The sequence below is a fragment of the Salmo trutta genome, chromosome 27, assembly GCF_901001165.1.
Source record: "Salmo trutta chromosome 27, fSalTru1.1, whole genome shotgun sequence".
Lineage (NCBI taxonomy): Eukaryota > Metazoa > Chordata > Actinopteri > Salmoniformes > Salmonidae > Salmo > Salmo trutta.
Window position 1 is genome coordinate 27,436,970 of NC_042983.1, and position 288,358 is coordinate 27,725,327.

At 43.2% G+C, this 288,358-nt stretch overlaps 7 protein-coding genes and 2 long non-coding RNA genes across 28 annotated transcripts in view; 4 read left to right on the forward strand and 5 right to left on the reverse strand.

Moving 5' to 3' along the window:
* LOC115164789 (cAMP-specific 3',5'-cyclic phosphodiesterase 4D) overlaps positions 1-32,694 on the forward strand; it is a 167,881-nt gene extending 135,187 nt beyond the window's left edge. For 3 of the 6 annotated variants that reach the window (XM_029717598.1, XM_029717599.1, XM_029717601.1), the window contains exons 2-14: positions 1,452-1,643; positions 3,238-3,274; positions 3,463-3,539; positions 4,137-4,186; positions 19,358-19,470; positions 28,190-28,283; positions 28,397-28,575; positions 28,791-28,889; positions 29,002-29,166; positions 29,351-29,450; positions 29,861-30,015; positions 30,234-30,539; positions 30,648-32,694. In XM_029717598.1, coding sequence (XP_029573458.1) covers positions 1,452-1,643; positions 3,238-3,274; positions 3,463-3,539; positions 4,137-4,186; positions 19,358-19,470; positions 28,190-28,283; positions 28,397-28,575; positions 28,791-28,889; positions 29,002-29,166; positions 29,351-29,450; positions 29,861-30,015; positions 30,234-30,539; positions 30,648-31,127 — 2,047 coding nt within the window. In that variant the 3' untranslated portion in view covers positions 31,128-32,694. Of the gene's footprint in view, positions 1-1,451; positions 1,644-3,237; positions 3,275-3,462; positions 3,540-4,136; positions 4,187-17,942; positions 18,665-19,291; positions 19,471-25,270; positions 25,657-28,189; positions 28,284-28,396; positions 28,576-28,790; positions 28,890-29,001; positions 29,167-29,350; positions 29,451-29,860; positions 30,016-30,233; positions 30,540-30,647 lie in introns of those variants that run through there. The other 3 variants (XM_029717604.1, XM_029717602.1, XM_029717603.1) reach the window with 3 other exon arrangements.
* An 11,090-nt stretch (positions 32,695-43,784) lies between these two features.
* Positions 43,785-61,374, reverse strand: LOC115164790 (leucine zipper putative tumor suppressor 1). Of its 2 annotated transcripts, XM_029717605.1 has the most exons (5): positions 60,625-61,374; positions 48,940-49,412; positions 45,248-46,057; positions 44,827-45,021; positions 43,785-44,614 (listed from the first exon to the last, which is right to left on the reverse strand). In XM_029717605.1, the coding sequence occupies exons 2-5, from the start codon at positions 49,288-49,290 to the stop codon at positions 44,048-44,050; spliced, it is 1,923 nt and encodes a 640-aa protein (XP_029573465.1). In that variant the 5' UTR covers positions 49,291-49,412; positions 60,625-61,374; the 3' UTR covers positions 43,785-44,047. The 2 variants fall into 2 exon arrangements, with proteins under 2 accessions (XP_029573465.1, XP_029573466.1); XM_029717606.1 differs by lacking the exon at positions 48,940-49,412 and having other exon boundaries at positions 60,625-61,359.
* A 2,441-nt stretch (positions 61,375-63,815) lies between these two features.
* Positions 63,816-66,612, forward strand: LOC115164798 (uncharacterized). Its single transcript, XR_003869987.1, has 2 exons — positions 63,816-63,957; positions 66,501-66,612. It is a non-coding gene; the product is annotated as an uncharacterized LOC115164798 (long non-coding RNA).
* A 25,760-nt stretch (positions 66,613-92,372) lies between these two features.
* On the reverse strand, positions 92,373-157,411 carry LOC115164792 (GDNF family receptor alpha-2). Its single transcript, XM_029717608.1, has 9 exons — positions 156,629-157,411; positions 154,387-154,695; positions 138,864-138,950; positions 129,667-130,030; positions 103,494-103,606; positions 101,778-101,918; positions 99,251-99,417; positions 96,094-96,144; positions 92,373-93,224 (listed from the first exon to the last, which is right to left on the reverse strand). The coding sequence occupies exons 1-9, from the start codon at positions 156,666-156,668 to the stop codon at positions 93,084-93,086; spliced, it is 1,413 nt and encodes a 470-aa protein (XP_029573468.1). The 5' UTR covers positions 156,669-157,411; the 3' UTR covers positions 92,373-93,083.
* A 1,877-nt stretch (positions 157,412-159,288) lies between these two features.
* On the reverse strand, positions 159,289-179,117 carry bco2l (beta-carotene 15, 15-dioxygenase 2, like). The gene is made up of 13 exons (XM_029717607.1): positions 179,010-179,117; positions 176,128-176,279; positions 175,538-175,712; positions 174,165-174,376; positions 172,926-173,041; positions 172,412-172,514; positions 169,181-169,318; positions 166,969-167,129; positions 166,492-166,662; positions 162,228-162,365; positions 161,188-161,370; positions 160,916-161,026; positions 159,289-160,804 (listed from the first exon to the last, which is right to left on the reverse strand). Exons 2-13 carry the CDS (start codon positions 176,168-176,170, stop codon positions 160,688-160,690), a joined length of 1,668 nt encoding a protein of 555 aa, XP_029573467.1. The 5' UTR covers positions 176,171-176,279; positions 179,010-179,117; the 3' UTR covers positions 159,289-160,687.
* Positions 179,118-186,003: 6,886 nt separating this feature from the next.
* Positions 186,004-186,676, forward strand: LOC115164797 (uncharacterized). The gene is made up of 2 exons (XR_003869986.1): positions 186,004-186,191; positions 186,606-186,676. It is a non-coding gene; the product is annotated as an uncharacterized LOC115164797 (long non-coding RNA).
* Positions 186,677-203,545: 16,869 nt separating this feature from the next.
* LOC115164795 (protein FAM219A-like) lies at positions 203,546-216,063 on the forward strand. 2 transcript variants are annotated; one of them, XM_029717610.1, is made up of 6 exons: positions 203,546-203,878; positions 205,223-205,325; positions 207,504-207,606; positions 207,839-207,919; positions 212,340-212,415; positions 214,399-216,063. In XM_029717610.1, exons 1-6 carry the CDS (start codon positions 203,810-203,812, stop codon positions 214,555-214,557), a joined length of 591 nt encoding a protein of 196 aa, XP_029573470.1. In that variant the 5' UTR covers positions 203,546-203,809; the 3' UTR covers positions 214,558-216,063. The 2 variants fall into 2 exon arrangements, with proteins under 2 accessions (XP_029573470.1, XP_029573471.1); XM_029717611.1 differs by having other exon boundaries at positions 203,550-203,878; positions 212,340-212,394.
* Positions 216,064-216,307: 244 nt separating this feature from the next.
* On the reverse strand, positions 216,308-223,306 carry klf9 (Kruppel like factor 9). The gene is made up of 2 exons (XM_029717609.1): positions 221,376-223,306; positions 216,308-217,476 (listed from the first exon to the last, which is right to left on the reverse strand). Exons 1-2 carry the CDS (start codon positions 221,815-221,817, stop codon positions 217,199-217,201), a joined length of 720 nt encoding a protein of 239 aa, XP_029573469.1. The 5' UTR covers positions 221,818-223,306; the 3' UTR covers positions 216,308-217,198.
* Positions 223,307-236,910: 13,604 nt separating this feature from the next.
* LOC115164787 (transient receptor potential cation channel subfamily M member 3) overlaps positions 236,911-288,358 on the reverse strand; it is a 157,886-nt gene continuing 106,438 nt past the window's right edge. For 2 of the 13 annotated variants that reach the window (XM_029717590.1, XM_029717588.1), the window contains exons 9-27: positions 274,504-274,576; positions 271,488-271,588; positions 271,061-271,195; positions 270,638-270,688; positions 265,060-265,095; positions 264,753-264,893; positions 259,449-259,478; positions 257,506-257,798; positions 256,449-256,677; positions 251,391-251,555; positions 249,447-249,587; positions 247,918-248,046; positions 247,223-247,474; positions 246,504-246,678; positions 245,863-245,955; positions 243,452-243,602; positions 239,137-239,330; positions 238,916-239,048; positions 236,911-238,752 (exon numbers count right to left, since the gene is read on the reverse strand). In XM_029717590.1, the coding sequence (XP_029573450.1) occupies positions 237,201-238,752; positions 238,916-239,048; positions 239,137-239,330; positions 243,452-243,602; positions 245,863-245,955; positions 246,504-246,678; positions 247,223-247,474; positions 247,918-248,046; positions 249,447-249,587; positions 251,391-251,555; positions 256,449-256,677; positions 257,506-257,798; positions 259,449-259,478; positions 264,753-264,893; positions 265,060-265,095; positions 270,638-270,688; positions 271,061-271,195; positions 271,488-271,588; positions 274,504-274,576 (4,074 nt within the window). In that variant the 3' untranslated portion in view covers positions 236,911-237,200. Of the gene's footprint in view, positions 238,753-238,915; positions 239,049-239,136; positions 239,331-243,451; positions 243,603-245,862; positions 245,956-246,503; positions 246,679-247,222; positions 247,475-247,917; positions 248,047-249,446; positions 249,588-251,354; positions 251,556-256,448; positions 256,678-257,505; positions 257,799-259,448; positions 259,479-264,752; positions 264,894-265,059; positions 265,096-270,637; positions 270,689-271,060; positions 271,196-271,487; positions 271,589-274,503; positions 274,577-288,358 lie in introns of all 13 variants that reach the window. The other 11 variants (XM_029717586.1, XM_029717584.1, XM_029717589.1 and 8 more) reach the window with 7 other exon arrangements.

Sequence of the window (288,358 nt, forward strand, 5' to 3'; positions counted from 1 at the left end):
ATTAAAATCTATATTTGACATGTGTAAACACAGAGGGCCAGAGATAATTACAGAAACCTGTGATAATCTGAAGTACCCAAAAAGGCCACTAGAACATGTCACCTGATAACATTTTATTTATTCCTTGAAAGTTACCAAAATGCAGGTAGTTTACTGGTAAACTTCAAAAGTTTTCAGTGATATACCCTCTCTGTGCAACCCTACCCAGGGGGAACAGAGTGTAGGCAGCAGGCCCTGATACACAGAAGCTTGGTGGCACCTTAATTGGGGGGGGGGGGGCTCGTGGTAATGGCTGGAGAGGAATGAGTGGAATGCTATCTAATACATCAAGCACATGGTTACCATGTATTTGACCCCAGTCCATTTACACAGCTCCAGACATTATGAGCTGTCCTCCCCTCAGCAGCCTCCACTCTACTATACTTTGTAATTGTGAATGCCTGTGTGTCTGAATGACCCTGGTATTATGAAAGGAGCAGGAAGATGGGAGAAAAGACTTAAATGATACACCACAGTGGAATCGCCATCAGCGCTATATTTGAATATGTAACTTGATTACAGTCCTTTTTTGTTAGTTGCATTTTAATAAGCTTGCTGAATCTCATGTCATGTTAAATCTTTGTGGAATCACATGGTTCTATTAGGGAATCTTACAGTTAAACACAGATTGAATCAGTGGCCATTTTTGATGTAATGTATTTCAATCAATAGGAATATTCGATCAAAGGCCAGAATCTGCCATTGGATTTCATTCTAAAGTTCCAGGGAGATGCTCTTCATCCAGGTGATAGAGGGAATATGCTGTGCAGGGCAGACAGAGTGCATAATGTGCTGGACCCATCCATAGCCACCACAACATGTCATCAATATACACAGTGATGAGCACAGAATCAGCTGACCCAGTCCACTCTGCTCACACTGTTCCCTTCACCACACACACAAGCACGCCGCATGCACGGAAGCACACACGTTATCACCACAGCTTTTCTCATCACATAGCTGACAGTGGTGATTACGATGATGAGGATGTGTCTGGTACTACATGGGGGGAATCACTTCAACTGGAGGATTACAGTAGAGCCAGGCCTTGTTACCCAGGTAACAGGTCACGTAACCCTGGGTGACAGGTGTAATCCCTGGGGTGAGGATCATCTGGGGAGACACTAAGGAGCAGTGACATCACAGGGGGATTGCGTCATTGTCCCAGGTGGTGGCGGTGACCCAATGAGTCATTGTCTTTATCAGAGCTGTGTTACTCACCAATACAGCTGCAGTACTGGCCTGAGATACAGTTGCCACATAAAGGCTTTTGGATACTTGAGAGAATGTTTAGAATCCTAAACAACCTGCCCAGTGTTCTTTAAAGTACAAATTAACAAAAAGCCAAACAGCCACACTGGTAAATGATTATGTCTAATGTTTCTTCTCTCTCTCTGGTTGTTGTGTGACAGTTTCGATGTGGACAACGGCACATCGTCGGGGCGCAGCCCACTGGACCCCATGGCCAGCCCGGGGTCTGGGCTCATACTGCAGGGCAACTTTGTCCACAGTCAGCGGAGAGAGTCCTTCCTCTACCGCTCCGACTCGGACTATGACCTGTCACCCAAGTCCATGTCCAGAAACTCCTCCATCGCCAGTGACATGTGAGTGTTCCTTTCTCCAGCTGCCTCTCTGTTCACACTCAGTCTCACACTCTCTCTCGTTCTATTTCAGTCGATCATAGCTCACCTATTGCCGCCCCCCATCCACACACACATTATCTTTCTACACATGCATTACTATTTCTCACACTGAAGAAATAGAGTGTTTTCACAGGGGTTATTTAACTGTTACCCTGGAGGTCCAGCTGTTACCCTGGGGGCCAACTGTTACCCTGGGGGCCAACTGTTACTCTGGGGGCCAACTGTTACCCTGGGGACCAAATGTTACTCTGGAGGCCAAATGTTACTCAGAGGGCCAACTGTTACTCTGGGGCTTATCATTGATGTACAGTAAAATTAGAAACCGATGTCTTTGCTATGTAACACTGACATGAATCCCAAACACAGTATATTGGACTAAATGACTTGGTTTTCTAGGGAAATAAACATAGGGAACATAGATGTCTCTAAGGAAATAATTTACTGACAGAATCTTATTGAAATTTCTTTGGTGCCTCTATGTAAACAGTTCTGTCTGCAGATAAAAAATAAATAAATCCTGCTGGGTACTAGCTAACACAATCCAGTGTTAGGGGCTGGGGGGAGGGAAGACAGGAGGAGAGGGAAGCTGGAATGCAACCTCTAGCCTAATCTCTCTCTCCCTCCCTCCCCACTCGTTCTCTCTCTCTCACGCTCTCTCTCAATTCAATTTAAGGGGCTTTATTGGCATGTGAAACATCTCTCTATATCTCTCCCTCTATCTCTTTCGCTTGTCCTCTTTTTCAAGCTCTGTAAAAGTATTTTCCCCTTTACTGAAAAGGGACGATATAGAAGAATGTTATGGAGAAATAGAGGATTGAGATTGCCTCTGTAATAGTTTACTAGTTTACTTCTATGACCATAACTACTACTGCTGCTAATGAAATGCCAGTGATACAATAGTATCACAACCTTGGAGCAGGTGATTTTTCTTCATGTCTATTTCTTCCTCCCATTCCCGCCCTCCCTCTTTCTCTAAGTTCAGAGGGCAGTGTTTGTGGCACATTCCACCCTAGTCTCCTAGGATGACAGGGCATGATGCCACCCCCCTTACTTTGTGCCCTCAGACTTGTGGCAGCACAGGAAGTGAGTGGGGATTGGGGGATAAAGTGAGGAGGGGTTGGGGGGATTGCACACTGTTTTACACCCACAGGAATCACCAGGGAGACAGTAATTTAGAAGGAGAGGAGGAAAGAGTTTTCTTGCGGTCATTGTGACCAGTGTCAGAGTTTAGGAGCTGCCGTGCGAGTCATAGGCAGGTTTTTTAGAGAACCGGGTGGTCCACTCTATTGGCACGTTCCTGGCTTGTGGTAAAAAGTGAAAGTGCATAGAGTCAATGAAGAAGCAGATATGTTTATAGATATATCCATAATATAGCCTAGTAGACTTGCCATATATCCATGTTACACGTACTGCCATAACATGGCTGGAGTCATTTCCTCTTTGTCACAGAGCGGGTGGAAATTTGAAGGTCATGTTTAGATCTGTGTATAAAAGTGTGTCCAGGTGTGTCAAAAAATAAAATGTAACCTCTCTTTATCTTGGTCTCTTTTTGCAGTCATGGCGACGATATGATTGTAACACCATTTGCACAGGTGAGCAATGGCACACATGCTAAACAAGTTGTATTGTGTTGTTTTGCTGCCTAATTCCTTGGGGAAACCACAGTAGAGTATGTTATCATGATATTGTGCAATAGACACAGGCCCATTGTTCGATCCCTGTTCAAACGTGTGAGATTATTTTGAGGGCTTTAATGTTAATCTGTCCTGATCTCCTTCAGGTTCTGGCCAGTCTAAGAACTGTACGGAATCATTTTGCTGCATTAAGCAATTGTTCACAAGACAGAGCGTCTAACAAGTAAGTCCTCAGAAGCATACACTGTGTACACAATGAATCTGTATTTACTGCTGTGTAGTAGTCTAGAGCAAGGCAATCAAATAACCAATTTATTGCCAAATATTAGTGTTGTTTTTCTTTTTTGGGACTATATATGTAATTATATGATGATATCTCCAAATGAAGTCTCCTGCTATGGTGTTTTGTTAAAAATGGCTTCAGTATTCCCCATGCCATCTCTCTTTGGTCTGCGCGTTATTCCGCCAGGCACTTGCTGCTGCTGCATTTTACACAATGTGGTGGAGAAGACGTGAATGTCACTCCTTTGCTGTAGTTCTCCCCCTACTGTTCTTGACTGGGACTACAACAGCACTCAGTAAAGGTGCACCCCCTGCCATATTGCTCTTGTTCAACGTGAGATCTGTGATGAATGAGGACTGATTCAGCTGAACAGGGAACAGTGCAGTATATTGACCTCTGTTAGTGAGACAAAGAGGAGGAGAAAGAGAGGGGGAAGATAGATAGGAGGAGTTCGATAGGGGAGAGATAGGAGGTAGTGCAGTAGTGTTGTTTTGGGAGGAGATGTATCAATGTGTGTTTTGTTTCTCCCCACATCAGGAGATCACCCATGTGTAATCCACCACCCATCACCAAGACCACCTTCACAGGTACGCTGATAGTCTGTAAGTGTGGTGTGTATGTGTATATGTGTGTGTATGTATGTATGTATGTATGTATGTGTATGTGTGTGTGTGTGTGTGTGTGTGTGTGTGTGTGTGTGTGTGTGTGTGTGTGTGTGTGTGTGTGTGTGTGCGTGCATGCGTGCGTGCGTGCGTACGTGCGTGCGTGCGTGTGTGTGTGTGTGCGTGCGTGCGTGCGCGTGTGTGTGTACTGTATGAATATATTGATACAATTGAAAGGAGGGAGAGAAAATGCTCTACCGTTCTACAGCAATATTGTCCATTCTATCAGCTGTGGAAAAGGCAAGAGGCCTTGATGATGGTGTCATGGCATTCTGATATGACAGATGGGGGGATGGGAACTGTCAGACCAGAGACGGAGGATGATGACACAGACATCCTTTAGGGGGAGCCAAACAATAGGACACTGGATAAAAGCCGTCCATGTTTAGAAGAGATACGCCTCTATGTACAGTATAGCACAACGGGAAGCAAAAACCATATAGGCTGCAGGACAGTGGTTAGCAACCCTGGTACAGTACGACCAGCAGGACTGTTGGACTTGTGGTCTGTCTGTCTGTCTGTCTGTCTGTCTGTCTGTCTGTCTGTCTGTCTGTCTGTCTGTCTCTCGGTCTCTCGGTCTGTCAGTCTGTCACTCAGCCTTGTGTGTAAAGGCTTCTGTGCCCATGTGCTGTCAGGCGCCATGCTCCATCCCCTGACTGATAGCTCATAGCCGGTCCCTACATTCCACACAGCCCTATGGGATCCTGCTAGCATCATGTCGCTACATTCCTCACAGCCCTATGGGATCCTGCTAGCATCAGGTTGCTGCTGTACGTCTGTGGGTGTGCTTAGCCGGACAGTGTGACCCCTCACCTTTCACTACCCACTGTAGCAGTGACCTGGGTATACAGTGATAGGAGGTCAGACATCTAAATCAGTGTGTCTAACAAACACACCATGAAAGGGACCGGGAATTCACAAACAATGTACTTTATTTAAAATATATATATATATATATATTTCACCTTTATTTAACCAGGTAGGCTAGTTGAGAACAAGTTCTCATTTGCAACTGCGACCTGGCCAAGAAAAAGCATAGCAATTCGACACATACAACAACACAGAGTTACACATGGAATAAACAAAACATACAGTCAATAATACAGTAGAAAAAAAGAAAACAAAAAGTCTATATACAGTGAGTGCAAATGAGGTAAGATAAGGGAGATAAGGAAATGAATAGGCCATGGTGGCGAAGTAATTACAATATAGCAATTAAACACTGGAATGGCAGATGTGCAGAAGATGAATGTGCAAGTAGAGGTAATGGGGTGCAAAGGAGCAAGATAAATAAAATAAATACAGTAAGGGGATGAGGTAGATAGATGGGCTGTTTAAAGATGGGCTATGTACAGGTGCAGTGATCTGTGAGATGCTCTGACAGCTGGTGCTTAAAGCTAGTGAGGGAGATATGAGTCTCCAGCTTCAGTGATTTTTGCAGTTCGTTCCAGTCACTGGCAACTGGAAGGAAAGGCGACCAAAGGAGGAATTGGCTTTGGGGGTGACCAGTGAGATATACCTGCTGGAGCGCATGCTACGGGTGGGTGCTGCTATGGTGACCAGTGAGCTGAGATAAGGCGGGGCTTTACCTACCAGAGACTTGTAGATAACCTGTAGCCAGTGGGTTTGGCGACGAGGAAGAAGTGAGGGCCAACCAACGAGAGCGTACAGGTCGCAGTGGTGGGTAGTGTATGGGGCTTTGGTGACAAAACGGATGGCACTGTAGTAGACTGCATCCAATTTGTTGAGTAGAGTGTTGGAGACTATTTTATTGATGACATTGCCGAAGTCGAGGATCGGTAGGATGGTCAGTTTTACGAGGGTATGTTTGGCAGCATGAGTGAAGGATGCTTTGTTGCGATATAGGAAGCCGATTCTTGATTTAATTTTGGATTGGAGATGCTTAATGTGAGTCTGGAAGGAGAGTTTACAGTCTCTCCAGACACCTAGGTATTTGTAGTTGTCCATGTATTCTAAGTCAGAGCCGTCCAGAGTAGTGATGCTGGACGGGTGGGCAGGTGCGAGCAGTGATCGATTGAATAGCATGCATTTAGTTTTACTTGCATTTAAGAGCAGTTGGAGGCCACGGAAGGAGAGTTCTATGGCATTGAAGCTCGTCTGAAGGTTAGTTAACACAGTGCCCAAAGAGGGGCCAGAAGTATACCGAATGGTGTCATCTGCGTAGAGGTGGATCAGAGAATCACCAGCAGCAAGAGCGACATCGTTGATGTATACAGAGAAGAGAGTCGGCCCGAGAATTGAACCCTGTGGCACCCCCATAGAGACTGCCAGAGGTCCGGACAACAGGCCCTCCGATTTGACACACTGAACTCCATCAGAGAAGTAGTTGGTAAACCAGGCGGGGCAATCATTTGAGAAACCAAGGCTGTCGAGTCTGCCAATAAGAATGTGGTGATTGACAGAGTCGAAAGCCTTGGCCAGGTCGATGAATACGGCTGCACAGTAATGTCTCTTATCGATGGCTGTTATGATGTCGTTTAGGACCTTGAGCGTGGCTGAGGTGCACCCATGACCAGCTCTGAAACCAGATTGCATAGCGGAGAAGGTACGGTGGGATTCGAAATGGTCGGTAATCTGTTTGTTAACTTGGCTTTCGAAGACCTTAGAAAGACAGGGTAGAATAGATAAAGGTCTGTAGCAGTTTGGGTCTACAGTGTCACCCCCTTTGAAGAGGGGGATGACCGTGGGAGCTTTCCAATCTTTGGGAATCTCAGACAATACGAAAGAGAGGTTGAACAGGCTAGTAATAGGGTTTGCAACAATTTCGGCAGATCATTTTAGAAAGAGAGGGTCCAGATTGTCTAGCCCGGCTGATTTGTATGGGTCCAGATTTTGCAGCTCTTTCAGAACATCAGCTATCTGGATTTCGTTGAAGGAGAAATGGTGGGGGCTTTGGCAGGTTGCTGTGGAGGGTGCCGGGCAGTTGACCGGGGTAGGGGTAGCCAGGTGGAAAGCATGGCCAACCTTAGAGATATGCTTGTTGAAATTCTCAATTATAGTGGATTTATTGGTGGTAACAGTGTTTCCTAGCCTCAGAGCAGTGGGCAGCTGGGAGGAGGTGCTCTTATTCTCCATGGACTTTACTGTGTCCCAGAACCTTTTTGAGTTAGTACTACAGGATGCAAATTTCTGTTTGAAAAAGCTAGCCTTAGCTTTCCTAACTGCCTGTGTATATTTGTTCCTAACTTCCTTGAAAAGTTGTATATCACGGGGGCTATTCGATGCTAATGCAGAACGCCACAGGACGCCCAGAGCCAACCAACAGAACAGTGAAATGACAATATCAAGTTAGCTTTCATATTGTACTGTATGAAATCTGTAAGATACAGATTGTGGGTAGCCTTTGTCAAAGATGAGAGGAGAGTCGTCCACTTTTTCTTCAGCATAGGGCTTCTCTCTCAGGTATTTTTGTTAGGGAGAGGCGACAGGGATAGAAGCCCAGTGGACCAGAAGAGACCTGTTCTTGAAGTGCACCTCTCCTTGTCCTCTAGCACTATGTACTGTAGTAGGACCTATACTCTGTTAGTAGGTCCCATACTCTGTTAGTTGGTCCTGTAATAGGATCTATACTCTGTTAGTAGGTCCCATACTCTGTTAGTAGTTCCTGTAATAGGATCTATACTCTGTTAGTAGGTCCCATACTCTGTTAGTAGTTCCTGTAGTAGGAACCATACTCTGGTAGTAGGACCCATGCTCTGATGGTAGGTCCCATACTCAGGTAGTAGAACCCATACTCTGACAGTAGGCCCGGTAGTAGGTCCCATACTCAGGTAGTAGGTCCCATACTCTGTTAGTAGTTCCTGTAGTAGGAACCATACTCTGGTAGTAGGACCCATGCTCTGATGGTAGGTCCCATACTCTGTCAGTAGGTCCCATACTCTGTTAGTAGTTCCTGTAGTAGGTCCCATACTCAGGTAGTAGGTCCCATACTCTGATAGTAGGTCCCATACTCTGTTAGTAGGTCCCATACTCTGTTAGTAGGTCCTGTGGTAGGTCCCATTCTCTTACAGTAGGTTCCATGCTCTGTTATTGGGTCCCATACTCTGATAGTAGGTCCCATTCTCTGTTAGTAGGTCCCATACTCTGTTAGTAGGTCCCATACTCTGTTAGTAGGTCCCATACTCTGCCAGTAGGTTCCATACTCTGCCAATAGATCCCATACTCTGTTAGCAGATCCCATACTCTGTCAGTAGATCCCATACTCTGTCAATAGGTCCCATACTCTGATAGTAGGTCCCATGCTCTGTTAGTAGGTCCCATACTTTACCAGTAGGTCCCATACTCTGACAGTAGTTCCTGTAGTAGGTCCCATACTCTGTTAGTAGGTCCCATACTTTACCAGTAGGTCCCATACTCTGATAGTAGGTCCAGTAGTAGGTCCCATACTCTGCCAGTAGGTCCCATACTCTGCCAGTAGTTCCTGTAGTAGGCCCATACTCTGTTAGTAGGTCCCATACTCTGAAAGTAGGTTCCATATTCTGTTAGTAGGTCCTGTAGTAGGTCCCATACTCTGCCAGTAGTTCCTGTAGTAGGCCCATACTCTGATAGTAGGTTCCATGCTCTGTTAGTAGGTCCCATATTCTGATAGTAGGTCCTGTAGTAGGTTCCATGCTCTGTTAGTAGGTCCTGTAGTAGGTCCCATACTCTGGTAGTAGGTCCCATACTCTGGTAGTAGGTCCCATACTCTGTCAGTACGTCCCATACTCAGTCATACAGGTCCCATACTCTGTTTGTAGGTCCTATAGTAGGTCCCATACTCTGATAGTAGGTCCCATATTCTGATAGTAGGTCCTGTAGTAGGTCCAATACTCTACCAGTTGGTCCCATACTCTGTTAGTAGGTCCCATACTTTGCCAGTTGGTCCCATACTCTGCCAATAGATCCCATACTCTGTTAGTAGGTTCCATACTCTGCCAGTAGGTTCCATACTCTGCCAGTAGGTCCCATACTCTGCCAATGGATCCCGTTCTCTGTTAGTAAGTCCCATACTCTGATAGTAGGTCCTGTAGTAGGTCCCATACTCTTCCAGTAGGTCCCATACTCTGTTAGTAGGTCCCATACTCTGTTATTAGGTCCCATACTTTGCCAATAGATCCCATTCTCTGTTAGAAGGTTCTATACTCTGATAGTAGGTCCCATACTATGATAGTAGGTCCTGTAGTAGGTCCCATACTCTGATAGTAGGTCCCATACTCTGTTAGTAGGTCCCATACTCTGTCATATAGGTCCCATACTCTGTCATTATGTCCTGTATTAGGCCCCGTACTCTGTTAGTAGGTCCCATACTCTGTCTCATAGTCTGCTCTTCTCACACTCAGGGTATTGTAGATCTCCTATGCATGCCCTTTTCCTTTCTATCCTCCTCTCTCACAAACACATATCCAAGCTAGAATCCAAGCTAGCCCTGTTAAAACAATATGCATGTGTGAAATACCAAACCCAAATACAGTATGCTCAAGTGAAAGGTGACATGACATTCAAAACATCATTTTCTCACACAACACTCTCCTATCTACCGTGGAACATGCGTAGAACACAGTGTATGATGAATTGATGACATTGCACTATATTTAGAACTGATCAGAGTGCATCCATTATGGGCTATAAAAGAAAGCTTGAGTCATCAGCTTGTTGTTTGAGTGTATTGACTACTTGTAATTCATGCAGAGGTCTGTGCTGGCCAGGCAGTGCCATCCTGTTGAGACAGACAATAAGGAGGGGATTTATAACAGTCTAAATGGGACATAGAGCGGCCAGTGGGGCATTAGACGAGCCCTGCCATGAGTCCCACATGACATTATGCTGGTCTCTTCCACATTTGTCCCCATCCCTTCCATCTCTATCACTTAGTTTATCAGACATCTCTCCATCGATTGGTTGGTTGGTGTTTGAAGATGGCTAATTTTAGAGCGGACTAAGAATAGACTGATGAGCAGAATAGACCAATGAGGAGTGATGTAGGTGTATGAACTCTGAGCTCTGAGAGACGATAGTGCTGGTCTAGTAGTAAGCAACCTGCTGTGATCCAGACTAGGTGTTGAGGGAGTAAAAACAGTTGTCACTTTATTCATTCTGATCTGATGTGCTTCACTTAATAGGGACAGACTGCATCCTGGATAATTGCATTGTTGTTATCATAGTAGTTATAGAAGAACAACATGGTATAAGGGACAAAGTATTGCCATGTAATAATAATATAATTTTCTTGCATATCCCAACTCTCCCTGAGACATCCTCGGTGAGTGGGGTCACGGCCTTGGTCTGCCATTATCAATGGCGACCCTGGGAGGTTTAAGTGCCTTGCTCAAGGGCACATAAACAGATGTTTCACCTTGTCGACTCTGGGATTCAAACTGACAACCTTTCAGTTACTAGGCCCACCGCTAACCACTAGGCTACCTGCCACCAGGTGTATCTCTCGAAGAGTTTCCTTCTAGTTTTATATCTTACAGATTGGACATCAAATATAATGGAATCAAACCAAAACACAATGATGATGATGGTTATGGTAATTATGATTTCCAAAGCAATGACAACATACATTAGTTAAGAACAGCAACATGTCCCTGCTGGCGGTATGTACAGCATTACCCTTTTCCCACTTCCAGTCCAGCTCCAGTGTTCCTATCTGCTCCGGTCCAGGGTTTGGCAGCAGCCTGCCATCTGTGCGGCAGAGTAGTCTCTCGTGCACTGGTGTCTGATGTCGCACTAGGCATGAGAAGAATGTCATTGACGTCAGTGCAGTCCCTGTCAGAGAGAATGGCACCCCACCCACTGATACCAAACCAGAGAGGGAGAGAGATAACGAGAGAGGGAGAGAGATAACGAGAGGGGGAGAGATAACGAGAGAGGGAGAGGGAGAATGATATACAGAGGGAGAGGGAGGGAAAAGGAAAAAGATGAAGAGGAGGAGGAGAGGCAGATAAATGTAAAAGAGAGGGTGAGGCAGGGGGCAAAGAGGAAAAAGTAATGTAATGCCGATGTTTGTGAGGGTTGTGAGTTATGTTGGGAATATTACTGTACATGTGGCACACACATACGCACACACACTCCATTGCCCTCCAGACTGCCCTTTCCCACCTAGACAAAATGAATACCTACGTAAAAATGCTGTTCATTGACTACAGCTCAGCGTGCAACACCATAGTTCCCTCGAAGCTCATCACTAAGCTAAGAACCCTGTGACTAAACACCTCGCTTTGCAACTGGATCCTGGACTTCCTGATGGGCCGACCCCAGGTGGTGAGGGTAAGCAACAACACATCCGCCACGCTGACCCTCATCACAGGGCCCCTCAGGCCCTGTTCACCCACAAAGTTTGCCGACGACACGACGGTGGTAGGCCTGGTGGTGGCAGGTCTGATCACCGACGGCAATGAGACAGCCTGCAGGGGGAGGTCAGAGACTTAGCAGTGTGTTGCCAGGACAACAATCTCTCCCTCAGTGTCAGTAAGACCAAGGAGCTGATCGTGGACTACAGGAAACAGAGGGCCGAGCACGCCCCAATTGACATCGACGGGGCTTTAGTGGAGCAGGTCGAGAGCTTCAAGTTCCTCGATATCCACATCACTGAGGATCTATTATGGTCCAAACACACCACCACAGTCGTAAAGACGGCACGACAACGCCTCTTCCCCTGCGGAGGCTGAAAAGATTTGGCATGGACCCTCATCCTCAAAAAGTTCTACAGCTGCACCATTGAGAACATCTTGACTGGCTGCATCACCGTTTGGTGTTTCAACTGCTCTTCATCCGACTGCAAGGCACTACAGAGGGTAGGTGTGTACGACCCAGTACATCACTGGGGCCGAGCTCCCTGCCATCCAGGACCTCTATACCAGGCGGTGTCAGAGGAAGGCCCAAAATACTGTCAAAGACTCCAGCCACCCAAGCTACAGGCTGTTCTCTCTGCTACCGTATGGCAATAGCTACCAACAGGACCCTGAACAGCTTCTATCCCCAAGCCTTAAGACTTCTAAACAAGACTGCAAAATAGCTAATCAAATGGCTACCCGGACTACCTGCGTACAGGTACATAGCTACCTCAATTTCCTCGTACCCCTGCACATCGAATCATATAGCCATGTTATTTCCTACTCCCTGTATATAGCCATGTTATTTTCTACTCCCTGTATATAGCCATGTTATTTTCTACTCCCTGTATATAGTCATGTTATTTCCTACTCCCTATATATAGCCATGTTATTTTCTACTCTCTGTATATAGCCATGTTATTTTCTACTCCCTGTATATAGCCATGTTGATTACTACTGTCAGTGTCCATGTATAGGAGATGAGAAATAGAGTCAATCGCAGGACACCGAACTAAGTAAAACATATGTCTTTACCCTAAGAAAATGTCATATACAAAATCCACGCAGGGTTAAAACACTAACGAAATGCATACAACGAACACGACCAACAGTAAAACAATAACGCACAAAAATTCATGAATATCAGAGGGTTTAAATAGGGAAGTAATCATAATGAAATGGGAACCAGGTGTGAACAATCAAGACATAACAAATGGACAAAGAAACATGGATCGGTGGCAGCTAGAAAGCCGGTGACGATGACCGCCGAACGCCGCCCGAACAAGGAGAGGCATCAACTTCGGCGGAAGTCGTGACAACTACTCCCTGTATATAGCCATGTTTATTACTACTCCCTGTATATAGCCATGTTGATTACTACTCCCTGTATATAGCCATGTTGATTACTACTCCCTGTATATAGCCATGTTATTTTCTACTCCCTGTATATAGCCATGTTGATTACTACTCCCTGTATATAGCCATGTTGATTACTACTCCCTGTATATAGCCATGTTGATTACTACTCCCTGTATATAGCCATGTTATTTTCTACTCCCTGTATATAGCCATGTTATTTTCTACTCTCTGTATATAGCCATGTTGATTACTACTCCCTGTATATAGCCATGTTGATTACTAATCCCTGTATATAGCCATGTTGATTACTACTCCCTGTATATAGCCATGTTGATTACTACTCCCTGTAAATAGCCATGTTGATTACTACTCCCTGTATATAGCCATGTTATTTTCTACTCCCTGTATATAGCCATGTTATTTTCTACTCCCTGTATATAGCCATGATATTTTCTACTCCCTGTATATAGCCATGTTATTTTCTACTCCCTGTATATAGCCATGTTGATTACTACTCCCTGTATATAGCCATGTTGATTACTACTCCCTGTATATAGTCATGTTGATTACTACTCCCTGTATATAGTCATGTTATTTTCTACTCCCTGTATATAGCCATGTTGATTACTACTCCCTGTATATAGCCATGTTGATTACTACTCCCTGTATATAGCCATGTTGATTACTACTCCCTGTATATAGCCATGTTGATTACTACTCCCTGTATATAGCCATGTTATTCTTACTTGTTATTTGTATTTGTTATTCACTGTGTATTTATTCCTCATGTCATTATTTCATTTTTTTAAATGTTATTTTACCTTATCTTTATCTTATCTTTAACTCTGCATTGTTGGACCCTTTGTTGGACCCGTAAGTAAGCATTGTTGGACCCTTTGTTGGACCCGTAAGTAAGCATTGTTGGACCCTTTGTTGGACCCGTAAGTAAGCATTTCACACCTGTTGCCTACGAAGCATGTGACAAATAAAATGTGATTTGATTTGAATGTTCTTTACTTTGCGCCAGCTGTATTAATCTACATTAGTACATAATCAGACACACTCCAGTGCCTACAGTATGTGTGTTTCTTAATCCACAGTTGATTGCTCTCTCTGTATACTTTAGTTACACACATGGTGTAATGCAACATATCTAGGGTTGCAAAGCTACTGGTAATTTACCAAAGTTACCGGAATATTCAGTAATTTTGGGAATTAACAGAAAATTTATGGCAATCTATCGTAACGTTGGTAATTTATACTTGAATAACTTTTTTTAAATGTATTCATTCATATGTAGTATTCATTCTTTATATCTGTGTCCATTTTGTCTATGAGTTTCTAATGGATAGACCATATGGTTCAAGAGAAAATAGCCAAATTAATGAAAAAAGCATGTAATCAACAATGGCATTGTTTTCAATTTCCTCTGCAACTCGTCCAACTATTTACTTTTTTCACAACTGCCACCAGTTTGACGTCAAAACATTGACAGCAAATACATATTGACATAGTTGTCACGTTGTCACGCTCGTCATAAAGATGGGACCAAGGCGCAGCGGGAATATGTCTGCTCATCTTCTTTATTTAATGAGAAGAAAACGAAACAAAACACTTAATACAAAAAAACAACGACGAGAAACAGTCCTGTAAGGAACACAACTACACAAGGAACAACTACCCACAAAAACCCATGAAAAAACACCCCTACTAAATAGGACCTTCAATTAGAGGCAACGAGAAACAGTTGCCTCCAATTGAAGGTCAAACCAATAAACTAAGCATAGAAATAGATAAACTAGACACAGACATAGAAATAGACTAACATAGAACATTGCCCAACAAACCCCGAAACACATTAAACAAACCCCTGCCACGTCCTGACCAAACTACAATAACAAATAACCTCTTTACTGGTCAGGACGTGACAGTACCCCCCCCCCCCCCCCCAAAGATGCACCTCAAACAAAAAAAACACAAAAATACAAAACTAAACCCCAAAACAAAAATAATCCCAAACTAAAGGGAGGGAAGGGAGGGTGGCCACCCTCACCGACGGTTCTTGTGCTACACCCCCCCTTCCCAAATCCTCCTACTATGGAGGTGGCTCAGGCTCTGGCCTTAGTCCCCAACCTAACCTGTCCATCCCCGCTGAAGGCTCAGGGCTAAGGCGCGTCGCTGGAGACCTCGGGCTGATGCGTGTCGCTGGAGACCTCGGGCTGATGCGCGTCGCTGGAGACCTCGGGCTGATGCGCGTCACTGGAGACCAAGGGCTGATGCGCGTCGCTGGAGACCTCGGACTGGAGGGCGACTCTGGGAGCTCCGGACTGAAGGGCGACTCAGGGAGCTCCAGACTGAAGGGCCGTCTCTGCAGGCTCCAGACTGTGGGCCGTCTCTGCAGGCTCCGGACTGTGGGCCGTCTCTGCAGGCTCCGGACTGTGGGCCGTCTCTGCTGGCTCCGGACTGTGGGCCGTCTCTGCAGGCCGTCTCTGCAGGCTCCAGACTGTGGGCCGTCTCTGTCGGTTCCGGACTGTGGGCCATCTTTGCAGGCTCCGGACTGTAGGACGTCGCCGGAAGCACTGGACGGGGAACTGTCGCCGCAAGCTCTAGACGGGGAACTTTCGCCGGAAGCTCTGGACGGGGAACTGTCGCCGGAAGCTCTGGACGGGGAACTGTTGCCGGAAGCTCTGGACGGGGAACTGTTGCCGGAAGCTCTGGACGGGGAACTGTCTCCGGAAGCTCTGGACTGGACAGGCGCACTACAGGCCTAGTGCATGGGGCTGGCTTTGGAGGCACCAGACTGGTAACACGCACCTCAAGGCCAGTGCGAGGAGCAGGAGCAGGACGAACTGGACTGGGCTGACGCACTGGAGGCCTAGTGCGTGGGGCTGGTACTGGAGGTACCAGACTGGAGACACGCACCTCAAGGCTAGTGCGAGGAGCAGGAACAGGACGTACTGGACTGGGCTGACGCACTGGAGGACTGGTGCGTGGTGCTGGCTTTGGAGGCTGCCAGACTAGAGACACGCACCTCAGAGCTAGTGCGAGGAGCAGGAACTGGATACACCGGGCCATGAACAAGCACTGGAGATCTGCACAACCCATCCTGGCTGGGTGGTAACAGTAGCCCTGCACGGGCGGAGTGCTGGCACAGGGCGAACTGGGCTGTGCAGAGGCCTGATGGCTGCCGTGCGTAGAGCAGGCGCAGGGTAGCCTGGGCCTAGGAGACGCACTGGTGGCCAGATGTACTGCACAGGCATGCTCCTACCTGGCTGGATGCCCACTCTAGCATGGCACTTGCGAGGGGCTGGAATCGCTCGCACTGGACTGTGCGTGCGCATGGGCGAGATCGTGCGCACTTCCGCATAGACCGGCGCTCTTCTGATCCGCTGCTCCCCATAATAAGCACGGGGAGTTGGCTCAGGTCTATTGCCTGACCTAGCCACACTCCCCGTGTGCCCCCCCAAAAAATGAATTGGGGTTGCCTCTCGTGCTTCCGTCGTTGGGCACTCTCTTCATACTGTCGCCGTTCCTCCCTCGCTGTCTCCACCTGTTTCCATGCCAGGGTCTTGTCCCCTGCCATTACCTCCTCCCATGTCCAGGACGTCCTCCACTCCTTTCTCTCCCTGGCCCAGGATCCTTGCTCCTCCTGGGCCCGCTGCTTGGTCCGTTGGTGGTGGGTAGTTCTGTCACGCTCGTTGTAAAGATGGGACCAAGGCGCAGCGGGAATATGTCTGCTCATCTTCTTTATTTAATGAGAAGAAAACATTAAACAAACACCCCCTGCCACGTCCTGACCAAACTACAATAACAAATAACCTCTTTACTGGTCAGGACGTGACACACGTCCTGATCAGTAAAAGGGGTTATTTGTTATTGTAGTTTGGTCCAGAGCTTCCGGCAACAGTTCCCCGGTGACAGTGCCCCATCCAGAGCTTCCGGCGGCAGTGCCCCTTCCAGAGCTTCCGGCGACAGTGCCCCGTCCAGAACTTCCGGCGACAGTGCCCCGTCCAGTGCTTCCGGCGAATTTCTATGTTGGGGTTTTGGAACGACCTCCAATTAGAGGCAGCTGGTTGTCGTTGTTTCTAATTGGAGGCCATATTTAAGTGGGTTAGTTTTCTCTTGTGTTTGTGGGTGGTTGTTTCCGTGTATAGTCTGAGCACCTTACAGGACTGTTTTTCGTTGTTTGTTTTGTGTAAGTGTATTTTTGGTTTTTCCTTCTAATAAAAAGATGTTCACTATACCTGCTGCATTTTGTTCCGCTCCCTACAAAAACGTTTATGACAATAGTAAAAAAACAAGCGTGTAAAATTTTTTTTAGGGATATTTCATGACGAAACCGTTATTAAACGCCAATGTTATTCACTAAATTGATGGTTTATATTTAGGAAAATGTTTTACAGCTTTGTCATTAAGTTTTTTTTGTCATCTTAGTTAATTATTTCATATATTTGACATATGATAAGGCCAGAGAGGGGGCCAGAGATAATTACAGACACGTGATAATCTGCAATACCCAAAAGGGCCGCTAGGTGAATTTTGATAAATTACATCAAATCTGGTAGTTTACTAGGACACTTAGACAGTCTCCAGTAATATATCCTTCCTTGGCAACCCTAACCATATCCAATTGCCTTAAGTCATCCCCAATCCTAATTTAGACAATATTAATTGGCTTTTGAGGTGACACATTTTATTCATGTATGACTTGCATAAATTTGCAGTGGGAATAGGGAATATGGACTACAATAGGAATAAAAAAGATTTGATTCTGTTATTTCAGGTTTGAAAGGGGTTAGAATAGACTTCTGACACCTCAACCATGACATTGTTTGAAACTGTCTTCACCCGTATTTTTTAGAGACTGTTCCTTTTGAAAAAGCTCAGGCACATACTGCATGGTACATCTCTTTTTCTTCATCCCTCTTTCTCTGTCTCTCTCCTTATCTGTACATCACCCCTCCCTCACCCCCTCTCCCTCTCTGTAGAATGGATACACACATTGAGCTCCAGGTCCACTGCCCCATGCTCCAGGCCAGGCTTTCAGTGCGGCCCTCCCCTATCCACAGTGCAGTCCTCTCAGGCTTTAGGTACAAGCTCTGAGGAAGAGCATCGATCTGCCGTCTGGATACCAGGGAGGCTACACACACAGCATCGATAGGACGGAGCCCAGACACACAACACACACTCATTGGATTATAAGCACTTTTGTCTCTGGATAGCGTTGACGTGTAGCTTTCATGCTCCAGGGAGGCTGAGAAGGCAGAGTGATGTGTTATGGTTAGCTCTCCATCTGACGCGTGTGTGTGTGTGGTGTGTGCGGTAAGCGCGCACCCCCCAGCAAGCCGGCCAGGCAGCCAACCAACATGCTACAGTGTGCTCCCCATTGTTCCTGCCTGGAGATGAAAACCTGCTGGGTGTGAGATTGTGGTTTGGACAGCGTCTGGACCTACTGCCCCTCCTCCTCCATCCCTCCCTCATCCCTCCATCCCTCCTCTGGGCAGACATGGGCCTGCTAATTAAACTGCTCTTCATCCTGCTCCATGACTGGAATTATATATCTTCTATGGACTGTATACTGAACCTCAGACACACACATCATTGAGAGACTGGGAGTCTGTGTTGTTTTGCATTTGTGTGTATGTATGCGTGTGTATGTCTCTGTTTTATTGTTTTATGTATCAGATCTGAACCTAAAGGCCACCCTCCATATTCCCTGACTCTGCTGTGATTTTAACTGAGGCACACTCAACAGCCTTCCTGCTCTGTAATGCTGGATGCTCATGTAAAGGACGTCACGCTGCTTGCTTAGCGAGTACCACCTTCCTCCTGATTCAGGCCATATCTGGTGTGAACTCAGGACCTGTGCCTTGCTTGCGCACGTGACCGCCCTCCTGAAGCGTCTTACCAGTCAGCGCCACATGAAAAGCTAGCTATTCGCTGGTGCAAGTGGGGACACTTCAGGCTGAGGAGTATGTTTTACACATCCCCATGTGCTACACGCTGCTCTGGTTGACCATGTTCGTTGCCCGTCTCTCATGGTTCCAGGACTATATGCCCCTGTCATTCCTCCAAAGGTTTGGACAGTAGGACTTTTGGGCGGGGGGGGGGGCTTTGAACAACCTGGTTCAGGGTGTTGGTCTGGGATAGGATTCAGGACTCTAGGCCCCTCTGGTCTCTCCCTATCAGGGTGTCTGTCTTGGGGTGGAAATCAGACTTGTGACTTGGCCCCTCTCATTCTCCTACTGGCCCCTCTGCACCAGTATGAAGAGTCACCCATGCGTCCACTCGGGGCATCTCAGCATCGCTGTGTGTGGGGAGGCAGACCCCGGGCCAGCAGTCTGCGCTAGGCCCCTGAAGCGCCCCTGTACTGACCCCCTGCCCCCCTGTCTCGTCCCCCCAGAGGAGGCCTACCAGAAACTGGCCACCGAGACGTTGGAGGAGCTGGACTGGTGCCTGGACCAGCTGGAGACCCTGCAGACCAGACACTCAGTTGGGGAGATGGCCTCCAACAAGGTAACGACAAAAACCTTTCACTTATGTGTCATATTAAGTTTTATTTTATTTAGTTTTTGTTTAAAACAGGTGAGTACATGGATGACCAATTGTCATTTGCAATTGAGATTGTTGGCTTCCCACATGGCTGGAACAACAACAACAAAAACTATTTTCTCTCTCTGGCCTCTTCGTGCCTCTTCTACAACAGTTGTATTTGTACTAATATTCGTATTAATGCATACATCTCTTTTGTATCAGTATCTGTAGCTGTATCTAGCATTGTCATGCATGGAGGGAGGTGTGCAGGGAGCATGCTCAGCTCAGCTCTCTCCAGCAAGGCCTTGATGTGCTGCATGCTGATCAGCTCTGGGCTCTGCTGAGAGACTGCCTGCCTGTCTGCCGATGTCACACCCTGTGATGTCACAATAGGGGGATGGGCCTGGCATGAGATACAGGCAGACAGACAAATGGATGGGACACAGTCAGACACAGATCATGTAGCTGTAACACTACCAGATGGCAGTACAGCCACAGACAGACAGACAGACAGACAGACAGACAGACAGACAGACAGACAGACAGACAGACAGACAGACAGACAGACAGACAGACAGACAGACAGACAGACAGACAGACAGACAGACAGAAGCATAGGCTCTACTCTGTAGCATTGTCACTCTATAGCATAGTCGCACACACAGCTATCCCTGGTTTCCATAGCAACACACACAGGCCTGGTTGGCTTGCCGTCTCACTCCAGCACACAGTAATGGTGCTCCAATACACACACACAACCATCAACCTACAACATGGCATTTCATGACTATAACATCAAATTTAAGTATTTCATTCCGTAAATACAGAACGGTAGCATTCATATATATTTGTGTTATTTTGTTCTATTCGAATATTGTGCTATACACTGCACAGGAAGGCTAATAATAATGGCTGGAATGGAGTGAATATAATGGTATCAAACACATGGAAACCAGGTGTTTGATGTGTTTCGATACCATTCCATGAATTCTGTTCCAGTCATTACTATGAGCCCATCTTCCCCAATTAAGGTGCCCCCACCCTCCGGTGATACACTGAGTGTACAAAACATTAAGAACAATCTTTCCATGGCATAGACTGACCAGGTGAATTCAGGTGAAAGCTATGATCCCTTATTGATGTCACCTGTTAAATCCACTGCAATCAGTGCATATGAAGGGGAGGAGACAGGTTAAAGAAGGATTTTTAAGCCTTGAGACAATTGAGACATGGATTGTGTGTGTGCCATTCAGAGGGTGAATGGGCAAGACAAAAGATTTAAGTGCCTTTGAACAGGGTATGGTAGTAGGTGCCAGGTGCACTGGTTTAAATGTGTCAAGAACATCAACGCTGCTGAGTTTTTCACGCTCAACAGTTTCCTGTGGTGTGTATCAAGAATGGTCCACCACCCAATGGACATCCAGCCAACTTGACACTGTGGGAAGCATTGGAGTCAACAAGCATCCATGTGAAATGCTTTTGACACCTTGTAGAGTCCAGGTCCTGACGAATTGAAGCTGTTCTGAGGACAAAAAGGGATGCTGCTCAGTATTAGGAAGATGTTCCTAATGTTTTGTACACTCAGTGTGGCTATAGAGGGTTAGCAGGTTGCATCGTGTGCATTATAAAGGACTTAAGTAGAACTTAGAGTATAGGCTGGGGGTTCATAAGAGCTAGCTGGTGGAATTGCATGTACTGTATGTAATGGTGACATCACAGTTATTATTACACAGGAGTGATGTCATTCCATAGAGAATGTTTGTTTTGGACTGATGCCCAACTGAGCATTCTACTCGATGCATCGTCAATGAGCACCGATGACGATTTAATCAAAAGTGTATTACAACGGCTTGGAAATACAGTGCCGTTCAATAGGAGAAAAATAATTAGTAGGAGAACCTTGTATCATTTTGATTTTGGCAGATTGACATTAGACGCAGTATAAACTTCGCTAGTTAGCTAAGATTGAGCGGAGGACACCGGATTTTAGATAGCTAACGTTAGCATTTCTAGCTATTTTTGACTAACTTTCCTAGCTAAAGACAACATTGCCAGCTGTCTAAAGTAAATTTGACGACATGATAATGCAGGCAAAGTTGTGTCCTACTAAATATTTGACCAGTTTAGCAATGTCAGCGTATTTCCGGGACCATAGTATAATTTAGAACAACAGTTGTTAGCCTCCGTCCAGAATGAATGGGCTTTTCACAACTTTATGGCACCACTATTGCACAGCCGGTAGAGGGCGGCTTGAGAAGGTTCACCACGTGGTGGATGTGCAACCTATTAATGAAATTACTAGAGGGGCTATGTCATAAACGCTCAAAGTTCTAAAATGGGATCAAAATGGTAGACATATTGGTCAGGGGGAAATCCAAACTATTCTAATTGGAATGAATGGCAGTAGAAGCATAATCCAGATTTTACTTATGCAGGAAAATAAAAGTAAGGCATGTAATATATAAGAAATTGTTTAACAGAATTATTGTCAACCTAAAATCTTGTCATATAATTAGAAATACAGTTCATACAGGTTTTATACAAATTTTCTGTATAAATAGCCTCTAAAATATATGTAAACTGACCATAAATGTTAAAATTGCTCTATCCTTGGAAAGCTGTGAGTGCTATTATATGATACAATATCAGCACTTGTTGCATTTATAACTTGTCTAAGTCCTATCATCTACTGATCTGAGCCAGTGTATGGCTGTGGATCAACTGCATTGTTTGAATGGAATGTTGGCATATTGGCAGATAATTAGAAAAATGTATAGAAATATTCCTTTAAAACTGGCTAGCTAGCTAACGAACATAAAGCACCATTCAAAAGTTTGGGGTCACTTAGAAATGTCCTTGTTTTAAAATAACATTAAATTTATCAAAAATACAGTGTAGACATTGTTAATGTTGTAAATGACTTTTGTTGCTGGAAATTTTATGATTGATTTTGATTTTTTATGGAATATCTACATAGGCGTACAGAGGCCCATTATCAGCAACCATCACTCCTGTGTTCCAATGGCACGTTGTGTTAGCTAATCCAAGTTTATAATTTTATTTATAATTTTATTGGAACACAGGAGTGATGGTTGCTGATAATGGGCTTATGTACGCCTATGTAGATATTCAATAAGAAATCTGCCGTTTCCAGCTACAATAGTCATTTACAACATTAACAATGTCTACACTGTATTTTTGATCAATTTGATGTTATTTTAATGGACAAAGAATGTGTTTTTCTTTAAAAAACAAGGACATTTCTAAGTGACCCCAAACTTTTGAATGGTAGTGTACATTGTTGATCATTTCTTCAAATTCATTATTTTACACAATATTTTATCACAGCACTGGCAAACCATGGTTGACCAACTCCCTGACCAAAATGGCTGACATTTGTCCCATTAAAATAATGTTAAAGGCCATTCTAGTATTCTAATTCCTAATTCTATGTTTCATTCACTGGCAGTGTTGGGGAGTAGTGAACTACATGTAGTTGAACTAGTTGTTACAAGGTTAAAACAGATACAACTCAAAGCTTAACAGTTTAGGCATTCATTCTAATTTGTTACAAGGTTAAAACAGATACAACTCAAAGCTTAACAGTTTAGGCATTCATTCAGAGTTGTTACAAGGTTAAAACAGATACAACTCAAAGCTTAACAGTTTAGGCATTCATTCTGAGTTGTTACAAGGTTAAAACAGATACAACTCAAAGCTTAACAGTTTAGGCATTCATTCAGAGTTGTTACAAGGTTAAAACAGATACAACTCAAAGCTTAACAGTTTAGGCATTCATTCAGAGTTGTTACAAGGTTAAAACAGATACAACTCAAAGCTTAACAGTTTAGGCATTCATTCAGAGTTGTTACAAGGTTAAAACAGATACAACTCAAAGCTTAACAGTTTAGGCATTCATTCAGAGTTGTTACAAGGTTAAAACAGATACAACTCAAAGCTTAACAATCTACCCTGAAATTGTAGAAAGACATATTGGTTATTAATAGCAAAGGGCATGTTGTATTAATAATGGACATATGTCATTATGTGGAATCATGTGTAAACTGTGTGTGAGTTTGTTGTACATGTTGTTAGCTTTTACATACACACAAAAATCTTCCACCAAAATAAAGTGAGAAAGCAAACAATACCTCTAGATATGAGATCCATTTGATTGGGTCTATATTCCATAGGGAATTCCTATTTTGGGTCCCGCTTCAAATTACATACAAGTCTCAGCTAAACATGGTGTGATTTCTACCCAAAGGTGTATGTTCACACCTCTTCGCTGAGCTATCAATAGCATACCGGCTAGCTAGCTGACCGTGTGTGTGTGTGTGTGTGTGTGTGTGTGTGTGTGTGTGTGTGTGTGTGTGTGTGTGTGTGTGTGTGTGTGTGTGTGTGTGTGTGTGTGTGTGTGTGTGTGTGTGTGTGTGTGTGTGTGTGTGTGTGTGTGCGCGCATTTGTACGTGCGTGGGTGTTTTGTGGGCCTGTGACGGCCTGTTCCTAGTCTCTCGGACCCAGGCAGAGGCGCTATATCTCTCTCAACGGGTGACCAGCAGTCTCATCTGTTCCAGCAGCTGTAAACTACCCACAATCCATTCTGGGCACCTTTGGGGACGCAAGGTGTAAAGTAATCTGAGACACGACAGTACCCTCACACTATTGTGGCTCTGTCTGTCTACCATCTACTGAGGGTATTTTGGTTGTCCCAAGGCTTTACTTCATTGTTTTAGGTAGGAAACTAATAGTGTATAAGTCTAAGTATGCCCACCAGTCTAGTTTGCCATTCTAAATACTTTGAGGTGGCATGTTAATTTAAGCAAAACTCTAGCCTGCTCTCTTTTCCTCTGTTAAGGATTTGAATGTGTTCTGACTACCGTCCATCCATACTCCATCCAAACTGCTTCAGAAGTACACATACAGTGGTGCTGTACCCATCCCCAGTTCAGAGAAAGCACAGCCAGGTTATTGCTCGCCATACAACTCTGGAGCATGTGCTGTGTCCCAAATGGGACCATATTCCCTATACAGTGCACTTCTTTTGACCAAAGGACAAAGCCATGGTCTCATAGTCAAACAAATGGAATCCAGCTTCATGTATGACCCTTAGTGAAGTGACATACAGTATTCTCAATGCTGTACTAACTGTCCCAGACAGTCCAGTGATGCTCATGACTTGTGAAAGTTTAATGGGATTTAAACGTGTGGTTTTCTCCCAGGATATTTGCCTGAATTATTTTCAGTGTGAATATTGCATGACCAAGATGAGACAATCTCCGCTTCCAGCAAGTGTCTCACAGATTACTTCAGCTAGATGACAACACACAGCACAAGCAAACAGTATGTCCCCATCCCGCTGTACTGCACAATTTTTTTTTAAATATGGGGGAAAAACTCCTCAGAGGACTAACTTCCAACCTCGACCTCAGCCAATCACACAGAGGGATGAGCTCACTCTGCTCCTGTCCAGCCAATTAGCTATGGTGATGAGCTCACTGTTTTCCCTATCCTCTCCCTGATAGGCTGTGTGTGTGGATGAGGGCAGCAGCCGTGTGCTTCAGTGTGTGTGATAGACAGGCAGAAGCAGCCTTATTTACAAACCATTGACAGACCTTCTCTCTCCACAAGCACCGGCAGCATCCAAGCATCCTCCTCTCACTCCATCTATTATTCACACACCCCAGCAGTGTGTGTGTGTGTGTGTGTGTGTGTGTGTGTGTGTGTGTGTGTGTGTGTGTGTGTGTGTGTGTGTGTGTGTGTGTGTGTGTGTGTGTGTGTGTGTGTGTGTGTGTGTGTGTGTGTGTGTGTGTGTGAAGATGCTCTCATCAGAGCCCCAGGCACCCACACTCTGTCCCCAGCTTCCCCAGAGTGCAGTGCTCCAGTCAGGATCCTGGACTATAGCTTTCCCAATGGGGAGGAACGGAACAGATATGACAGACTGTGTTCAGCGGATGGACCTGCTGTACACCTCAAAACTCCTCTTATTCATGGACTCTGTGCTCTCGCTGTATTGAGCTGCTTTTGCTGGTGGTCTCTCTAGCCTGTTTTTCTGTGCTGTAGCTGGCTCTAGTCTGCCTGTTCTCTTTATATTTGGACCACATATTTTGTTTTTTCAAAATGCCTGAGGCCAACTACCTGCTCTCTGTGTCCTGGGGATATATAAAGGTAAGATGTGAGGTGGATTTTATTATTCTAATACTATTAATATATTGTTTTCTGAAAAAGCAACCATCATTCCTCTGATGAGGTGAGAATGATGTCATTACCAGACAAAGGAAAAGTAGGCTTGTTCCTGACATCCACTTGAACTTTGTTTATTTGAACTGTAAATAGAGAGACAAAGGTGTTGTGTGACATAATCCATCTGTACTTCTGGCATTATAAATAAATGGTAGTATGGCTGGGTGTGTTGTCTGCAGCTCCCCCCAGTTGGTGTGATAAGGGTGTTGCTCTCACTCCCGGCTACAGATGCCTCTATGGAAGAGTATGTTCACATGATAGCTTATAGCATACAGGGACCAGTTTTGGTATGAAGTGCAGGAAAAGGGATATGCTGTGTGTTAAAGGGTGGCATCGAGTGCATTGGTGAATATCAAAGGGCTGTATCAACGGCAGTCACTTTCTAGAACAAAGATTATTTTGCTTTGGGTACCAAAATAATTGCAGCGACTCTATTGTAAGGAAGGGAAGATTCAAGCTTCACCAACATGTCCAGCGATACAGAGATGTTCAGCACTTTGTTCCACACTCATATATACACAGTGTATGTCTGTTTGATCATTGGATAAGGTCACTTGAAAGTGTTGAGTTCAAATCCCTTAGTTTGGCCAGGCTAACGTGGGGTCAACAATTGCCAGGTTTAGAATGAAGTGTAAATGTTGTCAGCACTACAGTTGAGGACAGTAGACGCTAGGGCTGGAAAATTGCCAGGGACCTCACGATACGATATTCTCATGATTCTCATTTTGTGTTACTATTCAATACTGCGATTTTACTATGATTTTGACGTTCTAAACAAATTGCTGACAATACCTGCTGCAGACAGACAATAGAGAGCATGAGAAAACAAGTTCTGATCAGTCAGGGAAAAAATGGTGCTAAAAACATGTTGGCTCACTATTTCAAAATAATATGGAGAACCAGCTATAGGATGAAAAATACTGGAGTTTTGGTGCAGGTACAGCCGACTAGCGCTAGCTAACGCTACCTACAGTAGCCAAAAAAATAGATTTTATTAATCGATACTTGGAGACAAATATCGATAAAATATTGTCCCAAAATAATATTGTAGTATCATATTGTAATAGTAGACGCTCTTAGAAATATCACTATAGGTTCTTGGGCTTTATCTACTTGCGATGTCTTTGGGATATTGTAGCTAAATCTAATTTACAAATTATAGCCAAATCTGTGTGAAACTAGATACATATAACTAGATACAGCCTTCATATAGCCTTTTGTGTGTTTAACCAAATAAATGTGTGGGTTGGGACCGCTGATGTAGCTGTGGTGAGAGAGCGCTGCGGGAAGGTGCGATAAAATGTATCATTTTACGGAACTGCTTCGCAGCGCTCGCTGAAGCCTTCAGCCTGGTTTCGCAATCACTGTTGTTTAAGAGTTCAGCTACCCATTCCTCTGAATGCCCTCCAAATCGAAGGCCAAAGCTAAATTTGGGTCTGCCATTCCAGAGGGTGAGACTGAGGGAGAGTGGGAGCAAAGGATAGGGAGAATGAAAGTGGGTGACGGAGAATTGGGTTACTGATTACATCAGAACTGTTGCTAGCAGAGGGGTGCAGCGGGTATCTCACCTGATCTGTACTCCCTCCAACCTCTCAACTGTGTGTGTGTGTGTGTGTGTGTGTGTGTGTGTGTGTGTGTGTGTGTGTGTGTGTGTGTGTGTGTGTGTGTGTGTGTGTGTGTGTGTGTGTGTGTGTGTGTGTGTGGAGCATGCTGTAATAGTACTGATTAAAGTGTGGTGTATCACAGTGTCTGCTGCTTCCCTTCTAAAAGACTCTCCTACCTTTAGAAATTACTTTAGCCAGGGGCCTCCCGAGTGGCGCAGTGGTCTAAGGCACTGCATCGCAGGGCTAGAGGCGTTACTACAGACCCGGGTTCATTCCCAGACTGTGCCACAACCGGGCCGTGGCCGGGAGTCCCATAGGACGGCACACAATTGGCCCAGTGTCTTCTGGGTTAGGAAAGGGTTTGGCCGGTGGGGCTTTACTTGGCTCATCACACTCTAGTGACTCCTTGTGGCGGACCGGGTGCCTGCAGGCTCAATTCCTCCGACACATTGGTGCTTCTGGGTTAAGGTGGCGGGTCATTTTTCAAAGGACTTATGACTCCACCTTCGGCTCTCCTGAGCCTGTTGGGGAGTTGCAGTGATGAGACAAGATCGGGGTGTAAAATAATAATAAGACAAATATATAACATATGACTTTGACCCTCAATGGCAGATATGGCCATACAGAATCCTCCAATTTGTGCTCCAGGATTCCACCAACTTAACTTAAATCATACAAAATCATGATTGACACATCCAGTGCAGAATGTAACTCCATATTTTTTTTCCTGGTATACTACACACTGTAACCCCTTCTCTCTGTGTCCGTATGTCTGTGTGTGTCTGTCTGTCTGTCTGTCTGTCTGTCTGTCTGTGTGTGTGTGTGTGTGTGTGTGTGTGTGTGTTGTGTTCCAGTTCAAGAGAATGTTGAACAGGGAGCTCAGCCACCTGTCTGAGATGAGTCGCTCAGGGAACCAGGTGTCAGAGTTCATCTCCAGCACCTTCCTGGGTGAGTGACCACAGTGACCACTGGGCTCCTCCCTGCTCATTCTGGACACTGTAGAGAGGCCAGAGCTGTTGGACGTCTCACTCACTGTCTCTTATTCTATGTGTTTGACACAGACAAGCAGCACGAGGTGGAGATGCCAACTCCCCAGACGCAGAAGGAGAAGGAAGACAAGAAGAATAGGCCCATGTCTGAGATCAGTGGGGTGAAGAAACTGCAGCACAGCTCCAGCCTCACCAACTCTAACATACCCCGCTTCGGAGTCAAGAGCGAGACAGAGGACGAACTGGCTAAGGTGGGCAGCAGTGGGAGAGAGGGTTAGGAAAGGGAGGACGAGGAGACATGAAGAGAGAGGGTGAGGGAGAAAGAGGGATAGAGGGTGATATAGGGGAGAGAGTTGTAGGGAAAGATCTAGAGAGGAGGGATAGAGAAAGAGGAGAAGACCAAGAGAGTGAGGCTAGGCTCTAAAACGACTATATCAGTGTAAGAATGGTTGTTTTCCCTTTGCAGGAGCTGGAGGATGTAAATAAATGGGGCCTTAACGTTTTCAAAGTCACTCAGTTCTCTGGGAACAGGCCCCTGACCGTCATGATGCACACAATATTCCAGGTATAGATAAGTTCAATTTGATCTGCTTTATTTTTGTTGATTGTACTAACATGACTTCTATCCACAGTCTACTACAATACAACATGATGTTTTTGTTTTGTTTTTCTTATAGGAGAGAGACTTGTTAAAAACGTTTAAAATTCCACTCGACACCTTTATAACCTACCTGATGACCTTAGAAGACCATTACCATGGCGACGTGGCCTACCACAACAACATCCATGCTGCTGATGTCACCCAGTCCACTCACGTGCTGCTATCCACCCCCGCTCTAGAGGTTGGACCCCTCAATCAATCAGTCAATCCATCAATAACACTGCATTTGTATTTGTATAAAACCTAGACCCACAAAAATATACTTCAGCTTTAATTTGTCGGGATTATAACTGACAGATTTCTGATTGCTGTTATTTGGTTGAATGGCTGGTGTGACCCTGTACTGTCCTCTCTGCTGTTCCCAGGCTGTGTTCACAGACCTGGAGATCCTAGCTGCCATATTTGCCAGTGCTATTCATGACGTGGATCACCCTGGAGTCTCCAACCAGTTCCTCATCAACACCAGTGAGTCTAAATACAGACCTGATTTAACAGTAACGTCACTGACTTACACGAGGCATGATGGATGCCCTCTGTCTCTCCCTAGCATTTGGGATTAACACTCAACATCAAGCACACAGGTTACCTAACAACCCCACTGAGATATTCAACCCACACACACACACACACACACACACACACACCTCCTCCTCCTCCGTTGTGCCATGTGGTGTCTCACTGAAGTCCAGAGGGGGATGCCCTGCAGCGAAGGCAATAGGAGTCGTCAGTCAGGAAACAGTAGAATTAGTCTCTGTCAGCCAGAACACCAGATCTGTTTAAGTGAATATTTATGTTAAAGTTATAAGGACCTCAACAACACCTCTTCATTGAACATGTCAAACATCTGAGTCAGTGTATGTGTGTTTGTCCCCCAGACTCGGAGCTGGCCCTCATGTACAATGACTCGTCAGTCCTGGAGAACCACCACCTGGCTGTGGGCTTCAAGCTGCTTCAGGAAGAGAACTGTGACATCTTCCAGAACCTGACCAAAAAACAACGACAATCACTGCGCAAGATGGTCATCGACATCGTTAGTGACTGGATAGTAATCAGTAACCAATAGGAACATCTCTGAAATAGTGTTCACATCAGCTTAAAAAATGTCCATGGTTATACTTGAGTGCTACTGTTTACCTCTTCTATATTATCAGATGTTACCAAACTCTCCATTAATATAGAAGATGTGTTCTATTGGTTTGTCCCTGGCAGTATTGTGACAGCCTGTGTTGTGTCTCTGGTGGTTCCCAGGTCCTAGCGACTGACATGTCCAAGCACATGAACCTCCTGGCTGACCTGAAGACCATGGTGGAGACCAAGAAGGTGACCAGCTCTGGAGTTCTACTCCTGGACAACTACTCTGACAGGATCCAAGTTTTGCAGAACATGGTGCACTGTGCAGACCTGAGTAACCCCACCAAACCCCTGCAGCTGTACCGCCAGTGGACCGACCGCATCATGGAAGAGTTCTTCACCCAGGGGGACAGGGAGAGGGAGAGAGGCATGGAGATCAGCCCTATGTGTGACAAACACAACGCCTCTGTCCAGAAGAGCCAGGTACCCACTCATACAACCCCCCCCCCCAACACGCACACACCAAACACACACACACAAATCCTTTCTATTGTTTTTCACTAACCATAACCCTCTCTGACATCTCTCCAGGTGGGCTTTATTGACTACATCGTCCACCCTCTATGGGAGACATGGGCAGACCTGGTGCACCCAGACGCTCAGGACATCCTGGACACTCTGGAGGACAACAGGGAGTGGTACCAGAGCACCATCCCCCAGAGCCCCTCACCTACCCTGGACGAGCCTGAGGACGGCAGCCGTCCCCCTGGAGGGGACAAGTTCCAGTTTGAACTCACACTGGAGGAGGACGGAGAATCGGACACGGAGAAGGACAGTGGCAGCCAACCCGAGGAAGAGGATGAAGAAGAGGAGAACAGTTGTAGTGACTCAAAAACACTCTGTACGCAGGACTCAGAGTCGACAGAGATACTACTGGACGAACAGGTTGGGGAGGAGGAGGAAGAGGAAGTGGAGGGAGAGTCCTCTTCGTCACAACCTTGTGTAGTGGAGGAGGAAGAGGAGGGGGAGGAAGGGGAAGAGAAGGGAGAGGAGAAACCAGCCGATACATAGCAGTGTATGGACTGCAACTAAACTTTTCTTCTTAGTAACCAGAGATTATTATTTCTAGAGTATTTTGGGGGTTTTGTGGACAATGTCTGTTATTTTTTTTATATATTTATGTTTAGGGTTCCAAAGCGCATGCTGTTCACCCCTTGGCCACTCCTCCCTCCTCATCCTTGGTCAGCTTCTCAGACACACCCAATGGTACTTCTACAACTTTTTTGCACTCAGGAAAACTCTTTTCCATTCCCGTTTGTACCGGAGTAGTCTGTGTGTTATTTCCCTTCAAAACCCAGTCCTAGTGTGTTGAAGTTACATTAAGGATTATGATTAGAGTTTAGAGTGTGTTTAATGCTGTTCATATACAGTATATCTCTACTCCTTTCAGCCTTGGCTGACCAATGGCGGTGTTTCTGTGTGTTATTAAGTGCCCATTCTTCAGAAGTGACTATAGTGTCTGTTTTTCTTAGTTGTTTGTATTTATCAGCAAAGCAACACGCTACATTGTTGTGTGGTCTGGATGAATGAAATCCCAACAGGACACGTCACGATGGAGAGAGGCACTGCAGCACATCGAGAGAAATGCATTGTGGGAATTTATCAAGACACTTTTCTGAAGTTTAAGTCTTCCTTGAAAACCTGACTAAAAAAGGCTAAGATCTTACAGCTCTAATGCTAGGTTTAACCTCGATAGAGTTTTTGTATCGTACCATACATAACATGGAGATCTATTGTAGGTTCTACTTTTGTTAACCAAGATAAAAAAAGTGACTTTTGAAAACATTTGGAAGGCACTTGAAAACTGTTGATGAGAAATGCCTCATCTGCCACTGCTTTTCTGTGTGTAAAAGGGTAACTTACCAGTTATTGTTTTGGGGGAGTATTGGGGAGTATTCTCAGAATTCCAAATCAAGCCCTTGCCCCTACCCTCTACGCAGTAGATCTGAGAAGATTGGATAGATATTAGCGGATCCAATCCTCTCAGATCTGCAGGACTGCCTAAAGGGTAGGTGCTAGAGCTTGATTTGGAATTGCACGTTTATCAAAAAGCATTTACACTATTACTCCCATACCACTGTCCCCATGTTCGGTTGTCATAATCGTGCAACAATCATTTCAAGGATTGTTTTCACTGAAGAAAAACATGACACATGTTGACACATACTTGACTTTACGTTGAATGAAATCATTTTGTCTGACTGACCAGAAAGAATCCTTGAAGGTCTACTTATTGTTGCCTGCAGTAAATATGAGCGCATGTCATCGGACAATGCAATGCTTGTTAGAAGCATTGGACTGCTGCATTGGAGTGCTGCAAGTGTACAGAGGTGATGTCACCACGTACTGTGGAATTCTATGGGGGGGTTTGATACCTATAGCAATGTTATAATAGAATTTTGGTAATTTGGCGGGTTGCGACACTTTTTGTGCTACACACATGGTAACCTTATTTCCTATTACCTGTCAATCATGTCTCCATTTCCTAATTGTGGTGTAGGGAGGTGGTCAATTCGATTTCATATTCGGGAAGCAATTTATTGAATAATAGTTCATTAATAATAAATAATAATAAACATAGAGATGAATCTTTGAAATCCCTCAGATAAAGTAATAGCTTTGTGAGATGTCTGAAATATGTACAGTGACAGTCATTATTACAACAGCATTTGTGAGTGCTTACTTAAAATGGAATTGACCACAGCCCTTACTGCAGGTCAGTAATATTTTCCAATGCACTACATGGTTGATGTTTTCACACATTAGCAGTCACAGACAGTCATTCTGATTCCCATGTAAAGTAGCCTTTTGACTGACTAAAATATCACTCATAATATGTTGGTGGGATAGAAATGTTCAACAACAACAAAAATAACTACCAGGAAGTTTTAAATGACAGGCTGAGGTGGGGAGCTAATATTCATGAGCTTGCCTTGATTGACAGCTCTTTGAAAGGCCTATGTCATGAAACTTGGATGCAGTGAGCAGTGTTGCAGTAAAATCCTCTCAAGCAAATTTGGTGATACACAAAGCAACTCAAACAACATTGAAATTGCATCAGTGATGTACGTATTTTAATCTCCCATTCGGCATGTCTCTTGTGATGCAGTTCACAGCAGCACTGACAGATGTGTTGACATGACAACTGCGTCAGGGTTTTGAACGACCCTTCCCCCCCTTTTGTTCCATGCTGTCTGAAGACCTAGCTAGCCACTAGCTAACACCAGACACAGATGAAAGGGGAGACATATAAGTATCTTTGCCATAGATGAATAGTATAAACTTTTCATTATATTTGCTGACACCCTATAGTCTAAATTTGGCAACAGTAGGTAGAGTAGCTATATAAACCAAACCCCTTCGCAAACACGCCTTCTAAAATGTTGGTAACAAGGCGGTACTTATTTAAATTAGGTAAGATAATATCATGTTACCGTTGGTGTATTAAAATTAGAGTTAGGGTGATGTCAACCTATCCCTTTAATAATCCCGCCTCCTGAATCCAAGTGTTTGACATGGCGGAGGGGACCCAAACTTTTTCAATGTAGAAGCAACAGTAATTTTTCATACTTCTGGTCAATGTACTTTGATTTGGTTATCCAAATATCATCCAATTTGATTTAAAACATAATTTTGACGGTTCATGACCCTCTGTCATTGTCATCACACTAAGCTTGGATTTGTTTGTTTTGTGCAGTGGTCTCATAAGAAGACAAGTTGGCTACAGATAATGCCTTGATGTTTTCATATCTCACTACTTCACTTTTTTTTAATTAAAACTCGCCAAAACTCACGTGCACATTAGGCTTGAACAAGACTCTATACACTTCAGCCAAGAGACTTTCTTTTACACGTTTCTATTGTTGTTGGTATTACAATTGATGCTATTATTTATTGAAATATTTTTGTATTAGTTGTGTCTTTCTTGCCATATTAAGGCGGTACAGTAAAGTTTTCGCTGTAGCATAGACCGCAGTACAGGCTTTCCAGTTACTATACCCAAATAGGCTTTTTTTCTCTAAATATGTACATACAGTATAAAAAATTCAAGAATTGTTAGAGTGCTTATTTGAAAAGAAATGTGTAATTTCAAATGTTTTATTTCATTCTTATGTTCTTGTGCCAAGTTGTTTTTCCCCATCCTCACCCGATGACCTTACCATAATACCGCTTTTCTGGTTGTATCTCTGTTTACAAACATATATTTATTGTGTTGTATATACTATAATTATTATTATTCTCATCATGATGCTGTTTGTTGTAAATGATTTACTCTTATCATCCCTTATGGTGATGGTGTGGCTGTATTACGGACCTCTTGTTGAGAGAATGTTTATTACACATGCTTATTCAGTGTAAAATCATCCATTGATATTGGTTATCTGAGAAGCTTGCTCAGAGCGAAGGAGGACAGGGGAAAGCCAAATAGTTTTTTTGAGGAAGCTGTTCCTTGGCCCATGGGCTGTGCCTTAAATTCAACATGCCATGTTTTAGTCTCTCTTTTCTTTTTCTTCTCCTCGTTTGCTGCATTAGATAGTCTTGTGGTTTGAGCTGACCTGACCCAGACAATGGCCTCGAGTTGTGAAAGGAATTCATGAAATAATGTTGCCTTTTTCCTTCACAGCCAAATCAGAAATATTATGTGAACATGGAAAAAAAGGCAGCACGTGCTATACATTCTGTTGTCAAGGTTGAAAACGGAGGTCATGGCTGTGGAGTTCCAGGTCGACTCGGGCCTAAAATCCACTAGATGAGTTGTGGCTTGGCCAAGCTGGATCTATGGGGACGGTGGATCCTATAGGGTTGTGAAGCACCACGACGAAGAGACACATCCACGTGTTCAGTCACTGCTGCATTTATTTAGGCTGAAACACTCACGATGTGCTACTCAGCCATGCTTGGCAAGCACGTTCACTCATACCACATGCAATATCCAAAACCACTGTCATCTTTCTGCTTGAAGAGGAGAAGGCTAGTAATTATGGAGTGAGGTGGGGTGGGGGTAAGGGGGGGTGTCATCCTAAAAACACGTCCTTCGATGGGGACTCTTATTTTGACACGCATACTGTAGATTCTAAACAGCCCTGGACCAATGGAATCGGTGGGTTCTTTTCTCATTTTGTGTTCTTATGGTATGAAAGAAATACACAAACTGTAACACACAAACTGTAACTTCAAAAAGGTCTTCAGGACAATTATTTTTGGGTTATGTCTTTAGAATGCCAACTTGTCTGGAAGTTTCACAAGACAATATAAAGTTATTTTAATGGATTCCTTGTTAATTGCAGTCTATTGGATAGCACTGTAGATCATAAACTTTCAGTAAAAAAAAGAAAACTGAAGAAAAAATGTTTTTATATGCAACAGATGAAATAAAAGCATGGGTTGATTCTGCCTACCCGTTGGTCTCTTCTGTGTCATTATATAGACACCTGTACCGTTTATTTAGTAAAGATAAGCCTGTCTGTGATGATGATGATGATGATGATTCTAACACTCTTTAAGTGAAGTTGGCTTGGAGCAGGGATGATGACTGGTTAGTCATTGTGACAGATTCAGAAATACACTGAACAAAAATATAAAGGCAACATGTAAAGTGTTGGTCCCATGTTTCATGAGCTGAAATAAAAGATCCCAGAAATGTTCCTTATGCGCAAAAAGCTTATTTCTCTCAAATTTTGTGCACAAATTTGTTTACATCCCTGTTCGTGAGTATTTTTCCTTTGCCAAGATAATCCATCCACCTGACAAGTGTGGCATATCAAGAAGCTGATTCAACAGCATTATCATTACACAGGTGCACCTTGTGCTGGGGATAATAAAATACCACTCTAAAATGTGCAGTTTTGTCACACAACACAATGCCACAGATGTCTCAAGTTTTGAGGGACCGTGCAATTGGCATGGTGACTGCAGGGATGTCCACCAGAGATGTTGCCAGAGAATTGAATGTTAATTTCTCTACCATAAGCTGCCTCCAACGTCGTTTTAGATAATTTGGTAGTACGTCCAAACAGCCTTACAACTGCAGACCACGTGAATGGCGTAGTGTGGGTGAGCGGTTTGCCCCATGGTGGCAGTGTGGTTATGGTATGGGCAGGCATAAGCTACAGACAATGAACACAATTTCATTTTATTGATTGCAATTTGAATGCACAAAGATTCTGAGGCCCATTGTCGTGCCATTCACCCGCCGCCATCACCTCATGTTTCAGCATGATAATGCACAGCCCCATGTCACAAGGATCTGTACACAATTCCTTGAAGCTGAAAATGTCCCAGTATCTTCCATGGCCTGCATTATCACCAGACATGTCACCCATTGAGCATGTTTGGGATGCTCTGGATTGACGTGAACGACAGCGTGTTCCAGTTCCTGCCAAAATCCAGCAACTTCGCAAAGCATTTGAAGAGGAGTGGGACAACATTCCACAGGCCACAAACAACAGACTGATCAACTCTATGCAAAGGACATGCCGCGCTACATGAGGCAATGGTGGTCACACCAGATACCGACAGTTAAAAAAAAAAAAAGACAGATTCCATTCATATGAGCAGTGATATTTTCTGTTTGCTCAGGGTATATGTCACAGGCTGCAAGTGGCAACTTAATTGGGGAGGACGGGCTCATAGCAATCATTGGAAGAGAATAAATGGAATTGTATCAAACATGATGTGTTTGATACCATTCCATTCACTCCATTCCAGCCGTTCTCCCCTCAGCAGCTTCCTGTGGTATATATAGGGTAAGCAGTGATCTGGAGAGAGCCACTCTATAATCAAAATACATGTCCATATGAACTTTTCAGACAAGCGGACCTTTGTTGGCTTGGTAGTGCCATCTTCTGTTTGCTCAGGGTATAGATTGTAGTCGGCAGTGCAGCTGTAGAATGAATGCTTATTAAATGTTTATTATGCTTTTTGAAATGTTTTATCTACCTACCCAGGGACTACAACTATCTAGCTGGCTAAATCTGGCATATTTACAGAAATGTTGATCAATGTGCATTGAAAATAAAGGAGAGCCACACACTCTAAGAGCTCAGATGCAAAAATGAAACGTTGGTCATTACATTTTTGCATCTGAGCTCTTAGAGTGTGTGGCTCTCCTTTATTTTCATGTTTTCCACTCCGCTAGCCAGCACCTCGCCTAATTAGGTGTGCGTTTCTTTTTCCTCTAGATCAATGTGCATTGTCCATGTCAAGTAATATGTAAAATTGATCCCCAAAATCCATCCATCAAAAATTACCTTTTCAGACAAGAGGATCGGGAATATTGTAGGCTACATAAAAGTATTTTGTTCATACAGCCTCTAACATAATATCAAATCAAAAATGTTATAATAAATGTAATACCACCTATGTCATCTACAGACTGGGATGTCCACTGTGCACATGTCCACATCTCCAGGATCGTTTGGCTGAACATAAATACCCCATACATGTAGGTGATAAGAACTACCGCATGGCGAACCACAAGTCCCTACACCAAAGCAATCCTACCTCAGCCTCAATTAGAAAAGGTGACCAGCTTAAACAACTGAACCATAGGGAAAGCTTATTTAAAAAAACATTTTTTTAACTAGGTAGGCCAGTTGAGAACAAGTTCTCATTTACAACTGCGACCTGGCCAAGATAATGCAAATCAGTGCGACAAAAACAACAACACAGAGTTACAAATGGAATAAACAAACGTACAGTCAATAACACAATAGAAAAAAAATATATATATACAGTGTGTGCAAATGTAGTAAGATTAGGGAGGTAAGGCAATAAATGGTCAATAGTGGCAAAATAATTACAATTTAGCATTAACACTGGAGTGATAGATGTGCAGATGATGATGTGCAAGTATAGATACTGGGGTGCAAAAGAGAAAAAAATAACAATATGGGGATGAGGTAGTTGGGTGGACTATTTACAGATGGGCTGTGTACAGGTGCAGTTATTGGTAAGCTGCTCTGACAGCTTTTGCTTATAGTTAGTGAGGGAGATATGAGTCTCCAGCTTCAGTGACTTTTTCAATTAGTTCCAGTCATTGGCAGCAGAGAACTGGAAGGAAAGGCGGCCAAATGAGGTGTTAGCTTTGGGGATGACCAGTGAAATATACCTGCTGGAGTGCGTGCTATGGGTAGGTGTTGCTATGGTGACCAGTGAGCTGAGATAAGGTGGGGCTTTACCTAGCAAAGACTTATAGATGACCTGGAGCCAGTATGTTTGGCGACGGATATGTAGTGAGGGCCAGCCAACGAGAGCATACAGGTCGCAGTGGTGGGTAGTATATGGGGCTTTAGTGACAAAACGGATGGCACTGTGATAGACTACATCCAGTTTGCTGAGTAGAGTGTTGGAGGCTATTTTGTAAATTACATCGCCGAAGTCGAGGATCGGTAGGATGGTCAGTTTTACGAGGGTATGTTTGGCAGCATGAGTGAAGGGGCTTTGTTGTGAAATAGGAAGCCGATTCTAGATTTAATCTTGGACTGGAGATGCTTAATGTGAGTCTGGAAGGAGAGTTTTTTCAGTCTCTCCAGAGACCTAGGTATATGTAGTTGTCCACATATTCTAAGTCAGAACCGTCCAGAGTAGTGACGCTAGTCAGGCGGGCGGGTGCGGGCAGCGATCGATTGAAGAGCATGCACTTAGTTTTACTAGCATTTAAGAGCAGTTGGAGGCCATGGAAGGAGTGTTGTATGTCATTGAAGCTCGTTTGGAGGTTTGTTAACACAGTGTCCAAAGAAGGGACAGATGTATACAGAATGGTGTCGTCTGTGTAGAGGTGGATCAGAGAATCACCAGCAGCAAGAGCGACATCATTGATATATACAGAAAAAAGAGTCGGCCCGAGATTTGAACCTTGTGGCACCCCCCCAGAAACTGCCAGAGGTCCGGACAACAGGCCCTCCGTTTTGACACACTGAACTCTGTCTGAGAAGTAGTTGGTGACCCAAACGAGGCAGTCATTTGAGAAACCAATGCTATTGAGTCTGCCAATAAGAATGCGGTGATTGACAGAGTCGAAAGCCTTGGCCAGGTTGATGAAGATGACTGCACAGTGCTGTCTTTATTGATGGCGGTTATGATATCGTTTAGGAACTTGAGCGTGGCTGAGGTGCATCCATGACCAGCTCGGAAACCAGATTGCATAGTGGAGAAGGTACGGTGGGATTCGAAATGGTCGGTAATCTGTTTGTTAACTTGGCTTTCGAAGACTTTAGAAAGGCAGGGCAGGATGGATATAGATCTGTAACAGTTTGGGTCTAGAATGTCTCCCCCTTTGAAGAGGGGGATGACCGCGGCAGCTTTCCAATCTTTAGGGATCTCAGACGATACGAAAGAGAGGTTGAAAAGGCTAGTAATTGGGGTTGCAACAATTGCGGCGGATATTTTTTGAAAGAGAGGGTCCAGATTGTCTAGCCCAGCTGATTAGTAGGGGTCCAGATTTTGCAGCTCTTTCAGAACATCAGCTATCTGGATTTGGGTGAAGGAGAAGCGGGGGGAGGGGGGGGCTTGGGCAAGTTGCTGTGGGGGGTGCAGAGCTGTTGGCCAGGGTAGGGGTAGCCAGGTGGAAAGCATGGCCAGCCGTAGAAAAATGCTTATTGAATTTTTAGATTATCGTAGATTTATTGGTGGTGACAGTGATTTCTAGCCTTTGGAATTAGTGCTACAGGATGCAAATTTCTGTTTGAAAAGCTAGCCTTTCCTAACTGACTGTGCATATTGGTTCCTGACTTCCCTGAAAAGTTGCATATCGCGGGGGTTATTTGATGCTAATGCAGTATGCCACTGGATGTTTTTGTGCTGATCAAGTCAGGAGTGAACCAGGGGCTATATCTGTTCTTAGTTCTACATTTTTTGAATGGGGCATGCTTATTTAAGATGGTGAGGAAAGCACTTTTAAAGAACATCCAGGCATCCTCTACTGACGGGATGAGGTCAATATCCTTCCAGGATACCCGGGCCAGGTCGATTAGAAAGGCCTGCTCGCTGAAGTGTTTTAGGGAGCGTTTGACAATGATGAGGGGTGGTCATTTGACCGCGTACCCATTATGGACACAGGCAATGAGGCAGTGATCGCTGAGATCCTGGTTGAAGACAGCAGAGGTGTATTTGGAGGGCAAGTTGGTCAGGATGATATCTTACGGATTTAGGGTTGTACCTGGTAGGTTCCTTGATAATTTGTGTGAGATTGAGGGCATCTAGCTTAGATTGTAGGACAGCCGAGGTGTTAAGCATATCCCAGTTCAAGTCACCTAACAGTACGAACACTGAAGATAGATGGGGAGCAATCAATTCACATATGGTGTCCAGGGCACAGCTGGGGGCTGAGGGGGGTCTATAACAAGCGTCAACAGTGAGAGACTTATTTCTGGAAAGGTGGATTTTTAAAAGTAGAACCTCGAACTCTTTGGGCACAGACCTGGATAGCAAGACAGAACAATGCAGGCTATCTCTGCAGTAGATTGCAACTCCGCCCCCTCTGGCAGTTCTATCTTGATGGAAAATGTTGTAGTTGGGGATGGAAATTTCAGAATTTTTGGTGGCCTTCCTAATCCAGGATTCAGACAAGGCTAGCACTTCAGGGTTGGCATAGCGTACTAAAGCAGTGAATAAAACAAACTTAATAAAACCAACTTAGGGAGGAGGCTTCTGATGTTAACATGCATGAAACCAAGGCTTTTACGGTTACAGAAGTAAAAAAAATGAGAGTGCCTGGGGAATAGGTGTAGTACTGGGGACTACAGGGCCTGGGTTAACCTCTACATCACCAGAGGAACAGAGGAGGAGTAGGATAAGGGTACGGCTAAAGGCTATAAGAACTGGTCATCTAGTGCGTTGGAAACAGAGAATAAAAGGAACAGATTTCTGGGCGTGGTAGAATAGATTCAGGGTATAATTTACAGACAAGGGTATGGTAGGATGTGAGTACAGTGGAGGTAAACCTAGGCATTGAGTGACGATGAGATAGGTTGCATCGCTGGAGGCACACGTTAAGCCAGGTGAGGTCACCGTGTGCATGGGGGGTGGGACAATAGAGCTATCTAAGGCATGTTGAGCGGGACTGGGGGCTCTACACTGAAATAAAACAATGAGCCCCAACCCAAAACAGCAGTAGACAAGGCATATTGACATTAGAGAGAGGCCTAAAGCAATCACAGGTGTTGGTCGAGAGAGCTAAGACAACAACGGGTAAATGGTGATGAATGGGCAGAGAGGGTCAGTTAGGTACACACAGTACCTGAGTTCAAAGCTGGGGCTGACAGATAAACAAAATGAGGTACAGTGTTAATGAAAAAGTCCAGCAGGCATCAGCTGTGTAGCCGAATGATCATAGGTGAGTCAGGGAGACGTTTGGTAGTCGCTACTATGCTAGGCAAGTGGGAGACACGGCGTTCAGAAAGCTAGCGGGCCGGGGCTGATGTAAGTCACTCTGGATAAGAGTGTTTGCTAAATTAATAATTGTAAACATGTAAATGTACAAGATTTGGTGAATCCAGATTGTTATGATATTCAGTCCATTTTCCACTTCCACACCCCGCCCCTAGATGTCATCAGCAACCAGGTCACATGCTGAGTTCTGCCAGCAAGTTAAGATGATAAATGAGATGATTGATCACACACAACATTGCCTTTAAATTTCAATCACACTGTAACACTAAACTTCCGCGATACCAATTAAATAGAGCCCACAAACGTCAATGAACAAACGGATTGGTCTGGACGACTAGAGTCAAGACTGAGCTAGCCGTGGACCTGGTCAATTTCACTTGGTTATTATACATCTGCAAAACAGCTAGTTGTTCTATGGCCAGTGCCTTTCTTTAGTATGTTGCACATGTGCCTCTGCCTGCTAATTTATTCAAACCTCTTTGTGCTTGAATGTTGGCCAGCCATCAGAATGGGTAAGCTGGGTAAGGCACCATTATCATACTATCTCCTGTGCTTAACAGCTGTCCAATTACTGACACAGGCTGGACTGCCTCTATAGGTCTGAGAAAACCTATGTTCCCTTTTCTAACCTTTATGGTGTCATGTTGGAAAAATGGATTGAAAAACATCCATGTGATGGCAGAAGATGCCAGAAGGGCAATGCAAACACAAAAGGCTGGGATTAAACAATACGAGGAAGAGAACATGTTAAATATATCAAGTAGCCAAATCATTTTACAGTGATGGAGATGTTATGAAAAACCACACTGTTGATTTTGTAGTGTACGTATACATCATTTATTGTCCGATTTTAAAAACATGTCTCTGTGTATGTATCATAAATATACCAATAGATACAGTACACGTTAGACATTCTCAGATGGTATTTGTTTTCAAGTGATCAGCTCCAAAGCGAAGTTTTACATCTTTGAGATATCATTACCAGTGAGACATTCTCAGTGTAGTGTGGGATGCACTTTCACAATCATGTTCTATCCCCTCTTAAAATGGAAGTGCATCAATATACACTCTTTATGATCTCAGTTTAAGTAGTTCCTTTCAACACTAATCACTACAACTTTTGTATCCTTTATATCAATAAATAATATGAATGATAATTCACAAAATATACAGTACATCCAGTGCTTTGACACGTAAAGGAAGACGCGGCTACAGTTTATGCTTAACATAAAGAGCAGGTGACTGCCAACAAAAACAAAGACTTTGTGAAGCGAGAGGCTGCACGCCTCTGCATTTGTTGCCATGCAGCTACTGTATTATGTTGCAGGAGAGATATGTGAACTCCCATACACTTGTGCAGATGCCAGTATCTGTGTTGGTGCTGACGAGGGCAGCCTCTTGCCTCATTCTCTCTTCAATATCTCTGGCCACAGTGGTGATTGTGATCAGAAAGGTTAAATAAAAACACATCACATCATATTGCTGTGTCTCAGTGGTTGTTGTGGAGACTTACAACATCTTCTGTAGGACTTGACACATGCAGAAAGAATGCCCCAATTCACCACAATGCTGGGAAACTTCTCAAGAGGAATAACCATTTCATAGGCTTTCTAAGCTACTGTCAATTGAACATTATGAGGTGGTTTCATTATGGGGTGGTTTCCTGGACACAGATTAAGCCTAGTCCTGGACTAAAAAGCAGGCTCAATGGAGAATGTTCATTTAAAAATATTTTTAAATCTGTTTCTGGGAAACCACACTTATAGATAACATAAGTCTTCCCTGTGGCTCAGTTGGTAGAGCATGGTGTTTGCAACGCCAGCTTGGTGTGTGCAAAGCCAGGGTTGTGGGTTCGATTCCCACGGGGGACAAAAAAAACGCATTGGATGAAATGGATGTATTCACTACTGTAAGTCGCTCTGGATAAGAGCATCTGCTAAATGACTAAAATGTAAAAAAATAACAAAAACTTAAAGGGCCGTCTGGAGTTGCTACATCAATATTTGGACTAAATTCATGATATAGCCATTGAATCGTAAATAATATAACTCATAAATGCTTAAAGAGCTTAGTTCAACTCTCTTACCTCATCAGAACCTAAAATGTTTGTATACAAAGCCAATGTAAACAAACACTGTATAGCTTCAAAACACAGTTAAATCTATAATTTTGAGCTCTTGGATGATCAGTCATTGCATCCATAGCTCTGTCTATGAATTTGAGTGTAGTTTTAGTTCTCAAGCCCCATCCCATCAGCTGTTTTGTTATTTGTTATTGTTTGAACTCCGGGTGTGCCCTTTAAAGCCTGCTTTACACAGTCACAGAGAATGAAGGATTTTTATCAAAAAATATCCAAACCTGTCCGCAATTCTATCATATCCTGCAGCAGTATGTTAGCCAACTTGATTATCACTAAAATGCAGCACTAAAAGGCAGCAATAGCTCATCAGATATAACAAATGATGTGTTTCATATGACTGTTAAATAACCCTGTTAGAACATTTGAGCATCGTTATTACTATTCTCTGTGGGTTTCTCCCTCACATTTCTGTGGCGATAACATCCTCATAGTGTAACCCTGAGCTGTGGATGTCCACGTCAAACTCCGGTCGACTCTCCAGCTCCACTGTGAGCTCCTGCAGGATCCTCTTCAGGTCTTGGTTCTTCTTGTGCATCTGCAGATAGTTGAGCTGAAGCTGCTTCTGGTACTTAATGACTCTGTCCTTCTCCCTGTTCCACGTCTGTCTCTCATGCTCAAAGCTGTTCGACAGCCTCTCCTGAGTCTCTCTCTCTTCCCTGAGCTCCACTTTCAGTTTCTTCACCTCTCTCTGGAGGGAGTCAGTGCTCATGCTCCCTCCAGTGCCCCCACTCTGGTCTGACCTCTCCTGGGCCTGGTCTGACCTCTCCTGGGCCTGGTCTGACCTCTCCTGGGCCTGGTCTGACCTCTCCTGGGCCTGGGCCTCCAGTTTGGCCTTTTGCTGCTGCCTCTGTTTTTTTGCCAGGGCCAGGTCCTTTTTCATTTCATTGATGTCTGTCTCCAGTATGTCCACCTTTGCTCTTAGTAAATCAGCCTCGTTCTTCTTGCGCTGGAGCTCATTTTGGCATACCTGGGGTGGAATATATGAATTGTGTCATTATCAAATGCACTTTGCTATTGAACATGGAGGTCAAGTAGATGATGGCCTAGGTTTAACATTGTCACTCACTCTTAAATGCAATTTACATTGGCTAGTGTAGCGGCTGAAAATTAGTAAAGAAATCTACTCTGTTTGCATATCATACTTCCTCTGATTTTCTTTTAAGAAAAGAGAAGTAGTACCTCGACATCCACACTGCGAGAGCGCATCTTTTCCTCTTGCAATTTGTTCTGCTTTTCCAGTGCCTCCATTTTGGACCGGGTCTCCTTCAGCGAGGCCTTGAGGCTGATGATGTCATTCAGCCTGTGAGTGACACAAGCCTGGGAGTCCCTGAGTTGCTGCTTCAGCAGCGAGATCTCCCCAGCCTTTTGGCAGACCTAATAATACATGGAAATAGTAAAAACTGTGTTGAACCAGTGGTTGCTTTTGTCCAAGACATTTTTGAAATGTCATAGACCCTGGCGTTCAGTAGCTATAACTCGTTTTTCCTAGTGACCTGACCAGAAAATACATTGAGCCCTAGTCACAGTCTACAATTAGCCCTGAGTCTTTCATGGTAAGACCATATGGTCAAAACTCCTGGCTCAACTGCTGGCCACTTACCTCCCACTGGGTCTCCTCTAAGGTGGGGTCTAGTTGGTTCTTCTCCATCTCAAACGACATCAGTTTGACCTCTATCAGGTCCTTCTCCTGGGTCATCTGGACCAGCTCGTCCTGGAGCCTCTGGTTGTCCTGCTGCAGCTGGCTGACCTTCAGCTGCAAGGCCTGGTGGTTCTTCACGGCCCTCTGGGAGACCTGCCTGAGCTTGGTGGAGCACCTCTGCTTCAGGCCCTCCATCTCCTCAACACAATACCTCTGCTTCTCCTCAAACAGCTGGCACGTGTCCACCTCTTTCTCCTCAAAGCTCACCTGTAGCTCCTGCAGCTCTGTCTCACTCTCCAGCAGCCTCTGCTCCAGCAGCTCAATTAGGGACTCATCTGTGGAGATGGGTGAGCGATTACAGCCCCCCATCTCCTCCAAGAGAGGGCTAGGCTGCTGAGGTGAGGGGAGGGAGACGGTGTCCCTGTTAGCCTTCGCTGCCCCTCCATTGCTTAGAGCTGTGACCCTGGCACTGGCACTTATGCCATTCCCGTTGGACCATGTAGAGAGGGGGGGCTGCTGGGGATGGGTCATGCCATGGGCTGAGCCTCCTGCACACTGAGTCAATGGGCCTGTGGAAGCACTGTGGCTCCCACTGGTGCTGTGAGTAGGCAGGCTGGACATTGAATCCTGCCCAGAGTCTGAGAGGGAGTCTCTGGTCCTCTCTGGGGGACTAAGGAGATGGGTGAGGTTGTTGTGAATCTCTGCGGAAGAGGTGCTCTTGGGGATGACTGGCTTGAAGGCTGTGGGCCGGATCAAAGCCTTGTCCATATTCTAGAGGTAGAGGAAGGAGATGGAACAAATGAAGTCGATCAGATAACATGTTGGTTTGGAGAACCAATGGAGATGATCATGTAAGCAAATAATACTGCCAATGACTAATCCATCATTTAGTGCTGGGGGGAACAGATTATATCCACCCAGAAATGTGAGATTTGTACATGTAAACATGCAATGTATGAATATACAGAATACATGAAACTGTCATGAAAGATATGTAACAAGATATTTCTGTCTGTGCTGTCTAGAAACACCACTAGTTATACCCAACCTCCTCCTCCACCTTGTTGTACTGTCTGAGAAAATATGAAAAGCCCTACTTTGTGATAATACCTTAGAGTCGATTGGTGCGTCAATTTAAGTAACATAATTTTAAAAATCCCCATAACATAGAGATATCTGTTTTTTGGCATTGGATGCATCTCAATCCACTGCATCCGCCTATGTTGCACTTCTGCATCTGTGGTGAAAGGTGACAGAGCTAGAGCAGTGTTTGTCAGACCAAGAGACATCCCGAAAATCGGTCTTCTCACAAAAATGTCTGTAGCGTAGGAACGGTTTGACCTACACAACTATTATGACCACTCCATGGAAAGAGGAGACTCTCACAAACATGATTGTCACAGGACTCATCTGAAGGTAACCGGTACCGGTTTTAAAAATGAATGGAGGTATGAAGGTAGTTTTGTGTCTACCCAAAAAAAGGGTTAAATATGTGTAAAAAATACAAACAATATTATCTGATCTTTCTTCTATCTCCTAGATATAGGACAGACACATTTCAAAACCTGGTTTCTTGTGATTTATTTTTGGACTGTTTATGTGTTTATGACAATTTATGAATGTGTTATACAATGTGTTTCTCTGGGCTATAATAGTAAAGGACAAATTCAATATTTAATAAAAAAAAATGTATACCTAAAGGGGTCCTAAAATCAAAAGTAGCTTAAATATGTCAGCTTAGAACCCTTAGATTTACAGGTGTTAATAATGTGTGGCACTGTTAACACTGTTAACACCATAGTACTCTCCAAACTCATCATTAAGCTCGTGACCCTGGGTCTCGACCCCGCCCTGTGCAACTGGGTCCTGGACTTTCTGACGGGCCGCCCCCAGGGGGTGAAGGTAGGAAACAACATCTCCACCCCGATGATCCTCAACACTGGGGCCCCACAAGGGTGCGTTCTCAGCCCTCTCCTGTACTCCCTGTTCACCGATGACTGTGTGGCCATGAATGCTTCCAACTCAATCATCAAGTTTGCAGACGACACTACAGCAGTAGGCTTGATTACCAACAACGACGAGACGGCCTACAGGGAGGAGGTGAGGGCCCTCGGAGTGTGGGGTCAGGAAAATAACCTCTCACTCAACATCAAAAAACAAAAGGAGATGATCGTGGACTTCAGGAAACAGCAGCGGGAGCACCCCCCCATCCACATCGACGGGACAGTAGTGCAGAAGGTGGAAAGTTTTAAGTTCCTCGGCGTACACTTCACGGACAAACTGAAATGGTCCACCCACACAGACAGTGTGGCACCACTTCAACCTCAGGAGGCTGAAGAAATTTGGTTTGTCACCTAAAACCCTCACAAACCTTTACAGATGCACAATCAAGAGCATCCTGTTGGGCTATATCACCGCCTGGTATGGCAACTGCACCGCCCTCAACCGCAACGCTCTCCAGAGGGTAGTGTGGACTGCACAATGCTTCACCGGGGGCAAACTACCTGCCCTCCAGGACACCTACAGCACCCGATGTCACAGGAAGGCCAAAAAGATCATCAAGCTCAACAACCACCCGAGCCACTGCCTGTTCACCCCGCTATCATCCAGAAGGCGAGGTCAGTACAGATGCATCAAAGCTGGGAACGAGAGACTGAAAAACAGCTTCTATCTCAAGGACATCAGACTGTTAAACAGCCATCACTAACATAGAGAGGCTGCTACCAACATACAGACTCAAATCTCTGGCAACTTTAATAAATGGACCTAATAAAGGTATAACTAGTCAGTTTATATAACGCCACTTTAGTAATGTTAACAAATCCTGCATTACTCATCTCATATGTATATACTGTATTCTATACCATCTACTGCATCTTGCCTATGCCGCACGGCCATCGCTCATCCATATATTTATATTTATATGTACATATTCTTATTCATCCCTTTACAGTTGTGTGTATAAGGTAGTTGTTGTGAATTTGTTAGATTACTTGTTAGATATTACTGCATTGTCGGAACTAGAAGCACAAGCATTTTGTAACACTCGCATTAACATTTGGTAACCATGTGTATGTGACCAATAAAATGTGATTTGATGTGATTTATTCAGAGAGCAGTGTTTGCATAAGAACATCACTGATGACATCTTACAAAATATCAAGGCATTGCAATATTTACTGTGATTTTCTTTAATAAAATATAGCCTGCCCATTCATTCTTGAAGAATATAACTTATAATGCCTTCATGAGCGCACAATCATAAGGTTATATAAGGTTATTTTACTCAATTGCTTGTTTTTGCTGTCATTTTAACAAATACGGTATAGTTTCAAAATGTTTACAATTATTATTTCAATCTCTTGGACTGTCAGTCCTTTCACCTAGCTATGTCTATGGCTTTGAGTGTGGTTACGTGCTGCTGCAGTTAGGCTGAAAAAACGAACTCAGAATTGTGGCTTTAGTTATCAACCTTGGAGATGGTTCAAAAAAGACTGGACAACACAAGGCTTGGTGCTTCAACAGAGGAAATGTGGTTGTTTGCTACAGTACCTACTGTGCTTGTCTGATCTTGTGTTTGAAGTTGTCTTACTGGTTATTAATTACACAACACAGGCATATTCAAAATTATGTTGAGCAAGTCAGAGTCTCACCTTCTCCAGTTTCCCAGACATAGGCAGCAGTTTAGGTGTCACTCTACTGTCTGGTTCCATGTCAGTAGAATGTCCCTCTCCTACACGGTCTTCTGTTGGGACGCCTCTGTGGTGAGTCATCCGCGACTTCTGGCTCACCTTTAAGTAAAATAAGTCCTCACTCCTGCCTGCCTGAGAGATGCCTTTAGTGGTGTGGTTGGAAGACCCCTGAGCAAAGCTGTGCTTCAGTAGGCCATCCAGGCTCCGCCCTGTCTTCCGGGGATGGCCTGCCTTCTTTAGTTTGTACTCCGTGGCCTGACAATGCTTGCTGTGGAGACTGGGACCTGAGATGAAGCTGCTGACACTTCCCATGGTCTCTGGGCATAGGTGAGGGCAGAATAGATGTCCTGGCAGCTTTAACGTATGCTGTTGAAGAGGTACTGGGAGTGGGTGTTATACTCTTGACCCAAGGGCAGTATTGTCAATGTTTCCATCTGCAGGGAAGACATTTCGATTTCAGATGTTTTGTTATTATTGTATTTTGTGAATGTAACTTTGTTCTATAAAGGCATTTATTTTCTGCAACAACCATACTGTAGACCGGCGGTAGGCCACGCTGTTCCTGGAGTGCCACTGAGCTAATTAATCAGTTCAATGATTGCCTAAATTTAACACAACTGGTGTTCCAGGTCGGTTAAATCAAAAACATAAAGTACCTGTGGTCCTCCAGGACCAGGGTGGCCTACCCCCGCTGTAGACGTACCCTCTCTTCCTCACCCCTGCCCTGCCCTGGGAGATACAAGGTCCCAGATGTTGCCAACCATGATCTATAATCCTCTAGGGAACAGACCTATAGTGTATTTTCAGTTCACACTAGTTACTAATAAGCAGAGGTCTCCAAAGTGAATGATATTGTCTTTGGGCTCCCCAACCACCTGGTGGCCTTTCTTTAAGCATCATGTCCACAGGAACAAAAGCATGGTTTCAAAGGGCCAACTATAATAGTCCCATTAAGTAGTACGTAGCTGACGGCTAATCTGTTGAAAATCATTATTTCCACAGTGTGGCTGGCCTGAAAGACATGCATAGCTGTCACTGTTGATGCTCTTCATGATTAGAGCATTGTGCAAGTGCAGTTGTTTTGATTGAATAAGGAGCGTTAGTTTTGCACTGTTTGTCTCTCAGGAGGAGATGAAAAGATTGACAAAACATGCACCTCCTTTGCTCATCTTATGTTTTCATAGAAAATGAAATAATAGCTATGTGGACAAGGACTAGAATCACAATGGACAAAAGAGAATACAGCCACTTGGCCACTATCCAATACAGCATGTAAGAAAAAAACGGATCTTTAGCTTCATTCAGGATGAGGATACATTCTACATGATTATACTGTTTGGCATGGTTCCCTTACAATGCACAAATAATAGCTAATAATTATTTAGATTTATACCTGTTCAAGTACAGAACAAATGCCAGATGCCACATGTAAACAATCTTTGACATTGTTTTTCTCCCCTCCCCCTGTTGTCTGTCTGGTTGATGTATCTCAACTAATTCTCTCACAATCCCTGTCAAATTCTACAATTCACCACCAGAATTGATCACAAGACTAGAAAATATTCACATTGACTTACTGCCACGGAAAAGCATCCATCTAGCAGACTAACGCTCTGCAATCGGTCCAGTCCTGGAAATACCACGTAGCTGTGTTTGTGTGTCTGAGTGTGTGTGTCTGAATGAACCAATCATGCAGTGAACACATCACCACGCCAAGAGGGTACCATTCTGAGGGGGTGGGTCTTCCTTTACTGACATGTAAATTCAGGAAGGCAGGAGATGGGACCTTGGAAGCCCCCCAGGGGATGGGGTGTACAACATGTGCTCCTTTTACACCGGCACACGCAGCTCAAGTGATTAACTCCTTTCCTCACAATGGATTCTTTACACTCCCAAACTCCCTGTGCCCCTTTTCTCCGTCAACTGACTGTGTAATTACCTCCCCTCCCTCTCTGTTCCTACCCTCCCTTCTCTGTTCCTCCCCTCCCTTCTCTGTTCCGCCCCTCCCTTCTCTGTTCCTTCCCTCCCTCTCTGTTCCTCCCCTCCCTTCTCTGTTCCTCCCCTTCCTTCTCTGTTCCTCCCCTCCCTTCTCTGTTCCTCCCCTCCCTCTCTGTTCCCCCCCTCCCTCTCTGTTCCTCCCCTCCCTTCTCTGTTCCTCCCCTCCCCTCTCTGTTCCTCCCCTCCCTCCCCTCTGTTCCTCCCCTCCCTCTCTGTTCCTCCCCTCCCCTCCCTTCTCTGTTCCTCCCCTCCCCTCTCTGTTCCTCCCCTCCCTTCTCTGTTCCTCCCCTCCCCTCTCTGTTCCTCCCCTCCCCTCTCTGTTCCCTCCCTCCCTTCTCTGTTCCTCCCCTCCCTTCTCTGTTCCTCCCCTCCCTCTCTGTTCCTCCCCTCTCCTCTCTGTTCCTCCCCTCCCCTCTCTGTTCCTCCCCTCCCTTCTCTGTTCCCTCCCTTCTCTGTTCCTCCCCTCCCCTCTCTGTTCCTCCCCTCCCCTCTCTGTTCCTCCCCTCCCCTCTCTGTTCCTCCCCTCCCCTCTCTGTTCCTCCCCTCCCCTCTCTGTTCCTCCCCTCCCTTCTCTGTTCCGCCCCTCCCTTCTCTGTTCCTCCCCTCCCTCTCTGTTCCTCCCCTCTCCTCTCTGTTCCTCCCCTCCCCTCTCTGTTCCACCCCTCCCTTCTCTGTTCCGCCCCTCCCCTCTCTGTTCCTCCCCTCCCTTCTCTGTTCCGCCCCTCCCTTCTCTGTTCCTCCCCTCCCTTCTCTGTTCCCTCCCTCCCTTCTCTGTTCCTCCCCTCCCCTCTCTGTTCCTCCCCTCCCCTCTCTGTTCTTCCCCTCCCTTCTCTGTTCCTCCCCTCCCTTCTCTGTTCCTCCCCTCCCTTCTCTGTTCCTCCCACACTGCCCTGCACCCACTCTGAACAAACACCTCTCTGTTCTTCCCACACTGCCCTGCACCCACTCTGAACAAACACCTCTCTGGCTGAAGAGAAAGAACCCCTCTCTTTCTTTTTCTTCTGAAGTGTGCCAGTCTTTGTGTGGACTCTTGTCTGGTAATTGATGTACTCCTATTAAACAGAAAACACCATATTTGAGTGTAAAATACATAGCTACACTTTAGAATAAAGGGCAAATGGTGCAGTAGTAGTCAGTGGTGAAAAAGTACCCAATTGTCATACTTGAGTAAAAGTAAAGATACCTTAATAGAAAACGACTCAAGTAAAAGTGAAAGTCACCCAGGAAAATACTACTTGAGTAAAAGTCTAAAAGTATTTGGTTTTAAATATACTTAAGTATCAAACGTAAATGTAATTGTTAAAATATACTTCAGTTTTAAAAGTATAAATAATTTCTAATTCCTTATATTCAGCAAACCAGACGGCACGGTTTTCGTGTTTTTTAAATTTAAGAATAGCCAGGGGCTATTTCCAACACTCAGACATCATTTACAAATGAAGCATTTGTGTTTAGTGACTACCAGATCAGAGGCAGTGGGGATGACCAGGGATGTTCTCTTGATAAGTGCGTGAATTGGAGTATTTTCCTGTCCTGCTAAGTACTTTTGGATGTCAGGGAAAATGTATAAAAAGTACATTATTTTCAATACTTTACACCACTGGTGCTGCTGCTGAGGGCTTTAAGCAGCTTTGAGTTGCATTCAGTGCTGCTATATCAGTTTAAGCTCGGCCACATTCTCAGCCTCTGTAGAAGTAAGCCCTTGTTTTAGACAAGCAGCCTAAATTGTTTCCACCTTTTAACAGAAAAACCTTAATTGATCAACTTTTCCATGATAGGATGTTGATCAGAGGAATATTTTGCATAATGTTCACAGATGGACCATTATTGATTTAAGGATATGCAGTCCAAGTGCTCTGCATTAGCAGTAGGGCAATATTTCCTTAAATCTGTGGTTTATTGCACTCATTTTGTCTGTCTCCACTAAACCTATCAGAGGGTCTTCTTGTATTTAGGAAAATGTTGTAATTTCATCAAGATTAGGCCTACATCATCGAAATGTATATATATTATAAACATCCCTTTGACCCTCAGGACTTCTAGGATCACCATGATTAAGGTTTTCAGTCACTGGAGAAGGATTGGGGTGGGTGGGGGTTTTGTGGCGACACTGAGAGTGGGGTGTGAAGGGAGTGATCTCTTTGAGTGAGTGTGTGTAGTGGGAAGAAGGGTTGCTGCTGGTTCCCCCAAGCCCCAGCTGACCTGCCTGACACAAAGCCCTGCCACACAGAGGACCAGCTGGCACTCAGACAGCCACAGTGACACACGTAGCCAATCCATTACCTCATAGAGACTAGAGCAGGGTCATAAAGTACAGGATTTATACCTCAAATCAAATCTAATTTTATTTGTCACATGGGCTGAATACAACAGGTTTAGACCTTACCGTGAAATGCTTACTTACAAGCCCTTAAAAAACAATGAAGTTAAAAAAAAAATAAAGTAAAAAATAAAAAGCAACAAAATAAAATAACAATAACGAGGGTATATACAGGGGTACAGGTTAGTCGAGGTAATTTGTACATGTAGGTAAAGTGACTATATAGATAATAAACAGCGAGTAGCATCAGTGTAAAAACAAAAGTGTGTGTGTGTGTGTGTGGGGGGGGGGGGGTTCCTGAGGGGGAAAAGGAATTGTCGTGCCCTCTTCACAACTGTCTTGATATTTAGACCATGATAGTTATCCAATACAGCCCCGTCAATGTGAATGGGGGTGTGTTTGGCCTTCCTTTTCCTGTGGTCCACAATCAGCTCCTTCATCTTGCTCATGTTGAGGGAGAGGTTGTTGTCCTGGCACCACACTGACCTCCTCCCTGTAGGTTGTGTCATCATTGTTGCTGATCAGGTCTATCAACGTTGTGTCATCAGCAAATTAATGATGGTGTTGAAGTGTGTGCTTGGCCTAGGAATAGTGGGTTAACTGCCTTGTTCAGGGGCAGAATGACAGATTTGTACCTTGTCAGCTAGTGGATTTGAACTTGGAACCTTTAGGTTACTAACCACTAGGCTACCCTGCCACCCCATAATGAACAGCATTCTCACATAGGTGTTCCTTTTGTCCAGGTGGGAAAGGACAGTGTGGAGTGCGATTGAGATTCCGTCATCTTGAGATCTTTTGGGGCAGTATGCAAATTGGAGTGGGTCTAGGGTTTCCAGGACTTCATGGCTACCGACGTGAATGCTATGAGGAGGTCTCACAATGAACGTGCTGCTGGGCTCTACTGTACCTCAATAGCCACAGGGCCAGATGGCACTTCTTAGAAGTACCGTCTCGATATGGTCAATATGTAAAGAGTTACGTGTGTTTTCTATTGGGGTTGCAATGTGCACATGCATATGTTAAGGCCTATTTGGTTAAAGAGATGTGAGATATCTAAATACAACTAGGTAAAAATGTCTATTTCATGACAACTTCAAAAAGTTTTGGAATTACGTCATACAGTTGAAGTCAGAAGTTTACATACACCTTAGCCAAATACATTTAAACTCAGTTTTTCACAATTCCTGACATTTAATCTGAGTAAAAGTTCCCTGTCTTAGGTCAGTTAGGATTGCCACTTTATTTTAAGAATGTGACATGTCAGAATAATAGTAGAGAGAATGATTTATTTCAGCTTTTATTTCTTTCATCATATTCCCAGTGGGTCAGAAGTTTACATACACTCAATTAGTATTTGGTAGCATTGCCTTTACATTGTTTAACTTGGGTTAAATGTTTTGGGTAGCCTTCCACAAGCTTCCCACAATAAGTTGGGTGAATTTTGGCCCATTCCTCCTGACAGAGCTGGTGTAACTGAGTCAGGTTTGTAGGCCTCCTTGCTCGCAAACACTTTTTCAGTTCTGCCCACACATTTTCCATAGGGTTGAGGTCAGGGCTTTGTGATGGCCACTCCAATACCTTGACTTTGTTGTCCTTAAGCCATTTTACCACAACTTTGGAAGTATGCTTGGGGTCATTGTCCATTTGGAAGACCCATTTGCGACCAGTCTTTAACTTCCTGACTGATATCTTGAGATGTTGCTTCAATATATCCACATAATTGTCCTGCCTCATGATGCCATCTATTTTGTGAAGTGCACTAGTCCCTCCTGCAGCAAAGCACCCCCACAACATAATGCTGCCACCCCCGTGCTTCACGGTTGGGATGGTGTTCTTCGGCTTGCAAGCGTCCCCCTTTTTCCTCCAAACATAATGATGGTCATTATGGCAAAACAGTTCTATTTTTGTTTCATCAGACCAGAGGACATTTCTCCAAAAAGTATGATCTTTGTCCCCATGTGCAGTTGCAAACCGTAGTCTGGCTTTTTTTTATGGCAGTTTTGGAGCAGTGGCTTCTTCCTTGCTGGTTATGTCGACATAGGACTCGTTTTACTGTGGATATAGATACTTTTATATCTGTTTCCTCCAGCATCTTCACAAGGTCCTTTGCTGTTGTTCTGGGATTGATTTGCACCTTTCACACCAAAGTACGTTCATCTCCAGGAGACTAGAACGCATCTCCTTCCTGAGTGGTATGATGGCTGTGTGGTCCCATGGTGTTTATACTTGCGTACTATTGTTTGTACAGATGAAAGTGGTCCCTTCAGGCGTTTGGAAATTGCTCCCAAGTATGAGCCAGACTTGTAGAGGTCTTTTTTTCTGAGGTCTTGGCTGATTTCTTTTGATTTTCCCATGATGTCAAGCAAAGAGGCACCAGGTTTAAAGGTAGACCTTGAAATAAATCCACAGGTTCACCTCCAATTGACTCAAATGATGTCAATTAGCCTATCAGAAGCTTCTAAAGCCATGACATCATTTTCTGGAAATTTCCAAGCTGTTTAAAGGCGTAGTCAACTTAGTGTATGTAAACTTCTGACCCACTGGAATTGTGATGCAGTGAATTATAAGTTAAATAATCTGTCTGTAAACAATTATTGGAAAAATGACTTGTGTCATGCACAAAGTAGATGTCCTAACCGACTTGCCAAAGCTATAGTTTGTTAACAAGACATTTGTGGAGTGGTTGAAAAACGAGCTTTAATGACTTCAACCTAAGTGTATGTAAACTTCTGACTTCAACTGTATTTTGGTTATTAATAACTAATATAATGTATTAAAAACATCAGTCTGACTTGCTGTCCCCTCGTGGCACGTAGACTGTGAATAGGGAGAGGAGACAAGATGATCAACATTTTTAGCCTTAGGTCCTCCCAGTCATGACACAGCCATTATTCCAGGCTCACATAAAGGGTGAGTGTGTGTGTGTGTGAGCCATTGAAAGGGTAGTACATGGCAGCAAAAGCATTTCCAGTGTGTGATGAGGTGAATAATTGAAGATGAAGGACCCGTCTCGCTCTGTGTGTAGCCTGTCAAGGATCCCCCTGACATCGCTTGACATCGTCAGGGGTGGCAGGTAGCCTAGTGGTTAGAGCATTTAGCCAGTAACCAAAAGGTTGCTTGATTGAATCCCCAGGGTGAAAATCTGTTGTTCTGCCCCTGAACAAGGCAGTTAACCCACTGTTCCCCGGTAGACTGTCATTGTAAATAAGAATTTGTTCTTAACTGACTTGCCTTGTTAGATATAAAAAAATTATCTGTTATTCATTGTGTAGAAAGTATGAGTAATCTTCTTTAAAATTAGACTGTACTGAGGATGATGTGGGAGGCAGAGACAAGCATCTATCTTTCACTGTCCCTTGTTTTCCCCTGCTATCAGTCCACCCAGGCTCTGCATGCACTAGTGTGATGTCTCCTCCTTAGAGCATACAATGGGATCTAATTGGACGATCCACTTAGTACATTACTGAGGAGGCTGTGAGTAAATGACCCCTTAGCGCTGAAGAGTGAATCGCACATACTTACTGCCACTGAGGGAAGAGTGAGTGTCTGTGTGTGTGTGACATCAATCAAAATGTCAACTTTATGTTTGAATATGAGGTTGCATGATTTAGCTGCCGGTGGGTATTTTGTAGGCTACCCTAAGTGTCTTTCAATAAATCATTTTGAGTAGTTGAGGAAAGGGCTTTGTGTGGATGGGGGTTAAGGTTAAATGAGTGTTGTGATGAAGTGAGCACGCACTATACTCATTAATACAGCACTATTGCTTTTCATTGAGACAAGAACAGCCAGGCCCATTTGAATGGAGACCTATCTCTGAAATTAGAATGCTTGCCTGAAGCGATTCGACACTCTGAAATTAGACATTAGGCTGACAAACAATCAACTTCTAGAGAGGAGGATGTCCATTCTATCCATTGTATTTCTGGGCTGCCTGCTATTTACATTGTGAAAAGCATTTGCATAAGCCTAGCAGCTGGGCTCCAAGCAAGGATAAACGTGTCTTTAATTGAGTCCAAATGGTACCCTTTACCCTTTAATGACCATGCCGCAAAATGACAAGTGCTAAAGGCTTAATGTTTTTTTATATACATTTCCTTATTGAGCCACGTTATCCACATTCTACATCGATGATTGCTCTCTGATGGCTGAACACTTAATGTTACTGGAAGTGCCTGGAATCTATCCAAAAATCGTTTTAGAGAGTTGTGTGTGTTGTCCGTTAGATGCTACAGACCAGTAGCCTCTCCGTAATCATGAAATATTTACTTCTTAGGCTTTTATCTGTGAGTTGGTCTAAAAATGAAATGACAGTGAAAATGTATGGCAGCAAATATTATTATTTTTAGAATTTGCATCATGCCCATGGTCCATGGCCAATTTGATCTTAAATCTCGTTTTTGATTCGTTTTTTCCGACTAACCTGCATCTAAAACTGAAACTGCAGTGACCCGTTCCACTTGCAACAGAAAACAAAAAAGGGAGTAGGATTTTAAAGTAAGTAAAAGTATCTCTAGGACTATCCTCTTTCAATAATGTAGAACCACAGACTGAAAGCTTGTGGACCCAAAAAAAGCTGAGGCCCTTTTTAAGACAAGAAGTGACAGGACTGTCTACTGAGATGTATTAGAGGAGGAGTACATTTAGCTCCAAACTTTGAAGAGCATTGGCCATGCTAGGTAGAAAGTTCTATATTGTTGGCGATGGTTTTACACTGGCTTAAACTCAAAGTCTTGAATCAAGGGGCTGAATACCCTGTGACAGAGCTGTTAGGTCTGAAGTAGAGCCAGGCCTCTTATTTGGACCAGCCATTAGTTACACAGAAGCCGTGGTTACACCTTGCGTTTACAGGTGGTTGTCCTCATCTGATTAAGATGATCCGATCATTATCTGATTGGGATTTGTTGCATCTACACATGACTTAAAATGTGTCTCTTATCTGTCCACTGCGTCCGCATTGTGACCAGATTCCCTGGTCCCTCCCTGTATGCAAATTATTCCAACCTGTCTTAGACCTCTTGGTATGACACAAGCTGTATAAATCAACAGAAAATAGCACACTTGTATAGTCAATAGTTTTATACTCTCATCATTACAGCCTACTTTTGTTATCAAACTATTTAAGACTGGGTGTAGACAGTCCCGATAATCTTGACCTGTCCACAGCCATACAAATAAATATTCAGAGAACCTCTTCCATCCCTAAAAAAAGTTACCACACAAATGAGCTGAGTATCTGGATGTGTTAACAAAATACAATTATTAGACAGTATAAATAAAAATTATGCTTAGGCCCTAATGCACACAGTAAAAACAAAAACAGGTTAATTAATTTACAGAGTAGACTACAAAGTGCATGGCGCAATGCATTATCCCAACAGGTCTGGACAGGGTTGTTCTTTATGCATGAATGTTTACATACATTATCTTTATATAATTGTAATATTGTATTGTAAATAAGCTTTAGTATACTGTAGGCCTAAACAATTCCAAAGCATAAAAAGTGATATGCTGGGAGAACAATCATGGTTTAGTTTCCTCCAAATCATTCATCAATGATAATTCGCTATGATAATTCGTTAATTCGGAACCTCAAAATGATAAACACTGGTGTAGCATGAAGCCCACGAGCTTTGGGGGCCAACTCTCCCCCCCAGAGGTTGGACTCCTCAGACAGCATATTAAGACGTCATAAGTTATGATTTTTTCTGGACACTTCTATAACATGCCATTCACATCCAAAATACATATTTGCTTAAAAAAGTGAAGTTGTCCTTTAAAAGGTCCAATCCAGCCATTTGTATACCAATATCAAATACTTTCTGTGTAACAATTAAGTACCTTACTGTGATTTTTTAAAATTAAAATGGCTTCTTTCAACAAAAATAGTTTCTTAGCAAATAGCAATTTCTCAAGCAATCATTTTTTTAGGACTGTGGGGAGGGGAAAAGTTGTTTTTGGCAGAGTGGTTTGATATTCTTATTGGCCAAAACTCCATCCCACCAAAACATGCTGACATTTCAGGAGGACTTTTCAAACAGCTCTTACACTAAAATGGAATTATCACTATTCACAATTTCACAGTATGGAATTGTATTTAAAATACAGGTAAATCATAGTTTTACCGCACTGGGCCTTTAACTAGTGTTTAAGGTTAACATTGGCTGTTGTTTGTGCAGCTGACATTTGAGGACTTAATGTACTTTATGTTCAGATTTTTAAAGGAAATAAATGTATGCATATTTGGGTGTGGGGAATCAATGTTGTGTTCTCATTCACTGTGCTAAAACTATAGCAATAGCATCCCTACATTAGCATCGCTGAATCAAGCCTTATATACACATGCTGTATTTGGGTATCTGGGCCAGTTATTTTGAGAGCTTCATTAGCAGGTTTTAATGGTTAGTCTGAAGAGACTGCAGATGGAATATAAGAAAAGCCAGTTATGTGCTGCATTCCAAATCCTGTCATCTCCAGTTTCTCTACACCCACATGTCTTCCTGTATCCATTTTTATTCCCAGCATAAAGCTGCACGACAATGCATGGCTGAACGTGTCTGTGCAGGTGCCCTGTTTGTCCAATATCTAATCTTGTCACCAGACCCTGTATTTAAACCTGGCAGCAGGTTTCAACACATACTGTTCCCAGATGTCACAATGGTTTGACGTTATGGCAGCGTACACTAATCTCCTTGTTTGATGTACACTGGGGTGGTAGGTTGTCTGTTAAGAGAATAACGATCTATTTCTGTGTCATGAATTGTGTCTAATGAATACGTGATTTGATTTATTGTTATTATATTGTCTTGCGTTTTCCAGATAGAAATCCAGTTTATAAATTTAGTACAGCAACACAGATGCCCCCTGCTGTAAACTGTGTCATTTTCTGATTATTCTATTCACTATCAAAAGCTGTAGTATGTAACATTTTATTGCTACATATTATATTGATAGTTGTAGTTTCAACAACAGAACTTGATAGTGTTTAGAGGCAGTAGAAAGCTGACACCTCAGTCAGGATCAAGGTGCATGTACTCCAGAGAGTTGTTCTTTAGAAAACAAGCTAAACACCTGCACAAAAGGATCAACTTTTCCACTCTTTAATTGTTAAAATACATGTTCTTCTTCAACCATAGACTGCTAAACATCTCCTCTGCTTACAGCAAAGAATTGCCGAATCAGAACACAACCAAATGCTCGACTTCTTTCCAATGCCTTTCCATTATTTCCTAGCATGTTTGCCCTGGGCTAGTCAATATGATCTACTTGTAGCCCATCACATCCAGTTTAGCAGCCATAACATGTTGAGCCTGAGCCCTGAGGGGACCTACCTCCATTACTGAGTGCTGTGCTGCTTTCCTGGGTCTGACTCTTCCCTGTAGAGGATGGCTAGAGCTGGTGAAGTGGGACACACAGGCGCAATGTTTCCTTTGGTGTTTAGGTTTCTTTGTCCTCTCAGCCCGTATTCGTCTCTCCGTACTGTGTTCACTTCATCCCATCGACCAGGAAGTGAACACTGTCATCCTCCTACAGAAACACACTATTTTGCTTTCTCCCTCTTTTTCCTTCTCCTTTACCTTGTTTTCTCCCACTCTCTCGCTACCACTCACTCCCCCTCTTTCTTGCTCCCTCCTCCTTTCTTTTCCACTCACTCTCCTTTCATCCTATCTCTGGAGCGGTATTTCTCCCACTCTGCTTTCTTTACCTACCTCTCTCTCTCTCTCTCTCTCTCTCTCTCTCTCTCTCTCTCTCTCTCTCTCTCTCTCTCTCTCTCTCTCTCTCTCTGTCTCTCCTCTCTAATTGGCACTTAGAATGACTCAGCCTAGAGGTTCTGTTATTCTATACAAACATATCATCAGCCCACTGTTCTTATTGGATGAGCCACTGTTCTTATTGGATGAGCCCACTGTTCTTATTGGATGAGCCCACTGTTCTTATTGGATGAGCCACTGTTCTTATTGGATGAGCCCACTGTTCTTATTGGATGAGCCCACTGTTCTTATTGGATGAGCCCACTGTTCTTGTTGGATGGGCCCACTGTTCTTGTTGGATGAGCCCACTGTTCTTATTGGTTGAGCCCACTGTTCTTATTGGATGAGCCCACTGTTCTTATTGGATGAGCCCACTGTTCTTGGTGGATGCCTCCACACTCTTCTAAAGCTATTCCTAAGCACAGTGTGCATGTAATTCTACCCACAGTGCCTTCAAAATGTCCAATCTCTGTTGTATTACTTTATGTTTATAATACAGAGGAGCAGGCAAATCTATCATGAGTTAATAAAAACTTAGTATGTAACAGCCTACACAATGTCTCTACTCATTATACAGTTTGTGAGTATTAGGTAGATTTGTGTGATGAAAACGGGGTTGGTTATATATGAAAGATAAATTCTGACAATGCTCTGGAGCTGATGCTATGACTCATCCTCTGTGTGTCCTGGTCTTAGCACTCAGCGTTCAACTCCTGAGGATTAAACCTGCTTCGCTGTGTCTCCCTGGTGTTAACGCTCAGTGTTCAGCTCCTGAGGATTAAACCTGCTTCGCTGTGTCTCCCTGGTCTTAACCCTCAGTGTTCAGCTCCTGAGGATTAAACCTGCTTCACTGTGTCTCCCTGGTCTTAACGCTCAGTGTTCAGCTCCTGAGGATTAAACCTGCTTCGCTGTGTCTCCCTGGTTTTAGCACTCAGTGTTCAGCTCCTGAGGATTAAACCTGCTTCGCTGGTTTCTCCAGCCCTCTTCAATAATTCACACGGAGAAATTGTGAGAGAGCTGGCAGACGCTCTAACACTTAAAAGGCTTTGAAAACAGACTGCGAAATTAACTGTTTAAAACAAGTAAAAAGGTACAAAACTGATGGCTAAACTGTGGCTCACCTTACACACACAAGGATCTCTCAAATAAGACACACCTGCTGTTCCTTCAATAATTAGGTCAACTAACCAAACGGATACAGAACCAATTAGGGAAGGGGTGCAATTGACATTGCAGATATCGTATTGCATGGAATAAAGAATGGTTAAAATGAAAGGGAATCTGAATATAACATGTTTAATCCAATAAACAAGCAATAAACACATTCCTTAAAAAAATGTCCTTCACAGATAAACTCAGTTTATTAGGTACACCCATCTAGAACCAGGTCGGCCTCCCTACAGTCTGAATTCTTCGGGGCATTCTACGAGGTGTCTGGAATAATCCACAGGGATGTTGGTCCATGCTGACGTGATGGCATCATGCAGTTACTGCAGATTGGACAGCGGTACATTCATGCTGCGAACAGCCTGTTCCATCTCATCCCAAAGATGCTCTATTGGGTTGAGGTCTGGGGTCTGTGCAGACTGTGCAGACTGTGCTTGCCACTCAAGTAAACTGAACTCGCGGTCATATTCCAGGCAAGGTTTTTCCACTCCTCAATTGTCCAGTGTTGGTGATCGTGTTGAGGTCTGGGGACTGTGCAGACTGTGCCTGTTACGGCCAAGATCCTTTTAACGTGTAAATTCGGATAGTCATACTTGCTTCGCCTTCATGTTGTTGCTAGTAATCAGGCTAGGTAGTGCTAGGTATCAACAGCAAATCCAGTAGGGCAGGAAACTGTAGTGAGCTTCGATTGGTCAATAGCAACACTTTGTCGCAAGAGTATTTGCATAAAGTAAACTTTTCCCCAACTTTGGTCCCGCCCTGTTCAGCTCCCTCGCCCATTCTCGCATCGCCCAACAGTCCACCGCCCACGTTGCTTCCTTCATTGAAAATGAATGGGCTTCCGTTGTTTCATTGTCCCCAATGTGCTATGTGGATCTCTTATGTGAGCTTACACGATTCTTGACATTCTCCTTCCACCTCTCTCATCAATGAGCTGTTTTCACCCACAGGACTGCCGCTGACCGGACATTTTTTTGTTTGTCGCAGCATTCTCGGTAAACCCTAGACACTGTTGCACGTGAAAAGCCCAGGAGGCCGTTTCTGAGATACTGGATCTGGCGCACCGATGATCATACCACTCTCAAAGTTGCTTAGGTCACTGGTTTTGCCCATTCTTACATTCAACCGAACAGTAACTGAATGCTTCAATGCCTGTTTGCCTGCTTTATATAGCAAGCCACTCCCATGTGACTCACTGTCTGTAAGAGCGATCCAATAAACCACCTACTACTGTACCTAATAAACTGTCTGGTGAGTGTATATTCTTGTTCATAACAGTTTTGTAAAAGGTGAATTAATGATCTGCCGGATGCAGGTTAGAACTCCCACTGTGGTGTTGGTTGACGGAAGACACATTCCAAACCTCTTATAATAACTCGAACAAGATGTGCTGCAATAAAAGGGACTACTTTGTAACAGTTGATGTTCCAGTATAGTTTGCAAGCGCTTTCTCAGTTAAAAAAAGAACACAACAAAACATTTTGTTTGTCTGAGCACGTTTGAAAATGACTGTTCCAGACTCCGATACTTCTAGTGTGCCAATTTGTATTCAATGAATTGTGCCTTTTCTTCTTTCTCATAATTATCTGTAATTAAAATCCAGGAAAAAAGCCAATAACACTATCCCATGCTCAGTGGTGTAAAGTAAATCTCTCTCCTGTCTGCGCCAGATGCAGGGCAGCTCTCCGTTCTCTCTGCCGAGACCAACGTGAGGTGATCATTTCATTATGTGGTTCGCTGTGGAGGGTGAGTGATAATGATTGGGGGAATAGCTTCTTGTTTACTCAAAGTCATTGTAGTTAGTAATGTCATCTTACGCACTGTGCCACCTGGCTCTGGGGTCTCTAGAGGCTTTACAGGTGTGTGTGTGTGTGTGTGTGTGTGTGTGTGTGTGTGTGTGTGTGTGTGTGTGTGTGTGTGTGTGTGTGTGTGTGTGTGTGTGTGTGTGTGCGCGCGATTTCTCTTTCAGACAAAGTCAGGGTTTTATATTCCCACACCTGTTTTATTATTCTGCTCTCTGTGGGTGTGAACGTCTGTTCAGGAGTTGACTCTGCCGAGTCCCTAACAACCAGATGTTCCTGTTTTCAGGGCAAATGGAAAGAGAGCCTTTGACATGACTTCTGCTGTTGGACCTAAACAAGGCGACACCCCATCTTACCTCCTCTCCACATTTACTGGATTGGTTGAACAGTGCAGAATACATTTTTTTGTTTGTTCTCGTCACAACCAGTATGTAGGGGATCTAGTTTCAGGTGTGTCTATTACACCTGCTATGTTACGTTCGTTTAGGAGTAGCTGTTTGTGCACTTTAGCTCAAAGACGTCCTTTGAGGGGCTCTGGGTGTTAAAGTAATGGAAGAGTTACTCCTGACATGTTCTAGCTTGCTCCTGTAGTAATATGTATGCTGAGGAGGTGCTTAGTAATATATGCCATTTAGCAGATGCTTTTATTCAAAGAAACTTACATGCATACATTTTACACATGGGTTGCCCCAGGAGTCAAACCAACAATCGTGGCATTGAAAGCACCATGCTCTATCAACTGAGCCATACAGGACCACAAGAGCTGGGAGCTACAAATTCAAATTGATCGCACTGTTTAAGAAATCTTCTGACAAAGCAGTGATGTTAAGAAATAATGAACAGATGTTAGTTTTTCCTCAATATGCTGAATTGTTAAATGTGATACTTTTTTTATTAGCATGATTTTGATCATTGTCCTGCGACAGCACGTTGCTGATGAGTGTTATGTTGTCCTGTCCGTATTGAAAGGTGGCATACTAGGCAGCATAGAATGGGTAAAAGTCACTGACATACCAGCAAATCAGTTGTAGCCTTGTGTCTATTGTGGCCTTATGGTTCAATAGTATTTTCCCCGGATGTTTATGACCACATTAAACACACGCGTGTGCACGCAAACACAAACACACACACACACACACACACCAATAATCTTTGTGATGTGCAGAGAAAGCCCCAGCATAATGTGCTTTATCCTGCTGGCAGAGGAGCCCTCTGGTGGGGTTTTGTGGGGGTTGTAGTCCAGGCCTGGCCAGTCACAGCTGACCAGTCAACCAGAGAAGCCGGGCCTCAGATCTTACATCTGGATGCCTCCAATCCAAAATCTATGGTCACATACAGGGCTGTTATCTGTTTGCACATATGCCTTTTGGCAGCCTGGAGGCAAGCAGCTGCAGAAGCTGCCATCTACAAACCCAAGACAAAGGAGTAACAGATAGTGATATCACATCAGTTCCCTCCATCAGTATAGAATGATGTGTTTGCTCATAACAATTCCCCTAAACAAATAGAGATTATAAACTGGGTCGTTCGAGCCCTGAATGCTGATTGGCTGACAGCCGTGGTATATCAAACCGTATACCTCGGGTACGACAAAACATTTATTTTAACTCTTCTAGTTATGTTGGTAACTAGTTTATAATAGCAATAAGGCACCTCAGGGGTTTGTGATATATGGCCAATACACCACGGCTAAGGGCTGTGTCCAGGCACTCCACATTGCGCGAAAAAAACGCCCTTAGCCGTGGTATATTGGCCACATACCACACCCCCTCGGGCCTTATTTTTGTTAAATGTAACCTTTGTTTAACTAGGCAAGTCAGTTAAGAACAAATTCTTATTTAAAATGATGGCCAAACCCAGCCAAACCTGGACAATGATGGGCCAATTGTGTGCCGCCCTATGGGACTCCCAATCATGGCCAGATGTGCTACACCCCAGATTCAAACCAGGGACTGTAGTGATGCCTCTTGCACTGAGATGCAGTGCCTTAGACCACTGCGCCACTCAGAAGCTCTTAAATCTTAATTGAACAAGTGTTTCCATAACATAAACACGTTATGGGATAACTTCATATTGATATATTCTTGATTTCATGTGCAATTACATTATTGTAATGAATGCAGGAATATTCTGTGCTTCACAGGAAATGGCTTCCGTGTTGGGCGGTAGACAGCTATGATGACAATGACAACTCGGTTTAATTACAGTAAACTGCTCCCTGTCGTTCACTCTATCTTTACCAAAGTAATTTACATGGAGACTAAAGGGGTTTGTGTGTAGTACCCAAAGGCTCTATATCATGTAAATGGTCTCTTTGGAAAGAATCCTCTCCTAAGGTGCTAGGCTAGAATATCCAGACAGACGTCTGATGTAGATGCTATGGTGTGCGGCTGCACTAACAAGCTAAAGGGCCTCCAATAGCCAGTCGACCTGGGTCTTAATGAACTATTCTCTTTCTGCAACTGAATCCTCCTCTGTGTGCAACAGCTTGTACACCTGGTGCAGCAGGAAGGGTTAGAAGAGATCATATTGACAGAAGTTGTCTTTGGAGAAAGAGAACACTGAAAGAACAGGAGGGGAGAAGAGAAAGAGAACACTGGAAGAACAGGAGGGGAGAAGAGAAAGAGAGCACTGGAAGAACAGGAGGGGAGAAGAGAAAGAGAACACTGGAAGAACAGGAGGGGAGAAGAGAAAGAGAACACTGGAAGAACAGGAGGGGAGAAGAGAAAGAGAACACTGGAAGAACAGGAGGGGAGAAGAGAAAGAGAGCACTGGAAGAACAGGAGGGGAGAAGAGAAAGAGAACACTGGAAGAACAGGAGGGGAGAAGAATAAGAGAACACTGGAAGAACAGGAGGGGAGAAGAATAAGAGAACACTGGAAGAACAGGAGGGGAGAAGAGAAAGAGAGCACTGAAAGAACAGGAGGGGAGAAGAATAAGAGAACACTGGAAGAACAGGAGGGGAGAAGAATAAGAGAGCACTGGAAGAACAGGAGGGGAGAAGAGAAAGAGAACACTGGAAGAACAGGAGGGGAGAAGAGAAAGAGAGCACTGAAAGAACAGGAGGGGAGAAGAATAAGAGAACACTGGAAGAACAGGAGGGGAGAAGAATAAGAGAGCACTGGAAGAACAGGAGGGGAGAAGAGAAAGAGAGCACTGGAAGAACAGGAGGGGAGAAGAGAAAGAGAGCACTGAAAGAACAGGAGGGGAGAAGAGAAAGAGAACACTGGAAGAACAGGAGGGGAGAAGAGAAAGAGAGCACTGGAAGAACAGGAGGGGAGAAGAGAAAGAGAGCACTGGAAGAACAGGAGGGGAGAAGAGAAAGAGAACACTGGAAGAACAGGAGGGGAGAAGAATAAGAGAACACTGGAAGAACAGGAGGGGAGAAGAGAAAGAGAACACTGGAAGAACAGGAGGGGAGAAGAGAAAGAGAGCACTGGAAGAACAGGAGGGGAGAAGAGAAAGAGAACACTGGAAGAACAGGAGGGGAGAAGAGAAAGAGAACACTGGAAGAACAGGAGGGGAGAAGAGAAAGAGAGCACTGGAAGAACAGGAGGGGAGAAGAGAAAGAGAGCACTGGAAGAACAGGAGGGGAGAAGAATAAGAGAGCAATGGAAGAAAAATAACGAAGAAAGAACTGCAAGGTTAGCAGTGTGTGTAGAAGTAGGACTTTATTGACTCTCTGAGCCCAGGTTTTATTGATTCACATGGCTTTGTCTCCCTGGGCCCAGAGGATACAGCTGTAGGATGAAACAGCTACAGGAAGGGACAAAAGTCAAGTTCATAGACTACAGGGACCTTGTGTTTCCCCCCTACTACACCATGACCCTGGAGAGAACAGAGACAAGCCAGGATCACCCCCCTACTACACCATGACCCTGGAGAGAACAGAGACATGCCACGATCACCCCCCTACTACACCATGACCCTGGAGAAGAATGCAGGGACATGCCAGGATCACCCCCCTACTACACCATGACCCTGGAGAGAACAGAGACATGCCACGATCACCCCCCTACTACACCATGACCCTGGAGAAGAATGCAGGGACATGCCAGGATCTCCCCCCTACTACACCATGACCCTGGAGAGAACAGAGAAATGCCAGGACCACTCCCCTACTAAACCATGACCCTGGAGAAGAATGCAGGGACATGCCAGGATCACCCCCCTACTACACCATGACCCTGGAGAAGAAGGCAGGGAAGTGCCAGGATCCCCCCCCCCTACTGCACTATGACCCTAGAGAAGAAGGCAGGGACATGCCAGGATCCCCCCCCCCTACTGCACTATGACCCTAGAGAAGAAGGCAGGGACATGCCAGGATCTCCCCCCTTCTACACCATGACCCTAGAGAAGAAGGCAGGGACATGCCAGGATCACCTCTTACTACACCATGACCCTAGAGAAGAAGGCAGGGACATGCCAGGATCACCCCCCTACTACACCATGACCCTAGAGAATAGGGCTGGGACATGCCAGGATCTCCCCCCTTCTACACCATGACCCTAGAGAAGAAGGCAGGGACATGCCAGGACCCCCCCCCCCCCCCCCCCCCCCCCCCACTGCACCATGACCCTGGAGAAGAAGGCAGGGACATGCCAGGATCACTTCTTACTGCACCATGACCCTAGAGAAGAAGGCAGGGACATGCCAGGATCACCCCCCTACTACACCATGACCCTAGAGAAGAAGGCAGGGTGATGCCAGGATCCCCCCCCCTACTACATCATGACCCTAGAGAAGAAGGCTGGGACATGCCAGGATCACCCCCCTTCTACACCATGACCCTAGAGAATAGGGCTGGGACATGCCAGGATCACCCCCCTTCTACACCATGACCCTAGAGAAGAATGCAGGGACATGCCAGGATCCCCCCCCCTACTACACCATGACCCTAGAGAAGAAGGCAGGGACATGCCAGGATCCCCCCCCTACTACACCATGACCCTTGAGAAGAAGGCAGGGACATGCCAGGATCCCCCCCCCCTACTACATCATGACCCTAGAGAAGAAGGCTGGGACATGCCAGGATCACCCCCCTTCTACACCATGACCCTAGAGAATAGGGCAGGGACATGCCAGGATCACCCCCCTTCTACACCATGACCCTAGAGAAGAATGCAGGGACATGCCAGGATCCCCCCCCTACTACACCATGACCCTAGAGAAGATGGCAGGGACATGCCAGGATCACCTCTTACTACACCATGACCCTAGAGAAGAAGGCAGGGACATGCCAGGATCACCTCTTACTACACCATGACCCTAGAGAATAGGGCTGGGACATGCCAGGATCACCCCCCTTCTACACCATGACCCTAGAGAATAGGGCTGGGACATGCCAGGATCTCCCCCCTTCTACACCATGACCCTAGAGAAGAAGGCAGGGACATGCCAGGATCCCCCCCCCCCTACTACACCATGACCCTAGAGAAGAAGGCAGGGACATGCCAGGATCCCCCCCCCCCCCACTACACCATGACCCTGGAGAATAAGGCTGGGACATGCCAGGATCTCCCCCCTTCTACACCATGACCCTAGAGAAGAAGGCAGGGACATGCCAGGATCCCCCCCCCCCCTACTACACCATGACCCTAGAGAAGAAGGCAGGGACATGCCAGGATCACCCCCCTTCTACACCATGACCCTGGAGAATAAGGCTGGGACATGCCAGGATCACCCCCCTTCTACACCATGACCCTAGAGAAGAAGGCAGGGACATGCCAGGATCACCCCCCTTCTACACCATGACCCTAGAGAATAGGGCTGGGACATGCCAGGATTTGTTTTCATGTTACACAATTTGATCTGAAAAAGGGCCAAGATGTCACAGACAGCTACACTCTATGGTGACAAATTGACACTTACTTCCAGACAAGGACAACAGAAAAAAAATAGAGAGTCTGGTGCCTGGATTTAGTCACGTTGTGCTAGATGCCAAGAGTAAGTGCATATACTAACGCATCAAAGCAGTGGGACTGCCGCCTCTCTTTGTGTAAAGAGGCAATTTGCTCTCCCCTAAAACTCCTTCCTCTAGCAGCGTATACTGTATGGCTCTGGGTATTTGTCTGACACTGGCCCCCACTGGTGATGACAGGTTCCGTTTCTTTGTTTTGAACCCTGCTGGTCTATACCAACATGGGTGCTCTGAGAAAAACAACTCTTGAGAGCTATACTTTTGCTCCTCTGACTTTCACAACTAAAGCCATTTCTCATGTCTCACTGTTTAAATATCAAATTACAGTTAATTATGTGAAGGAGACTTAAGCAGCTGTTAATGGCTATTAGATATAGATATAGAGTGAAAATGAGCTAAAAACCCAAGGCCTGTATGTTAATTTAGCGTGAACGGAATACAACCATGGCAAAGCTAGGCAGCATTACAACTGGCTTCAGGATGTAGCTGCCAACTGGATGAGGAGCCACTTTAGTCCACAGGGGGGCACTGTTGTCCTTTGCTCCTCAAGCAGAAATCTTTTGCTACATTTTCATAATTTTTTCCCCAGATAATATTGGACACAAAATGACAATATGTTTATTCCTATTCCTTGGTTGAATTTAGCACCATACTATGGGGAATCATTTATTGTCTCTGTGTGTGTTTTAGCGCATAATGGTCTGTTAATTTCATAGCTCAGTGGTAAGGCATTCATTATCTGAGAATGGGCATCTACAATGGTTAATTCTCCAGGGAAGGATTTCAAACAGAGGAGAAAATACTGCTATGGGCAGGGACAAAATACACCAAAACACAAAACAGCAGTTAGACACTGCTACTACATGTTCTGTCATCTTTCCAAAACAGCAGTTAGACACTGCTATTACATGTTCTGTCATCTTTCCAAAACAGCAGTTAGACACTGCTACTACATGCTCTGTCATCTTTCCAAAACAGCAGTTAGACACTGCTATTACATGTTCTGTCATCTTTCCAAAACAGCAGTGGTGATTTTGGTTCCCCCCCAAAAAACTGTTCAAATTCAACTTGATCGTTTTTTTGGGGTTTGCCACACTGGTTTAAAATGAGATGTCTGAACAGAGCAATTACATAGAAAATCCTTTGTGAGGCTCATATTTGGCTGAATGCAATGAGAATGTCTGACTGCAGTCAGAGTGCGATGGCTGGTAGTCACAATTAATTATTGTTGGTAATTACTACTTTGGTTTCAAAGCAGCTTATGGCAAAGTAGTCTGTAGTGAAGATAAAGTCATCTGCAACATCAAAGGAAGAAAATATGAGAATTTCAGTGCAGGAAATGTGACGTTTTGACTAAGAAACAGAGAGATCAGTGACTTCAGAAAGTATCCAGACCCCTTCCCTTTTTTTCACATTTTGTAACGTTACAGCCTTATTCTAAAATGTATTAATTAAAAAACTGATTTTGAACAACAACAAAAAAGTAATACCTAATTTACGTAAGTATTCAGACCCTTTGCTCTGAGACTTGAAATTGAGCTCAGGTGCATCCTGTTTCCATTGATCATCCTTGAGATGTTTCTACAACTTGATTTGAGTCCACCTGTGGTAAATTCAATTGATTGGACATGATATATAAGGTTCCTGTCACGACTTCTGCCGAAGTCGGTCCCTCTCCTTGTTCGGGCGGTGTTCGGCGGTCGATGTCACTGACCTTCTAGCCATCACTGATCCATTTTTCATTTTCCATTGGTTTTGTCTTGTCTTCCTTCACACCTGGTTCCAATCCCATCAATTACATGTTGTGTATTTAACCCTTTGTTTCCCCTCATGTCTTTGTCGGAGATTGTTTATTGTAAGTGTTTGTGTACGTCTGTACTGGTGTGCGTCGGGTTATGTTACTCATTGATTTTTATTATTATGTTTTCCGGTGTTTTTTGTTGTTGTAATAAACTGCGCCGTTGGAAACATAGTTATTTCTCTCCTGCGTCTGACTTCTCTGCCACCAGTTTAACACCCCTTACAGTTCCACAGCGTATGTCAGAGCAAAAACCAAGCCATGGGGTCGAAGGAATTGTCCGTAGAGCTCCGAGACTGGATTGTGTCAAGGCACAGATCTGGGGAAGGGTACCAAATAATTTATGCAGCATTGAAGGTCCCCAAGAACACTGTGGCCTCCATCAATCTTAAATGGAAGAAGTTTGGAACCACCAAGACTCTTCCTAGACCAGGCCGCTCGGCCAAACTGAGCAATCGAGGGAGAAGGGCCTTTGTCATGGAGGTGACCAAGAACCCGATGGTCAGACTGAGAGAACTCCAGAGTTCCTCTGTGGAGATGGGAGAACCTTCCAGAAGGACAACCATCTTTGCAATCAGGCCTTTATGGTAGAGTGGCCAGACGGAAGCCACTCCAACGTAAAAGGCACATGACAGCCCGCTTGGAGTTTGCCAAAAGGCATCTAAAGGACTCTCAGACCATGAGAAACAACATTATCTGGTCTGATAAAACCAAGATTGAACTCATGTCTGGAGGAAACCTGGCATCATATCATGCTGTGGGGATGTTTTTCAGTGACAGGGACTAGGAGACTAGTCAGGATCGAGGGAAAGATGAATGGAGAAAAGTACCGAAAGATCCTTGATGAAAACTTGCTCCAGAGAGCTCAGGACCTCAGACTAGGGTGAAGGTTCACCTTCCAACAGGACAACGACCCTAAGCACACAGCCAAGACAACGCAGGAATGGCTTCGGGACAAGTCTCTGAATGTCCTTGAGTGGCCCAGCCAGAACCCGGACTTGAACCCGATCAAACATCTCTGGAGAGAACTGAAAATAACTGTGCAGCAACGCTCCCATCCAACCGGACAGCGCTTGAGAGGATCTGCGGAGAAGAATGGGAGAAACTCCACAAATACAGGTGTGCCAAGCTTGTAGCTTCATACCCAAGAAGACTCGAGGCTGTAATTGGTACTTCAACAAAGTACTGAGTAAAGTGTCTGAATGCTTATGTAAATGTGATATTTCATTATTATATTTTTTAAAACAAATTTGCAAAAATGTCTAAAAACCTGTTTTTGCTTTGTCATTATGGGGGATTGTGTGTAGATGAATGAGGGGAAAAAACAACAATTGAATACATTTTAGAATAAGTCTGTGACGTAACAAAATGTGGAAAAGTCAAGGGGTTTGAATACTTTCCGAATGCACTGTATGGTTATTAAGATTGTCTTCCGCTACCAAGCTATGACTCATTGTACCATAGAGAGACTCACTGTAACTTAAATGTGTCAACCTCTCTCTGTGAGGCTCAGAAGGCTAATAAACCCGCTGCCTTTCCATCAAAACCGTCCCTCTACTCCAGCATGACCCAGGTCTAAGGCAGCGGCCTGACTGCATGGTGCTGCAGAGAGCAAGACCATTGGAATATGAACTGGTGGCAATGTGGCACTGCTGTAACCATATAATTGCCTATACTGTCTGGAAATGTAGATGATTAAAAGATAAGTAGATCTCCCTGGTGCCTGGTCCAAGCTAAGTTTATGAACTTACGTCAGCAATTGGCCTTCCCTTTGCCTGAATTCATCAGACCTGAGTGGAGAGGAATGCAGCAGTACCACATGTCACAGTCTCTCAAAGCTGCTCCTCAGGAAGTGCTGATTATGCTAAACCCACCTCCAGCTGTAACTATTCACCATATCAACATCTTTAATACAATTTAATAGTTTAGATCAGTAGAAAAGGGAGGTGAAGGCTTCATGCCATGGTCATGGATTAAGTATTTATGTGATTCAAAATATGGACATTCAGCTCAACAGAGAGAGATATCAACAGAGGAGAGAGATGTCAACAGAGGAGAGAAGTCTATCAAAGGAGAACATATATTTTCAAACAGGAAAACTGTCAGGAAAAAGTTGGAGGAGGCAATTCAATAAAAACAAATGCCTTCTATGAGCCTTGTGTTTGGCCATTATTGCCTCTGACAGTTACCATCATCCTCTATTAACGGCAAACATCAAAAGGCATCATTTTTCTCAGTGATGCACACTTCACCTTGTCAATCCATTTTCTTCCTCCTACAGGAACAATATATAAAAATATATATATTATAGAATTTTAAAACCAAATCCACCTGCAGTGGAGACGCTAAACTATCCAACCCCCCCCCCCCCACAGTCCCCTCCGAGAACCTCCTCCTCCATCCCCCCCCCCACAGTCCCCTCCGAGAACCTCCTCCTCCACCCCCCCCCCCACAGTCCCCTCCGAGAACCTCCTCCTCCATCCCCCCCCCACAGTCCCCTCCGAGAACCTCATCCTCCACCCCCCCCCCACAGTCCCCTCCGAGAACCTCCTCCTCCACCCCCCCCCACAGTCCCCTCAGAGAACCTCCTCCTCCACCCCCCTCTCCAAACCCCCCCTCTCCAACCCCCCCCACAATCCCCTTCGAGAACCTCCTCCTCCACCCCCCCCCCTCCCCCACAGTCTCCTCCGAGAACCTCCTCCTCCACCACCCCCCTCCAACACCCCCCCACAGTCCCCTCCGAGAACCTCCTCCTCCATCCCCCCTCTCCAAACCCCCCTCCCATCTCCACCCCCTCCGAGCCACCATCCCCGTCCAACCTAACCAAACAACTACCAACCCGAGGTGCGAACGACCAATAGAAAATGTAAAACTGAGAAAAAGAGACAAGAACAAATAAAAACAACAACAAACAAAACAACAATGTAAAACAAAAGGTTTCAAGGATAATAAAAACAGCATTTTGGGTTACCAATGCGAAACCACTCAGATGAAAATGTCATGACATTTGCAATTTGATTTCCAGACTGCATAGCATGTGAACAGCACTTTTCAGAAAATGGGACATAAAATGGTTCAACTTTATCTCGATACAATCAGCAAACCCCTGGCCGAGTTTGAGAAGGGGGCGGTTGGTTTGACTTTGACGTGACATTTTGTTTGTCGGGCATGTCCACATCTGTGCTGGAGACCTCTTCTGGGGTTGAAGTTGTTGATAGTGGAGCTGTGTTTGAATACAAACCTGGAGTTCACCTTTGGAAGGGCCTGCCCCCCACTCGGCCGCTCCGCTATAGCTCCATACGCCGGAGTGCATACATGGGCTGAGGGGAGAGCGAGTGCCCAGGGCAAGACCTAAAAATCACACAGATTCTCTTCCTACATATGCAGCTAGTGCCGTCCGATACTCTCCTCGTGAGGCTGGGCTTTTACTGCACATAAACTTATTTTTTTGTGTGTGCATTCCAGTATCGGCATAAAGTAATTGTTAATAAAAATCAGGACAGTATGGTTTAACTCACTTTGAGTTATTAAAACAGTATATCACCTGCTGATATCATTAAATATCATTTTATTATGATAATACATTATCGATATGTCTGTCACCTCTCAGAACGGCATGGCTCACCCACTCTTCTGAGTCAGTCGGTCAATGTCAGTCGGTCAATGTCAGTCAATGTCAGTCAAAATTCAATGTCAGTCAGTTAATGACAGTTAGTCAATGTCAGTCAGTCCGTTAGTCAATGCCAGTCTGTAAATCAGTCAGTCAGTCAATGTCAGTCTGTCAATCAGTCAGTCAATGACAGTCAGTCAGTCAATGTCAGTCAATCTGTCAGTCAGTCAGTCAGTCAGTCAGTCAGTAGTCAATGTCATTCAGTCAGTCAATGTCAGTCAATGTCAGTCAATGTCAGTCAGTCAATCAGTCAGTCAATGACAGTCAGTCAGTCAATGTCAGTCAATCTGTCAGTCAGTCAGTAGTCAATGTCAGTCAGTCAGGCAATGTCAGTCAATCTGTCTGTCAGTCAGTCAGTCAGTCAATGTCAGCCAATATCAGTCAGTCAGTCAATATCAGTCAGTCAGTGAGTCAGTCAATGGCAGTAAGTCAGTCAGTAGTGAATGTCAGTCAATCAGTCAATGTCATTCTGTCAATCAGTCAGTCAGTCAATGACAGTCAGTCAGTCAGTGGTCAATGTCAGTCAATCTGTCAGTCAGTCAGTCAATGTCAGTCAATGTCAATCAGTCAGTCAATGGTCGTCAGCGTCAGTCAATGGCAGTCAGTCAATGTCAGTCAGTCAGTCAGTCAATGTCAGTCAGTCAGTCAGTCAGTCAATCTGTCAGTCAGTCAGTCAGTCAGTCAATGTCAGTCTGTCGATATGTCAGTCAGTCAGTCAGTCAGTCAGTCAATGTCAGTCAATCAGTCAGTAGTCAATGTCAGTCAGTCAGTCAGTTAGTCAGTCAATGTCAGTCAATGTCAATCAGTCAGTCAATGGTCATCAGCGTCAGTCAATGGCAGTCAGTCAGTCATTCAGTCAATGTCAGTCAATGTCAGTCAGTCAATGTCAGTCAGTCTGTCAGCCAGTCAGTCAGTCAGTCAGTCAATCAGTCAGTCAGTCAATGTCAGTCTGTCAATATGTCAGTCAGTCAGTCAATGTCAGTCAATGTCAGTCAGTCAGTCAGTCAGTCAATGTCTGTCAGTCAGTCAGTCAATGTCAGTCAGTCAGTCAGTCAGTCTGTCAATCTGTCAGTCTGTCGATATGTCAGTCAGTCAGTCAATGTCAGTCAATGTCAGTCAGTCAGTCAGTCAGTCAATGTCTGTCAGCGTCAATCAATGTCAGTCAGTCAGTCAGTAGTCAATGTCAGTCAGTTAGTCAGTCAGTCAGTCAGTCAATGTCTGTCAGCGTCAGTCAATGTCAGTCAGTCAGTCAATGTCAGTCTGTCAACCTGTCAATCAGTCAATCAATGTCAGTCAATCTGTCAGTCAGTCAGTCAGTCAGTCAATGTCAGTCAGTCAGTCAGTCAGTAGTCAAGTCAGTCATTCAGTCAATGTCAATCAGTTAGTCATTCAGTAGTCAAGTCAGTCAGTCAGTCAATGATCCTCAATGTCAGTAATTCAGTCAATGTCAGTCAATGTCAGTCAGTCAATGTCAGTCAATGTCAGTCAGTCAATGTCAGTCAGTCAGTCAGTCAGTCAGTCAATGTCAGTCAGTCAATCTGTCAGTCAGTCAATGTCAATCTGTCAGTCAGTCAGTCAGTCAATGTCAGTCAGTCAGTCATTCAGTCAATGTCAATCAGTTAGTCATTCAGTAGTCAATGTCAATCAGTCAGTCAATGTCAGTCAGTCAATGTCAGTCAGTCAGTCAGTCAGTCAGTCAATGTCAGTCAGTCAGTCAGTCAGTCAATGTCAGTCAGTCAATCAATGTCAGTCAGTCGGTCAGTCAGTCAATGTCAGTCAGTCAGTCAGTCAGTCAGTCATTCAGTCAATGTCAATCAGTTAGTCATTCAGTAGTCAATGTCAATCAGTCAGTCAATGTCAGTCAGTCAGTCAGTGTTCCTCAATGTCAGTCATTCAGTCAATGTCAGTCAGTCAGTCAGTCAGTGTTCCTCAATGTCAGTCATTCAGTCAATGTCAGTCAGTCAGTCAGTCAGTGTTCCTCAATGTCAGTCATTCAGTCAATGTCAGTCAGTCAGTCAGTCAGTGTTCCTCAATGTCAGTCAGTCAGTCAATGTCAGTCAATCTGTCACTCAGTCAATGTCAGTCAGTCAGTCAGTCAGTCAGTCAGTCAGTCAGTCAGTCAGTCAGTCAATGTCAGTCAATCTGTCACTCAGTCAATGTCAGTCAGTCAGTCAGTCAGTCAGTCAGTCAGTCAATGTCAGTCAATCAGTCAGTAGTCAATGTCAGTCAGTCAGTCAGTTAGTGGTCACGTCAATTCTGGATGACATACGTTTTTCCAGTGTTTTGGTTTTGCAGAGCACTTTAATATTTTCTCATAATTCATTAATATTATTTGCAGCCATGGTTATGATCTGACTGTTAACAGCAGGACATAAATAATGACCCCCGACAGTGCAGGTTTGCTGGAGCAGCAAAATACTTAATTTTACAGTAATTGATGAAGCACCAGTGTACAGTATTTCATATCCTGGGTAATTTTCTAATTGGTCGAGAGGTCGGCTATTAAAGCTACGGCCTGAAGCATGTTCAGAAGGAAACTCTTACTCATTAGTGCATTGGTCTTAGTTTGATTTAAAAACATACGTAGTTGTGTGAATCCAAAAGCTACTTACTGTTTTTCATGGAAAGGTTTTTGATTGCTTTTTAAAAGACTTGATGAACTACTTGCTTGCATGAGGCTTTGAATTAGTGATGCAGTTTATTGAGGTTGGCCTTCAAAGACTTCTCAGTCATTACCCCAATGCTGCAGTCCTCCTGGAATATGTAGTGGCATGTAAATATGATTAGATATTTCTGAAGCGTCTCTGATGCAGGAGGTTTTGTACGGTATGTATATATCCACAGAGATAATGTAGAGACCACTCTGTTACTTTATTACCCCCCCCCCCAGTAAATCCCATAGGCCTGTTCATCCAAAACAAATGCTTGCAGCGTTGCTAAAGGATATGGATTTAAGAAACATCTAAGCCCATATTCATCCTTTTTTATTCTGACCTTTTTTTCAGATTCCAAAGCATAACCGTACTGTAGCATGGATGGTTACATTTGTGATAAGCAAGATTGCCAAGATATTATCACAGACAAATAGGTGATAGTAATTTCAGTGGTTCCTCCTTTAAAAGTTGCGTCATACTGCAGCACGGGCTATAAAGAGTCCTGCTAACCGGGCTACAAGTGTTTGAAAACCTGTTTTCAAAATGCCACCAGCTGTCCATCACTACTGTAAATAAAAATACAGCATCTTGTTTACATCTTGTTTACATTCTTTATTGTAACCACAATGTCACAAATAATTTGTATCTACCTTTCCAATTACTTTTTTGGATTAATTTGATTAATATTATGGTGTTTCTATTCCAAGGAAAACAAAAAAAACCTCTGGGTTTCCGTTAGGATGGTTCGGAAAATATGGCTCTGTACAACGTGACGGTCGGGAGTACAGTACTGGGCTATTTAGCTAAAGAATCCAGTGCTCTGCGGGAGACCGAGGTTCAATTCCCCGACGGGGAGGAAGGAATAGGCTGTCCTTGTAAATAAGAATTTGTTCTTAACTGACTTGCCTAGTTAAATAAAGGTTACACTAAGAGCATAACATTTCTACACCCTAATTTTCTAATTCTAATCTAACCAATACCCAAACGAAGATTCAGTGAAAATGAAAATCTCATTGATTTATCAAGATCAGCCCCCATGCTTGTCTCAGAGCAGCGCGAAACGGTGCTAAAATAGTTGTAGGCTATTGCTTCTAACTTCAATATGCTCTTTAAATAATTAAGACCTACACCACTTTTAACAGCACATTACTCAACACTAGTGAGACTCATGTTGCCTACGGTAGGCCTACAGTATATTGAAAAATATGACGTGACTCTCCGCCAATAAATACATATAGAGGAATGGAGGATATTTCTGTAATTCAGTGATATTTATTCCCATAGTAAATCGTTATGGATCCATAACTAAATAAACATCGGCATTCTGAAAGAGTATTTTTATCATTATTTTATTAATGAAAGCATAAAGATGCCATTGTTAGATACATTGTTTTAGTTTGAACGTGCAGACTGACACTAAGAACAGAGCAGCGAGAACATTTCCCTAGTCAGTGCCATTATTAGTGCAATGCCCCTTAAAGAAGATTTTGTTTTCAAATAACGTAAAATGAGCAAAAAAAGACCATTCTTGAACATGAGGTGAGACATTGTTACTAATTTGTAAATAAAGGAAGTTTGTTATTTAGAATGATTTATTTCTGTTTTTAGAGGGAGAAAAACCTACAGTCACCTCATGGGTCTCCAAGTCGAGGCCGACACGGGTATTAAACCAGCATCTGTAGCAACACAGCGATGCAGTGTCTCAGACCGTTGCACAACTCAGGCACTGTACAATGTTGCTGGTCAGGTGTGTCCTACAGTACTACAGTAAGAGCAAAATGAAATAATAAAAACCTTAGTATAACAACAGTTGTAGTACATGTAAGTAATACTAAAGTTGTGCACAATTATCAGTTTCTATTTAGGTTTATGTCACTCATTCATTGTCAGTTAGAGACACAGTGGGAGCCAAAAGCATAATCAGTGCTCTAACTCCCACTTGTGCTGGTCTGGAGCAATGAAGTGGTGACGCAGGGTACCGTACTAAACCACAAATGACCTCATAAGTCCTGCAGCTTAAGCTCACAATTTTTAAAGGAGGAACCACTGTATGATGGTAACATTATCATTAATAAATAAACAAACATAAAAAAATATATATATACTGTATGTATTTGAGTTTTTTGTTTGTCTGTTTTGCTATGAAGAGGGCTTGGGTCCTCTAATACAGTTTGGAATGTTCATGCGAAACAAAATACAAAATAAATCCTGGTTACCTATAACCCAAATCCCACTGTCGATATCACCACTGGCAGTTGGCATAATTAATGTTTAACTGTGTTTACACCATGAGCAGTCCAAGTGCTGGGCAAGGAGCTTAACAATGACTGTCAACACATTTTGTCACCATCTGAACGATTAGAGTGGATCTTTGCCTGGTCTCTCAAAGTAAGATGGGAGCATTATAGCATGTGGTCCTCCATTGATCAATAAATAGCAAATGTGTCATTCTTGCAAACACATGGCAAGCATTTGCATTCAAGATAACTAGACCTGTCATGTGGATTTTCTCCACTGTCTCCTTTGTGCGCCCTCTTTCTCACTCCATTAGAGATGAAAGCTATTCTCATGGCTATGGCACATAGAATTCCAATCTGTATTGGGTTCAGAACTCCAACGTATTTCATATTTTAGTCTTACTTATTAAGATAAACTTTGAGTGAGCTGGTTTAGATTCTCTTCCCTTTAAATACAAAATAAACTCTGTCCTCTTGATGTATTCTATCTCTATGCTTCATTGTTTATCCTTTTGGGTTTTTTCCTGCTGTATGTGGAGGTTCAAGGGCGGACTGGCCATCTGGCATTTCGGGCAAATCCTTTTTTAGCCCAGTGGGACTGTCTCACTTGTTTTTTTGTGTGCAAAATGATCATTATTTGGCTAATAATGTTGAAAAGAATAGCGTAGAACAGATGGTGCCAACGGAGAAGAAAGCTCATACTATTATCAAATATGTGACCCGATTCAGGAAACTAGGCATATGTCGCAAGTCACGACTTCACAGAGAGTCGTTTGAACGTAAAAAACATTTTTTTTTATCAAAATGCGTTTTTGGGTAGAAATGCCTTTTCAGGAACATGTGAACTTTCATGTGCCTTAATATCAAACTTGTATGCCATCTGTAAATAGGAATAAAATTGTTAAATTGCGAGCCTAATTGGTTTAGTCACAGAAAAAGTGAGCAACCTTCCTGCTAGCCATGATTGGCTGAGATAATGAGGGAGATGAGTAGTCAATGAGTTTGGATTAGTCTGCAGTGTAGCATCTGGTGTCTACAAAATGAGCTGCTCATAATGCGTAGATAATCTTTTCTACTGCAGTTTTTTCGATAGATATAATGTTAGCCATGGAGAACTACAAATATGTTGCTACTGCTCTCAATAACATTGCTGCCCTGAATTTATCAGGCGTTATCGATAAATGTCAGTGGGAAAAAGTTGTGATGGACTACTTTCTGGAGGACGATCGTGCCATGCTGGCTTGCTAACGTTACACTATGGATAATAATAAAGAGTGACTTGACACAATGGGCCAAACAAGCTGTGCAAACTAAATGGAAACGACACAAGACGTCTTATTTAATAAAAGGGGTTGCAGTCTGCCATGAAGCTTTCATCCATGTATACGGGTAAGAATCTAACATTGAAACTATTTGGTTAACTTTAGCTAGCTATGACAATCGGTTTGTATTGCTAGTTAATTCTAAATTGCTTTTGAAGGACTGGCACACATCAACACCATCATCCCAAACAACCTGGATCCCCAACAATTCGCATAATGCCCCAACCGATCAACAGATGACGCAATCTTAATTGCACTTCACACTGCCCTCCTCCTCCTGGATAGGAGGGAAATAACTATGTGAGAATGCTGTTCATAGACCTCAGCTCAGCATTTAACACCATAGTCCCCTCCAAGCTCATCACCATGCTGGGGACCCGGGGACTGAACACCTCCCTCTGCAACTGGATCCTGGACTTCCAGACGAGCCGGCCCCAGGTGGTGAGGGTAGGGAACAACACCTACGCCATGCAGATCCTCAACCAACGGCGATGAGACAGCCTACAGGGGAAAGTCAGAGACGGAGCAGTGTGGTGCCGGGACAACAACAGTGGACTACAGGAGAAAGAGGTTAGACCACATCCCCATCCAAATTGACGGAGCTCTAGTGGAGCGGGTCGAGAGCTTCAAGTTGCATGGTATCCACATCACTAAGTACTTAACATGGTCCACACACCCCCACACAGTCATGAAGAGGGCACGGCAGCTCCTCTTCCCCCTCAGGAGGTTGAAAATATTTAGCATGGACCCTCGTATCCTCAAAACGTTCTACAGCTGCACTATCGAGAGCATCTTGACTTGCTGCATCATCGCTTATTATGGCAAATGCACCTCCGTCGACCGCAAAGCACTACAGTGGGTTATGCGTACAGCCCAGTACATCACTGGGGCAGAGCTCCGTGCCAACCAGGACCTCTATATCAGGCGGTGTCAGAGGAAGGCCCGAAAACTTGCCAAAGATTCCAGCCACCCAAGCCATAGACTGTTGACTCTGCTATCATACAACAAACGGTACCGGAACACTAATTAGCCATACAGACTGCTACAGTGAATAGTTAATGAATTGGTTACCCCTTAACCGGACTATCTGCACTGATCCTATCTTGCACTGACTCTATGCACACAAGACTATATATACAATACACACTATATACTCACTCGCTCACTCGCCCGCCCGCCCGCCCGCTCGCTCGCTCGCTCACTCACTCACTCACTCACTCACTCACTCACTCACTCACACACTCACTCACACACTCACTCACACACTCACTCACACACTCACTCACTCAACACACACACACACACACACACACACACACACACACACACACACACACACACACACACACACACACACACACACACACACACACACTACACTGACACTCTCACACAAAACCCCAAAACATTCACATACATTACCAGTCAAAATTTTGGACACACCTACTCATTCAGTGTTTTTACATTTTTTGTACTATTTTCTACATTGTAAAATAATAGTGAAGTAATCAAAACTATGAAATAACACAAATGGAACAATGTAGTAACCAAAGAAGTGTTAAACAAATCAAAATAAATGTTATATTTGAGATTATTCAAAGTAGCCACCCTTTGCCTTGATGACAGCTTTGCACACTCTTGACATTCCCTCAACCAGCTTCATGAGGTAGTCACCTGGAATGCATTTCAATTAACAGGTGTGCCTTCTTAAAAGTTAATTTGTAGAATTTCTTTCCTTCTTAATGCGTTTGAGCCAATCAGTTGTGTTGTGACAAGGTACTGTAGGGGTGGTATACAAAAGATAGCCCTATTTGGTAAAAGACCAAGTCCATATTATGGCAAGAACAGCTCATATAAGCAAAGAGAAACGACAGTCCATCATTACTTTTAGATATGAAGGTCAGTCAATTCAGAAAATGTCAAGAACTTTGAAAGTTTCTTCAAGTGCAGTCGCAAAACCCATCAAGCGCTATGATGAAACTGGCTCTCATGAGGACCGCCACAGGAGATGAAGAGTTACCTCTGCTGCAGAGTGTAAGTTCATTAGAGTTACCAGCTTCAGAAATTGCAGCACAAATAAATGTTTCACAGAGTTCAAGTAACAGACACATCTCAACATCAACTGTTCAGAGGAGACTGAGTGAATCAGGCCTTCATGGTCGAATTTCTGCAAAGAAACCACTACTAAAGGACACCAATATGAAGAAGAGACTGGCTTGGTCCAAGAAACACGAGCAATGGACATTAGACCGGTGGAAGTCTGATGAGTCCAAATTTGAGATTTTTGGTTCCAACTGCTCTGTCTTTGTGAGACGCAGAATAGGCGAACGGATTGTCTGAAGCATGGAGGAGGAGGTGTGACGGTGTGGGCGTGCTTTGCTGGTGACACTGTCAGTGATTCATTTAGAATTCAAGGCACACATAACCAGCACGGCTACCACAGCATTCTGCAGCCATACGCCATCCCATCTGGTTTGCACTTAGTGGGACTATAATTTGTTTTTCAACAGGACAATGACCCAACACACCTCCAGGCTATGTAAGGGCTATTTGACCAAAGAGAGTGATGGAGTGTTGCATCAGATGACCTGGCCTCCACAATCCCCTGACCTCAACCAAATTGAGATGGTTTGGGATGAGTTGGACCCCAGAGTGAAGTAAAAGCAGCCAACAAGTGCTCAGCATAGGTGGGAACTCCTTCAAGACTGTTGGAAAAGCATTCCAAGTGAAACTGGTTGAGAGAATGCCAAGAGTGTTACAAAGCTGTCATCAAGGCAAAGGTTGGCTACTTTGAAGAATCTCAAATATAAAATATATTTTTATTTGTTTAACCATTTTTTGGTTACTACATGATTCCATATGTGTTATTTCATAGTTTTGATGTCTTCACTATGATTCTACAATGTAGAAAATAGTACTAATAAAGAAAATCCCTTGAATGGAGCTAGTCCTGTCCTAACTAACACCTACACATCCATATGCCCAGTTCTTGCCTCTGTCACCTTGGCTTGATCTTTGGGAAGTTAACAGCCAGGTTGTTCTTCAATACTTTGTAGCAATTGCGTTTGTAAAGAGCACCGTACAAATACAATTTGGTTTGATTTGATTCAATTGGGATGTTCTCTGGAAAAAAAGTATCAAATATTAGGAAACACTGTGTGTACAAATGAGATATCATGAGATTCCCTAGCAGCCAACACTTTAGTGGAAGCCCTCCACTGGTTACAGAGACAAAGCCACAACAGCAGTGTGTAATAAAACCACAACAGCTGTGAGAGACCAAGATCCCATCACCAAAAGAGTAGAATTTTGTTTCAGATGTTCATCTTTGGAGATGATGGCTCCATCAATAACCATCCCCGATGTGAAAGACAGGGAGTGGCGATGACGCAGTCAAACTCAGACGGCATGGCAGAATCTATATAATTGCTTTAGAGCTTCTCTTTCCAATAGAAATGTCCAGACTTTCTTCAACGGAGCAGGGAATTACATCTCAAGTAGGGTGGTTCAATAGCTCTGTCCACTCCCTTGACAACACAGTTGCTTACTTAAAGGGATAGTTCAAGCAAAATCTATATTTGGGTACAATTATCCTTACTTTGAGTTGTGTCTAAAGGCCAATGGTAACAGAATCCACAATAATCCATGATTTACTTCTGGCTACAGCCTGGAGTTAGCATGTTAGCACTGTCAGATTTCATGAAAGAAAACAGCCAAACCAATGTTAGTAAAGCTGCACTTCCTGAAAAACACTTCAAACTAAATTGTTGGTGGAGTTATTGGGGAATATTTTTTACGTGCAAATGGCTGAAATCATCTCTGGAATATGGTTACTCAGAACTGGAACTATTACTTCACATAGCCACACCACAGGGCAGCTGTATGCATCTTACAGTGATATGGTCATCCCCCTGGGGCAGGCACTTAGACGTGGTTTGCTTTCCAGGTGTGATCATAACTGACTGGTAAAAATAGGAAGTATCAGAGCGTTAGAACATTTGAATTCTATTTAAAAAATGACAACATTCTCGCGGGGAAGAAAACATGGACAGGTATCGACACTACCAAAATAAGTTTGAAGTGTTTAAGGACGTTTCGGCTTGCAGTGCAGCTTTGATAACATTGGTTCAGCTGTTTCCATTCATGAAATCTGACGATGCAGGCTGTAGCCAGGAGTAAATAATCAATTATTGTGGATTCTGTCATCGTGGGCCTTCAGACACAACTCAAGGTAAGGGTAATTTGACAAAAACATAGATTTTGCATGAACTATCCTTTAGGAAAAGGCTCAGAGGGTTTTTGATTTTCTATTACTTTTTCTCTTACCCAACTATGCTCAATTTACAAATTTAACCCTTTCCAAAAAAGCCAGACTGTTCTTGACTTATGAGGCAGGCAGTTAAAAATTAAATTAAAAAAAGATCAAGGGTAAAATTACAAAAATGAATGTGCATGCAGCCTCAGTGCTCAATATGTGTGGAATATAGAGTATCAACAGTACCTTTGGGAAAACGTGCTTCATTTCCTCCTTTCCAATAACCTGCCTTGCATTTCCGCTGTGGCTCTGCAAGAGCCATATACTGTATATAGAGAATTGGGCCAATGTATTTTTTCTGCATTATGATGCATTTACATGACACTTCAACATTCTATGGCAGTCATGTTAGCTCCTTATTAGCATTACATGGGGAATATTTCTAAGTTGGCCTAACTCTCTCTATAGTCTATACAGTGCTTTCGGAAAGTATTCAGACCCCTTGACTTTTTCACATTTTGTTAGGTTACAGCGCTTATTCTAAAATGTATTTGATATTTTTTTTCCCCCCCTCATCAATCTACACACAATACCCATTAATGACAAAGCAAAACCAGGTTTTAAGAAATGTTTGCTAATTTATAAACTAAACTAAAATATAAATTTGACATAAGTATTCAGACCCTTAACTCAGTACTTTGTTGAAGCACCTCTGGCAGCGATTACAGCCTCGATTCTTATCTAGGTTCCTAAGTTCCTGCCTTTCAAAGGAGTTTTTCCTAGCCACCATGCTTCTACATCCTTGCTTGCTGTTTGGGGTTTTAGGCTGGGTTTCTGTATAACACTTTGTGACATCGGCTGATGTAAAAAGGGCGTTATAAATACATTTGATTGATTGATTGATTGATGACGCTACAAGCTTGGCACACCTGTATTTGGGGAGTTTTTCCCATTCTTCTCTGCAGATCCTCTCAAGCTATCAAGCCGCCAAACATACCCTCGTAAAACTGACTATCCTATAGATCCTTGACTTTGGCGATCTCATTTACAAAATAGCCCCCAACACTCTACTCAGCAAACTGGATGTAGTCTATCACAGTGCCATCCATTTTATCACCAAAGCCCCATATACTACCCACCACTGCGACCTGTATGCTCTCGTTGGCTGGCCCTCACTACATATCCGTCACCAAACCCACTGGCTCCAGGTCATCTATAAGACTTTGCTAGGTAAAGCCCCGCCTTATCTCAGCTCACTGGTCACCATAGCAACACCCACCTGTAGCACGCAATCCAGCAGGTATATTCCACTGGTCATCCCCAAAGCCAACACTTACTTTGGCCACCTTTCCTTCCAGTACTCTGCTGCCCATGTCTGGAACGAATTGCAAAAATCTCTGAAGCTGGAGTCTTATATCTCCCTCTCTAACTTTAAGCATCAGCTGTCTGAGCAGCTTACCGATCACTGTACCTGTAAATAGCACACCCGACTACCTCATCCTCATAGTATTACTTACCGTCTTGCTCTTTTGCACCCCAGTATCTCTACTTGCACATCATCATCTGCACATCTATCACTTCAGTATTAATGCTAAATTGTAATTATTTTCGCCTCTAGGGCCTAGTTATTGCCTACCTCCCTACTCTTGTACATTTGCACACCCCGTACATAGATTTTTCTATTTTTCTTTTCTTTTGTGTTAATGACTGTACGTTTGTTTTTGTGTAACTCTGTGTTGTTGTTTTTGTCGCACTGCTTTGCTTTATCTTGGCCAGGTCGCAGTTGTAAATGAGAAATTGTTCTCAACTGGCCAACTTGGTTAAATAAAGGTGAAATAAAAAGAAAAAGAAAAGAAAAAAATATCAGGTTGGATGGGGAGCATTGCTGCACAGCTATTTTCAGGTCTCTCCAGAGATGTTCGATTGGGTTCGAGTCCAGGCTCTGGCTGAACCACTTAAGCACATTCAGAGACGTCCCAGAAGCCACTCCTGCGTTGTTTTGGCTGTGTGCTTAGGTTGTTGTCCTGTAGGAAGGTGAACCTTCGCCCCAGTCTGAGGTCCTTTCCCTCAATCCTGACTAGTCTCCTTTTCCCTGCCACTGAAAAACATCCCCCCAGCATGATAATGCTACCATCATGCTTCACCGTAGGGATGGTGCCAGGTTTCCTCCAGATGATGATGCTTGGCATTCAGGCCAAAGAGTTTAATCTTGGTTTCATCAGACCAGAGAATTTTGTTTCTCATGGTGTGAGAGTCTTTAGGTGCCTTTTAGCAAACTCCAAGCAGGCTGTCATGTGCCTTTTACTGAGGAGTGGCTTCTGTCTGGCCACTCTACCGTAAAGGTCTGATTGGTGGAGTGCTGCAGAGATGGTTGTCCTTCTGGAAGGTTCTCCCATGTCCATAGAGGAACTCTAAAGCTTTGTTCACCTACCTGACAAAGGCCCTTCTCCCCTGATTGCTCAGTTGGCCAGGCGGCCAGCTCTAGGAAGTGGTTCAAAACTTCTTTTAATTTAAGAATCATGGAGGCCACTGTGTTCTTGGGGACTTTCAATACTGCAGACATTTTTTGGTACCCTTCCCTAGATCTGTCCCTCGACAAAATCCTGTCTCTGAGCTCTACGGACAATTCCTTCAACCTTATGGCTTGGTTTTTGCTCTGACGTGTACTGTCAACTGTGGGACCTTACAGTTGAAGTCGGAAGTTTACATACACCTTAGCCAAATACATTTAAACTCAGTTTTCACAACTCCTGACATTTAATCCTAGTAAAAAAGTCCATGTCTTAGGTCAGTTAGAATCACCACTTTATTTTAAGAATGTGAAATGTCAGAATAATAGTAGAGAGAATTATTTATTTCAGCTTTTATTTCTTTCATCACATTCCCAGTGGGTCAGAAGTTTACATAGACTCTATTAGTATTTGGTAGCATTGCCTTGAAATTGTTTAACTTGGGTCAAACGTTTTGGGTAGCCTTCCACAAGCTTCCCACAATAAGTTGGGTGAATTGTGGCCCATTCCTCCTGACAGAGCTGGTGTAACTGAGTCAGGTTTGTAGGCCTCCTTGCTCGCACACGCTTTTTCAGTTCTGCCCACACATTTTCTAGAGGATTGAGGTCAGGGCTTTGTGATGGCCACTCCAATACCTTGACTTTGTTGTCCTTAAGCCATTTTGCCACAACTTTGGAAGTCAGCTTGGGGTCATTATCCATTTGGAAGACCCATTTGCGACCAAGCTTTAACTTCCTGACTGATGTCTTGAGATGTTGCTTCAATACATCCACATAATTGTCCTTCCTCATGATGCCATCTATTTTGCACCAGTCCCTCCTGCAGCAAAGCACCCCGACAACATGATGCTGCCACCCCCGTGTTTCACAGTTGGGATGGTGTTCTTCGGCTTGCAAGCCTCCCCTTTTTCCTCCAAACATAGCAATGGTCATTATGGCCAAACAGTTCTATTTTTGTTTCATCAGACAAGAGGACATTTCTCCAAAAAGTACGATCTTTGTCCCCATGTGCAGTTGCAAACCGTAGTCTTGCTTTTTTATGGCGGTTTTGGAGCAGTGGCTTCTTCCTTGCTGAGCGGCCTTTCAGGTTATGTCGATATAGGACTCGTTTTACTGTGGATATAGATACTATGTACCTGTTTCCTCCAGCATCTTCACAAGGTCCTTTGCTGTTGTTCTGGGATTCATTTGCACTTTTCGCACCGAAGTACGTTCATCGCTAGGAGACAGAACGCGTCTCCTTCCTGAGTGGTATGATGGCTGCGTGGCCCCATGGTGTTTATACTTGCGTACTAGTGTTTGTACAGATGAACGTGGTACCTTCAGGCATTTGGAAATTGCTCCCAAGGATGAACCAGACTTGTGGAGGTCTACTATTTTTTTCTGAGGTCTTGGCTGATTTCTTTTGATTTTCCAATGATGTCAAGCAAAGAGCATTGAGTTTGAAGGTAGGCCTTGAAATACATCCACAGGTACACCTCCAATTGACTCAAATTATGTAAATTAGCCTATCAGAAGCTTCTAAAGCCATGACATAATTTTCTGGAATTTTCCAAGCTGTTTAAAGGCACAGTCAACTTAGTGTATGTAACCTTCTGACCCACTGGAATTGTGATACAGTGAGTTATAAGTGAAATAATCTGTCTGTAAACAATTGTTGGGAAAATTACTTGTGTCATGTACAAAGTAGATGTCCTAACCGACTTGTCAAAACTATAGTTTGTTTAACAAGAAATTTGTGGAGTGGTTGAAAACAAGTTTTAATGACTCCAACCTAAGTGTATGTAAACTTATGACTTCAACTGTATGTCAACTCCTACAAAAATGTCCATTAATTATAACACACGCAATAATTCTCATTTCTTTTTTCGGCAGGATTATTTTCCTCCTGTAGCAAACTAGCTCAAATTAAGATCCTACATCTTTATAATGTTCAGTGTTTCACAGTGACCCACTCACGGTGTGAAACAAATCACACCATCCATGCCAAAGAGAAAACTGTCACACAGGCAGGTGTCACTGAAACAAGTGGAATTATGGGAAGGAAGTGGAGCTGTCTCTGATTGGAGGATCCCCAGTCTGGTAAACCTTACTGCTCTCACCAACATGTGCAGAGTGTTGATAAGAAACATCATCCCACTGGCTCATTAATCAAGTGTGAACGCACACCAACCTGCCGCTTTCTTATATTCCCGTGCACCCCCCCCCCCCCCCCCCCCCGGACTCCAGCCGCATCTTTATAAATCCGCACCTCTAGCACATTCCTGCTTTGAGATCTCTCACACACAAACATGAACACAAACACACACGCACACACACGCACACACAAGCACAATTTTGCCTCTCACACAATTTTCCTTCTCACTCTTTCAATCACTTATACACTCATACACACAGGTAACCATGACATCCCATCTTTGAGCACTCTCTGCCTATCGCCTTATTTAAGCTGCCACACGTGATATATTTATTGTTAGGAACTACTTTGTGTGCAGTCTTTGTTTTCAGGGTTTTCAGTCTTGACTTCTATTGAGTGGTCATGTTTGCAGTAATAATTTTCAAAATTGTTCAGTTTTGTATGAATCATTCAGCATAAATTTAAGTTAACTGTATGAGAAATGCTGAAACCCCAATTTACCCTTATACCCGGGACCTATACTGCGTGAGGGGTGAATTGTGATCAGTTATATATTTACATTATTTACAGATATTTATATTACTCTTTACAAAACTCTTAATTTATCTCATGCATTTGATTGGCTTTATAGGAGGCCAGAGCCAATATTGTAATCAATTATAGACTGTGCGTCATGATGTCATTTGCAAGACTCAGCTACAAACTGACCAATCCAAAAAAAAGATTCATTGGGGAAAAAACTCAACACAGCAGAATGTGCAGCAGCTATAAACTGTGAGTATTTATAGACACCTCTGTTGGAACAGTCCAATGGAAACAGAAGGGTTCAATCCCAGGCATTTATGTAGTCAAATATTGATCTGATGGCTTGTGTTGTTTCGACATAAATCCATTTGAATGATTCATTTGGTAAAGCATCACTATGTGTTGCAATGTCCCATGAGCTGGAGAATGTGGTACAATAGGTAAGGCCACATGTATTTGCACTGTACAAAGGACACTATAATACACACAGGCAATGACTTTCCAAGCAAATTGAGCTAATTTAATTTCATCCCTCTATACATTATATTTGACTATGATCGGAACCTGTATAGACAAAAATAAATAAAAATAACAAAGGCATACAACCAGTATCATTGGCAACTTTGTTCTTCATAGACAGTGCCAACTTTGTCCTCAAAATGTGTTCTCCGTACTTAACAATACAGTGCTGTCATATCGCCTTGACCACAAGGTAATACCAATTTTACCTTGACCACAAGGTAAAATTGGTTAATTGAAAGAAAACAGTTTATTTTATATTGGTTGATTGAAAGAAAACAGTTTATTTTTATACAGGTTCATTGAAAGAAAACAGTTTATTTTATACAGGTTGATTGAAAGAAAGCAGTTTATTTTATCTTGGTTGACTGAAAGAAAACCGTTTATTTTATACAGGTTCATTGAAAGAAAACCGTTTATTTTATATTGGTTGATTGAAAGAAAACAGTTTGTTATATACACAGACGGTGTGGATATTTACTCTAACTCATTATCAACAATAAGAACCAGTTAACATTGTGTTTCATTTTTTTGTCTGCTGAAAAAATAGATAATGTTCACCGTTACTATACCAACATGGATACACTGAGTTGAATTTTGATTTAGGGCCGATTCAATCAGATCCACTTCAGCCGACATCCGCAGGGCTGATGTTTTGACGGTGTCAGAGGTGGAACTGTGTTAGAACTGTCATTGCCATTGGCTGCACAGAGTCGCATTAATATAAATCCCATGCAGCCTTGTTTATAAGTTGGAACACTGGAATGTGAGATGTAATTTACATCTCCATTAGGCTGATAGAAATCCTCAGTATTTAGTTTAATGATTTTCAATTTGAGAGTAAATATATCTATATAGCCTACACTTTCTCGTTCTGAACTTCTAACGTGAGTGGGACAGGTGTGACTTCGTGACAATGATCACAAGAGCTCCAACGCAGTTCTACCTCCAACATGGCCAAAACCACAGCTTTGCTCTCACTGGTTAATGCTTGATCTGATTGAATCTAGGCCTTACACTTTTGAAAAGACACAAATGTCATAATTCTTCTGTGTCTGCAAGTAATGGAAACAAAGTTTGAGGTTTGTCCCTTTAAAGAAGTCAAGCACTGTTTCAAGAGGAAAACGTGTAACAGACAGCATAGCTCTCTCTCCTCTCTCTCCATTTCCATCTCTCACGCTCTGTCTTTCTCGCTCTCCTCTTTGTCATGACAGCAGTGCAGAAGTCTTTGACATGATACTTTGAGTCTTTGTCAGTGTTACTGATGGGAAGACAGCCACTGCCAACGGCCACTGAGGCTTCACCACGATAAGGGTCCATAAGCCATTTTCTTGATCATAGTGGTCCTCAAAACCCAAAATGTTACATCAAATAAATAATATTTCAGTTTATCTCAGATTGTGTTCTCTCTGCCTCTCCTTTTTGAAATAGCCTGACAATGCCTGGGAGAAAGAAAAAAACATCCTCGAACAAGCATCTATGTTGGGGATCAGCTTGTTGGTCAACGACATCCCAAATGGAGGTTTATATGGCATAGTTGGCCACGGCGGAGGTCAGGCTGAGCAGCAGCGCCCAGACACTGGCACAGACACAGGGTGACCCGTCTTCAGGAGGACCCTTGGGTCTGGTCAAGCCATCGTAACCACTGCTGGGCTCCAGTAAAGGCTGAGTGGAGGACAACATGTGGAAAGGTTAGAAATGACTCAGTGAGTCCAAGTGTTGTGTTTTACATAGGACGGGTAACACACTGAACCACAGCCACTCCAAATGAATAAAAACATGGACACATTTGAGGCACATATGAAATATGTTGTAAGTGACTGCTGTTGCAGTCTTTTGGGTGCATTCTCTGCTTTTCCATGTATTGGCACAGTGCAGAGCTAAGTCTTCCTTCTCAATCCCCTTTAGGTAACGCCAGCTAACGCCACGTTTTAAACATTTCTTTCAAGGAAAGCACAAGCTATAGTACAGGCATAGCACATATGGGTTACTAATCTGCTTCTTAGCTATTTGGGTATGTTTTATTTCTGTACAATATCAGTCACTTCGCTACGTGAAGACAGGACATTGTCATTTCACCATGGACACCAACAGGCAATGCGAAAGGCAACTACAGTATGTTGTACAGTGCATTAGAAGAAAGTATAGAAGCAACATGTTCTAGATATTGTACACCCCAGAGAGTTACTCAGTAATGCCCATACTACGGCCTTATTATGTGCTTTTCCATAACATTGTTAGCATTTTGAATGTGTTTTCAATTTGCTCTCATTTCTGCAACACCTACTGTAGCAAACCATTTGCCTTCAAGTACAGTGCCATCAGAAAGTATTCATACCCCTTGACTTATTTCACATTTAGTTGTGTTACAGCCTGAATTCAAAATGGATTCAATAATTCTTTTCTCTCACCCATCTACACACAATATCCCACAATGACAAAGTGAAAACATGTTTTTAGAAATGTTGGCAAATTTATAGAAAGTCAAATACAGAAATACAGTATCTAATTTACACTTAAGTATTCACACCCCTGAGTCAATACTTTGTAGACGCACCTTTTCTGGGTCTTTCTGGGTAAGTCTCTAAGAGCTTTCCACACCTGGATTGCGTTAAATTTGCCCATTTATTATTTTCTAAATTCTTCAAGCTCTGTCAAATTGGTTGTTGATCATTGCTAGACAACCATTCTCAGGTCTTGCCATAGATTTTCAAGTAGATTTAAGTGAAAACTGTAACTCGGCCACTCAGGAACATTCACTGACTTCTTGGTAACCAACTCCAGTGTAGATTTGGCCTTGTGTTTTAGGTTATTGTCCTGCTGAAAGGTGAATTTATCTCCCAGTGTTTGGTGAAAAGCAGACTGAGCCAGGTTTTCCTCTAGGATTTTGCCTGTGCTTAGCTCTATTCAGTTTATTTTTATCTAAAAACACTATCCAGTCCTTAACAATTACAACTAGGGATGATAGTGTCTACCTGGTAGTGAAAATAGTGCCTACTTGGTGGTGTGTACTGTACCAGGGCTCGAGGTGCTCGACCAGTCAGCAAAGCCAACATCATCCACGACAGAGAATGGTTGATTGTCAAAGGGCAATGAATTCCCTTATCTTGGTGTTAATGGATTTCGCCTTTGAGTTATCTCACTGACATTTTCTTACTCATTCAAATGACTGCTCAATTTGTTGACTGCTCGATCCACACAGCAGACATTGTGGGCTAGGTTAGGAATGCTGTGTGGCATGTGTAGCTCTATATTTTTTGCGGCGTCATTACATCATCTACCTACGTTATATAGGTATGCACGTCAGCTTTGACATTGGTTTTGCACATCGGCGTTAAACTAGACATCGGGCCGATGCCGATGTTACATTTTGTTGCTAATATCGGCCGATTTCGATGTGCTTACCGATATATCGTGCATCCCTTATTACAAGCATACCCATAACATGATGCAGCCACCACTATGCTTGAAAATATGGAGAGTGGTACTCAGTAATGTGTTATATTTGGGGCAAATCCATTACAACACTTGGTATTCAGGACAAAAAGTGAGTTGCTTTGCCAGATTATTTGCTGTATTACTAAAGTGCCTTGTTTCAGACAGGATGCATGTTTTGGAATAGTTTTATTCTGTACAGGCTTCCTTTTTTTCACTCAAATAGGTTAGTATTGAGGAGTAACTACAATGTTGATGATCCATCATCAGTTTTCTCCTATCTCAGCCATTAAACTCTGTAACTGTTTTAAAGTCACCATTGGCCTCATGGTGAAATCCCTGAGCGGTTTCCTTCCTCTCTGGTAACTGAGTTAGGAAGGACGCCTGTATCTTTGTGGTGACTGGGTGTATTGATACACCATCCAAAGTGTAATTAATAACTTCACCATGCTCAAAGGCATATTCAATGTCAGCTTTTTTTATTACCTCCCTGGTCAATGCAACTTATTATCTCTCTTGTTAAGCACATTTTTACTCCTGAGCTGATTTAGGCTTGCCATAACAAAGGGGTTGAATACTAGTGGTTAGAGAGTTGGGCCAGTAACCAAAAGGTTGCTGGATCAAATCCCCAAGCTGACAAGGTAAAAATCTGTTATTCTGCCCCTGAGCAAGGCAGTTAACCCACTGTTCCCCGAGTGCCGAAGACATGGGTGCCGAAGACATGGGTGTCGATTATGGCAGCCCCCCGCACCTCTCAGATTCAGAGGGGTTGGGTTATATGCAGAAGACACATTTCAGTTGAATGCATTCAGTACTACAACTGACTAGGTATCCCCCTTTCCCCCTTATTGACTAGAGAGTTTTCAGGTTTTCATTTGTAAAGATTTTGAAAAACATAATTCCACTTCAACATTATGGGGTATTGTGTGTAGAACGGTGAAAAAGAAAATTCTGTCTGTAAAATGTGGAATAAGTCAAGGGGTGTGAATACTTAATGAAGGCTCTGTAACGGCAGCTTCCTCGATTTACAGAGGCACCATTATCCCCTGCAAAACCATAGCACATCAACAGAAACATGAAATATTCCCTCCTTACTTACCTCATCTCCACCAATGTAGCCTTTTGAGAGATTCCACTTTGGTACATTTCCCTGTACACAGAGAAAAACATAGTCAGATATTATCTTCCAACTCCTCATGTTCTAACAGCAGTATCTACAACACAAGGCAACACAACATGGCCAAACTGTTTTAGAAAAATACAATAATGATAATAAATAGTAAATAGTAAATGGTAAAGTCATATAAGCACTGAGATGTTTTTGTGTGGGTTTTAGGTGAAAGGAAAGGCTGCATTTATTAAGGAAGAGTTTGGTTTCAGATGTGTGACTGTACAGAGAAATGGTTAAACGACAGTTGCCAAAACAGCAATCGTTGCTTGACAATGCAGCAAACACATCCGCAACTAAAAGCCAATTAATTAGCAGGTGCAGTGATGTGTGGCAGCAGTCTGTTGACATCGGTCCAGATCTTTGTCTGCAGCCAATATTTTTACACACACACAGACACACATAGACATGCACGCACGCACGCACTCACACACACACACGCACACACAGATATTCACGCAGCCACACACAACATGCTGTTAGGGATAACAGGATATTATTCATTTCGTTTTGACAAAGTAGCTAAACATGTAGTTTTACAATTGATCAGAGCTTTGTCGAACAGTAATGTTCAGATGTGTTTTTTAGGGCTGGTTATTGGGTAACCCACGGTTGGTCCACAATCAATTACATTTAATTGAGTTGAAAATCAACACAATGTACTGTACAGTCAGGGGCACAAAAGCTGAAATTGACTCTGAAGAGGGGGCTAATTCTCACTTATACAATGGTCCACTTACATAACACGACTATCCAAAAAGAATACAAAAAGGCATTATTTTCCTGATTAAAAAACCTGTTAAGATGTGCCATTTAAATTCCAATCAGGTTTCTGCAGGAACATAGACACAGAAAAACAATATGTGGAACTCCCATACTGTGAGTGCTACAAAGACATCATAGTGAGTTTGTCATTTTCTGTGTCACTTGTACATAGGCAGACAATTACAATGGGATATTTAAAACACTTTTTGATCCCCATTTACAAACAGCTGAAATGGCAGTGACATTAGGGGCTCTATTCTACACACAGCATAGCCAGGCAGTGAGCAATGACTAGGGCAACGACAGAGTTGTTATTTTCAGGTCGTGTTAAAGTGCTTGCACATATCTATGCAAAGGCTGCACCAACATAGCATTTACAACTATTGGACCACACATTTATCCCAATGGTTATGGCACAATGGACTCTTAAATAGATCTGAACACACCGAAACGCTTACAAAACTGTTGAGGAAAAATACAGAAGTAGAGAACGTTAGTAGAATCAATATAATAGTATAATAATTCATATAATATAATAACATGTCCAATGGGAAATGTTTTTCTTGCTTATCCTACTTCCTCTGTAGGCTAAATGGCATTATTTTACTGAACTAAATTAAGTTTCATTCAGTGAAATGCTTCTTCCCGAACCTCTCCATTAATAAATGTTAGCACCACTCTTAAGGCCTGTCCACTGAATTAATTGAAATCCTGATTGGTAGGGAAAATGGCGTCTTATCCACATTATTCATTCCCCTATACATTCAACAGCCCTCAACAGTTTCACTTCCTGAAACTTTCCAGAGGGTTGAAAATACAGAAGTTGTGAACAGCGATAAGACAAAGTGATATGTCACCTAGATATCTTCTCTCCTTTGATCTTTTGAGAACACATTTTGAGCACATAGTTATTGACTGAATAAGGTAGAATTTCCCGGAGATTAGGCCATAGCTAACATTATTAAAGGAAGAATAAAACTTTACAAGTAAACAAACTCACATAGCACAATTTACCTGTTAATGGTGATACCGAATACAGGGAAATTGACTTGAGAGGGAATTAAGCTTGAGCAGCACAGCCCAATTGGGTGTAATTCTCCACGGGCCTCATTTATCAATCAAAACTTCCGATTACTTATCAAGTGTCTGGGAAAGCCTGTCCAGCCATCAAACAGACAGCAGACTACGCAATTTCCTTTGCATAACAATTCCACTAACTGGACACCAGCATGCGTGTGGTCCTGAGCACACATGAGATTTACGAGGCTAGACAGCCAGTCTTTTGCCAAGAGGAGTCATATCAGCATTCCCCCAGCTAATCTAAGATGGAAGTTTGACAAGTTTTAATTGCCAAGCATAGTTGCTGCAGAATGAAGGGCCACCCAAAATGTCCCCACCGGCTCCCTCTCTAATTATAAACTTCCTGCTTGAGTAATCACACGTCTTATTGTTGCCTAATTACCATTTTTACAATAAATTAAGCATTGCACTGCAGCGAGAGAGGCACAGAGCGTTGCATCAATACTGACATACATACAGAACCTTTGGAGAAAGCAATTCAACCGCTCCCCTCTACCTCCTACTGTTAATGTTATCGGTGTGGCTTATTCATTAATTCTCTCCCTCACACCATTTTTAAGGTATTAATTTGCTGTCTTTATCACAATGTGGGTTATGTACAGAACAGTGTAAGAGATGACCATTTAATGGATGTGAAAGCCTGAAATTGCTCAGCATTCAACATCTTTATAGGAGTCTTTCCAAACATAATAATGATGGCAAAACTGTTGTTTCTCAGCCATGCATGAAACATGGAATTATAAATATCCCTATATAACTCATGTAATAAAACCAATGACTTTTCTTGTTTAATGCCGTACCAAGGTCCCAATTCAGTATTCGATCAAACACAGTAACTGGGTCTATGGGATAGGTCAAAAAAATCTTCATACGCACATTTGGATTTATATACTCCACAGCAAATAGGACTGACATGATTCTGTTTAATGTAGAATAGCAATTATTGTCAGCTCTATGAAATATCTGCAACATTCAAAATATTTCCCCCCACTGAATATACCCATGTTTACCAGTTTTCATTGAATCTAGAGCAAGGTGATAAATGGGTCATGTTCATTAGGCACCTAAAGGAAGAAAATGTACTGAAACAGGGAGAGACATCCTGGTATTGTCCATTAAAAAAACACTCATTCGTTTTCAGTTACAAAACGCTTTCAAACGTTTTCCGTTGCGTGCCCTAATAATGAACATGACCCTGGTAATTGGAATGTGGCAGCAGGTGCTATAGTAGCTGGTACTTTACCTTCCCGTTGGCCTCATCCTCAGGCTGGACATCATTGGGGTTATCTAGAGGCTCTGAGGTGCTGATTGAGGTCTCTAATCCAGGCTTCATGGAGGGGGTCGATGGGACAGACTCAGCTTTGTGGGAGAGACTGTCTGTTCCATAACCAAATGCTTGAATGGCATTTCCTGTGGGGACAAAGAGATAAAGTCATTTGTCTTGACTGTCTTCCCAGTGTTGGGGCAGCTAACAGTCATCTCTAAGTCAACTTTTTGGTCCTCTGCCCAATTTTGGGTGTGGGCGTTGATCTACCTATTTTTTGGTCAGTAAAGCAAGGCAACAGTGTTTTGTCAGTTGACTATTTAGCTTCACTTTGTTTTTTGAGAGTGCCAAAGCTAAGTATTTAGCTGGCTTTGTTTTTTATTGGAGCTTACCTACATCTCTCTACAACAATCTACATCATCTGATTTTCACCCTATCGTTTTGGATAACAAAAATCTTTATCTTAGAGAGGAGAATATAAGCCACATGCAGGATGTTCATCCACAGACACCACGGCCAAAGCCCTTGACTCATAAGGGAACTCACTCAAACCTTTTTGATCAATTTACAACAACAACATGACCTACTAGTCCTGTATTTGTTTGTCAGTAATATCCAGCAGAAAGGCACACCATGAGATGGAATCTTTTAAAAGCAAATGAATGAACACAAAATACTTTCAGGGTGGAGGGAGACAAATACATCTCCAGTCAGTTTTTCTGATGGGTGGGGGTAAACCAGGACAAAGTACCTTTTCACACTGCTTGTCCATTTTAACAGAACACGTGTTTATTTCTGTTCAGGCAGAAAGAAGGCAAACCGTGTAATTGCTTGGCAACCACCTCCATTATAAGGTCACCGCACAGAGATGACTTTGAATAGATTTGTGACTGATCAGACTCAGAACATTCTCAGACAAAGCAAAAACTGCACACACACCCCGACACACACACCCCCACACACAACCCGACACATACAACCCCACACACACCCCCACACGCACCCCAACACATACACCCCCCCCCCCACACACACACACACCCACACGCCCCCCGACACACACACCCACATGCACCGCCACACACACCCCCCACACGCACCTGACACACATGCACACATACTGTACACACACAGCATGTTGTAAAGACATATTGACTTCAGAAGACATTCCATGGGTGCTCGGATATCTCGGCCTTGGGTTGGTTACAATACAAATGTATTGTAACCAATACAATACAAATCTGTGAAGAATATAATGCTTGTGGTTTCTGAAAGCCTAGTAAAGTATCTTAATGTCTGTATTAAGATGCTGGTCAAGTCAAGAGAAGAGGGTTGTTCTCATGCATCTGTTTGCTGGGGTGGTAAGATCACCCAGAGAGGTGCTGGTGGAATACAAATATAAATCACCAAAGTTGGCTAGAGGGCTCCTTCAGCGGATGCTTTACTGCACCCAAATGTTCCACCGAGTGATTAAGCTCACTGCCGACAGCAATTCCATTTTTTAATGACTTCAGATACGTTGTTTTAACCCTATTGCTATTGCCTGCAGGGAGGAGGCTGAATACAATTAGCTTATTATCTAATTTTACATAATACGTACCGTCTCTGTGGACTGTTATGTCCCCCCACTTAGTGTATAAGAGCAACGCTTAATCTATTTCACTTTATCTTCTCCAGTTCCTTTTGACTGCAAAGAGGAGATGCTGCATGTTGTATTATTTTCCAAGACGCCTCCTCAACTACAAGCCTCATCCCTCATCTTGCAGACTCAGCTAAAAGTGCACCATGGCAATCTATTGAAATGGTCTGAAAGCATTATGCACACAATGGAACATGTTAAAAGCAATGGTATCTTGTAATTCTGATGACATTGCATGGTACATCATAATGGTGAGGCGGTATCCCTGACATTTGACTACTAAATTGTGCCGTTAGGATGCTTTTCCTATTCTTTCGCATTCCCATGACAAGTTTTTTCATTAGATTATATTTTTTTCATAGACTGATAAACACTAATATCTAACGGAAAATGTGTAAATGACATGAAAATAATGGCCTTATCCCATAATCTGTAGAACAATTCGTATCCAAATGTTGTGGTATTGAGGTGTAATGGCTCTATCTTGTTATTTCAAACCAATAAGTGGTCAAAGAGGTTTGGTTGGTTTGTTATCAGACTTAGAGATTGATTCTAACAATGAGCTGTGGAAAGAAAGGAACATTGATCTAATGTGAATGAAATAACTGCTACAAGACCAGCCAGTCAATATTACCCATACACCACACACCTCACAGAGTGCCGCGAGACATCGCCTTTAAAAAAACAAAACACAGACCCAAAGTCTGAAATCTAACTCAGAATAATTAAAATACATCAGATGTGCCAGTTCACTTTCAGTTTCGAGGGAAACACACTACCGATTTGAATGGTGGTTATTTTCAAATCAAATCAGTGGTGGTCTTGTATGTGTTCCAATAATTTTTTTTAAATGCAAGCGTGACTCACTCAAGCACATGTTCTCTGTGAAGTCCTTTAGAAAACTCTGACACTCCTCTTCCTGGTTCCCACTTCCTTTACAGGTGCACCATGGGGAGACAGTCCAGTTGGTGAAACTGCCGTCCACGTAATTGGGAGTCATATCTGTCCCTATAGAGGTGAGAATAACGCTACAGTTACAGATCATTCACAGGCCACTAATGGATAATAATGGACTACATTTACTATAAAGAGTAACACTACAGTTACAGATCATTCACAGGCCACTAATGGATAATAATGGACTACATTTACTATAAAGAGTAACACTACAGTTACAGATCATTCACAGGCCACTAATGGATAATAATGGACTACATTTACTATAAAGAGTAACTCTACAGTTACAGATCATTTACAGGCCACTAATGGATAATAATGGACTACATTTACTATAAAGAGTAACTCTACAGTTACAGATCATTTACAGGCCACTAAAGGATAATAATGGACTACATTAACTATAAAGAGTAACACTACAGTTACAGATCATTCACAGGCCACTAATGGATAATAATGGACTACATTTACTATAAAGAGTAACGCTACAGTTACAGATCATTCACAGGCCACTAATGGATAATAATGGACTACATTTACTATAAAGAGTAACGCTTACAGTATGTTACTCATGGCAACAGGGACTATTGTACCACAGAGGCAGAGGTAAGATGAAGCCAGCTAACAGTAGTATGCTGATTGATTCTTGTTTCAGATGTGGAGTGTCCATCCGGAGAGAGCTAGTTATATTAGTTTAGAAAGATGGAACAAAAAACAGCAATTCTGTTTGATAATGCCTTCAGGAGAGGAGTGCTTTATTGGTAGAAAAACACCTCATACTGTGTAGTCCAGAAGCACTAGCAATGGTAATGGAAGGTCCGTTTATTTACTTATTTATTTAACCTTTAATTAACTAGGCAAGTCAGTTAAGAACAAATTCTTATTTACAATGACGGCCTACCCCGTCAAAAGCCGGACGATGCTGGGCCAATTGTGCACCGCCCTATGGGACTCCCCAACACGGCAGGATGTTATACAGCCTGGATTCGAATCAGGGACTGTAGTGACGCCCCTTGCACTGAGATACAATGCCTTAGACCGCTGCGCCACTCGGGAGCAAACCTAGGGAGTTTACTCGGGAGTTTACTCTAGAGATACAGTATGTTTGACATATTTATAGTAATTATCAACAATTCAATTACAGACAGGTGGTAGTGGTAAAGTTATTACTATGCTGTCTCTAAAGGGTATTGTAGGTTCACTCAAAGTAGTCAAAAAATAACTCCTTTTGTCTACCTCATTGATCGTACTGAATAGTGTCAACTCATGCACCAATTTTCCTTGTTCTATTTGAAGAACATGACTATATGTATCATTAAATGTTTAAATGAAGTAAACACTCTCTTACATCATCACCTCCACTTAGCCATTGATCTGCAATGTGTTTGGGGGGAGAATAAGAGGCGCGGTATGGGTATCACTTTACCTAAAGTATGCAGGCATAGTGCATTATAATGTGGTTATAATGAATGATTAGACTAGTCATGAGCTTGTTTTAACACACTAAAATGTCTTATGTCTTAAGCCTTAAAATAGTCCACTATACAATCTCATACATGCTTATAATAACTAATAAAGCACTATGCCTCCACGGGGTACGTAGAGATAAAAGTCCCATGCACTCACCAATGAGGCCGGCGTAGGAGGCCAGACAGGCCTGGTAGTTGTCCTCATTTGGGCAGCTGCTGACCGTATGCTGAGACACCATACAGTTCATGTGGAAATCTGCCAGTCTAGACCTGCGCACAAACACAGTTGACTACATCAACAACTCACACCCTGGAAGTGCGATATTTCCTATGAACTGATTCACTCATAGTTCAACAGCAGACTACTACGTGTACATTTGAGCATATACACTGAATAAATGTCCAATTAACTAAAGAAACGTGTAATAAATGTCACATTTTCACTTACCTCTGCATGAGGGTGCATCATTCACATTGTTGGCACACAACATCAGACCTGGGGTCAAATGCTATTTGGGGTATTTCAATTACTTTCAAAAGACATTGTAATTAAGTATTTGGATATTTCTTATTTGAAAACACAATATTGGAATGTATTTGGAATTACACTTGGAAAGAGTTGGCATGTATTTGAAAATACTTAAACACACACTGTATTTCAAATAAAAATAAATACGCCAATACATTTGAACCCAGGTCTGTTTGATATTTAAAATAATTTATTTGGAATTAAATATTTTCATAGGAATTGATTTGAAAATAATTTAAAATACTTCCAATAGAAGCTGATTTGGGCCACATTATTTGAAAATACTCAAATACACAGAAAATACAGTGCCTTCAGAAAGTATTCACACCCCTTAACTTTTTCCACATTTTGTTTGCGTTAAAGTGAATTTAAAATTGATTAAATTTAGATTTTGTGTCTCTGATCTACACACAATACCCCATAATCTCCAAGTGGAATTTGAAAAGCTGAAAGGTCTTCAGACATTCAACCCCTTTGTTATGGCAAGCCTAAATAAGTTCCGGAGTAAAAATGTGCTTAACAAATCACAAAATAAGTTGCATGGACTCATTCTGTTTTCAATAATAGTGATAAAAATGTTTTTGATGACTACCTCATCTCTGTACCCCACACATACAATTATCTGTAAGGTCCCTCAATCAAGTAGTGAATGTCAAGCACAGATTTAACCACAAAGACCAGGGAGGTTTTCAATGCCTCACAAAGAAGGTGTAACGGTTGTCATCGGGAATAGAGGACCAAAACGCAGCAGGAATGTGGATGCTCATCTTGTTATTTATTTTAAATCAAGAGAACACCAAAATAACAAAAATGAAGAATGCACGAACAACAAAAGTCTTGTCAGGCTCACACAGGCAAAACAAGAAACAATCTCCCACAAACACATACCCATATATAGGACTCTCAATCAGAGGCAACTAGAAAACACCTGCCTCCAATTGAGAGTCCAACCCCAATAAACTAGACATAGAAATACAAAAGACTAGAGACCACATAGAAAATACAAACCTAGAACATCACCCCAAAAACCCGGAAATAATAAATCAAACACCCTACTACATAAAACACCACCCCGAACCACATAAACAAAATACCCTCTGCCACGTCCTGACCAAACTACCATAACAAATAACCCTTATACTGGTCAGGACGTGACAGTACCCCCCCCCCCCCCTAAAGGTGCAGACCCCGGATGCACCTCATAACCTGTTAGGGCTAGGGGGCAGTATTTACACGGCCGGATAAAAAACGTACCCGATTTAATCTGGTTATTACTACTGCCCAGAAACTAGAATATGCATATAATTATTGGCTTTGGATAGAAAACACCCTAAAGTTTCTAAAACTGTTTGAATGGTGTCTGTGAGTATAACAGAACTCATATGGCAGGCAAAAACCTGAGAAGATTCCAAACAGGAAGTACCCTCTCTGACCATTCCTTGGGCTTCTTGGCTCTGTTTAAAGAAAATTTAGGATCTTTGCTGTAACGTGACACTTCCTACGGCTCCCATAGGCTCTCAGAACCCGGGAAAAAGCTGAATGATGTAATTCCAGCCACTGGCTGAAAAACTTTAGCGCCTTTGGATGGTGGTTGATCAGAGGGCCATCAGACTGAGGCTCGTGCACGAGGGGATCCCATGTTTTTACTTTCTCTCTCTTTGAACGTAAACACGCTTTCCCGGTCGGAATAGACACTGTTGCCAGATACTATGGACTGCACACTGGTGCCGGATACTCTGGACTGCACACTGGTGCCGGATACTCTGGACTGCACACTGGTGCCGGATACCCTGGACTGCACACTGGTGCCGGATACTCTGGACTGCACACTGGTGCCGGATACTCTGGACTGCACACTGTTGCCGGATACTCTGGACTGCACACTGTTGCCGGATACTCTGGACTGCACACTATTGCAGAACTCTCGAGGCTGGGCTGACGCACAGGAAGCCTGATGCGTGGTACTGGTACTGGATGTGCCAGTCTGGGGACACGCACCTCAGGGCTAGTGCGGGGAGCGGGAACAGGCCGAGTCGGACTGGGTTGACGCACTGAAAGCCTGATGCATGGTGCTGGTACTGGAGGTATCAGCCTGGGAACACGCACCTCAGGGCTAGTGCGGGGAGCGGGAACAGGACGGGTCGGACTGGGCTGACGCACTGGAAGCCTGATGCGTGGTGCTGGTACTGGAGGTATCAGCCTGGGAACACGCACCTCAGGGCTAGTGCGGGGAGCGGGAACAGGCCGAGTCGGACAGGGTTGACGCACTGGACCGTAGAGGCGTACTGGCGGTCTCGGGCGCAGAACTGGCATCGCTCTTACTGGCTGGATGCCCACTTACCCCTGGAAAATGCGGGGCGCTGGTACTGCGCGTACCGGCCTAAAAATACTTGGCCTCGCCACAGTGCCCATTACCCCGAAGCACGGGACCTGTCCAGTCACTGGTTGCCCAGAAAAGGTACGGGGATTTGGCCTGGGGCTCAATCCTCGCCCAGCCAAACTACCCGTGTGCACCCCCCAAAAAAATTCTTGGGGCTGCCTCTCGGGCTTAAACGCCAGTCGTGTTCCCCTGTAGCGTTCCCGGTCTTCGCTCCACTTCCTCCATGGACCTTCTCCGGCCATAATCTCCTCCCACATCCACTTCTCACGATCGTCCCTCCATTGCTCCTTCCTCCGCTGCTTGGTCCTTATTTGGTGGGAGATTCTGTAACGGTTGTCGTCGGGAATAGTGGACCAAAACGCAGCAGGAATGTGGATGCTCATCTTGTTATTTATTTTAAATCAAGAGAACACCAAAATAACAAAAATGAAGAACGCACAAACAACAAAACAGTCTTGTCATGCTCACGCAGGCAAAACAAGAAACAAGCTCCCACAAACACTTAACCAAACACATACCCATATATAGGACTCTCAATCAGAGGCAACTAGAAAACACCTGCCTCCAATTGAGAGTCCAACCCCAATAAACTAGACATAGAAATACAAAAGACTAGAGACCACATAGAAAATACAAACCTAGAACATAACCCCAAAAACCCGGAAATAATAAATTAAACACCCTCTACATAAAACACCACCCCGAACCACATAAACAAAATACCCTCTGCCACGTCCTGACCAAACTACCATAACAAATAACCCTTATACTGGTCAGGACGTAACAGAAGGGCACTGATTGATGGATGTGTAAAAAAAACGTGAATGAATATCCCTCTGAGCATGATGAAGCTATTAATTAGGCTTTGGGTGGTGTATAAATAAACCCAGTCACTACAAAGATAAAGGTGTCTTTCTTAACTCAGTTGCCAGAGAGGAAGGAAAATGATCAGAGAGTTCACCATGAGGCCAATGGTGATTTTAAAACAGTTACAGAGTTTAATGGTTGTGATATGAGAGAACTGAGGATGGATCAACAACACTGTAGTTATTCCACAATACTAACTTAAATGACTGAATGAAAAGAAGGAAGCCTGAACAGAATAAAAATGTTCCAAAACATGCATCCAGTTTGCAGCAAGGTACTTAAGTAACAGTACAAAAAATTTGGCTAAGAAATTGACTTTTTGTCAATACAAAGCATTATAATTTGGAATACAGCTCAGCATAGGTAAAATCCTAGAGGAAAACCTGATTCAGTCTACTATCCAACAGACACTGGGAGAAAAATGCACCTTCCAGCAGGACAATAACCTAAAACACAAGGCCAAATATTCACTGGAGTTGCTTACCAAGATGACGTTGAATGTTCCGAAGTGGACTAGTTACAGTTTTGACTTAAATCGGCTTAAAAATCTATGGCAAGACTGGAAAATGGCTGTCTAGCAATGATCAACAACCAACTTGACAGAGCTTGAAGAATTAAAATATATATATATTCTGCAAATATTGTACAATTCAGGTTTGCAAAGCGCTTAGACTTTTTCTACCACTGCCTTTACAGAGTATTTTGTGTCGATCATTGCCGAAAAATTACTATTAAATCAATTTGAATCCCACTTTGTAACACAACAAAATGTGGAAAAAGTCAAGGGGTGTGAATACTTTCTGAAGGCACTGTGTCACGATTGTCGTAAGGAGTGGACCAAAACACAGCGGGAAAATGTATACTCATCTTCTTTTTTATTTGAAGAAGGAAAAACAAAATAAACACGTATACAAAACAAACAACTCCAAACAGTCCCGTCAGGTGCAACAAACACTAAACCAGGAAATAACTACCCACAAACCCCCATAGAACAAACACCTCTATAAATAGGACCTTCAATCAGAGGCAACGAGAAGCAGCTGCCTCCAATTGAAGGTCAACCCAATAAACACCACATAGAAATAGACCAACTAGAAATAACAAAGAAATACACTAACATAGTGTCACGCCCTGACCAGGTGAACTCTTCTATTTTGGTCAGGGTGTGGCATTTCTATAGTTTATTTTCTATGTTTTGGTATAGCCTTGCTTTGGGGCGTATTTCTATGTTGGGTTATGTCGATTCCCAATCAGAGACAGCTGTCGCTAGTTGCCTCTGATTGGGGAATCATATTTAAGTTCCTTTTCCCCCCACGATGTTTGTGGGCTGTTGTCTCTTTTTGTTTGAGCAGTAGCGATACGTTTATTCTCTGTTTTGACCGTGTTATTTCAGTCTGAAATAAATAACATGTGTTCGCTCCCAGCTGCGCCTTGGTCCACTTCTTCCTTCCTGCACGACGATCGTTACAGAACAACCCACCAAACCAGGACCAAGCAGCAGAGGAACGAAGAGGAAGGATGGACATGGGCCGAGTTAAGGAGGAGCATTTCCAGGGCGATGGAAGAGTTTAGGGAGACCGAGAGGCATCCCCAAGAATTTTTTAGGGGGGGGCACAAGGGCTGTTTGACGGGGCAGGAGCTGCCCGCCAGTCAACAGTCGTCGGAGCTGCCCGCCAGTCAACAGTCGTCAGGGCTGCCCGCCAGTCAACAGTCGTCGGAACTGCCCGCCAGTCAACAGTCGTCGGAGCTGCCCGCCAGTCAACAGTCGTCGGAGCTGCCCGCCAGTCAACAGTCGTCGGAGCTGCCCGTCAGTCAACAGTCGCCGGAGTGGTCAGACTGCACTGAACTGCCGGAGTGGCCAGACTGCGCTGAACTGCCGGAGTGGCCAGACTGCGCTGAACTGCCGGAGGGGCCAGACTGCGCTGAACTGCCGGAGTGGCCAGACTGCGCTGAACTGCTGGAGTGGCCAGACTGCGCTGAACTGCCGGAGTGGCCAGACTGCGCTGAACTGCCGGAGTGGCCAGACTGCCCTGAACTGCCGGAGTGGCCAGACTGCCCAGACTGTCCCGAGCTGCCAGGCGTCCCCAGTCCAGTCCGGCCCGTCCCTGCTCCCCGCACCAGGTTAGTGGTGCGTGTCCACAGTCCTGTCCGGCCCATCCCTGCTCCCCGCACCAGGTTAGTAGTGCGTGTCCCCAGTCCTGTCCGGCCCATTCCTGCTCCCCGCACCAGGTTAGTGGTGCGTGTCCCCAGTCCAGTCCGGCCCGTCCCTGCTCCCCGCACCAGGTTAGTGGTGCGTGTCCCCAGTCCTGTCCGGCCCATTCCTGCTCCCCGCACCAGGTTAGTGGTGCGTGTCCCCAGTCCTGTCCGGCCCATCCCGGCTCCCCGCACCAAGCCGGTGGTGCGTGTCCCCAGTCCAGTCCGGCCTGTCCCTGCTCCCCGCACCAGGTTGGTGGTGCGTGTCCCCAGGCCAGTCCGGCCCGTCCCTGCTCCCCGCACCAGGTTGGTGGTGCGTGTCCCCGGTCCTGTCTGGCCCGTCCCTGTCCCCCGCACCAGGCCCACGGCGCGTGTCCACAGTCCGGCACGGCCTGTGTCCGGTCCACCGGTGACCAGTCCTGTTCCGGTCGGCGGCTCCGCTCCGGAGCCTGAGCATGCCGCTCCACCGTGGTCCAGTCCGGGCCAGAGGGGTAGGGCTAGGGTGGAGGCAGGGGGAGAAACACGCCCGGGGCCAGAGCCTCCACCGAGGCCTCCACCGGGCCTGGCCCCGGGCCCACCACCCGGGTGGGCCCGGGGCCAGGCCCACCCGGGTCCCCCCCTAATAGACTTTAGGTTGGTGCGCCGGGAGTACGCACCGTTGTAGGGGGGGTACTGTCACGCCCTGACCAGGTGAACTCTTCTATTTTGGTCAGGGTGTGGCATTTCTATAGTTTATTTTCTATGTTTTGGTATAGCCTTGCTTTGGGGCGTATTTCTATGTTGGGTTATGTCGATTCCCAATCAGAGACAGCTGTCGCTAGTTGCCTCTGATTGGGGAATCATATTTAAGTTCCTTTTCCCCCCACGATGTTTGTGGGTTGTTGTCTCTTTTTGTTTGAGCAGTAGCGATACGTTTATTCTCTGTTTTGACCGTGTTATTTCAGTCTGAAATAAATAACATGTGTTCACTCCCAGCTGCGCCTTGGTCCACTTCTTCCTTCCTGCACGACGATCGTTACACATAGAACATAACCCAAACAACCCCGAAACACCCTAAACAAACCCTCCCTGCCACGCCCTGACCAAACTACAATAACAAACTTTACTGGTCAGGACGTGACACACTGTAAGTATATAAATAACAAATAGTCAAATAGTAATGTATTTTAAACTGTGATTCAATCTATTTGCACATTGTCGACAATGCAGCTTTTAAAGGTAATTTCCAATTGAGACGGTTATCATGGTCATCTCAAGTGCTACCCAACTTGGCTCTTAACTGATAAAATATAGTGTGTTTTTGTTTATGTGTGTTTATGATAAAAGCTTAAATGTATTCATACCTGGAGGGTGGCATCACTAATCCAGTTAAGTAGGTTTATTGGAGAAGCATGTGCACAGTTGTCGTGTATTTACAAATCACTGACGCCCACTAAGATGGAGTGATTCACTAGCCCTCATGCCCTCCCTATCCAACTTGGACTTATTCATGTTACCCTGCCCCGACCCTTCTTTTTTTATTTTATTTTTTATTTCACCTGTATTTAACCAGGTAGGCCAGCTGAGAACAAGTTCTCATTTACAACTGCAACCTGGCCAAGATAAAGCAAAGCAGTGCGACAAAAACAACAACACAGAGTTACACATGGGATAAACAAACGTACAGTCAATAACACAATAATGGCTTGAAGGCCAAAGGTCATTTTATTTATTTAACTATGCAAGTCAGTTAAGAAGAAATTCTTATTTACAATAACAGCCTACCGGGGAACAGTGGGTTAACTGCCTTGTTCAGGGGCAGAACAACAGATTTTTACCTTGTCAGCTCGGGGATTCAATCCAGCAACCTTTCGGTTACTGGCCCAACACTCTAAACACTAGGATACCTGCCGCCCCAATGATTTTGACTATGCAGCCCTTGCTCCACACCCTTGCAGCATAATAAAGTTGTTTCAGAATACTGTTTACTGTTGACTGTGTAATCTTAAGCAGAAGGTGAGATGTTTTGGGGAATTGAGATGGTTGAGGGGTGTGGGAATCCATCTCATATTAATGAATAATCAAAGAATACAGGACAACAACAGTCCCATGCTTATTATATTCTGTCCTCCACATCTCAATGAGAAGTGCAGAGGCTGAAGATTTGTCTGGAGGAAATGATCAGGTAACACTCTCTGCAGCCTGGATGCACAGAATAGGCCCACGAGCAAGCCCACTGTTCCTCACTTCATTACTCTGGCTCCATCTCCTTCCGCTCCCTATCAAATCACGCAGAGTGGCTCTCAAAGTGACATGTTGCGAACATCACATCTAAGCCTTGTTTCAGGGACAAGGGCTTTGTGCACCTCTTCCCCCCTCTTCTCTACAGAAAGCCTCTCATCTTCTTCCTCTCTGACTGGAACAAATTGCTTGTTCCCTATAACATCCCATCACAGCCTTTGATAAAGAGAAACTGAGGTGTGTGGAGACTGAGAGACTTCCCGGCCTAGCCATAACGCATCCTCTCTTTTCTACATCTGCAAAAACCAACAGTCATCACTAACACTTTCCATGTGGATGTTTCCATGGACAACCTGTTCATTGCTCAAAAACACTTTGGACAATAATGTGTCTGCACCAGGTGTAGAGGATGTGGAAACGGACTGCATGTTTTTCCTTTAAAAACAGTAATTTCAAGTTTAGAAAGGTGTCCGGAGTGTTTGGACAATAGTGTTCCAACATCGAGATGCAGCACATTTTATGGCTGCCACAGCTTTTCCATTATACCTTGGCAGACAGCTCACTACTGAAATGACAGGCTGTCTGCCTCTCAGAGTGTTATGGCCATTTCAGACACTCAGCCCTGGGAAGTGGCAAAGGGAGCTCCCGTAGAGGTAGACTCCTTTGAAAAAGATTTGACGCTTTAAACACAGTAATTCAGTCAGTGTTGAGTGCCTATCCATCTTCCTCAACCGTAATAGAAAACTAATGGCTTTTAACATGGAATTGTATTCCTTATCGCCACCGATGACAAACATTGAGTCAAATCAGATGAATGTCTAAAAACCATTTCCTCATGAAGGAAGGGAAAATGTCAATTATCAACTGCTAAGACATGGTGGCTATAATAGCCTCTCAACAGCGAATATCTCAGAGAAATTATATCTTTGGGAAACATCCTCTCTACATTTGATGACATGTTTGACCATTTCAGTAATATTGGACATATAATTTTTGATTTCCTGGATAAGCACTACCATTATCATTTTACATACCTTGATATAACACTCATTTTAAGTGTATTGCTCATAGATGACTCTCACATACTGGCTCTAGCCTTCATTTAGGTCTAGCAACGATAAAACAATTTGACATTGAATGGGTACATGATTGCAGATGTGTCTTTGCTTAGTCATAGAAACAGGGTGATAAACTTGATCTGTGCCTTTGTGCAAACTCACAGTTAGGAAATTTGACCTAAACTTTATCAATGGCAAAGGTCATTGGCCTTTTGTCAATTCATCAGTGTTAAATGCTGATTGAAATAATAGAAGCTGACAATAGATGGGTTGTTCTCCATTCCATTTTTTCTTTATCTGGTGTACTGCATATGGACTATTCAACCTACTAAAGGATGAAGCATGCACATCCACAATGATGGAAAAGTAAAAAATAAAGCATTTCAACCATATCATAATTGTCCATTTTCTTCTCAGTAAAATAAGCTTCTTCAAAAATATATGTCATTGTCTCAAAGTCCTGTGTTACAAGCAATTCTAGCATTGCCTTTTAGCTGGTTGCTGTTGTCCCCGGCCTTCTCTATTTAATCAGCGTCAGTAGACAGTTTCACAGCAGCTTCGGGCAATTGTCCTTTGATGGAACATCAAGAGGGCCCATTTATTTGGAAACACAAGGCTATTTGACTACACATTTATTGGGACACGTTCTCAAGACTAAAAGGGCATATGGGCATGTGACTTTCAGTCAAAGGCACTGCTGTGTTGCTGCAGTTCACTTAAGTTGCCTGTGCACTATAAGTACTGCTCGCAGAGAAATCAAAGTAATGAGGCTAACCATTTGATTTGACTATATTTAATTAATCCTTTTTAATTTGGTGCTCTTCTTCAAGTCTGATTAAACATCTATTTTTTTAGTGACCAGAAAATCACAGACAATTCAACCTTTGTTTTCCCTCTCCCTCTGTTCGTTACTGACATCATGCAACCCCCATATATTGTGATGTCATGAATGAATGCTAAATTAACTGTCACACAAAGCAGCAACGGCTAAGCTATTTGGTGAGGGTAAGTAGATTACTCAAGGTTATTGGCACTAATAGTCTCCAAACAAGGTAAACAAAACACTTAAACTTGGGTAAACAAATCTATTAATATATGAACTGTCCCTGAAATACAAAAGGGAGCTACACAGAATAATGATTATGACTAATTAAATAACTATTTGTCACTTTAACAACATTCCTCAGTTAGGGCCCGATTCCGACCCGAGTTATGAGCATGTAAATGGAACGTAATTCCCTTTTTATGCACTTTTCTCTCTACGCGTATTCTGACATTGAACTTAAGCATGAGAATATTATGCTATTCACCTGCTATTCGTTTTAGGTGGAGATTGAATACATGAAGGTGTAGCAGATGTGTGTTTACAGATACCCCGTATTCTGACCTTGACTTAATTCCCTAATAATTCCACCACCTTCAAGTGTGAGGAAACCATGAATAAGGTCTAGTGAACCTAGAGTACTGGTTCCAAGTGGAAAAAGCATCTACTTTCTTTTTTCTTATAGAAATAACAGCATTCTCCAGGCACTGTAAATGAGTAATCTGTTTGGATAAAGGTAATTGTAAATACAAATTACCCTTGTTTTAGATATATTTTACCTTATAATCGCTGGAGACACATGTAAAACCAGTCATATGGCAGCAAACTGAAGCATATCAACATGTCAACTTTCCCACAGTAAAGTTTATGAAAAGCTGTGCCATTATGCAGAATTTAAATTGTACGGCCTTTTAACTTGCAGGGATGGGCACTCTCGAATGTCTACCTCGACTTTCTCGGTTTCATATTTCTATCATGTAAAACATTTGCCACTATCAGTATCGACCATCAGTAGGGCTAATAACCACACATATTCAACTGTGAATTTACTGTTAGTCCCCTTCAGTTGGTATATCCTACATTTTCATTCCATTTAATTACATTGTTTCGTTTCCCTTCATTTGCCTTCTTTATAAACGCCGTCACGGCCATGTGTTTGTTGCTGAGGATCATTAGTAACAGTTGATAATATAAAAACGAGACAGTCTAATTAAATTGTTCTGGAGTGGAGCGCAGACCAAGCCATAAGAGTTTAAACCCGACAAATGGCACAATACTTGGCTGTGTCATCACACAGTTCCATGGTTAGTGCAGGCAATAGAGGAGGATATAGCCAACTATTGTACACTATTCTATGTACACTAATCTTCCAACATTACCATGGGTTAAAGAACTGAATGTTGAAATATTCGGAATTAATCAAACCACCGTTTTTTTTCATTCATGCATAAAGGTTTCAAGCCTGTTTTTTTATGATTCATAAATACTTTCCTAACCCTAAATTGTCACGTCCTGACCATAGTAAGAGGTTATTTTCTATGGTAGAGTAGGTCAGGGCGTGACAGGGGGTGTTTTGTGTTTTTCTATGTTTTGTATTTCTATGTTTAAGTTCTAGTTTTTCGGGTTGATCTCCAATTGGAGGCAGCTGGTCCTCATTGTCTCTAATTGGAGATCATATTTAGGTAGGGGTTTTTCTTCCTGGGTTTTGTGGGTTATTATATTTTGAGTAGTGTTTGTTTCTCTCTGCGTCACGGTTTGTTGTTTTGTCTATTCAGTTATTTATGTATTGCAAAGTTTCACGGATTTAATAAAAATGTGGAACTACAACCACGCTGCACTTTGGTCTTCTCTGTTCGACAGCCGTGACAGAATAACCTACCACAAAAGGACCAAGCAGCGTGCCCAGGAGCAACAGAAATGGACCTGGGAGGAAATTCTGGACGGGGAAGGACCCTGGAGTCAGGCTGGGGAGTATCGCCGGCAGAAGGAGGAAATTGAGGCAGCGAAGGCAGAGCGGAGTTATTATGAGGCACTGTACAAACCACTAGACAGGTGCGAGAGACAGCCCCAAAACAATTTTTTTTTTTTGGGGGGGGGCACACGGGGCGATTGGCAGAGTCAGGTTGGAGACCTGAGCCAACTCCCCGTGCTTACTGTGGGGGGCGAGTGATCGAGCAAGCACCATGTTATGCTGAGATACGCACTGTGTCGCCAGTGCGCAGCTACAGCTCGGTGCGCTCGGTGCAAGCTCCTCACAGGTGCCGTGCTAGAGTTGGCATTCAGCCAGGAAGGAGTATGCATGCTCAGCGTTACTGGTCTCCGGTGCGTCTTCTCGGCCCAGGTTATCCTGCGCCAGCTCTACGCACGGTACCCCCAGTTCGCCAACACAAACCCGTGCGACCTGTCACAACGCCTCGCGCTTGTCGGGCTACGGTGGTTATCCAGCCAGGACGGGTTGTGCCAGCCATAAGCTCCAGACCTCTAGTGCGCCTCCACAGCCCAGTACATCCTGTGCCTCCTCCCCGCACTCGCCCTGAGGTGCGTGTTACCAGTCTGGCGCTACCTATGCCAGTCCCACGCATCAGGCCTCCAGTGTGTCTCCACAGCCCAGTACGTCCTGTGCCTCCTCCCTGCACTTGCCCTGAGGTGCGTGTTACCAGTCTGGCGCCACCTATGCCAGTCCCACACATCAGACCTCCAGTGCGCATCCCCAGTCCGGAGCCTCCAGCGACGCTCCCCAGTCCGGAGCCTCCAGCGACGCTCCCCAGTCCGGAGCCTCCAGCGACGCTCCCCAGTCCGGAGCCTCCAGCGGCGGCCTGCAGCCCGGAGTCTCCAGCGGCGGCCTGCAGCCCAGAACCTCCAGCAATGATCTACAGTCCGGTTCTTTCGACGACGATCCACGGTCCGGTGGTAATAAAGCAGAAGGATCAGCGGGTGGAGCGGGGATTACGCCCTGAACCGGAGCCGCCTCCTCTGCTGGAGTTTAAGGTTATGTGGACTGCATTTGAGCCGCCATAAACAGGAGTTGCTCACCCTACCCTCCCTTTTGTTTTTGTTTGTTTTTGTTTAGGAGCATTCGGAGTTTGCACCTTTGGGTGGGGGGGGGTACTGTCACGTCCTGACCATAGTAAGAGGTTTTTTTCTATGGTAGAGTTGGTCAGGGCAAAAAAATCTGTTAGCCAGCAAGTGGGAGGGTTTTCAGCAGTTGAATTACATTTATTCAGAGCACGCAAGGGAACCACGCCTGCAAAACACGTTACACACCTGCATAAGGTAAGAGTCGTGCGTAAGAAAGGTGTAATTTCCCAATTCAGAATTTGGCTCTTATAGAATAGAGGTACTTTGAGTCAGGCTTTATTCACCACGTGTACTATTACCATGATAAGTTTTGGAAGCATAAATATGATATAACATTTCCACCATGATGATGAGACTGTGGGGGTGGCTAGGCTTGGCCTGTAATGATTGCAGCTTCCTCTATCCGTTCCCTCAGCGATTACAGTACACTAACTGGGAATACGGTAATCCATGTATTGAAATTATCTGCACAGCTCGCTCCTGCCCTCTCTCCAATTCTTGCTCTTATGTACAGCCAACAAGCAGAGCACGTCCTAGCTTTTGCAGAGATCTGATTAAAGCAGTGTACTGCTGTATATGAGTCATTCGTTTGGCGTGCTTGTGCAAGCCAACATTTACAGTATTACAAGTAGGTGTACTTTGATTGCTTTTGTCACTTGTCTCATTTTAGGTAAGGCAAAGATAGAAATGTGTTCAAGCAATACACAAAGAAACAGGCTTTTAAGGCTAGTGGAGAACTAAGAAAAATGCTGCCTGTGTCTTGAACAGTCTTCTGAAATGCCATCTGGGCCAATCACCTTCCTGGTTTTGATTCCCCCCTCAGTGGAAACCTCTGTTGTCCTATAAAGCAAAGCTGGCCTTTTCAGTTGGATGTTGAGGTGGGGTGGGGGCCTGATATATTGTAAGCAAAGTCCCGAGATGTACAGTATCTGGGTCGGGCTAACTGTTCAGTGATCGATAATCTCTCAGCTCCCTGCTTTGAAACCTATTGGCCAAATAACTCAATCAAAGAGCACACAGTAAAGCAAGAGGAACAGAGGAAATAAATCAAAGATAGAAGTGTTGCATTGATTGTTTGGTCAATCAATAGTGTACATACAAGACTCACTGAGCTCTGCAGGGCCTACTGTTCTGGACCTAGAGTACACAGGGCACGTCCTAATATAACTATCGTCACTCAGCAGACCCTGCAGAGTAAACACTGTATCCATCAGCAAGGCCGAGGCAACACAGGAGGAATGCTCTGTTTGTGCAGACTGATGAAAAAACATCCGCAATGGAACTAAAGCCAGGTGTGAGAGCAGGAAACAGCCCATGCCTAGTTCTTGTTCAAAGCTCTTCAGCTCTACGTAGCTCCCCCACAGATCCGACTATGCTGGTACTGGATGTCTGTTGGCCTCTGAAGACAGGTTAGACGATTATTGCATCTGAGCTCCTAGAGTGTGTGGCTCTCCTTTTCTTTTTCAAGTGTTCTACTCCTCTAGTCAGCACCTCACCTACACATGTGTGCATTTCTTTCGCCTCCAGATTAGCCTCTGAAGACATGGCTGGAGATCTATACCACTGTGGCCAAACCACTGGCCTCTCCTGCAGTAGCTACAGCAGGGTTGATTCTCTATCCCCACCAGTCAACTTTCAGATGAAATGGGGCTGCTCATGTATCGGCCTATTTGGAATCAGGCAGCACTCTTGGAAGCCTGTAGTTCAATGATACACTCCTTCCATCCTGTATCCACCCATCCTTGGTATGGGGAGGCAGGAAAAAGCCAATGCCTAGTTCTTGTTCACAGTGAAGAGGGCCTGAGATATTCAATGATGTAAAGAGGCTAGGACGAGTGCGAAGGCAGGGCTGCTTTACAATTGTCTTTACTTGCAGATTAATGCATATTATCTAGTATTTTGTATTTTATTAGGAACCCCATTAGCTACTGCTAAAGCAGCAGCTATTCTTCCTGGTGTCCACACAAAACATAAAACATGACATAATACAGAACATTAATAAACAATAAAATCTCAAAGGACAGAACTGCATACATTTAAAATAAGAATACACACATTTAAATGTTTATACCATAACGTTCCATGCATCATACACTCATAATCATCATCAATGTTAACGGCAATACTGCAGCCATTCATTTCCACAATGCTTTATCTAAGCTGGCCCTGATCTCACAGCTCCAGTATTCTGTAAACCCCAGAGAATCTCACAACATCAGGAAGTCACACGATAAAATAACAGCAACAATCCCTGTCCTTGGTCCTTGTACCTTCAGCAGTCTGAAGCCAATATTGTCAGCAGATATCAAAGCTGATTTGAACATTCGAGTCTAAGATCCTAAACCGAGCACAAACAGATCATGTGCAAATTAGATGGCTCAAAATATAGGCATAGTACAGATGGGTAGGTGGGTAGAGATATTGAGGTGGCAGGTGACAGATCTGCCACTACCAGAATGCCTTACTGTGTGGCCAATTAGTATGGACGCATAAGGTTGAAATAAACAATGGGAATATTCAGTAAGACTGATTAATTGAATGAGCATCTTAGTGACATGCTCTTGCATACCAGACATATTTTTCTTAGTAGGGGCATTGCACCCTTGTCCAGTATCTTATTATGGTCACACTGACCCACTCCTATCTTATTTCCACACATTGCACTATTGACCTCCATAGGGCGTACAACAGGGGAAGATAATAACCTCTAACAGACTATTTCATACGTGTCACAATAAGGAAGTGCACAGCAGACACATGGGGGGTGAAAAGGTCACCCAGAGCAACTTCACCTGACCATAGATTACACAAAGCTGACGAAAAGCAATTATGAAGACAATCATAAATCGGAGGAGAGACGATGGACCTTCCACACACTAATAACACACTGCATGGATTTACTGTAAGAAAAGGGATTGGGAGTTTTTTTCTATTACGACTGAGCCTGGGAGGCAAGGAACCTCTATTCAAGTAGAATGAATGTAAAGTGACATTCCAAAATTGGACACTGCAGGAATAGTTTGAAACAGTAAACTTGAGCTAAACACAAAGGCATCATGCGAACTAACACTAAAGAGTTAAACAGCATGCCAAACTATGAATGTAACACACAGTTAAGACGCCACATTTTCTAGACTTTCAGCTACTCAACAAGAAGGTCTGATTTCATTACTACTAAAACAGGACTCAGGCGGTAAGCGTAAATATCCAGTCCATTTAAAAAACTGGAGGCCTCTAACACTTCAATGTTGTGATGCAAAAATCCTGGTGAAATTCATAGCACATAGAATGAAAAAGGTTTTTACCAGATATTATTCATCCTGATCAGACAGGTTTTTCACATGGACAATATACTGGAGATAATATACGACAATTACTTGAAACAATTGAACATTATGAAACACCGAAGATACCAGGTCTGGACTTCATAGCAGATTTAGAAAAGACGTTTGATAAAGTACAACTGGAATTTATATATAAATGCCTGGATTACTTTCATTTTGGTGAATCTCTTATACAATGGGTTAAAGTTATGTACAGCAACCCCAGATGTAAAATAGTAAATAATGGTTACTTCTCAGAAAGTATTGAGCTTTTTAGAGGAGTAAAACAAGGCTATCCGTTGTCTCCATATGTATTTATTTTGGCCATTGAAATGCTAGGTATTAAAATTACATCCAACAAGAACATTAAGGGGTTAAACAAGCCATACAAGCTGGTTACAATTTCAGTTTTATCCTCCAGAAAAGATAGAACAAATATTACAATTAATGTTACGGTTAAACTCAAATATACTGATTAATACAAAAACATTCTTTATGGAAAAAGTGTTTAAAAATGGTATTATATTTGTTAATGATATTATGAATAGAAACAGAGGACTTATGTCACATATGCAGTTATTGAAAATATATGGGAATATCTGCTCAATCCAACTTGACAACCAACTGATTGCAGCACTACCACAAAAATGGAGGAGGCAAGTGGAAAAGGGAGAAGGTAGGGAACTTGTTTGCCTGCCGTATATTAAAGATACAAATTGGCTGAATGGAACTCATTTGAGGACAAAAATGTTGACAGCTGCAGTTGCAGACAGTTGCAAAATAAATGGGAAGAGATTTTCAATGTACCAATTCCATGGCACTTGGTTAATGAACGGGTTCAAAAAAACTACACTTGATTCAACACTTAGAATTTTTCAATTTAAATTATTATATACAATTCTTCCAACCAACAGAATGATATATATATGGGGCATACAACAATCTCAGCTCTATAAATGTTGCTGTGAAGAGACAGAATCAATAGATCATTTGTTCTGGTATTGCCCCTATGTAGCTTGTTTCTGGTCACAGGTTCAGGAATGGTTAAAAAATCCCAACATGCACTTAAAATTAACTTTACAAATAGCAGTGTTGGGCAATTTGGAAAGACATAGTCAGTCAATAAATAATATAAAAATACCAGTAGGAAAGGTTTTCATCTTTAGCTCACAATCTGTGGATACTATACGATTAGAAAGTTTGGAAAATTATATAAAACATCACAATACAATTGAAACATGTATGGCAAATGGAAACCAAACGAGGGTGGTCTATGGTGATAGGTGGGATGGGCTGAGAGTGGCTGAGGGTTGGTAAAGTATGATTGTTATGTGACTGCTTTATATACGGTTGAAGTCAGAAGTTTACATACACCTTAGCCAAATACATTTAAACTCAGTTTTAAACAATTCCTGACATTTAATCCTAGTAAAAATCCACTGTCTTAGGTCAGTTAGGATCACCACTTTATTTTAAGAATGTGAAATGTCAAAATAATAGTAGAGAGATTGATTTATTTCAGTTTTTATTTCTTTCATCACATTCCCAGTGGGTCAGAAGTTTACATACACTCAATTAGCATTTGGTAGCATTGCATTTAAATTGTTTAACATGGGTCAAACTTTCCGGGTAGCCTTCTACAAGCTTCCCACAATAAGTTGGGTGAATTTTGGCCCATTCTTCCTGACAAAGCTGGCCTCCTTGCACGCACACGCTTCTTCAGTTCTGCCCACAAATTTGTGGCTTCTTCCTTGCTGAGTGGCCTTTCAGATTATGTCGATATAGGACTCGTTTTACTGTGGATATAGATTCTTTTGTACCTGTTTCCTCCAGCATCTTCACATGGTCCTTTGCTGTTGTTCTGGGATTGATTTGCACTTTTCACACCAAAGTACGTTCATCTCTAGGAGACAGAACGCATCTCCTTCCTGAGCGGTATGACGGCTGTGTGGTCCCATGCTGTTTATACTTACGTACTATTGTTTGTACAGATGAACGTGGTACCTTCAGGCATTTGGAAATTGCTCCCAAGGATGAACCAGACTTGTGGTGGCCTACAATAATTTTCTGAGGTCTTGGCTGATTTCTTTTGATTTTCCCATGATGTCAAGCAAAGAGGCACTGAGTTTGAATGTAGGCCTTGAAATACATCCACAGGTACACCTCCAATTGACTCAAATTATGTATATTAGCCTATCAGAAGCTTCTACAGCCATGACATCATTTTCTGGAATTGTCCAAGCTGTTTAACCTGTTGGGGCTAGGGGGCAGTATTTTCACGGCCGGATAAAAAACGTACCCGATTTAAACTGGTTACTACTCTTGCCCAGAAATGAGAATATGCATATAATTAGTAGATTTGGATAGAAAACACTCTAACGTTTCTTAAACTGTTTGAATGGTGTCTGTGAGTAAAACAGAACTCATATGGCAGGCCAAAACCTGAGAAGATTCCATACAGGAAGTGCCCTGTCTGACGATTTGTTGTCCTTCTGTTGCATCTCTATCGAAAATACAGCATCTTTGCTGTAACGTGACATTTTCTAAGGTTTCCATTGGCTCTCTAAAGCCACCAGAAAGTGTAATGGGGTGTCTGCTGTCTCTGGGCAAAGTACAGCAGCAGAGTTTGTAAGTGGTCAGCCTGGGGACAGTCAGACTGAGATGCGCATTCATGAGACTTCTCAATTTTTTTCTTTCAGCCTTTGAATGAATACAAAGTTGCCCGAAGTACGGTAATGGAATATTTTGAATTTTTTTGTCACAAAATGCGCTCACGCGTTACCCTTCGGATAGTGACCTGAACGCACGAACAAAACGGAGGTATTTGGATATAACTATGGATTATTTGGAACCAAAACAACATTTGTTGTTGAAGTAGAAGTCCTGGGAGTTTAGTGAGTCCCAAACTTGATGGGTGTCAAATTAGCTAGCCTGTGATGGCCGAGCTATGTACTCAGAATATTGCAAAATGTGCTTTCGCCGGAAAGCTATTTTAAAATCTGACATAACGTTTGCCTAAAGGAGTTATGTATCTATAATTCTTAAAATAATTGTTATGTATTTTGTCAACGTTTATCATGAGTAATTTAGTAAATTCACTGGAAGTTTTCGGTGGGTATGCTAGTTCTGAACATCACATGCTAATGTAAAAAGCTGGTTTTTGATATAAATATGAACTTGATTGAACAAAACATCCATGTATTGTATAACATAATGTCCTAGGAGTGTCATCTGATGAAGATCATCAAAGGTTAGTGCTGCATTTAGCTGTGGTTTTGGTTTTTGTGACATTTATGCTTGCTTTGAAAATGGCTGTGTGATTATATTTGGCAGGGTACTCTCCTGACATAATCTAATGTTTTGCTTTCGCTGTAAAGCCTTTTTGAAATCGGACAATGTGGTTAGATTAACGAGAGTCTTGTCTTTAAAATGGTGTAAAATAGTCTAATACACTTCCTGTATGGAATCTTCTCAGGTTTTGGCCTGCCATCTAAGTTCTGTTATATTCACAGACACCATTCAAACAGTTTTAGAAACTTTAGAGTGTTTTCTATCCAAATCTACTAATTATATGCATATTCTCGTTTCTGGGCAAGAGTAGTAACCAGTTTAAATCGGGTACGTTTTTTATCCGGCCGTGCAAATACTGCCCCCTAGCCCCAACAGGTTTTAAAGGACACCGTTTACCCTACGACAGTTTATTACTGCGCCAAAACCAAAGACTATTCTTGGTCAAATAGCCCTTACACAGCCTGGAGGAGTGTTTTGGGTCATTGTCCTATTGAAATACAAATGATAGTCCCACTGAGTGCAAACCAGATGGGATAGCGTATCGCTGCAGAATGCTGTGGTAGCCATGCTGGTTAAGTGTGCCTTGAATTCTAAATAAATCACAGACAGTGTCACCAGCAAAGCACCCCCACACCATCACACCTCCTCCTTCATGCTTCACGGTGGGAACCACACATATGGAGATCATCCGTTCACCTACTCTGCGTCTAACAACGACACAGCGGTTGGAACCACAAATCACAAATTTGGACTCATCAGACCAAGGAACAGATTTCCACCAGTCTAATGTCCATTGCTTGTGTTTTTTTGCCCAAGCAAGTCTCTTCTTCTTATTGGTGTCCTTTAGTAGTGCTTTCTTTGCTGCGATTTGGACATAAAGGCCTGATTCACACAGTCTCCTCTGAACAGTTGATGTTGAGATGTGTCTGTTACTTGAACTCTATGAAGCATTTATTTGGGCTGCAATTTCTGAGGCTGGTAAACTCTAATGAACTTATCCTCAGCAGCAGAGGTAACTCTGGGTCTTCCTTTCCTGTGGCGGTTCTAATGAGAGCCAGTTCCATCATAGCGCTTGATGGTTTTTGTGACTGCACTTGAAGACACTTTAAAGTTCTTGACATTTTCTGGATTGACTGACCTTCATGTCTTAAAGTAATGATGGGCTGTCGTTTCTCTTTGCTTATTTGAGCTGTTTTTGCCGTAATTTGGACTTGGTCTTTTACCAAATAGGGCTATCTTCTGTATACCATCCCTACCTTGTCACAACATAATTCATTGGCTCAAACACGTTAAGAAGGAAAGAAATTCCACTATTTAACTTAAAACAAGGCATACCTGTTAATTGAAATGCATTCCAGGTGACTACCTCGTGAAAGTAGTTGAGAGAATGCCAAGAGTGTGCAAATCTGTCATCAAGGCAAAGGGTGGCTTCTTTGAAGAATCTCAAATCTCAAATATATTTTGATTTGTTTAACACTTTTCTGGTTACTACATGATTCCATATGCGTTATTTCATAGATGTGGTGTCTTCACTATTATCCTACAATGTAGAAAATAGTAAAAATAAAGAAAAACCCCTGAATGAGTAGGTGTGTCCAAACTTTTGACTGGTGCTGTGTGTTGTCAAGGATTGTGTGGTTTCATGAGTTAAGTGCTGTGAAAAAGTATTTGCCACCTTTCTAATGTTCTCTACTTTTGCATATTTTTTATACTGAATGTTATCAGATCTTCAACCAAAACGTAATATTAGATAAAGGGAACCTGAGTGAAAAAATATCACAATTACATATTTATTTCATAAACAAAATTATACAACACCCAATGTCCCTGTGTGAAAAAGTAATTGCCACCTTTTGCTGCAATGACTCAAACCAAACACTTCCTGTAGTTGTTGATCAGTGTCTCACGTTGCTGGGGAGGAATTTTGTCCGACTTTTTCATGCAGAACGGCTGTAACTCAGCAAAATGTGTGGATTTTCAAGCATGAACTGCTCGTTTCAAGTCCTGCCACAACATCTCATTTGGGATTAGGTCTGGACTTCCAAAACTTCAAATTTGTAAATTTCTTGCAATTTTCATGTAGATTAGATTGTGTGTTTTGGATCGTTGTCTTGCTGCATGACCCAGCTGTGCATCAGCTGTGCTTCAACGGATGGCCTGGCATTCTCCTGTAGAATTCTCTGATACAGAGCAGAATTCATGGTTTTTTCGATTAAGGCAAGTCGTCCAGGTCCTGAGGCAGCAAAGCAGCCCCAAACCATCACACTACCACCACCATGCTTGACTGTTGGTATGAGGTATTATTGTGGAATAAGGTTTTTGGTTTTCGCCTGGCATAATGGGACCCATGTCGAACAAAAATAAATGTGTTTGTTTTCTTCCAGACCCCCCAAAAAAGGTATTCTGATGTGATTTAATCATTGACATGGACTCAGAACATCCAATTTCGTTGTTTCTCTATGAATAATTGTACATTTGAGAGTGAAAACACACACAAAAAAAAATTTAAACCAAGAAAAATAAAACTGAGAACATAATTTGGGAAAATATAAAACAGAAACCATAGTGCACTACTTTCTCTTGTACACTAAGGACCCCGGGAAGAGTTGCATCGGAGAGGTGCTCTGTCAAGTTGGTTGTTAATTTATTTTAAAAATATATATATTTGACCTTTGTTTAACTACGCAAGTCAATTAAGAAGAAATTCTTATTTTCAATGATGGCCTAGGAACAGTGGGTTAACTGCCTTGTTCAACAGATTTTTTTTCAACAGACAACAGATTTTACCTTGTCAGCTGAGGGATTTGATCTTGCAACCTTTCAGTTACTAGTCCAACACTCTAACTACTAGGCTACCTGCTGCTCAAGAACATTCAAAGTCATCTAATCATTGCTATACAGCCATGTTCAAGTCTTGTCATAGAATTTCAAGCCGATTAAAGTACAAACTGTAACTCTGTCGCTCAGGAACATTCAATGTCGTCTTGGTAAGCAACTACAATGTATATTTGGCCTTGTGCGCGACCGGTAGACCCATGGCCCATGCACAATTGGCCCAGCGTCGTCCAGGTTAGGGGAGGGTTAGGCCGGCAGGGATGTCCTTGTCCCATCGTGCTCTAGCGACTACTGTGGCGGACCGGGCGCATGCAGGCTTACACGGTTGCCAGGTGTACGGTGTTTCCTCTAACATATTAATGTGGCTGGCTTCTGGGTTAACTGGGCATTGTGTCAAGAAGCAGTGCGGCTTGGTTGGATCGTGTTTCAGAGGATGCACGGCTCTCAACCTTCACCTCTCCCGAGTCCGTACGGGAGTTGCAGCAATGAGACTGTAACTACCAATTGGATACTACGAAATGAATGAACATAAGATTAAACAACTGAGACATAAACTGAACAAGTTCCACAGACATGTGACTAACAGAAATGGAATAATGTGTCCCTGAACAAAGGGGGGGGGGGGGTCAAAATCAAAAGTAACAGTCAGTATCTGGTGTGGCCACCACCTGCATTAAGTACTGCAGTGCATCTCCTCCTCATGGACTGCACCAGATTTGCCTGTTCTTGCTGTGAGATGATACCGAACTCTTTCACCAAGGCACCTGCAAGTTCCCAGACATTTCTGTGGGGAATGGCCCTAGCCCTCACCCTCCGATCCAACAGGTCCCAGACGTGCTCAATGGGATTGAGATCTGGGCTCTTCGCTGGCCATGGCAGAACACTGAAATTCCTGTCTTGCAGGAAATCACGCACAGAACGAGCAGTATGGCTGGTGGAATTGTCATGCTAGACGGTCATGTCAGGATGAGCCTGCAGGACGGGTACCACATGAGGGAGGAGGATGTCTTCCCTGTAACACACTGTGTTGAGATTGCCTGCAATGACAACAAGCTCAGTCCGATGATGCTGTGACACACCGCCCCAGACCGTGACGGACCCTCCACCTCCAAATTGATCCCGCTCCAGAGTACAGGCCTCGGTGTAACGCTCATTCCTTTGACGATAAACGCGAATCTGACCATCAACCCTGGTGAGAGAAAACAACAACTCGTCAGTGAAAAGCACTTTTTGCCAGTCCTGTCTTGTCCAGCGACAGTGGGTTTGTGCCATAGATGACATTGTTGCCGGTGATGTCTGGTGAGGACTTGCCTTCCAACAGGCCTACAAGCCCCCAGTCCAGTCTCTCTCAGGCTATTGCGGACAGTCTGAGCACTGATTGAGGGATTGTGTGTTCCTGTGTAACTCGGGCAGTTGTTGTTGCCATCCTGTACCTGTCCCGCAGGTGTGATGTTCGGATGTACCGATCCTGTGCAGGTGTTGTTACATGTGGTCTGCCACTGCGAGGACGATCAGCTGTCCGTCCTGTCTCCCTGTAGCGCTGTCTTAGGCGTATCACATACGAATATTGCAATTTATTGCCCTGGCCACATCTGCAGTCCTCATGCCTCCTTGCAGCATGCCCAAGGCACGTTCACGCAGATGAGCAGGGACCCTGGGCATCTTCCTTTAGTGTTTTTCAGAGTCAGTACAAAGGCCTCTTTAGTGTCCTAACTTTTCATAACTGTGACCTTAATTGCCTACCGTCTGTAAGCTGTTAGTGTCTTAACGACCATTCCACAGGTGCATGTTCATTAATTGGTCATGATTCATTGAACAAGCATGGGAAACAGTGTTTAAACCCTTTACAACGAAGATCTGTGAAGTTATTTGGATTTTTATGAATTATCTTTGTAAGACAGGGTCCTGAAAAAGGGTTGTTTCTTTTTTTGCTGAGTTTATTTATATACACTGCTGTTCAAAAGTTTGGGGTCACTTAGAAATGCCCTTGTTTTTGAAAGAAAAGCAAATTTTTTGTCAATTAAAATAACATCAAATTGATCAAAAATACAGTGTAGACATTGTTAATGTTGTAAATTACTGTTGTTGCTAGAAACGGCTGATTTGTAATGGAATATCTACAGAGGCGTACAGAGGCCCATTATCAGCAACCATCACTCCTGTGTTCCAATGGCACATTGTGTTAGTTAATCCAAGTTTATCATTTTAAAAGGCTAATTGATCATTAGAAAATCCTTTTGCAATTATGTTAGCACAGCTGAAAACTGTTGTGCTGATTAAAGACGCAATAAAACTGGCATTCTTTAGACTAGTAGAGTATCTGAAGCATCAGCATTTGTGGGTTCGATTACAGGCTCAAAATGTCCAGAAACAAAGACCTTTCTTCTGAAACTCATCAGTCTATTCTTGCTCTGAGAAATGAAGGCTATTCCATGCGAGAAATCGGAAAGATTGAAGATCTCGTACAACTGAAGATCTCGTACAACGCTGTGTACTACACCCTTCACAGAACAGCGCAAACTGGCTCTAACCAGAATAGAAAGAGGAGTATGAGGCCCCGGTGCATAACTGAGCAAGAGGACAAGTAAATTAGAGTATCTAGTTTTAGAAACAGATGCCTCACATGTCCTCAACTGGCAGCTTCATTAAATAGTACCCACAAAACACCAGTCTCAACGTCAACAGTGAAGAGGCGATGCTGAACACTGAAATCTAAACTTTAGGATGTCACAGGAGGAGATTGCAGTCCAACATTCTTTATCTGATCTTCTTTTCCTATTTACCATATATAAGGGTATATAAGAGTATGATAATTCATTTCAGCAATACCTGCATTTGGTAAACAGCTTGCTCACTTATGCACGTACACACATATACCTGTAAGGTGGCAGATACCCTAGTGGTTAGAGTGTTGGGCTTGTAAACGAAAGGTCACTAGTTCAAATACCTGAGTTGACAAAGTGAAAAACCTGACGATGTGCCAGTGAGGAATGCACTTAACCCTAATTTGCTTCAGGGGTGCTGTATTACCATGACTAACAACACATTTCACTGCACCTATTTGGTGTGTGACAATGAAAACATATTTTTTGATAAGTGGATGCTGCACCCCTCAAACACATTAAATAGATGGCTGAAAAAGACAGATCCTCAGGTGGGTGGGGCATGTGCATTTCTAGTTTATACTCTTGTGGGGCAGGCCAGTAACCAGAGGGTTGCCCGTTCAAAAAGCTAGGCTGACGGCTGCACCCTTGAGTAAGTCACTTAACCCCTAACCTGCTCCAGGGGCGCTGCTCTTCGGCTGCTCCTATGCTTCTTTCAGCCTTGTGTGTGTCATGTCGTGTCTGGACGGTAGGCAATTAAAGAACAAAAATAAACCTTTTCGTTTTTATGGACAACAAATTTGTACCTGTATGTTAAAATATGTTGATGTTACACGTTAAGATACAGTGCCTTCAGAAAGTATTCACACCCCTTGACTTTTTTTGTGTTGTTTTGTTTTGTTATAAGGTGGGATTAAAATGTATTTAATTGTCATTTTTTTGTCAACGAGCTACACAAAATACTCTGTAATGTCAAAGTGGAAGAGAAATTGTAATGTTTGTAAAAAAAATATATATGAAAAATAAAACACTAATATATTTTGATTACAAAAGTATTCAACCCTCTGAGTCAATACTTTTTTTATGGAAATATGGACACACAGACAAATCCCCACTCTTAAATCTCTTACCTGCAGAGGGGGTCTTGGCGGCAGTTCTTCCTTAGCTCCAGGCAGTAGGGTTTGACTTTGTCCTCGAAGGAGCAGAAGGGCACGATGGTCTGCCTCCTCCGTTCAGCACAGCCCAGGTCCTGGCAGGGGCAGAAGAGCAGCTGGTGGCTGTAGTTGGTGGGTACACGGTCCAGGAACTGCCTAAGGGCCTTGTGACAGCGCTTACGGTTACACGGTTCCCCTTTGCTGCAAGTGGCAATGTAGGTGGAGCGCTGTTTCTTACAGGTGTTGTTGAGGTTGCAGGCCTTCGCTGCATCCAGGCACGGGTTACAAGTCTTGCTGGGGTCAGAGCAGGTGTTGGCTTTAGGGGTGACAGTGTGCATCCCTGCAGAGAAGGGGGAAGGGGAGCATTGGAAAAATAATATGCACTTAACTATCTATTGCAAAGCTGTGTTGTTATTATGGGTCTGACCTATAGCATTTGTTAACTGGCTCGTGACAAAATTCTTTGACACCATCATGATAACACAAGTTAAGTTGATGTGCTCCGACTACTTATGACCATTTATGTTGTCAAGTTTGTAAGTGCTGAAAGTGGGCTTCATGATGATGGTCTTAGTGCTCTCCCTATGCTAGGGGTTATTCAATATCATATATTTTTTCCAAGCCAACACCAAGCCATCTGAGACTTGGATAGCTCGTCTATATCCATTCTTACTGAATAATTGATTTGGAGAGGCCTTGAGTGAAATGTGAATGAATAAAGTTGATTCTGCTCATTTGATTGCTTCATGTCTCCCTGGATTCTTCCCACCGCTAAGAAAGAACATGATGTACCACTGTAACTAAACACCATGACACAGACCTACTGTTTACAACATGTGAATTAGATGTCTTGTTGCTTATTGACATGTGTAATTGGTTTGTGAGTATAGGATATTAAACACAGGAGCTCAAGGACATGGGAAAGGCTCACTGTATTGTGGCCTATTGGACAGTTTAAGTGGCAGATGAACCATTTCCTTTACTTACTGTGATCACACCATGTCATCTAGATATCGTAGAAAACAGAAGTCAATAAATGTGCATAGTCAGAGAGCAGTTTGGACTAGTGGTGGTACATGCCCATCTGCTTTTGAGATATCACTAATAAAAGAGTATCACACTCACTCACATTCCGCTTTCCTTGTATTTAGGCTGTATTAGAGAAGATAACCTCCCTCTTCCTGTAGATGATGGTATTTCAGAGGGTGCGCTGGCTTGGTGACATCCAGGGAGATTCATCTCTTATTCAACAGAACCAATCTCACTCTGTGTCTATCACGCAGCATTGAGGAAAAACCTTTCCGATGGACTGCATAAGCAGCTGTACTGTCTGTAAGTGGTGCATCACAGATGATCAATCCTAGAAATGCCATACACAGAATGGACATCACACAAACACGGAGCATTTCCATCCAGGATTTAACCACATGTTTTACCCAAAAGGCTCAGGTTTTTCTGTTTCCATCTACGCAGGCCGGCACCCATGTCTCACTGGACCTGCTCTCACCTGGGGCCAACGCCAGGCCACTGGTACATTCCAGCTTGCATTTACATAACAATGGCTAACTGTGAACTTTAACACCTTCTCACAAAGCAATTATTTTGATTATGCAGAAGTTGTTGTCACCCTTAGCTATGGAAACACAATTTCCCTAGTAGAACATCAAATCAAATCAAATTGTATTAGTCACATGCGCCGAATACAACAGGTGTAGACCTTACAGTGAAATGCTTACTTACGAGCTCCTATCCAACAATGCAGTTTCAAAAAAATACAGATAAGAATAAGAGATAAAATAAACTAGTAATTAAAGAGCAGCAGTGAAATAACAATACGAGACAATATACCGGGGGTACCGATACAGAGTCAATGTGAAGGGGGCACCGGTTATTGGAAGTAGTATGTACATGTAGGTAGAATTATTAAAGTGACTATGCATAGATGACAACAGAGGGTAGCAGTGGTGTAAAGAGGGGGTGAGAGAGGGGGTGAGTGGGGGAGGGGGGGGCACTGCAAATAGTCAGGGTAGCCATTTGACTAGATGTTCAGGAGTCTTATGGCTTGGCGGTAGAAGCTGTTTAGAAGCCTCTTGAACCTAGACTTGGCGCTCCGGTACCGCTTGCCGTGCGGTACCAGAGAGAACAGTCTATGACTTGGGTGGCTGGAGTCTTGGGCTGGTGGCTGGAGTCAATTTTTAGGGCCTTCCTCTGACACCGCCTGGTATAGAGGTCCTGGATGGCAGGAAGCTTGGCCCTGGTGATGTACTGGGCCGTTCGCACTACCCTCTGTAGTGACTTGCGGTCGGAGGCTGAGCAGTTGCCATTCCAGGCAGTGATGCAACCAGTCAGGATGCTCTCGATGTGTATAGGGTGTATACACTAGTGGAACAGGTGTTACAGTCGAAAGAGCAACAACAGAACCCAAAAAAGCTAATGATTTCTCTTTTTCAACCACATGGACACATAGTCGCAACTTCCTGTCGATAGGGGGAAAATGAAAAGGTGGATTTTATTTTGTTTTGCTTTATTTTATTTTGCTTTGTTAGCTTTGCCTTTATCCCTCTGTCATCAAGGCTACCCCAAGGAGGAGAACATGCTAGGTCAAGGGCTGTGGGATAATCTGTGATGATCTTTATGTACGCCGATGAATCAACATTATACACATCAGCTACCACAGCAAGTGAAATCACCGCAACACTTAACAAAGAGCTACTGTCAGTTTTAGAATGGATTATTAGTAATAAGTGAGTCTTAAATATATATATCAAAAAACTAAAAGCATTGTATTTGGGACAAATCATTAGTTAAACCCTAAACCTCATCTAAATCTAGTAAAGTATAATGTTCCAATTGAGCAAGTTGAAGAGAATAAACTGCTTGGTGTGTAACTTTCAATTGTAAACTGACATTTTCAAAACATATTGATTCAACAGTTGCTAAAATATGGAGAGGTCTGTCCAAGATAACGTGCTGCTCTGCTTTCTTGACATCACAATCAACCAAACAAGTCGAAACTAGCTGGACTACTGCCCACTTATATGGTCAAGTGCTGCAAAAAAGGACATAGGCAAATTACAGTTGGCCCAGAACAGAGCACGGGGGCCTAATATCAACAACATGCATATCAATCTCTTCTGGCTCAAACTAGAGTAGAGATTGACTGCATCACTGCAGATCTTTGTAAGAGGTATTGACGTACCGAACTGTCTGTTGAATCGGTTAAGACGCAGCTCAGACACTCATCCATAACCCACAAGACTTGCCACCAGAGGTCTCTTCACAGTCCCCAAGTCCAGAACAGAGGCTAGGAAGCACACCGTACTATAGAGCCATGACTATATGTAACTGTCTTCTACCTCAGGTAATTCAAGCTAGCAGTAAAATCAGATTAACAAAACAGATAAAACAACACCTCACAACACAACGCAGACTGTGAAGAGACACACACTAACATACATACTCTAAAACACCCACTCTACACACACCCACACATTATTCTTAGTAATGTAATGTGGTATTGAAATGTAAGAATGGAGCAATGTACATTTGTATAATGCACAATGTTTTATATAATGTTTTATCTCTGTTTGGACCCCAGGAAGAGTAGCTGCTGCCTTGGCAACAGCTAATAGGGATCCTAATAAAATACTAATGCTAAATACTAGATTGGACTCCAAAGAAAAGCTGATATTAGCAGCAGGGAATGAGGCCAAACTGGGCCAAACCTGGCCAAAGCGGTCCAGAACCAGGCCAGTCCAGCTGGAGGGGTGGTTTGGGGTGCTGTCCAAAGACGCTACACATAACAGTGATGGATTGCAGCTCCTAAATCTCCTCTGGCCATCTGCAGCCTGTAATGTGGGGCACAGGGGTTCCAGGATAAAAACGAAATAAGAGAAGGAAGAGGTACAAATATTTATTTATTTATCTGACCAAGCAGTGCAGTGGTGTGAGGTTTTACTATTTCTGATTGGGGAGAAGAGATTGAATTGGGTACTCAAAGCAGAGAGATATCCTGACACAAAGGCCCTCTACATATAATCAGAGAGAGTAGCTGGATGGAAGATATATTGTGTTACCGGAAAATCATATTTTTGTTCTAGTGCATTATGAAAGGTTTTGCCTATACACCTTTCAGTAATGCAAGAAGGGTGATAGGCAACTTGAAAAAAATGGAAGGCTTGTTAATTACAGCAGGTCATCACTGACAAAGGGAACAATGTGCCGTCTCCTGCCAAATGATTGGACCACCACTTACGTATACCTGCTCAAGTGTTTTCAATTAACCCGGCCAATCATCATCACGATCAGCCCTTCACACGAGCTCTAATGAACATACATTTCTGATATCTCTTCGGTGCAGTCCCATTGCTACACACAGTAGATACAGCCAGTCTTGGGAAACCTCTTGGAATGGCCTCACCATCACAATACCCTGAGCCTTCTTTGCATGCAAGTCAGAGTCATGTTTCTCATGCAGCGCACGCTATGTAGCAACATGTGTGGCTTTAATTGGTTTTTGGCACGCACAAAAATACACTGAATTTCTTTTATGATAACCCCGCTCTTTGACTGAGCTATAAACAGGGTTATAATAGGGCGTTCGTCCACAGCGCTCATAAATTAAAACTATGTGATGGCCATCTCCTGAAAAACACAGTGCAGTAAGTACAGCCCAGTCAAGGGATCTGGATTTACGCATTTTCCAGAGTAAGGGATCTTCCTTCCACAGTAATTGCTCTCTCTCTCCCTTATTTGAAACCTGCACTTCATATATCATCCTGGACTCCAGGGAGCAGGAGTTCAGTACAGGTTAGAGTGGGGCTCTTGGCTTCAGGTATGCTCACTGTAATTAGGATGGGTGCCAAAGATTGGATTTAATATAGCCCTTGGTGAGTGTGCAGGGGTTTGCTAGAAAGTCTTTAGTCCATACCCCTGGGAGCATGTCAAGCATTTCCATGTCAAAGGATTCATCCGTTTTTTAGCTCAGGCTTGTGTCACAGCAGGGTTTCTACACGCTACTACATTTGCCTACAGAAAGCCTGACTGCCCATGTTTGGGATCTGCTATGGTATCAGTAGGAAAGATGTTTTATAAGCTGTATTATGTGCTCTAATAAGATAATGGCTGCTTTACCAGTTCAGAAATGTTTTCCAAATTTGACAATCATTCATATCAAACCTGAGACAAATATCATTGCAGCAGAAATATGCAAGTGAGTCGATTAAAATCTCTATCAAAATGCTGGCATTGCTTCACGTATTCCCCAAACATTAGCGTAGAATGTCTAATTGTACCAACAAAACCAACTAATGAGGGTTGCCAGGCCCATGTTTGGAGGATTATTCAGTATTCTATTTAATACCACCTTCTTAGAATAACGCTGACTGCACAAACAACTAATACGTTACCCTTAGACCCCCAACACTCATTAAGTGTCCATGGAGAAAACAAAGAGGCAACTGTGAGCTAATTGTAAATGTAAACGGATTATAACTACACATAGTACAGCAGCTGAACAATGACAGTACACTAGCACACATCAGGGCAACATTGTCTTTGACAATAAAACAGTAATTGTTATGAGGGTAAGGTGAGGACATCTAGCATTGGGCTGCATGCTGATCCTTTTTCCCCAGCCGTAGAAATAGGTTTCTGAAATGAATTAGATGATGGGCATGTGGAACAGAGAGGTGAGAGGATTATTAGGCAGAGTAAGAAGGTCTAACTAAGGGGAGTCAAACTCAACTCCTGGAGGGCCGGTGTGGGCTGCTTTTTTTAAAATCCTGGACTCTGCATAGATAATAAGTGAATTAACTCAAAATTGGGTCACAAGGACAGAATAATTTGTGTAAAATAAAATAGAAATTACAGTCAATTATATATTTGTATGCTATGGGATATCTTGAAATATGACAATCATTTTCATCTGGGCATTGATGAGGGGCCAACCGGTTGAGGTGGAAAAATGATACGAGTACTATCCAATATCTATCACAATGCCCGAGAGTAAGACTTGTACAATTTGAAGTAAGAAAATGGTGGACTTGTGAGTGTTGACTTGGCAAAGCAGACTGGCATTCTCCTCTCTGTCAGTTGCTTTGTTACCCCGGCCCTGTGTTCATTTGGAGATACAGTGGAGTGTTTTTTTTTCTCATCAATGTTTTCCCCCCTTATCTCTCTCACTATAAACTCTTGAAGTTGTAGAGATTATTTTTCAATTTTCCAACCTTCCTCCTAGAGAGTGTTTTTCACCATCCTCATCAACACAGCAAGATATCACATTCCCTGAGCTTCGGTTGAGTTTACCGTTTTATAAGTGATTAAGCACACTTTTGTGCAGTTGAAATCAAAGGGAAAAGTATTTCAGAAAACAACTGTGTAATTACTTATCTGTTTGCCTGTGGGCTTTTCTCACTGCCACAATCAATGATTCTGTCCTCTGAAATGATAAATAATGAGTAACCTAGGGCAGGAGGCTAAATGGATTTAGGAGAGCAAATCAGATGTTTCACCTTTGAAAGAGTGTAGGAAACATTTTTAACAAAAATTGACATATTAATGAGTCCCAAACGCATTTTAACATGTTTCAAATTAGCTGAAAAATGAACAAGACGTAAGCTACCTGAGCTCCAACAATTTTAGTACTATAGAGTAAAGAAAAGCAGATGGCCTTCTTAACAATCCAAAACGCCAAGGTATTCAAAGCGACTTCCAATTTATATTTTGTCTGGTGCTCTCCTTTTTTGATATATCAAACCAGTATATTTTCAAACAACCATGTCATTTGCTGACTTCAAGCTAAAGGGATTATGCAAAAAGCATGTCTTTCTTGTACCTCCAAGACATGAAACAAAGCATGAGGCATCGGCCAGGAAAAGCAAATGTGGCATCTCTGCTGTATACTGCTTTTGGCAAATGAGGCTGGATCATCCTCCGGCAATTTCTGTAGGAACTGGATGAAAGAAAATGATTGGATTTTCAAGTGACTATAGCCTATATCTCCTATAGCTGTGGCAATGGCCCTGCGATCCTCCAATCTAACCTTCATATTCTTTTGCTGTGTCTTATAATAAGATCTGCATTGATTAGTAATGCCCTCTCAGTAACAACCAGTTAATTAAATGTGAGCAATAGTTCCCTTGCTGAATAATTGCTTTGTAATTAGTAAACCAAATAGGAAATCAAACTGAAAGGAAAATCTATAGATGGGAATATGGAGGCAAATACATGATTTTATGTAAGCAAGACCCCCCCCCTTGGAGAACCAAGGAATATAAAAAGGAATACATAATATTTACCTAATAAAAGCCTTAAAGAGGCTGAATGGAAGTTTTGGCTTTAGGGCTGTTGAGCCAAAAGGAGTCCCCCAAATAGACAAAAATATTATCCATAAATTAGCCATGAGCACATTTTTTTCTTCTTCATGAAATAAGAAATCCTTCCTCTTCCATCTTGTATCTTTAAGAGTATTAGAGTATACAGTTAGGGAAACAAGTATTTGATCCCCTGCTGATTTTGTACGTTTGCCCACTGACAAAGAAATGATCAGTCTATAATTTTAATGGTAGGTTTATTTGAACAGTGAGAGACAGAATAACAACAAAAAATTCAGAAAAACACATGTCAAAAATGTTGTAAATTGATTTGCATTTTAACGAGGGAAATAAGTATTTGACCCTCTCTCAATCAGAAAGATTTCTGGCTCCCAGGTGTCAAACTGAGATTAGGAGCAGGTAACAAACTGAGATTAGGAGCACACTCTTAAAGGGAGTGCTCCTAATCTCAGTTTGTTAACTGTATAAAAGACACCTGTCCACAGAAGCAATCAATCAATCAGATTCCAAACTCTCCACCATGGCCAAGACCAAAGAGCTCCCCAAGGATGTCAGGTACAAGATTGTAGACCTACGCAAGGCTGGAATGGGCTACAAGACCATCGCCAAGCAGCTTGGTGAGAAGGTGACAACAGTTGGTGCGATTATTCGCAAATGGAAGAAACACAAAATAACTGTCAATCTCCCTCGGCCTGGGGCTCCATGCAAGATATCACCTTGTGGAGTTGCAATGACCATGAGAACGGTGAGGAATCAGCCCAGAACTACACGGGAGGATCTTGTCAATGATCTCAAGGCAGCTGGGACCATAGTCACCAAGAAAACAATTGGTAACACACTACGCCATGAAGGACTGAAATCCTGCAGCACCCGCGAGGTCCCCTTACTCAAGAAAGCACATATACATGCCCGTCTGAAGTTTGCCAATGAACATCTGAATGATTCAGAGGACAACTGGGTGAAAGTGTTGTGGTCAGATGAGACCAAAATGGAGCTCTTTGGCATCAACTCAACTCAACTCGCCGTGTTTGGAGGAGGAGGAATGCTGCCTATGACCCCAAGAAAACCATCCCCACCGTCAAACATGGAGGTGGAAACATTATGCTTTGGGGGTGTTTTTCTGCTAAGGGGACAGGACAACTTCACCGCATCAAAGGGACGATGGACGCGGCCATGTACCGTCAAATCTTGGGTGAGAACTTCCTTCCCTCAGCCAGGGCATTGAAAATGGGTCGTGGATGGGTATTCCAGCATGACAATGACCCAAAACACACGGCCAAGGCAACAAAGGAGTGGCTCAAGAAGAAGCACATTAAGGTCCTGGAGTGGCCTAGCCAGTCTCCAGACCTTAATCCCATAGAAAATCTGTGGAGGGAGCTGAAGGTTCGAGTTGCCAAACGTCAGCCTCGAAACCTTAATGACTTGGAGAAGATCTGCAAAGGGGAGTGGGACAAAATCCCTCCTGAGATGTGTGCAAACATGGTGGCCAACTACAAGAAATGTCTGACCTCTGTGATTGCCAACAAGGGTTTTGTCACCAAGTACTAAGTCATGTTTTGCAAAGGGGTCAAATACTTATTTCCCTCATTAAAATGCAAATAATTTTATAACATTTTTGACATGCGTTTTTCTGGATTTTTGTTGTTATTCTGTCTCTCACTGTTCAAATAAACCTACCATTAAAATTATAGACTGATCATTTCTTTGTCAGTGGGCAATCCTGCAAAATCAGCAGGGGATCAAATACTTTTTGTAATTATACTTATTACATGTCATTGTATTTTTATAGTCTTTTCATATGGCATAGTCATTTTTTTAACATAAAATGGTCGCTCTTACCTGAGATAATGGAAGCGAGACGGAATGCATCAGGGTGGCGAACAGGCATCACAGGTTCATAAGGGGATGTTTCATAAAACTCTCGACCTGGGAAAACAGTCAAGTTCAAGTTTAATTTGTTGCATGCATAACTACAGTGAAATGCTTAACTTGCAAGCCCTATCCAACAGTGGAGTATTCAATATAAAATATTATAACTAATAAAAATAAGAAATGAAAACAGGAGAAATAAGAGAGGAAGCCAGCCACTGCTCATGACCTGGCTTATACCATCCATACGGTGAAGCATGGTGGTGGCAGCATCATGTTGTTGGGATGTTTTTCAGCGGCAGGGACTGGGAGACTAGACAGGATCAAGGGAAAGATGAACGGAGTGCATTCGGAAAGTATTCAGACCCCTTCACTTTTCTACATTTTGTTACGTTACAGCCTTATTCTAAAATGTAAGAAAACAGATCCTCATCAATCTACACACAATACCCCCTAATGATGAAGCAAAAATGATTTTTAGAAATGTTCGCAAATTTATTAAAGATAAAAAAAACAGAAATACCTCATTTACATAAGTATTCAGACCCTTTGCTATGAGACTCGAAATTGAGCTCAGGTGCATCCTGTTTCTATTGATCAACCTTGAGATGTTTCTACAACTTGATTGGAGTCCACCTGTGGTAAATGTAATTGATTGGACATGATTTGGAAAGGCACACCTGTCTATATAAGGTCCCAAAGTTGACAGTGCATGTCAGAGCAAAAACAAAGCCATGAGGTCAAAGGAATTGTCCTTAGAGCTCAGAGATAGGTTTGTGTCGAGGCACAGATCTGGGGAAGGGTACCAAAACATTTCTGCAGCATTGAAGGTCCCCATGAATACAGTGGCCTCCATCATTCTTAAATGGAAGAAGTTTGGAATCCCTAACACTTTTTCTAAAGCTGGCCGCCCGGCCAAAGTTAGCAATCAGGGGAGAAGGATGTTGGTCAGGGAGGTGACTAAGAACCCGATGGTCACTCTGACAGAGCTCTAGAGTTCCTCGACTCTAAGCACACAGCCAAGACAATGCAGGAGTGGCTTCAGGACAAGTCTCTGAATGTCCTTGAGTGGCCCAGCCAGAGCCCGGACTTGAACCCGATCGAACATCTCTGGAGAGACCTGAAAATAGCTGTGCAGCGATGTTCCCCATCCAACCTTTCAGAGCTTGAGAATATCTGCAGAGAAGAATGGGAGAAACTCCCCAAATACAGGTGTGCCAACCTTGTAGCGTCATACCCAAGAAGACTTGAGGCTGTAATCGCTGCCAAAGGTGCTTAAACAAAGTACTGAGTAAAGGGTCTGAATACTTATGTAAATGTGACATAAAAAACATTTTGCATTTCTAAAAACCTGTTTTTGCTTTGTCATCATGGGGTATTGTGTGTAGATTGATGAGGGGAAAAAAACAATTGAATCAATTTTAGAATAAGGTTGCAACGTAACAAAATGTGGAAAAAGTCAAGGGGTCTGAATACTTTCCGAATTCACTGTATAGGGTCAGTGCCAGTACCAAATGTACAATGTGCAGGGATACTGGAGTATTTGAGGTACATATGTACATGTAGGCAGGGATTAGGAGAAAGTGACTGGAAGCCGGATATATATATTTTTTATAAAATAATAATAATAATAAACAGTATGATGAAATAGTTTTTGATAACACTGAAAATTAAAGTATGCTCACACCCACATACTGTAGTGGCACATGAATTACAGGGTATGTGTAGAGGTGCATTAAATAAAGGAATACACACTTGAATTACAGGGTATGTGTTGAGGTGCATTAAATAAAGGAATACCCACATGAATTACAGGGTATGTGTTGAGGTGCATTAAATAAAGGAATACACACATGAATTACAGGGTATGTGTAGAGGTGCATTAAATAAAGGAATACACACATGAATTACAGGGTATGTGTTGAGGTGCATTAAATAAAGGAATACACACATGAATTACAGGGTATGTGTAGAGGTGCATTAAATAAAGGAATACACACATGAATTACAGGGTATGTGTAGAGGTGCATTAAATAAAGGAATACACACATGCAGATACAGTATAATCTCAAAATATATAAAAAGTTGTTGACCTTCACATGTTTCTAAGGCAAGGAGTCATGGTTTTAGAATCATTGCACAGGATAATACCAGTTTTTTGTGCTATAGCAATGAGCAATTATCTACTGTATAGTGTACCTACATTGTTGATAACAGAAACCAGTGAAGGTTGAATTCTACAGATGTTGTCAACTTGAGTTTTTGGCTCTTAATTGGTCTGTCTGACCAATAACACATTTTACACCCTGAAGATTTCAATAGTGTGAACAGTTGGCTAATTTTGTGATATGCAAAGCAGATCGTTCACCACGGTCAGATAATTTCTTTTTGGAAAGAACATTTGGCCATGGTGTTCTGTGGTTTGGGTCAGGCAGCCTCCAACGCTGAATTGCCAGGGCTATGTTTGTAAAAAATGTCAAATTAGCACTCAACTGACTGCACTACTCCCCTGTGACTCTCTCTCAGAAGCCCCTAATCCTGCGTTTAAAATTCACAGCCATTCGGTGTGATTCAGACAAACCCTCCAGTGTGTAATAGCTTTTGCATTTTGATCTTAACAGAAACACAGCAAGGCTGTTGTGGGACAGACAGGGAGCCCACCGCAGCAAATGAGAAAATCCAAAATCTGTGGGGAGATGTGAAGCTCAGTGGATAACCCTCCAATCAATAGATATCACCATTTTGTTTATCACACCGCTCCGTGCTGATGTTACTTCAATGGAAGGTAGTGTGTGCTTCACTTATGTATGCATGCACTACTGTAAGTTGCTCTGGATAAGAGTGTCTGCGAAATGACAATAATGTAAATGTATAATGTGTTGATCATGTTGTACACTACGGTGCATATTTCATTATCAGAGTCCGGATCAGGTGGAATAAAAAAATATAGCCTTATTAAATTTCACTTTAATAACACAGTCTTATGTGGGTTCACAGTACGTTTGTTGAAAGCAAAACTGAGGCAACGTATTACGATACGTTATCTTAGTATCCTAAAGAACAAAGGGAGAAACTACAGTAAAACAGCTATGGAAATAAACCACTTTATGGAAGTCAAACTGAAGATGGTTTACAATAATGTCAAAAGACAGGGGTGGAAGTCACGTCTCCCAACATTATAAACTATAGAGTGATGACACTGAACTCTTCCCTTACCAACTCCTGAGCGAAGCTCCAAGGAGGGCCACATGAAGACTGCTATTACATCTTATTCCCTTCCCTGAGTGAAACTACACTGAGTGTACAAAACATTAGGAACACCTTGTCACACCCTGATGTGTATCACCTGTCCTTGTGCTTGTCTCCACCCCCCTCCAGGTGTCCATCTTCCCGACTTATCCCCTGGGTATTTATACCTGTGTTTTCTGTCTGTCTGTGCCAGTTTGTCTTGTTTGTTTAAGCCTACCAGCGTTTTGTGCCTCAGCGCCTGCTTTTTTCAGTCTCTCTTTTCGCACCCTCCTGGTTCTTACCTCTGCCTGTCCTGACTCCGAGCCCGCCTGCCTGACCCCTCTGCCTGCTCCTAAGCCTGCCTGCCGTCCTGTACCTTTGCCCCTACTCTGGATTACCGACCTCTGCCTGTCCTGGGCCTGCCTGCCGTCCTGTACCTTGGCCCTACATCTCTGGATTATCGACCCCTGCCTGCCTTGACCTGTCGTTTACCTGCCCCTGTTACAATAAACATTGCTACTTTTACACAGTCTGCACTTGGGTCTTACCTGAAACCTGATAGTTCGAACTGGCCATGACTGACCCAGCAGACTTGGACCAGCTCCGCAACGCCATCTCCTCCCAAGGAGCCTTCGTTAGTAGACACGAGGAGTTGCTTCGCAGTCTGATGGAAGGGTTCCAGGACGTGGCCAAACGTCACGACCTAGCATTGGACGTATTGCGGGAGCAATTCCGTGGGTTTCCTACCAGGCAGCCTACCACGACGGAAACCTCCCAGCCCCTCAGTAACCCAACTGGGAGCAGCGCCATCACCCCGGTTTCCCGGGAACCCCGCTTACCTCCCTTGGAGCGCTACAATGGTGATTCCAGAACCTGCCTGGCCTTTCTCTCCCAGTGCTCCCTCGTTTTAGAGCTGCAGCCTTCTTCGTTCCCCTCGGACCGCTCGAAGATAGCGTACATTATTACGCTGATGTCCGGGAGGGCACTCACCTGGGCCACGGCGATTTGGGAGCAACAATCCACCGTCTGCCTCAGTTTGGAGATATTCGTGGCAGAGGTGAGATGTTTTCGACATTCCAGTGTCCGGAAGAGAGGCTGCCCGGACGTTACTCCAGCTTCGGCAGGACACCCTCGGTGTGGCAGACTATGTGGTGGAGTTCCGCGCGCTAGCAGCGGAGGGGACATGGAACCCGGAAGCGCTGTTCAACACATTCCTGCACGGATAATTGGAGGAGGTAAAGGATGAGCTGGCAGCCCGAGAACTACCGACGGATCTCGACTCACTCATCACTTTAACCATCCGGATCGATGGTCGGCTATGGGAATGTAGGAGGGAGAAGAGATCCGATTGCGGTCCCAATTGCTCACTCAGGGCTCCCACCTTGCATCTGATGAACTCTGGAAGTCCCCGGTGTCTATGTCCCCGAGAGGATCCGAGCTTACCCAAGTCCCTCCAAGAGCCTCCGGAGACTGCCGATTCAGCTCTTCCTGAGCCGATGCAGCTCGGCAGGGCTAGGCTGTCTCCAGCCGAATGGATACGCAGACTTGAGACCCAAAGTTGTCTGTATTGCGGTACTGCCAGTCACTATGTGTCTGCCTGTCCCTTCAACAGACCTAGCTCATTCGTTAGAGTGAGTACTCTGGTGGGCATCACAGATTATTTTTCATCTCTTGCTCACCCCCCTCTCCGTGCCACACTCCAGGTACGCATCGACTCGGGGGCCGAAGTGAGTCTCATCGACCTTACTCTGGCGTTCGAACTGGGCATCCCCACTCAACCCCTCTCCATTCCCATGGGTGTTAGAGCGCTGGACGGGCGCTCTATAGGCGGAGTCACCCACCAGAACACCGCTGTTAACCTACGAGTGTCGGGTAACCACAGCAAGACGATCCAATTCCTGCTGGTTGAGTCTCCGCAGGTTCCTGTGTTATTGGGATTCTCTTGGCTCCAGCAACCCAATCCCTCCATTGACTGGGCTACTGGTGCCATCGTGGGATGGAGCCCATCCTGCCGCACTCATTGCCTGAAGTCAGCTCTGCCCCAGACCTCTCTGCCAGCTCCGCAGAGTACCAGGACCTCCGGGAGGGGTTCAGTAAGGCCAGGGCCACTTCTTTTCCGCAGCACCGACCGGTATCTAAGAAGGTCAAGCCTGAGGCGCTGGCATGCTGCTATGGTGCCGCGGCTACAACCCCAGAAGCCGAGACCTTTTCCCCCGCTCCAAGGTCATTAGCCGCTCTGCTGTTCATCCTGCTGCCCCGTACCCTCCGTATTGTTCCTACCTTTCTTTCTATGTCTAGAGTTCTCCCCCGTCTCATTGACGGACGACCGTAGCACATGGTGAGATGTCTCCTGAGGGTTCGACCTCGTGGCAGGGGATTCCAGTACCTGGTTGACTGGGAGGGTTCTGGCCCAGAGAAGAGGTGCTGAGTCTCTGTTAGGGACATCCTGGAACCAGGCCTCATCTCTGAGTTCCAGCGCCGGCACCCTGCTCAACCAGGTATGAGCCCAAGTAGGATGCCAGGTGGCGTCCCTAGAGAGGTGGTACTGTCACGCCCTGATCTGTTTCACCTGTCCTTGTGTTTGTCTCCACCCCCATCCAGGTGCCGCCCATCAGCCCCCCTTATCCCCTGGGTATTTATACCTGTTTTCTGTCTGTGCCAGTTCGTCTTGTTTGTTCAAGCCTACCAGCATTTTGTGTCTCAGCTCCTGCTTTTCCCAGTCTCTCTTTTCTCGCCCTCTTGGTTTTGACCTCTGCCTGTCCTGACTCTGAGCCCGCCTGCCTGACCATTTTGCCTGACCCTGAGCCTGCCTGCCGTCCTGTACCTTTGCCCCTACTCTGGATTACCGACCCGTGCCTGCCTTGACCTGTCGTTTGCCTGCCCCTGCTACAATAAACATTGTTACTTCTACACAGTCTGTACTTGGGTCTAACCTGAAACCTGACACACCTGCTCTTTCCATGACATGGACAGACCAGGTGAATCTTTGTGAAAGCAATGAGCCCTTATTGATGTCACTTGTTAAATCCATTTCAATCAGTGTAGATGAAGGGGATGAGATTTAAGCCTTGAGACAATTGAGAAATGGATTGTGTACGTATGCCATTCAGAGGTTGAATGGGCAAGACAAAAGCTTTAAGTCCCTTTGAATGGGGTATGGTAGTAGTTGTCAGGTACACCGATTTCAGTGTGTGAAGAACTGCAACGCTGCTGGGTTTCACACTCAACAGGGGTTTGGACCTGACCATGGAACCTGACCAGGACATCAGACAAAAGTATGAGGACACACATTCAAATGACTGGATTTGGCTTTTTTAGCCACACCTGTTGCTGACAGGTGTATAAAATCGAGCACTCAGCCATGCAATCTCCACAAACAAACATTGTCAGTAGAATGGCCTTATTGAAGAGCACAGTGACTTTCAACGTGGCACAGTCATACTGTAGGATGCCACCTTTCCAACAAATCAGTTCGTCAAATTTCTGCCCTGATAGAGCTACCCCGGTAAACTGTAAGTGCTGTTATTGTGAAGTGGAAACGTCTAGGAGCAGCAACGGCTCAGCCGCGAAGTGGTAGACCAGACAATCTCACAGAATGGGACCGCCGAGTGCTGAAGCGTGTAGCATGTAAAAATCCTTTGTCCTTGGTTGCAACACTCACTACCGAGGTCCAAACTACCTCTGGAAGCAAAGTAAGCACAAGAACTGTTCATCAGGAGCTTCATGAAATGGGTTTCCATGGCCGAGCAGCCGCACACAATCCAAAGGAAGTGTACCATAGAGGCACAGAATAAGTTAGATGAAAAACAAAAAGAACTGGAGGAACTTATTCAAGAAAGATCAAATATAATATACGCTACCGTTATTGGGTTTGGGGTCACTTAGAAATGTCCTTGTTTTTGTCCATTAAAATAACATCAAATTGATCAGAAATACAGTGTAGACATTGTTAATGTTGTAAATGTCTATTGTAGCTGGAAACATGATTTTTAATGGAATATCTACATAGGCGTACAGAGGCCCATTATCAGCAACCATCACTCCTGTGTTCCAATGCACGTTGTGTTAGCTAATCCAAGTTAATAATTTTAAAAGGCTAATTGATCATTAGAAAACCCTTTAGCAAGTATGTTAGCACAGCTGAAAACTGGTGTGCTGATTTAAAGAAGCAATAAAACTGTCATTCTTTAGACTAGTGGAATATCTGGAGCATCAGCATTTGTGGGTTCGATTACAGGCTCAAAATGGCTAGAAACAAATAACTTTTTTCTGAAACTCGTCAGTCTATTCTTGTTCTGAGAAATGAAGGCTATTCCATGCGAGAAATTGCCAAGAAACTGAAGATCTCGTACAACGCTGTGTACTACTCACTTCACAGAACAGCGCAAACTGGCTCTAACCAGAATAGGAAGAGGAGTGGGAGGCCACGGTGCACAACTGAGCAAGAGGACAAGTACATTAGAGTGTCTAGTTTGAGAAACAGATGCCTCACAAGTCCTCAACTGGCAGCTTCATTAAATAGTACCCGCAAAACACCAGTCTCAACATCAACAGTGAAGAGGTGACTCCGGGATGCTGGCCTTCTAGGCAGAATTCCTTTGTCCAGTGTTTGTGGTCTTTTGCCCATGTTGATCTTTTCTTTTTATTGGCCAGTCTGAGATCTTTGCAACTCTGCCTAGAAGGCCAGCAGCCCGGAGTCGCCTCTTCACTGTTGACGTTGAGACTGGTGTTTTACGGTACTATCTAATGAAGCTGCCTCTTTCTATTCTGTTGTATTCAGCTCATGTGACAAATACAATTTGATTTGACGTATACAGTGCATTCGGAACGTATTCAGACTCCTTAATTTTTTCCATGTTTTGATACATTACAGCCTTATTCTAAAATGGATTAAATATTTTTCCCTTAAAAATCTACACATAATACCCCATAATGACAAAGGGTCTGAATACTTATGTAAATAAGGTATTATCGTTTTTTTTATATGTATACATTTGCAAAAAAAATTAAAATAAAATCCCTTCATTATGGGGTATTGTGTGTAGATTGCTGAGGATCTTTTATTTAATCCATTTTAGAATAAGGCTGTAATGTAACAAAATGTGGGAAAAGTCAAGGGGTCTGAATACTTTCCGAAGGCACCGTATGTAGTGAGAAAGCAAAGACTGCCAGACATACATAGTATACTCCGTCCCTCAGCATGCCCATGTACAACAATTTCCCATTTTACAAGTGCTTGGAAATCTCAGGGGAACTACAGATACTACTGAGAAAGGTTATTTTTCCCAGAGACTTGCCATGAAGTCTGTTTATCCATCCTAACTGGACATTGTAAAATAGTGTAATCTTCAAACAAAGCCAAATGTTGTAGCATTGAAAGTGCTGTGGCCATTCTCCGGGACAGCTTATAGAGGATCATAAATGATGAAGCTCTATTCTGTGTCTGTGGGGACTGTGGGGAAGTTGAGGGATCCAAACCGTTTCAGTTGAACCCAAGTGTACATGCCTCTCAGACAAGTAGAAAATCATGTAGCCTCATCCACACATAATAATCAAATCAAATCAAATTGTATAGGTCACACACACATGGTTAGCAGATGTTATTGCGAGTGTAGCAAAATGCTTGTGCTTCTAGTTCCGACAGTGCAACAATATCTAACAAGTATTCTAACAATTCTACAACAACTACCTAACACACACAAATCTAAGTAAAGGGATGGAATAATAATATATACATAGAAATATATGGATGAGCGATGACCGAGCGGCATAGGCAAGATGCAATAGAGGGAATATACATAAGTGATGAGTAATGCAAGATATGTAAACATCATTATTAAAGTGCCATTATTATAGTGACTAGTGATCTATTTATTAAAGTGGCCAATGATTTCAAGTCTGTATGTAGGCAGCAGCCTCTCTGTGTTAGTGACAGCTGTTTAACAGTCTGATGGCCTTGAGATAGAAGCTATTTGTCAGTCTCTCGGTCCCAGCTTTGATGCACCTGTACTGACCTAGCCTTCTGGATGGTAGCGGGGTGAACAGGCAGTGGCTCGGGTGGTTGTTGTCCTTGATTATCTTTTTGGCCTTCCTGTGACAACGGGTGCTGTAGGTGTCCTGGAGGGCAGGTAGTTTGTCCCCGGTGATGCAGTGTGCAGAGGTTGTTGGCGTATACGGTTGCCGTACCAGGCGGTAATACAGCCCGACAGGATGCTCTCAATTGTGCATCTCTAAAAGTTTGTGAGGGTTTTAGGTGACAAGCTCAAATTTCTTCAGTCTCCTGAGGTTGAAGAGGAGCTGTTGCACCTTCTTCACCACACTGTCTGTGTGGGTGGACCATTTCACTTTGTCCGTGATGTGTACTCAGAGGAACTTAAAACTGTCCACCTTCTCCACTGCTGTCTCGTTAACGTGGATAGGGGGGTGCTCCCTCTGCTGTTTCCTGAAGTCCACAATAATCTCCTTTGTTTTGTTGACGTTGAGTGAGAGGTTGTTTTCCTGACACCACACTCCGAGTGCCCTCACCTCCTCCCTACAGGCTGTCTCGTTGTTGTTGGTGATCAAGCCTACTACTATTGTGTAGTAATAACAGTACATCTTAATGTAAGTCAAAGAGGGAGTTATCCTTAATTAACAATAATATTGTCAAACATAAAACGATAGCGTGAACAAAGGTAGTGAATTAATTTTGAAAGTGTTTTACAATGTTGTCACATGCCATACAGAATTAGAACTGCACAAATACAGCGTAATTGTACTCTCGCTTGGGGGTTAAAAGATTCACATTCGCAACAGGCGGCCATGCCACTCTGTTTTTTAAGAACTATGCTATTTGACAGTCACCCAATCAATTATGCATTAATCAAGTAATACAAATTCTTCCCAGCTGTTTAGTGTACGATTGTTTGCCAGAGGGCAACAACTTATTGTGGTAATTAGGACTGTTTGACTTCCTTTGCTCTGACAGTGTTGCGCATGGCGAGAGTGGCACAGACAATCAGGCCTCCCTTGTAGGGGATTCTGCTCTTCAGTGGATTCGGGGATGACTACCTAAGGGTTTTAAACTGTACAGAATCTCAAATCCATAACGTATTCATTATCAATAGGAGTAAATTCCTGAGGTGATGGAAGCGTCCTATGGATTTTCCGGTCTTGGGAAACAGCTTATGGCTTGAAGCAAAGTCAATTTTAATAGCTGTCATTCATCTTATTTGTTTAAAGGTGGCCTAGTCTATTTGCATAAATGTAGAATATTGATTCCATATTTCTCGTTAGTTGAGGACTATCTGTGGAGAAGAAAATTGCACAGGCTATGATAGCTAGTCCACTCGCATGTTTTCAATAATGCACATTCAATCATCCTAAAACCTTCGCGGCAGGACAAATCCAAATCCCTACATGCCCGTATTAAGAAGGCAAAACAGGCTGTCTCTTCCTGCATGGGTAAGAGTGGAGAATTTCCCAACAATAGCTGCCACTCTGGGTGTCATTTTAGTCATATTGAAAACTGTTTGGTGGATCTTCAGTTACAGTAAAGGAAATCATTAGAGGGATTTGAAAGGACATAGAGAACCATCACTGTCATCATATTTCACTGATCCTTTTCACAAGTTTGTGGGGGCCTGAAAACCTTTTGATCTGTTCCAGAAAAATATTGACAGGTCTCTTCCTCGGATGATGAAGCACCCACCTAGTGAGCGTGGTCAGATGAGGAAAACTAGAGGACACATTCAGCATGCAGAGGCAAACTCCCATTGCCTCACAGGACAGTGGATGGCTAAGGTAATGGCCAGTGACTGCTACCATAGCTCATGGTAATGATGGGTTCACTGAGGAATACTGTGTACCTCTGTAACCCCATATATGTTCTCCTTTTAACTCTGCTTGGGTCCCCAGTATAACATACTCAAGCTGGCATAGGGTTCCTATTTCCCCCTCTCTAAATTAGCTGCCTAGCAATATTAGCATAGAATACTGACAGATTCGGCTCCTGACCTTTAAGAATGCTTGCATTCATAAAAATGGAGGGGAATAAATCATTTAAGAAAAATTGGATTCTTTGGTTATTCCATGTAAGATCTCCCAATGGCCTGAGACAGACTCACGTATTCTCCCTGCTGTAGAAGACTGTTCTACTAATTAAACTGCAAGGAAACCGCCCACATAAAGGCTTTCAATTCTCTTTGCTATCTGCTCAAATCCCTTTTAATTTAAAGAACAAACCAGTGATATGTGAGGAATGGGACTTACTGTTAAGTGACTGGTTGGAACTGCCTCAAACCCTGGTGCTCTCCCCATGAGGTTTAAGGCCCAATCGAAAGAGAAATGCAGTTTCCTTTATGTTTTTAAAGAGCATGCTCCCACACTTGCCTTTTGTAGATTCAGACTCTTAACCCCAGTTGTCCGACAGTGAGAAGGACCTATTCAAAAGGTGAGCCTTTACCCGCCAGATACATTGACACATTGAATTCAGCTGGCATTTATTTTAAAACTTCAATTAACGGGTCACATTTACGACTGCCAAAGACGGAGCGTGAGTAGCCCAACAAAAGCTTGTCCTTTTCACAGCGGCACCACCCTTGAGTGTACTACCTAAACTATCCCATGCACAGCGAAACAGTCTAAGCACTCACCAAATTACCTTGGAAAACAGCAAATTGGCCGGCTTATTGCAAAGTGCACATTACAAAAATAAGAGCAAATTCATTAACAATGTGAAGGCTGCTACTGGGTTGGATGTGCGGTTATCCTTGCACTAGGAGTGTAAGCCCTTCTCCCTACATTACACTCAGAACATTTCATTATTGAAAATTCACATATCAAAATAGAAGATGAATATCATATAAGGACATGTAGGCTACTTACAGACAACGTGACATTTTTACCTTCGCTTTTTTTTGTCATATTTAAATTCTACACTTGCATGACATTTATACCTGTTGCTCCTGTCTCTTTCACTATACTCCAGCCATATTTTGTGCTCAACTCTTAAACCTGCCTACAATACATTATGCAAAATGCCTAGATCTGCAATTGTTGCAATTAAGCACATACAAACCTTTAAAAGGCCCATGCAGTCAAAATTCAGTTTTGACCAATAACAAAGAGTTCCAAACCTCTGCCAATAACAGCTAGTTAAGGTTACATATCCTTCATTACATTAGGCCTCTCCAATGCATTTGAGAAATTATTTTTGCTAAAAAGCAATGAAAAAATATATACAGTGCATGCAGAAAGTAGACAGACCCCTTGAATTTTTCCACATTTTGTTACGTTACAGCCAAATTATAAAATGGATGATTTTTTTATCCTCATCTACACACAATACTCCATAATGACAAAGCAAAAACAGGTTGACATTTTTGCAAATTTATCCAAAAAATTAATGAAATATCACATTTACTTAAGTATTCACACTTTACTCAGTACATTGTTGAAGCACCTTTGGCAGAGATTACAGCCTCGTGTCTTCTTAGGTATGACGCTACAAGCTTGGCACACCTGTATTTGGGGAGTTTCTCCCATTCTTCTCTGCAGATCCTCTCAAGCTCTGTATAGGGAGCCTCGCTGCACAGCTACATTCAAGTCTCTCCAGAGATTTTTTGATCGGGTTCAAGTACGAGCTTTGGCTGAGCCACTCAAGAACATTCAGAGACTTGTCCCAAAGCCACTCCTGTATTGTCTTGGCTGTGTGCTTAGGGTCATTGTTCTGTTGGAAGGTGAAACTTCAGCCCAGTCTGAGGTCCTGAGCAGGTTCTCATCAAGGAGCTCTCTGTACTTTGCTCTATTCACCTTTCCCTTGATCCTGACTAGTCTCCTAGTCCCTGCCCCTTAAAATCATCCCCATAGCATGGTCGTGCCACCACCATGCTTCACCCTTGGTATGGTGCCAGGTTAGCTCCAGACATGACACTTGGCATTCAGACTAAAGAGTTTAATCTTGATTTCATCAGACCAGAGAATCTTGTTTCTCATGGTCTGAGAGTCATTTAGGTGCTTTTGGCAAATTCCAAGCGGGCTGTCATGTGCCTTTTACTGAGGATTGGCTTCCGTCTGGCCACTCTACCACAAAGGCCGGATTGGTGGAGTGCTGCATGGTTGTCCTTCTGGAAGGTTATTTCAGCTCCACAAGAGAACTCTGGAGTTCTGTGAGTGTTACCATAAAATTCTTGGTCACCTCCCTGACCAAGGCCCTTCTCCCCCGATTGCTCAGTTTGGCCGAGCGGCCTGCTCTAGGAAGGGTCTTGGTGGTTCCAAACTTCTCCCATTTAAGAATGATGGAGGCCACTGTGTTCTTGGGGACCTTCAATTCTGCATAAATTGTTTGTTACCCTTCCTCAGAGCTGTGCCTTGACACAATCCTGTCTCGGAGCTCTACGGACAATTCCTTCAACCTCATGACTTGGTTTTTACTCTGACATGCACTGTCAACTGTGGGATCTTATATAGACAGGTGTGTGCCCTTCCAAATCATGTCCAATGAATTGAATTTACCACAGGTGGACTCAATCACATTGTAGAAACAGCTCACGGATGATCAATGGAAACAAGATGAACCTGAGCTCAATTTTGAGTCTCATAGCAAAGGGTTTGAATACCTATGTAAATAAGCTATTTCTGTTTTTTATTTGTAATACATTTGCAAATAAAAAAATTAAAAAACTGTTTTCACTTTGTCATTATGCTGTATTGTGTTTAGATTGCTGAGGAAAATGTTTGATTTAATCCATTTCAGAATAAGCCTGTAACGTAACAACATTTGGAAAAAGGGAAAGGGTCTGAATCCTTTCCGAATGCACTGTATACCATTTTAATGGGAAATGATTACAGTAAGGTACATAATTGTTACCCAGAAATGATTTGATATTGAAAAAAATGGGTTGCAATGGGCCTTTAATAAATCTGCCCCAAAGTCCCTTAATGGCTTGCCACTTTAGTCAACAGCAACACAGGCGGGCTCTTAGGATTTATCTACATAGCCCGTAGACATCCCCCTATCTGCTGAGAAAACCTTTCAAAGCTGGTGCTCTTCCTACAATATCCCAACTTTTTACGGTTTTTGTCCACAACAATTTTTTAAGTGGGTTGCAACATTTTTGAGGGTCTGTGGGGAATCAGCCCTTGTGTTTGTTTCTAAAAAACAATGTTATACACAGGTTTTTTCCAGTTAACAAAAGCCTGGTTGACTGCACAATGGATCGTGATTAGATTAAAGCTGCACTGTAAGAACTCTTGCATCCATTAAGGCCAGTTTTATCTCCCTGGACAGTGCCTAAATGGGACAGTTGCATTCTTCGGTTAAGTATCCTCAGTGAAGGACACACGGGAGGTCTGTATTTGTCCAAACAACTTACTGTATCATAAAATGTTAACTCTGTTCAAGAAGGTCTGCTTCAGTGTTCTAACATTTCACTTAAACCTTCTATCATAGAGCATAGAGACTGACATCTCCAACTGCAGTTGAAATTTTCATTTGACATTTATTTAACTAAGCAAGTCAGTTAAGAACAAATTCTTATTGTCAACAATGGCCTAGGAACAGTGGGTTAACTGCCATGTTCAGGGGCAGAACAACAGATTTTTACCTTGTCAGCTCGGGGATTCAATCTTGCAGCCTTTCGGTTACAAGTCCAACACTCTAACCACTAGGCTACCTGCTGCCCAATAGCATATGAAATGTCAAAAGTTTTGATTACATTAGATCTTATGATCTGATTTGACATCAGCTGCAGGGATGTTTTAAGATATTCATCATACCATGTTTATGACAATGTAAAGTAGCCTTTTGAAGGGTTAAGGTTTAAGTGAAACATTACCTCCTGCACTGTACAGTGCAAGTGGCCGGCTCCAGGTCATTGAACGGTGGGTTTATAACCTAATAATATAATAATAGGGAACTCTTGTGGTGAAAACCAATAGTGCTCTCATAACAGGTCTCGCTGCTGTAATTTCATTATTGCTCCATTATTTCACAGAGAATGGAAAGCATATATTTTTCATCAGGGGTTTCAGGGTATCACTATATCCTGTAGCAGATACAGCATAGAATGCATGAGACGTTCCTTTCCATATGTTCTGCATTTTGTACAGAGACCTGCATGATCACTATCTGATGATGTGTTTGTTTTTTCTCAATGTGATATAGGTAAAATTCATAATAGCAGAGTCATCTTTGCACATAACAGCAGTTCTCAATTTGTAAGTATCTCTCTAGCCGAGTATGTTGCACCAGACACAAACAGGAATTCATTGATTTCAGTCTCACCTTCGGTCAGGCCCATGTGGATGCTCCAGTAGCTCTGCAGACACTGCAGCTCTTTCTTCATGCCCCTTTTACAGCGACAGTCATACAGTGGGCTGACCAGCAGCACCTCCAGGGCAGCCTGGCACTCCCTGTTGGCCAGCATGGTGTCCCTCTCTCTGCCCACCAGGCACTGCCGCATCACCCGGTAGCGGGAGCTGCACTGGGGGTTCTGGTTGCACATGTCACTGGCCCTCACGCAATCCACCCAGCCGTGGGCACCCGTCCCAGCCAGGGCCGAATAGGAACCGCCCGAGGAGTATGCAACTCCGTCTGAGGGAGAGAAAGGAGGCCCTCTCATTGGTCTAACTGAATAGAGTTACACATGCATGGACATATTTGATGGATTTGCTGTAGATACCACTGGTGCTATATAAACATTTCATATGGTGTAAGGTAGTGTTTCCAAAACCTCTCCTTGAGTACCCCCAGCTGTTCCATGTGTTTGATATATTACAGAATTAGCACACCTGATAAGTTGACAAATTGAGTGCTAGCACTGGAGTACATTAAATACGTGGAATAGCTGTGGGGTACTCAAAGAGAGGTTTAGAAAACACTGGTGTAAGGGTTGTTTCTGATCATACAACATTTTGTTTATGAATATGAAACATGCAGAGAAAACATTCACATCTAAGGAAATGCAATGAATTAATGGTGTGATCACCCAATGGGCAGAACCGGTTGCAATGACCCCATTCTGATGGTTGTTGTGACGTCACGGTCGCCATGGTTTTCTGACCACTTATGACAATTTATTTAATGTCTCAATGTTGTCATGAAAGAGACATCTTTAACTGGTTATAATCTAGTTACTTGATGTAGCCACAACCAATTTACAACCAGAATGATGACATCCCATGCCAAATGTTGTACACTGGGCACCATATATTGGTCCTCAACCCTCTTAATGATGAAATATTGCTCTTCTCTCAAGAGAGGAAAGGACAATCTCAGCGGACAGAATTTGGCATGGGATGTCATAATGACATCATTTTCTGGTAGAAACGTCAGATTACTAGAGGAAATACATCATATTTTGGTTGTTATTTGGTCAGATAACCAGATTAGAACCAGTTAAAGAGGTTTTGTTCAGTCGCTAAAGATATGTATTTGGTTGCAATGACGGTTGCAATGACGTCATTGCAACTGGTTCTGCTGAATGGGATGAAACAGGTGCAAGATTTTCGACAACTACACCCAGGAACCACAGGTTGGTGGCACCTTAATGGGGAAGGGGGGGGGGGGGCTTGTGGTAATGGCTGGAGTGTGAATAAGTGGAATGATATTTTATGAGCTGTCCTCCCTTCAGCAGCCTCCACTGCCAGGAACAGATCCAAATATGTTAGACTTGTTTGACAAGTCAATATAGGTAATGTTCATAGCACACACACATTTGGCACATCCCCTAGTTATGAGATATTCTTCAGTCTATTACCTGTTATGCTTCATGGTCATTGATCTCAATGCACTTACCTTGGGAATATTAACGTTGTACCATATTGTTATTGTACACGACAGTCAAATCAATAAAACCAAAATATTGAAGGCAAAATAAAGGCTTATCTCTTGAATGGAGTAGACAAACACCAACTCCAATATAGATGGAAAGAGTGATATGAGCGATGCCTTCAGGTCGTTCTGAACCTGCAAACTGCTGAGGGGGGATATTGCTAGAGACTTCGCAATAAGGTAGAAGGAGTATGCAGTAAAACTAAATTATGCAAATAACCATTATCCTAACAGTTAAATTGAACATCTTCTACCACAAAGACAGATCATCCTCATCATCATCATCATCCTCATCATCATCATGTTTAGGCCATGCATTGATTTTATGTGAGTTATTTGACTATCTCAATCTTAATCAAATAAGCAGATGAGAATGAGATGCCAAGAGACAATACATATCTGCTCTAAAAACAATTTGGAGTAGGTAAAATGTTGCACCTAATAAACTCTAACATGCACTCCATGGGTAATTACGGAAATAATGTCAATGTAATTGATTTAATGACACAATACTAAAATGTAAGATTGATTTCATAATGAGTAGGCTATAGTCGAAACAGCATCAAATGAAAGAGCCTACTGAATGTATTATGTTCAGAACAATTTTTAAACTATCCCCACGCATGTAATGTTATGGAATGAATGGTTTTATCTCATTTAAAAGTTAAGAAACATAAAAATATGAATGTCTCACCTAACAGAAAAAGAACGAAGTAGAAATAAATCCACATCATGACGAATTAAAAGCCTTTTTAGATTCAGAGTCAAGAATCTGTAAAAGTGGGGATCCGATTTAATTATCTTCCTCTTGTAAACGTGTTGTAAATCCCTTTCCAAATGTTTTTTTTCGGCGTAACTAAGTGTGAGAATATGAATATCCTCTGAAAAAAACTCCAGTTATTACGGAACCCGGCTTTACAATTTCCACGTCTCAATAATCCACCAATTTCAAAACACAAAAAATTAAATGTCAAAATCCTCTTGGTAAAGGAATTCAAATCCCTTTAAGAAATTATTTCAGCTATAAACTGTACATATCGAATGAACTGTGGCATCTCTCCGCATCAAGAGCTCTGCTGATCCAGTTCGGAGCTCCCTGACTTGAAGCGAGATGCAAAGAAAATTATTCGGCAACGATATTGATGTCAAATAACTTTTCACAATGACATTTCTCTGGAAGTTTATGGAAACGACAGCTACTAGCCTACGCAGGAGGGTCACTGGTGAGTGCAGACTTGACCAGACTTGACTCTCCAAAAGCCGTGCGCGTCTGACTTTAGTGCGATTCTCTGCGCTTCTTTTTGAGTGTTCTGGAATCACAGGAGTTCATTTAATGAGCTTCGGAAAACCAGAAGAGGGCGATGCTGACTCACTCGTTTACTGAAAAACTATTAACACCGCTATCTTTGCAATAATGGTTTCTCTCAAATGATTATGACAGTCCATCTTCCGGTTGACACAGCTCGATTAGGTCTACTCTGTTATAGTCTACGCATGGAAATAATGTTCAGTGGATTGTGACATTTCGGAATCTGCTGTCTTTTATGTCGTGCTTCCACAATCTGCTAGCTCATTCACTATAAAACGAATGTCCTCTTTAAAAGTCAAGGCAGGACATGTGCCTGTTCCTGCACATCGCTAAATGCGTAATAAATGTTGAATTATTTGTCAGGTACTTTCATTGAGATCACATTTTTACCCTACTTTTTCCATGTCAATGCCAGCTCATAACGTGTGGGGCTACACACGAAACTAATGCAGGCCTACCAGTCGAACAGTTATGAAATGCGGACTTGTCGTATAGCAGAGATGATAACAAAAGCGTCATTCATTTCAGCTATATCCCATCATTTCATTTCATGTCGCATTAGAATGTTGGTCTCAAACATAGAGGGTTAAGGGACACAATATGCTGTATTGTGCCAATGCCAAGGATGCCATGAAGTAAACGTTGAGGCTCCATTTTTCAAAATGTTTGAATTCTCAAGTCTTTCAAAGATATGACTTGGTTGTGCTTCATTGCTTAAATAGGCCCTGGCCATCATCATTTTTTTTTTTACAAATCTTGAAAACAAAGTCTCTATTTAGAGACATGCACATTGACAAACTATATATGCCTAATAATGATGGTAAACTGTCAGGCAGGCTTCTATCCCAGATTTTCTTTACATCTGAGAATCATGTTCATTTTGACCTGTTGGCAAGGCTGATCTCCTTTCAGAGCTTTATTCCACACATATGAATAATCGGATGATTCCAGTGGTGTGATGTGGATTAGCCCCACAATGCAAATCAGTGACTTAGCCCCAAAATTGTGAATTATCTTTTCCCTCATAAATGATCAATTTCTAATGCTGCACACACAAATCCTTTTCATGCAGTGCTCTGTCAGGCTATCAGACTCCTTAGTGGGAGTTGGTTCTTGTTGACATGGTACACCATGGCTATCTCCATGGGTATATAATTGCTCCACTGTAGCATTGCAAAACATCAGCAGTGTGTACAATTAGAGAGAACAGAGTTATACTAGATGTTGCCTAGTTTTCCAGACTTATAGGCTAGCTTTCCCATAACACGACCAGGAACATTACTACACAGGCCATAAATCAAACTCAATTGCTGAAGGGCCGATGGTCTGTGAGTTTTCACTCCTCCCTTGTACATTATTGATCAATTAATGTCACTAATTAGTTAGGAACCCCCCTTACCTAGTTGTCTAAGTCTGTGTTCATAACCAAGAGGGAAGGTGCTAATTTCCAGTTGTGGAGTAGTAAATACGAGTTGGATGCATTCATATGCTTTGAACTCGTTGAGAAACACTTATTGGCTAATGGCAAACAAGCTGCATCAACAATAAACTAAACATACAGCTATCATGCTCGCAAACAAAGTAAAGTGTTCAAAAACCATATTAATAGATTGCTTTTAATAAATCATGTTTTGTTGTTGCATTTAACTGCTGAAAATGCTGTTTTCGAGGTCATTTCCTTAGTAGGTGATGTCAGAGGTCAGCATGTGGGAGAAGTTGGAGCTCAGAAAGACGAGTTTCACACTAGTAATTATCAGTTCGAGGGACACTCAGGTGGATTTTTCTCAGCTGTATGTGGTAAATACTACCTTCCCACTTGGTTATGAACTAAATTGGCACATGAATTGAAAGGAAATAACGAAAACCAGGAGACACATGGCCTTCCAGAAATGTAGTTTGACACCCCTGCATTAAATGTATCTAGAATGAGAATGAGAATGAGTAATTTTTCTCAAACTTTTATCCACCATGAAGTGTGAGTGATATAAAATGAACATGGGGGTGTTTCGTAAATATTATTCACAAAATCCAACCATTTGACAATATGCAAATTAGTGCCACATTTATTCAAATGTCGATACAGGCGGTCCCTGACAGTCTCCCCTCATACCAATGTTCCTGCCCTTTGGATAGACCACTAATTAATTTGAATATTTGAGTACAAAGAGTAGTTAAGCATGACTGATTAGATTAGGAATTATGGGGTAATTAATAAGTAACCTAGGGAGACCTGGCTTGAATGGAAAATATGATTAAATAGGCAGCCGTTTGCTACTTCTGCTTCTCTTTCAGTCTTCCTGCTCTCACTAATGTGTGTGCAACCCTCTGGACTACATTCCCTTCAGTGACCAGCTAGCAGCTAAATTATGACATTGACAATGACAATTATAAAGTATTGACAAATGAATATAGATTTGCAATGCATTCTACAATTGTATTGTAACAATTGAATCTGTTTCAGTCTATGAAAATAATGTGTTTGTAAGTCACCCTTACAGTGGGCCATGACAACAGGATGAAATGCAATCTGAGTTTTCAATGTGACCTTCCTTTGGCTCTCAGTGGTGGCTATTGAATGCTGAAAGCCATTTGTTTTACTCGCTTTTGGGACGATGTCCATTTTATATCACATTACTTAAACTAAAATTACATTTCCTGGAGGCATTTTCATGTTTTGTAAGTGCACTGCATGGCTATGGGAGTATAGTATTTCAAATGCGTAGATGTTATGAAACACTTTGAAGATCGGAAATTAAACAAGTAAAACTCATTTCACTTCAGAGCCTCAGTTGACTTGTAATTTGCTGTAGAGAAAATTAGTTGCCGCATAAATATTTGATCAAATATTGACACTGATTGTGAATACCAAAGTAGTGAAAAACCGGCACAAGTTTTGGTCCAAGGTCTACAGTTAATGTCCATGAAAAAATACCAGATCAGTCACCAACATCATTTACTTTACAAAGCAGGGTACATTTTGATGAGGTGAAGACATAGATAGATGTGTCTACAGACGGACATTTTAACAGGGTCTGAGGAACTGGTCCTCCTCAGTTCTGTGAAATCAATAAATCAATTAGATGTATTTATAAAGCCTTTCTACCTTAGCAGTTGGTACAAAATACTTCATAGTGCTATAAAAATCGAATGTATTACTTCATTATTATTGTTATTATTATTATAGAACCCCAGCCTAGACCCCAAATAGCAAGCAGCAGAAGTACAGTGGCAGGGGAAAACTCCCTAGAAGGAATACACCTTGAGAGTCTTAGCCTCAAGAGGAACAAGACTCAGAGGAGAGGGCCTTCCTCCTCTGGCTATACCGAAAATGGTCCAAGAGTACTGCAGTAGTTAGAGATGTTATCTTAACAACATCATAAAAGACATCCATGGACGGAGTCATTTCATAAGCAGAATGCTGAAGGGGTTGTGACGTTAGCATTTTCAGTGCATCTCATTGAACACTCCATGAGTTCCAAATGGAATGTTGACTGGAACCTCTGCCCGGCCCAGCTCTGTGAAAGTTTTGGCATCCAGAACCAGCAGGAACGTGCTTTTCTCCTTGAAACAGAAATATAGAGATGGTTGTACAATGTTATGTGAAAGGTAATTCATCAATGGTGAATATACATTTTTGTTGTTGTTTTTGTTGTTGATTATGATGTTGTTTACAGTTCTGGGTGTGATGATGACGGACATGACCACACCATCGTCCTCCTCGGTTGCGTTGGGCGCAGGAACAAACACAGGCTCAGATGGGAACAGACCAGGGTGACGCCACGCCTACACAGAGAAAATGTCAATATGTCCTTAAAATTGGACACAGCAGTAGGTCACTAAAAGATGGCCTAGCAGTCTAGCTGATTCACCATTGACTCTGAAGGTGCTATTGAGCTGTGGATAATTGGTCTTTTTCAGAGGGAGAGAGTTACAAAAAGAAAAACCTTAAGTTTCTTGGTCTCCAGATCCATTTTCAGCAGGGAGTCGCTGAACAGGTGTCCGAAGCCGCATGCGTAGTAGTAGCGGTAAGGACGGGCATTGTAATGAGCATAGTTGATCTGTGGGAACTCCAGGCCACCGTACTGGAACAGCTCTTCATCATAGAGTTCCTCGTGTGTACAAAGCACCTGCAGCACACCCCAAAGAGAGAAAGACATGTCAGGTAGCCATGACAACAAAAACACATTTTCTTTTCATCAGCCAGAACACATGCGTCACAATGCCAGGGGTTAGCATTAGCAGACGTAGTTGCCATTTACAGAATTATGAGTAAAGGGTTGCTGGTTCAATTGTGCTTGAGTGCTGTGCTTCCCCTCTGGGAGCAACAATACTGAGTTTGTGTTTCAGTCTAAACAGCAAGCCCATCACTTAGGGCCCTATTCAATCCGTATCGCGGAAGTTCAACTCTAAAGTTCAATTCAAATTTTAAGGCAATGTTCCCATGTTGGCGGAGACTGCATTTACGGTTAACGCTGCATATTTCGGCTTAATCGGAAATTGCCCTTACATTTCAATCGTACAATCTGTAACGCTTAAGCAATACAGAAAATAATATAGCCCTTAGTTTGCTATAAAATACTGGTATGAAAATGTCAATAAAACATAATCATTGGAGTAAAACAACAGTATATATAGTGTTATTATAAGATAGCCTTCCCTGTAGCTCAGTTGGTAGAGCATGGTGTTTGCAACACCAGGGTTGTGGGTTCGATTCCCACGGGGGGCCAGCACAGAAAAAAATAATAATAAAAAAAAAAAAAAAATGTATGAAATTGTATGAAATGTATGCATTCACTACTGTAAGTCGCTCTGGATAAGAGCATCTGCAAAATGACTAAAATGTATAAGACAGTTGTACTAAGCTCATCAATTTGTTATATTCTTCAAGAGTCAATGGTTGTATCATTCATTGAAATTACAATTCATTGAACAGCAGGAAATATCCCAAATTTATTCATGCATATATACAAACACGTATACACACCTTTCCACACCCAGTCTTGACCGCAGTTGCTTGACAGAAAGGCAGAGTGACAAGGTTTTGGTCGCTGGGTGTGTCATCAGTTACCGTCAGGGGTAGGACGTATCTCCGTGGAAGGTTTCTGCACATGGAGTTATAAAACTGACATAGCAGAAAACAAAACAGACATTTTCACAAACAGACATTTTACAAAACAAAACCAATTGCCTATAATGAATTATTCTTCACATATCTGTCAGCAGCTGTAGTAAGATAAATTAACTTAAAGTAACAACGAACCACAGTATGTGTGAACAGCATGTCAGCTAATCTGTTGCATATGTTCGCAGTGGGCAGGATATCATTGTGAATTGTTCTTGTAGTTTTATAACTACTCAGTGGTAGAGATCTAGTGCAAATCAAAACAAACCAAATTGTATTTGTCACATGCTTTGTAAACAACAGGTGTCAAGTAACATTGAAATGGTTACTTATGGGCACTTCCCAACAATGCAGAGAGAAAGAAAATATAGAAATAATAGAGAAGTAAAACATGTAATAATAAAAGTAATAATAAATACACAATGAGTAAAGATAACCTGGCTAAATAAAATGTCGAATCAAATTGTATTTGTCACATGCGCCGAATAGAACAGGTACCTTACAGTGAAATGCTTATTTACGAGCCCTTAACCAACAATGCAGATCAAGAAATAGAGTTAATAAAATAAAATTCAAATCAATCACAAGGTAACACAAGAAATGTACATAACAATAACGAGGCTATATACAGGGGGTACGGGTACCGAGTCAATATGCCGGGGTACAGGTTAGTCGAGGTCATTTGTAAAGTGACTATGCATAGATAATAAACAGCGAGTAGCAGCAGTGTAAAGAAAAAGGGGGGGGGGATCAATGTAAATAGCCATTTGATATGTTTATTTGTTCAGCAGTCTTATGACTTGGGGGTAGAAGCTGTTAAAGAGCCTTTTGGTCCTAGACTTGGCGTTCCGGTACTGCTTGCTGTGCGGTAGCAGAGAGAATAGTCTATGACTTGGGTGACTGGAGTATTTGACAATGTTTTGAGCCTTCCTCTGACACCGCCTAAAATATAGGTCCTGGATGTCAGGAAGCTTGGCCCCAGTGATGTACTGGGCCATATGCACTACCCTCTGTAGATGCTGAGCAGTTCCCATACCTGACGGTAATGCAACCGAGCAGGATGCTCTCGATGGTGCAGCTGTAGAACTTTTTCAGGATCTTGGGACCCATGCCAAATCTTTTCAGTCTCCTGAGGGGGAAAAGGGGTTGTCATGCCCTCTTTACAACTGTCTTGGTGTGTTTGGACCATGATAGTTAGTTGGTGATGTGGACACCAAGGAACTCTTGACCCTCTCCACTTCAGTCCCGTTGATGTTAATGAGGGCCTGTTCGGCCCTCCTTTACCTATAGTCCACGATCAGTTTCACATTGAGAGGTTGTTGTCCTGGCACCACACTGCCAGGTCTCTGACCTCCTCCCTGTAGGCTGTCTCATTGTTTCGGTGACCAGGCCTACCACTGTTGTGTCGTCAGCAAACTTGATGGTGTTGGAGTCGTGCTTGGCCACGCAGTCGTGGGTGAACAGGTACTACAGGAGGGGACCAAGCACGCACCCCTGAGGGGCCCCAGTGTTGAGGATCATCGTGGCAGATGTGTTGTTGACTACCCTTACCACCTGCGGGCGGCCCGTCAGGAAGTCCAGGATCCAGTTGCAGAGGGGGGTGTTTAGTCCCAGGATCCTTAACTTAGTGATGAGCTTAGTGGGCAATATGGTGTTGAATGTTGAGCTGTAGTCAATGAACAGCATTCTCACATAGGTGTTCCTGTTGTCCAGGTGGGAAAGGGCAGTGTGGAGTGCGATTGAGATTGTGTCATCTGTGGATCTGTTGGGGCGGTATGCAAATTGGAGTGGGTCTAGGGTTTCTGGCAGGATGGCGTTGATGTGGTAGGATATTCTTAATAGTAGATCGTCCAGTTTGTTTTCCAATGATTGCATGTTGGCCAAAAATACAGAGGGTAGTGGTGGTTTATTCACTCGCTGACAAATTCTCACAAGTTACCCAGACTTCTGCCCCCTTTATTTCTGTCTTTTCTTCAAGCGAATGACTGGATGAGGGCCTGGTCTCCGGGAAGCAGTATATCCTTTGCGTCAGACTCATGAAAGAAACAATATTCCTCTAGTTCAAGGGGAGTAATCGCTGTTCTGATTTCCAGAAGATCTTTTCAGTCATAAGAGATGGTAGCAGCAACATTATATGCAAAATTAGTTGCAATTTTAAAAAAAATACGAACTAAATAGCAAACAATTTATTTTCCGAAGGCACTGTATTTTATTAAATCCCCAAAACTAGGTTTTTAATTTGCTAAGTTATATTAGGGCTGGTGAAAAGCATCAAAAGTACTTTAGCTATGCTGGTCTACTGCCCTTCAAGCAACATGTATTCCCTATTGTTTCAAACAACCTACTTTTACACAGGGTACCAGTATAATATAGTATATTTCTGTGTGTTTATGTGTATACAGTTGAAGTCGGAAGTTTACATACACTTAGGTTGGAGTCATTAAAACTTGTTTTTCAACCACTCCACAAATTTCTTGTTAACAAACTATAGTTTTGGCAAGTCGGTTAGGACATCTACTTTGTGGATGACATTAGTAATTTTTATAACAATTGTTTACAGACAGATTATTTCACTTATAATTCACTGTATCACAATTTCAGAGGTTCAGAAGTTTACATACACTAAGTTGACTGTGCCTTTAAACAGCTTGGAAAATTCCAGAAAAGGGCTTTAGAAGCTTCTGATAGGCTAATTGACATCATTTGAGTCAATTGGAGGTGTACCTGTGGATGTATTTCAAGGCCTACCTTCAAACTCAGTGCCTCTTTGCTTGACATCATGGGAAAATCAAAAGAAATCAGCCCAGACCTCAGAAAACAATTGTAGACCTCCACAAGTCTGGTTCATTCTTGGGAGCAATTTCCAAACGCCTGAAGGTACCACGTTGATCTGTACAAACACTAGTACGCAAGTATAAACACCATGGGACGCAGCCCTCATACCGCTACAGAAAGAGACGCGTTCTGTCTCCTAGCGATGAACGTACTTTGGTGCGAAAAGTGCAAATCAATCCCAGAACAACAGCAAAGGACCTTGTGAAGATGCTGGAGGAAACAGGTACAAAATAATCTATATCCACAGTAAAACGAGTCCTATATCGACATAACCTGAAAGGCCACTCAGCAAGGAAGAAGCCACTGCTCCAAAACCGCCATAAAAAAGCCAGACTACGGTTTACAACTGCACATGGGGACAAAGATCGTACTTTTTGGAGAAATGTCCTCGGGTCTGATGAAATAAAAACAGAACTGTTTGGCCATGATGACCATCGTTATGTTTGGAGGAAAAAGGGGGAGGCTTGCAAGCCGAAGAACACCATCCCAACCGTGAAGCACGGGGGTGGCAGGATCATGTTGTGGGGGTGCTTTGCTGCAGGAGGGACTGGTGCACTTTACAAAATAGATGGCATCATGAGGAAAGAAAATTATGTGGATATATTGAAGCAACATCTCAAGACATCAGTCAGGAAGTTAAAGCTTGGTCACAAATGGGTCTTCCAAATGGTCAATGACCCCAAGCATACTTCCAAAGTTGTGGCAAAATGGCTTAAGGACAACACAGTCAAGGTATTGGATTGGCCATCACAAAGCCCTGACCTCAATCCTATAGAACATTTGTGGGCAGACCTGAAAAAGCGTTTGCGAGCAAGGAGGCCTACAAACCTGACTCAGTTACACCAGCTCTGTCAGGAGGAATGGGCCAAAATTCACCCAACTTATTGTGGGAAGCTTGTGGAAGGCTACCCAAAACATTTGACACAAGTTAAACAATTTAAAAGCAATGCTACCAAATACTAATATAGTGTATGTAAACTTCTGACCCACTGGGAATGTGATGAAAGAAATGAAAGCTGAAATAAATCATTCTCTCTACTATTATTCTGACATTTCACATTCTAAAAATAAAGTGGTGATCCTAACTGACCTGAAACAGGGAATTTTTACTAGGATTAAATGTCAGGAATTGCGAATAACTGAGTTGAAATGTATTTGGCTAAGGTGTATGTAACTTCAACTGTATATGTGTGTGTGTGTGTGTGTGTGTGTGTGTGTGTGTGTGTGTGTGTGTGTGTGTGTGTGTGTGTGTGTGTGTGTGTGTGTGTGTGTGTTCGTTGTACCAACAAACCTTGTCCATCTCCTCCCCTGGAGCCCTGCGAAGGTTCTCTAGTGTGAAGTCTCCAATGACATCCCCATCGTCCCCGCAGCACATGTCCATTACAAGGAACCCTTTGTCCTCGTAGGCGTTGATCTGGTGAAGGGTGAACATGGGTGGGGCGCTGTACTTTACCTTGCTTTGCTATTGGATGAAACAGACCAAAAAGTCTTTAGACATATTGGTGACAAACAAGCCAATTAGAGATGAAATGGGCTAGTCCTATAAGTGCAAATGCTACTGGAAATGTGTGAAATCTGGAAAAACTATGGATTTCCTGGAAAAATCTATACATTCCCCGTCGCACTGGTTAATGTACAGATATTCCACAGAATCTATACATTTACCAGTGCTTTGGGGGATTGAGTCGATTTCCTGGGAAATGCATAGATTTCCTTATTTTATACATGGACTGTAACCATGTAGATTGTTTGGGTCATTAACACACACCTCGCCTGTGTGTCTGTGTACCACGTGGAAGATGGTGTCGTACTGTGGCTCCCAGGTCATGACCTTGTCGAAGCTCTTGCCCTGGATCCTGAACAGCATAAACTTGAGCAGGTCCAGCTTGATGGGCTGCTCTATGAACACCACATAGTTCTCTGACATGGCTGCAGTCACACAACACAGGGATAGAGGTAGAGCTGAGGGTATTATGGCTGCAGTCACACAACACAGGGATAAAGGTAGAGCTGAGGGTATTATGGCTGCAGTCACACAACACAGGGATAGAGGTAGAGCTGAGGGTATTATGGCTGCAGTCACACAACACAGGGATAGAGGTAGAGCTGAGGGTATTATGGCTGCAGTCACACAACACAGGGATAGAGGTAGAGCTGAGGGTATTATGGCTGCAGTCACACAACACAGGGATAGAGGTAGAGCTGAGGATATTTTGGCTGCAGTCACACAACACAGGGATAGAGGTAGAGCTGAGGGTATTATGGCTGCAGTCACACAACACAGGGATAGAGGTAGAGCTTAGGGTATTATGGCTGCAGTCACACAACACAGGGATAGAGGTAGAGCTGAGGGTATTATGGCTGCAGTCACACAACACAGGGATAGAGGTAGAGCTGAGGGTATTATGGCTGCAGTCACACAACACAGGGATAAAGGTAGAGCTGAGGGTATTATGGCTGCAGTCACACAACACAGGGATAGAGGTAGAGCTGAGGGTATTATGGCTGCAGTCACACAACACAGGGATAGAGGTAGAGCTGAGGGTATTATGGCTGCAGTCACACAACACAGGGATAAAGGTAGAGCTGAGGGTATTATGGCTGCAGCCACACAGCACAGGGATAGAGGTAGAGCTGAGGGTATTATGGCTGCAGTCACACAACACAGGGATAAAGGTAGAGCTGAGGGTATTATGGCTGCAGTCACACAACACAGGGATAGAGGTAGAGCTGAGGGTATTATGGCTGCAGTCACACAACACAGGGATAGAGGTAGAGCTGAGGGTATTATGTGTAGCTAAAAATACTGGCCTCCGACTGGCAACATACATTATATCCTGGGCAGGTAACATACAGTACAGTGCCTTCAGAAAGTATTACACCTCTTGACTTTTTCCAAATTTTATGTGTTACAGCCGGCTTGAAAATCTATGGCAAGACTTGAAAATGGGTGTCTAGATATGATCAACAACCAACTTGACAGGGCTTGAAGAATTTTAAAAAGAATAATGTGCAAATATTGTACAATCCAGGTCTGGATAGCTCTTAGAGACTTACCCAGAAAGATTCACAGCTGTTATCATTGCTAAAGATGATTCTAACATTTATTAACTAAGGGGTGTGAATACTTATGTAAATTAGATATTTATTCACTTTTGGAAAAATGTCTAAAAACTTGTTTTCACTTTGTTATTATGGGGTATTGTGTGTTGATGGGTGGAAAAAAAATATTGAAGCCATTTTGAATTCAGGCTGTAACACAACAATGACTTATGTGGAAAAAGTCAAGGGTTATGAATACTTTCTGAATACACTGTATTTTATTAAATCCCCAAAACTAGGTTTTAATTTGAAAAGTTATATTAGGGCTGGTAAAAAGCATCAAAAGTACTATAGCTATGTTGGTCTACTGCACTTCAAGCAACATGTATTCACCACTGTTTCAAACAACCTACTTCATATTGTGAGCGTCTAGATTTTACCTCCAATAACGTGCTTTATGAACCAGACAGACAGACATACAGACAGACAAACAGACAGAAAGACTGACGTATGCATACACACACACACACACACACACACACAGACGGACGGACGGACGGACGGACGGACGGACGGACGGACGGACGGACGGACGGACAGACAGACAGACAGACAGACAGACAGACAGACAGACAGATGTATGCACACACACACACACACACACACACACACAGACAGACAGACAGACAGACAGACAGACAGACAGACAGACAGACAGACAGACAGACAGACAGACAGACAGACAGACAGACAGACAGACAGACAGACAGACAGACAGACAAACGCACATATACAACCGTCATGGAGATGTTTTAGCTGAGGTAGTAAAGAAAGAGGAAGTTAGGAGAGTGAGAACCAGTCATTGAAATTCAGCACCGCTGTTGTAGAGGGAGACAGATACAGAGGGAGGTGGAGGGAGGTGATGGATGGATACAGACCGAAGCTGTGGTAGTAGGATGGTTTCCTGGAGTCAGAGGCTGGGATGGAACAGAGGACCTGAGCTCCACTGAAATCAGCCTTGTCTTCCCCCTCTACCTTCTCAGGCGGAGGCACACGGATGATGTTGTAGAAAAAGCCTGGGGTGAGACACAGCGATGGGCCAATAGAGGGTCAATTTACATTACCAATCAACATGTCAGAGGTAGCATCATATCATACATGATAATAGTGTTTATCATTAAAGCGGCCAAAGCGGCCATCCTGCCACTGATTTGGTAAACAGTTGAGGGATGGGGCTATAGATTTTATTTAACCTTTATTTTATCAGGGAGTCATACTGAGACCAATGTCTCTTTTGCACATGAATTACAAAAAAAGTATTAAAATGTATTCAGTCGCTCTGGATAAGAGGCTACACAGTGTTTGTTTACAGACATTGGGGGAACGATGGGCATGAGAGTTAAACTAAGATCTTTAGGTATTTCTAAGTTATATTCTTCAAGAATCAATGGGTATATACAGTCAGTTCCAAAATTATTGCCACCCTTGATAAATATTAGGAAAATATATAAATAAATCATACAAATACTGAGCTATATTGTATGCTAAACAAAATCAGGAAATTATATTATTTTATACTAATACAATTGCTAAAAAAATATGATTTTGTTTAACAAGTAATAAAAAAATGATTGCATTAAGTGCATTGGCACATGGATTGGAACTGGTGCTATGGTCAGATGACATGAAAAGAAAGTTATTTGGCCACAAACACCAGTGGAGGGTTTGGCATCGATTTAGGGATGCATATGCAGAAAAGTACCTTATACCTACTGTAAAATATGGTTGTGGAACTTTGATGTTATGGGTCTGTTTGGTTCCACTGGTTCTGCAGCCCTTGTTAATAAGGTCAACCGCATCATGAACTCTACCAAGTACCAGGACATTTTAGCCAAAAACCTGGTTGCTGCTGCCAGGAGGCTGAAACTCCATCCTCGCAAGGGGAGGGTGTCGGAGTATTGAAGACAGGGGTGTAGATGTATTTTTGTGTTATTTGTTAAACAACATCTCTTTCTCTGAGCAGATGTATTAGTATAAAATAATATCATTTTGTAAAAAATGTAATAGCTCAATATTTGTATTATTTATTCTATACAGTCATTTTTGCTCATTTTTATCAAGGGTGTCAATAACTTTGAACCTGACAGTATAAAAATTAATTTCAAAGTAAAACATGTCTTAAGCAATCATAGATTGCCGCTTTAAATAATAATAATCATTATTATTAAATCAAGTGATTAAATTATAGTGAAACATTTGTGTTTGTATTATTGTAGTTCATCTGCATGCATAAAATGTGCAAATTTGGTTTGATAATAAGCCGACCAACCGACAGCAAGTAAGTAGGTAAGTAGGTAGGTACAGTTGAAGTCGGAAGTTTACATACACTTAGGTTGGAGTCATTAAAACTCGTTTTTCAACCACTCCACAAATTTCTTGTTAACAAACTATAGTTTGGCAAGTCGGTTAGGGCATCTACTTTGTGCATGACACAAGTAATCTTTCCAACAATTGTTTACAGACAGATTATTTCACTTATAATGCACTGTATCACAATTCCAGTGGGTCAGAAGTTTACATGCACTTAGTTGACTGTGTCTTTAAACAGCTTGGAAAATTCCAGAAATGTATGTAATGGATTTAGAAGCTTCTGATAAGCTAATTGACATAATTTGAGTCAATTGGAGGTGTACCTGTGGATGTATTGCAAGGCCTACCTTCAAACTCAGTGCCTCTTTGCTTGACATGATGGGGAAATCAAAAGAAATCAGCCCAGACCTCAGAAAAAAATTGTAGACCTCCACAAGTCTGGTTCATCCTTGGGATCAATTTCCAAATGCCTGAAGGTACCACCTTCATCTGTACAAACAATAGTACGCAAGTATAAACACCATGGGAACACGCAGCCGTCATACCGCTCAGGAAGGAGACGCGTTCTGTCTCCTAGAGATGAAAGTACTTTGGTGGGAAAAGTGCAAATCAATCCCAGAACAACAGCAAAGGGCCTTGTGAAGATGCTGGAGGAAACAGGTACAAAAGTATCTATATCCACAGTAAAGCGAGTCCTATATCGACATAACCTTAAAGGCTGCTCAGCAAGGAGAAGCCACTGCTCCAAAACCGCCATAAAAAAGCCAGACTACGGTTTGCAACTGCACATGGGGACAAAGATTGTACTTTTTGGAGAAATGTCCTCTTGTCTGATGAAACAAAAATAGAACTGTTTGGCCTTAATGACCATCGTTATGTTTGGAGGAAAAAGGGGGAGGCTTGTAAGCCGAAGAACACCATCCCAACCGTGAAGCACGGGGGTGGCAGGATCATGTTGTGGGGGTGGTTTGCTGCAGGAGGGACTGGTCCACCTTACAAAATAGATGGCATCATGAGGAAGGACAATTATGTGGATATATTGAAGCAACATCTCAAGACATCAATCAGGAAGTTAAAGCCTGGTTGCAAATGGGTCTTCTAAATGGACAATTACCCCAAGCATACTTCCAAAGTTGTGGCAAAATGGCTTAAGGACAACAAAGTCAAGGTATTGGATTGGCCATCACAAAGCCCTGACCTCAATCCTATAGAACATTTGTGGGCAGACCTGAAAAAGTGTGTGCAAGCAAGGAGGCCTAGAAACCTGACTCAGTTACACCATCTCTGTCAGGAGGAATGGGCCAAAATTCACCCAACTTATTGTGGGATGCTTGTGCAAGGCTACCCGAAACGTTTGACCCAAGTTAAACAATTTAAAGGCAATGCTACCAAATGCTTTTTGAGTTTATCTAATCTTCTGACCCACTGGGAATATGATGAAAGAAATAAAAGCTTAAATAAATAATTCTCTACTATTATTCTGACATTTAACCTTCTTAAAATAAAGTGGTGATCCTAACTGACCTAAGACAGGGAATTTTTACTAGGATTAAATATCAGGAATTGTGAAAAACTGAGTTTAAATGTATTTGGCTAAGGTGTATGTAAACTTTCGACTTCAACTGTAGGTAGGTAAGTAGGTAGATAAGTAGGTAGGTAGGTATGTAGATAAGCAGCTAAGTGGGTAGGTTGGGAGGGAGGGAGGTAGGTAAGTTGGTTAGTAGGGGTAGATAGGTAGGTAGGGAGGTAAGTAGGTAGCTAGGTAGGTAGGTAGGTAATTAGGTAGGTAGATAACGTACCGCCCTTGCCATAGGAGTTGCCCATGTTGTACGAGGCCCCTTCACGGTCATAATGAGGATGGGCTGTGGCGGAGTTTACTGCAATGTATTCAGACCAGTCCACCTATGAACATAAGGACACACATCATCATTATAGTCATTATCATCATCACTGCAAACATCATCATCATCATAACTGTAAGATCAGGCTCCCGAGTGGCACAGCGGTCTAAGGAACTGCATCTCAGTGCTAGGGGCGTCACTACAGACCCTGGTTCGATTCCGTGCTGTATCGCAACCGGCCATGATCGGGAGTCCCATAAGGCGGCGCACAACTGGCCCAGTGTCGTCCGGGTTAGGGGAGGGTTTGGCCGGGGTAGGCCGTCATTGTAAAATAAGAATTTGTTCTTAACTGACTTTCCTAGTTAAATAAAGGTTAAATACATACAAATTAACCCCCCCCCCCCCCCTGAATTCTGTAAAATATGTTCAACTCCATCCTTGGTGTGATAGTTGTCATAGACAATAGCTGTACCTTCTCTTTGGTCTCCAGGCTCTGTGGATCCACCCGCCGCATGTAGTTGGTCTCTGTGCTTACATAATAGTCACCCTTGTACTTCACAAAGTTCACACTGGCATTGTCTGTGGCCTCTGTTTAACAAATCCAGATATCAGGACTGGAGCATACAGAACATTTTTTTCTCAGTGATCACAAGCATATGTGTAGAGAAACTATACACCATCCTTTAGCAGCAACACCTTCCAATACCTTTCAATTTGTTTATTTTTTGGTAAGTACAGGACACAATGTTCACGTGTCAATTTCCTTTTAGGTCAGGCTAAGCTAATCACACTCATCTAAACAGGAAGGAGTGGACACAGACGTTGTGTGACTGTTAAAGTCACTTGTTGTGGCACAAGTATCTGTGGACTTGCCCCAGTATCTGTGCGTTAGAGATTTCTCTAATGCCCAGGAAGTGCCGATTCTAACTCCCATTAGACAGCTATGTAAGTGTTTTAATGTCAAAATCGGTTAGATACTCACCAAATATGGGGTTTTGCTGAGCAACTAAACTCAAAGACAGACCATATAAACAATATACGGCAGTACAATAATGACAAGATGAACATTAAATTGTTATAGACCTTTTTTGGAAGTACATACCGGCTGTAAGAGGAGTAAATGAAGAAACCCCTTTCTGTGTGAGTAACTAACCGATTTTAACATTAAAACGCTTGCAGAGCTGTCTAATAGGAGTTTGAATCAAAGCTTTCTGGGCGTTAGAGAGGACACCTGTCATACTCATCATCAACATCTCTAACACACAGATACTGGGGCAGTGCCAGTGGAGGGTGCTGAGGGGAGGGTCACAAACAATCTGAGTCTTCAAAAATTGACCATAATCTCGCTGTGCTGGTTTACAATCGGTTATGCATTGATGCAGCAAAATACTTCTCTAGATCAATGTTTAAGGCTCTTCAGTTTAATTACAGAAATGGTTGAATACTGAGCTTTTAAAAGTCAGAAGTTTCTCTGTCTATCTCTCTTTCTCTTTCTATCTGCTCAGGTAGCCCACACAACAATCTGCTCTCCCACTCAGAGAAACATGCACTAGCTTTCAACCATCATATTTATAATCTCAACACAATACATACATTGTGAGCAACACAATACATACAGTCAACAGCCCTGGCCAATGCCACCAGCCACAACCAGAACAATGGGGAATGTACTGTACTGCACACAGAGGGACACAACTCTAAAGACACTTACTGGGAATCTTGAAGCGGGATAAGAATCGAGAAAAGAAGTTCTTGCAGGGGTCAGGCATGGCCATGGTTCCAAACTCACACACCACAATGCGGTCTTTCTCAGAATTACGCACGTAGGAGTCGCTGCGCAGGAAGCGGCTGCTGTAGGTCACCTCACCGTCGTGGATGTAGAAGCGGTGCATCAAGGCCATTCCGTCAAACCAGTGGTTGAAGCTGAGGACAGAGACAAAGACAAATGGGTGTAAGGGTGTAAGGGTGAGTCTATGGGTGTAAGGTGAATGGGTGTAAGGGTGAGTCTATGGGTGTAAGGGTGAGTCTATGGGTGTAAGGGTGAGTCTATGGGTGTAAGGGTGAGTCTATGGGTGTAAGGGTGAGTCTATGGGTGTAAGGGTGAGTCTATGGGTGTAAGGGGGAGTCTATGGGTGTAAGGGGGAGTCTATGGGTGTATTAGTGGGTCTATGGGTGTAAGGGGGAGTCTATGGGTGTAAGGGTGAGTCTATGGGTGTAAGGGTGAGTCTATGGGTGTAAGGGTGAGTCTATGGGTGTAAGGGGGAGTCTATGGGTGTAAGGGGGAGTCTATGGGTGTATTAGTGGGTCTATGGGTGTAAGGGTGAGTCTATGGGTGTAAGGGTGAGTCTATGGGTGTAAGGGGGAGTCTATGGGTGTAAGGGGGAGTCTATGGGTGTATTAGTGGGTCTATGGGTGTAAGGGGGAGTCTATGGGTGTAAGGGTGAGTCTATGGGTGTAAGGGTGAGTCTATGGGTGTAAGGGTGAGTCTATGGGTGTAAGGGGGAGTCTATGGGTGTAAGGGGGAGTCTATGGGTGTATTAGTGGGTCTATGGGTGTAAGGGTGAGTCTATGGGTGTAAGGGTGAGTCTATGGGTGTAAGGGGGAGTCTATGGGTGTAAGGGTGAGTCTATGGGTGTAAGGGTGAGTCTATGGGTGTAAGGGGGAGTCTATGGGTGTATGAGTGGGTCTATGGGTGTAAGGGTGAGTCTATGGGTGTAAGGGTGAGTCTATGGGTGTAAGGGGGAGTCTATGGGTGTAAGGGTGAGTCTATGGGTGTAAGGGTGAGTCTATGGGTGTAAGGGGGAGTCTATGGGTGTATGAGTGGGTCTATGGGTGTAAGGGTGAGTCTATGGGTGTAAGGGTGAGTCTATGGGTGTAAGGGGGAGTCTATGGGTGTATGAGTGGGTCTATGGGTGTAAGGGTGAGTCTATGGGTGTAAGGTTGAGTCTTTGGGTGTAAGGGTGAGTCTATGGGTGTAAGGGTGAGTGTCTGTGTGTATAAGTGTGTGCATGTTCTTTGTTTGTGTGTGTATGTGTTGATTATAAGTGGTGTGTGTGTATACAATTTCTAAATTTTATTTTGTACTTGTCTTTGCCGAACTCAAACCTTCCGGGCCCATTCCGCAGGAAGCTTCCATTGATCCAGGATGGGATGTTCCCTTTGATCACCGTGGTGATGGGCTCAGGGATCTCCTCAACAGTGCGCACCAGGGGGGCAATGCCCTCCAGCCCCATGGCCAAGGGGCACTTCTTCTTGGATGCTGCCATGGCGAGAGAAGATAAATGTTCAAGCTTTCTGATATCACAGATCCTAAATGACATTTTTACTTGTTAGGAGGAAGAGATAGGTGATCCACCCAGTCAATCAACACACACAGGATTCGATCTTGCGTTCACATCAACATTTCGTCCTGAAGTCGACACTTCAGGTCTCAGAGAATGTGACGCCATTGCACGATGGGTTATTACATGCTATACACAAGCACAAGGGGCGCGTTCCTCTGTTCAGACGTTGCTGACACATGCCAGATCCTACAACGCCTGGATAGGTATTTTACGTATCAGCTAACCACATCATATGTTATACCAATCTAGTGCCCGATTGTGCAGTCGATGATGTGGCACACAACCATTGGTTGGTGCATGCATAGTGTGAACAGGGGAACGTGACCTCACCATTGTCTCCGCTCCTGTTGTTGAGTTGTTTGGTGCTGCTCATGGCTGGGCTGCAGTGTTGAGCCTGATGGTGCAGTGTTGAGCCTGGTGGTGCAGTGTTGAGCCTGGTGGTGCAGTGTTGAAGCTGTGGTGCAGTGTTGAGCCTGAGTTTGCTAGAGGAAGACATAGACCAACCAGAATGTATACAGTTGTGCTCACACATAGGACACACACACACATAGAGGATGTTGAATCATCTGATGTTTTATGGCTATATGAGTCTTTGGACAGGTATGAATCCGTCGAGTTGAGAAATAGGTCAGGGAACATCATCATATAAGGTTGGCATCGGTAGTGGCTGTAAACTCATATCAGTCATGGTAATCCAACAGGCTAACATAAATATATATATATATATTTATTTAACCTTTAATTAACTAGGTAAGTTAGCTAAGAACAAATTCTCATTTACAATGACAGGATATCAGCTACATATCACTTGTTATAAACTAGGTGGGTCGAGCCCTGAATGCTGATTGGCTGACAGCTATGGTATATCAGACCGTATACCACGGGTATGACAAAACATTTATTTTTACTGCTCTAATTACGTTGGTAACCAGTTTATAATATCAATAAGGAGCCTCGGGGGTTGGTGATATATGGCCAATATACCACGGCTAAGGGCTGTGTCCAGGCACTCCGTGTTGTGTCGTGCAGAAGAACAGCCCTTAGCCGTGGTATATTGGCCATATACCACACTTCCTCGGGCCTTATTGCTTGAATATACCACATCTCCTCTGGCCTTAATGCTTAAGTTAACAATTCAATTATGATAGTTCAGAAAGCATGTGAAACATTAGCACCCACTTAGACAGGAATGCTCTGCTTGGGTTACACATTTGGGCTATGTTTACACAGCATTTTTCTTAAATCCAATTTATGTCTGACTGTCCACACTCAGTTTGAAATGAGACCCATGTCAGAGTTGCGTATTCACACTGATGTTGTCTCTGAAATAACACACAGACGCAATTGATCATTTACTGTCAGTGTTCCTTTAAATATCAGTTTAAACTCCTGTGGATTATGTGGTAGCCACATGTATCTGTATGCAATGGTGAAACACAATTATTTACAAGGCAATTACTTGTCCATATTTTGTGTGTCTTGAAATGTCCCCACACTGTTCCCATATCCTAATGAAATGTTTTGGGAACATTTCAAGAACAGGAAAAAACTGTTTGGTGAACATTCTTGCAACATCAGAGGAATGTTTTGTGCACCTTAATAGAAACATTGTATAATCATCAGTGCAACTGGACAGGTTTGTGTGATTACAACTTTTGGGGGCCATGTTCTTATACCTTTCCTGGAACTTAATTAAGGGTTTTGGAACATTCACAAAACCAATTTTGGTTTGCTGGGTAGGCACTTGTTTTTTTAAGTTGAGTTTTTCTGTTTTATTCCTAACCATTGCCCTAACCTTAACCATAATGAATGAATGTCCTCAAGGTCCTGGCGTCCTAGAAGTAATCATTTTGAAGACTTAATAAATAAAGAGTGAAAAAAGGGTACTTAGGTTGCAGCAGATTGTGACAGTTTGAAAGACATTGGCGGCGGCTTCCTAAAACAAAGTATTAGAAGGCTTTGCTTAGAATCCGATAAGCAGTCGTAATGGGTTTGCTTAGAATGCGACGTGTGGTTATAATTCTGGAGTTTGCATAACATTTCAGGGGTGGTTGTCGTGGTAACGGAAGGTTTTGTGTGTGTGTGTGTGTGTGTGTGTGTGTGTGTGTGTGTGTGTGTGTGTGTGTGTGTGTGTGTTGTGTGTGTGTGTGTGTGTGTGCGTACGTGCGTGCATGCGTGTGTGTGTGTGTGTGTGTGTGTGTGTGTGTGTGTGTGTGTGTGTGTGTGTGTGTGTGAGTTTGCCTGGCTGGTGAGAGAGAGACTCTAGCGATGGAAAAAAGTTGGTGAAGAGTTAAACAAACTGAGCTGATGTCCAGACTCGCATGCAGAGCACCGGAATTGTATTGTATTTTAGAACCAAATACTAATGATACAAATCGTAACTCAAAAGATCAGATTCAATGTAGTTGTTTTGTTGTTTACACGTTTGGGAAAAAAGAAGGGATCTGTATCTGATTTGCCAAATAATCTGAATTGAGCTGGCTGTGTAAACGGGCACTTTGACCTACTAAAGGTAGTAGAGCTACTTATACAAGAGATTGTAGAACCAAGAGAAAGTAACAAAAGTCTTTACACAAGAGTACTCATTACATAACTGTCTTCAGGTATCGTGAGGTGATCCCCTGACGATCATATTGGTGGTGGAGACATACTTCTCTATCTGTGTTTTCTTATCTAACACATATAGGTGTGAGATTATCAACAGGTACAGAGGCCATAATCTATCGATAATGAGGACAGTAGTAGCGAGTGATTATTCGGTACCAAACAGAAGAAAACGGTATACAGTATACAACACATAAAGTATACAACCATATCATCACAAAGACACTGCCTCTCACAGGCAATATGTGTATAGTCCTTCAAATACGATCAAAGACAAAACACAATGACCTCATAACATTGATCTCCTCTGGAAAAGATTCCTGGGTGCATTGATGGTTTTTTGTGTACATACAGTATGTATCACTATGACTACACATGAATGAATGAAGTTGTTCATCAGTTCATGATAAGAAATTTTGTAAAATCCCAATAATGCACACAATGTCTTGTGTATTATTTCAACATGTCAAAATGGAGGAAATTGTCCTTTACACATAAAGTTGCTTGTTTACTGGTGCAGCCAAACAGGGGAACACAGCAACAAAAGATGATAAGAGTGTGTGCGTGCTTGCGTGTGTGCGTGTGTGCGTGCGTGTGTGTGTGCTTACCACTCTGTGTTACGGTGAAGGTTTGGAAAACACCGCGCCAGTTGTCCTGTCGGTGGTCTCACACGGACTGACTGGGATTTAAACAGGCTGAGAAGGAAGGGAGTCACTGACGACCTTTGAAGCGTGGAACTGTGCTGAGGCCAGCCTCTGACACTGTTGCTGACACCCTCTCTAACATGCCCCGGCTCTCATTAAAAACACACAGATGATTTGTTTGCCTTGTTATTAACTTTACTGCATAGACATGCCAATTCAATACAGGATTTTTAACTGCAACTCTCTGATAAGAGTGCCATGGCCATTTTGATTTAAAGGGGATAGTTCGATGAACTCATGGATACCATTTTTATGTCTCTGCATGCAGTTTGGAGGTTGTTTCTGAAGGTCGTTTCTGGAGCGATTGCTAACTAGCGTTAGTACAATGCCTGGAAGTCTATAGGATCAACGAGCACACAGAAACTTCCTTCAACTTCCTTCAAACTGCACGCAGAGACATAAAATGCTATCCATGTGTTTATCTGACTCAAAATCTCAAACTGTCCCTTTAAGTTCAGCCTCCATAAACAACCATACACAGGTTTACACAGTAGAGCTGCTGGTGAACTGTGATGGAACCTTTCACCCACTTTTATGGCAGCTTTAAGTCATAGCAATTAGCAGGACTTGGATCATGGACGGTGAATAGGCAGTGAATCTACCACGGGCTGCACACCTTATCTGGAGAAATAGGCTAGTCATTATTGAGTAACAAAGAAAAATGTCTGTGAAAGAATTATACCACATACACCAGCCACTATATGACACCGCAGTTATAGTCCATTTTATAACGATTACAAACCTATTTCCATTACAAACAATGCAAGATAGTTTAAACCGTAATTCTTCAAACGTACAATATACTGTTCAACAACAGGACATAAAGAACTGTAAATTGTGACATTATGTAAACATTCTGAGCAAACGATTGTAAAACAATTGTCCTTAGAAAACCTGAACAAATGTTGTCACCTATCCCAGATATAATGCTACAGCTTCAGCTTAACGAGCAAATATGACTTGGGATCAATAACACCAGGTTGGTTATGGATTCCCTTTTTCACCACAATTGTGACATACATTGTGTTGTAAGTATATGAACAATCACAGATTTGTTGGTGTGGATATTAGATGCTTTGCCAGTACATCACTTATGTGTCTATGGATAGTGTACCTCATCTACTGGTTGACAAGGATATTGCATTTCTTCTTCTATCAGAGAAGTTCAACTGATAAAGTTCAGTTTGCCACAAGTGTAAACAAAAGACTACAGCATCACCTAGTGTTGGTTCTTCAGAACAGCATGCAAAACAGCACGTAGGCTGTATGCATGCACACACACAACCTTTGCCATGTATATAAAACATTAATAAGATGTGCCCCTCTCTCTTTCCTCCACCAGAATATCTGATAATAAGACTCATTTTTTTATATTATTTAACCTTGCAAGTCAGTTAATAACAAATTCTTATTTACAATGACGGCCTACACCGGCCAAACCCGGACGACGCTGGGCCAATTGTGCACTGCCCTATGGGACTCCCAATCACAGCCGGATGTGATACAGCCTGGATTTGAACCAGGGACTGTAGTAACACCTCTTTCACTGAGATGCAGTGCCTCAGACCGCTGCGCCACTCGGGAGCTAAATGAATAAAATGGATGTGTCAACAATAGTCTTTGAAGAGAAATCCCCCTCCATCAACTTATTTAAACACTGACTGAATACATTCATGTGTATAAAACAAAGTTAAAGACCTAGTTGTCTCAGATCAATGAAGGGGAGTGAACGAGGGCACTACAAGAGGAACATCCTCTTGTAGTGAAACGCTGCCAGGGTGTTATCAGGGCATATGGAGGTTGTTCCAATTTATATCCAGAATCCAGTGTATCTGAGAAACGCAGAAGTGCACATAGATTGGTGAAAGGTGGGTGGAAAGTAAAGTGAAGGCCATATGAATTGTTCCAGGAAACACACCTGTCGCGGCGGTCTGCCGGCGATTAGGCTTCAGATATTGATTGGCAGTTTTTAATGTATTCTCCTTCATCCACAGAGGTAATGAGGCATCCCTGAGGACTAGGGTTTAACCTCTCTAACCTACGTAACAGCCAATTGAATCCTGTGGCGCGATTTTCAAATACCTTAGAAATGCTATTACTTCAATTTCTCAAACATATGACTATTTTACAGCTATTTAAAGACAAGACTCTCGTTAATCTAACCACACTGTCCGATTTCAAAAAGGCTTTACAACGAAAGCAAAACATTAGATTATGTCAGCAGAGTACCCAGCCAGAAATAATCAGACACCCATTTTTCAAGCTAGCATATAATGTCACAAAAACCCAGAAGACAGCTAAATGCAGCACTAACCTTTGATGATCTTCATCAGATGACACACCTAGGACATTATGTTATACAATACATGCATGTTTTGTTCAATCAAGTTCATATTTATATCAAAAACCAGCTTTTACATTAGCATGTGACGTTCAGAACTAGCATACCCCCCGCAAACTTCCGATGAATTTACTAACAATTTACTAAATTACTCACGATAAACGTTCACAAAAAGCATAACAATTATTTTAAGAATTATAGATACAGAACTCCTCTATGCACTCGATATGTCCGATTTTAAAATAGCTTTTCGGTGAAAGCACATTTTGCAATATTCTAAGTAGATAGCCCGGCATCACAGGGCTAGTTATTTAGACACCCACCAAGTTTAGCACTCACCAAAATCAGATTTACTATTAGAAAAGTTTGATTACCTTTCCTGTTCTTTGTTAGAATGCACTCCCAGGACTTCTACTTCAATAACAAATGTAGGTTTGGTCCAAAATAATCCATAGTTATGTTCCAACAGCAGCGTTTTGTTCGTGCGTTCAAGACACTATCCCAATGGTAAATAACGGTCACGCGCACGACGCATTTCGTGACAAAAGATTTCTAAATATTTCATTACCGTACTTCGAAGCATGTCAACCGCTGTTTAAAATCAATTTTTAAGCCATTTTTCTCGTAAAAAAGCGATAATATTCCGACCGGGAATCTGCAATTAGGTAAACAGCCGAAAGAAAATACAGCACGGGGTCGACTCGGGCACGAGCCTAATTCCTTTGTCCTCTTATCGGCCACTTGGCAAAGGCGATTATGTGTTTCAGCCAGAGGCTGCCTCGTCATCGTTCAGTTTTTTCCCGGGCTCTGAGAGCCTATGGAAGCCGTAGGAAGTGTCACGTTACAGCTAAGATCCCCACTCTTCAATAAACAGAGACAAGAAGAACGACTCCTTGTCAGACAGGCCACTTCCTGCATGAAATCTTCTCAGGTTTTTGCCTGCCATATGAGTTCTGTTATACTCACAGACACCATTCAAACAGTTTTAGAAACTTTAGGGTGTTTTCTATCCAAATCAAACAATTATATGCATATTCTAGTTACTGGGCAGGAGTAGTAACCAGATTAAATCGGGTATGTTTTTTATCCGGCCGTGTAAATACTGCCCCCTAGCCCTAACAGGTTAAAGTTGAATGTGTCGCACTGTTTCCCAGCATGCAACCTATTAATCAACATGATCCCCATTGTTCTGGCCTCTGTGATCATCACTAGCGCTAGGGGTCAGCCTCTATGTGTGTGGATGTTAGACAGAGACTCCAACTGCAATCCTGGAGAGCTGAAGGGTGTGCAGGTTTTTGTTCCAGCCCAACACTGACACGCCTAATTCAACCTGATTCAACTATTAGTCCAAACTGGCAACTATGATTAGTTAATCTGCTGAATAAGGTATGTTTGTTCTAGGCTTTAACAAGAACCTACACTGTAGCACTCTAGGACCAGAGTTGGAGACTCCTGTGTTAGAGAGAAAGACCTGACACTGAACAGTCTCTCTGTCTACCCCCCTAGCCCTCGCGTGAGACACCCATCCCATTGAGCTGCTGACCACCCGTGTGGTCAACGGAGTGGACGCCAAGCCCCACAGCTGGCCCTGGCAGGTACACTGACACCCCTATCTCCCTTTCTCGATAATCAATTACTATAATACTGGGTTGCATTTACTGTATATAGAGCACTTTTCACCATAGGTTGTACTTCACACATCTTGTGAATTTATATGGAGTAGCTCGCTCAATCCACCCTCAGTCTTTCTCACAATCACTTTATTTTTGTCAAATGTCACCAATTCACATTTATTCTTTCTTTCTTTCTCTTTTTTTGTATTTCTTTCTGACCATTTTACCTTCTCCAACCCTCCTACAGAGTGTTTGTTGGAAAGCACAACCTGGTTGAGACTGAGGAAGGATCCTAGGCCATCATCCCTAAAAAGCTTGTTGTCCATACGAAGTGGAGCCCCATCTTTGTGGCCTTCGGGTAGGAGTATGGCCCAAAATAGACAGGCTAGCACAACAAACCCTAAATGGTACACTAAGAAAACAGGTATTGACAATATAGGTCTGATGTGTTTATGAGTAGCCATATGTACTAGCAGAACATCATAATATAACTGGTCTGACTATCCTTTCCTTCCACCTCTCTCTCTCTCTCTCTCTCTCTCTCTCTCTCTCTCTCTCTCTCTGTCCCTCCTCTGTTACATTACCGTCTGGGGCAGGCTCACCAGTAAGCCACTGTGTGTGCTCGTGCGTGTGTGTGTGTGTCTAGGGTAACTAACTGCAGTGTGACATCGGTGTGTGTTTTAGGACCCAGTGTTGATAACCTGCAGCAGAGTCTGATGCCCAGGATGGACCATGGCACCTGCTCCAAGCCCGACTGGTGGGGCCTCGCTCTCAGGGCCACCATGGTGTGTGATGGAGGAGATGGCATTGTTGCTGGCTGGAACGTGAGTATCCATTGTGGATGCAAGAGAGAGAGAGAGAGACAGGGCAAGAGAGACAGGGAGAGAGAGGCAGGGAGAGAGAGACAGGGAGAGAGAGACAGGGAGAAAGACAGGGAGAGAGACAGGGAGAAAGAGACAGGGAGAGAGAAGGGGGGAGAGAGACAGGGAGAGAGAGACAGGGAGAGAGAGACAGGGAGAGAGACAGGGAGAGGGAGACAGGGAGAGAGAGACAGGGAGAGAGACAGGGAGAGAGAGACTGAGAGAGAGAGACTGAGAGAGAGACAGGGAGAGAGAGACAGGGAGAGGGAGACAGGGAGAGACAGGGAGAGAGACGGGGAGAGAGAGACAGGGAGAGAGAAGGGGGGAGAGAGACAGGGAGAGAGAGACAGGGAGAGAGACAGGGAGAGGGAGACAGGGAGAGAGAGACAGGGACAGAGAGACTGAGAGAGAGAGACTGAGAGAGAGACAGGAAGAGGGAGACAGGGAGAGAGACAGGGAGAGAGAGACTGAGAGAGAGAGACTGAGAGAGAGACAGGGAGAGAGAGACAGGGAGAGGGAGACAGGGAGAGACAGGGAGAGAGACGGGGAGAGAGAGACAGGGAGAGAGAAGGGGGGAGAGAGACAGGGAGAGAGAGACAGGGAGAGAGACAGGGAGAGAGACAGGGAGAGGGAGACAGGGAGAGAGAGACAGGGACAGAGAGACTGAGAGAGAGAGACTGAGAGAGAGACAGGAAGAGGGAGACAGGGAGAGACAGGGAGAGAGACGGGGAGAGAGAGACAGGGAGAGACAGGGAGAGAGACGGGGAGAGAGAGACAGGGAGAGAGAGACAGGGAGAGAGACAGGGAGAGAGAGACAGGGAGAGAGAGACTGAGAGAGAGAGACTGAGAGAGAGACAGGAAGAGGGAGACAGGGAGAGACAGGGAGAGAGACAGGGAGAGACAAGGAGAGAGACGGGGAGAGAGAGACAGGGAGAGAGAGAGAGTATGTAGTGTGTATGTGAACTATGTGTTTGTGCGTGACCGTACGTGTTGTTGTTTTTTTGTTTGTGTTTGTGTGTGCATGTGAGTGTTTATGTGTGTGTTTGTCTTGTGTGCATCTGACAGAATAACAGGATGTATAAGACCGCAAATTTTGTGTTAGGGCTAGGGTCCTTTTTTCAGAATTTCCTCCTGACTGACGTGCCCAAAGTAAACTGCCTGTTACTCAGTCCCAGAAGCCAGGATATGCATATAATTGGTACCATTAGATAGAAAACTCTTTGAAGTTTGTAGAAATGTTAGAATAATGTATGAGACTATAACACAATTGATATGGTAGCCAAAAATGCAAAGAAAAACCAACCGGAAATTCATTTTTGTAGATCCCATGCTCTTTCAATGGAAAGCTATGGATCCTATGCAATTCCTATGGCTTCCACTAGATGTCAACAGTCTTTGTTCAAAGTTTCAGGATTGTTTCTTCCAAAACAAGGAAGTATTTTGAGTTTTGGTACAAAGAGTCATAGTTGGAAATCAGTCTGTGGGCGCGCGATGAAGAGGACGCACACTTGCTAATTTTACTTTTCTATTGAACAAACTTCTTTCCGTATGAAATATTATAGTTTAATTACATTTTAGGGTACCTGAGGATTGAATAGGAACGTAGTTTGACTTATTTTAACAAAGTTTAGCGATAGCTTTTTCGATTTCTTTGTCTGCATGTTGAACGAGTGGATTACTGAAATCGATGGCGCCAACTAAACTGACTTTTTGGGATATAAAGAAGGATTTTATCTAACAAAATGACCATGCATGTTATAGCTGGGACCCTTGGGATTGCAAACAGAGGAAGATTGTCAAAAAGTAAGTGATTATTTAATTGCAATTTGTGATTTTATGAAGCCTGTGCTGGTTGAAAAATATGTTGATGTGGGGCGCCGTCCTCAAACAATCGCATGGTATGCTTCGCTGTAAAGCCTATTGTATATCGGACAATGCAGTTAGATTAACAAGAATTTAAGCTTTTAACTGATATTAGATACTTGTATGTTCATAAATGTATAATATTACAATTATTTTTTGGGAATTGCGTGCCCTCTAATTTCACCGGATGTTGTCGACAGGTGTTGCTGACGGGACGCCTAGCCCTTAAGTATTAAAGCCCATCTCTCCACTGGTCCGATATGGGGACTCTGGTGGCCTTCTGAACCGCAAGAACCCAGAGGGACTATGGGAGGTCCAAGGTATTGCCAGTTTGTGTCTGGTCTGCAACTACGACAATAAGCCTACCGTATTCACTTGCATCTCCAACTTCAATGACTGGATCGACCAGGTAAAAGAGAGATAAACCATGTTCTCACACACAGGTCGTTACAGTCTTATTTAACCCCTAGTCTCTAGGTGTAGAGTGTACGCATCTAGGGGGTGATATCTACTAACCTAACATAAGGAATTGTTTTAAGATAGAATTAGGCCTTACTGATCAGCATGACGTTGGCGTCCTGGAAAATAAAAGGTTTATTTTCAGATGGATGTATTAATGGAAATCCATAAGGTGTTTGAATGACTTTTATTAGTTATTCTATAGTCATGAAACTTTCATAGAACATGGAGGGGAAGGACTACTGTCAAGTTTTTTTTAATGAAATCACCAAAGTGACATACAAGGTTTTGCTGGATGGAGGGAAAATATTTGCTGGAAATGTCTCCAAGGACTTGTCCTGTTCTATCTGTCTATTTTTTTCAGGCTATGACCAGCAACTAAAGTGGAACAGAATGGTGAATTGACTCCAATAAAAAAGGATTTAGAAAAATGCCTCTGTGATGTCTTTGTGCTTATTCCGTTATTTCAGGAATCATTTAATCTACTCCAGTTCACAAAATGTTCTAATAGTCACCACCAGATGTCCTCAGTCACTCATGATAAAAATTAAGGATTTCTATAAGATGTTTGCTTTGTGGGAGATATATATTCCTATACATGTATCTTCATACGCACTTAAAAGCCCAGTGCAGTTAAAAATGCGATTTTCCTGTGTTTTAAATATATTTCCACACTATAAGGTTGGAATAATACTGTGAAATGGTGAAAATTATGATAATGCCCTTTTAGTGTAAGCTGTTTGAAAAGACCACCTCAAATTCCAGCCTGTTTTGGTGGCATGGAGTATGAAGTATTGGCCTGCCTGGTGACATCACCAGGTGATAATTTAGTCAATAGACCAATAAGAAAGAGCTCCACCCCTCTCTGCCAGCTAGTTTTCAGTTTTCCACCCCCCCACTCAGACCACTCCCAGACAGTCCTAGCAAAATTATTTTTGGGAAATTACTCTTTGCTAAGCTATTTTTTTCTTTTAAATTACAATTTTAATTGAAAACAATCACACTAAGGTACTTAATTGTTACCCAGAAATGATTTGATATCGAAATAAAAATGGCTTTGTGGAACTTTAATAATTTCACAATTCAAAATAAGTTGTTTTGTTCATGCTCTTTACTTAATATTTGCTAATAGGAAAGTTTTGAGACATTCCTCTGGATGATTTGTGAAGATTATATTCTTCTCGCGCAGTTTGGGCCTGTTTCAAGAATAGTAAAGTGGAACCCTGTATGTTCACCCCACTACAGAAAGATAGATATCTAGTTCTACACTTTATTCTGTCAAGCATATTCTGGGAATAAAGAGGTTTCATTAAAACCCTAATATGCATCTGGGTGAGCCAGGCTGAGGTATGCTCTCCCAACAGTCTTCTTTCATCTTCAGCTTTTGATGTGATTACACTACACAGAATTGGCAGACAGGCTGTGGATGAGAAAGCCACAGAACAAAGGCAAGGGGAAATTAAGTTTAAATTTGAATTTAGTCTCTCTCTCTCTATCACTCTTACTCACATACTATATACACTCGCTTGCTCGTATGTACACACACACACACACACACACACACACACACACACACACACACACACACACACACACACACACACACACACGCACACCAACTTGCTGTGTTTTGACAGGGAAATTCATATTTGAGGGAAGACTTATTGATAGGCAGACAGTATGTCATGTCCGATTAGAGCAGGTCACTGTCACACCGACTGTGTTTGTGTATGTATGTGTGTGCATGTGCGTGTGTGCGTGGGCGTTCATGTGGTGTGTGTGTGAGTGCATACATGGAATTTAGCAGTCTCTTAGTGTATGTTTTCTGTGTCTGAGTGCACATAATAGTTGTAAACATATTTTGAATCTACACATCATGGGGTCAATTAAAGTCATTCAATACAAGAAGTATTAGTTGCTGTTTGGTGTTTTCAATAAACAATAGCCTAAGCTAAACTGTTTGTGTGTAAACAAATTATTTTGTGCTAAACCCAAGAGGAATTTTAACTTTCTATTCTTCAGGAACATATAGGCCTAGACTACATAAAAAATTCTACACACTGGTTGAATCAACGTTGTTTCCACGTCATTTCAATGAATTTACTTTGAACCGAGGTGGAATGGATGTTGAATTGACCTCTGTGCCCAGTGTGTTATGACCATTGGACAGATCCCAGATCACACCTTTAAAATAGTTGATTGAATCTGTTGTTATTCCGGGGTTTATCATTCTTTTCCAGGGGAGATTTTGTCTGACGTGGGGTCTGGTCTGAAAAGAGCTTTGTCTTCACCCCCCCAGTCCCCCCACCCCCACCCCCCACGCTCTGAAAGGAGCTTGCCGCCTTGTATACTAAATGTGCAATGCCCGCCTTACCAATTCGTGCGATGACATGGCTGTTTTCATTTCAAGTGGCAGCATTTTAATGTCAGGAAGTTCATTATGATGATTTTCTAGGGCGTTATATATAACGGGACAGTGTATATTACAGTAGCCTATACACCACAGTGTGTGAGAGAAAAAGCCGTTGAGGGGATGTTCTTGGAGTTAGCCTATAGGCTACTTAAAATAGCTGAATCTCCTTTGTGCCTGAGCAGCGAGAGGGAGGGGAGGGAGAGAGGGAGTGTGCGACATCACAGTGATCCACATTGACAGTGACATCACTACTCAACTAACGGGTGGGACTTCGCAGGCTTTCTCATTCCAGCAGTGCGCTGTGGATATTGAATCACTACCTACCTGTCAGGAAAATTTGCCTCGTACTTGGTGGCAACTGCCTTGTCAAACAATAATAATGCACTTTTGTGCCTTAACTTTATTCCTGAGAATGAAACAGAATCCGTTGCAGAGTCTGCTCGACGTTGGATCTGTGCATATGTTGATTCCGGATGGTGCGATCTGCTGAACGAAGCAGGAACAGGTGAGTGAGTGAGCAGGGGTTTGTGGGGGCATTTTTGAAGTGCCTATTGGTCTAAGTTATTGATGATGACTATCATTAGAATAGAACAAGTTGAACAACAGTAGCACAAAATGTTTTTCTCAGATTTTCCCACACTGTGACGGAAACTGTAATTTATAGAGTGGTTTTAGGTATTATCAACAGTAAAATACTCTGACATGTTTTATTGCAGCATACTGTAAATGATGGTGCATTGTGGGAAATTTGCTGTATTTCCAATGGTGCTGTAATTCCACCCCACAGAATACAGTACCTTACCAAATCTATGGATCGCTAAAACTCTTTAGACCGCTAGTGGGTGCATGGTATTGTTGTTTCTGGCTCATTAACCCTTAACACTCATTGGAATTGGCCTATATGGATAAATTGAATTAATATGATTTTATTAGGATCCCCATTAGCCGAAGCCAATGGTGACAGCTAGTCTTACTGGGGTCCGATACATAACGAAAAATACATTACTGACAAAATACTTTACAATTTACATACATTTAAAAACATGAACATGTAGTGTGCATGTGTGTGTATCTATCAGTTACACATACATGTCAATACATACACACATAAAGTTGGTCACATGGGGGAGAGGAGTTGTGCCGTGAGGTATTGCTGTATTTGTTTAAAAAACAGATTTGCTGTCCACTTGCACTATATGAGATGGAAGGGCGTTCCATGCAATCATGACTCTGTATAATACTGTACGATTCCTTTAATTTTTTCTGGACCTGGGGACTGCGAAAAGACCCCTGGTGGCATGTCTGGTGGGGTAAGTGTGTGTGTCAGTGCTGTGTGTAAGTTGAATATGCAAGCAAATTGGAATTTCCAACACATTGTTTCTTATAAAAACAAGAAGTCTATCCACAAATCTTAGCCAAGAGAGACTGGCATGCATAGTATTGATATTAGCCCTCTGACTATAATAAAGAGCAAAACATGCCGGTCTGTTCTGGGCCAGCTGCAGCTTAACAAGGTCCTTCTTTGCAGGACTTGACCATATGAATGGATAATAATCAAGATAAAACTTAACCCTGCAGGACTTGCTATGTGGAGTGTGGTGTCAAAAGGCCAGAGCATCTCTTTATCACAGACAGACTTCTCCCCATCTTTACAATCATTGAATCTATATGTTTTGACCATGACAGTTTACAATCTAAGGTAACAACAATAAATGTAGTCTCCTCAGCTTGCTCAACAGCCACACCATTCATTACCAGATTCAGCTGCGGTCTAGAACTTGGGGAATGATTTGTACCAAATACAATGCCCTTAGTTTTAGAGATGTTCAGGACCAGTTTATTATTGGACATTAATTCTAAAACTGACTGCAACTCTTTGTTTAGGGTTGTAGTGATTTCACTAGCTGTGGTTGCTGATGCAGATAAGGTCGAATCATCAGAATACATAGACACACAAGCTATGTTTAATGCCAGTGGCAGGTCATTGGTAAAAATAGAGTAGAGGGTCAAAAGAGCTGCCCTACAATACACCACATTTTACATGTTTAACATGAAAGAAGTTTCCATTAAAGAAAACCCTATGTGTTCTATCAGAAAGATACAGTGCCTTCAGAAAGTATTTATACCCCTTGACTTCTTCCACATTTTGTCATGTTACAGCCTGAATTCAAAATGTATTTTTTCTCTCACCCATCTACACACAATATCCCATAATGACGAAGTGAAAACATGTTTATCTCATTTACATAAGTATTCACACCCCTGATTCAATACTTTGTAGAAGCACCTTTGGCAATGATACCCAGCTGTGAGTCTTTCTGGGTAAGTCTCTAAGAGCTTTCCACACCGGGAGTGTGCAATAGTTGCCCATTATTCAAATCGGTGGTTGATCATTGCTAGACAACAATTTTCAGGTCTTGCCATAGATTCAAGTAGATTTATGTCAAAACTGTAACTCGGCCACCCAGGAACATTCACTGTTTCTTAGTAAGCAACTCCACTGTAGATTAGACTTGTGTTTTAAATGACTGTCTTGCTGAAAGGTGAATTAATCTCCCAGTGTCTACAGTCTCTGGTGGAAAGCAGACTGAGCCAGGTTTTCCTTTAGAATTTTGCCTGTGCTTAGTTCTATTCCGTTTATTTTTTATCCTGAAAAACTCCCCAGTCCTTAACGATTACAAGCATACCCATAGCATGATGCCGACACCACTATGCTTGAAAATATGGAGAGTGGTACTCAGTCTTGTGTTGTATTGGATTTGCCCCAAACATAACACTTTGTATTCAGGACAAAAAGTGAATTGCTTTGCCACATTTGCAGTATTTATTTAGTGCCTTGTTGCAAACAGGATGCATGTTTTGGAATATTCTTCTATTCACTCTGTTGATAAGGTTAGTATTGTGGAGTAACTACAATGTTGTTGATCCATCTTCAGTTTTCTCCTATTCTGTGTGTGTTTGTGTGTGTGTGAGAGAGAGAGTTACATGATACATGCATGCTCACAACCATGCACACACAGATGCACGCACAGATGCACGCACGCACACACGCACGCACGCACACACACACGCACGTGCGCGCACGCAAACACACACGCAGATAGACTCTTATTGTTTGGTTGTGTCCAGAGAACACAATCTAATCCCCTCATCCACATCCAGCCCCACCCCATTCTAACAAACTCTTGTTGTCCATAGCCATTGCATAACAGTCAGCAGTGGGTTTCTCACTATATTGACCCTATGGTATTGACCATGTCTGGGGTTGAGGAGACCGGCCTATATCCTGCACTTTGGACTCACTCGTGGCTGTAATCAAATTGACATTCCCTCAGTCAGTCTGTCTGTCCCTAGTTACACCTGAGGCCTATTCAAGATGGTAGCAAATAGATAGAAAAGCTTTATGTAGAACAGATATGAATGTCTGTCATGTAGAATAGGGAATCATGTTAGCTCTATTCATTGCATTTCTATCTGCAACATTTTGAAAATGTTACCTCACTGAATATACACCTGGTCTTTCAACCAGCATGCAATTCCTCCACATCAACACCAGTGGCACCACTGACAGTCTTACAGGGGTGGGCAACTCCAGTCCCCGAGAGCCTGATTGGTGTCACACTTTTCTCCAGCCCTAGTAAACACAGCTGATTAATCAAATGTCATTCTAAACTGAAGATCATGATTAGATGATTATTGGAGTCAGGTGTGTTATCTGGAGCTGGGACAAAACTGTGACACCAATCAGGCCCTCGAGGACTGGAATTGCGCATCCCTGGAACAGGACGTGTGTCATCCTCATTAGATCCAATACACACTAGTCCACCAAGTAGGATCCCAAAAATAATGAATGACTGATGTGTGAAACATGATGTGAGATGATCATTAACTATGCGCTACTACTTTGCATTCTCCAATACTACCACAGTTCAGATCGGGAGTGAACAGACTCAAGAATGAAGATATATTGATGCAAACCATTTGGCTTTCCATACTGTATGTTGCACATGAAATTACTCCTTTAAATGATAACCTCCAATGCCATTTCAACCTGCTGCTCTCTTCTTTTCTGTCTGTCTCCAGTCAGATGTTCATCTAATCTACTCTTTCTCCTGTACTCTCTGTGATACCATGTGGTCTCATTTCCCCTTTCATCGGTAATAGTTTTACAGAACATTCTGTCAGAGAGCTGACAGGGAAATTGCGCCGAAAAACAGTTTAGAGCTTGCCTGGATCTTCCGTGGCGTGATCCCGTCCCGTGTGGCTCAGTTGGTAGAGCATGGTGTTTGCAACGCCAGGGTTGTAGGTTCGATTCCCACGGGGGCCCAGTACGAGGAAAAAAAAAAATGTATGCATTCACTACTGTAAGTCGCTCTGGATAAGAGCGTCTGCTAAATGACTAAAATGTAAATGTAAAATGTGATGCCACATCCAAGAAACCCCACCCATTCTCATTGGTATAAAATTAACTATTAACAGGAGTCAATGAAGTGCATCATTGCCCATACCCTTATTCAAAAAAATACCTGTCTTGATTACGATTGGCTGAGAGTGGCAGGGGGAGAGAAGTTTGAAATGAGTTTGCCTCACTCAGTTGTTGCATGGAGAAATGTGTGGCCTCATTGGAATGCATTGTAGAGGGATGCATAGAGAGATGAATGAGTTGGTTCTCTATATTGAAGTGTGATTGGAATATCATTCACAGAAACCATCACACACTCACTCAGACACACACATACAGGCCCAGGTCGATATCAACACATCCACAAACCTGCATCTAGACACACACATACAGGCCCAGGTCGATATCAACACATCCACAAACCTGCATCTAAACACACACTCACTCAGACACACACATAAAGGCCCAGGTCGATATCAACACATCCACAAACCTGCATCTAAAGACACACTCACTCAGACACACACATACAGGCCCAGGTCGATATCAACACATCCACAAACCTGCATCTAAACACACACTCACTCAGACACACACATACAGGCCCAGGTCGATATCAACACATCCACAAACCTGCATCTAAACACACACTCACTCAGACACACACATACAGTCCCAGGTCGATATCAACACATCCACAAACCTGCATCTAAACACACACTCACTCAGACACACACATACAGGCCCAGGTCGATATCAACACATCCACAAACCTGCATCTAAACACACAGTCACAGGGTCCACAACACAAACAAATACGAATTTGCAGTTAGATTACATATTTATAATATCTGTAGATTACATTTGGACATGTTTTAAGTATTGTGCACTCCTAAGAAGAGTGCTTTCAGTGTTTGAATCCAGTTCAATGACATCTATTGCTCTTAAGACACCTCATGTAGTGAATCAGCTGTTAGTGATATGGTCATCCATCCCCAGTTAAAACCTGTAGTGTGCTAGTCTGGCCTGGAGTCAGGTCCCCTCCGCACCGGGAGGTCCGGACCCGGGGAAAGACTGCCCATTATCTCAGTGTGTACTATATGTGTGTGTGTGTAAGATGGTTGTTCACATAGGTGCATTTACATGTTTAAAATGTGCGTGTACATGTTCATGCATTAAATCTCACATTTTCCTCTTTGCTCAGGGGCCACTTGTTTGGGCTAACACAAGGGACAGCAGAGTATCAAGCCCACAGCGGACCATGGACTAGGATGTGCCAGTAAACCTCTGAGTCGGGCTTGAGTGGAACTTGGAGGATTTGTATTCACAGAACTTGAAATTTAGTGTGAACCAGGACGTTGACCATGGAGACAGAGCTGAGCACTGGTCTCTCTGCATGGACCATCATGGCCATTGTGTGTAACTCTGTAGTGGGCGTTCTCACCCTTATCCTCTTCGTCATCCTCTACAAGGCCTGCAAGGTGCCCTCTTGCCAAGAGAGGTCAGCAGTACTGACAGTAGCCCGGGAGCAGCAGATGGGCGAGCAGAAATACTTATTGACTACAGCCTGATGATGGACGTACAGAGGAAAAACACTCCTTGGCCAAACAGACTGCCACTGACTGTTAACTAACACAATGAGTGAACACTAAAAAACAAATGTTTCGGGGTCCTCATCTGCCAAGTCATTCTCTCCATCGATCTCTCTATCACCCCCCTCCCCACACCTCCTTCATTCTGCCTCTCTTTGTCTCTCCCTGCCACATTACGTAAACAAAAACACCAGCATAAATCCTCTTATCTCCTTGGCTCTGCTCTGGAACTGTCCATCTGTCAGTCTGTTTACACTCAGCAGTCTGGCCTCCCCCTGCTCATCTGCACTAAACCACAATCTGGGGAATGAGGAAAAGGGTAAATGAGAAAGGAAATGAGGAGAGAGAGAGAGAGAGGGAGAGAGAGAGGGAAAGAGAACAGCCCTCATCTCATCAGAGACAACTTGATGTTGACTAACTGGAGAAATAATGATACCAGGGATAGTGAAATAGACCACAAGAGAGACAGAGCAGAGAGAGAGATTGATGCGGAACAAAGGACGGACGTGAAAGGGGAAGAGGGAAAAGGATGTTTTGATGAGGTGTTGTTTACTGAAAGAACGCTCAAGGCCCTCTGTGACTTCGAAGTCTCCAGCTCCCACAGATCAACTCTCAAGGGTTTATGAAAAACAACGACTGAGGGAAATGAAAGGGACACTCATATGTCTGTCTGCCACTTAATGGGCTCCTATAAAACACAAAAGTATTGTTATTTATAGACAAGCTTCCAAAGGAGTGACACTCAGAGATAATGAGACTCGATGTGACTATTTTAAAAAGTCTCCTGTAGCTAACGGTGGTGTGACACAGAAAATCAAAATGACTTCCTGAAACAGATGGATCTACAATGTACTGTGCCATGTCATTCAGCATTCCACACATGTAATTAGGATGCTGATGCTGTTCTGTGAATCATGGACATAATGTGTTTTTTTTCATTGTATTTTTATTAACTCAATAAAATGTTTTACTTTTGTGTACCTTTGGGGATGTATATTACTGACCTACATAAATCATGTCACCCCAACCAGCACAAAATAACAACCATAACATTGTCCTCACAGTGCATGATTATCCATCACAATATGTGGAGCAAAGTGCAACTATTACACTGTGGTAAAGACAGGGGCTAGCAGGTCTTGAATCCCGTTTTCCATAAAGTGTGCATCTCATTAGTGTGCATCACTGCTGTAGGTGCTTTAAGTTGCTGAATTAGCCTGAATTATCTTTGGAAACCTATGAAAAAACAACTGTGCATGCATGTTCTCACCGCTCATTAATATTTCAGGACCTTTGAGCTCCGCAGGTCATTCAGTGTCTCACCTTCACATGTGCTCCAGCAACTCCTGATTTACAAATGAAGCACTGCTACTGGAGAATACACAGTCAAGCCATAGCAATTAGTTAGTAAGCCTTGTAGCCTATGCACACATATACACAGGTTAACAACTGCCACACAGCTTTAGGGCTTCAGGACAGCTGACCTGTTAGTGAGATTTGACTCCTCGATTGATCTTTCTCTCTTTTGAGATACCCTAGCAAACCTCCTAATCTATATTACTAGAACACTGCTGGAGAGTGCAGTGGAGTTCCTCCTGTGTAATGGACATATCATCCAGTGCCTCCTCGGTTCCATCGCTGTCCTCTATCTAATCTATCAATAACTCTGAAATCTCCATCCCTAACTACAACATTTTCAGACAAGAAAGAACGGCCAAAGGGGGTGGTGTTGCAATCTACTGCAGAGATAGCCGGCAGATTTCTGTCCTACTATCCAGGTCTGCACCCAAACAATTTAAACTTCTACTGTTAAAAATCCACCTCTCTAAAAACAAGTCTCTCACCGTTGCCGCCCGCTATAGACCACCCTCTGTCCCCAGCTGTGCTCTGGATACCATATGTGAACTGATTGCCCCCCATCTAGCTTCAGAGCTCGTGCTGCTAGGTGACCTAAACTGTGACATGCTTAACACCCCGGCCATCCTACAATCTAAGCTTGATGCCCTCAATCTCACACAAATTATCAATGAACCTACCAGGTACAACCCCAATGCCGTAAACACGGGCACCCTCATAGATATCATCCTAACCAACTTGCCCTCTAAATACACCTGCTGTTTTCAACCAAGATCTCAGCGATCACTGCCTCATTGCCTGAATCCGTAATGGGCCAGTGGTCAAACGACCTCCACTCATCACTATCAAACACTCCCTGAAACACTTCAGCGAGCAGGCCTTTCTAGTCGACCTGGCCCGGGTATCCTGGAAGGATATCGACCTCATCCCATCAGTAGAGGAAGCCTGGTTATTTTTTTAAATGCCTTCCTCACCATCTTAAATAAGCATGCCCCATTCAAGAAATGTAGAACCAGGAATAGATATAGCCCTTGGTACTCTCCAGACCTGACTGCCCTTAATCAACACAAAAACATCTGTGGCGTTCTGCATTAGCATCGAACAGCCCCCGTGAAATGCAACTTTTTAGGGAAGTTAGAAACCAATATACACAGGCAGTTAGAAAAGCCAAGGCTAGCTTTTTCAAGCAGAAATGTACTTCCTGCAACACAAACTCAAAAAAGTTCTGGGACATTGTAAAGTCCATGGAGAATAAGAGCACCTCCTCCCAGCTGCCCACTGCACTAAGGATAGGAAACTCTGTCACCACCGATAAATCCACTATAATTGAGAATTTCAAAAAGCATTTTTCTACGGCTGGCCATGCTTTACACCTGGCCACCCCGACTCCGGTCAACAGCACTGCACCCCCCACAGCAACTCGCCCAAGCCTTCCCCAATTCTCCTTCTCCCAAATCCAGTCAGCTGATGTTCTGAAACAGCTGCAAAATTGGGACCCCCACAAATCAACCGGGCTAGACAATCTGGACCCTTTCTTTCTAAAATTATCTGCCGAAATTGTTGCAACCCCTATTACTAGCCTGTTCAACCTTTCTTTCGTGTCATCTGAGATTCCCAAAGATTGGAAAGCAGCTGCGGTCATCCCCCTCTTCAAAGGGGGGGACACTCTTGACCCAAACTGCTACAGACCTATATCTATCCTACCCTGCCTTTCTAAGGTCTTCGAAAGCCAAGTCAACAAACAGATTACCGACCATTTCGAATCCCACCACACCTTCTCCGCTATGCAATCTGGTTTCAGAGCTGGTCATGGGTGCACCTCAGCCAAGCTCAAGGTTCTAAACGATATCTTAATCGCCATTGATAAGAAACAATACTGTGCAGCCGTATTCATTGATCTGGCCAAGGCTTTCGACTCTGTCAATCACCACATCCTCATCGGCAGACTCAACAGCCTTGGTTTCTCAAATGATTGCCTCACCTGGTTCACCAACTACTTCTCCGACAGAGTTCAGTGTGTCAAATCTGAGGGCCTGTTGTCCGAGCCTCTGGCAGTCTGTATGAGGGTGCCACAGGGTTCAATTCTTGGGCCGACTCTCTTCTCTGTATATATCAATGATGTCGCTTTTGCTGCTGGTGAGTCTCTGATCCACCTCTACGCAGACGACACCATTCTGTATACTTCTGGCCCTTCTTTGGACACTGTGTTAACAACACTCCAGACGAGCTTCAATGCCATACAACTCTCCTTCCGTGGCCTCCAACTGCTCTTAAATACAAGTAAAACTAAATGCATGCTCTTCAACCGATCGCTGCCAGCACCTGCCCGCCTGTCCAGCATCACTACTCTGGACGGTTCTGACTTAGAATATGTGGACAACTACAAATACCTAGGTGTCTGGTTAGACTGTAAACTCTCCTTCCAGACTCACATAAAACATCTCCAATCCAAAGTTAAATCTAGAATTGGCTTCCTATTTCGGAACAAAGCATCCTTCACTCATGCTGCCAAACATACCCTCGTAAAACTGACCATCTTACCGATCCTCGACTTTGGCGATGTCATTTACAAAATAGCCTCCAACACCCTACTCAACAAATTGGATGCAGTCTATCACAGTGCCATCCGTTTTGTCACCAAAGCCCCATATACTACCCACCACTGCGACCTGTACGCTCTCGTTGGCTGGCCCTCGCTTCGTACTCGTCGCCAAACCCACTGGCTCCAGGTCATCTAAAGTCCCGCCTTATCTCTGCTCGCTGGTCACCATAGCAGCACCCACCTGTAGCACACGTTCCAGCAAATATATCTCACTTGTCACCCCCAAAGCCAATTCCTCCTTTGGCCGCCTCTCCTTCCAGTTCTCTGCTGCCAATGACTGGAATGAACTACAAAAATCTCTGAAACTGGAAACACTTATCTCCCTCACTAGCTTTAAGCACCAGCTGTCAGAGCAGCTCACAGATCACTGCACCTGTACATAGCCCATCTATAAATAGCCCAAACAACTACCTCTTCCCCTCCTGCATTTATTTATTTATTTTGCTCCTTTGCACCCCAGTATTTCTACTTTGCACACTCATCTACTGTCAAATCTACCATTCCAGTGTTTTAATTGCTATATTGTATTTACTTCGCCACCATGGCCTATTTATTGCCTTTACCTCCCTTATCTCACCTAATTTGCTCACATTGTATATATACTTACACATTGTATAGGACCTGAGCTCTAGGACCATGCATCAAGACTACCTGGCCTGATGACTACTTGCTGTCCACAGTCCACCTGGTCATGCTGCTGCTCCAGTTTCAACTGTTCTGCCTGCGGCTATGGAACCCTGACCTGTTCACTGGATGTGCTACCTTGTCCCGGACCTGCTGTTTTGGACTCTCTCTCTCTACCGCACCTGCTGTCTCTAACTCTGAATGATTGGCTATGAAAAGCCAACTGACTCCTGAGGTGCTGACCTGTTGCACCCTCTAAAACCATTGTGATTATTATTATCTGACCCTGCTGGTCATCTACGAATGTTTGAACATCTTGGCCATGTTCTGTTATAATCTCCACCCGGCACAGCCAGAAGAGGACTGGCCACACCTCAGAGCCTGGTTCCTCTCTAGGTTTCTTCCTAGGTTCTGGCCTTTCTAGGGAGTTTGTCCTTGCCACCGTGCTTCTGCATCTGCATTGCTTGCTGTTTTGGGTTTTAGGCTGGGTTTCTGTATAAGCACTTTGTGACGTCGGCTGATGTAAAAAGGGCTTCATAAATACATTTATTTGATTGATTGGTGGCACCTTCATTGGGGAAGACAAGCTCATAGTAATGACTGAAACAGAATACATGGAATGGTATCAAACACATGGTATCAAACTCATGGTATCAAACACATGGTATCAAACACATGGTTTGATACTATTCCATTCACTCCATTCCAGACATTATTATCATCTGTCCTCCCCTCAGCAGCCTCCTGTTGTTTCACTAGATGAGCGTGTTTATCAGAGAGGAGTCTCCCCACAGCTGTCCCCTCAACGACCTCTACTACAGTCTGCTCTTTATCTGCTTGCAACCTGTCTCTCTCTCTTTCTGTCTCTCTCTGTCAAACGATGTCAGGTGACTTCACCAATTGTGTCTGAAAGGTGCTCAACCAACGTGAGTAGAGGTGCAACCTAAAAATGTATAAACATTGGACTGGAAAAGGCGCAACACTCGCTCACCATAAAAAATGATTTGTTTAATTAGGCAAGTTTAAAAGATTGACTTTTGGCCTTTAATGGCCTTCTTCAGAATTATCACAAAGGGAATGGTCAAGTTCATATAGAGCTTGGGGCAGACAATTAGGGACAAAACTCTCTTCAGCTGGTGGTGCTAATGAGAGACGGTGGTAGACCATACAGGTTGGTGGTCAGGGTGTGGGGTAATATGGTCAATGTCTCCACCTAGTGATGAAATACAGAACTGGAACCTGTAAAAAAAAATATTAGAAAACTGGGCAAGCTTTTTTCAACAACAGTATGTGTAATTGTTGTACAACAATTACTATACAATACATGTTGAATATGTTGGATATTGGAAAATATAGGTAAAGGTTTGAAGGAGATATTCATTGTTTAGGCTAGAGGAGAACACTTAAAATAAAATCCAATGTGGGATTGAGCTCCTACAAATGAAAGATCTTAATTTGAGCCAGTTTGCTAAAAATAAAGTTCTCCTGCAACAGGGTGATTAAATTAAGATCCTACATCTGTACCACCAAAATAGCGACTTGAGTTAATGTGATATGTCCCACCATGTTTTAAGCACAAAAGGCTGAAATTTCCCACTCACAAAGAAGCACTAAGGTCTTATGGAGGACAGTTCACTTTACTGTCACAAATTTGAAATGACGTGTTCCGACTTGACCCCTGAAAATCTGAGAGACCTTCTCTGTTGGGGTTAGAAGAAACTGCCAATTCTTCACCACTCACTCATATCAACATGGTAAGCTTGGATCCATGGCATCCCTCCAGGATAGGGAAAGGAGTGCATTAGCCAGTAGGATTGGCGGTGTTTACACATTCAGTTTTCCAATTGACCCATCCTGGTGGAGATTTAGGAGCTGGACTCAGCATGGCATTACATAACACGTTGAGAATATATTGCAAAAGCAGAATACTAATAAACAGAGGACCGCACAATAATCTGCCTCTCCATCTGCACCGCTGGAGGCGTTGCATAACCTACATCCAGGTAGAGAAGCTGGGATGAAGTCACTGAAGATAGAGGTCAGTGTGTGCGTGTGTGTGTGTGTGTGTGTGTGTGTGTGTGTGTGTGTGTGTGTGTGTGTGTGTGTGTGTGTGTGTGTGTGTGTGTGTGTGTGTGTGTGTGTGTGTGTGTGTGTGTGTGTGTGTGTGTGTGTGTGTGTGTGTTATTGAAAGATAATGAGGCATGGGAAACAAAGTAGTGGAAGTGAATAATGAATGAGTCACCATGCAGCACTAAGGTTCTAATCACATCACATCTGGCATTGAGATTCCCAGAGATAGATAACCATTCTGAAATTGGGTTTATCAAGCCAATTCACAAACACAAATCACTATGATTCAACATAATTTTCTCTAAGAATGATATAGATGTCTAATTCTGGAAAGAGCAGAAAGTATTGTGCCAACAGATTACAAAATAAAACAAGTATGCAAAATGGTGTACGTGCATGCGATGTGTGTGTGTGTGTGTGTGTGTGCGTGCGTGCATGCGTGTGTGTGTGTGTTAGAAGGCTTATTAACTAATTGCTATGACTTGACTGTGTATCCTCCAGTAACAGTGATTAATTTGTAAATCAGGAGTTGCTGGAGCACATGAACATGAGACACTGAATGACCTGCGGAGCTCAGAGGTCCTGGAACATGCATTCACAGTGAGAACATGCATTCACAGTGAGAACATGCATTCACAGTGAGAACATGCATTCACAGTGAGAACATGCATTCACAGTGAGAACATGCACGCACAGTTGTTTTTTAAAAAAGATGCCATGAATGCATGCACATTAAAAGACATCATAGACTTACCTATACAAATGATTTCTGAACAGATTGGAGATATACTATGGGTATCCCAGGCCTGAGTGACAATGGCCAAAACAGATCTGGGACCAGTCTAATTCAGCAATTTACAACACCTACAGTAGTGACGCACACTAATGACACGCAGACTCTATGGTAACTATACAGTACATGGAAGGACGTAATGTTGTCCTGTGTACCGCGTACGTGTTCTTGACCATGGACAGTTACCACGAGTCACAACCGGCTGGCTAGTGGACAGAGCCGCACCTGCAGTGACTACCATGTTTCCTTATGCTATTGTTCCCATTCCCCTTTCCCCACAAATTTTGAATTGTAAACTGATAGGGAATGCATTTGAAGATTTTTAAAACTACATGGATTCCATGTATTTGATGCCATTCCATTTGCTCTGTTCCAGCCACTATTATGAGCTGTCCTCCCCTCAGCAGCCTCCACTGACACACACACACACACACACACACACACACACACACACACACACACACACACACACACACACACACACACACGCACACACACACAATGCTCTGTGTCAATATGAGGGACCATAAGCCTACCACAGCCTCTGCTGTCTTTAGTTTGTCTCATTGCCCCGTTGACTATTATCACAAAGCCTATGTTTGGAGCGCCATCTGCTGGTTCACACTGGCCAAGACAACTGGCCCTTGAAATTATAATTTAAATAAATACTATCGTCTTCATTTGTATTGATTAGTTTGCAGTTAGTACATGATATTGGTGCTCTCTGCTGTAATGGCAACGACATGTTGTTTTAATTGGGGAGAAAAGGCAGCCTATAATTGATGTGATCCAACAAAGAATTAGGCCTAAATATGTTTATAAAATACACTTCGTTTTTATAAAAAAATATATAAAAATGTCATATTACAGAAAAGGTCTGGGACCCCTCTGAGCCTGGTTCATCTTTAGGTTTTTCCTAAGGAGTTCATCCTGACCGCTGTGCTTCTTCTTATGCATTGCTTTCTCTTTGGGGTTTAGGCCAAATATCTGTTATTTACTTTGTAACAACTGCTGATATAAAAAGGGATTTATAAAATATGTTTTGTCATTTATTTTTCCAAGTGCACGTATTTAATTATATAACCTATATTTAAGCGTTAAGGCACGATGGGGTGTGGTATATGGCCAATATACCACGGCTAAGGGCTGTTCTTATCACGACACAACACGGAGTGCCTGGATACAGCCCTTAGCCGTGGTATATTTGTCATATACCACAAACAACCTAGGTGCCTTATTGATATTATAAACTGGTTACCAACGTAATTAGAGCAGTAAAAAAAACATGTTTGGTCATAACGGTGGAATACGGTCTGATATGCCCCGGCTGTCAGCCAATAAGCATGCAGGGCTCGAACCACTCAGTTTATAAATAGTAGCATCTTCATTGGAGTTATGCCATGAAGAATCACTGGTCCACATTGTCAGGCCATTGTGGAACAGGTTTACACTCATTCTCGGGCGGCAGTAAGGCGGGCGAGACAATTATGGGCGAGACCGATTAACGGATCCGTACCCGGAAGTGGGTGGTTGAGTCACCGACTGGTCACTACAGATACTGCCTGTTGGGATGAGGCAAAGAACCGGAGAATCGCAGAGATTGATAGAAATCTGAGAAACCGAAAATCTCAGCCACAATTGATCACACTAAAACACACGGCGCTGCCGTATTATTAATTACATTGGCATAAACGGTAGAAATAACACCTCGCCAAAATGATGGAAGAGATACCGGTAGATAGATTTCAGGTGCCTAGCGCTGTTCAGGCGGAGATGCAGCCGCTTGTAAGTGGGATGTTTTTTATAGGCTACAACTTGTTATGATAAATTAATGCATTGGCTAATACAGTATGTTCCTATACTGTTAGACTAGGCTACTACATGTTTGACGCTATCAATTTTGCCTGTAATGTATTGTTGAATTTCTATATTGGCCTGGTGTTATTTTGTTGCATTTTGTTTTAGCTGTCTGATAAATGTAGAAAATGTCGCATTATTGGTAGGCAACAATAAGGTCAAGAGAGTATGCCTGGCTTTATGGCGATGAGAAACGAATTTAAGACGACCTTGATCAATATCCGTTTTTCAAGTGATCGAGCTGCGTAGTGAGCATCGGTGATGCTTGGCGAAAACAACCAGCCTCGCTGAGCCATCCGCTCTTGGGACAAACAAATGAGACAAAGCCTGTCATTGCAAAAATCGTAGGTAGTGGATTGGCATGTATGTAACAGATCATGTTATTATTTAATTGTTTGCTATTTCTGAACATTACAAAGCAATTGGGTAGCCTATCGGAGCGAGTAAGGCCTAGCCCCCCTTCGATTACTTCATCATGCGGTGACTGCGTGGAGCGGTACCCTCCGCGGCAGCATATGGCGTTTCACTCTGAATCAAACCCGCTCGTTCGCATCAGATGCTGTAGGCATATAGTTAGTGTTGTGTCTCAGTAGACCATGTTAGTTTGCTGTATCGAGTTCGTTTTTCAAGTCCAGGGGTGGGAAATACTTTTGGCTCAAGGGCCACATCTAGATTTAAAAATTCAGTGGAGGGCCACACAATTTTTTTCTGAGCAATTTGTTAATCAGAAGCAGTTTGTGGACCTGAAAAGGGGAAGTTATTTTAAAACGTATAGGTCCATTATAATTTCTACATACTTGCTGTCTAGTTTTAGACATTCAAGAGTGGTTTTCCTTTTTTACTCAAACCTCCCTCAGGCTAGATTGAATGGCCTGACGGGCCAGATTCGGTCCGTGGGCCGTATGTTGCCAACCCCTGCTATGGTGGAACCTATCTGGAATACCATGATTCAGCGAAAGCGTTTGTCTGTATCTGCAGTGGCATAGCTTTTGGGAGTTGTGAGTGTAATGTGTGTCATGGCAGTCAATGAATGGACTGTGTACAATTAAGATGTGACTACCTGACAACCTTTGATGTGTGTGTAAAGTGCATATGTGTGTGTGAGCCGGACAGGGAATCTCACAAATATATTTTTGTAATACAGTAGCAGTAGGCCTGTTGTATTTACTAGCCTATACATAATGACAATGTCATATAAACATCCCAGAACGTAAGTCGTGTGACACCAATCTCTCACTACTGTGATGCAATTTAGAACCTCTCTCTTTCCAGGACCCGGCATCGTCCACGGCTTCTTCGGAGGCAGACTCAGACACGAGGGAGGGCGAGCCAGTCACTATTAACTACAAGCCCTCTCCTCTGCAGATGAAGATAGGTGAGTGTAAGAGGTCTCAGCAGAACCTAGTACCTCAGTTTATTTCAGCACCTTGGACAGGGGTCACATGTCCGGAGAGCAATACAAAGATGTTGTGGGGAGAAATACAAGGTACTGTAGAAGGGAGCAATACAAGGTTCTGTAGAAGGGAGCAATACAAGGTTCTGTAGAAGGGAGCAATACAAGGTTCTGTAGAAGGGAGCAATACAAGGTTTTGTAGAAGGGAGCAATACAAGGTACTGTAGAAGGGAGCAATACAAGGTTCTGTAGAAGAGAGCAATACAGGGTACTGTAGAAGAGAGCAATACAAGGTTCTGTAGAAGAGAGCAATACAAGGTACTGTAGAAGGGAGAAATACAAGGTACTGTAGAAGGGAGCAATACAAGGTACTGTAGAAGGGAGAAATACAAGGTACTGTAGAAGGGAGCAATACAAGGTTCTGTAGAAGGGAGCAATACAAGGTTCTGTAGAAGGGAGCAATACAAGGTTCTGTAGAAGGGAGCAATACAAGGTTTTGTAGAAGGGAGCAATACAAGGTACTGTAGAAGGGAGCAATACAAGGTTCTGTAGAAGGGAGCAATACAAGGTTCTGTAGAAGGGAGCAATACAAGGTTCTGTAGAAGGGAGCAATACAAGGTTTTGTAGAAGGGAGCAATACAAGGTTCTGTAGAAGGGAGCAATACAAGGTTCTGTAGAAGAGAGCAATACAGGGTACTGTAGAAGGGAGAAATACAAGGTACTGTAGAAGGGAGCAATACAAGGTTCTGTAGAAGGGAGCAATACAAGGTTTTGTAGAAGGGAGCAATACAAGGTACTGTAGAAGGGAGCAATACAAGGTTCTGTAGAAGGGAGCAATACAAGGTTCTGTAGAAGGGAGCAATACAAGGTTTTGTAGAAGGGAGCAATACAAGGTTCTGTAGAAGGGAGCAATACAAGGTTCTGTAGAAGAGAGCAATACAGGGTACTGTAGAAGGGAGAAATACAAGGTACTGTAGAAGGGAGCAATACAAGGTTCTGTAGAAGGGAGCAATACAAGGTTTTGTAGAAGGGAGCAATACAAGGTACTGTAGAAGGGAGCAATACAAGGTTCTGTAGAAGGGAGCAATACAAGGTTCTGTAGAAGGGAGCAATACAAGGTTTTGTAGAAGGGAGCAATACAAGGTTCTGTAGAAGAGAGCAATACAAGGTTCTGTAGAAGAGAGCAATACAGGGTACTGTAGAAGGGAGAAATACAAGGTACTGTAGAAGGGAGCAATACAAGGTACTGTAGAAGGGAGAAATACAAGGTACTGTAGAAGGGAGCAATACAAAGGCTAGGTTTAGTGTCAAGGCTTAAAAGGCATAAATAAAAACACATTGACACACCTCATTGGGATGTCCAGAAAATGAAATGGTAAAATAATGACTCAATTTAACAATTTTGTAAAAAGACATGTCTTTGATGAGCAATCCCTCCTCATGATACCCTGTTAACAAATGTTCCCATAACATCTGGGATGAGGGAGGGAGTCACTGTTACTGGTGGATGGTCCTAGTCCCGCACACCAGAGATTTCCTTCCCAAGCCCAGAAGGTCTGTTATATCAAAACCTCAAACTAGCACGCTGCAGTCATTAGCCTGACTTGTGTACCCCCTATTCCCACCCATATGCTTGTGTGAGGCAACATGAAGATTTTAGAAAATGTATTTGAGTTTGTTCTTTCTTTTTTATGGAGAAAGTTTTCCCCACAAGTGCGACACATCACACACAGATTAGGATACTATCATTATTTTTGTCTATGTGAAGCTTCTGCCCTTTAGTTAGAAGGTAGCTAGCTAGCTACCATTTATATTTTTCTATTTGGAACCACGCCTTGTAGGTCTAGTAATGTGATTTGCTAAGATTGAATAATGACAAAATACCTTACTCTGTAAATTCACTCAGAAAGTTGACTCAGTAAGTTCATTAGGGCCAGAATTGAGTCGTTCTTGCACCAGGTGTGTATGTGCTGTGTGTGTCATAGTCTGGGGATGTGGTGATGGCCCTGGCCTGTCATCTTTGACACATCTCTGACTCAAAACCAGATGACCAGTTGAATGGTGTCAGGAGACTGGTTATCTGAGAGCTGCCATGGCAGGATTGTGTCTGTGGCCCTCTATATTTGTCAATCCTCTGATGTCACATCTTGTGATGTGCAGAGAAACAGCGAGAGCTGGCCAGGAAGGGATCACTGAAGAATGGCAATGCAGGAAGTCCAGTGAACCAGCAGCCCAAGAAGAACAATGTCATGGCCAGAACACGGTGAGAGCTGACCTCGGTCCTGACTAGGGTCTTCTCCATTTTGGCCCTTCATTCATTGTTTTCTTTCTCCCTATGTCCCTCTTTACTGGTATCTTCAACCCCTCCCATTTTTTTCACTCTCACTCACTCTCTTCCTCCTGGTCTGTTCTACCTCTTCCTTCTTGTATACTCACTATCCTGCCCACCTCCACCTTTCCCTCTTTTTCACTCGCTCCCTCTCTCCTCTCCACAGGCTGGTGGTGCCCAATAAGGGCTACTCCTCCTTAGACCAGAGCCCTGATGAGAAGCCCCTGGTGGCCCTAGATACAGACAGGTAGGTGATATCGTACACACGTACTGTCACCTGTCCACCATCACCCTTTACTATCAGTCCTGCCAACATGGATACAGTATTTAGGTTATCTTATCAAATCAAATTTTATTTGTCACATGCGCCAAATACAACAGGTGTAGACCTAACCGTGAAATGCTTACTTACAAGCCCTTAACCAACAATGCAGTTAAGAAAATATTTACTAAATAAACTCAAGTTAAAAAAATCTCATCAATCAAAAAGTAACACAAGACATTTACATAACAATAACGAGGCTATATACAGAGGGTACCGGTACCAAGTCAATGTGCGGGGGTACAGGTTAGTCGAGGTCATTTGTAAAGTGACTATGCATAGATAATAAACAGCGAGTAGCAGCAGTGTAAAAAAAAAAGGGGGGTGGTCAATGTAAATAGCCATTTGATTAGTTTAGTTGTTCAGCAGTCTTATGGCTTGGGGGTAGAAGCTGTTAAAGAGCCTTTTGGTCCTAGACTTGGCGTTCCGGTACTGCTTGCCGTGCGGTAGCAGAGAGAATAGTCTACGACTTGGGTGACTGGAGTCTTTGACAATTTTTTGAGCCTTCCTCTGACACGCCTAATAAATAGCTCCTGGATGTCAGGAAGCTTGGCCCCAGTGAAGTACAGGGCCATACACACTACCCTCTGTAGCGCCTTACGGTCTGATGCCTAGCAGTTGCCATACCAGGCATTGATGCAACCGGTCAGGATGCTCTCGATGGTGCAGCTGTAGAACTTTTTGAGGATCTGGGGACCCATGCCAAATCTTTTCAGTCTCTTGAGGGGGAAAAGGTGTTGTCGTGCCCTCTTCACAACTGTCTTGGTGTGTTTGGATAGTTTGTTGGTGATGTGGACACCAAGGAACTTGAAACTAGACCCGCTCCACTTCAGTCCCATCGATGTTAATGGGGGCCTGTTCGGCCCTCCTTTTCTTGTAGTCCTCAGTCAGCTCCTTTATCTTGCTCACATTGAGGGAGAGGTTTTTGTCCTTGCACCACACTGCCAGGTCTCTGACCTCCCTATAGGCTCTCTCATCGTTGTCGGTGATCAGGCCTACCACTGTTGTGTCGCAAACTTAATGATGGTGTTGGAGTCGTGCTTGGCCATGTACTGGACATTTACTCCTGAGGTGCTGACCTGTTACACCCTCGACAACCACTGTGATTATTATTATTTGACCCTGCTGGTCATCTATGAACATTTGAACATCTTGGCCATGTTCTGTTATAATCTCCACCCGGTACAGCCAGAAGAGGACTGGCCACCCCTTATAGCCTGGTTCCTCTCTAGGTTTCTTCCTAGGTTCTGGCCTTTCTAGGGAGTTTTTCCTAGCCACCGTGCTTCTACACCTGCATTGCTTGCTGTTTTGAGTTTTAGGCTGGGTTTCTGTACAGCACTTTGTGACATCAGCTGATGTAAGACGGGCTTTATAAATACATTTGATTGATTGATTTAGTCGTGGCTGAACAGGAAATACAGGAGGGAACTAAGCATGCACCCCTGAGGGGCCCCAGTGTTGAGGATCAGCGTGGAATATGTGTTGTTGCCTACTCTTACCACCTGGGCGTGGCCCATCAGAAAGTCCAGGATCCAGTTGCAGAGGGAGGTGTTTAGTCCCAGGATCCTTAGTTTAGTAATGAGGTTTGTGGGCACTATGGTCTTGAATGCTGAGCTATAGTCAATGAACAGAATTCTCACATAGGTGTTCCTTTTGTTCACATGGGAAAGGGCAGTGTGGAGTGCGACTGAACAGCCTTAGCACTCTACAAAGTACCTAGCACTCTACCGAAGTGAGTGCTACGGGGCGGTAATCATTTAGGCAGGTTACCTTCACTTTCTTGGGCACAGGGACTATGGTGGTCTGCTTGACACATGTAGGTATTACAGACTCGGCCAGGGGGAGGCTGAAAATGTCAGTGAAGACACTTGCCAGTTGGTCTGCGCATGCTTTGAGTACACGTCCTGGTAATCCGTCTGGCCCTGCGGCTTTGTAAATGTTGACCTGTTTAAGGTCTTGCTTACATTGGCTACGGAGAGCGTGATCACACAGCTTCAGTGTTGTTTGCCTCAAAGCGAGCATAAAAGGCATCTACCTCGTCTGGTAGGCTTGCATCACTGGGCAGCTCGCAGTTGAATTTCCCTTTGTAGTCCATAATAGTTTTCAAGCCCTGCCACATCTGACAAGCGTCAGAGCGGATGTAGTAGGATTCAGTCTTAGTCCTGTATTGATTGACGCTTTGCCTGTTTGATGGTTCGTCTGAGGGCATAGCAGGATTTCTTATAAGCATCCGGATTAATGTCCCGCTCCTTGAAAGCGGCAGCTCGAGCCTTTAGCTTGGTGTGGATGTTGCCTGTAATCCATGGTTTCTGGTTGGGAAATGTACACTACCATTCAAAAGTTTGGGGTCACTTAGAAATGTCCTTGTTTTTGAAAGAAAAACACATTTTCTGTTCATTAAAATAACATGAAATTGATCAGAAATACAGAAATGCAGTGTAGACATTAGCTAACACAACATGCCAATGGAACACAGGAGTGATGGTTGCTGAAAATGGGCCTCTGTATGCCTATGTAGATATAACATTACAAATCAGCCGTTTCCAGCTACAATAGTCATTTACAACATTAACAATGTCTACACTGTATTTCTGATCAATTTGATGTTATTTTAATGGACAAAAAATGTAGTGTATGTACGGTCACTGTGGGGACGACGTCGTCGATGCACTTGTTGATGAAGCTGATGACTGAGGTAGTATACTCCTCAATGCCATTGGATGAATCCCGGAACATATTCCAGTCTGTGCTAGCAAAACAGTCCTGTAGCGTAGTATCCGCGTCATCTGACCACTTCCGTATTGAGTCAGTCACTGGTACTTCCTGCTTTAGTTTTTGCTTGTAAGCAGGAATCAGGAGGATAGAGAAATGGTCAGATTTGCCAAATGGAGGGCAGGGGAGATGCATCTGTATGCATCTCTGTGTGTGGAGTAAAGGTGGTCTAGAGTTTTTTTTCCCCCTCTGGTTGCACGTGACATTTACCTGCATTAAAGTCCCTGGCCACTCGAAGTGCCGCTTCTGGATGAGCATTTTCTCGTTTGCTTATGGCCTTATAAAGCTTGTTGAATGCGGTCTTAGTTCCAGCATCGGTTTGTGGTGGTAAATAGACGGCTACAAATGATATGGATGTGAACTCTCTTGGTAGATAGGGTGGTCCACAGCTTATTAGGTATTAGGTATTCTACCTCAGGTGAGCAATATCTCGAGACTTCTTTAATATTAGACATTATAATATTAGACAATAACCGTACCAGCAGTTATTGACAAATAGACACACACCCCCGCTCCTCATCTTAGCAGACGTAGCTGCTCTGTCCTGCCGAAACACGGAGAAGCCAGCCAGCTCTATATTATCTGTGTCGTCATTCAGCCAAGTCTCTGTGAAACATAAGATATTACAGTTTTTAATGTCCCGTTGGTAGGATAGTCTTAATCGTAGATCGTCCAGTTTGTTTTCCAATGATTGCACATTGGCCAATAATACCGAGGATAGTGGTGGTTTACTCACTCGCCGACAAATTCCCACAAGGCACCCAGACCTCCGCACCCTGTATTTCCGTCTTTTCTTCACGCAAATGACTGGATGAGGGTCTGGTCTCCGGGAAGCAGTATATCCTTCGCGTTGGACTCATTAGTTTGAGGTGAGTAATCGCTGTTGTCACAGTATCTAACGAAGGTGGCGCCCCTCCTTGGTCGGGCGGCGCTCGCCGGTCGTCGTCGCCGGCCTATTAGCTGCCACCGATCGTTGTTTCTGTGTCTTTTGGTTTTGTCTGTCTGTTCCGCACCTGTTTTGTGTCTGTCATTAGTGGGGGGTTATTTAGTGTGTATTTTCAGTTGGGGTTCTCGTGCGGGATTGTTTATTGTTCACTCAAGACAGTTGTGATTGTATCCTGTTAGTATACATTATATTGCCGGGCTGCGCCCCGTGCGCTGTTTTTTTTCAGTGCGCTTATTTTGGGAAAAGTGTTTTCCCCTGGCGGACTTCGCCACGCGCCCTGTGCCCTACGGCTATTGCATTTTTTCTATTATTATTAAAACACAGTTGCTCCGGCCCTCTGTCTCCTGCTCCTGATTCCACATCTCCACTGGTCCTAGACAGCCGTGACAGCAGTTCTGATGTCCAGAAGCTCTTTTCGGTCATAAGAGACGGTAGCAGCAACATTATGTACAAAATGAGTTACAAACAATGCAAAAAAACTAACAAAATAGGTTGGTTAGGAGCCCGTAAAACTGCAGCCTTCCCATTCGGCGCCACTGTCACAGGCATGAGGTGAATGTACATATAAGATCAACAGTGATGACATGAATCTATGTAAATGACCATCCACTTCCCTTTATGTTGCAGTGACGATGACTTCGACATGTCCAGATACTCCTCATCTGGATACTCCTCAGCCGAGGTGAGATGTGTGAGGGACCAGGTACCTATGCACTCTGGGTAACACTACTTAAGCCCGGAACAGATACAACAGCCGACATAAGGAGAAACGAGACGAGACAAAACTAACCAGTTTTAGAATGTTGTGTTGTAGAACAACTGACTAAAGAAGGGGCATACAGATAAAAGACCATACGTGTATTTGCTACCATTTCCACTGTGATGGTGCCTCTTTACAATTTATTTAGTTTTTATTTATTTAACCATTATTTAACAAGGAAAGTCAATTAAGAATTTACATTTTTTTACATTTTAGTCATTTAGCAGACGCTCTTATCCAGAGCAACTTACAGTAGTGAGTGCATACATTTCATTTCATGCATTTTTTTTTTTTTTGTACTGGCCCCCCGTGGGAATCAAACCCACAACCCTGGCGTTGCAAACACCATGCTCTACCAACTGAGCCACAGAACAAAATAACAAATTCTTATTTACAATGACGGCCTACCCTGCCAAACCCTAACCCGGACGATGCTGGGCCAATTGTGCGTTGCCCTATGGGACTCCCAATCACGGCCGGTTGTGATACAGCCTGGAACACAGTGACTGATGTACTTTGAAACAAAGCTGCCTCTGGTTGTAACAAGTTGTTGTAGCAAATGAGTATCATGAAATGCATGCACCAGAGACAGGGTGGACTTTCGTGACTTGTCAGAGAAATATCAGCAAGTTAGGCTAGCTAACTGCAGCAAAATAGCTATCTGTCTGGTAGGCTAGCTAGCTAACAGCTTGGGTAAACACAGAACATCTGTTAAATGGACACCTCTCTTCTTTAGCTAATATTTGAGTAACTGAATCTTATAAACTCCAGCAGCTGACATGAGACGTTCTAAAACTAGATCAAGCAAACCTCGGTTCTAAAACTGCATAAAAACCGTTGTCTCGTCTCAGCTGTTGTATCTGTACTGGACTTTACAGTCATGCCTGGCCATTGCTACTCATCCCCACCACACTCACAATCTTCATGTTCTCTCCCTTCACAAACCTCATTACAGTAAATGTTGGATAAAAACTCAGGCTACCTTTATTCATTTATGGTCACCACAACTGACCCATTCTTAAAACCACTTACATTACATATTTTAGTCTTATGTCTTTGTCATTAAAACATTTAACTACTGTAACAAGACTGTCTTCAAAAGCCTGATATGATCGCTGAAGTAAGTCAACTTCAATAACTTCTGATAAAACATAGTGGTTATGGCTTTCACAGTGTAACAATATGACTAGCCTTCAGTTCCATGGGTACTCCTTGAAGACTCTACTTATCTGGGAGGAGACACACTAGTCTAGGCCTCTCTGATTCCTCCTGGTCATTATTGTGTAATACAAGTGAAAATAAAAACAAGGTCAGTTGATAAATAAGGGGTGTAGACAATGGTCAGGCATGTTACTAAGGGGTGTAGGGGATGGTCAGTCATGTTACTCAGGGCTTTCACCGTGTGAAAAGCCTTTAGTTACATGGGTACTCCTTGAAGACTCTACTTAATAGTCTTCTTAAGTCTATGGTAGAGTTTCTGCAGCCCCAGTAATGTGACATTCCCCTACACCCTCTAGTAACATGACTGACCATCCCCTACGACCCCTTAGAACATGACTGACCATCCCCTACGACCCCTAGTAACATGACTGACCATCCCCTACACCCCTTAGTAACATAACTGACCATCCCCTACGACCCCTTAGAACATAACTGACCATCCCCTACGACCCCTAGTAACATGACTGACCATCCCCTACGACCCCTTAGAACATGACTGACCATCCCCTACGACCCCTAGTAACATGACTGACCATCCCCTACACCCCTTAGTAACATGACTGACCATCCCCTACGACCCCTTAGAACATAACTGACCATCCCCTACACCCCTAGTAACATGACTGACCATCCCCTACACCCCTTAGTAACATGACTGACCATACCTTATACCCTCTAGTCACATCCATATGTCCACCCTTGCAGCAAATCAACCAGGACCTGAATATCCAGCTGTTGAAAGATGGTTACCGGCTGGACGAGATCCCTGACGACGAAGACCTGGACCTGATCCTGCCCAAATCTGTCAACCCCACCTGCATGTGCTGCCAAGCCACCTCCTCCACCGCCTGTCAAATCCAGTAGCCCACACATCTGCTGTGAGTTTACTCTGCCATTAGAGCGGCTACAGAGAGCATTGATAGAATATGATAATTATATGAAAACAAATAATCAATTTATCGGGCAGAAAGTTAAATGTAAAAAGAAAAATAGAAAAAAAGGAAAATTAAGACAAACACAAAAATGTTAAAATACGACTAACAGTGATTACTTCCTCCTATGGTAGGACATGCACTTCTGTTTGTGTTTGAGATCTGGGAGGAGACACACTAGTCTAGGCCTCTCTGATGCCTCTTCCTGGTCAATATTGTGTAATACAAGCCGAAAATAAAAACAAGGTCATTTGATTTAAAATATCATTTTCATGTCCCTAAATAGGAAATATTATCTTAACTGCTGGTGATAAAGCTGCTCTGCTTACTTGACTTCGTCATATTTATTGCGTTTTATTTAGTTCATTTTTGTAGTTATATACTTTTTATTTGAAGGATCTGTATGATTGTATGTACTGGGGTGTGTTGTAAAGATTAATATCTGGTACTGTAATTTGGTACTGAAAGCAGGGTTGTGTAGCATTGGCCTGGTCCATGGACTCATTCAGTCTACCTTGACACTTTTGCCTGTTTCTTATGTTCTGGTTGGAGGTATTTATGGTTTTTAAGGATGAATGTATTGCAAAGGGATGACATTCATGATGAGCACCTACTGTAAAGGGATTGGGAAATGTATCTGAATTGGCTGTTTGTTCCCACATCTTACTACTGCACACTCTGCTACTTTGTCCATTCTTCATAGATTTATCACTTTTGAATGTGTTATTCTTGCACGTTTGAGTTTGTTTGGGTTCTACGGTAATATGTGTACGGTGATTAAGGTGATTGCTAATCTGCGATGACCCTTATTCAAGAGGATGATACAGCACTCTGTATCATTGGACTCATTCTACACCACAATATTTTTTCCAGTTTGCTTACACAATTCACCCCAGTAGAGGCCAAAGGGAACAAGTGGTTTTGTTAAGTAAAAGTATAAGCCGACTTTAGATAGCTTTTTGGATACAGCCTGTTGACATCCTACCATGCCCCTCCCACAATGTGTCTAACTAACCACTCCTGCTATCTTGATTGGCACAATCATTCTAAATAGTGTCAACAGAGCAGACACACAGCAGGGGTGGGGTGCAGTTTATTTTCCTCTCGTGATTGGTTGGAAAGTGATCTAAGGATCATAAGTATCATTAACTTTGAGTACTAATCCCTCACTGAGTCCTTCACTCAAACACCTCAGAGTTGATTTGCGATTAGAGTATGCCTTAAAGTAAAGAATATTCAAACAAAATGTGTGTATTTATTGCCAGTCTCATGACCTAATGTATTTTAAAGGGATTTGCAGTATGAATGTATGCATTTAATTTTTTCATTTATTATTTATTTTACTATTGTGTTCTCATGTAGACACTTACATTCTAGTATTTAACAATGTTACTGTCCTGTGTAGTGTATAATATCAATAAACACAAAGCCAACTGAACCTTCTTGGGGTGTCTACTGCATACTGGGGCATTTTTCTAAATGCATTTCTCTCTCGCAGGGTGAAGGCAGGTACTAAGTTCATTAGCAATCTAACAATGAACATGTAATGGAATACATTGTTGAAATAAGTAAGCTACATAAAAAAAATCCATATGGGGAAAAAAGAATGGATGATATTTGGCCTACAAAATGGGTGACGCCATCTTGGCTCCCTATAAAATGATGCAACCTCACATAGATCATACTGATGTACAAAGAATTGTTTTAATGTTAAAAATATCTGACATAATTAACTACACAGGTATTTACAGTGAGCAATACTATTATAAATTAGTTATCCACAGGTTGACAGATGGAGCTTCAGACTTTCAGAAAATTAGAACAACTTCAAAACGTCCAAGAATGCTGAGCATGAATTCAATCTGAAAGGCACAAAGTATTACACAATCCCCTATACAAATACAAAAATAATGTACAAAGTTCAAAAAATGTTGCAATACTGCAAATGTTGTAATAGTAATCTAAGCTGCAACACACAACTTTACATTCTATTTGGATAGTTTCAGTTGGCAATTTGACACCTATCTCAGTTGTACAAGTAACCCGTCACTGCACTGCTTTGTGTTATAACATAACCATAATTTAGGCAATTCAATATCAATTACTAGCACACACACACAACTACCAAGGTGATTTATACTATTACATTATGGAGCACTTTAATACATAAGGCCTCTCATTGTCTGGTAGTGTAAAAACAAAATAAATGTCCAAAGAATTTTTTTGGACATACTTCACATATATTATTACATTGCTACTTGATGTACTTAATGTACAGCATTCCTTGTAGAAAGAGGAAATGAAATATGCGAAGAAAGTGAATGGCTCTACGATTTATACCGCTTTTGTCATTCCAGTGATAATATTGCTCACACCACTAGGGGTCACTAGAGACCAGTTATTACCAAACAGAAAACAAACAGGGTCATGTTCAATCGGGCACTGGGCCCACAGTAGATAAAACATTTTCATAACATTTTGCTAAAAAATTAATTTGTGTTTGTTATTGGGTATATAAAGTAACTAGCCTACTTCCACCTCCCTGTAGTGTATTTTGGTTGTGCCTGTGTGTCTCACACCTCAGTAGGGCTCTGGTCTCCAGAGTCGCAGGAGGAGAAGGAGGCGGAGGAGCGGCTTCTTCTGACTGTGGGGCCCTGAAGCATGCTGGGGTGAAAGCCTGCGTGGCGGCGGGCGTGTTTGGTCAGATGATCACTCCTCATGAAACACTTGTCACATAGTGGGCAGGTGAAGCGCTTCTCCCCCGTATGTGTTCGGTAGTGGCGTGTCAACTCATCTGAACGAGAAAACCTCTTAGTGCAGTCTGGCCAGGTACACTGGAATGGCCTCTCACCTGAAGAACCATAGCCACCAAGAGGACAAAGAGAAGGAAGAGGGAATAAGTGGAGTCATTCTGAGGAGTTCTCAATGACAGAATGAAGGTCAACATTTTTCATAATAAATCAAATTGGCTAACATTCTATTCTACAGGTGTGCAATTGAGTGAAAATTCCGGTTTTGAAACGTCACTTACCATTAAGCACTTAAGAGCTGTTATAATATTGAATTCTTATAACAAGGCTATATAACAATAATATGTTCTCTATGTATCAACATTTATATGAAATGATAGATATGTCAGGAACATTGTAAGATTTGTATAAAATGATCTTAAGGGGATTCTACATGCTCATTATTATACCGACTGATCAATAGCAGTTGTACTACAAATAGGCCTAATTCATTCAAATGTTGAATTCCTTCATGACCAGGTATCCTGTCTAGAAACAAAAATATGAGTGTAGTGAAATATGTGATGTAAGAGGAAGGGGTGTTGCATGGTTACCAAAGACAATACGTGGGCTTGAGTGGGTTTATTACAATAATATATCCAGGCTACACATTAAACATAGGTAACAGGTCCTTAACACTTGGATGAAATGGTGGGCTATAGACAGGTTGGTTGATTAGCAACAAAACTGACGTTTGCACAAATATGGGGCAAAACAGACAGGGTTTACTTAGACCGTTGACAACATGTAAACTATATTTCTTCTCCAAATGTTTATTGAAAACATAAATACATTTGAACAATGAGTACCTGTTGCCTCTAATACATTGTTACAGTTGTTGGTATTATCTATGTATAGTCACTTACCTAACGTTACATGTACATATTACCGCAATTACCTCGACTAAACTGTACCTCTGCACATTGACTCGGTACCCTTGTATATATCCTCGTTATTGTGTAACTATTTTTCCTTTAGTTAATTTAGCACATTTTTCTTACTTACTTTTTAAAAACTCTGCAAGTAAGCATTTCAAGGTAAGGTTGTTGTATTCGGCACATGTGACAAATACAATTTATATTAACCTGTCTGGGCTAGGGGGCGGATAAAAAACGTACCAAATTTAAACAGGTTACTACTCTGGCCCAGAAACTGGAATATGCATATTATTAGTAGATTTGGATAGAAAACATTCTGAAGTTTCTAAAACTGTTTGAATGGTGTCTGTAAGTATAACAGAACTCATATGGCAGGCAAAAACCTGAGAAAAATCCAACCAGGAGTGTCTGAGAATTGTAGTTCTTCTTTTGATTCTCTATCGAAACTACAGTTTCTGTGGGGTCACGTTGCACTTCCTAAGGCTTCCATTGGCTGTCAACAACCTTCAGAAAGTTATTTCAGCATTCTCCTGTCGCTGGGCAGATAATAGGAGATCAGTGACTAAGTGGACTGCTTGTGGACAAAGGGATTGGATATGCGTGGTCCCGCGAGCGCGCCGTTCCTTCTTTTTCTTCTTGAATGAATATGCTATTGTCCAGTTGGAATATTATCGCAATTTTACGTAAAAAATACCATAAAGATTGATTTTAAACAGCATTTGACATGCTTCTAAGTACGGTAATGGAACATTTTGACTTTTCGTCTCTCGTTCCACGCTCGCGCGTTTTGCCTTTGGATAAGTGATCTGTACGCACGAACAAAACGGAGGTATTTGGACATAAATATGGATTATTTGGAACAAAAACAACATTTCTTGTGGAAGTAGCAGTCCTGGGAGTGCATTCTGACAAAGATCAGCAAAGGTAATACAATATTTCTAATACTAATTCTGAGTTTAGGTTGCCCCGAATTTGGCGGGTGTCTGAATAGCTCACCGTGATGGCTGAGCTATGTACTCAGAATATTGAAAAATGTGCTTTCTCCGTAAAGCTATTTTAAAATCTGACACAGCGGTTGCATAAAGGAGTAGTCTATCTATAATTCTTAAAATAACTGTTATGTATTTTGTCAACGTTTATGATGAGTATTTTTGTAAATTGATGTGCACATTCACCGGCGTTTTGGTGGGAATACATTTTCTGAATATCACGCGCCAATGTAAAATGCTGTTTTTGGATATAAATATGAACTTTATCGAACAAAACATACATGTATTGTATAACATAATGTCCTAGAAGTGTCATCTGATGAAGATCGTCAAAGGTTAGTGCTTCATTTCGCTGTGTTTTGGGTTTTATTGACACATGTCCTTGCTTGGAAAATGGCTGTGTGATTATTTTTGTCTATGTACTCTCCTAACATAATCTAATGTTTTGCTTTTGCTGTAAAGCCTTTTTGAAATCGGACAATGTGGTTAGATTAACGAGAAGTGTATCTTTAAAATGGTGTAAAATAGTCGTATGTTTGAGAAAGTTGAATTATGACATTTTGTTGTTTTTGAATTTTCGGCCCTGATATTTCACTGGCTGTGTCCCGCAGGTGGGACGCTAGCCCATAGAATTTAATATGAAAATAAATCAAATGTACAAATGAAATGCTAGCTAGCGAATTGAGCTACATTGGCATCAACATTAAAACAATCAAAACACCTCAAAACAAGGCATGGTATCAATAACAAGATACAAAGAGCTGAAACGAGCCACCTACGATTCCGCACGACAGCTTCTTGTCATTGTTGCTAGCTATCGGACCATTCAGAATCATAACAACGCACTCCTTCTGGACACATCTATGAGCGCGCATCATTTTTGTGACGTTGTCGACCAACCCGTCTATAATGACACGTTCACAATCTAGTCGGAACTCTGAAATTTCCGACTTGTAACTGGTTGAATGTGGCACGTGTAGAACTACAACCAATTAGCAAGTCGGAAATCTCTGAGTTTCCTAATTCTGACTAGCACGTGAACAAGACCTATGTAGCCTAGTAGAAGTTTGAATAGAGTACCACAGTATGAGTCATAATACCCATAAAACCTAGCAGTCAAACATAGAAATGGTTCCAATCGTTTTTCCACCATTCATCTTTCTCATAGGGGATTTTAGAAACACTTAAAATAGGGTCTGTGTTTCATGTTGGCTTACCCTGACGTTACATTTTGATAACCGTGTAAATCTCTCTAGGACAAGGTGACTTTAATCAATATATTCAGCTCTATTTACTGTCATATTCAAAAATGCTAATTAGCATCAAAGTAGACATGCAAGACTACAAGTCCCTAAACCACTAGGTTTTATAGGTATTATAACACCTCCACTCTATGTGCCGTATCTACATGTCTAGGAAGTCAGTTTCTGTACTACTATGCACACTGTTCTCATTTCTTGCTCAACAATTTGTGTCAACCATAGTGAGAGATTGAGGACTCATCTTTGTATCTGTGCCATTATAGCACCTGTGACAACATGCACAGCTCCATTGAGGCAATCTCCATTTTGAAGTAGTACATTTTGTTCGTCATGATTGGCTGATCCCTCCTGATGTCCTGGTTGGACATGACTCCAACAGGGTCATCTGGAGGGATCAGCCAATGAAGTCTGAAGTCCCACCCAGTTAGTTAAAGTGGTGAAAGCCCTCAATGGCGCTGCCAATGCTAATACTGCCTTTTGGTCACTAGAGAACTCTATGGTGTCAACAAGAATCACGTCGCACTTTGTGCACACACCTCTCTGCCCATGGATACACCTCCGCAATCAAAACACACAGGAAGACAGTTCGTGTGTAATTTGAGTTATGTACAACACGCACACATACTACAGAGCGTAGGCACGATGGTTATCTAGATTCTAGAATACCCCAAATCGAATTGTCTTTAGTACAAACTATGAGAGCCATAGTAGACTGGTCAAAGTTATGTTCTCAATAATCTCTGCGCCAGTGTGGGCATACAGAGCTAAGCTATATACCAGTATAGACTATCTAGTTTACTTCTTTATGTAGCCTAACCTTTACAACACTTACCAGTGTGCACTCTAAGGTGGGCTTTAAGGTGGGAAGACTTGCCATACATCTTCCCACAGCCGCTGAACGGGCAACAATGTCTCTTCTCTGAGGACACATGCACAATCACAGCCTTCTTGTTCCGTGACTGCTTTTCTGTCGAGGTATGTGGCGCCCTTGCAGTGTCCCCGCTCACCCTGTGACCACGCAGGGATTCGTTAACCATGCTGTTGGCATCACTTTGGCCCAGACATCTACTACCCCCACCACATGTCTCACTGCGTGTTATCTGGTTACATTTGTTCAGGTCGAGCAAAATCATCGCCACCATTAACAAAGTCCTGTTTTCTTGGTTCTCTTTCGACATGTCTTCTTTCGGTTTGGCATCGGGACAGCGGTCCTCCGGTGGGCGGCGGTTTGCGATGGAGACTAAACACTCAGCAGCGAGATCAACCTCCGACATTGCCGAAGCCTTTATTTATTTAACCGGTAACAAAAATATGTTCCCTAAACGGATGCTGATATTTTCGCCTTTGATAAATTGACGCTCCTTGTAATTTATCAAGTGGGTTATCTTCACATCACAGAGATTTCAGGAAACATGTGGTTTTCAGTTCCACATGTGTCTTCTTTGTGTCTCAAAATAATACTATTTTACAGAAACGGATCAAATAAACGCTCTTTGGTAACTAGGCTACTAACTAGATAATTATCTTTATGTTTGATTTACTTCTCTGTAGCCTGTAAATAATAAATACGGTCCTGGAATAGTGTTGTAGGTTCTGCTGTCTTCTTTCTCTCCTCGCAAATGCGTCAACTTGTCCTACTTTACAGCATGAAGCTGTTCCCAACTCCAAGAAACAAATTCGCGGAATCCCAGGGTGTCATAATAAAACAGGGCTGCAATTGGCTACGAGTAGAAGTGACGTATTTTTTGTATACACTACTTGGAATAGCTCGTTCATATTCATTGATGGAAGGGATGGTGGGCCAATCACTGGATGAACAATATGAAAAGGGGGACTGTTTCTGTCATGCCACACATCATTGTTGACCAGACTGCGCGAGTGTTCTTTTTCAAGGGTTAAGGCAAGGCGCATTGCAACACAATTCCTCTAGCTCATTTCCGTAACACATTTCTTCAGCACCGAACACGTCTCTTTGAGAAAAACGATTATTTTTTTCCCTTACATTTTTTTCCAGCGTAGCCTATAGCCTCACATGACAATTAAAAAGTGACATTTATTTGGGAATATCCAGCGCTCAAGATGCAAGGACTGACTAGATCCATGACGTCGACATAGTTCTGACCCTGTTTTGTGCTAAACTCGTGAGGCATTTATGGATTATATTCTTCAAGAATCAATGGGAAAATATCAAGAATTATAAATACTGTAGCGAATTCGAGGTGTAGCCCCAATCAGGAATTGATTGCTCCAGCTACTGTCAAGCCAACACCTTAACTGTTACACCAAGAGGCCGAACCTCTTGACGAGGTCACTAGGTGTTGTGTTAAGGTCACTACAATACTATTGAACAGCTTCCCAAATCCCGAACTGTAGCCTACTTTGAACTTTTGGGGTTATTTTCTTAGCTCAGGGTTATACACTGAGTGTACAAAACATTAGGAACACATTCCCTTTCCATGAGAGACTTGACCAGTTGAAAGCTATGGTCCCTAATAGCAAAAGGAGGTGCAATTCAATATTAGGAAGATGTACCGAAATGTTTTGTTCACTCAGTGTATAGCCTAATAATAGTTCTATTTTAATTTGATTTACCAACACAAGCTATAGGCTACATTTGAATATACTAACCTTACATAGCCTATTATAACCACAGCGTGTCTTCATGATGTTTCAGTGGTTTGTCATTTTACTCTCAAGGGAACTCACTAATTTAAAACAATGTTGCTCTACTTGAGTTTCTGATAATTCATTTCTCTGTTACAATTATGGCATACTCATCTGCAAATGCATACATAGAATGAAGTCCAGGTCCTGAGAGGTAGGAGAAATCAGCCAATGAGGCTGCTTGTAACAAGAGCCCCTCCAAATGTAAACCCCTTTCTCCGAGCTCACCAGGACACAGTTCGAAGAAAAAATAAACCGTGTTGCCACTTGTCAGGAGAGAATATGTTGCTACAGTCGCCACCGTGATATCCACGTGCCTGGTTTAATTAGGCTTGTGGTTTATTCCATTCTACCCCAACCCGGTTAGACTTCGGTAAGACTATGCCTAGGACCTAGCCTAATATCAGAATTAAATTATTCTATAGCCCCCCCAACACACCCATGTCTGGTGGCCTTACTAGGCTAACAGGATATAGGCTATACGGGTGTAGGAAGACGTCGTGACCATAGGCTATTGCCTGAATCTACAGTCTGCACTGGAATTCTCCACTGTCCATAAACACGTCATTGGATGTCTGTTATTGCCGCTACACCCCTTACCGACAGTATATCACGTTGGTACGCTCTAACATGTTATTCTAACCAACACCACCTCCCTGTGTGTCCACGTGCGACTGTAGAACAGAATGTTCTCTTCCGTGAACTGAGTATGAACTCGTGCGCCATAGCAGTTAAGAGGGCCAAGTTCCTCGAAGATTAGGCTACAGCGACAGAGCTCCCCAGTTTGTAGTCCCAATACCCAGAAAAAACGTTTCTGGTTCGTTCAGTCATCCTTACAGGAAAATGAATGGGGAAAGAATAGGGTTTTGGAATAGGCTAAACACCGAAAATACGGTCTCAGGCTTAGGATATCTTATACGTTTTTGTTGTACGATATAATAGCAGTCAGTTAACATGACCTTTATGAATTATGAAGCCTTTGTGTTTTTTTTAATCATTACATAAATTATTCAAAATTCTCAAAAAGTGATGTTAGTTGATGAATATTGTCTCATTTAAGAAAACGTATAAGATCTCATAAGTTTCCTGTGTTTACCACATACCTTATTTTCGAAGATTATCAAAACCCCCTACAAAAACGTCATTGATTTTCCTCATAGGCTTTGTTCAACGAACCATGGCAGAGTTAGTGCCTACAAAAAGACGCCATTACTATTTCTCTCTATTGGCATGCGTCTCTGTTTTCATATAGGCCTATCTGCAATCTATAGTATTTGTCCCAGATAGCCTACGTTCCAAACAAACATATAGCAACGCGTTTTCACACAATTCTTACATTTCAGTAATTTAGCAGACGCTCTTATCTAGAGCGATTTAAAGTAGTGAGTGCATACATTTTCATACTGTTTTGAGCTATCGTTTGTATCAGAGTTAGGCAATTTGTTACATTGTATTTTTTTAATTTGGTGTTTGAATAGGTTTCACGTTGCCAAATGTCAAACGAACTAAAATGCCCAAACAAAAACATGTGTCCATGCAAGTCATTTGTTTATTGGACAAAAATTCTTACCTTAAATCCATTTTTGATTATCATAAAGCATCACTTGTGTCTCCCAATCTTCATATTGCTTTCGCTTTGGTCTTCCAACAGCATGCGCCAGGAAAGAGCGCAATAACCGCTCTAACTGCGACATTAATAAGCTATATTCAGTATCCTATATCCCTTGTATAGCCCCCTTTTCCCCTAATCTGCATAACATGCGCTCAAAAATGCCCTGCAACTCACAAAATGTTTCAGAGATTTCAAGTTATGATGCTGCATGGATTTCATCAAATGCTCGCAGTCAAACAACCAATAATAATGCGCGACTAGCGTTCTTTTTCTGTGTTTGGTCCAGACTGCGTTCTCAACTACAGCTGTTGTTCGAATTGAATTGGACCGAGATCACACTTTTTGAGCGAATCATGGTGCGTTGTTTAGTGCGCTCCCAAGTGTGGATAGAGTATTCACACCAGTCCAAAGGGGGTAAACTCACTAGAGTTCGGAAAAACTGTACCAAAACAATTTGGTGTGAAAGTCCCCTTTACTTTGAGATCTCGTTGAATGATCGATGTGTGTGGATGTGGTCCGTTCATTGAACCCATAGTCAGCATCTGCTTGGACTGGTATGAACACTATCTGCACCAGGAGCGCACTAAACAATGCATCACGGTTTAGGGTGATCTTGGTCCGAATCCATTCGTAGGCAATCATGATGCGGTTTGCGGCAGGTGAGAACCCAGTCCAGACCAAACACAGGAAAAGAACCAGAGGCTCTCAGTATTGTTGCTTGGTTGGTTGACTGCGCAGTACCATATTTTTCCAGGCTGTAACTTGATATCTCTGAAACATTCTGTGATAAGCAGTTCATGTACAGTAAGAGCTCATTATCTGATGCAGATTAGGGAAGACGGGGGCTACACCGGAGATATAGGCTCAGTGGCGACCTGTCATTCAGTATTTTGAGCCCCACATATTTATCTATGTACAGTGCATTCGGAAAGTATTCAGACTCCTCGACTTTTTCCACATTTGTTACATTACAGCCTTATTGTAAAATTGATTAAATAAAAACAAATCCTCAGCAATCTACACACAATACCCCATAATGACAAAGCGAAAACAGGTTTTTAGAAATGCTTGCAAATTTATAACAAATTTAAAAACAGAATTACCTTATTTACATACGTTTTCAGACCCTTTGCTATGAGACTCGAAATTGAGCTCAGGTTCATCCTGTTTCCATCGATCATCCTTGTTTCTACAACTTGATTGGAGTCCACCTGTGGCTGTGGTAAATTCAATTGATTGGACATGATTTGGAAAGGCACACGCCTGTCTATACTAGGTCCCACAGTTGACAGTGCATGTCAGAGCAAAAACCAAGCCATGAGGTCAAAGGAATTGTCCGCATAGCTTAGAGACAGGATTGTGTCGAGGCACAGATCTGGGAAAGGGTACCAAAAAAATTCTGCAGAATTGAAGGTCCCCAAGAACACAATGGCCTCCATCATTCTTAAATGGAAGTAGATTGGAACCACCAAGAGTCTTCCTAGAGCTGGCCGCCCGGCCAAACTGAGCAATCGGGGGAGAAGGGCCTTGGTCAGGGAGGTGACCAAGAACCCGATGGTCACTTTGACAGAGCTCCAGAATTTCTCGGTGGAGATGGGAGCACATTCCAGAAGGACAACCATCTCTGCAGCACTCCACTTGGAGTTTGCCAAAAGGCACCTAAAGATTCTCAGACCATGAGAAACAAGATTCTCTGATCTGATGAAATCAAAATGTAACTCTTTGGCCTGAATGCCAAGCTTCACATCTGGAGGAAACATGGCACCATCCCTACAGTGAAGCATGGGGGTGGCAGCATCATGCTGTGGGGATGTTTTCAGTAGCAGGGACTGGGAGACTAGTCAGGATCGAGGGAAAGATGAACGGAGCAAAGTACAGAGATATCCTTGAAGAAAACCAGCTCCAGAGCGCTCAGGACCTCAGACTGGGGCGAAGGTTCACCTTCCAACAGGACAACGACCCTACACACACAGCCAAGACAACACAGGAGTGGCTTCGGGCCAAGTCTCTGAATGTCCTTGAGTGACCCAGCCAGAGCCTGGACTTGAACCGGATCGAACATCTCTGGAGAGACCTGAAAATAGCTGTGAAGTGACGCTCCCCATACAGAGCTTGAGAGGATCTGCAGAGAAAAATACAGGTGTGCCAAGCTTGTAGCGTCATATCCAAGAAGACTCGAAGCTGTAATCACTGCCAAAGGTGCTTCAACAAAGTACTGAGTGAAGGGTCTGAATACTTAAGTAAATGTGATATTTCAATTTTAAAAAATAAATACATTTACAACAATGAAAAAAAACAGTTTTGGCTTTGTCATTATGGGGTATTTATTGTGTGTAGATTGATGAGGGAAAAAACAACAATTTAATCAATTTTAGAATAAGGCTGTAACGTAACAAAATGTTGAAAAAGTTACGGGGTCTGAATACTTTCCGAATGCACTGTATATACACTGCTCAAAAAAATAAAGGGAACACTTAAACAACACAATGTAACTCCAAGTCAATCACACTTCTGTGAAATCAAACTGTCCACTTAGGAAGCAACACTGACTGACAATACATTTCACATGCTGTTGTGCCAATGGAATAGACAACAGGTAGAAATTATAGGCAATTAGCAAGACACCCCCAATAAAGGAGTGGTTCTGCAGGTGGGGACCACAGACCACTTCTCAGTTCCTATGCTTCCTGGCTGATGCTTTGGTCACTTTTGAATGCTGACGGTGCTTTCACTCTAGTGGTAGCATGAGACGGAGTCTACAACCCACACAAGTGGCTCAGGTAGTGCAGCTCATCCAGGATGGCACATCAATGCGAGCTGTGGCAAGAAGGTTTGCTGTGTCTGTCAGAGTAGTGTCCAGAGCATGGAGGCGCTACCAGGAGACAGGCCAGTACATCGGGAGACGTGGAGGAGGCCGTAGGAGGGCAACAACCCAGCAGCAGGACCGCTACCTCCACCTTTGTGCAAGGAGGTGCAGGAGAAGCACTGCCAGAGCCCTGCAAAATGACCTCCAGCAGGCCACAAATGTGCATGTGTCTGCTCAAATGGTCAGAAACAGACTCCATGAGGGTGGTATGAGGGCCCGACGTCCACAGGTGGGGGTTGTGCTTACAGCCCAACACCGTGCAGGACGTTTGGCATTTGCCAGAGAACACCAAGATTGGCAAATTCGCCACTGGCGCCCTGTGCTCTTCACAGATGAAAGCAGGTTCACACTGAGCACGTGACAGACGTGACAGAGTCTGGAGACGCCGTGGAGAACGTTCTGCTGCCTGCAACATCCTCCAGCATGACCGGTTTGGCGGTGGGTCAGTCATGGTGTGGGGTGGCATTTCTTTGGGGGGGCCGCACAGCCCTCCATGTGCTCGCCAGAGGTAGCCTGGCTGCCATTAGGTACCGAGATGAGATCCTCAGACCCCTTGTGAGACCATATGCTGGTGCGGTTGGCCCTGGGTTCCTCCTAATGCAAGACAATGCTAGACTTCATGTGGCTGGAGTGTGTCAGCAGTTCCTGCTAGAGGAAGGCATTGATGCTATGGACTGGCCCGTCCGTTCCCCAGACCTGAATCCAATTGAGCACATCTGGGACATCATGTCTCGCTCCATCCACCAACGCCACGTTACACCACAGACTGTCCAGGAGTTGGCGGATGCTTTAGTCCAGGTCTGGGAGGAGATCCCTCAGGAGACCATCCGCCACCTCATCAGGAGCATGCCCAGGCGTTGTAGGGAGGTCATACAGACACGTGGAGGCCACACACACTACTGAGCCTCATTTTGACTTGTTTTAAGGACATTACATCAAAGTTGGATCAGCCTGTAGTGTGGTTTTCCACTTTAATTTTGAGTGTGACTCCAAATCCAGACCTCCATGGGTTGATAAATTGGATTTCCATTGATTATTTTTGTGTGATTTTGTTGTCAGCACATTCAACTATGTAAAGAAAAAAGTATTTAATAAGATTATTTCTTTCATTCAGATCTAGGATGTGTTGTTTAAGTGTTCCCTTTATTTTTTTGAGCAGTTTATTTTCTTTTATGTTTGTTGCTTGTTTTGCATGTTATTTTGGCATTAATACGTGTCACATATCAGTTTGCAAACAATGTAAAAAAAAATATATATATATTGAGTTAATAAAGCCACATACAAACAGTCTCTTTTTTGCTTTCTTGAGTAAGGCAGCTCCAAAATGCAGCTGTTTTAGCCTAGCTCAGTGCTTTCTGTAGTGGTGGGGCAGCCATCAGAAAATACAGAGCGTAGGGGTTGGTAGTCTTCTCTAGTTGCGCCGTGATTGGCTCAGTGTTCTGTCACTCATGGGGATACTACATCACCACATAATCTACAGGGAGAGCTAGAAAGTTCAAGCCCCCTTGGGTGCTACCATAGATTTACATTAGAAGTGCCCATCCAAGAAGGCTCAAGGTCATTGGCCATAGATAAAATGATGTCAAATCAAGTCTACTGTAGCTTTGATTGGACTGATCATGTCAACAACATACTTTCAAAATCTTAGCTAGCAAGCTAGACAAGCAGTCGTCCTTATGAATCACGTCGACAATCTACTGGCAAATCCTTTTTAATCCTTGTCAAATGAAGATAATAATGAAGAGAAATTATAGATAAAACGTGTCGGTGCTCATCGGGCATTGGACATAAACATTACACAACAAGTTGGAAATCGCAAATTCAACAATGAGTGGTTTGGAAGGAATCAGTGGCTAACTGCAAGCGTTGCAAAGCAATCACTATTTTGCTATTTTGCTTCCCCTGCTATTTGGTGGAGAGGGTGTGTGGTCCAAGTCTGGTTTTAAGGGTCTCTTTTCCAAGCTTCAAAGGAAAAACATTCATATGCAACACCATGGGCCAGAAAAGATTGAATACATTGGCCATGCTGTCAATCCACCATGACTTCTGCCGCGTTCAAAACTACTGGAAACTCTGAACTGAGAAATCTCAGACTCCAGTAAGTTTAAGACAACTGGGAACTCGGATAAAAACAAGCTCAGACTGGGAAAATACATATTGAATGGTCATCCAACTCGGAATTCCAAGTCGGGAACTCTGGCCTCTTTCTAGAGCTCCGACCTGAAGATCACTGACGTCATAATTCAACCTTGCTTTTTCAGAGTTCCCAGATGTCTTGAAAGCACCATACATACAGAGAATGCAAGACTTTGTTGACAAAGTTTTATGAAAATGTTTTCCACAAGGACCGCTTCGCCACCTTCCTGTTCAAGTGAGCACAGCACAATAAGGTGAGTCCAAAAATGTATTGTATGCCGCTGCATAATTTGCGTAATTTAAAAAAATATTGTTTTATTTAACTAGGCAAGTGAGTTAAGAACAAATTATTTACAATGACGACCTACACCAGCCAAACCAATTGTGCGCCGCCCTATGGGACTCCCAATCACAGTCGGTTGGGTTTCAGCCTGGATTCGAACCAGGGACTGCAGTGACACTGCTTGTACAAATTATGTAATTTGCCAGGGAGATACAATGCATTTGGAAAGTATTCAGACCCCTTGACTTCTTCCACATTTTGTTACGTTACAGCCTTATTCAAAATTGACAAAGCAAAAACAGGTCTTTAGAAATTTTTGCATATGTATTAAAGATAAAAAAACAAAAATACATTATTTACATAAGTATTCAGACCCTTTGCTTTGAGACTAGATATTGAGCTCAGGTGCATCCTGTCTCCATTGATCATCCTTGAGATGTTTCTACCACTTGATTGGAGTCTACTTGTGGTAAATTCAATTGATTGGAAATGATTTGGAAAGGCACACACCTGTCTATATAAGGTCCCACAGTTGACAGTGCATGCCAGAGCAAAAACCAAGCCATGAGGTCGAAGGAATTGTCTGTAGAGCTCAGAGACAGGATTTTATTGAGGCACAGTTCTGGGGATGGGTAGCTAAACATTTCTGCAGCATTGAAGGTCCCCAAGAACACAGTGGCCTCCATCATTCTTAAATGGAAGAAGTTTGGAACCATCAAGACTCTTCCTAGAGCTGGCCACCCGGCAAAACTGAGCAATTCGGGGAGAAGGGTCTTGGTCAGAGAGGTGACCAAGAACCCGATGGTCACTCTGACAGAGCTCCAGAGTTCCTCTGTGGAGCTGGGAGAACCTTCCAGAAGGACAACCATCTCTGCAGCACTCCAACAATCAAGCTTTTATGGTAGACTGGCCAGACGGAAGCCTCTCCTCAGTAAAAGGCACATGACAGCCTGCTTGGAGTTTGCCAAAAGGCACCTAAAGGACTCTCAGACCATGAGAAACAAGATTCTCTGGTTTGATGAAACCAAGATTGAACTCTTTTGCCTGAATGCCAAGCGTCACGTCTGGAGGAAACCTGGCACCATCCCAAAGGTGAAGCATGGTGGTGGCAGCATCATGCTGTGGGGATGTTTTACAGCAGCAAGGACTGGGAGACTAGTCAGGATCGAGGGAAAGAGGAACGGAGCAAAGTACAGAGAGATCATTGATGAAAACCTGCTCTAAATACTTTCCTAACGCACTGTATGTATACTGTAGCTACGAAAGTAATACCAAGTATATGTTGTGTAGTAAGCTGTTGGGCCAGGTGCTGAACAAAAAGTTATATTGACTACATCTGTCTTAACTCGCTCATTAATGTCTTAATTGAAATTACGGATTGCGTGTTATCCACTCATCGTTTCTTTATGACATAGTTTGTACATCTCAACTGTCTGTAGAAGCCACATTTGTTTAAACAAGTCAGCCATCAGCTATTTTTTTTTTTAAAGGCAGTAAATAAGGCTGCATTAACTGTTTCGCTGCCAGATAAGGCTCCATGGTGCTGAAAAGAAAGCTCTGTTGTTGGGACAGCTTTATGTAGGCCCTAACAGTTTGTGGGCACATTTTGTCACCGTTATAGTGCAATGAATGTATTGTTTGGTATTGTGTTGTGTAGTGGCTTGGCTGGCATGCATAAATAAATGAGTTTGCCCCACCAAGATTTACATGCTAAAATCGCCACTGTATAGGCTACTGAATATAGACTGTTCACATTGCACTTAAAGCTGCTATTGTTTCCTCCCACATGTTGTTGAAAGACCAAAGCAAAAGTAGCCTAAAATGAAGTTTGGGACACAAGTTATGCTTCTTGATAATCATAGATGGATTTAACGTGAGCATTTTTCTCCAATAAACATATTACCTGCATGAACATATGGTTTTGTTAAGGCATTTTAGTTCGTTTGACTTTTGGCATTGTGAAATCAACCAGACCCCCCAAAAATGTAAATACAATGTAACAAATAATCTAATTCTAATTCAAACTATAGCTCAGAACTATGTGTGAAAAGGCCCTAAGACTGCAGAGAATTTTCCTCCATTGACTGAGCATTGTTTCTCTTGGATGTTAACGAAAAAGTTTGTTAGAACATTATTTATTCCCCGTCTCCCTGGTAAACATGATGCATCCCTTTCATAACACATTGAAAAATAGCCTACAACGGGGACACCATGGTTATGCATTCATGTGTTTATTTAATAATGCATGCCAGACATGATCCTATTCATACTGAAGAATACAGATTTGCATTTGCATCCAAATACTCACCACTGTGACACAATTTATAATCTCTCTCTCTCTTACTCTCTCTCTTTCATCAATTTCACAGAATGTATTTCTGTTCATCATCAGTGGAAGAACTGCATGCATTAAAGGACACTAAATGAAGTGAGACTGCTGGAAGATGAGTCCCCTCAAGTAAAACTACAATATCAGCATTATTGCAGAAAACATGTGCTTGGACTCCTCTTTAGCGTACGAGTAGCCTACTCACCAACAGACTGAGGGGAAATAAAAACCTATTTGAATTATAACCATAGTCTATGATTCACAAAGCTGTATGCTACAGTATAGGAAAATATTTAAAAAATACTGTACATTAGGTTTTGTTGGATTACATTGGCACAATTCTCAGTATTAGGCTACTGTCATTTCTGTGTCAGAGTCCTCAGACATACATAGACCTCCCTTTTATTTTATATATTGATATATTGTACAACAGCCACAGCAACATATACAAAACATTTACAGAGCATTTACACATGAGTTAGAAGTGCTATGGACATGTTTGTCCTTGCATGTCCCTCTCCATAACGAAAATAAAAATATCTCTTATGTCCCCTGGAGGGCTGACAGCCTATTCACTGAGGTTAGTTAAAGGACCCAGGACCCAAACCAGTGCCTGGACAAAAAGCCAAAGAGTAACCAAACCATCACCTTATCTCTCCTCTATTCTCACCTAATGTTCCTTCAATGAGCGTGTTCAATGAGATGTTCAGACATCTTTTAAACAGTTTGTTAACTTATTTTAAAGCTTATTTTTCGACTACAAATTTGGAAAAAGTGATCTATCCCATGTATTGTGAGACAAAACCCCACCAACAACTAACAACCGGAGTGTCCAACATTGTGCAGGTATTTATTTCTTTTTCAGGACTATACTTTACGCACCCCTGCACCTGAACGTTGGATGTGCTTACACTAGTTTTCAACAAAACTCCAAGCCCAGCAAACTATTCTTCACACTTTGTGATCGTATTAAAGCTCATAGTTGGTTTTAACTTTGACTCCTGTGTCCACAAAATGGATGGGAGGGTTTGGTTTCATGGAACACAACTGATATGGGAGTCCCATGAAAATGTGGGTTGAATGCATAAGCACAGTGATTAGTGGAGGCCTGTCTGCTCAAGAGAGATTGAAATATTCCTTATTTTTGGTTTTCAGCTCATACAACACATTTCCTTCATTTGCTGAGCGTCACTCGCGAATCTACAACCTTACAAGACAAAGAAGCAGCTTAGGAAATGTGTGAAAACAACCTGCAATGGTATTGGACATTGATAAGGAAAATTAAACATTCAGATCAATAGTGAAGATACACAGAGAGCCGCTAGCCCTCCCCCTCAAATGGCATCAAGTAGTTATCTCTCCTAGTTCTAGCTCCTAGTTCTAGCTCCTAGTTCTAGCTCCTAGTTCTAGCTCCTAGTTCTCTCTCCTAGTTCTTACGCATGTTCTTAGCCATGAAATCAATGCCTTTCTCCAGTGTAAGAAAAAATGCTGTAAACACTTCAGAAATGCATTATCCCAATAGTTGCGAAATACAGGAAAAGGATACCATGGGTAAGTAGATTTGTGAAAAGAGTTACTAACAAAAGAAATGTGCAGATATATGTAGATGTTTAAGTTACTGTGAATTTCAAATAGTTACTCCAGGCCTGAAAGACACCCTCAGTTTGGTAATGCTTGCAGCGGAGTATTGCATTGAAATATCCAACCTACATTAAAAAATATATATTTGTATTTCTTTTTGACAGCTGCTCATGAACATACAATATAGCAAATTATTAAATACTTTAAATATGATTGTGATGTACAATATAGTAATTTATCACATAATATATTAAGTGAATCATATAATACATACGTTTTTAGTGCTTATAGGTGACACCTTTCATTAATGTTAAAACCTTGTAATAATTCAAAATACTTTAAATTAGACAAAATAGCACTGAAAAGATATAAATAGTCAGTTTGTATTTCAAACAGCCATTCAATTATTCATTGTAAGCAACAAAATAGTCAAAAATAATCAATCAAAACAATTGCAGTGCAATTAAATTGAAGTGATTTAATAGTGATCAAATATAGAAAAGAACTAATTTGAGAACCTGTGATGTAAATGTTACTCATCATGTTCCATTATTACAAACATGTTGTAACAGGTATTCCACTCCTGTCAGATATTTTTAGTTGTAATAAATTAAGAGATGAAAAGAAAATGGTTCTCTGCCATTTACATCAACTTGAAAGGTGCCTCTATGTCTCTTAAAATGCATATGATTCATAGAGCTGACTCTTTTGCAAATGTTTCAAATAACTCCATCTTGTGGAATTCAGTTCTCTAACCATTCTCTTCTAGCCTACACATACAATGTACAGTATTATGTAGTCTTACATGTTGTGCAGACTATTCTCTGCTGTTTTCAGATGACCGTTCTAAACAATTACTCTGGTTAGTCTGGTGCTTCGATTTGAATAGAATAAATCATGAATGAACGTCCAAACAATGTAGGAAGTATGGATCCAATGATCGTAGTTTAGCATGTCTGGCTACCCGAGACTAGCAGGTGTCAGACCCAAGCAGCAAAATGCTGCTGCCAGAGGAATGAAAGGAATGGGCAATGCCATTACCAGACATGCTTGATGTTTTCTAACTTCAACATTGGTTTACTGCTTGGGATGAAGGACTCCTTAAACTGGGTCACAGCCCCCTCTTGTGCCCAGTTTTGAGTTTTGCACTGAGCAGAGTTAATCCAAGGGAAATAATGATGACGCTGGGCCTATCAAACAATCTGTTACATTAGAGGAATTGTTTTGGCTTTCCTTCAGCCATTCCATACACCTTGCTGGCATTAGAGTGCATGTATGACTATGTGTATGTGTTAACACTTTGTTCATACCTTTACACTGTAGGCCACAATGACACTAAGCCCAGGTGACTGGGGATGGGACAACAAGTAGGCACATGATGAGTCTACATTTAATCAAATTCCCCATCTTCCCTGTTACTCAGGCCCTGTAGGTAATCGATTTTACTGCCCTGATTTTGACCCCTGAAATCTATTGAGTCAATGTTACTTGACTGTCAATGTGCATGGATTTTAAACCAGGGACATGCATTATACATAATAGAGCCCTATTATGTCTAGAAATTCAACCTGCACAATGCTCATTGTCTCTATCTATTGATAAAGTCATCACCAGCTGACTGGTGTCCATGTGTTTTACTATAGTCACTACTGCTGTAAAGTGTTTAGTGGCCCTCCTCTTGACGATGGAGATAATTTTAGTAATTTTAAAGTTCATTTTCTACAAATTTTGCCATGGGGCGGAGAGAAAATTTAACACATTTATAACACATTTCATGTATTCTACTGATTTTGCCATGGGGCAGCAGTAACTTTTTGCAGTTATAAGTATGTTTTCTGCCGTTCTACACATTTTGCCATGGGACGGAGATAAAATGTTGCAATTTTATAACATATTTCATACAATTCTACTCATTTTGCAATGGGGCAGAGAGAAGGTTTTGTAATTTAAAGCTAATTTCCTGCAATTCTACCCATTTTGCCATGATTTATGTAATATTAATGATATCTGAGTGAGCGTGACTAACAAAATCAATGTGGGCCCTCTAGAGGTCAGGGCCCCTGGGCACGTGCCTGTTTAGATAACTGGCTAGACTAACTTATCAATCTAAAAATTGTTAGCTGACATGGCTAATTGAGCGACTGTCAGTGACTGACATAACAAGAAAAAAAAAATGCTGATGCACAACCAAATTTTGAACTTGCACCTTGTGTATTCTACTATTCTATCTCTCAACAGTAAGTTGAGACCCAGACTGAGTTCCCAGACTGAGTTTTGTTGGGTGGTCGGGGGCCCCCGGAAGTGGTCGCTTATGCATGCTTGGACAGTCTGGTGGACCAAAGCTTCAAACGTGGCCTTCATTATCCCAACAGAAAGATCAGGAAAAAGTCCTAATCCATAGCCATTATTTGTAATCAATCACCTCCCTCTGAGCACTTCCCACCTCCGTCTTGCTAGCGTTGCACAAGTTTTTTGATTCGGAGACACAACGCCCAGTCGTGTGATTCGTTAAGATCAAAAATGTTTTTGTAGTTTTTATTTTTTTACTACCACATAGGCCAGATTTGATTCGGTGGTGTTTCAGACTTATGTGCGATATGTACAATTACACTGGGGATGAGGTTACTACTGCTGCTACTGTTGTAGCATGCAGTGCTGTCTGGGGTGAAAAGACTGAATGCTACTTCAGTGGTGGAAAGACTGCTATTTCAGTGGTGGAAAGACAGAAGTATAGAGTCATATCCATGAGTATGGGCAGTTTAAGGGCAAAGAGGAAACTAGAGAACCTGAGGAGATTTGGGTTGAGGTGACAATTCTGACCTCCAGTCTTATATTGTCAGGTGGCCAAGTTTATTATTTTCTAAAGACTGACTAAACTGTCCTATCAGAGATTTCATTTTTATACTTTCTATTTGGGCTACACTAGTGTTCTGTGACGTGATGCATTACAGTAACAATGTGTTGACTTGACTAAAAAGATGGTTGTCAGACACGGCACATACCCTCCATCACCAAACATACAACAAGAGTCAGCTTCAAGAGGAGGTAAGAACTACCCTAGCTTCATAGCACTTTGTTTTACACTGGTAGGAGCCCTCCCCATGACCCTTGCCTTTACCCCTGGCTGGCCCTATGGTCCTGTATAACAGAGTGTGCCCTGTCCCTGTCCTGTTTTCTTCATCATTGTCACGTGTAGTTGTGTCTACTGTCGAAGCTGCTGAACGCAGAGGGGGTGGTCAGCTTTCTCATGGAGAGGCTGTCTGTCTTGGTGTCGGGCCGCGCCCCAGACTTGCTCCTCAGAAAGGGGTTCCTGGGTCCCCCCAGAACCCCACGGTCTGCACCCCTCTCCATCCTCTCACTGACCGACAGGCTTTTTCTGTGTGAAGGAGGGGCCAATGATGGGTGGGAGGAGTCGTCTGAGGAGCAGCTGTTGGCTCGTTCCAGCCTGGAGAAGGGCGAGCAGAATGGGGTCCCACTCGCCCCTCTTAAGCCCCTCCCCATGCGATGGGGCTCGGGGGCCGGGGCCAGGTCCTCTGGGTCTTCAGGGTCTGACTCTGTGTGGCTGAGCTCGGCCTCGCGCTCTGGGTGGGAGGAGCCCAAGTCCGGGGGCTTATTGAAGGGGAATGAGGTGGAGCCTCCGGGGGAGTGGGAGCGCTCTGCGGTGGAGTAAGGGGCGGAGACACACCTGGTGTCTATGCAGTCGGTGATGCTGGTGTACTCAGCCGCTTTGACCTGAACCCCTGCCCCTAGGCCTCCGTAGCAGCCTCGCGGTGTAAACATGAGGCTGTGAGATTTGACCAGCTGAGTCTCTTCTAGGTAGCCCCTGCCGCCAGTGGACAGGTATCGGCTGCTCTTGGAGCGCTCCAATGGTCCCGCTGACGGGGGCGGGGAGGAGTCCAGGTCCCAGGTCGGCATGGTGTTATCTGGGAGAAGGTGGGCGGAGCATAGTGACAGGTCTGCAGCCGCGCTGTCCTCGAACACGGCACCACCCTCCGAGTGTTTGTCACCCAAACCACTGCCTCCGCTGTAGTCCCTCCCGCTTGACAGCACCGCCTCCATAATCTCAGAGTGGAGCGAAGAGTCGTGCCGGAGGGGAGGGGCCATCCTCAGCGGGTCCGAGAAGATCTCGGCTGGCCCCGCCTCCTCGGATGCCGACACATAGATGTCGATGCAGGAAGAGGGGCGGTGCTGCTGGGAGATGGACAGCGTGGCCAGTGGGAGGGGCTTAGACTCCTTGGGGGCGGTACCCGAGGCCACCGACTGAGAGCTATTGGCTCGGTGCAGGCTGAAGGAGCGCTCCTTGAGGAAACGGTCGGCCCTTTCGGCCCTGTCGGCCCCAGCTCGCTCACGACCTCCGCCCACGTAGAAGGAGTGACTGCGTGTGCGCGTGGCCAGGCCGGTGGGGGAGGGCGGAGACATGGAGCCCTCTGCACCCTCATTGAGCCGGTAGGAGTTTCCCTCTTGGCTGTTGAAGCTGCTCTGGCGCAGGATGTAAGCCGCATCTGGGCACTCACCCTGACGCAGCATGTAGGCCGAGTCTGTGCAGTCCGAGGAGGTGCGTGAGCGGGCCTTGTTGACCTCGCCCCGCTCCACCCCCGTGACTCGCTCAAGAGCCACAGCGATCCGACCAATCAGCTCCTCCATTTGGGCCAGCCGTATGTCCACGGTCTGCAGAGATGACTTCATGAAGTGTTCTCTCTCATTCACCTCCTCCAGGCGCATGGCCATGTTCTCCACTCTGAAACGGACAGAGAAAAAGGAGATAAAGAGAGAGAGATAGAAAGAAAATAAGGGAGAGGGAGAGAGAGAGACACACGCAGAGAGAGAGAGAGAGAGATAGAGAGAGAGTGAGGAGATAGGTTGCACTTAAGTATGACAGGAATGTGTTGCCCATGCCCAACCTCTCTGATGTCACTCGGATCCTCTCATCATTTGAGGAGTTGAAGCGGTCATCCTTCTCTCGGAAGTACTCCTCGATGCACTGCTCCTCAAAGTCATGCACTTTCTTCAGCTCATCTTCAGTGATGAAGAGCTCTGTGATGGAAGGATGAAGAAAAGCAACATGAAGTGTAAAAGGAAAGAAGGAAGGATACATTTCTAAAGGCCTAGGACATGTACTCACTCAGGCCATAGTCTCTCTCGTCATCGTCGTGCTTCCGCCAGCGACAGCACAGGTGCTTGAGGACCATGGTCATGTGACTGAAGATGATGAGGGGAGGGGGGAGGATGGGCCGCTCGTAGAAGGTCATGATGAGCTGGTACCTCTGGAACTTCCACACCTGGTTGGAGATGGACTTCACCTCAAAGAAGGTGTTGCTATGACAACAGACAGTAACAACCAAAATGTCAAACCAATCCAATGCAGATGGAATATGCACTGAACAAAAATATAAACGCAACATGTAAAACGTTGGATGAAATAAAAGATCACAGAAATGTTCTATACGCACAAAAAGCTTATTTCTCTCAAATGTTTTGCACACATTTGTTTACATCTCTGTTAGTGAGCATTTCTCATTTGCCAAGATAGTCCATCAACCTGCCTGGTGTGCCATATCAAGAAGCTGATTAAAGAGCATGATCATTACACAGGAGCACCTTGTGCTGGGGACAATAAAAGACCTCTCTAAAATGTACAGTTTTGTCACACAACACAATGCCACAGATGTCTCAAGTTTTGAGGGACTGTGCAATTGTAACGGCTGTCGTAATGAGGGGACCAAGATGCAGCGTGGCACGGGCTCATGATTTTATTCCACTCTGAAACACTTGAACAAAAATAACCAAACGAAAACAAGCCAACAGTTCTGTCAGGTACAGAAAACTAAACAGAAAACAACAACCCACAAACACAGGTGGGAAAAGGCTGCCTAAGTACGATTCCTAAACAGAGACAACAATAGACAGCTGCCTCTGATTAGTAACCATACTTGGCCCAAAACAAAGAAATACAAAACATAGAATGCCCACCCCACACCCTGACTTAACAAAATAGAGAAACCAACCGTCTCTCTCAGGTCAGGGCGTGACAGTGCCCCCCCCCCAAACCTGAACCTATAGGGGAGGGTCCGGGTGGGCATCTATTCTTGGCGGCAGCTCTGGTTCGGGGCATAGCCCCCACTCCGCCCGCTGATCCCCCCGCTTCTGTGTCGCCGGAGGAACCAGACCGTGGATCATCGCCGGAGGCTCTGAACTGCCGACCGCAGCTGAAGACTCTGGGCTGCAGACCGCTGCTGAAGACTCTGCGCTGCAGACCGTCGCTGAAGACTCTTGGGCTGCAGACCGTCTCAGGAGGTTCCGGGCTGCAGACCGTCTCAGGAGGTTCCGGGCTGCAGGCCGTCTCAGGAGGCTCCGGGCTGCAGGCCGTCTCAGGAGGCTCCGGGCTGCAGGCCGTCTCAGGAGGCTCCGGGCTGCAGGCCGTCTCAGGAGGCTCCGGGCTGCAGGCCGTCTCAGGAGGCTCCGGACTGGGGAGCATCGCTGGAGGCTCCGGACTGGGGAGCGTCGCTGGAGGCTCCGGACTGGGGAGCGTCGCTGGAGGCTCCGGACTGGGGAGCGTCGCTGGTACTCCGGACTGGGGAGCGTCGCTGTAGGTTCCGGACTGGGGACCGTCGCTGCAGGCTCCGTGCCATGGATCATCACTACAGGTTCCGCGCCATGGATCATCACTGGAGGCTTTGTGCCATGGATCATCACTGGAGGCTCCGGGCCATGGATTATCACTGGAGGCTTTGTGCCATGGATCATCTCTACAGACTCCGGGCCATGGATCATCCCTACAGGCTTCTTGCCATGGATTATCCCTACAGGCTCTGGGCCATGGATTATCACAGGAGGCTTCGTGCCATGGATCATCACTACAGGCTCCCGGCCATGGATCATCACTGGAGGCTTCGTGCTATGGATCATCACTGGAGGCTTCGGACCATAGATCATCACTGGAGGCTTCCTACGTGGAGCTGGAACCGGTCTCACTGGACTGGGGAGACGCACAGGAGACTGGGTGCTCAGAGCAGGCACAGGGTGTACTGGGCCGTGGAGGCACACTGGAGGTCTGGAGCTTAGGGCTGGCACACCCCGTCCTGGCTGGATGTTTACTTTAGCCCAGCAAGGGCGGCGCGCTGGCACAGGACGAACTGGTTTGTGCTGGTGAACGGGGGGTACCGTGCGTAGAGCTGGCGCAGGATAACCTGGGCCGAAGAGACACACTGCAGACCAGGAACGCTGAGCCGGCACAATTCTTCCTGGCTGACTGCCAACTCTAGCACGGCAACTGTGGGAAGCTTGCACCGAGCGCACAGGGCTGTAGCTGCGCACTGGCGACACAGTGCGCATCCCCGCATAACACGGTGCTTGTTCGGTCACTCGCTCCCCACGGTAAGCACTGGGAGTTGGCTCAGGTCTCAACCCCGACTTCGCCAATCTCCCCCCCCCCCCCCAATTTTTTTTGGGGGAGCTGCCTCTCGGGCTTCCGTCGTTGGGCTAGCTCCTCGTAATGTCGCCGTTCTGCTTTCGCTGCCTCTATTTCCTCCTTCGGATGGCGATACTCCCCGTCCTGCCTCCAGGGTCCCTTTCCGTCTAGGATTCCCTCCCAGGTCCATTCATCCTGACCACGCTGCTTGGTCCTTTGGTGGTGGGTAGTTCTGTAATGGCTGTCGTAATGAAGGGACCATGATGCAGCGTGGCACGTGCTCATGATTTTATTCCACTCTGAAACACTTGAACAAAAATAACCAAACGAAAACAAGCCAACAGTTCTGTCAGGTACCGAAAACTAAACAGAAAACAACTACCCACAAACACATGTCGGAAAAGGCTGCCTTAGTATGATTCCTAATCAGAGACAACGATAGACAGCTGCCTCTGATTAGGAACCATACTCGGCCCGAAACAAAGAAATACAAAACATAGAATGCCCACCCCACACCCTGACCTAACAAAATAGAGAAACAAACCGTCTCTCTCAGGTCAGGGCGTGACAGCAATTGGCATGCTGACTGCAGGAATGTCCACCAGAGCTGTTGCCAGATAATTTAATGTTAATTTCTCTACCATAAGCCCCCTCCAACATCGTTTTAGAGACTTTGGCAGTACCTCCAACCGGCCTCACAACCACAGACCACGTGCATGGAGTCGTGTGGGCCAGCGGTTTACTGATGTCAACGTTGTGAACAGAGTGCCCCATGGTGGTGGTGGGGTTATGGTATGGGCAGGCATAAGCTACGGACAATGAACAGAATTGCATCTGTATTCCCAGTCATGTGAAATCCATAGATTAGGACCTAATTTATTTATTTCAATTGACTGATTTCCTGATATGAACTGTAACTCAGTAAAATCTGAAACCTTTTAGCATGTTGAGTTTATATTTTTGTTCAGTATAGTTTTCAAACACTTACCCCTCTTCCATCCCCCCTCTAATCATCCATCCACTCATCTAACCCAAATGTTCATTCATTCATCCTTCTGTCCACCTATCTACTAGTGCTACTGTAACCGATGTGAAATGGCTAGTTAGTTAGCGGTGGTGCGCGCTAATAGCGTTTCAATCAGTGACGTCACTCGTTCTGAGACCTGAAGTGGTTGTTCCCCTTGCGTTGCAAGGGCCACGGCTTTTGTGGCGCGATGGGTAACGATGCTTTGTGGGTGACTGTTGTTGATGTGTGCAAGGGTCCCTGGTTCGAGCCCAGGTTGGGGCGAAGAGAGGGACGGAACCTACACTGTTACACTACTACCATCACCACAACTTCTACCACTGCAGCCACTACTATGACTATGCCTGCTACTACTTCTACTACTAAAATCACCAAAATCTTCCTACATTTACATTTGAAAGAAAATTCCAGTAAAACAGAGATGTATTAACAGTATGTTTCTTACACTTCATCTCTATCTGTACTGGAACTTTCCTCTCATTTGCAATTATTGGTAATTAGTAAAGTAATCACTTGCTAAGCTATATAAAACAAACAAGGATCACAGATGGAAATAAGTTAGGTAGCTAACTAACCCTGGTGATATAGGAGTATGCTGTGCATGGGCCCTGGTAAACACATCAGTAAACAGAGTGGGTGCGGGAGAGTAAAAAAAAAACATCCTATGCACATTTTTGGCCGTGTCCAGAAAGAACAACTTTGACGGACCCTACCTCCCCGCAACTGTGGAGAGCTGACAGGATTGGGCAGGTGTAAGCAATATGGTGAAAATTCCTCCTGGCCTAAACCTATCAATTTGCTTAAACGTATAAAATCCTCTCAGATCTCCACAAGTGTCTGGAGGGTAAGGGCTAGGGGTGGTCTCTGGACAAGGCCCTGGTATGTATAACTGAGTGGGCGTAAGGAGAGTGTAGGTCTACAGAGCGAGAGAGAGAGAGAGAGAGAGAGAGAGAGAGAGAGAGAGAGAGAGAGAGAGAGAGAGAGAGAGAGAGAGAGAGAACGTACTTGAAGACAGCGATGAGCAGGTTGACCAGCAGGATGTTGGCCACCAGAAGGTAGCAGGCCATGATGGCAGGAACGATCCAGGCTCCCGTCTTACAGGGCGGCAGAGCCACAACATGCCCGTCCTCTGTGGTGATATTCTGGCCACATGGAGCTAAGCACAATGACACAACCACAGCGTCAGGATCACACACAAGGTGTCCCAGATTGTGTCACAAGACAAACTCTCTTAAAGCTACCCCATTTATTTTGTTATATGACAAAACAAATGAGTAGCCAGCCTAAAGAGAGTTTCCCCCGACAAACATTATTAATAAAGGCAAACATATTGTAAAAGCCAGTTGTGTGTCAAAACAAATTAACATACAGACAACGACTAGACAAGCAAGCCAACAGAAGACGAACACAAAATCAAATGAAAGAAAGATGTCAACATACAACACAAACATACAGTACATACAAGCAACCCAGGCAATCACACCAAACAGACAATCACTACGCTGACATCTAAAATAAACAAACCAACAAATAAACAGAACAACAAATACTTCAAGTTTAGCAAACAAACAAGAGGCATAATATACTGTATATATGCATCTTTTTGTAGGGGATAGGAAGGAGTGAGCTCTAGAATGGAAAGGTGTTATGTGCTGAAATGTGTATCTCACAATATATTCTAAAATATATTGTCAATAACTTGCATTCCCAATATATTTAAACATGGCATGATGTTTAAAATATATTGTCACATATGCGTGCCATAGCCTAGCTGAATAATGACTATACTACAGATCAATTGAAATGTATTTAAGATACATTGACATGTATTTAAGATACATCAAATGTTTTTTCCATCAGTGATGGTTCAGTTGCTGTGGCTTATAATGGGGACATTCAGCACTTTCACTTTGGATGCTCATTCGTTTGTTTGCCTATCAATCATTATATTCATGCTCATCTCTGGATTTCAATTGATCACACAAGGCAGCCCAAAGGTAGAGAACTGAAGTAATTTGCTATCTCTCTATCTAACAATTTTACACTCAAAGAAATTGGGTTAAAAACTCTGACAACTGAACCACGTGAAAAAACAGATTGCAGATGATGACAGGGTATGATATGTTCATGTTTGTTTGTGTGTGTGTGTGATTGTGTGTGTGTGTGTGTGTGTGTGTGTGTGTTGTGTGTATATGAATCTGCACGTGTTTGTGTGTGTGTGTTTGTGTATGTTTGGTTGTATTTGGAAGTGTGCAGAAATATTTGCTCATCCATGAGAGTATGGTTGAGAGTGCATTATTGTGAGTTTGTGTGTCTAGATGACATTGTAGTGATGTTACAATCGTGTTCTAGTGATAGCAGAGCTGGCGTTGGGGGATGGCAATAATGACTGGGTTTACCTGGCAGGCTTACTTTTCCAAAATAAAACAAAATAGTGAAAATGTCAAAGGAGCATGTCTGTAACAATCCTAGTTCCCTTTCAGATTTAGTAATGTCATCAAAATAAACCAATAAATAAACCAAAATAAACCAAACAAGAGTACTACTGCCATGAAACACAGTTATTGACCTGTCAGTATGTCGTGCTGCATGCTTAACCATAGAGATGGTAAAGAGGACACGCCTCCTATCTTTGCCATTGATAGCTTCTGCGACAGCATGGGCATCACCACTGAGAGCTATCTCATAGAGATAGATAAAGGACTCATCTTTATATCTGGGCCATTATAGCATCTGTGACAGCATGGGCATTGCCACTGAGGGCTATCTCATAGAGATAGATAGAGGACTCATCTTTATATCTGGGCCATTATAGCATCCGTGACAGCATGGGCATCACCACTGAGGGCTATCTCATAGAGATAGATAGAGGACTCATCTTTATATCTGTGCCATTTTGGCATCTGTGACAGCATGGGCATCACCACTGAGGGCTATCTCCATCTCTTCTACTTCTATGAGTTCATTGGCGGTCCATAAAAAAACTGAAAAGGTGCATACTGCCACCTACTGTGCAGCAGTGTATATAATCTGAACAAGCATAAAGCGAAGGTTGGTGATTTACTGCCAGCTGAAGTGCTGAAATATTTGCTCAGGAGTATAATTCATTGACTGATCCCTCCTGCTGACCAGTATGGAATTCTTCCCTCCACAACCTATAGAAAGTCTGACCCAGTTGACTACATTAAAATGGTGAAAACCTTCAATGGCACTGCCCATGCTAAAACAGGCTTTGTGGAAAGTGTACCCTCTATCCATCTCTATGTGCATATCTGACTCAATAGCAGCCCCTAGATGAGGGTGCAGTGATGGTATGGCAGTGAGGCTGGAATGGTGTAGGGAGGGGACGGGACGGGGGTGGGTCTAATTATCGATTTACTGGCATTCTGATTGAACATAGCAATGTTGGTATGGACCATTATTACGCCAGGTTCCATGAGCTCGAAACTGATTTTCGATCATCCAGAGTTTTGAATTCAGCCTGTGCTTTAGCTTCCTACTATGCACATCTGAAACAAAGAATGACAGCATTATTTCAGATCTCCAGCTTTGGGCTAGTCCTTCCATTCTATACACTCTCACATACGTACACACACGCACTCCCTCAAAACAGATGGTGCATTCAGAGAGCAATCATGTTCCTTATTTGTCGATTACTAAATTACTAAGAAATGTTACCTGCTGTTAGACATAACCTGACCTCATCACTAAGATAAGGTGAGCTGTTAGTGATCTGTTCTCTGCTGTTGTCAGAAAATATAATATGGGTATTTTTTACTGCAATTTAAAATTTGCATGACCAGCGTGAATAAGAACCAATCCAGCCACCAATGTCTTTCGTTGCACTAATATAGTTCCCCCTGAAACCAGGGGGAACTGAGAGGTTCCAAGTGCGTGGCATTTCAGCACATGGATGACTTCAGCTAGTCTGCTGAGTGTGTGTGTGTGTTGGAGGGGCGGGCAGCCTTACACTCCGAGCTCGACTCTACACCACTCCACCACCCTTTCCCCCTCAGTCACTCCCTCCCCCCACATCCACCACCCCTTGTGGGCTTACGGTCAATCTGATCAGCGAACACCTCTCCATAGATCATCCAGTAAGGCATGAAGAAGATGTTCCGAGCCAGCATCCAGGACGGGTCCTCATTGGGATTCAGGATGGCCTGCCTGGCCACTCCAAAACTCATCAACACTACCAGCATGATGATCACAAAGTACATCATGTCAATCATCTGAGAGAGAGAAGGAGTGGGAGGGAGGAGAAAGAGGGGGACAAAAAGGGAGATGGAGAATGTTGGAACCTGATAATACTCCTTCATCTTCATAGAATTCTCATTAAGTGAGCAATTAAGTAGAACATTAGACACCAACTGACAGACAGGCAGGCAGGCAGGCAGGCAGGCAGGCAGGCAGGCAGGCAGGCAGGCAGGCAGGCAGGCAGGCAGGCAGGCAGGCAGGCAGGCAGACAGACAGACAGACAGACAGACAGACAGACAGACAGACAGACAGACAGACAGACAGACAGACAGACAGACAGACAGACAGACAGACAGACAGACAGACAGACAGACAGACAGACAGACAGACCAAAAGATAGGCTGCAACCAGATTCTCTACCCTTCTCCCGAAGGCTGCATTTGCACACTCCACATCATGGAATTCAAAGCATTGGACTGGTGTAAGCATTGGTTGGAGGGATTTTCCGCCATTGTTATTAAATCCATGACTGGGAGTGTGCAAGTGCACCCTGCCAGTGACAGACTCCGCCCCCCTCACCATCTTGCCGATCATCATGACATAGGGGCCCAGGTATTTGTTGACGCCAAAGATGTCGAGCAGCCGGATGTACCAATAGATGATGTTGACACAGTAGATGACCCGGCCGTAACTCATGAGGGGCGGCTCCTGGAGGCGGAGCACCATGCCCACAGAGAAGATGAGGATGGCCATGAGGTCGGTGATGTTCCAGTACTCCTGAAGCCACACCTTTACCTTCTGCAACAGCTTCCCCGGCTCTGACATCAGAATCTGGGGGAGGTAGACAAGGAGGGAGGGATGGAGGGAGAGAGAGCGGGAGAGAGAGGGAAAGAGAAAGAGAGACGTGCTGGCCTATAAAAGGTCACTGAAGAATCTGTTCTACATAAATAGGTACAGGTTTGGAAATGATGACGAATGCAAATATATGTTGCTTTAGGAGGATGACAGAGAGCGCAGGGCTCTCAGTAGGATCATTTCATATGGGCACTGGAATTTAGCTCCTGTACTTTATTTGATCTTGCATTGGAAAATCTGTGTTGATTGACTAGAATGACACACTTCATAACGTGCAAACCACCCACCTCTCTAACATGTGTCTGTGTTATAGACCTGCATATGCTTGACTGTATTGAAATATCCATGAGAAATCCTGGAGTTGTATTGAGAAATCCTGGAGTTGAACCATCTCTTTGTATATGTGTGTCCTGCCCTACCTCTCTCATCTTCTCGATTCCATTGGTGAAGATGTAAGCGATGACTATCCACTCCTGCGGTGAGGGCCACAGGTCCATCTTCACCAGCACAATATAGTTGAACAGCATCAGGTACGCCACATAGGCCATCTGGGGACAAACACACAGTGTCAGGGCCTCCCGGAGCATGTGAAGAGTCTTCAGTGCATGCAGAGGGTCTTACAGATGACATAAGGTGTGGGTCATAAGTGGGTCTTAAGTAGTCTTAGAGGGCATTCAAATTGTTTTAGCACAGAAAAGTTAGGTCTCACCGCAATATAGGCAGAACAAGTGATAGTTTGTCAAAAACGAATTGCACAGAATCGCAGCAAACCTTCAGGGTCTCATCAAAATCTAGAGGCGATTCACGTAATGTAGTGACCTCATGAAGCCTGACTGAACTAAGCTAGTTTGAATCCCTTTCCCCAGCCTAAAAAATGTACTACTGAACTGCAGTGAGGTAAAAAGTACAATGCAGTGTGACAAGACTGTGTTCATATTAATTTTCATGGCTGCTTTGTAGATAAGACAACTACTGCAGGAGAGGTAATATCACAGAGGATGGTTTTGAATGCAAAGCAGATCATGATGATTCCCTGACCAAGTATCAAATCAAATCAAACTTTATTTGTCACATGCGCCGAATACAACAATTGTAGACTTAACCGTGAAATGCTTACTTACAAGCCCTTAACCAATAGTGCAGTTCAAGAACAGTTAAGAAAATATTTACCAAGTAGACTAAAATAAAAAAGTAATAATAAAAAGTAGCACAATAAGATTAAGAATAATGAGGCTATATACAGGGGACACTGGTACCGAGTCAGTGTGCAGGGGTACAGGCTAGTTGAGGTAATCTGTACATGTAGGTGGGGGAAAAGTGACTATGCATAGGTAACAAACATACAGCGAGTAGCACTGCACACAGACACAGACACTGCACACAGACACAGACACTGCCCTCAGACACAGACACAGAACACAGACACAGACACAGAACACAGACACAGACACTACACTCAGATACAGACACTAGACACATACACTGCACTCAGACACAAACACTACACACAGACACTGCACACAGACACAGACACTTCACACAGACACTGAACACAGACACATACACTGCACACAGACAAAGGCACTGACACAGACACTGCACACAGACACAGATACAGACATTGACACAGACACTGCACACAGACACAAACACTGAACACAGACACAGACAATGCACACAGATACAGACACTGCCCACAGACACATACAGTGACACAGACACTGCACACAGACACAGGCACAAACACCGCACAAAGACACTGCACACAGCCACAGCCACAGCCACAGACACAGACACTGTCACAGACACATACACAGACACAGACACAGAAAGAGACACGCTGTGTCACACACTGCATATATCTACTGGGTTCTCTGTTAAAAAACTTTCTAATCCCCCTAAAAATGTTATGGTTCTAGGTAGCAACAAGCCCTGACAGCAGACTCACTGTGTGAAACCAGAACTTGACGATGGGGGCGTTGTAAAACTCGTAGATCTTCCGGCCCATGGGAATGAGACGGTGTCTATTCTGGACCTCCCCCACGCCCTTCTTACGAGACGCCTCCGTGCTTACCTTACCCAGCATGGCCTGGTACATCACACCCAGAGAGACAGAGAGAGAGAGAGAGAGAGAGGGATGGAGGGAGGGAGAGAGGGAGGAAATCATGAAAGAGCATTAGAGCTGTTCATATACATAGTTGCATGAGCAGTAGCAAGCAGAGACAAACTCATTCTGAATGTGTCATGTTAGCGGCATTAAGTGCTGATGGGGATGATGACACACATGACGCAGACAAACACTTATGGATTGAGTCTCGGATGACAGTGACGGACAGTAGAGAGATAGAGATCGAAAGAGAGACAGAGATAGAAAAGAAGAGAGATCGAAAGAGAGAGATAGAAAATAAGAGAGAGAGAGAAAGGAAGAGAGAGAGAGAGAGAAAAGGAGAGAGATAGAGGACAGATAGGAGAAAGAAATATGTCTGAGGTCCATTTCTAGGACTCTAACAGTCAAATCCCAGAGGTTATGATCATGGATGCCCAAACTACACCACACCGTTGGGGAGCCAGCGAATGGTATTGTATTGTATTGTATTGCATGTCAAGGGATAAGGGAGAGACACCCTGCGGTGTGAAAATCACACTGCCATGCCTACATGCTTAATTTAACTGCATATGGACTGGGAGAGTTGGCGATTACAGTGTGTTTTTGGAGGCATCTGAGGCTGACTTGCAATACAATCCCCCCTGGGTGTATTGTAGCCTAGTATATATTTGTATGAATCTGTCTGATTCATATAGTTTGTGTTCTGGGCTGCATTTGAACAATCAGAAACCAGCAGCCCACAATGGCAAGCGGAAGAGCTCATGACAGATGTAATCCTTTGAGTGTTTTGGAGAGTCTCAAGGACTCTCATCAGCATTCTCATAAGCTCCTGTTGCCAGTGAGTTTTGGTGCTGGCTGACTGAATGCAGATGACAATATGTATCGCAATGTCTATGTAGATGGACCGAGTCACCAATTGCCTGTTCTGTATTGAGAGAGAGTGTTCAAACAGTCAGGCGGTGTTTGAAATGGAACCCTACCTCCTATATAGTGCACTATTTTTGACTAAAGCTCTATGGGCCGTGGTCAAACGTAGTGCACTATACAGGGGATAGGGGTCCATTTCGGACACAACCACAGACTGTGCATCTGCATAGACCAGGCAGATAGGCACAGTTATGTAAGCTGAGCAGCTGAAGCTGCTGCCATAGATCAGATGAGAGACACCCTCTGTTAGCAGCATGCGGAGTGATGCGCTGTTGCCAGTGCCACAGGGGAGAGTGAGGGGCAGCAGTCGCATACGATACTGTACCTCTAGTAAGACCTTAGCTAGGAGAGAAACAGAACAGAGGAAGAGAGAGATGGGGGAGAGATAGAGAGAGGTGGAAAGACAGAGAGAGTGAAAGAGAGGGAAAGACAGGGAAAGCGTGAAAGAGGAGGGAAAGCGAGAGAGGTGGAAGAGGGACATCCACAAGGAGCCGAGCGAGGCAAACAGACTGAGACGTTACAACTCCACAACCACGTCTTCGCCGACACGACAGGAAACGAGAAGCAGGATGACAGGTAGGTTTTGGGGAGGGGCATTAAGAATTTACTACCCCTCCAGTTGGTCAAAATAGGGACAAGGCTTGGATGGGTGTGTAGGGACATTAATAATGGTGTGTGTTTGTTAACTGTGGGCCTATTTGCTGGCTAAGGGTGCATCCGAAATGGCGCCCTATTTCCTATAGGGAATACTAATAGGCTGCCATTTGAGACACAGCCTGCGTGTGTATAGTCTGAAGGCGGGGCTGAGGTGGGTGCTCTCACCACGGAGTTGTACTGCGTCTCACAGTAGGATCTTACTGTGAACTCCATGTCCTCTTCTTCCTTCTCATTGGCAGGCTTCTCAGGCTCCTCCTCCTTCTCCTGCAGGTAGGTGTCCTGGTCCTGAGGCATGTATGACATCTCATCCTTGTTCTTAAACTCCAAACTCAGGATGGACGGAGGCAGCAGCAGGCCCAAGATCACCTGTACAGGAGTGTGGAGTTAGACACATGCACACAGGCAATACACACAACACAAACGCATACAGAGACGCTTCTTCAACAGTTGTCACATGGCACGACGTCGGGAGAGCTGTGGTCGTAATGCGTGGGTCCGTTAAAGTGTGAAACTATTTTTTTTTTTCATTGCTCCCGAAGCAAATGTAATACATACCTGACGTACTGCAGTAAATTCCTCACCTTGCAACTTTCTATCCTGCAGTCAAATGACCAACTCGCCCTCTAGTGGCCTCCCGGGTGGAATGTTATTCATATTTTTCATAATCTCATAATTAATAAACATGATGAAAATATGACATGAAAAATCCTGTGTTTCTATGTCAAATGATTTTGCTATATTTAAGACTTCTGTGATGTATATAAAGTGTAATATTTGGATGCAAACTCAAAATGTAATACATTCCAACTCTATATCTGCCATGGAACAGGTGTCTTGTTTTTTTAAGCCCATAGCCATGTGTGTGAGGTGTATTCTGTTGTTTCAAGGTAGATTTGTTTAAGACTACCAAGAAACACTCTGTGTGACCCTGATTTTGCCCACTGCAGTAAAAGTTTAAAAGTTGCTCAACTGTCTTCTTGAACCAGTGGATCTGTATAAAGAGAGACACACACATATGAATTGACTATTTAGTAGTCTTATGGCTTGGGGGTAGAAGCTGCCTTGGAGCCTGTTGGTCCGAGAGCCGATGCTCCGGTACCGTTTACCGGACGGTAGCATAGTGAACAGTCTATGGCTTGGGTGGCTGGAGTCTTTGGCAATTTTTTGGGCCCACCTCTGGTACCACCTGATTTAGAGGTCTTAGATGGCAGGGAGCTCGGCCCCAGTGATGTACTGGGCTGTCCGCACCACCCTTGATTGCGCTTTGCGGTCAAGGGCGGTGCCTTTGCCATACCAAGCAGTGATGCACCCAGTCAATATGCTCTCGATGGTGCAGCTGTAAAGTTTTGAGGATCTGAGGGCACATGCCGAATATTTTCAGCCTCCTGAGGGGAAGAGGCGCTGCCTTGCCCTCTTCACGACTGTGCGGGTGTGTGTGGACCAGGTTAGGTCCTTAGTGATGTGGACACCAAGGAACTTGAAGCTCTCGACCCACTTCACAACAGCCCCGTCGATGACTTAGACCTGGGTGAGCACCTTGACTCCTTAAACATGTCTTACTATGACTGTGATATGCGGTTGTCTCTATTACAGTTTTTAACAATCACTTCGGCACTAATTTCAGAACCTTGTTGTCATTTTTCAAAATCTAGACACAGAACTCAAAACTGTCATCACTTGTAACACAGGCTGTCCAATGTTCAAAACACTGCATTGTGCATTCTTATCTTAAAAGAGACCTTGCATTTGCAAAATCACTGCTTCAAATAACTAATTTATCATGAAATACCATAGGAACATTCATTTAAATCACCCACACACAAGATACAGATAGTTTCACTGTGTAGTTGTCCGTACAATCATTAAATATTGTAGTACAAAATATGTGATACATGTTTCATTATGCTACTACACGTAAATACATCACTCTAAAAGGACTAGTAGAGAGAATATTACAGCCACAGTGGAATCATTGTACAAAATATGAAATTTATTGATGAAACACAAAAAAATCATAACATAGGTTTCTTTGAATCAAAGCAAAAATAGTTAGCTACAAAAAAAGAAAAAAACTACAGTAAAACGTCAACTGCAGTGTTCCTCACCTGGCTTACTGTAAAAAGCAAAACAAAGGATTGATTACTGTACTTCTATATTTCCATCAACCCTGTCTTCTGGATTTGGCCACAGGTTCTCATCCACATCACAGTGGATGTTTTCATTAGCCAAACATCTTGGGAAGAATCTTCGGGAATGGTGAATCCAGGCATGACACTGGTCTGCCGTGATGTCATTGCATGCGTCATCCATGGCCTGGAGAAGGGCGGCTTGTTCGTGAGGGCGCCTATCATATACCTTCCACCTCCAGGTGGAGAAAAATTCCTCAATCGGGTTAAGGAAATGAGAGTATGGGGGTAAGTACAGGGTGGTAAATTGTGGTTGGGCCTGAAACCATGCTTGCACCATTTGAGCATGGTGGAACCTGACATTATCCCACACAATGACATAGGTCATGCCATCAGCTCTACAGACCTGATTTAGCTCATCAAGGAAGGTTACATTCAAACAGCGAATCATGTGGCTGCCTGCAACTAAATATATAGAGTATATAGAGTAGAGAGCTTTAGATGTTATTCGACCAAACATTAGAATAGGCAAGATGAGTAATCTAAGCAACTTTGACCGTGGTATGATTGTTGATGCCACACATGGTGATTCCAGCATCTCAGAAACAGCTGCCCTCCTGGGATTTTTACACACTACAGTCTCTGGAGTTTACAGAGAATGGTGCGATTAACAAAACACATTCAGTGAGCGGCATTTCTGTGGGCAAAAACACCTTGTTAATGAGAGAGGTCAGAGGAGAATGTCCAGACTCATTCAAGCTAACAGAAAGGCCACAAATAGTAAAATAACAGCTGTTTAAAACAGTGGTGTGCAGAATGGCATCTCTTAACATACAACACAATGAATAATTCAAGCTGTTGTGGAGGCAAAAGTGGGACCTACCCAGTACTAGATAGATGTACCTAATAAAGTGGCCGGTGAGTGTACAGTAATGTCAAATCTGAAAACATGGTCTGGAAAAGCGGTACACGGGACCATAGAAACAGTGTCTGACAAAGAATGATGAGGAAATATTACATCCATAGATAATATAGTCCAATTGGTTCATGTTCCACGGTAATTGGTGTCAATGGATCTCGTTATCCTGAAACTTTCATGATCTAAACATGGAATATTGTTTGTCAGTTTCCATAAAACTATGCATTAAGAGTAATGCAACAGTTACTCATCATTTTGATCAGTTGTATCAATTGATAGTTAGATCATTGTAATGAAATGAATAGACAGTCATCTCAGATGTAATGTGTGAATTGCATTTTGAAATGGTAATACTTTGACGTTAAGTTGTGTCATTTTGAACAGGTGATTTTAGTTCAATGAACAAATGATCTTAGCTTTATGTGTATTGTATCCAAGCAATTGGATAAAGTGTTAAGAGTTTTGAAACATTTGCATTTTGATCATCGGTTGTGAGTTTTGTGTCTAGAGTTTTGAAAAATGACATCAAGGTTCCTGAAATTAGTGCCAAAGTGATTGTAAAAAACTGTAACTACCTTAAGATTAATGCACTAACTGTAAGTCGCTCTGGATAAGAGCGCTGATAAAGAGCGCTGATAAATGACTGAAATGTAAAACTTTTAAATGTTTCAGATGAGTGAAGGAAAGGACATGTAGTGTCAAGGAAGCTGTATAAGGAAGCTGCATAAATGGATAAGGACCCAATCCATCTTCTCACCACTCTCTACCTGACTTTCTGCTTCAGGCCTGTGGCAGCAGGCCAGTCGTATTCATTAGTGCACATGGTGGAAAAACAGTTTTGCAACTAAAGTACGAAAACAAGTGTTTCTCATTGGAAAGTTTAGGTAGTGCCTTCCTGTTTCAGTCCGTTGTCTACCATTTGGTGCCTGGTGAATAGAACCCAGACAGAAAGGTGTGTGTGTGGTGGGGCTTTATTGGTCATGATGAGTGTGTGTGTAGTGCTATTTGCTGTGCGATCTACTACTCATGGTATACCAGCCCTTTTGCTCTACCTTTGGTTTCTGCTCCACTGAATCTGTTTGCCAACCAGTTCTATACTGCACCTGGATTCATCCTCCTTACACTACAAAACCACCCAGCGGTCCCCAAGCACAGCTACTCCTAATAATACATGACTGTGGCCTTTCATGATCTAAGCAGCTGTATGCTATCAAACCATAGCCAACTCACTGGCTAACCTACTTGACTGGGCTGAATAATAGCACAAGCCTTTACAGTGTAATTATAGGTGCGTTGTCGTAAATCAACATTTAAAGTGTTAGGAACGGTCAAGCGACAGCTCAGATATGGGATATCATTAGCCATTATTCCCAGCAGGCCAAGCGGGGTAATTGCAGCATCTATTTCAGTATACACTTTCACCTCTCCATCTGTCTGTCTGACTGTCTGACTGTCTGTTTGTCTCTTTCTGTCTGTCTGTCTGTCTGTCTGTCTGTCTGTCTGTCTGTCTGTCTTTCTCTCTGTCTGTCTCTCTCTCCATCTGTCTGTCTTTCTGTCTCTCTCTCCATCTGTCTGTCTTTCTGTCTCCGTCCATCTGTCTGTCTGTCTGTCTGTCTGTCTGTCTGTCTGTCTGTCTGTCTGTCTGTCTGTCTGTTTGTCTCTCTTTCTCTCCCTCTGTCTGTCTGTCTGTCTGTCTGTCTGTCTGTCTGTCTGTCTGTCTGTCTGTCTGTCTGTCTGTTTGTCTCTCTTTCTCTCTGTCTGTCTCTCTCTCCATCTGTCTCCATCTGTCTGTCTTTCTGTCTCCGTCCATCTGTCTGTCTGTCTTTCTGTCTGTCTGTCTCTCTTTCTCTCTGTCTGTCTCTCTCTATCTGTCTCAATCTGTCTGTCTTTCTGTCTGTCTGTCTGTCTGTCTGTCTGTCTGTCTGTCTGTCTGTCTGTCTGTCTGTCTGTCTGTCTGTTTGTCTCTCTTTCTCTCTGTCTGTCTCTCTCTCCATCTGTCTCCATCTGTCTGTCTGTCTGTCTCCGTCCATCTGTCTGTCTGTCTTTCTGTCTGTCTGTCTCTTTCTCTCCCTCTGTCTGTCTGTCTGTCTGTCTGTCTGTCTGTCTGTCTGTCTGTCTGTCTGTCTGTCTGTCTGTCTGTCTGTCTGTCTGTCAGCTGGTCAACCTCTGAAACCCCATTTAGACAATGCACCGTGTGACCCCTAACCCTCTGACCTTAAGCCCAGAGTTCTTGCGCATGCGCAGCCGTCCCATCCACATGTCGGTGAGCAGCATCTGGCTACAAGTGTGGGCGATGAAGTCGCGGTGCTTGGCAGCCACAGCCAGCTGAAGGCAGGTGGCGTTACTCCAGTTCTTCAGCTCGTAGGTTAGCAGCTTCATGGCCATCTGCTCATCCTGCTTGTAAGACTGGTCCAGCAGCTCAACGGCTAGCTGGCCAAACTCACTGAAACACATATAGGATGTCACACAGTGAATGTTTGAGATGGACTAGGCTACATTGTAGTCGGACATATCAACATAACGTACAGATAAATGCACTGCACACACACACACACACACACACACACACACACACACACACACACACACACACACACACACACACACACACACACCAAAATACATTATGTACACAAACACTAGTCAGAGGATTAGGATAAGACTTCAACAGCCAAACTCTCTGAGGAACAAACATACCAATATGATCTGCACTTGACAGAAAGAGAGGTGTCAGGGCTTTGAAGAGAATGTGTGTGTGCCACCTGGCAGTTCTTCCCTCTAATCAACTTCCAACATTTTCATTACAGTATTTTTACTTGAGCAAGAACACACAAAGAACTAACACGAAGGTCCATCCCACACACATACCATTAATTAAACTACATGTGTGTCATTGGCTAGAGTACCCTATATGTGTTATCATTAGCTCTATAAATGTACGGCAGTCCTATGAGATGTGTGTGTTATCTAAAGCAGGTCAGGCTGAGAGGAGGAGTGTGGATGCCGCTCCAGTCCAGACTGCCAGCTCAACTCTGCATTAATCATTTAGAAGAAAACTTTCAATTTTCCAGCCTAGAAAATAGACTCTGACCGCTTGGTTAGCATCTATCTCAGCATGCTGAGAAGGTGTGTGCGCACGTTCATTTGAGGGTATGTACACGTGTGGCAAACTCTACAAATGCTTACGTGTTTGTGATTGCTTGTCTGACTATGTGTGAGTATCTGTGTTTGTTTTGAACTCTATGTGTGCCTGTCTTGTGGTCTATAGTACCTGGAGTTATGGTTGAGCTCCTGTGAGATGTCGTCCACCATGTCATTCTCGGAGGCCTCGTGGGCCATGGCCTTACACAGCTTACAGGCCACCAGGGCTTTAGCCATGGCCTCCTCCCCGTGCTGCCAGAAGAACAGTGCCATCTTCTGTCTCTTCATCAGCACAGCCCACACCATCAACTCATGGAAGGGGAAGTGGAAGTGGTTTATCTCAGGGTCGTCCAGGTCAATGTCCACCTCCTCCTCCCGCTTCCGTGTAGTCTTCTGACGACCCCTTCGGATCGGCATGTCATCCTTACGCAGGGCACACAGGACGAGAGCAGAGAAATTGATTCATGGGTTTTTGAATGTGATGCTCAGCCTTGGCACATTGAGGGAGACAGACGGACATTAAGAGAGACTGTGATCAAGTAATATTATTCACACTGGCTATGGTCTTGGAGAGATGGATGTAGTACCATGGCCTTGGTGTATTCTGACATTTATTCCAATATTTATTCAGATATTTCCCTACTACTTCAATATCTCATTAAACAGGGAGACTTCAGCTGAGTTAAGATTCATTCATTTTCGATTTATGGATTAAGGAGTGATTTTAACTGATCTCAGCTAAACTTTGTGAAAATGAGGAAGATTAGTTTAGATTGAATAATATCTTCAATTTTGATTTGTTCACAGATTGCCTTAAGTATCCCCATCGACTAAAGAGTTCAACTTAGAGATCTCCATGGAAATGGTATCACCATGGTAATGCCTGTTTCACTGACAGACACACAAACATGCAAGGTATCAGAATGCTGTATAAGATATAATAACACAAGTCACACAAAGTATTTACATTGTCATAAACTCTGTACACAGACAGGATGTAATATCAGGGCATTCTGTTATTCTAACCAGGGGAAAACACCAAACTGTACAACCTGGACGTAACTAGCCAGGTCACCCATGATACAAGTCAGTATTCGATGTCCAGCCATGTCTGAGGACGTCGGGAGATGACATGGAAATTGTTCACTTGGGGCAACAATGAGCACGGTTACCTTCATGTAGGTTTTAGTTTTGCTAGGGCGTTGTGGACCGGGATGGCGGATGGTTGCAAGTTCGAATCTAGCGATAGAAAGTTGTTTTTGATACTTTTGTTTTAAGCCTATCCCAATCCTTAACCCATACCTTAACCATTCAGAGTTAATGCCTAACCTTAACCATTCAGAGTTAATGCCTAACCTTAAGAATTTGGAGTTAATGCCTGAACTTAACCCTAACCTTAAAAATTCTGAGTTAATGCCTAAAATGATCCTTAAACACTTTGAAATATAACGTTTGGAACAACTTTGAAATTTGACGTTTGAGTAACATGGATGAACGTCTAATTCTGACGCGAGACTGTCAGAGCTGGTAGAATGTAACATAGTAAATGTAAATCTGTCTCTGACCATTTAGTTTGATATGTTATGGTATGTATTAATTTGTGTATGTCCCTCATCCATTTCGTATAATATTGTACAAATTGCAATTAGTACAATATGTTAACATTTTGCAATATGTATGATATGTTATGAATTCCAATTTGTTATGCCTAACATTAGCTAGGTGGCTAGGTGGTTAATGCTAACGTTAGCTAAGTGGCTAACGTTAGTTAGGCTAGGGGTTACGGTTAAGGGTTAAGGTTAGGAGTTAGGTCAAAGAGATAGGGTTAGGGTTAGGGGAAGGTTTAGCTAAAATGCTAATGTTGTCTGTGATGAGATTTGAACTTGCAACATTTAGGTTGCTAGACATTTGTGTTATAGGCCCACCCATCCACCCTCCTTATGTAACCACACCAAGCGTAACATATCATACTAATTTGAGTGTCCTGGATTTACTTTTACTATGTTACGTCTAGTCTATGAGACCAGGCTGAACTGTAAACGAATCATAATGACATTGTGACCAGGAACTCACCTCCATCCCCAGCAGTTTCAGGGCTTTGGGCTGGAAAGGTAACAAAAACATGGTTATAGAGAAATCAACACACTCAAGGGAAATGTTTCACATTTAAAATATGCACACACATAAAGTGACACAGACAGACAAATGTACACACACTCAATAAGCCAGATGTTCAAATACAGAAATATATGCATTAACTAAATAATACAGCTGTCCTGTTCCAAATCAACAGTAGCCTGTTGTAGACCAGACAGTAACCTGTTCTTGATCAACATTAACCTGTTCCAGACCAGACAGTAACCTGTTCCAGACCAGACAGTAACCTGTTCTAGATTAACAGTAACCTGTTCTAGACCAGACAGTAACCTGTTCTAGACCAGACAGTGACCTGTTCTTGATCAACATTAACCTGTTCTAGACCAGACAGTAACCTGTTCTAGATTAACAGTAACCTGTTCTTGATCAACATTAACCTGTTCTCGACCAGACAGTAACCTGTTCTAGATTAACAGTAACTTGTTCTAGACCAGACAGTAACCTGTTCTAGATTAATAGTAACTTGTTCTAGATTAACAGTAACTTGTTCTAGACCAGACAGTAACCTGTTCTAGATTAATAGTAACTTGTTCTAGACCAGACAGTAACCTGTTCTAGATAGATTTTAACCATTAACCTAGATCAACAGTTGTCTTTAGATATACTGAACAAAAATATAAACGCAACACGCAGCAATTTCAAAGATTTTACTGAGTTACAGTTCATACAACGAAATCAGTCAATTGAAATAAATTTGTTATGGCCCTAATTTATGGATTTCACATGACTGAGCAGGGGTGCAGCCATGGGTGGGCCTTGGATGGCATCCACTGGGGAGCCAGGCCCAGCCAATCCAAAGGAGTTTTTCACCACAAAATGGCTTTATTACAGACAGAAATACTCCTCAGTGCACCCCCCTTCAGACGATCCCACAGGTGAAGAATCCAGATGTGGAGGTCCTGGGCTGGCGTGGTTACAGGTGGTCTGTGGTTGTAAGGCTGGTTGGACGTACTTCCAATTTCTCTAAAACAACATCGGAGGCAGCTAATGGTAGAGAAATTAACATTCCCTTAAAACTTGAGAAATCTGTGGAATGGTGTTGTATGACTAAACTGCACATTTTAAAGTGACCTTTAATTGTCCTCAGCACAAGGTGCACCTGTGTAATGATCATAATGTTTAATCAGCTTCTTGATATGCCACACCTGTCAGGTGGATGGACTATCTTGGCAAAGGACAAATGCTCACTAACAGGGATGTAAACACGTGTGCACAATATTGGAGAAAAAATCTGCTTTTTGTGAATACATTTTGGGGATGTGTTTTTATTTCAGCTCATGAAACATGGGACCAACATTTACATGTTGCATTTCTAGTAACCTGTTACTGTAACCTGCTCTCTTTCACCTGTGTGTGTTTGTGTGTGTGAGGGCGAGGCTGGCTAAGTGGAGCTCCATGCAGCGGCAGGCCCTCTAAGGCGTATTAAAGCAGGCTGTGTATGAATTATGTATTTATCAGCCATCATGTGATCTACTTCTCCAACTGCTGGTAAAATAACTCAGGCCTCCTGTGGGGATGTTGATGTCTGCATCTATTTCAGGGCTGTGTTCCTACCACTGTGTGTGTCTGTGTTTGTGTGTGTGCGTGCCAGCTTTCCCACTGCTGTTTTATCTAACATGAGACTGTGAGTGTGCCCAAATCTTTTCAAAACAGATCAAAGATAAGTTAGATGGCTACCTTTTCTTATTGCATCCTCTGTCTCTCTTTTTCTATCCTTCACTTTTGCCATCTCTTTTTACTCTATCGCACGCACGCACGCACACACACACACACACACACACACACACACACACACACACACACACACACACACACACACACACACACACACACACACACACACACACACACACACACACACACACACACACACACACACACAGCTGGAATAGACATTGCTCTACACCAGGGCTCTCCAACCCTATTCCTGGAGAGCTACCCTCCTGTTCGTTTTCGCTCTAACCCCAGTTTTAACTGACCTGATTCAGTTTATCAACCAGCTAATTATGTGAATCAGGTGCGCTAGACTGGGGATGGAGTGAAAACCTATAGGACGGTAGCTCTCCAGGAACAGGGTTGGAGTGAAAACCTATAGGACGGTAGCTCTCCAGGAACAGGGTCGGAGTGAAAACCTATAGGATGGTAGCTCTCCGGGAACAGGGTTGGAGTGAAAACCTATAGGATGGTAGCTCTCCAGGAACAGGGTTGGAGTGAAAACCTATAGGACGGTACAGTAGCTCTCCAGGAACAGGGTCGGAGTGAAAACCTATAGGACGGTAGCTCTCCAGGAACAGGGTCGGAGTGAAAACCTATAGGATGGTAGCTCTCCGGGAACAGGGTTGGAGTGAAAACCTATAGGACGGTAGCTCTCCGGGAACAGGGTCGGAGTGAAAACCTATAGGACGGTAGCTCTCCAGGAACAGGGTCGGAGTGAAAACCTATAGGACGGTAGCTCTCCAGGAACAGGGTTGGAAAATCCTGCTCTACACAATAGTCCTTCTATTGTGGACTGCTTCACTGTTCTTTAAGGAGCCTTGTCTTGAAGGAGGCCTTGAAACAGCACAATCAACAATAAAATATCTCCTTTCTATCTCACAGCCATTGTTCCTAACAGTGTAATGTAGTGCAGTTCAGCACTGCTTTCTACTAGTAGTGTGTGAGAGTTGCACGCAGAGGGAGAAAATGAGGCCGTATCCCTAGTGCAGGTTTGAGTTAGAGTGACATGCATGTACATCCTGCATTCAGAGGGACTGCATATTTATTCATATTCATTTACAGAACCTTTGATCACACAAAAAACAGGTTAATTAAGTACCAAATTTCCATCACTCCAAAAGTGAGGCTCGGGTTGGCTTTCAGTTGGCTAGTCAGTTTGTGTTACTGTTACTACAGAGCACCTGTCAACACAGCAGTACCTTCTTTAACTGTTCAGTCTGAACAGACAACAAACCATCCCATCACCTGCATTCAGCCCCGAATAAACTGACAAAAAGCACCACACAACCCACTACCGTTAGTCAAAACCTAATCCCACACATTGCGTATCATACCTTCACAGCTCACACACACAAACATTCAGTTCAGCCTCATATCCATCACACATACACAAAGACACAGACACATGGGCTGGAATTAAACCTGCCATAGCAATATCAACACAGTGCATTTCTTTACAAACGTCATCCCACATGGACACATGCTTCTCTTCTTCTTCTGAAAACTGAAAGCATACCTGAGGTGAGTCCACCAGGTTAGTAGTTGTAGGTTTGTATATAGTACCTAAGACCAGTCAATTAGTTTATTTGAACATGGGAAAAAGAGCTACTGCATAAATACCGCAATGCAGGTTTGATTAAACTGAGCCCACAGAGACAAGTAGACATGTAAACATCGGGGACAACAACTGCCCCCACTCACCGACTGCGGTACTGCAGACATTGTTAGCAGAAAACAGGGTCCTCAATTATAGTTTCATCTTATAGTTTCATCTTCGTGGTCAAACTTTGTGTAAATATTATTATTTTTTGAAGACAATCATGATGCCAATAATTGCTTCCAATACACCAGATGTATGTCCTTTAACCGGTTATTTTACAATCACACACAGAAGAGGTGATAAGGATAATTGAGTTGCTAATGGCACCTTGCAGTACTTCAACTTAAGTTAGTCAATGAGAGGGAGCAGCACTGAGCTAGCCTGCAAGGTCACTTCCTGGAGTAGGTCAAACTGTGTATGCTATGTCTCCATGAGACGTTATCTTAACCAACTTCATTTGGCTTCAATGCGCTATTGAGTCCCCACATAGGAATGAATGGTGTCACGTGATCGATGGCTTTGTCCACTTACTATGTATACAGTCATTGACATATATGCACATACTGTGCCTTCAAAAAGTATTCACTCCCCTTTACTTTTTCCACATTTTGTTGTGTTAGAAAAAATGGGATTAAAATGGATTTCATTGTGATTTTTTTGTCAACGATTTACACAAAATACTCTGTAATGTCAAAGTGGAAGAAAAAATATATGAAAAATAAAACACTAATATGTCTTGATTAGATAAGTATTCGACCTCCTGAGTCAATACATGTTAGAATCCCCTTTGGCAGCATTTACAAATGTGTCTTTCTGGGTAAGTCTCTAAGAGCTTTGCACACCTGGATTGAACAATAATTGCACGCTATTCTTTAAATTGGTTGTTGATGATTGCTAGACAGACATTTTAGGTCTCGCCATAGATTTTCAAGACGATTTAAGTCAAAACTGTAACTAGGCCACTCAGGAGCATTCAGTGTTGTATTGGTAAGCAACTCCAGTGTATATTTGGCCTTGTGTTTTAGGTTATTGTCCTGCTGAAAGATTTATTTTTTTCTCCCAGTGTCTGTTAGAAAGAAGACTGGACCAGGTTTTCCTCCAGGATTTTGCCTGTGCTTAGCTCAATTCCGTTTCTTTTTATCATAAAAAACTCCCTAGTCCTTGCCAATGACAGTCATACCCATAACATGATGCAGCCACCACCATGCTTGAAAATATGAAGAGTGGTACTCAGTGATGTGCTGTGTTGGATTATTGGCCCCAAACATAACGCTTGGTATTCAGGACATAAATAGCTAATCAAATGGCTACCTGGACTACCTGCATTGACCCTTTTTTGCACTAACTCCCTTGCATTGACTCCATGCACACACACTGGACTCTACCTACACACACACACATTCACACTCATGACATACGCTGCTGCTACTGTCTATTATCTATCCGGTTGCCTAGTCACTTTACCCCTACCTATATGTACAGTACATAGGTACCTCAATTACCTCGTACACCTGCACATCGACTTGGTACTGGTATTCTCTGTATATAGCCATGATATTTTCTAATTCCTGTATATAGCCATGTTATTTTTAATTGTTATTTTTATTCGTTATGCACTGTTTATTTATTCCTTGTGTTACTATTTCTATTTTTTCTTACATTTTTTATCTTATCTTTAACTCTGCTGACTCAAGACATTTTAGCTTTTCATTATCTATTATTTTAATGAATTCCACTTTAACAACATGGGTTGTAGGCCAGTGACAAAATAATCTTCATTTAATAACTTTTAAACTCAGGCTGTAGCACAACTACATGTGGAAAAAGTATAGGGGTGTGAATACTTTCTGAAGGCACTGTTTCATTTGCAGAATAGGAAAGTGTAAAGCTGGTCCGCCACTCACTCGTTTGGGTCCAAAGAGGTTATGATACAGCGTTCTAAACCTCTTCCTGGTGTAGTTGCATCGGTAAGCTCCGCCCATCAAGTACTCGATGACCAATCCAATGTCAATGAGACTAATGCGGTAATCTGGTGGGAGGTTACCCTGGGGACCGAGAAATTGGTGAGACAACGCCGCACACTCCCACGACAGTTGAGCATAAGAAGGTGAAAGGAAGAGAAAACACCCCACACAAATCATACACACTTCACGTCACACATCCACACACATTTGTTTTGTGCTAAAAAGAATACGTGATTAGTTGATTCACCTTGAAGTAGATCCAACTGAACCCTGGATATTCTTGCTTGGAAAGAGCACACAAGGTCAGTGAGTATACAGCACAAGGCCAAGGAGAGATGGGAGACACAGACCCCCAGATAAGATCACAGAGTTTATAACCTAACCTAATTTAAATGACCTTAACTTAATTTAAATGAAGTTAGCTTAGCTTAATTTAGCAGTTTAGCTTAGCTTAATTTATCTTAACTTAGCTCAGTTTAACTTAGCTTATTTCAACAGCACTGAGATCGACATCAGTATACTGTACTCTGAGAGGAGAGGGGTGGAGGAGTCAAGGAGGTGGAGGAAGAGGGAGACCATGAAAATAGGGAAAAGGTTAAGGAGAAGATGGAAAAAGACAAATCTTGAGGAAATGGAAAAATCTAAAAATCAGATCAATGCTTACTTAATTTGTCTGATTGCTATGTACTAATTTGCATATGTAATATATGACTAGATCTTATCAGGGGTTCAGTGCTGGAAGAGAGAGACAACCAGAAGTCTGAATATGAGGATAAAAGGAGAACAAATGAGAGACGTTTCTTGATAGAAATAGGCCTTCATCATCCACTTCAGCTAGAAAGCAGAGCTCTATGAGCTGACTATAATTACCAGGAGGCCATTAGGTCCAAACCAGTGGAGGCCGTTGTTGGGGGGGGGGGGGGGATAGGGAGGCTGGGCTCCCGCTGCTCCTTAGAGCTGGGCCAATTATCATACATCTACGGATGCTTTAAAGCCATCTCATCCACTGCCCCTGGTTACTTTAGTGGGAAGCTTCCTATATGCCCCATCAAAACGTACTCTATTTTGTTTCTGTTATCCCAGTAAAGCCTCAGTTATCCAGCCAAAGCTCAGAGGCAACCCTTTGAAGTGGGAGAACTCCAAAGCAGGATGCGCTTGTGTTTTTTCACACAAGTTCCAATTAAACGCAGCACTATACCGTTCCCCGCCCTCTACATAGAACGTTCTAAACCTAGCTGGGTGAACATACTGTATCCCATGTTGGCTACATTATTGGCTACATCTATTACCATGTCAGAGTACCGCCCTGCTGTTCCCTTCAAACAAACTATCCCTACAATGAGTGAGCTGACCTCACCATCACTCTGGGGTTCTGGAGGTGCACTTACACAGTCTTATGATGCCGAGACCAGAATACAAATAGTATTTATTTCCTGTCAAATATTTTGAGAGTAAAATCAAGCATGTCTGAAATTCCATATGGGCAGGGTTTGCCCTATTGTATTGGTTCCATTGCACCAAACAAGCTCAGTCAAACACACCTAAAGTAGTTGAACGAAAACAAATTTACCGTGTTTAAGTTTACCGTGTCTGCTTACACGCTCATACGGTTGTACACAGTAGCGGCACTCATATTGATTAAGTATAGGCCCCCAAGTCAATCAATTGCAGATAAAGGAAAAGCACACTACAGGTTCACTCAGAATGTTTAACTCTGCATTTTATAGGCAGGTGTGGTTTTATCACAAAATGCCAACCTGGGTGTGTCAGTTTTAACAAGGTTAACACCTCCAATACAGCATAATTATTATGATAGAACTTGCAGTACCCTTCTCCTTTATCTTCAATTGTTTGCATTGGGGCCATTGTACAGTGGGTCCGAAATGATTGACACCCTTGATAAAGATGAGCAAACATTACTTTATGAACTATATTGTATGCAACAACAAACAATATATAATATTATTTTATACTAATACAGTTACTCAGGGAAAGAGATTTTGTTTAACAAGTAAAATGTTATATATTTTATTTGGAACCATGCTATGTATGTCAACTAACTGATTAACTTTTATTGTAAAATGCTGAAACACCTCAACTTGCTTTTATGATGCTAGGTACGAAAGCCTGTACACAACTGCAGTCATGCAGTAAGCCAAGAGATGTCAGCTAGTTTCATCACTCCAAGTCATGTCACGTTCACTTATTCCAGCACCAGAGGATCCAAGGGTTAGAGTTCAGGGGCCAAAGTTACACACTAAAGCCAATAGCAGTTGCACACTCCCTCTCATGGACTTAACGATGGTGTACCTTCATCCGATGCTTACACCAATTCAATGCTTTTAAATCCATAATGTGTGGAGAATCATGACATAGCCAAAGATAGTCTAAGATTTCCTCCAGAGAGAGAACAGGGGAAGAGGACAGAATGTTTGGGCCATCCTGGTTAAAGCAATGCATCCTACTATACTGCACACCAATTCCACACACTCAATACCACACCTTCACACAGCAAGACAAGAGGAAGAGAATAAAAACACAGATATTGGGCAAAAGCCTAAACCGCCATGCTCTATGGTTAAATATGTGTGTGTGAGCTTTAACATACGTTTTAATTTGATAAAATATAAATAATTAATACATAGTATATACAGTACCAGTCAAAAGCATGGACACACCTACTCATTCCAGGGTTTTTCTTTATTTTTTTACTATTTTCTACATTGTAGAATAATAGTGAAGACATCAAAACTATGAAATAACACATATGGAATCATCTATTAACAAAAAAAGTGTAATTAAAAAAAAATAATAATATTTGAGATTCTTCAAAGTAGCCACCCTTTGCCTTGATGACACCTTTGTACACTCTTGGCATTCTCTCAACCAGCTTCATGAGGTAGTCACCTGGAATGCATTTCAAATAACAGGTGTGCCTTGTTAAAAGTTAATTTGTGGAATTTCTTTCCTTCTATTGCGTTTGAGCCAATCTCTTGTGTTGTGACAAGGTAGGAGTGGTATACAAAAGATAGCCCTATTTGGTAAAAGATCAAGTCCATATTATGGCAAGAACAGCTCAAATAAGCAAAGAGAATTGACAGTCCATCATTACTTTAAGATATTAAGGTCCATCAATCTGCAAAATGTCAAGAACTTTGAAAGTTTCTTCAAGTGCAGTCGCAAAAATCATCAAGCGCTATGATGAAACTGGCTCTCATGAGGGCCGCCACAGGAAAGTAAGACCCACAGTTACCTCTGCTGCAGAGGATAAGTTCATTAGAGTTACCAGCCTCAGAAATTATAGGCCAAATAAATACTTCACAGAGTTCAAGTAACAGACACATCTCAACATCAACTGTTCAGAGGAGACTGCTTGAATAAGGCCTTCATGGTCGAATTGCTGCAAAATAAAAACACTACTAAAGGACATCAATAAGAAGAAGAGACATGCTTGGACCAAGAAACATGAGCAATGGACATTAGAAATCTGTGGTCTGATGAGTCCAAACTTGAGATTTTTGGTTCCAACCGCCATGTCTTTGTGAGACGCAGAGTAGGTGAATGGATGATCTCCGCATGTGTGGTTCCCACCGTGAAGCATGGAGGAGGAGGTGTAATGGTGTGGAGGGGCTTTGCTGGTGACGATGTCTGTGATTTATTTAGAATTCAAGGCACACTTAACCAGCATGGCTACCACAGCATTCTGCAGCGATACGCCATCCCATCTGGTTTGTGCTTTGGGGGACTATCATTTGTTTTTCAAAAGGACAATGATCCGAAACTCACCTCCGCGCTGTGTAAGGGCTATTTCACCAAGAAGGAGAGTGATGGAGTACTGCATCAGATTGCCTGGCCTCCACAATCACCTGACCTCAACCCAATTGAGATGGTTTGAGATGAGTTGGACCGCAGAGTGAAGGAAAAGCAGCCAACAAGTGCTCAGGATATGTGGGAACTCCTTCAAGACTGTTGGAAAAGCATTCCAGGTGAAGCTGGCTGAGAGAATGCCAGCTGTGTGCAAATCTGTCATCAAGGCAAAGGGTGTCTACTTTGAAGAATCTCAAATATAAAATATATTTTCATTTGTTTCAAACTTTTTTGGTTACTACATGATTCCATATGTGTTATTTCATAGTTTTGATGTCTTCACTATTATTCTACAATGTAGAAAATAGTAAAAAATAAAGAAAAACCCTTGAATGAGTAGGTGTGTCCGAACTTTTGATTGATACTGTATATTCCAATATCCATTTATTGGTGTGTGTGTGTGTGTGTGTGTATGCGTGCGTGCGTGTGTGTGCGTGTTGCTTGGTTATGTGTGTTGAGCATGTGTGTGTGCACAAGACTCATTAGTCCAATCCTCCGAAGTGCCTGTACGGTCCTCACCCTGCCTACAGCGCTAAGGGGGTTATGGGAACTTTTAAATGAGGGATGATAACACCATGACTTCCTTTAACCTCTACAGCTCTCCCATAGGAGCACATGTTACTGTAATCAACTATGATTCTATTCATCAGAACTAAATACAGATGCTGCTGACCTATGACCTTCTTTGAGCTTTCACTAGAGGAAGATCAAGAGCGTAATGGGTCATCATCTCAAGTTAAGGAAGAACATTTTTGTACAATTGTTTTGTTACATGGTACTGTAGTTCTGTCATAGAATTATCTAAAGGATTTTGGGTAACATTGTCATAATTTGTATGACATAAAATGTATAAAATGTTTATAAACTATTAATAGCAGTCCACTATTTGTAAACATTATACACATTTATATGCATTTATAAGCCATTAGTATTATTAGCCTTACAAATCATAAACATGTATAACCTTTATAACGCAAGCAATTACAAGCATAAAGGCTTGTTCATGAAAGTTATTGTAAAATATTAGTGGCTTTTGTATATTATAGAATAGAATGAGGTATCAGTATTTGAGGGCTAAGGCACAAGCAAGACAGACACAGGCAGAGAGTAGTAGAAAAAGTCATGTCTCATATACAGTCAACAGTCTAATCTCAGACTGACTCTCCATAATGAATGGCATGTTGTACACACTCACTCCTCAACGAGACACCCAATTTGGTGTCAATTGCAGAGAGATAGCAATACATAACGGTAGCATATTTTAAATAATTGTGTCAAGGCTAAGTGAACTGTGACAGCTACAATTGGAAGTAGTCTGAAATACTGTGGACATTTGCTTTCAGGAGTGCTTTTCCCCTGGTTTAATGTCAGAGATGCAAGACTACTATACGTTTGAACAATGCATGGTTAGTGTGCATGTGGATACATAATACACATTGGACCCAAATGGAGTAATACTGGATTGGATTTGTATGGGAGTGAGTGTGTACAGAGCAAAAGAAAGAGCGATGGAGGGGTAGAGACCAGTGAAGGCTGGTGGGAGGAGCTAAAGGAGGACAGGCATTGTAATGGCTGGAATGGTCATAAATGGAACGTTATCAAACACACCAAACATCTGAAAACCACATTTGACTCCATTACATTAATTCCATTCCAGACATTACAATGAGCCAGTCCATCTATAGCTCCTCCCACCAGCCTCCACTGGTAGAGACAGACACAATACAGAGACAGCTAAACGCAGCCACTGCTGTAACCCCAGCTGAAAAGGAGAAAAGCCGTCTCCTAGATGCGCCGTTAGCAACAATAGCGATCTACAGAGCTACACACACTCTGCAAACAAAAGCAAGACAAGTCTAGACAAATAAGACATTTGCTGGACTTGCATTCACACACAAGCAAACATTCCCACAAACGCCTACGCAGTCACACACACTTACTGTACACGATAAGCGTACCTTTTTGACGTCTCTGACCAGGTGGTATAGAGTGTTGGATGGTCCATGCCTCTGACAAAGCAAACAGAAGCAGAGTTTAGTCCACAGCCACGGCCTCCAGCACGTTGTAGAGCTATGACAGATGGCTCACTTGAATAAAGTACCACACTGTAGGTATAGTGTTATGTCATTGTTGATAATAACTGCCTACGACAGATGCTACATTGTCTTATGTAGCTGTTATAAAGGCTTTAGGAATGAATACATAGGAGGGATACAGTGCAGAGTTACCATTTCATTATTCTAACAGACTCACCAGGAGAGAGTATAAAAGTAATAGTGATATACAACTTGTGTTCTACATACACCAGGGGTTGGAGCAGTTACAAAAACACTGGATTGAAATACAGAAAGTTCAGCGCTGTCCGCCGTGCAGTGTAGTACCGTGTTGTAGAGCTCCTCCAGTCTGGAGAGGGTGAGGAAGCGATGCATGCTCACTCCGTTCTCGATCAGCAGCTTGACGAAGTCCACTCTGTCCAGCACCAGGGCATCCAGCATGGACTGCTCCAGAGAACCCACCTACCGTACACACAGGGAAGGCACAGTCAGTAAGTCAACTCAGGGTTAACCATCGAGAAATGCAACCTAAATCCTGATGGATAGAGGATACTTCACATTTTCACTTGGAGAGTGCTGTCTGTAGTCTATATTGTAAACAAGGAAGTAATAAGTTATAGGCTGGATCTTTCAGGCCACTGCTGTGGGTAATATAGAACTAAACACTCCCTATACTCTAAGTACAATAACTTCATGATCCATTGCACAGTGCTGTAGTCTATACTGTAAAGCAGGAAGTGAGGCTGAGTCTTACAGGCCACTGTTGTCCGTAGATGAAGATCTGACTGCGGGCGATGTCCACTCGGTTCCAGGCCAGGGCCAGACTGAGCTGGTCAGGAGCCGATGCGTTGGCTCCTAGGGGGAAGAACAGAGGGCATCACTTGTTTTCACTTGATCTACATATTGTTGTTTTTTAGGATGCAAGGTGATTTTTAGATTAGTCAGTCTGAAGTCGCTGACTACAATCTCAAACTCATAGATTTACTTCTCTTGCTGTAGGTGGATGGTGGTATTCACTTATTTTTTATTGGAAGGGCAGAACATCATTGTTTAGCAAGCAAAAAGCAGATTGCTGTATTTGTGCGGTTGTTCTTAAAGTACAGCTGAATGTAGTTGTTCTTGTCCTCCGACACCTACCACTTACTTTCTTTTTGAGAAAGGATATTTGTCAAGTGGACTGTGGCGTGATAAATTGTTTTGCAAAAAGCACTTTAACCAGTAGTTTGAAAACTCAAACGCTGACGGGAGGAAAGGTTGAGTCTGCACACCTTTTATGATGACTGACAGTTCTACTCGGCAGACTCACAGACTCAGTTGGCCAGCTGAGATATTGCGCAGGCTTAAGAATGGGAGCTTTAACAGAGCTTGGAAATGAGATGCTTTAACAGAGCTTGGTAATTTTACCTTTATTTAACTAGGCAAGTCAGTTAAGAAGAAATTCTTATTTTCAATGACGATCTAGGAACAGTGGGTTAACTGCCTTGTTCAGGGGCAGAACAACAGATTTTCACCTTGTCAGCTCGGGGATTTAATCTTGCAACGTTTCAGTTACTAGTCCAACACTCTAACCACTAGGCTACCTGCCGCCCCTAGTGGTTGAGATGCTTAACAGAGCTTGATAATGAGATGCTTTAAAAGAGCTTGGTAATGAGATGCTTTAACAGAGCTTGGTAATGAGATGCTTTAACAGAGCTTGGAAATGAGATGCTTTAACAGAGCTTGATAATGAGATGCTTTAAAAGAGCTTGGTAATGAGATGCTTTAACAGAGCTTGGTAATGAGATGCTTTAACAGAGCTTGGTAATGAGATGCTTTAAAAGAGCTTGGTAATGAGATTCTTTAACAGAGCTTGGAAATGAGATGCTTTAACAGAGCTTGGAAATGAGATGCTTTAACAGAGCTTGGAAATGAGATGCTTTAACAGAGCTTGGTAATGAGATGCTTTAACAGAGCTTGGTAATGAGATGCTTTAACAGAGCTTGGTAATGAGATGCTTTAACAGCTTGGTAATGAGATGCTTTAACAGAGCTTGGTAATGAGATGCTTTAACAGAGCTTGGTAATGAGATGCTTTAACAGAGCTTGGTAATGAGATGCTTTAACAGAGCTTGGTAATGAGATGCTTTAACAGCTTGGTAATGAGATGCTTTAAAAGAGCTTGGTAATGAGATGCTTTAACAGAGCTTGGTAATGAGATGCTTTAACAGAGCTTGGTAATGAGATGCTTTAAAAGAGCTTGGTAATGAGATGCTTTAACAGAGCTTGGTAATGAGATCCTTTAACAGAGCTTGGCAATGAGATGCAGAGTAGTGTAATCAGAGTTGAATAAATACGTCTTTTTAAAAGGGACTGCTCGCGTTTATCACTTAAATAACCCTTAGCTCTCCACAGTTCTGTAGTCGCTGGAGTTTATGGACTCCTTCCAATATAGTTCATCAGTTACTCTCTCTCTTTCCCTCTCTCTCCCTCTCTGTTCCCCTGTGTCACTATCTCTCACACAATCTTTCTTTCACTCTCGTTCTAAAAAGACACAATATGCATAATGAAGTCTGTACTCTACTGGTCATGCTTGTGACAGTCCATGTCAGATAGAGAGATCACTCACAGAGAGGGAGATGGACAGAGAGATATGAACAGAAGATGCAAAAAAAGAATGAGTGTGAGTGAGATAGATGCATAGAGTAAATCATATCTCTTACAGGCTGCCAAAAATGCAATATTTCTTGGCAGCGTGTAGGAGACATGAGGCTTTTGTTTCATTACCTTCTAAAGCCAACTGTCTGACTTAAGGGGCCTCTGTTTATACAGTGTGCATGTATGGAAAATCACTGTAAAAAACTATTTCCTAAAATTGCTGTATTGTTGAAATGGTTCTAGTTGGAGTGTTTTCAAACTGGATTTGGGCAACGGCAAAAGTTTAAAGATGGCAAAATGTAGATATAACGTCATTGTTTTAGCACTATCCCCTGAGTTTTTAAACTACGGCGTGTCATATGTTTCAATGTGCCAAAAAATCTGCACAATCTACCTCTTCGGTTGAATTAAAACATAGTAACGGAGAGCAATGTACAATATGGTGAAGAAAACAAGGAATTTGTGGTAAGTGCATAGGGGCCACCATTTTTATGCACCTCCACTATTGAAAGATAGTCCTGAGCTAAGAACAAGAAACTGTGTTTGTGTATCCTAAACTCTTAGAAAAAAAGGTGCTATCTAGAACCTAAAAGGGTTCTTTGGCTGTCCCCATAGTTGAACCCTTTAAAGAATCATTTTTGGTTCCAGGTAGAACCCTTTCGGTTCCAGGTAGAACCCTTTTGGGTTCAATGTCGAACAATTTCCACAGAAGGTTCTACGTGGAACCCAAAAGAGTTCTACATGGAACCAAAAAGGGTTCTCCTATGGGGACAGCTGAAAAAACCCTTTGGAACCCATTTTTCTTAGATTGTAGTGTGTTTTCTGTGTGGTGTTTGTGTATCATAGTGTGTGTTACCTGTGTTTGTGTTCGTGTATTCTAGTGTGGGTTATCTCCTCCTTGTGCCTTGCAAAGGACCTTGTAAAGGACCATGGAGATATGCTTTGGTAGATTAAACTGTAACTGGGGCTTCAGCAGGAGGAAAGCTTTCTGAAATTATATCCTATCCTCCTTTTAACATCCCAGGATACACAGATAAACAGAGAGAATTCCCTAAGGGTACCACTGAAGGGAACTCATGGAATACGAACACATTCACATGCACACGCATTCACATGCACACGCACGCAGACAATTACCTTTAAGCAGAGCAGTGAGAATGGCCAAGTCAATGTCCTGGTGTCCCTCAGACCCCATCCGAAAAACTGTTATCTGAGACATACAGAGAGAGAAAAGAAAGAAAGAAAGTGGAAGAGAGAGAGAGAGAGAGAGAGGGAGATATGAATATAATATGTATGTAACCTGTACATCTTTATTCATCAGGAGTCTATTTCTTTCTTGCTTGCTGAATGAATAAATGAATGAAGTGTTTTTACCCATAGAGATAATTAGCGCTGTGAGTAAACCAGTCACGTCATAGCGCAGTGATTTTGATACATGGGATTAGAAAACATCTGTAAATGACTAAGATGTTCCATGAAGTTCTGAACAGAAGACTGTGCAATATGCTCCCTAGCTGACTCACTTGTGGAACGGAAACAAACACTGTAATGTAGCTTGTATGCAGTGTGGTTCCAGTAGAAAAGAAGGGGAGAGATAAAATGGAATGGATAGAGAGAGAGAGAGAGAGAGCTCTATAGTGACCCTTTTGTGGAGTACAGTATAGTACAGTATAGTATAGTACAGTACAGTATAGTACACTACAGTACAGTATGGTACAGTATAGTACAGTACACTAGGCAATAGAAAAAAGAAGGGCACAAAGCAAGACAGTGGGAGAGAGGGAGTAGGAGACCGGGAAGGAGGGAGGGAAAGCAGAGGGAGGGTAAAAGAGAGAGGGAATGCGGCAGTTCCTCCAGATTTTGTCGCATGATGACATGTGTGTGAAGGGCACCTTGCAGCTCCATGTATGAGCTGCGTGTTCCCAATGCCAGAGCGCACTATGAACCCCAGACACATGGTCATAAATCTATTCCTCTAATCCCTCCATCCTTCTCCCTTCCCCCTCCATCACATCGCCAAACCCATCTCCCACTATAAATGGCTTCATTTGGTGGAGCACCAGGATTTCAGCTGGCTTTCACTCTCGCCTCCCCTCAGGCTATGATGCAATATAGTATCTCTCTCTCTCTCTCTCCCCTTCTCTCCCTCTCTTTCTCTCTATTTTTCTACAAGCCCTTCAGACACCAAAGATGCGAGAGAAATGGCAAATAATTAAACTCAAACATTATTATTTATTTAGACGCTAGCTCGTTCATTATTTGTCCGCTACTGAGATGACACACATTGTCCCCTTGGAATGGGCTGTGTGATCTCCTGGAGCGAAAGAAATGGGCATACTGTATGTGTTAGGGTTATCTCTTGTCCTGTGTAGCTCTACCATAAACTTTGTTAGATCACACATCTTTGTATCTGTCCCATCATGGTGTGTGTGAGCAGCGCCATTGAGGCCATCTCCATTTTTAAGTAGTGAATGTTCTTCTTCTACTAAGTTTATGAGTTGATAAACAATCTGAAAGGGTGCATACTGCTACCTGGAGTGTGTTGTTTGAACAGGAATAAAGGTTGGTGGTTTACTACCACCTGCAGTTATGGAATGTTTTCTCACAAGTATAATTCATTGGTTGATCCCTCCTGATGACCTGGATATAACCCATTGGAAGTCCTCAATGGCAATGTCCATGCAAAAACAGGTTATTTTCCAAACAGTAATCTCTATCTATCTCTATGGTCTCTACATGAGTCTGTGTATGAATATTCATTATTGTGTTTAATGTGTGAATAATGTAAGTATCTGCATACTATATCATCTGCATGATATAAACCCAGCAAAAAAAGACACCTCTCACTGTCAACTGCATTTATTTTCAGCAAACTTATTTGTATGAACATAACAAGATTCAACAACTGGGACATAAACTGAACAAGTTCCACAGACATTTGACTAACCGAAATGGACTAATGTGTCCCTGAACAAAAAGGGGGGGGGTCAAAATCAAAAGTAACAGTCAGTATCTGGTGTGGCCACCAGCTGCATTAAGTATTGCAGTGCATCTCCTCCTCGTGGACTGCACCAGATTTTCCAGATTTGCTGTGAGATGTTACCCCACTCTTCCACCAAGGCACCTGCAAGTTCCTGGACATTTCTGGGGGGAATGGCCCTAGCCCTCACCCTCCGATCCAACAGGTCCCAGAGGTGCTCAATGGGATTGAGATCCGGGCTCTTCGCTGGCCATGGCAAAACACTGACATTCCTGTCTTGCAGGAAATCACGCACAGAACGAGCAGTATGGCTGGTGGCATTGTCATGCTGGAGGGTCATGTCAGGATGAGCCTGCAGGAAGGGTACCACATGAGGGAGGAGGAGGTCTTCCCTGTAACGCACAGCGTTGAGATTACCTGCAATGATAACAAGCTCAGTCCGATGATTCTGTGACACACCGTCCTAGACCATGACGGACCCTCCACCTCCAAATCCCGCTCCAGAGTACAGTCCTCGGTGTAACACTCATTCCTTCGATGATAAACGCGAATCCGACCATCACCCCTGGTGAGACAAAACCACGACTCGTCAGTGAAGAGCACTTTTTGCCAGTCCTGTCTGGTCCAGCGACGGTGGGTTTGTACCCATAGGTGACGTTGTTGCCGGTGATGTCTGGTGAGGACCTGCCTTACAACAGGCCTACAAGCCCTCAGTCCAGCCTCTCTCAGCCTATTGCGGACAGTCTGAGCACTGATGGAGGGATTGTGCGTTCCTGGTGTAACTCGGGCAGTTCCTGTTGCCATCCTGTACCTGTCCCGCAGGTGTGATGTTCGGATGTACCGATCCTGTGCAGGTGTTGTTACACGTGGTCTGTCCGTCCTGTCTCCCTGTAGCGCTGTCTTAGGCGTCTCACAGTACGGACATTGCAATTTATTGCCCTGGCCACATCTGCAGTCCTCATGCCTCCTTGCAGCATGCCTAAATTACGTTCACGCAGATGAGCAGGGACCCTGGGAATCTTTCTTTTGGTGTTTGTCAGAGTCAGTTTAAAGGCCTCTTTAGTGTCCTAAGTTTTCATAACTGTGACCTGAATTGCCTACCATCTGTAAGCTGTTACTGTCTTAACGACCGTTCCACAGGTGCATGTTCATTAATTGTTTATGGTTCATTGAACAAACATGGGAAATAGTGTTTAAACCCTTTACAATGAAGATCTGTGATGTTATTTTGATTTTTACGAATTATCTTTGAAAGACAGGGTCCTGAAAAAGGGACGTTTCTTTTTCTGCTGAGATTACATGGATTAATCTGTCAATCTGTGAGAGAGTGCATGGTGTGTAATTGAAAGGCCTTTCTCCAGGTGAAATTGGAGAGTAAATTAGATGTGATGGTATCGATCCAAGTCTTCATTGCCTGTATAAGAACAGACTATTGCAATGTGTGTGTTAATGTTGTGTGTATGTTGTCTTTGTGTGTGTGTGTGTGTGTGTGTGTGTGTGTGTGTGTGTGTGTGTGTGTGTGTGTGTGTGTGTGTGTGTGTGTGTGTGTGTGTGTGTGTGTGTGTGTGTGTGTGTGTGTGTGTGCGGGGGGGAGTAAGGGAGTAAGGGAGTGAGGGAATGAGGGAATGAGTGAAGGCCAGTGTGTGGTCAGTGAAGGTTATTGATGACCTGTGGAGTCAGGACTGGACTGGACCATCTATGTATTGTGTGAAGGGAGGGAGAGAGTGACTATGGTAATTTCACTATGGGAGACACTAACAAGCAACCCTGCATGCCATCTGCTCAACCAAAACATTATAATCAAGGATGTGTGTGTGTGCCAGGCGTGCACTGTATCACTGAATGTCTGTGTTTGTGACCATAATGCCACACAATCAGTGTCCATCACTAGGGGCTTAGGTTTTCCCTCTAATGCAGGGGTAAGAAACACACCCCTCCCCTTCTCCATTTGTATCCTACAGGGAAATGTTTGCTTGAGTGCTCACTATTAGTATTACATGTACAGTTGAAGTCGGAAGTTTACATAGACCTTAGCCAAATACATTTAAACTCAGTTTTTCACAATTCCTGACATTTAGTCCTAGTAAAACGTCCCTGTTTTAGGTCAGTTAGGAACACCACTTTATTTTAAGAAGGGGAAATGCCAGAATAATAGTAGAGAGAAGGATTTATTTCAGCTTTTATTTCATTCATCACATCCCCAGTGGGTCAGAAGTTTACATACACACAATTAGTATTTGGTAGCATTGCCTTTAAATTGTTTAACTTGGGTCAAACGTTTTGGGTAGCCTTCCACAAGCTTCCCACAATAAGTTGGGTGAATTTTGGCTCATTCCTCCTGACAGAGCTGGTATAACTAAGTCAGGTTTGTAGGCCTCCTTGCTCGCACATGCTTTTTCAGTTCTGCCCCAATACCTTGACTTTGTTGTCCTTTAGCCATTTTGCCACAACTTTGGAAGTATGCTTGTGGTCATTATCCATTTGGAAGACCCATTTTCGACCAAGCTTTACCTTCCTGACTGATGTCTTGAGATATTGCTTCAATATATCCACATCATTTTCCTCCCTCATGATGCCATTTATTTTGTGAAGTGCACCAGTCCCTCCTGCAGCAAAGCACCCCCACAACATGAGGCTGCCACCCCCGTGCTTCACGGTTGGGATGGTGTTCTTTGGCTTGCAAGCCTCCCCCTTTTTCCTCCAAACATAATGATGGTCATTATGGCCAAACAGTTCTATTTTTGTTTCATCAGACCAGACCAGAGGATATTTCTCCAAAAAGTACGATCTTTGTCCCCATGTGCAGTTGCAAACCGTAGTCTTGCTTTTTTATGGCGGTTTTGGGGCAGTGGCTTCTTCCTTGCTGAGCGGCCTTTCAGGTTATGTCGATATAGGACTCGTTTTATTGTGGATATAGATACTTTTGTAACTGTTTCCTCCAGCATCATCACAAGGTCCTTTTCTGTTGTTCTGGGATTGATTTGCACTTTTCGCACCAAAGTACGTTCATCTCTAGGAGACACAGAACGCGTCTCCTTCCTGAGCGGTATGACAGCTGCGTGGTGCCATGGTGTTTATACTTGCGTACTATTGTTTGTACAGATAAACGTGGTACCTTCAGGCATTTGGAAATTGCTCCTGAAGGATGAACCAGACTTGTGGAGGTCTACAATTTTTATTCTGAGGTCTTAGCTGATTTCTTTTGATTTTCCCATGATGTCAAGGAAAGAGGCACTGAGTTTGAAGGTAGGCCTTGAAATACATCCTCAGATATACCTCCAATTGACTCAAATTATGTCAATTAGTCTATCAGAAGCTTCTAAAGCCATGACATCATTTTCTGGAATTTTCTAAGCTGTTTAAAGGCACAGTCAATTTAGTGTATGTAAACTTCTGACCCACTGGAATTGTAATTCAGTGAATTATAAGTGAAATAATCTGTCTGTAAACAATTGTTGGAAAAATGACTTGTGTCATGCACAAAGTAGATGTCCTATCCGACTTCTCAAAACTATAGTTTGTTAACAAGAAATCTGTGGAGTGGTTGAAAATGAGTTTTAATGACTCCAACCTAAGTGTATGTTAACTTCCGACTTCAACTGTATATATTTAGCGGTGATGTGTGCGTGCATTGGTTTCGCACAGGCCACCATACATGTTTTTCAGAAATGCTATAACCTCATGCTGATTGGTCAACAGTCTTTGTGAAGCAAGTATTTATATCTCATTCAATAGAGGATTGGCATTTTTTGACTCTTTAAGAGCTTGCTAAGGTTATTTCTGCAAAAAGAGGATTCTGAGATGTGTCTTTAATGTTCTAAACACTCATTTGTTTGAATGGTGTAAGCAATTTCTATCTTGTATTCTTTTGAGCTTAAGAACATGAATTGGAGTATTTAGAGTACTGTATAGGTAGACAACAAGGCTATGTCAATAACTACATGAATTGGAGTATTTAGAGTACTGTATAGGTAGAGAACAAGGCTATGTCAATAACTACATGAATTGGAGTATTTAGAGTACTGTATAGGTAGAGAACAAGGATATGTCAATAACTATTTGGACAAAAATGCCGATAGAACTTTCATGCCTATTGATTGACGTGTGTCGCTCGACTAGGACTGACGAAGAAGACAGGCCATTGACAACCGTCCATCACACTAAAGCAGAGGAAGAAGAGATAAACTAGTAAAAAGCACCCCTTTTAAGTGAGAATGGATGCTTTTTGATCATGGTGCTAGTGCATATTTAAACACTCAACATGATTAGGAATCAAGAGAATGCTCTTCACGGCCAAATGGTTCAGGCTGATAGGAAGACATTCCTCTTAATTTAGCAGGGAAATATCTCCCCTCACACCAGCCCACTGCCAACTCTCCCCTCACACCAGCCCCCCGCCAACCCTCGCCTCACACCAGGCCCCTGCCGACCCTGCCTGTAGGTGGCCTACTCTCCCCTCACACCAGCCCACCGCCAACCCTCGCCTCATACCAGGCCCCTGCCGACCCTGCCTGTAGGTGGCTTCCTCTTCTCTCCCCTCCACCAGTCTCAACACAAGCCCTGTGACCCACTTCACTGCTCCTACTGCTTAACCTAGTTAAATTGCCTCTCTAACTCTCTTTCTATTAGGGCTGGGAATTGCCAGGGACCTCAAGATACGATATTATCATGAAACTTAGGCGGGAATATGATATGTATTATGATTCTCAAGATTCTATATGTATTAATATTCGATACTGCAATTTTATTGCGATTCCATGTTACAAACGTATTGTTTAATCCCAGCTAACCAAAATTGTTTCTGTGAAAGTTCTCAGAACACTTGTTAGGTGGCGGCAAATGTTCTCACAACACAAAAGTTGTCCAGTTATGCTGATGATTATAGAGGGTTAACGATCTGGTTGCAGATCCAAAGAGTGCAGGTTCAATCCCACATATTCTTTAACCGTGTTTCTTTAAAAAAAAAAATGAACAGTGAAATTGAGGCTCAAATACATTCTTCTAAAAGAGAGGATTTCTTTATTTTGTCCAGATTTGTAAATCCAGTGTCACGATCGTGTGGAGAGACGGACCAAGGCGCAGCGTGATTGAAGTTCCACATCTTTATTTTAGTGAAACTTAAAATAAACCAAGAGACAAACAACGACCGTGCAGTACTGAAGTGCACATGCACTCTCTCAAAAAACAATATCCCACAAAGCAGGTGAGAACAGGGAACCCTTAAGTATGATCCCCAATTAGAGACAACAATAATCAGCTGCCTCTAATTGGGAATCATACTCAATCCCAAAACATAGAAAAAAATGACTAGAACACCCCCCTAGTCACGCTCTGACCTAAACATCATGGAGAACCAAAGGCTCTAGTGTCGGTGTCGGTGACTAGTGTTGGTGGCGGCTCCGGTGCGGGTCGTAGCCCCCGCCCAGACCCCAGATCCGGCCATCGCGCCGGGCTGAATGCCGTGCCTGGACTGGGCATCGGCGCAAAGGAGGGCTCCGGCAATGGAGCTGGGTTGGACGCCGTGCCTGGACTGGGCACCGGCGCAGCGGAAGGCTCCGGCCTTGGAGCGGGACTGGACGGCGTACCTGGACTCTCCGGACTGTGGACCATCGTTGGAGGTTCTGGACTGTGGACCGTCGCAGGAGGTTCCGGACTGGGAACCGTCGCAGGAGGTTCCAGACTGAGAACCATCACAGGAGGTTCCGGACTGGGAACCATCGCCGGAAGCTCTGGACTAGGAACCGTCGCCGGAAGCTCTGGACTGGGAAACGTCGCTGGAAGCTCTGGACTGGGAAACGTCGCCGGAAGCTCTGGACAGTGAATGCGCACTGGAGGCCTAGTGCGTGGAGCCGGTACAGGTGGCACCGGACTGGTGACACGCACTTCAGGGCGAGTGCGGGGAGCAGGCACAGGACGTACCGGACTGGGCAGGCGCACTGGAGGCCTGATGCGTGGGGCTAGCTCAGGTTGCACCGGACTGGTGACACGCTCTTCAGGGCGAGTGCAGGGAGCAGGCACAGGACTACCAGACTGGGGAGGCGCACTGGAGGCCAGAAGCGTGGAGCCGGCCCAGGTTGCACCAGACTGCTAACCGGATCCTCTGGTCGGAGGTTGAGCAGAACACAACATCTCTCTCTCTCCCAACTTCCCCATTGCCTCCCTGACGGTCTCTGGCTCTTCAGGGCGAGTGCAGGGAGCAGGCACAGGACGTACCGGGCTGGGGAGGCGCACTGGTGGCCTGGTGCGTGGAGCCGGCACAGATGGCACCGGGCTGAGAAGGTGCTCTTCAGCGCGCCTGCGCTGCAGCATACTCCTCACCGCAGCATACTCCCCGCCAAAACCTCTCTCCGGTATCCCTCGTTGAACTCCAGAGTTTAGCATTCGGGCTCTGGCACTCCCTGCTGCTCCGCTGACCGCTCCATGTGCCTCCCCCAAAATAAATCTTGGGGTTTCTGTGGCCGAGGTCCCCGGCGTCGTCGCTGTCCCCCTATGCTCCTTGGCGACTCCCGCCAAGGAAGGGTCTCGTGTCCTCTCATGTCCTCCCAAGTCCAAAACTTCCTTACCTCATTTTCACGCTGCTTGGTCCTTTGTTGGTGGGATATTCTGTCACGATCGTGTGGAAAGATGGACCAAGGCGCAGCGTGATTGAAGTTCCACATCTTTATTTTAGTGAAACTTAAATCAAACCAAGAGACAAACAACGACCGTGCAGTACTGAGGTGCACATGCACTCTCTCAAAAAACAATATCCCACAAAGCAGGTGAGAACAGGGAACCCTTAAGTATGATCCCCAATTAGAGACAACGATAATCAGCTGCCTCTAATTGGGAATCATACTCAATCCCAAAACATAGGAAAAAAAATGACTAGAACACCCCCCTAGTCACACTCTGACCTAAACATCATGGAGAACCAAAGTCTCTCCATGGTCAGGGCGTGACATCCAGTCAGAAATTCAGAATTAAGACTAACTGTAAAAAATAAAACATTGTGTAATTTTTTTGTTGCCTTTTTAAAAAACGCACCCAATATAATTCCTACTTTGAGACACTTGACAACGTCCCCCCATTTTATTTTTCGTGATCTGAAAAGCAAAAGTGGTCCTAGATCAGCACAGTCTTGGATACCTTGTAAATATGTGCAGCATATAAAGAGGATGGGTGAAGTGATCAGAATTTCCCTGGGTTAATTATGTCTAAGAAGGCTAAAAAGGTAGCATGGAATTCCTGATTGACCATACAGCCATGTGCTATATACTGAAAAAATAAGATATTTGTGTGATTCCCTGGTGGCGAAAAGGATAAAAGACCTAGCTTAGGAACCAACCATTTCAGGTTCAAACCCCGTATGTGCATATTGTCAACATAGAAATTGTAAGAAGTATGTTTGAATGCTGTTCAAAAGTCTTATAAATGAAAGTGCTGTGTGTCTATATGCAAATTGCATTCAATATGTTGAGAAACATGATGGGGATGTATTCCAATCTGCTTTAAGTAAATACAAATTTGCATGCTGAGAACGTTGTGGTAATATTAAGTCAAACTTAAATATATAATTTTCTAAATGTTCTTGAAATCTTCTGAGGACCTCCAAAACAAGGTAGACATGTGTATTGCATGAAAATCAATGGAATATTATGTTAAACCTAAAACAAATATGCTATGACTGTCATAAAAAAATATTTATTTGGAAATTGTGGAACATCATGCAACATTTTGGGAATTTTCTGTGCAACCTTCATGAATATTACAAGAATATTGTTTATGCAACATTGTGGGAATATTCTGTGCAACCTTCGTGAATATCACAAGAATAGTCTTGCAACATTAAGGGAATTTCCTGTGCAACCTAACTTAAACATTGTATGACTGTCATCACAACTGAGCATATTTTATGTTTTGGAAACCTCTTGTAATGTATCCACACTGTTCCCATAATGTAATTAAATGTTCTGGGAACCTTTAAAGAACTCAGAAAGGCGGTTCTGTCAACATTCTTGCAACATCAAAGGAATGTTTTTTGCACCCTGATACAAACATTATCTGAACTGGACAGTTTTAGTGTTTTGGGAAAGTATCGCTTGTCATATCCCCATAATGTTTCCACAACCTAAAGAAATTCTGGGAACCATTAAAGAACAGATGATATGTGTTCAGGTGAATGTTTTTTTACACCCTAAAAGAAACATTGTAGAATCATTCGCACAACTGGACAGTTTTTGTGTTTTGGGAACATGTCTTTTGTGATGTCCCCACAATGTTCTCACCAGACTGTTCCCACAACCTAATGAAACATTCTAGGAACCTTTAAAGAACAGACAAAATGTGTTCTGGGAATGTTCTTGCAACATCAGGTGACTGTTTTATAATCATCAGCACAACTGGACAGTTTTTGTGTTATTTGAACATTTGCCAGTACCTAACGAATGTTCTGGGAACTTTTACAGAACCAATTTTGGTTTGCTGGGAAAACATTACTGGTACATTGAGTTATTACATTACGTGGAAACTTAATGAGAACTTTTGAGGAATGTTCTATGGTGGTTGTTACAGATGTTGTGGACAACATTATAGTGAATGTTAGAACAATCCAAGAATAAAAATGTATTTTGTTATCAAAAACATTCTTTGAATGTTTTTGGGATGTTATCATCCTAATGTTAGATAAAACCCTAACTAGAACTTAATGGGAATCTTAGCTAATGTTCTGGGAATGTTCCTGGTTTGCTGGACTATGTCCGCTGCAGAGGGTCAAGAGAGGGCCATGAGAAAATGAACTGTCTCACTATTTAATAGAAGATGGAGAAAAAGCTATGATGGAAAATATTGTTGTTTTGGTGTAGGTACAGCTGACTAGCGCAACATGTTGTTTTGGTGTAGGTACAGCTGACTAGCGCAACATGTTGTTTTGGTGTAGGTACAGCTGACTAGCGCAACATGTTGTTTTGGTGTAGGTACAGCTGACTAGCGCAACATGTTGTTTTGGTGTAGGTACAGCTGACTAGCGCAACATGTTGTTTTGGTGTAGGTACAGCTGACTAGCGCAACATGTTGTTTTGGTGTAGGTACAGCTGACTAGCGCAACATGTTGTTTTGGTGTAGGTACAGCAGACTAGCACAACATGTTGTTTTGGTGTAGGTACAGCTGACTAGCGCAACATGTTGTTTTGGTGTAGGTACAGCTGACTAGCGCAACATGTTGTTTTGGTGTAGGTACAGCTGACTAGCACAACATGTTGTTTTGGTGTAGGTACAGCTGACTAGCGCAACATGTTGTTTTGGTGTAGGTACAGCTGACTAGCGCAACATGTTGTTTTGGTGTAGGTACAGCTGACTAGCGCAACATGTTGTTTTGGTGTAGGTACAGCTGACTAGCGCAACATGTTGTTTTGGTGTAGGTACAGCTGACTAGCACAACATGTTGTTTTGGTGTAGGTACAGCTGACTAGCGCAACATGTTGTTTTGGTGTAGGTACAGCTGACTAGCGCAACATGTTGTTTTGGTGTAGGTACAGCTGACTAGCGCAACATGTTGTTTTGGTGTAGGTACAGCTGACTAGCACAACATGTTGTTTTGGTGTAGGTACAGCTGACTAGCGCAACATGTTGTTTTGGTGTAGGTACAGCTGACTAGCGAAACATGTTGTTTTGATATTGTAAACAATTATATCCTGATATTTAACTGTATCCATTTTTCCCCTGATCACGTCCGTCAGTCAGTCAGTCAGTCAGTCAGTCAGTCAGTCAGTCAGTCAGTCAGTCAGTCAGTCAGTCAGTCAGTCAGTCAGTCAGTCAGTCAGTCAGTCAGTCAGTCAGTCAGTCAGTCTGTCTGTCTGTCTGTCTGTCTGTCTGTCTGTCTGTCTGTCTGTCTGTCTGTCTGTCTGTCTGTCTGTCTGTCTGTCTGTCTGTCTGTCTGTGTTTGGTTTAAAACACACACCCCTCGCTCAATATGACACACAAAGCAACAGAGAGACGGAAACAACTGACTTGGGGCTGAAACTGTCTTCATGAAATCTTAATGTGATAAACCAGCCTCAACATAATCAAGTAAAAGCCGGATGAATCCTCTCATTGCCAGAGAGGCGAAGGAACATTGAGGGCTGGTGGTTCATACTCAGTCATTAATGGGAATTAAACATATAAGGCCTATCCTGCATTTAATTATTCATCTCAGAGAGATGCCAGTGACACAGAAAAGAGGAAAAAGATCTTAGAAAAGGATTCTGCCGTAGTCAAGCACATAATGAAGACCGTATTGTGGGGGTATGACCTATAATAAACCCTTTGAGACTTACGTAGAAGAGAGGTGTAATCTATAGAGATATAAAGGACATGCCATTCTTACAAAGGCATCATAGTGGTGTTATCATCATAGAGACTTATTTTCACGAACAAAGACTCTTTCTTACGCACTGTGGATGACTTGAATTGAAATCGTTTTCCAACAGTGGTTCTTCAGCAGTGTCACTGTGGTGGATTTACCATCACAGACATGAATACGAAAGAGACGGCTGCTAAATGAAGATATGGGAGCGGTGTAGAGCCTGTGAGGGCATTAGCATGTGCAACAGGGGAGGAAGACTGTCAAGCAGAGAGCCAGAGACCTGACGCAGATCAGGTCTGACACCTCCAGCCGAGAGAGATAGTCGGGTGATTTCCCTACTGCACGGGGAACAGCAAAAGGTTGCCGGGATTCAATGCACAGCGGAAGCCCACTGCTCAGCTCGCTGATGACTACATGCATTTTGGAAGACACCCTCACCACCATGAGTCTTTATAAGGAAAAGGAACGAGGTATTCCTGGTAGGAACCATGCGTTTACAAACGGGATTCGGGAAGGAACACTCCGAGTCAGTTTGATTAATAGGAATGGCGTCGCTCATGCTGGAAAACATGGAGAGAGAGATTGAAACCTCTCGGCTTGCCAGAAGAATAATTCAGGGATAGCACTATAGGGCAGTGCTGGCAGTGGGCCAGCAAGCAGTAATTACCCTGTTCTCAACATGACCCGCTATGGATGTCTACATGGTAGAAGGCTACTAATATGTATCTTAATCGAAACACTGACTAAACGAAAGAGCACCGAACCTGCTGTGTGAAACAGCGTAGATTAGAACGTCATGATGACACGGTAGGCTACAAATCCAAGGGATTCCCAATTATATTCCTTCATTCAAACTCGTTAGTCCCACGTCATCAGAAACCTTACAGGATTATACAGCCAACACCACACTACTGTGCTTGGCATTACCCTGCATCAGCCTAAGCCAAGCAAGACCAAGGTGGCAGCACATACAAACCAATTCTCCTCAGTATGATCCATTTCATAGAGAACGTACTATAGTAAAGTAGTAGTAGCGTAGGTAGTGGTGCCAGTAGCTAAGGAAGAGGTTGACTCTTTTGTCTATCAGATTTTCTTGGCTCTAAGTTCTCCAGCGACTCCATTCAACTGGGTGTTCTGGAGATGCATCTGAGTGAGCATCAATCACACGGTAAACCCCACAGAGCTCAAATCAATCCACTTACACACCCACATCCGTGACCAGCATCTCTCTTCCTCCCTCCCCCCCTCCCTCTGTGTGGGAATATGCAGTTCCCTATCTGTGTGTGTGTTTGTCTGTATGGTAGGAAGAAACATGGGATGCACAGTGAAAAGGAGAAACACCAACACAAACACAAAAAGGTTCCTAATCATCACATACAAATTTGAATATTTTATGGCAAAGGAACAAAGGAGAGACAAAAGAACACACAACAAAATGACACAAAACATTCCAAAATATATATATCGTTTAATTTAAAGAGATTTACAATTACAAAAAAGTAGGACAACAACACATGCAACGATGAATTCAATCTCAATGTTTGCTTGCAAAGTGTGGTGCAGTAGCAACTGCAAAGAAGTAAATTGTTATGCCCCACAGTTTTCAAAGTTAGCTAGCTGACAATTCTATTTTTTGCAGTTAGTAAAAAAAAATGTTTTAGTAATTTAGCAGACACTTATCAAGAGTG

What these genes read in the sequence shown, in the direction of transcription:
- LOC115164790 (XM_029717605.1), bottom strand. Translation starts at nt 49,290, where the DNA reads ATGGGAAGTGTCAGCAGCTTCATCTCAGGTCCCAGTCTCCACAGCAAG. An exon ending in TGTCTGGGAAACTGGAGAAG is followed by an intron (nt 46,058 to 48,939) that starts GTGAGACTCTGA and finishes CTCTACCTCTAG; the next exon opens with AATATGGACAAGGCTTTGAT. An exon ending in CTCGCAGTGTGGATGTCGAG is followed by an intron (nt 44,615 to 44,826) that starts GTACTACTTCTC and finishes ATTCCACCCCAG; the next exon opens with GTATGCCAAAATGAGCTCCA.
- LOC115164792 (XM_029717608.1), bottom strand. Translation starts at nt 156,668, where the DNA reads ATGATGTGGATTTATTTCTACTTCGTTCTTTTTCTGTTAG. An exon ending in CTTCGTTCTTTTTCTGTTAG is followed by an intron (nt 154,696 to 156,628) that starts GTGAGACATTCA and finishes TCTCTCCCTCAG; the next exon opens with ACGGAGTTGCATACTCCTCG. An exon ending in AGGATGAGGCCAACGGGAAG is followed by an intron (nt 96,145 to 99,250) that starts GTAAAGTACCAG and finishes CTCTGTGTACAG; the next exon opens with GGAAATGTACCAAAGTGGAA.
- bco2l (XM_029717607.1), bottom strand. Translation starts at nt 176,170, where the DNA reads ATGAGCAGCACCAAACAACTCAACAACAGGAGCGGAGACAATG. An exon ending in CAACTCCTATGGCAAGGGCG is followed by an intron (nt 169,319 to 172,411) that starts GTACGTTATCTA and finishes GTCTCACCCCAG; the next exon opens with GCTTTTTCTACAACATCATC. An exon ending in TACACAGACACACAGGCGAG is followed by an intron (nt 166,663 to 166,968) that starts GTGTGTGTTAAT and finishes TTCATCCAATAG; the next exon opens with CAAAGCAAGGTAAAGTACAG.
- LOC115164795 (XM_029717610.1), top strand. Translation starts at nt 203,810, where the DNA reads ATGATGGAAGAGATACCGGTAGATAGATTTCAGGTGCCTAGCGCTGTT. An exon ending in AGGCGGAGATGCAGCCGCTT is followed by an intron (nt 203,879 to 205,222) that starts GTAAGTGGGATG and finishes CTCTCTTTCCAG; the next exon opens with GACCCGGCATCGTCCACGGC. An exon ending in TGAGATGTGTGAGGGACCAG is followed by an intron (nt 212,416 to 214,398) that starts GTACCTATGCAC and finishes CCACCCTTGCAG; the next exon opens with CAAATCAACCAGGACCTGAA.
- klf9 (XM_029717609.1), bottom strand. Translation starts at nt 221,817, where the DNA reads ATGTCGGAGGTTGATCTCGCTGCTGAGTGTTTAGTCTCCATCGCAAAC. An exon ending in CCACCTTAGAGTGCACACTG is followed by an intron (nt 217,477 to 221,375) that starts GTAAGTGTTGTA and finishes ATGGTTCTTCAG; the next exon opens with GTGAGAGGCCATTCCAGTGT.